The 288,358-nt window shown below is 45.6% G+C and overlaps 2 protein-coding genes across 5 annotated transcripts; one reads left to right on the forward strand and one right to left on the reverse strand.

Moving 5' to 3' along the window:
- The first annotated feature begins 5,941 nt into the window (after nucleotides 1–5,941).
- Nucleotides 5,942–67,183, forward strand: GASK1A (golgi associated kinase 1A). The gene is made up of 5 exons (XM_020993356.2): nucleotides 5,942–7,133; nucleotides 46,920–48,248; nucleotides 61,709–61,831; nucleotides 62,910–63,013; nucleotides 63,288–67,183. The coding sequence occupies exons 1-5, from the start codon at nucleotides 7,131–7,133 to the stop codon at nucleotides 63,520–63,522; spliced, it is 1,794 nt and encodes a 597-aa protein (XP_020849015.1). The 5' UTR covers nucleotides 5,942–7,130; the 3' UTR covers nucleotides 63,523–67,183.
- A 34,332-nt stretch (nucleotides 67,184–101,515) lies between these two features.
- POMGNT2 (protein O-linked mannose N-acetylglucosaminyltransferase 2 (beta 1,4-)) lies at nucleotides 101,516–216,355 on the reverse strand. 4 transcript variants are annotated; one of them, XR_013485319.1, is made up of 4 exons: nucleotides 215,877–216,355; nucleotides 211,223–211,350; nucleotides 182,447–182,566; nucleotides 176,284–180,325 (listed from the first exon to the last, which is right to left on the reverse strand). XR_013485319.1 is itself a non-coding variant. In XM_078151163.1 (3 exons), exon 3 carries the CDS (start codon nucleotides 103,752–103,754, stop codon nucleotides 101,997–101,999), a length of 1,758 nt encoding a protein of 585 aa, XP_078007289.1. In that variant the 5' UTR covers nucleotides 103,755–103,857; nucleotides 211,223–211,350; nucleotides 215,877–216,085; the 3' UTR covers nucleotides 101,516–101,996. The 4 variants fall into 4 exon arrangements, 2 of the variants coding, with proteins under 2 accessions (XP_078007289.1, XP_020848925.1); XM_078151163.1 differs by lacking the exons at nucleotides 176,284–180,325; nucleotides 182,447–182,566 and adding an exon at nucleotides 101,516–103,857 and having other exon boundaries at nucleotides 215,877–216,085; XR_002325859.2 differs by lacking the exon at nucleotides 182,447–182,566.
- Between the last annotated feature and the right edge of the window lie 72,003 nt (nucleotides 216,356–288,358).

Raw genomic sequence — 288,358 nt, forward strand, 5'->3', positions numbered from 1 at the left:
ATACCAACAAGGGAGAAATACAAGTAAATGGGCACATGTAAGATACACACAGAGTAGATGGAAGGGAAGCATGATGTAGTGGGGTCTTGTGAGCTATGTCTTTTTTTATTTTAATAATTTTTTTTTTAGTGGATTGGACCCAGAGAACTTCGAACCTGGGGTAGTTTGTCTTAGAGGACCCACTGCACAAATTAGAGAATGACCTCAGATGCTAGAGATAAAACAGTACCAGCCCCTATCACCACAAGGTCCTGGAAGGCCATGTCTCCAAACAACTACTACCTACCTATTCCTAACAAATCTTCATCTCTTGCTGCATTGGTTCCACTATTCTCCCTTTCTCAAGGAGCCAAGTATCTGGGCAGCTAGGTGGCACGGTGGATAGAGCACCGGCCCTGGAGTCAAAAGGACCTGAGTTCAAATCTGACCTCAGACACATAACACTACAAGTCACTTAACCCCAATTGCTTCATTAAAAAAAAAAAAGAAGCCAAGTATCTGACTTCCCATATTTCTCTCTGCCTTTATATACCTGGCTCTTTCAGTTTATCAACCTCCTCAACTTCCATGATCTAGAACCCTGACATTCCCCTATCTGATTGACATTTCTTGATCTTCTATCTCTCCCTCAGACCCACTTATCCTACAGCTGTTTATCCTCACCACAACCTCAGACTCTCCAGGCCTCCCTGTTCTCCCAGGAAGAAAGGTAAAGCCCTGCTTGAAATGTAAAGCCTTCCCCCCTGGACTCCCACCTCCCTTTGCAGGTTTGCTTCATCCTCTTCCCATCCCTGGACTCTCTGTTCTGGCCAAACTGTCCAGGTAGCTGTTTCCCATGCATGACACGCTGTCGCCTCTGCCCAGACTCTCCCCCTGTGTCTAGGATGTGCTCCCCCTCCTCCTCCTTCTCCACCGTAGAGAACACCTAGCTTCCTTCAAAGCTCGGGTCCTGGTCCTACAGGACGCTCTTCCTGATCTCCTCTGTTATTAACGTTCTCTCCCTTTGAAATTGCTTTGCATTTACTCCCTTGTGTGCTGGTTGTCCCTCACCCCCACCCAGTAGAATGTAAGCTCCATGAGGGCAGGGACTGTTTTAAAAAGTGTTGGATTCCCATTCTTGTTTTTGTATCCCCATTCCCTAGTGAAGTGCCTAACACATAGTAGGGGGCTTAATAAATGCATTGATAAATACATGTAATAATAATTTAATAAATAATTGGATTCTTCAGTGAGTCTATTGAATGGCTTTAGTCCACCCACAGAGGCAATGTAGTATAATGGATAGAGCACTGGACCCAGAATTAAGAAGACCTGGGTTCAAATCTCTCCTCAGAGTCTTTCTAGCTGTGCAACCCTGGGCGAATCACTTCTCTAGGCCTCTGTAAAATGTGGAGACCGGACTCCATAAGCTCTCAGGCCCCTTTCCACTCAAGATGTATTATCAGGTGGGAGATCAGGAAAGGCTTCCTGTGGGAGGCGGTCACTGAGCTGGGGCCTTGAAGAGAGCTGGGGGTTCCAAGAAGCAGAGATGGGTCAAGCAGACATTCCAGGCATGGGCTTGGTTGCTGGGTCTAGGATTTACGCATGCTTCTCTTCTCTTCCAACAAGAATTAAATCTGTTGCGACATCTCTGAAAATGGACCCTGTCCAGGCTCCAAGCTCCTTCCCTCCCTCACCAGCATAGAGAAATCAAAACTCTGGAAAACACGAGTCCTAAAACTATGTGGGGAAATGCTGACACCATTTAGAAGCACAGCTGGGGGAAAACGCCCATCAAACTTGGCATCCTAGGCGCTCGTGCTGGAAGGGACCTGAGAGCTCTCCTAGCGCTGGTGCATTGATCGGTTTTACTTTTTAGATGGGCAGCTAGTTGGTGCAGTGGGTAGATTGTTGGGCCTGAAGTCAGGAAGACCTGAGTTCAAATCTGGCCTTAGACATTAGCTGTGTAAGCCTGAGCAAGTCACTTAACCCTGGTTGCCTCAGTTTCCTCATCTGTAAAATGAGCTGGAGAAGGAAATGGCAAACCACTCCAGTATCTCTGCCAAGAAAACCCCAAATGGGGCCACAAAGTGTTGGGCATGACAGAACGACACTCCTTAAACACAGACTTCTCACCCCTAGCCTTTTGCTGCTGACCCAGCTAAGTTTGGTCTACCAGAATCTTATTCTGTCATGTCCCCACTTGCCTTTCTGCTCCTCCTCAGGACCGGCTGGAAATTTCCGGACGAGTGTCTGTTCGTTTTGGTTGTCAGCTTGCTGTCCGGCCCTAACCATGTTACTGAACATCCTGGGCCTTGCGCAGGCTGGCCCTTTGGTCCGATGGAACTGAGCCAAGAACAAAGTTTAATCCAGACAACTGTTTTGTTTTTTAAAATCAACATCATTTTCAAACTTCCACTAAGGTCCATTTTCAGGCCCTGTTGTGGTGTTGAGGTGACCCTAGGTTCTTGAAGGCCCTTCCAATGGAACACAAACTCTGTTGGCCCCACCAAGCTGGAATGCCTTCATTTATGCGCTGTACATCTGTCCCCTACAGATCAGCTTAGCTAAATTCTGAGCAGTCATCACCATATTGGCTTCGAGCTAATGAATTTTTCAATAACACTCTGGAAAAATATCTACTATTAAATCGAAGAAACATTGTAAACTATAGAGCTGTCACTTGGCTGAACCCATCAGGGCTTAGCCCCGGGTGGACAATTTAGAAGGTGCTGACAGCATCACCTAGTGACACCCTTCTTTTCCCTGGTGCGGCCTCCTCCCAGAGTGAGTTTCTTCTACTGTCCAGCCCTGTTCTTTGCAGTGTGCAATAACCACACCGTGACACCCCTTCAGCCACGCAGAAATGCCCTGGCATCCCAGGCCATGTTTCCTCCCCTCAGACCATCCTGGAAGTGTAAAATGGTGATAGAGCTTATTTAGCCGATTTTATTTCCTTCTTTTCACTGAGTTGGTTGGCATTTGGTAGACTCAATCTGAATTCCATGAATTCTAAAGTGAAGGTGGTGGAAGGGTAGCCCTGCTAGAGCAATTGTAGACTGTAGAGCCCCATCGTAGACTGGACATAATGGGAATGAGTGGGGAGGGGGCAGTGAAAGGCCCAGTGGTTCTGAAGGGAGAGGACAAGTGGGAACCCTGTCTTTGACACTGACTGCCTATGACTGCCAGGCTCCTAAAATGGAAGGGCTTCTTCCAAGGTCCCTTCCAGCCTCAGATCTATGACCCTACGACCCCTTGAGCTGGCCCTTCAGACAAGGAGAGGCAAGGCTTGTTTAGGACTACAGAAAATATTGATTTAGGACTGCCACGGATCCACGGGCACACAAAGTCCAGTCTTTTCACTTTACAGATGGGGACACTGAGGCCTATGAGGATTAAGTGACTGGTCCAAGGTCATGCATTTAAATCTAACTCCAAATCCAGCGTCCTTTCCTGAAAGGCTCCCCTGTGGAGGCTGTGTTTATATTTCCCCTTTCTGTGTTGGGCTATGCTACTAAATTGGAGACTTTACCTTTCCATGCCTTGGTTTTCCCACCTGCGTAATTCTTTTTTTTTTCTTTTTTCTTTTTCTTTTTTTCTTTTATTAATTTATTTTGATTATCAATAATCACTTCCATATGCTTTTGAGTTTAAAATTTCCCCCCCTTCCTCCCCACTAATTTCCCCAAGATGGCGCACAATCTAATATAGGCTATACATTTACATTCCTATTAAACATATTTTCACATTAGTGATGTTGTAAGTGAAAATTAAAACCAATGGGAGGAACCATCAGAAAGAGGAAACAAAAGTCAACAGAAGAGAAAAAAAAATAGCAGTTCAACTTCCATAGTTCTTTCTTTGGATGTGGATAGCATTTTCCATCACGAGGCCTCTGGAGATGTCTTAGATCCTTGTATTGCTGGAAAGGGTTAAGTTTATCAATATTAGTCATTGACAACGTGGCTGTTATCATGTACAATGTTCTCTTGGTTCTGCTTACTTCACTCAGTACCCACCTGCATAATTCTAAAAGGCAACTTGCAGTAGAAATGTGCTTCTGGGTCCTGGCTGGAGGTGGCTTGGTGGATAGAGCACCAGGTCTGGAGTTGGGAAGACCTGAGTTCAAATCCAGCCTCAGACACTTACAAGCTGGGTGACCCTGGGCAAGTCACTTAACCCTGTTTGCCTCAGTTTCCTCATGTGCAAAATGAGCTGGAGAAGGAAATGACAAGCCACTCCAGTATCTCTGCCAAGGAAACCCCAAATGGGGTCAGGAAGAGTTGGACACAACTGAAAAGACTGAACAACAACGAAGTCCACTATGTTCTCTGAGCCTCAGTTTCCTCGTCTGTATAATGGAGGTAACGATGCTTCATCCTGCCTGCCTCACAGGGTTGCTGTAAAGAAGGCGTCACAACCCTACAAATGTTAACCATGACTATGGGCCAGCCTCAGCGGCCCAGGACTGGATCAATGAGCTAATGTCTGTGAAGGACCATGACGGCTTCTGAGGAATGACCAGGGCTGAGGTTCTTCAATTCGATTAACACCAGAAAAGGAAAATTCCCAGCCACTGCTATGGATTATTTTATTTAAAAGAGAAAAGTAAAAAAAAAAAAAAGCCATCATGAATGGACTCGCTAGGCTGAAATAGTCAGAGATTTCCCTTCCATGGAGTTCCAGGCTCATTGCACTTCACTCCCTTCATGCACTCGATGGTCCAGGCAAACAAGCCTCCTTCGGACCACAGATTTAGAACCGGAAGGGACATCCCTTAGAGGTCCTCTAGTAGGACTCCCTCATTTTACAGATGAGGAAACTGAGGCCCAGAACAGTTAAGTGACTTTTCTAAGATGACAGGTAGCAAAATAGCAGGAAAAAGATTTGAACTCAGATCCCTTGGCTCCAAGTCCAGAGCTCTTTCTCACCCATGACATTTCATCTTACTTATCTGTGTGACCTTGGGCAGTCACTTAACTTCCTTATAAAGTAATGGAATAGGGCTTGGAGGTCCTTTCTAACTCTATACTTATGACCCTATCACCTGGAATCATCCCATCTCTATCACTTACTAGCTGTGTGACCTTGGACAAGTCACTCCCCCTCTATAGGACTCAGTTTCCGTATCTGTAAAGTAAAGAGGTTGACTTTTAAAGTCTCTTCCACATTAAATCTATAAAGAAAAGGTACTTACCTAGGATCATACAACTAGTTAGTGTCAAACACCAGGTTTGCTGACTGAAAACTTGGCACTCTTCCCCTTCTACCCATTGCATGGAAAACACATCTGCTAATGCTACGAACGTTATCTTTCCTCTTCTGATACTTTCCTGGACTCCCCCCACCGCCTTCCTAAAGCATCATGGATTGAGAGGCAGCTGGGCAGCACAATGGAGTCAATTCGACCCGAGTCCAATCTGGTCTCAGACACTTTGTACTTGTCTAATCCTGAACAATTCATTTAACCGGTCTGCCTCAGTTTCCTCAACTGTATAATGGGAATAATAGCAGCACCTGCCTCCCAGAGTGTTTTTGAAGATCAAACAGATATTTGTAAAGTGCTTAGTAAAGTGCCTGGCACGTAGTAGGTGCTCTATAGAAGTTGTCTAGCGAACCCCCTCCTCACTTTACAGATGAGGAAACTGAGGCCCAGAGAAGGAAAGTGACATGTCTAAGGCCCCACCTCCGACTTCAGAGCCAGTGAAGGGGGGGGGGAGGGAAGCATAGAGGGATGGTAGCATTGGCTTCTCCTCTCCATGTTGAGACCTGGATCAGCCTTCAGCCTTTCACCTGGACTGGGGGCTCTTGGGGTCTGGTAATACAGGCAAGGCTTTTATTGTGAAAGGAGCCTGAGTCAATGGCAGGGGCTGCTCCTCCCCGCCCTGCCTCCCTTCCCCTTGTCCCCTCCCTCCCCTCGGCTGCCAAGTGCCGGGCTGCACTGGCTGTCTCAGGACTTTTGAAAATCAGTCGGCGCAACTGGAAACTCCTCTGCTGCTCCCTTGGCTCCAGCTGGGCCGCCCGCCCCAGCCCAGGCCAGCGCTGCCCGGTCCAGCGCTGCCCAGCCTTGAACTGTCCTGCCCAGTGCTTCCCAGCCAGCCCAGCCCAGCACTACTCAGTCCAGAGCTGCCCAGCCTAGAACTGGCCATCCCAGCGCAGATCAGCTCAGCCCAGTGCTGCCCAGCACAGCCCAGGCCAGCTCTGCCCAGTCTTGAACTGCCCTGCCCAGCACTGCCCAGTCCAGCACTGCCCAGCCTAGAACGGGCCATCCCAGCGCAGATCAGCTCAGCCCAGTGCTGCCCAGCACAGCCCAGGCCAGCTCTGCCCAGTCTTGAACTGCCCTGCCCAGCACTGCCCAGTCCAGCGCTGCCCAGCCTAGAACGGGCCATCCCAGCGCAGACCAGCTCAGCCCAGCACAGCCTGCAGCAGACAGATGAAGCGACATCCGGGTGAAGCTCATTCCTCAGACGTGGTGGGGGCAGGGACACATACCCGTGTGCACTGGCACATCTAGGCACACTCTGACTCCACTCTGAGATGCACACCCGTCTTTAGACACACTCTCATCCAGCCAGGTGCACACACATGCACACACGCTAAAGCATATGTGTTCTCACTGAGGCGCACATTCAGACACCCACTCTCAGGCACACTTAGAACTTACTGCAAAAACACTCGCACACACACCAAGGTGTGTGCACTCATTCGCGCACACACTCATTCACACACACACACACACACACACACACACTCACAAACGCTCACTCTGGAGCACCCACGGGACCTGGAATAGACTCCTTGGGGAGCCAGCTGGCTGACAGGGCCCTGGGAGGACTTCCAGGCACTTCGGGACCATCTCGGAGAAGGAGCAAGAGGCACATTGCTTGGCAGCCCAAGCTCCAGGCTGCCCCAGGTCCCTGGGAGCCTCTTGGTGGTAAATAGGCAGGGAGAGATTTTTTTATTTCAAAAGCAAACTTCTTGAAGAGGCATGTTCAGGGGCTGTCCTGACAGATTGAGGCCGACCCTCAGGGTGGGAGCTGGGCTCTCTGCCTCCTAGGGCCCCTTAAGCCCATCCCACCTACTGGACATGAGCCAGAGCAGCTGCGGAGGGAGAAGAGGAGTCGCTGGCCGGGCAGCTGATCTGTTGAAGCATGGTATGGTTGAAGGGTCTAGGGAAAGGGGGGTGTTGCTGGGGTGCCTGGGGGACTGTTGGACAGAGAGTCATGCACAGAACCCTGAATGGAGGCTTACAAGTCTGCTGTTCAAAACCAGGACTGGCATTTAGTGACAAAAGGAATTTTAACTTACTGTGTGGCTGTGGGCAAATCACTCATTTGTCTGGACCTTAGGTCTGTAAAATAAGCCTAGGGAGTGCTAACACCAGGCATCCTGGCCTTGGGAGCAGCACCCTGAGCAGAGCCAAGACAGAGCTGGTCACATAGGAGCCTGGCCAAGCATAGCCGCTGCTGTGGGGCATCACCAAACGCATGGGAGTGTCTGGCCTGAGACGTAGGTCCCTTCTGACTCTGAATGCAATAGGGTCCCATAGGAGCAGATGGGAATGCCATGGCTGTTACAAGAAGGGTGGTGCCCTGCTTAGGACACGCAGAGCGCCCCCTTCCAGTTGCTAGGTGCGAATCCTCAGATCAATCTGAGTGGGTTGAATGATTAGCATTTTGTCTAGTTAAGAGGCAGAGTGGATAGATTTAGTGCCAAGAAGACCTGAGTTTAAATTCTGCCTCAGAGTCATTCAGTAACTGTGTGATCCTAGGTAAGTCACTTAGGTTCTCTAAGCCTCAGTTTCCTCATCTGCAAAATGAGGAGGTTGGATTCAGTGGCTTGCTTCTGAGGTTTCTTCCAGCTCTAATGCAATGATCCTATGAAAAAAGATCTGGGGTTCTTAGTGGACCACAAGGCAGTGTGATGAAGCAGTCAGAAACGGAGAATGGAATCATCTTGGGCCTAGCTTCAGGAACGCAGAGGTGATAGTCTCCCTGTACTTCTCATCTGAGCTCATATGGAGTACAGTGTTCAGTTTTGGGGGCCATCTTTTTTTTTACTTATTTATTTATTTATTTATTTGTTTGTTTGTTTGTTTGTTTGTTCATTTATTTATTTATTTATTTATTTAGGTGAGGCAACCGGGGTTAAGTGACTTGCCCAGGTTCACACAGCTAGTGTCAAGTGTCTGAGGCTGGATTTGAATTCAGGTCCTCCTGACTCCAAGGCCAGAGCTCTATCCATGTTGCCACCTACCTGCCCCACAGACAAATCTTACAAGACTGAAAACTGCATAGTAGATGCTAACCTGCATTGGTAGTAGGAATTTTCTGTGCCAATGAAATTCCCTCTTCAAATGTAGGTCTACACCCACTCTATAATTTATAGTTCTGGTGCAACAGAAAAAAAAAGATTCCTATTTTTCACTCTGGTGCTATTGTGAGAGTCTTCCCTTTCCCTGTTCTGAGCTGCCTGCAAGGCACCCTGTCTGGAAGGACTCACCCTTGCCCTAGGAGAAGCAAGAGCCCCCTGACCCCTTTCCCCCTCCAAGGCCAGTGGACTGCTTCCCCACCCCATATGCACTTGGGGCTGGCTCAGGAGCCCCCTCTCTCCTGGGGTGGACCGTGGTCTGCATTGTACACGTTTGTTATCTGAATTTTCCCCTGTGAGCTGGCTTTCCAAGAACAGCCTGGAATGGTGTATGTGGCACTCGAAGATGAGTCTGATGGTCCAGGTGGACTATGGCCTATACCAAGGATAGGACAGGTTTATGAGGAGCTTGGGTAGTGTGCACACTATGGAGGAAATGACAGAAAAGCCTTCTTGAGGCCTTCTCTCCATCCCCCCACCTGGAGCGGCCATATTTTCCTTCTATGCTGCTAAGGAGAAGGAGCGGGGAGTGGAGGGGCACAGACAGCAGAGAGGCCAACCCACTTTTACTGCCTGTGTGAGAGGCAGCCAGAAAAACCCTGGGGCAGGGCCAGCCAGCCCAGCACGAACGCTTTTGAGGTACGACCTTAAAGATGCAGGGCTTCTTTCCCAAGTGGGTCTTTCTGGCCTGGGCAGGATTTCTGGGGCCTCCTTCCTGAAGGTGCAGCAGCTGCTTGTAGGTGTGAGGATGGAGTCTACATCCGGCTCCAAGAGCCCCAGACCCATGAGCAGGACGGCCAAAGAAAGCGCCATATTCTCCGCAGCCAAGCCCTGAGACGCCGAGGGCTCCCAGGTTTCCCCAGGAGCAGGAGGGGAGGGAGGGCACTGGCTCTCCAAGGAGGATGGTGATGTTGGCTGATATTGACTTAGGGACTTGGCGAGCGAGGAACGGTCTTTGTGAATCTGAGAGTCCTGTCTGTGCCATTCGTGGGATGCTCAGAAGTCAGGGAGTCCGAAGAAGCACGGGGAGGGGGAGGAGGGAGAGGGGGGAGGGGATGGCTGGATGGAAAGAACAGAGACATAGGGGGTTCAAGGACTCAGATTCTCAGTCCAGCTCTGCCAAAAGCTAACTGTGTGATCGTGGGCAAATCACTCTTGGTCTCTGTCCCTATAGCCATAAAGTCAGGCGGTAGTCTAGAATTCAGGGAGTCTTAACCTGGCATCAATACACCATGGATTGATTTCGGGGGGGGGGGGGTCTGCACAACTGAGTGGGAAAAGATTGTATCTTAATTTCAACCTAGTTGGTTTCCTTGTAATGCTATGCATTTTATTTTATGCATTCAAAAACATTACTCTGAGAAAGGGGTCCATAGGCTTCAGTAGCTGGTGTCAAAGTGGATAGAATTTTGGACCTGGAATCAGGAAGACCTGAGCTTAAATCCAGCCTCAGAAACCTCCTAGCTGTGGGACCCTGGGCTAGTGACTTTAACCTCTGTTTGCCTCAGTTTCCTCATCTGTAAAACTGAGGCAATAATGACACCTACCTCCCACAGTTGTTGTGAAGACAATCAATCAGTAAACATTTATTAAATGCCTGCTATGTGCCAGGCCCAGTGCTAAGCACTGGGGATGCAAAAAGAAGCAAAAGAAAATCCCTGCCCTCAAGGAGCTTAGAATCTAATGATAAAGTGAGCTATTTGGAAAGCCCTTTGCACACTTAAAGGGCTGTAGAAATGCTAGCTCCTCCTCCTCCTCCTTTTCCTCTTCTTCTTCTTCTTCTTCTTCTTCTTCTTCTTCTTCATCTTCTTCTCCTTCTTTTTCTCCTCCTCCTCCTTCTCCTTCTCTTCCTCCTCCTCCTTTTCCTCTTCTTCTTCTTCTTCTTCTTCTTCTTCTTCTTCTTCTTCTTCTTCTTCTTCTTCTTCTTCTTCTTCTTCTTCTTCTTCTTCTTCTTCTTCTTCTTCTTCTTCTTCTTCTTCTTCTTCTTCTTTTTCTCCTCCTCCTGCTTAGTCCTTCCACAAAGATTAAGATGTGTTTCCTTCAAAATGAGATATTTCTAACTATTGTGAACTGGGTTTTTCCTCCTGTTACCACTCTTAAATTACTAATAATAATGCAACCCATAATCATAATTATCATTATAATATATCTGTATAATCAATATATAATACAATGCATTATTAATCCTGCGAATTCTGATTATCCACATTTTAAGAGCATTTACAGCATATAACATACTTTCTTCCTGCTGCTGTCTTGATTTACACATTCTAAAAGCCTGGCTGACACTCCCAGGCACCTCCTTTCCTTGGAAGAGGCACAGGGGGAGGCATGATGTCTTCAGAGAGTTCGGAATTCCCTGGATGACGGAAACTAACAGGAAGGAATCAGAATTGTTCCCGATCAGCCCTGGTAACTAACTAAAGTAATTCACAATGGCAAATAGTTTCCATCTCATTTTCCTTCTATAATAATTTTTTTAGCCTGCCTGTCAATTTCTTACTTCCTTTCCATAACGGTGCAGATAATAACAATAGTAATAGTTAGCATTTATATAGCACTAAAGCCAAAGATCTGCAGAGCGTTTTGCAAGTATTATCTAATTTATCTTCACCACAACAGTGGGAGGTAGGTGCTATTATTCCCATTTTACAGATAAGGAAACTGAGGTTAAGGGATCTGTCCAGAGTCACAGAGCTAACAAGTGCCTGTAGCTGGATTTGAACTCAGGACCTCCTGACTCTAGGTAAGTCCAGCACCCTAAATGTCTCAGTTCTAATGAGCAATGAAACAGCCAAAGGGAAAAACCAAGGAAAATTCACAAACTAGACAGTCTGCTTCAGAAGTGACTTTTTGAACAGCAAGAGGCCTTATAGATTATATAAAGTGCTGATAGATTTTTATAGATGAGAAAACTGAAGCCCAGAGATGTTGAGTGACTTGCCCAGTGTCACACAGCTGAAATCAACACTTCTGGTTGAGTAATCTTTCCATGATCAAATCTGGCAGAACTCTTAATTGGACTTGTAGAAAGAGAAGCTTGTCCACCATGTTAAGGACATACATTGCTTAGGTTCTGCCTTGTAGCTAAATGGGTGGTACATTGAATTAGTCCCTCTGTATGTGGCAGCCGGAAGGCGCAGTGGACAGAGCACTGAACTTGGAGTCAGGAAGACTTGAGTTGAAATCCAGCCTCAGATACTAGACACGTCACTTAACCTCTGTTTGCCTTGGTTTCCACATCTGTAAAGTGGAGATAATAGAACCTACCTCAGGGCTCTTGGGAAGATCTGATGACCACATAGGTAAAGGGCTTTATAAATACCAGCAAGTGTAATTTTTAGATGGTCAATACCTTTCTAGGTTTATTTCCTTGTCCATAAACATGTAACAATACCTTATATAATCTACAAAGTCCCATTTCATTCCTAATTCCTCTTCCGTGGTGGATTACTTAGTTTCTGCCTTATTTTTGTTTTCCTCTTTGGCCGTTTTAATGCTCATTGGAGTCTCTTCTGGTCAAGGAAGAGGAAGGAAGGAAAACTCAATGCAGATGGCAATGAGCTGAGCTCAGATTTGATTAGGAGGAAAGAAGCTGGCTGCATTGCATTTGGGAAATTACACAGTGTCTACAATGATCACGGGTTGTTGTGCCAAAGCCTATCTTCCTTTCTTCCTTCCTTCCTTCCCTCCCTCCCTCTTTCCTTCCCTCCCTCCCTCTTTCCTTCCCTCCCTCCCTCCCTCCTTCCTTCCTTCCTTCCTTCCTTCCTTCCTTCCTTCCTTCCTTCCTTCCTTCCTTCCTTCCTTCCTTCTTTCCTTCCTTCCTTCCTTCATTCCTTCCTTCCTCCCTTCCTTCCTTCCTCCCTCCCTCCCTCCCTTCTCTTTCTTTCTTTCTTTCTTTCTTTCTTTCTTTCTTTCTTTCTTTCTTTCTTTCTGTCTGTCTGTCTGTCTTTCTTTCTTTCTTTCTTTCTTTCTTTCTTTCTTTCTTTCTTTCTTTCTTTCTTTCTTTCTGTCTTTCCCTCCTTCCTCCTCTCTTTCTTTCCTTCTCTCTCTTTCTTTTTCTTTCTTTCTTCTTTCCTTTCTTTCACATTCTCCCAGTTATATGGCAATGAGTCATGGGATGCCATGGTGTCAGAAGAATCAACATTGGAGATGATCTCCCAGTGTTGGAGGGTAGATAAATGGGGGGGAGGGGGATAAGCAGGCTGCAACATGTCACCAATGGCAACTAGTATTTTTAAGTGCCTATTATTTGCTAGGCATTGTGTTAGGCACTTTGCTTATTTGTGTTAGGCACTAGGCAGGCAGGGAGAGGAATAAATATTTATTAAGTGCCTTCTATGTGCCAGGCCCTATGCTAGACACTTTACAAATATTGTCTCATTTGAGCCTCACAACAACTCTGGAAGGTAGGTGCTACTGTTATCCTCATTTTACATTTGAGGAAACTGAGGCAGACAGCAGGTTAGTGATTTGCCCAAGGTCAACCAAGTGGGTTAGATTTGAACTGAGGTCTTCTTGACTCCAGGCTGTGCTCTATCCTCTGCACCATCTGGCTAGCTCTGATATAAATATAAAGAATGAGACAATCCCTCTTTTCAAAGACCTTTCATTGTAATGGAGGAGACAACAAAGATATCAATACATCTGTGTATATTCACAGCATAATTGTAAAGTGAATCAATGCTGATAAAGGCAAAGCGTTACAGAGACGGTAATTGGAGAGGGAGACGAGGCACTGCTGGGCTTCCATGAGAAGAGGGCGCTTGAGCTGTGTCTTCAATGAAGAACGGGACTCCCTGAGGCGGCGGTGAAGAGGGAGAGGACTCCAGGCCCAGAGGATGTCCAGTGCAAAGGTCCCAGGACTGGAAATGGAGGGTCATATGTGAGGAACAGAAAACAGACAGCCTGGCTGGACTGATGAATGCAGAAGGGGAGAAACTCTCGCTGGGACCAGTTGTGTAGGGCTGTAAAAGCTAAACAGGAATTCATATTTTATTCTTTGGGCTATGATATGGTCAAAACTGCCTTTTGGCAGCAATGTGGAAGATGGATTGGGGTGGTGGGAGCCTTGAAGCAATGAGATCAAGTAGGCGGCTATCGTAATAATCTAGGAGAGGGGTAATGAGGGTCCAAACGAGGGTAATTGGTATGTGAGTGGAGAGAAGGCATCGAGTGTGAGAGGTGCTGGGGAGGTGGAAATGGCAAATGATTGAATATGTGGAGTGAGACATGTGGGGCAGACTCGAATAATGCTGAGATTACAAACCCAAGACACTGGGAGGAAGAGTGGTGGTGTCTTCAATAGAAATGGGGAAGTTTAGAAGAGGGGAGTGTTGGAGCAGGGAGTGATGAGTTTTGTTTTGGAAATGCTGACTCTGAGTTGTCTCTGAGACATCCAGTTTGAAATGTCCAAGAGGCGACTGGTGCTGGTGCCGGGCTGGAGCTCAGGGGAAACACTGGGGTTGTGTGCATCATGCATGTAAGTTAAGTAACTGCCAAAGGGTAGTTGTGACCATATCATTCCCCTACTCAATCAATTCTAGTCTGAAGCATAAAATATAAATTCCTGTTTAGCTTTTAGAGATCTATACAATCTGACTCAAGGTGTGCAGGCATGTATGTATACATGTATGTATATGTGTTTGTCAACTGCATAAGATGATAAGGGGTAATGAGGAGAGAGAGACAAAGACAGAAGGAGAGAGAGAGAGAGAGAGAGAGAGAGAGAGAGAGAGAGAGAGAGAGAGAGAGAGAGAGAGAGAGAGAGGCAGAGGCTAAGGACAGAACTAGGGAGAATAACACAGATGACACTCTAGCGTGGGAAACTGAGATGGAACAACCAGACAGGTAGAAGGTGCCACCTGTGCATTGCATGAATCCTCTCTGAAAGATTCATAGAATGACATGACGTGGGTGATAACTGAATAGGATGAGAAGGGATGGATTGGGTATGTTCTGCATGGGTGGAGTGGGTACGCAGCGGATAAACTCAAGAGCCTATCGAAGTATTGAGATATTGACATAAGGAAGATGGATAAAAATAGTTTCTTTTTGTCAGGAATTTAAAGGTAAAGGAGCCTCATGGTGTAATGGGAACAGAACTGAATTTGAAGGCTGGTTCCGTCACTTATTGGTTGTGAGACTTTTGGCAAGTTATTGCATTCATCTGTAAAATAGAGGTGTTAGACTGAATGACTTTTGAGGTCCCTTCCAGACCTAAATCTATGTCCCTATGATCCTAAGTCATTTAACTTTTCTGAACCTCAGTTTCCTCACCTGTAAAATGAAATGGTGCAACTAGATGACCTTCCAGCTCAGTATCTATGCTCCTGTGACACCAAGGGCCAGATATCACTTCTTCCTATACTTGATAAGGGTGCTTTTCTCAGGCTTCTTTCTTAGTGCCCATCAAGTTAAAGAGAGGTAAATGCAGACTCTGTCTTAAAAACAGGTTCCTTAACTCCTTTCAGCCCCATTTCTTTCTAGTCAGGAAAAACAACGACAGCAACTACAACATCTTTTAGCAAAAGGTTGTAATAGAATGTGGTCAGAGAATTTACCATCTTCTGCACCTGGGGCTGCATTAGAGTACTGGTGTGGAAACCAGCCCCCAAACTGCTGGCCAGTGGTGGGTGATTGCCTGGGAGGGACCTTGGAGATTCCTGAAGAAACCCCAGCCAAACTGGTTCCTGAAAGTTCAGCCAAGAAGCTAGTTTATAAAGCAAGAAAATCCAGGCAGACAAGCAGGGATTGATTTGGGATGTCAGGATGCCTCTGGGTAGGTCACCTCAGGTGATGTCTCCTCTTTTCTAAGGGGCCACACAGATAGCCTGAGATCCTCCTGTCTCCTGTCAGACATTTGCTCAGTGCCTCTTCTTAATCCTGAAGGAAAAAAAGGTTAGTCATTTGTGAATCAGAGCCAAGAAATGTGAGGCGTCGGGTGCCTGACTGGGAATGAAAGCATCCCTTCCCACGGATTTCATTTCCCTTCATCTCCCTTCCCCTTTTCTTCCATATCTCCTTGATTTCACAAAAGTACCTGTTCACCAGGCAGATTGCTTAATAAATCTATCGGCTGGAAACCGAAACCCAAAAATGACTGGGCAAAGACAAACAGCTCGGGAGCTCAGAAAACCCAATGAGATCTTTAGTACAGTGTTTGTGGTGCCAAGGGAGAGAGGTGAGCCTTCAGAGAATCATGAGCACGTCAGCTATGGCTCAGGCATGATTATCATCATAATTACTGCTCATAACAAAAATGGAAAATGGGGGGCCCAGGTGGGAGGCAGTGCTTGGCCCACCCTGTACCCCAAAGTCAATACAGAGGTTCCAAGCCTTGGAAACATTGTTTTTTGTGGTAGATTTTTTTTGATAGAATCTTTGTGGTGTTCCTGACCAAGTGGGCTCAGGGTCAGATATCCAAATGGGCCAGATGTGGGTATGAGACCAGAGTACCTGAAAGCAGAGCACCTTCAAGACACTAGGAGTGAATGGGATATAAACCGTGCTGACGACCTCACGGGAGGAAGGACTTAGAGATAATTTACATTTCTCTGACTCCTCCAAAGGGTCAGGGAGAAACAGCCTGGCACTACTGGAAATTCTGCTGTCTGCCTAAGATCCTCAAACCATGTGTAGCTTAGCAGGTGGAGGCGGGCTGTTTCTATGGGAAGGGAGGATGGAATGGTTTAGGGCAGAAGAGGAGAGGCTCTGGCCAGGGGTCACTGCTGGCATTTAATTTCATTTTATCTGGCCTGTGGCACTTGAGGAGGTACCTAGTGATGCAAAAACACAACTTGGTTTTATAACTAAGGCACATCCTAAAAGTTCATGATATGGAAGCTCTGGGGTGTGTGTGTGTGTGTGTGTGTGTGTGTGTCTGTGTCTGTGTATGTGTGTCTCTCTCTTTATGTCTTTGGCCACCATCTTTATTTTCACCTTTCTCTCCCTCTTCAGATTTATTCTGTTAACTAGTTATAGTATAGAACTAAAATCAGTAGTGTGCTGGTAAATGTTTAACAACCAGCTCTCCAGCATGGGGAATATGTATACAGAATACACTTTTAAGTTTAATATGCATTATTAACATTTTCTCTATCACTTTCTTAAATCTAGACAATAATGATAGTAGCTAATATTTATGTAGCACTTACTATGTGTCAGGCAAGACAATGAACAAAACCACATGTCAAGCCCTGATTTATAACATCTGTCCATTTCTAAGGTACAAATACACACACCGTAAATTTAACAACCAGCTCTTGGGAGTTGGTTCGAGCTGGTTCCAGCATACCTTTGATTGAAGTACTTAAAAAATTGTGTTTGTTCACTAATATTTTCCTGACTTAAAAAGTAGAGGAATAGTACAATTTGTATTACTCAAATTCCAAAAAAAAATCACAACCTAAATTAAATTTATTTTTTCATTTATCTGTCCCTGAGTTGATTTTTTTTTTTTTTGGTGAATCAGTGGCCTTTGACAAAGGAAAAAAGCCCCACTCTTGGCTTAGGTAAATGAGAATAGATTTAGGATTTGGTACAGGTTAGCAGGGACTGATATGGAAAATAAGTGGACAGTTGGGTGTTGTGGACTTATATACTCATTTGACCGGCATTTAATAAGTACTTTTATTGTGCCAGGTTCTGTGGTAGGCCATGGGGGTATGGGGATATAGAGGTTGTATTATTATTCCCATTTTACAGATGAAGAAACTGAGATATTCATTCATTATGTAATTCTACAAACATTTATTAATTGACTGTGTATGAGGCACAGTCCTGGTTTCTGGAAGATATGGAGACAAAAATGAACATGTCCTGCCCTCAAGGGCCTTATATTCTACTCTGTGTATGTGTGTGTGTGTATGTGTGTGTGTGTGTGTGTGTGTGTGTGTGTGTGTGTGTGTGTGTATGTGTGTGTTGTGTGGAGGCCTTCCACAGGAGCAGGTACCTTAGCTGCTATTGTAGATATTATTTGGAGGTATTAGAAAGGATCTTGAATCAGTGCTGAGAATTAGCAGCTTTGTTGAAGGTAGATACGCAGCAGAAAGGAGAAGAGAGCATTGGGCAGGGAATAAGGAGGTCCTTCTCTGTCTTTTGTGCTGTCTGGCAATTGGAGAGGCAGCTGAGAGTGATCCCTTCTCTGAAAACTGGCAGGCTCTGTCCACACTCACCTTCTCTGGTGGAGCTGCTGGGGTAGCCAGATGTGAGCAGAGAAGCATCCATTCACCCAGGCAAAGCCCCTTGGATTCTGTGCTGGCCTCACAGGTTTGTGGGGATTCAGGGTCTCAAAGCACTGTATACACAGGCTTTGAATGGCCCTTTGTAACTTCCTCAGAATTTGGCATGGTTTCCTACACACACACATAGACACATACGCACATATAAATGCACACACATATATAATATATGTGTATATACATACATATGTATGCCATCCACACACATATGTGTGTATACACATGCATATATATATATAGTATATATATATGTGTGTATACATATATGACTTTGTGTGTATATATATAATTTTAAACCTCCAAAATATTACATATGTAATAGATACGTGTATATATCTATAAATAATATATACATATATGTACATCTACACACATATATAGTATATCTGTATGTGTATATACATATATGTTTTTTGTGTGTATGTATACTTTTTAAAACCTCCAACATATTACATATGTAATAGATATAGGCATATATCTATAAATAATATATACATATATGTACATCTATATACAATATATAGATCTAGGTATATCTATAGATCAACATAGAATATATGTATAACTATACAGAATACATTTTGAGAGTTTTTTGTTTTGTTTTGGTGAGGCAATTGTGGTTAAATGACTTGCCCAGGGTCACACAGCTAGCAAGTGTCTGGTCTGAGATGTAATTTGAACTCAGGTCCTCCTGACTCCAGGGCCGGTGCTCTACCCACTGCGCCACCTGGCTGCCCTGAGAGTTTTAAAGATTTCACTGATGCGTTTGGTTCGGCAAAGTCATTTTCCACTATTTTATTCCCCACCCCCCATAACAAGGTGTAATCCAGGCTTTGGTCTCCCTCTGCCAAACCCCTGTGAAGCCCCCAGAGGGCAGCTGGCTACTTCTCTCCTTAAGGTTCAAGGGACAACCCTGAAGCTCCCAAGACCTCAGTGATATGTTTCTGCCACGAATTATTAGTTGGCATCAAATTGCCTGCCATACTCAATTAGCTTAGAAATGGGTCTTCACCAAGGTGCTATGATAAGGACAACTGGTATGAACTGTCCCCCCAAACTTGGAATACAACCTCCCACAAGTACAACCAGAAAAGTGGGTTCAAGGAGCCCACGTGGCTGAGGGGATCACAGCTCCCAGACGTCCACTTTCTCCTCTCTCCCTGACGTTCACCTTAGCGATGATGTAGCTTTCTTTTGGATGTTTTGTAAAGCCCTAAAGCTGCTTTTTCTCTGCATGTCTGAATTTGTTCTGGTCTCTTGATGCACATACTACTATTCCTGGGACACAGCTAGTGATCGCTTTAAAATCTTCTGACCCTCCAAAGTGCCTGCAATCATCCTCCATCAGGGGAAGGAGGAGACAATGGCTCTCTCCTCCCTCTTGGTGATTCTCTTTTGGGGGACTGGCTGGGGGTCTCTCTCCTCCAGCCTATCCTGTCACTGGAATCTTGGAATCTGAACCACTTGTCATTATCTTTATGTCTCATAGGGCATGGCTGGGTCTCCTCAAACAATTTCAATGCACTTCTGGTGGAGCATCATCTCAGTCCATCCAATGGCTCGAAGCACTCCACTCCTTCCCAATGTGTTTGACTGGCTTCTTTGCACTTAGCTTAATGTTTGATTGTGTGATAGAAATGGGGTTGGACCAATTCACAGCTCCGCCAACAATGTACTAGTATTTTTGTCTTCCCATGCCCCCTTACTCCAACACTGACTATTTTTTTAATCATCTTTGCCAATTGATCTTTTAGTCCAACAAGTTCAACTCAACAGGCGTTCCTATTTGCGGAGCATGATCTCTTTATTGCCCCTACATCTCCCTGTCCGTTTTGTCTCCCCTTGACTCTTCTCTGCATCCTTCTGCAGCAGGTCTGCTTCTGCCAGTCTGTCGGTCTGCCTTAGTCTCTCTCCTTTCAATTTCCTCTCAGTGTGTTTTGTTTCTGGAGACGTCTCACCCTCATCACTGAATGTGCAGCCGCAAGCCAGTTGACCAGGTTGGAGCTGAAGGTGGGAATATTCTTTGACTTATTTATTTTGTGTGTGTGTGTGTGTGTGTGTGGTGGAAAAGACCTTTGTTCATTGTAAGCAATCTGCCTCAGAAGGCAAACAGAAGCAACCCACAAGCAAACAGCACGTGCTTTAGGACCTTTCCTCTCTACTTAGGAGAAACCGAGGTCCCCACAGTGCCCACAGGATGCTGGCGCTCTGAGGGCCCGGTACTCTGGAGTTCAGACAGGGCCACACAGGGAGTGCCTGGAGCTTGAACTTGAACCCAGCACCTCTGCCCACTGCTCTTTCTTTTTCTTTTTGAAGTTTGATTGATGGCTTCGTGTATTCTAACATCGCAGACGTGCCCTGAATGACATCCTCCAAACCCTTCCTTCCTTTGTGTCCGTCCTCAAAGTTAAAAAAAACAGATGAGTGAAGCCACCTGATACGGCTGCCATGTTTGGCATCTGCAGTCCCCGCCATGAACTCTGTGGAGAGGAGGGGACACACTCCCTCATCAGTCCTTGCCTCGTACTCGGTGTCCACAGGACAGAACTCAGCATCAGATGATCTCAGTGTTGCAGGGAAAGCAGGGAATCCAACGGAAACCAGGAGAGAGCTCCCACTCTTCCCTCTAACACAGGCCAGAGAAGCGCTCATCCCACCTCCCCCTGAGGCCCCATTTGGGGACAGCTCTCCTTCTTTGATGCTGAGCCCCAGTTGGCTTCTTGGCCTCTTGCACCCTTGCCTCCTTAGGGGCAGAAAAAGCCAATGTCTCTTCCACGTGACAGCCTTTTGAATACCTAAGGCCTCCGAGTCTTCTCTAGGCCAAAGGTCTCCGGTTTCTTCAGCTGGCACGACATGAGGCCTTTCACCGTCTATCGTCCTTCCAAATTATATCTGTGTCATTGAGTCTTAAAATAATCTCAGAGGCTCTCAGTGTCTGCAGGAAATTAATCAGTAGATCATGGACTTAGGGCATTTAGAGGTCATCTGGCCCGAGTTCAAATAAGACCCAACTAACTAGATTTGTGACCCTGGTCAAGTCACTTAACCCAGGTTTGCCTCATTTTCTCCCTCTGTAAAATAGGGACAAGAATAGCACCTACCTCCCAGGGTTGTTGTGCAGATCAAATGAAATAATAATTGTGAAATACTTAGCACAATGCTAGCCCACAGTAGGCACTTAATAAATATTTCTTTCTGCCTTTTCTCTTTGGTCTTTATCACTATTCCATCTTGTTTTTTTTTATTCTCCTCTTTCCCCTATGTAACTTCCCCCCCCCAAAAAAAAATCCACCTCACTTTGTGTTTTCTTCAGCTTTCCTCACCAGCCTCAAGTCATGTTGACCATGTCACAACTTTACATTTACCTTGTTAACTGCCCTTGCTTTACTTTGATGTGTGAGTTCAGGGAACTTTCCGTATTCCTACTCATCAGAATTATTTCTCTTTGTGTCTTCAGAATTTCATTTCTGAGACCTTATTATTCCTCCTTAGAAGGAATTCCCCCTGTAGAATTTTAGTTCATGGGAACCTCTCCATCCTTCCTCTGAACCCTTTGAAATCTGCTCTTCCAAAATGTAGAATAACTTATCAGTCTATGCCTGGATTTCCCTTTCCTCTATTACAGAATCTAAGATGGGCTCCAGTAGATTTTCTGCTGATTGAGGCCCCTTCTTTAAATCTTGCTTCTGTGACAGGAGTATGATCTGCTTCCTGAACTCAAAGTACCTGTTGTCTCTCTCTGTCCAAGTGGTCTGATGCTGATGTCACTGCTGTTTCTGCCTCTGTTGATCTTCACTCAAATGTTTTCCATGATGCTTGTCTGCCTATGGTTCCTGGATTCTCTCAAATGAATATATCTTCTTGAAATAGACTGTTGTGAAGTAGTTAATGCTGAGTTGAAGAAAACTCTCAAATGTAGGCTATATATAGGAGATGTGGAAAAATTGAGACACTAATTCTTTGTTGGTGAAATTGTGAGCTGATCCAACCATTTTGGAGAACCATCTGGAATTATGTCCACAGAGTTATTAAACTGCCTATACCCTTTGACCCAGCAATACCATTAGTATTTCCAAAGATGATTAGGGAAAAAGGAAAAGAACCTGTGTTTCTAGTAGCTCTCTTTGTGGTGGCAAAGAACTGGAAATTGCAGGGCTGCCCATAAACTGGGGAATGGTTGAACAAGTTGTGGTATATGATTGTGATAGAATACTACGGTGTTAGAAGAGATGATGAGCTCAATGATCTTAGAAAAACACAGAAAGGGTTGCAGGAAATCATGAAGAGTGAAATGAGCAGAACCAAGAGAACATTGTATAAGTAACAGCAAAATTGGTTTAAGAATGACTTTGAGTGAATAAGTCATTTTGACTATTATAAATACCCAAATTAACTATAAAGGATATATGAAAAAAGACATTATTTGCATCCAGAGAAAGAACTGATAAATAGAAGTATGTATAGAATAATTTTACATATATATGCATGTATGTATGTGTATATGTGTATATATGTATACACCCATATATGTGTAGCTATAGGTATATATGTACATATGTACATGTATATATACACCTAATTGTGTCTAATGGTGGCCATCTCTAAGGTGGGGGAAGTGGGGGAGGGAAGAAAAAAAGAGAAAAGAAAAAAAAGAAATTTACATAACTTTATTATATATGTAAAAGAATGGCAAGTTGTACATAATGGATTTGCAGTTTCATGTGCAACCAGCCTTTTATTATACTATGTTATGGAATTGTTTTATTCCATAAATTAAAAATAAAATAAAAAATTTTCAATACAAAGAATGGCTATTCTCCCTAAATATTCTGTTGCACCCCCCCCCAAGTTGTTTCTTCTGTTTTTGACCTGGGGGCTAATCAGTGCCATGGTAGTGCCTCACACCACCCCAGCTACCAGGCATGTGATGCTGCCTTCAAGGAGAGCAAAAAATAAGTGTCTTTACAAGGAAAACAAAAACCAAAAAAAAATTCACAGTGAGTAGAAAATGAGAATTATGCTGTGGTAAGTGGGGGTGGGGAAGAAGTGAGGCATGCGTCTGTGCAGGCAGCAGGAGAGTGCAAAAGACCGTTTATGAGGGTGAGGATGCACACCAGACTGGACGGGGGTTTTAGGTTCCAGGCTCTGGGTAAAATGTACTCCTGCCATGAATGAATCACCCATTTTAATATTCACCCTCAGCAAGTTCCAAAGATTTATGTGATCTACAGATGCGGGGAGGGGCAGATATACAAGTCTCTTTCACTAGGAGGAAGTTATGCAGCTTTTTGGTCCACAAAGACACAAAGGTGGAGTTCTCTCCAGCAACACTGACCACCCGGTCAGAGTAACCTGTGGTTGGCCGGCTGGCTGGCCCTCCAAAGGCAAGGTCAGAGCGTCACTGCTCGAGGTACAGACAGCGTTTTCAGTCTCTTGACTGAAGCATGACTCTCTGTGCATTTCAAATAAGCTTTCCGCTTCAGGGTTTGCACTGATGCGCCAGCGGTTTTGTGGGAACTTACAAAGCTGGGCTTGAGACTTTTCTTTCATAACTCAGATTCTTGAAAGTTTAACAAAAACCCAAACTCTAGAGGACAAAAGTCTAAATCCTGCTCCTGCTTGTTGCTACCATAGCTGTATAACCCTTTGTCTCTCTGGGCCTCATTTTCCCCATCTGTAAAATGAGGACTAGATGGTATCTAAGGTTCCTTCCTAGGTCTGTGACTGAGAGCTACTCTGCTCTAACACATTCCTGGGAAAGTCGCTGGTGGCTCAGTTGTTCTTTGTGGTCATGGCCTGCATTGCATCCAAGAAGCATGCATTGAGTGCCTATTGTATGCCAAGCCCTGTGCCAGGTCCCATACAAAGGCTGGGGGACCCCCCCCCCAATTCTACTACATTCTACTTGGAGGAATGACTTGGCTGCAGATAAAAAACAGTCAAACTGTTCTTTCTTCTACAGAGTAAATGCAAGGTAATTCAGGCAGGAGGAGAGCTTAAATATCTGGGGGAATCTGAAAAGCTCTCATGGCCAAGGCCCCACCTGCGCTGTTTTCTAGGTTTTCCAAGAGGGGGAATACTCTCAGCATCTTGGGCAAAGTCTAGGTGACAGGAGAAGAAATATCATGGACGGGGAACACATAGTAGGTCAATCTGAAAAAAATCTCCCCCCCCCAAATATTTAATAAAACAAATAAAGCGTCAAGAAGGTTTCTCTTGCTCTGCCCACATGAGTGTTCTCTGTGACCTGCAATGCTTTCTTTGGTTTTTATTTTTAATAAATGCTTTACTGTTGCTCTTTTTGGGACATTGCTGTCGTTTCTCAGTGACTCCTCCAGCCCTGCCCGCCCTCTCATCTCCCATTTCCTCAATAGAACCCTCCCTCATAGAGGTAGCTAAGTTGCTCAGTGGTTAGAATGCCAGGGCTGGAGTCAGGAAGACCTGAATTCAAATCCAGCCTCAGGCACTTACTACCTGTGTGACCTTGGGCAAGTCACCTAAGCTCTGCCTTAGTTTCCTTACTCATAATATTGGGATGGTAATAGTACCTGCCTCCTAGAATCCCATGATTCTAGTTCCCATGACCAGTGTGTTCCAGGGGCCCAGGCGTCTTCTTGGTTGTATCTTACTGTAATAACTACTGTAAGGTTTGCAGAGTATTGTACACACATGGTCTTTCAGTTGAGGTTAATGCTATGGGTATTATCATCTCCATTTTGCAGAGAAGGAAAATGAGGCTGAGAGGTCAGTGCACTTGCCCAAGGTCACCCTGTCCAGTCGAGGGTGGCATGTGAACCTGAGTCCTTCTGACTCCAAGTCCAAGACTCTAACCACTGCGCCTCACTGCCTGTGAGCCTCCTGTGGCCAGAGCCCGATGTGCCCATTGGGTGGATTTCAGAAAATATTCATATTGACGAGCATTTACATGGCATCATCTGCATAGCATAAGGCCCTGACACGTCTCAGGCCCATTTCTTGGCTTTATTTCCTACCCCGGATCCCAGCACTCGATATGCATGGGGGGTCCATGAGCACAAGTGGATGCCAACCATCGAAGGCGGCGTCTCCTGGAAGGCCTAAGAGGCTTGTGAGGGAGGGCTCTGCCGGCAACGCAGGCCTCTGTTTGCGGAACTTGATTTTCAAGTGCAGAATCAATTCCACCTGTAGCTCTCAAGGCTGCCTGGGCTCAGCTGTGCTTCTTTCTGGCCTTCCTTCAGTTCTCTGCATTAAAAAAAAGATGGCCCCTCCTCCCTCCCTTCCTCCCTCCCTCCCTTCCTCCCTCCCTTCCTCCCTCCCTTCCTCCCTCTTCTATCTCTACCCTCCCTTCACTCTTCTCCTCCCATTGAGGAAGAAAGGAATGTCAAAGCCCTTGTGACAAATACAGGAGCAACAGATTTTAAAGAGCTATTTAGCCCTGGCAGCCGCTGTCCTCGGGAGAGGTGGAGGAGAAAATACCCAATGAAGCACAGGGTGAGCTGACCTCCCGGGGGCTTCCGAAGCTCTTTACTCAGGTTGGCCTGAGGGGCTGTCTTGGACCGGTCAGGCTCAGCACTTGGCTCAGGGCTTGCTTCGGGTGACAAGGTGCCAGAAGCAGCACAGACAAGGCTACCCCAGCTGTTTACTGAATGCTGCGCGGCCTGAGGTGGGCAGCAGCAGCTGGAGGGGGTGGCCCTCGCTACCGGTCATCGTATTGTGTTGGCAGCTTTCTGGGCATGACACCCTTACACACTGTCTGGTTTAGCCTCAGAGGAACATTCAATGGAAAAACCCTGCCAGTGCCCCAGGGCGGCCCTCCCGGCTCAGTCTTGTATCAGGCATCTTAGCGGAGGCAGGGAACTGAGAGAAACTTGTGGCTTGAGCGATGGGACATCCCTCTGGGAGAGGTCTGCAGAAGCGGAGGTGGCAAGTCTTGTCGGATACTCCCTGTGTATCCTTTTCAATTCATGAAACCTCCCTGGGTCTCAGTTTCCCCATCTGTAAAGTAAGGGTGTTGGACCTGGTGACTTCTGAGGATCTGTGATCCTCTCACCCTTTGACTTGGGCCTTCCAATGGGCTGCTAAGCGTCTTTGGATTTAACAGTCTTCTTGAGGGGTGGGGGTGGGGAGAAGGGAGCAGAGCTGCTGAGTTCCAAGCCTGGTGTCTTAGCCTATCCACCATCTGGGAGACAATCCTAGCTGCTATTGTGGAGTTTTCCTTTTTGATGATGGGGCAAGGTGGCTGGAGCCAGGGAGGTCATGGGAGGAAGGAAGTGGAGGAGTAAAGCTGTAGCTAGAGGAAGGAAGGAGGGAAGAAAGGAAGGAAAGAAGGGAGGAAGGAAGGAAGGAAAGAAGGGAGGAAGGAGGGAAAGAAGGAAGGAAGGGATAAAGGAAGGAATGAGGAAAAGGAGGAAGGAAGGAAGGAAGGAAGGAAGGAAGGAAGGAAGGAAAGAAGGGAGGGAGAGAGGAAGGAAGAAAGGAAAGAAGGTAGGGAGAGAGGAAGGAAGGAAGGAAGGAAGGAAGGAAGGAAGGAAGGAAGGAAGGAAGGAAGGAAGGAAGGAAGGAAGGAAGGAATGGAGAAAGGAAGGAAGGAAGGAATGGAGAGAGGAAGGGAGGAAGGAAGGGAGCGAGGGAGGAAGGAAAGAAAGGAGGGAGGAAGGACACTCGCTCATTGGTATCTTGAAGAGCCAAGGGTTCCTCAGCCCATGGGCCACAGCTGGGCCTCTGGATCTAGTCCCAGTGTCCAAGGAGCAGAGGTTGGGGGGGAGAGCTCTCTCTTCTTTCCTGGTGGACTCTGGCTCATCTCTCGACTTGGCAGTTTCCACTCCTCAGGGAGAGGGGCTGCTGATAAATGTGGAAGCAGGCAAGGAGCAAACGTGAGTAAGGACGGGCCACCCTCATAGACTCAAAGGCTGTGAGAGCTGGGGGAATCATCTGGTCCAGTAGCCCCCAACCTTTTGAGGGAGAGGACCCCGACGTAGTCCAGGGGTTAAGTGGAGGGAGCCGGGGTGGGGGGGAAGGTGGGTGAACCAGCCAGGTTTGACTGTCAATTTTGTGTCTCCTTAATATCAAAACAAAACAGAGCAACCATCCTTATTTAGAGGGGAGTTCAGACCAGAAGTACTGGTGTTCAGTTCAGTTCAGCTCAACTCAATTCAATTCAATTCATGAAAGCTAGGTGGCAGTAGTGGCTAGAAGAGTAGGGTCTGGAGCAGGGGAAGACCCGAGTTCAAATTTCACCTTAGACACTTACTAGCTGTGTGATCCTGGGCAGGTGACCGTCACCATTGAGCCTCCATTTCTTCATCTGTAAAATGGGCATAACAATACCACCTACTTCACAGGGCTGTTGGGTGGACCAAAAGAAATCTCTAAAGTCAGACTCTATATATCTGCTATTAAGGGGGAGAAAGGAAAAGGGAATCAGCGTCTACATAATGCTTACTAGTGCCAGGTATTTTGCTAAGTGCTTTTTACACACAGCTTAATTTAAAATACATTTAAGCTACGAAAACATGAGGCATAGGGATTCCAAAGCATGCCACAGGGCTCGTTCTGAAGAGAGCTCACAGGCTGGTGGGAGGGAACCCATATGTCCTTACTGAGTCATTTTTCAGGCATCTCTGACTCTCCCTGACCCCATTTGGGGTTTTCTTGGCAAAGATCCTAGAGTGGTTTGCCATTTCCTTCTCCGGCTCATTTTATAGATGAGGAACTCAGGCAAACAGGATGAAGTGACTGGCCCAAGGTCACACAGCTAATATGTGTCTGAGACTGGATTTGAACTCAGGAAGATGAGTCTTGCTGACTCCAGGCCCTGCACTCTATCCACTGTCCCAGCTGCCTCGGAACACATATACAAATGACTTTATCCAAGGCAAATTGAGACAAGCGCAAAGGACAGATCTAGGCCAAATCAACCAAAAGTATTTATTAAGCACCTACTATGTGTGAGGCATTCGAGGGAACAGAGGCAATGAAATAATCCCTCCTCTCAAGGGATTTATTTTCTAATGGGGGGACACCAAGGCTCTGAAAAGAAATTTGAGGAGGGGGAGAGAGCTGATACACCTGGCAGGAAGGGCACGCTTCTGGGAGGAAGGTTTGAAGGCAGAGGTATGTGGGCCAGGCGGTGAATGGTGGGGAGGCTCTTTCAGCACTGGTGACCGTGTGAGCAGAGGCACAGGGAAGGGAGAAGACAGAAGGACAACCAGGACAGATTTTGTTATAGTTTGGTCTGAACTGAGAGTGTGGGAGAGGCAGTGGGAGAGAGACAGATCCCAAGCTAGAGGAGGCTGGGAAGGCGGGCTGGATCCATGGAGGAGACGGGAGCTTGCAAAGAAGCTTGGGTTTTTCAAAAAGGGCAGATATTGTTCTTGGAAGGCAGGCCACGTTAAACACACAGGCGTTCTTTTCTTTCTTCAAGGCAGTTGGGGTTAGGCGACTTACCCAGAGTCACACAGCTAGTAAGTATCAAGTGTGTAAGGCTGGATTTGAGCTCAGGTCCTCCTAACTCCAGGGCTGGTGCTCTATCCACTGGATAGGATCTTTTGGTCAGCAAGCCCAGATTTCCTGTTGTGTAAATTTGTATTTTCCCATCCTGAGTTTTTCTCAAATGGTGCAGACATGTATCAGGTGATGGGTCCTTTGGAAATATACTATTACAGTCAGCTAAGTTGGCTCCAATAAAGCAGGAAGAAATAGCTGATTTAGTATGCCTTTGGGGGATAGTCTTCTTCTTTTAACTTAAAGAGACAAGTTCTCTAATATGATCAAATAGCTCTTGAAAATAAGCATCCATGAGAGGCAATGTGGCATGGTAGATAGTATGCTGTGCTTGGAGTCAGGAAGACCTTGGTTCAGTCCTGCCTCTGACACTAACAGCTGTGTGACCCTGGGCAAATTGCTTAACATCTCTGAGCCTCAGTTTCTTCACCTGTAAAATGAGGAAGCTGGACCAGATGGCAGATAAGGTCCCCCCCCAGCCCCAAATCTACGAACTATGAGATACTTGCAGCATATATTAAGTATCAGCTATAATAATAATAATAATAATAATAATACTAGTAGCCAGCATTGACGTAACACTTTAAAGTTTGCAGAACACTTTACGTGTTATTTATTTGATCCTTACAACAATACTTGAGGTAGGTGGCATTATCTTCATTTTACAGATGAAAAAACAGGCTGAGGGAGGGTAGGACTTGCCCAGGCTCATCCAGCCAGGAAGTATCTGAAGTAGGATTTGAACTCGGGGCTTCCTGACTCTAAGCCCAACATTCTAACCACTTAGCTAGCTACGTATGAAGCAAAGCACTACGTGCTGTGGAAGATTCGATAGGAGACCTCTGTGCAGGCACCCACAGAACCCCAGAGTTGGGGAGGACCTCAAAGTCCAGCTAGTCTAAGGGGGACAGGAATACTCTCTCCATTCCACAACGGTAACACCTGCCACTGCCTCCTGAAGCAGCCTACTCTGCTTCTGAATGACTTAAATTCTTGGGGAAGTTTTCTGTTCATGAAACTTCAAACCGCCTCACCATGATTCCCACCCACTAGTTTTGCCCCCTGGAGACAAGCAGAATGCTTTTCTACTTGACAGACCTTCAAAATCTTCCCCTAAGTTTTTTTTTCCTTCAGGCTTGGGGATGAAGTGTAGTAATTAAGAAAGCACGATGGAGTCCATCCATGAATAATCAAACTTTCTTTTCTAATGGACGGAGGATACTGGGCATCCCTCCTCTGGAGGCTCTCCACATTGTCAGCATCCATCCTAAAATGCGGTAGCCAGAACTGGTGCTGACGACATGGACGGATGCAGAGAGAGCACACGAGCAAGACCACCACTGCCAGCGTTCTGCCAACTCAGCCTCTCCTCGAGTCGCCAAAGGGCACGTTGACTGTCCCGGCTGCTGTATCTGCTCTTTGACTGGGTTACCATCTGTGGCAGGTGCTATAGATGGGCTCTGCTCGTGGAGGTAGAACTAAGTGGTCTCTGATTCCTTCCCACTCTGGGCCTCATGTTTCTGATTCGTTAAAATCTCCAGACGTTTTTATATGAGATGCTGCAAGTCTTGCCTTCCTCATCAGGGGCTTTTTGAGCCTAAGGACAGGACTTAAAATTTCTCTCTATTAAGTGTGGTCTTATTAGGTTAGCCCGACTGTAACCCAGAATCCGAGGCAGAGTAGAAAAACACAGAAAAAAAGGTTCCATTAAAGTATTATGTGAGCTCAGGAAAGTGAGGGATTCCTTCTGGGGCCGGGGTGTGTGTGTGGGGGGGAAGCCAGAGGAAGGCTTTTTAGAGGAGTCGCTGGAGCTGGACCCTACAGCCTGGGTAAGAATTGAGTGAGGGGGGAACATGCTAGAGAATACTGAATAAAGGCACAAAGTCAGTGAAGCCCAGGGACTCTTTAGGGAGATGGCAGAATCATAGTACGATCATGGTGTCATAGGTTTAGAGTTTGAGGAGATTTCAGGGGTCATCTAGTCCAACCCCTTTATTTTATAAGGAAACTGAGGCCTCAGTGAGGTGATTTGTCCAAGGTCACACAGCTAGTAAGGAGCAGAGCCAAGATTCGAGCCCAGGGCTCTTTACTCCAAATTTAGTGCTCTTTCGACTATGCCACACTTTTTGGATGAACTATAGGGTTCACGGAAGGGAGTGGTGTATGTGCGGGGTTAACAATGGAAGGGTAGTTGGGGTCAAATCATGGAAGGCCTTGAATGCCGGTAAAAGGAATCAATAGGAGTTCATTGAAGGTTTGGAGTTTGAAATAAGAGTGGAGTGGTGCCATATTCAGAGGCTGAGTCAGCAGCAGTGAGTAAGAGTGATTGGAGATGGAGGTTGGGGGAAGAGACTTGGGGCGGGATGGTCCCATTGGCCTGAATTTTCCAAGGGCCATTGTGCAAAGGGACACATTGTGCTAGTGGGTCCTTTGTGCTCTCTGGCTTAACCACCCTCCCCAGCCCCCAACCGATCTCCTGAGTGTGAGAAGCCAGCCTAGGATGAATAACCCTTCTGTCGTCCAGGGGAACCCTACCTGTCATGTGTAACCCTCACTAATCAAAGGTGCTCTGTGCAGGTAACAGGCTCGGAATTCAGTCCCCACCACTGCCTCCAACCACACGCCGCCTGTAACATCCCTTCACACTGAGTGAGCCTTGTGCCACAGAGCATGATGAGGGCAGATGTGTGCTGGAGATTCGGGAATGATCTTGGACTCCCAGAAAATAATTGCACCATTGTACCCGGCTTGGGTTCTGGTGGGCTCCAGGGCTCCGAGAGAGAATCTAGACGCTAGTGCTCATCTCCTCTCTGAAATGTAAGAACTGAAATTATGTGGGAAAGAGAGTGCAAGTTTTAGAGAAGCAAGAGTTAAGGGGATGTTTGTGAGTGTTCTAAACGTGGCGCCGTTCTGGGCGCTCTCTGTCCCCTTTCCCCACTAAGTCTGCCTTCCTCACTGCAGATGGGGAAGGGAGCCACACTAGTGCATGCGTGTGTGTGTGTGTGTGTGTGTGTGTGTGTGTGTGTTTGTTGGGATTGCCATGGCCAAAAGATTTGTCACCCGGGGCTTGCCTGCTGAGGGGATTGGTGTGTCCATGGCCTTTACTCAGAGCCTTCCCAGAGGGCCACCAACTTGTGTTCCACTTGTATGGCATTTCAAGAGCCCAAGGTAAACTGAGGCATCAGAGTAATCCTTCCTTCTGCCCTTTCCTTATTTTCCCTTCTTCCTGCCTTACTTTTTTTAAAAAACATAATAGGAAATTGAGCTTCACGGGCAAGAGCAGAGCTAAAGCTATGGGGTCATCCCCAGAAGTTGCCTGGGGATCTCAGGGCAACACTCTGAGCCTCCAAAGGTCTAATCCCACATACGCTCCATGACATTCAACCCCAGTTACATCTGTGTCATAGTTATTTTCATATATATCCCTTCCCCCACAATCAGGCTCTCTTGTTAAGAAAGAAAAGAAAAACCAATTAAGCAAGATCAGTACCTGACAACATCCTGGGCCATCTCCAGTCCTCCTGATCCACATCTCGCCACGGGACCCACTCGGCTCCAGAGGAGAAAGTGAGGCTGGTGACTTTGCACAGCCCTCCTTCCCTCTGATCTATTTACCTGTATGTCATGGCAGCACCTCCCTGATGTCATGGTCCTCTTCAAGAATGAAGGACATTCTGCTCCCCATACCAAGACCCATTCTGATCCACCACACTGGCTCCTGTCCATCTTCTTGCCCTGCTGCTGCCCTCAGTCCCTCCCCTTCACCATCCCTGGGACTTCCCTGAAGAGCAAACCCCTTCCTCATCACTGTTCCCCTAGATGTGCTTTCTCTCCCAATTAGAATGGAATTTCCTTGAGAGCAGGCGGGCCATCTTGCTTTCCCTTTGTATCTCCAGGGCCCTGGACAGTTCCCTGACTTGCCTATCCTAAGGGCTTGTTGGTGGATAGATTGATTTTAGGATTGCCACGTTCTCTGAATTTTTATTCCCATCGCCCATCGCTGTACCTGGCCCCTCCAAGGTGCTTAATGAGTACTTGTAGACTAGCTGGGTGATCAGTCTTTTTCACGGCACATAGGCTCACAGGGATTTTGAGTTCCGTGATAATGAGCCTCCCTGCATGCCCAGGCCACTTTTGGCCTTGTAGTTCCAGCCCTCCTGCGCCCCACGACCAGGGCTTCTATTTCATTATTCTGTCTCTGGTCACCTGCCTGGGACGGGCTATTTGCCCGATTGTTTCCATTAAACGTTGAGCTCTCAGGCTCTCTACCACAGTTATTTGACTTTACAGTGCCCAGACAGTCTGCTTGAGAAAACTCACTTAGAGCAGCATTGGCAATCTCCCTTCTCCATCTTGAGCTTCCAGGGAAGGCTTTGTTTGAAAAATCCCAAGGGCCAATTTTGGATCAGACTCCAGCTGGCTTGGCTTGGGGAGACACTCCCCCGCCCCCAGCACTCCTTCTGTAACTCAGTCTCTGCCCTGGCCTGGGGGAGGGGTATCTATGGGAACAAGGTGGAGAAATCTGCTCACCATTGTGTTTGCTGAGTGGAGGCACAGAGGCGGTGGGCTTTTGGTCATTGGTCACTGGAGAGCTGCTTTTAAAAAGGGTCGCCTGAGGAGACTCACTGGCCTTCTTTGCTGTGGCTTACTAGTCCTCTGAGGGGACGGCCAGAGATGTCATTACCTGATCCATTTGCAGAGAAGTGTAGGCAAAGCCAGGTTACCCAGGTGTAGAATGTCTTTTTTTCCTCATCTCTATTTCTCTTAGAATCCTTCTTAACCTTCCAGGCTCACAGAGGTCATAGGATCTTAGACCGAGAATGGGGAAGGACCCACGTGGACATGTAGCCCAACCCTCTCATTTTACAGGTGAGGAAATCAAGGTAGTGGAATGACTTGTTCAATGTTGCCTACATAGTCAATGATAGAGGCAGAATTTGAATCCTGGGCTCCCATTCCAAAGCTGGGGCTCCTTCCACTGAACCACCCAGTCTCTCAAGGCACCCATGATTTCATTGGTATGTGCACCCTGTGGAAATCTCAACTCACACATGCCTTATGCTTTGCATTTTGTGTCCACACTTTCCTGTAAGTCTTCCCCAAGGGCCTTCCTCTGGGTCTCTGGACCTTTTACGGGCTCCAGATCATCACTCAGGCTGTCTGTTTGTTACCCCTTGCTCTAGAGGACTGGTCAACCTCCTCTTCAACCTACTGTGCCCTCACTGATCGCGTTTACAACACTTCTTACGTGCACCACTGGTGATATCTTGTAGCTTACTGATGCTCTCCATGGGGCTTTTTTTTACCCTCTGGGTGACTGGTTGGGATTGGGGTAGTCCATGATTCATGGCCAAACTGTACAACGAGAAGAATTCTTCAGTGCTTCGAGGATGAGCCTAAAACACTTAGCATGCTAGCAAAGTAGAGAACACACTTTTCTCATTTGCATTAAAGCTGAAACTGCACCTTAGGCCTTAGGATGGTACTATAAATCTGGGAAGCAGTATAGATCCCTGGGGGTTGTGAGAAGCTCATAGGAGACTGGTGGCATCCACAAGGTTATTTCCCTTTCAAGGTGAATATGATCTACAGGGCATTGCTCAGGCATGTGCTAGTAAATGTTTAAGAATCAACTCTCCTGAAAAAAGTATAGCTAATACAATTGACAATTAATCTGTCTTAGTAACATTTTCTCCATCACTTTCTCAAGTCTAGAAAATCAGCAAATCAATAAATTAAGCCAATTTCTGAGGTGTAAATGCTCACACTGAAAGTATGTTAATCAGGCTCAGCTGGTTCAAGTTGGCTCCCTGGCTATTACAATACTCTGGAGGAACTGCATTATATCCTTGGGAGGTGGATGGTACTCACTGGAGGGAGAAGAATTGTGTTTTATTGGGCTTAGGCTACTCTGAGTTTTTATGTTGTTTTGCATTCTCTTCATATAGTGAAAGGCTGTCCTGTATCCAATATGTATTGTTGGCTTGTGTGCTTGCATAGGTGATGCATACCTTTTTACCTGCACATTTAAGGCTTTGTGCACCAGCTGCATATTCTGATATTACTAGGGGGCATCTGGATGAAGACAAAATAAGCCAAATTCTGAGGTTTCCAAAGGAAAGCCTGAGGTGGTATTGGGGACTAAGGGGAGAGGGGGTAGGGAGGTGCCAGCTAAAGAAAATGATTTATGAGACTAGCCCTTGTAAATCTTTGGTGAATCTCCTGCGTCTTCCACTAATTTACTATGTGACAGTAGATAAATACTGAAGTCCTGGACGATGAGTCGTACTAGAAGGGTTGACGTCCACTCCTAGCTCAACTCCTTACTAGCATTATAACCATAGTCAGGTTGTTGAACCCTCCTAAGACTTAGTTTCCTCATCTATAAAATAGGAACACTGGTAGCTGCACTAATAATAATAAAAACAGCTAGTGTTTATACAGCACTTGAAGTTTTGCAATATCGTCTCATTTGATCTTTCCAACAATCCTGTGAGATAGGTACTATTATCCCCATTTTATAGATGAGGAAACTGAGGCAGATAGGGGTTAAGTGATTTGCCCAGAGTCACACAGCTAGCAAGTGTCTGGCTAGATTTGAATCTAGATTTTCCTGATTCCAAGTTTAATACTCTATCCATTGTACCACCTCGCTGTACTACCTCCCTTCCAACAGGATTGAATCTATGAAGTGCCATAAAAATGTGAGCTATTATTTCAGAGGGAGCCTCAGTCCCCAAATGAAAACCATTTAAGGGGGCCTGATGAAGGAGGCTTGGGAAGACAAACCCTGGGCTGGTAAGCAACCATCCTCTTCCTTTGGCTAAATGTTTTCCTCCTTTCTCCTTGACGTTTCTGAAAACAAATGATAGCCTGGCCAGAGTCAGTGAGAGGAAGTTCCTTTTTACACTTGAAATGGATGATGATGATGGCAAAGGGAAGGAATGCCTGGCTCCCTACAAAAGGATAGATGAGAAAGAGATCCTGGCCTCGAGGAAAGCCACCTGGATTGCCTGCCCAGATGGGAGGGAGGTGTGCCCAGCCTTGCTGGGGCCGAAAAAGACTTGGGCAGTACAGACGTCCTCGCTCTCGGGATCTCCCTCCACAGACTTTCTCTGCTTAAAAGCTCTTGTGGGATTCGGGGTGTTAGTTCTTTCATGTGACTTCACTAGTCCTGACTCCTGCTCCTCACTTCCCAGAAGTGATCATGGCAAGCCTTTGGGTTGTTAATGAGGCCACACACAGGATGGTGACACGTAGTTTTTATCTAGCCTTTTAGAAGACTCCTCATTTGTTCCAATTTGTCCAAACCTTAAGTGAGTTAGAAAGTGGGGTAAAAAAGCATCAAATTCCTAGGGCCTTCTAGACCCCCAAGCCAGCCTGGGTTTGGACAGACTTCACCGAGCAGCCTACAGAAGCCCGCAAAGGGTGAGGAAAAGGACAGATGGCAGCACTGTGTAAGAGAAATAGGAGTAATCATATTGAAGATGATCTAGCCAGTGGGTGGGGGGTGAAGCCAATAGAAAGCTGGCCTCAGAACCAAGACCTGGGTTCCACAAGCCTTTCCTGGCTCCCCCATCCGCTAGATCCTTCCCCTCTAAGCTGTTTATATACATACATGTGTACATATATGATGGAATATATACAGACATACATATATACATATATACTATACACATATAATCTGTATGTGTGTGTGTGCGTGTGTGTGTGTGTGTGTGTGTGTGTGTGTGTGTGTGTGTGTGTGTGTGTGTGTGTGTGAACCAGGCTCTCACTGCATGCCTTTCCTTTTGGTCTTCCCTGATGGCTCCCAATGAGTCACCCAAGCACCTAGTCCACATTTTCCTCTCTCTTCTCCCAAGCTGTTCTCTCAACAGGTGATTTTGTTTCCTCTTCAATTAAAAAAGAATTGAGATTATTCAGCCTGAGCTGCCTGACCTCCCTGTCTGCCCCATCCTCTCTTCCTCCTCACTCTGGTCTCTAAGGAAGAGATGACCATTCTCCTATCAAGGCTAACATTCTTCCTGGGTCCTCCATTTTTATCTCCTTCTTTTCTGCAAGAGGGTCCCAACATTCATCTGTTCCCTGTCTTTCCTCTTTAAACCTCTCTGTTTCTACTGCAAAGTGTGCGTCTGATCACATCACCCCGACCACCTCCATAAATTGAGTGGCTCACTGTTGCCTGGAGAGTCCAATATAAACTCATCTGTTCAGCATTTCTGTCCTTCCACAATCTTCCCTCTTCCCATCTTTCCATTCTTCTTGAACCAGGGACTTTTGGTGTGTCATGGATCCTACCTGACCCACAGACCTCTTCCCAGAATAATGTTTAAATGCGCAGAACATGGAATTATAAAGGAAACCAATTAGATTGAGATGTAGTTGTGAAACTAAATAAAACCAAATTCATGGAGTCCAGGTTAAGGATGCCTATTTTTAGACTTTACTCCCCTCCTTGAGGGCAGGGACTGTCTCTGTGAGGAGAAGATGAGATCCCATTTGTAAAGACCTTTACACTCCTTACACCCTCCATGATCCAGCCACACTGCCCTGTTTTCTGTTGCTCCTACACAATCCCCTATTTCCTGCCTCCACACGTTTGCATTTGCTGGCTGTCCTCCATGCCTAAAATGCTCACATCTCCCTCCTACCTTCCTTAGCTTCTTTTAAGACTTAGCTCAAGTATCACCTTCTGCAGGAAGACTTTCCTGAGCTTGTAACCTTAGAATAAGGTGGACTCTTTTCCTTTTCTCATCCCCAACTTGCCGCCGGTCGACAAGTATGGTTTTTTCTGCCTCCATGACATATCTAGCATCTGTGTCTATTGTTCCACTTAGTTTAGGGCCCATCACTTCTTGGCTGGACTATTACCTTAGCTTCCCAGTTAGTCTCCCTGATCCCAGCATCTCCTTCTTCCATACGGCTGCAAAAATCTTCCTAAAGCATGGGCCCAACTATGACCCTCCCCTGCTCCAAAATCTTCACTGGCTCCCTATTACTTTTAAGATAAAATACAAATTTCTCAGCCTGGTGCTTAAGAGCCTCCATAATCTGAGGCCACTATACTATTCTAGTCATATCATGTGATTCCCCTCTGAGTGCTTTATATTTCAGCCCAAATGGTGCTATCTATTCTCCTAACTTGGTATTTTAGCTACTTCCTCTGTCAATATGCAGACACCCTTCGCTCTCCTTCCTCACCTCTGCCTTTTAGAATCCATCATCCATGCAGCTTTTTCTGCACTTCACCAGTGGTTTATGCTTGCTCCGTCCTTGAAATTCCTAGTAGTGACTCATCTAGATACATGGTGTATGTATCCCCTAGCAGAATGGAACATCCTTGAAGGCAGGGTCTATCTATGAGAGGATAAAACAAGACAATGTTTACAAAAACCTTCATAAACCTTGCAATGTTGTATAATTATGATTATTGTTTTTGTAATAAGTGTCTGGCAGGTTGAATTGACACTGAGCTGTGTAGAGCACAGCAGAGAAGATCAGATGGCGTGCAGAGCGTTGGAATGGGTGGCTCTGGGAGTTCCCGCTCAATTGGAATGCACATTAGATGCAAAAAACAGGCAAAAACAGCACTTTGCTCTATCTGTTGAGCTATTGCTGAGACTTGTCAATATCACCTTCCCTTTCTCCCCTTTCCTTCATTTCCCAGGCCTCACTTTAAGCAAAGATTCCATTAACTATGTCTATTCACAGGGTATGTTGCCAATCTGATCTATCAGTGTGTTCTTCTTCAAGACTCCCTAGGGAAACTCTGCAAAGCAGGTCAGCCAGTCTCCTCTTTGACATTTTGAAACCTTTCTTCTTATGTGGCTCACATGGCTGCCAACATTCCTCGGGTTGTTGGAAACCAAGCATAGCTGCAAAGATGATCAGAGACGTTTATTCTTTTAAGAAAAAAGTTGGTTTGTTTTTCCCCAGTGGGATACAAGTCTTTGAGAATCCAGGATGTTGATCCAACTTGGAACTGTATTTTCCTTCTTTTTTTCTTTTTGGAAAAAAAGAAACAAACTTTTCTGCATGTCCTCATTCCTCCATTAGTTTTAGATTTCAACATCTCTTTTCTGGAGGGTGAGGAGATAGAAGAATCTTGAAGAGACAAGAGATGGTCCACTGGGTAGAAAGGACATGCAGCTAAATGAGTACAAGCCCAAGAGCAGAGCACACTGAAAAAAAGATAAAGACTAACATGTTACAGAAAACATAGGGACTGTCAGGATGGTCAAATGCATTTCCTGAAGGCTTTAGGTGCAGGTGTTCTAAATGGAATTTTCTTTATAAGCTGAAAGACTTGTGAAGATGAGTTATCAAACTTTTGAGAGAACTGAGGACCAAAGAACTAAAAGAAATTTCTGAGACCTATTTGGAGCTGAAAGTATGTACTGAACATCCACAGAGAGTGGCCACGTCATGTAGAATATCAGTAGACTGTCTCTAAGCATCAATTGTAAGAGGAGGAGCTGATGGAGTCAAACAGCCAAATCTCTCCCACCTCCATTTAAAGTAAATATTAAGATGCTTTACTTTGATGTCTTAAGCAAGGGAGAATACTCCTCTGTGGAATTAATCACTCAAAGGCTTTAAATGAAATGTGGGAAAAGTCCTCAATTAATTTAGATGTCCTTGAAAGCCATTGACTGAATGGGAGTGATGTTGCACAGGAAGGATGTTAAGGTTGGTCGTTGAAATTTGGTTTCCCCCCCGGGTCTATGAAATAGCAAACCATTTTGGAACCCAGGGATTCAAGTGTCCAGCTGCTTCATGGTGCAAGTGTCCAGCTTCAGTTGACCTCATTGTAACTTTATCCTGTCCCCTCAGGATTCCTTAGAAGGAATTGATGAGTGCCTCAGCAGCTGTGTCTCTCATTCCTTGCTCCTTCCAACCCCGTTGGTGGGAGGAGGACCTGGTGAACTTCAGAGTACTGAAGGATTTACACTTTTTCATCAGTATGCTTGCATATTTTTGAGATGGCAATGTCTGCAAGGAGAACCAGAGATAAGATGAAAAAAAAGGCAGGTCCAAGGCTTTAGAAGGAACCAAACAAAAAGCTATCCCATCCCTAGGAGGAATATCTTGAGGACTCTAGCAAAAGAAGTGATGTGTTATCACATGAAATGTGACATGATATGAAAAATGAGTCACCCCTTTGCCATGAATGCTCTCTGTGCTTTAGCCCATTCCCCCCAATTTGTGTGGTTGTCTTTTTTTTTCTCAAAGAGGGCCAAAATGACATCACTACATTGGGGTCAAGGTACAGTGTGTTCCACTGTGACTGATCAGACCAATGTGAGCTTGGACTCTGTATGTACTGGTAGGAGAGAGTGTGTCAGACTTTTGGGTGAGAGATGTTTCGTATCCATTATACAATTGTGATAAACACTTAAAATTAAATCTGAATCCAGTCTGGCTGACTGATTGATATTAATTGGTAATCATCGAGGAAAGTACAGCAGACAGGGCTTTCAAGCTACAGTACTAGAAAACCAGGTCCACCTCTCAGGAGTACCCCAAGAACCCTGAGGGACAGAATGGAGTTACAGTGAGGTCAGCTGAAGCTTGAGATCAGGAAGAACTTCCTAACCATCAGAGCTGTTCCAGAGTGGAACACCTTGTCATGTAGTCATACCTTGCTCTTTCAGATTGCCTTCCATTTACATTGCACAGATCTCGCCTATACCTAGTTATTGAATATAGTCTCTCCATTAGAATGCACGCTTCTTGGGGCAGGGGCCAAGCTCTGGCCTTTCTTCACCTCCCTAGCACTTAACACAGTGCTTGGCACATGGGTTCCCCCCCCGGAGGCTCCACGATCATTGCTCAGGGTGTCATAGTGGGGGTGCCTTTTGTTTATGTGCTGGACCAGGCGGCACCTAGTTTGTTTCCAGATCTCCAATTTTGTTTCTATGATTTTATCTTCCCTGCAGTGCTTGACCCGGGGGAGGCACTTCATAATCATTTGTTGAGAATGAATAAATAATCCATCGGTCGGAGCTTGCCACACAGCTCTCCCCCGCTCCCCACCCCACCTCGGACTCTCAATAAATGAGCTGTTGCATTTGTTTGGATCTAGCTGGAAACACGGATGGGCTTCAAGGGCAGCCTCCTGGACAGCTCCATGAAGCCATCCATCTGCAGGACGCATTCCACTGCAAAGGTGGGCAGGGTTTCATGCGTCCTGTGAAGCCTCCATTCCAAGCTGTCTCTTAGAAACCCAGTAAAGGCAAGGAGGAGTTTTTCCAAGAGAGATATTGGAGCTGACGGCAATGGGACAGATCCAGGCTTTGGGAGGGCGGGTGCAGGTGGAGGGGGGGCAGCGTGACAGAGCCGGGAGAGCCAGGGCTACAAATCTGTGCTCTCAGTCTTACTAGCTGTGGGGCCCTGGGAAAGTCATTCCATTCCTCTGAACCTCAGCTTCCTCCTCTATAAAATGATAACGATGCTCGCACCACCTAGCCCACAGAGTTATTGTAAGGAAAGCATTCTCTATAAAGCGTAAAGAGCTAAAGAATTAGGAGGATTTTTAAAAAATGTTTTCTTTTTCTTAAATCTTTTAACTGATGCCTTTGGTTTTGACATTGCCTTATTTCCAAATATATCCCTCCACTCTGCCCTACCCAATCCTCCTTTGTAACAAAGAAGAAAGAGGGGAGGGGGAAAAGTAGTTCAGCAAAACTAACCAACAGGTCAGTGTTGTCACTGCCTGGCAATGCATGCTGTATCCCACACCCAGAGTCCACCTCTGCAAAGAGGAGAGGGAAGCACGTTTTCTAACTTCCTCTTCAGGACCAACCATCCTCCCACCCCCCTCCGCTTCCTCTTTCCCTTTTATTTACCTGTGCCTTTGATTTCATCAGCATAGGAAGCTCTCCCAGGTAGGGGAAAACCTCCCTCTACAAATGCAAAGGCGAAAGTGTAAGTCCTGTCTTCAAAGAGCTTGCAAACACATGTACAAACACATGAAGAATTGGCACAAACACAAGAATGGATACAGGGACTGGACACGAGATTTCACCGATGTAAGGAACTCCTGGGTGAGGAAGCTCCCTCTGCACATAGAGGTTGGCATGTTCGCTGTGGCTCACAGACCCAGAGAGTTGCTGGGGGCACAGAGAGGGTGCCTTGTCCGGGGCACGCAGCCAGGATGGGTCAGAAGCTGGTGCTGAAGCCATATCTTCCTGACTTCCAGCCTAGTTCTCTCTTCAGTATACCTCACTGCCTCCTGGATAGCCCTGAGAGAAGTGTGAGCTGGTATTCCCCATGAAGTCCTGTCCTAGGAGCCTGTGGAGTGATGGAGGTCAGTCCTCTCTTGAGACCCAAGGGAGTTGTTTAGGGGGTGAGTAACATCAGCTTTCTAGGCCTCCGTTTCCCCACCCATGAAATGAGGGGATTGGACTCATTGCCTCAGTGGTCCCTTCTTGCTCTAATGCTCTGTTCCTATGATCTTTTTCCTTCTTTTCTTTCTGTGAGATGGGGAGACCCCTGGCCACTACTTATGCTTGGACTCTTGGGGTGATCGGATACTGTCTGCACTGGGCTCAGGAGGTTTTGGAGGTTTGTTAAACTGTCCTGGGTGGGTCTTGGGTTTCTGGGGGAAAGAACCTTTTTGTGTGAAAAGGCTTGGGGCTGAGCTGGGTTGCCAGGGCTTCCCCTCTGCCTCCAAGAAGACAGGAATTCCTGGCATGCCCTGACGCCTTTGTGTGGTGGTGTCTGAATACCAATGCTGGGGAGAGTGGCCCCAGATCAGGGCCTGTTGTGCTCAGCCACGTGGACCTCGGCTGCTCTGGCTCACTTGTGGGGAGCCACATGGCCATGTTCTCTGAAAGGTCCTTTTTCCCTTTACAAAAAAAAAAGGCAATTTGAGGAGTTCTGTGGTAAAAAATGGCTTGGAGGTATGGAGCTGTTCTCAGAGTTGGGAAGAAAGATCTGGGTTCCAGTCTGGTCTCTGCCACATGCTGGCTGTGTGACCTTGGGCAGATCACTTACCCCCTAACTGTCCCCAGACTGGTTTCTGAGACTCTTTGTTATATCTACTTTGGTGAATTTACATAGGCATGGTCCAAAATATACACATGTTCACGTGTGTGTGCGTGCATGTGCATGTGCACGTGTGTGTGTGTGTGTGTGTGTGTACATGTGTGTATAGTCTTCCTGAGGACAGGGAATATTTCATTTGAGTCTTTGTACCCCTGGCTTCTATTGTATAGTATCTAACACATAGTAGGTATCTAACACATAATGGGACGTTTGCCAAGTGATTGGCGGGAGCGGGTGACTTAGTAAGGGAATCAGGCAGAGGCAAGCGCAGGGACCTCAACACGGGGCCGCCTCTTCTCTGTGCCTTGGGCCCTGGCACTAACCAAGTTTCCTTTTTCCTGTTTCTCAGGTCATAGAGTCATAGACTGAGATATGGAAGGGACCTCAAGACCTTGAGTCCAGGGGTTCCTAACCGTGCAGTGCCCTGGACCCCCTTGGCAGTCTTGTAAAGCCTCGGACTCCTCAGGATAATTAAAAAAAATATAGATAGATAGATAGATAGATAGATAGATAGATAGATAGATAGATAGATAGATAGATAAGAATTCACAAGACACAAAGGAAATCAGTTATATTAAATTGCAATTATCAGATATTTGTACAACCCCTGGTCTAGTCCAATCCCCTTACTTTATAAAGGAAGAAACCAGTTCAGGGTCATTTGGTGATTTGCCCGCACAGAGAGTGTCAGAGGTGGATTTGAACACAGAGCCTGGTACTAAGAATGTGTTCTTGTTGTCATCAGAAACAGGGACTGATTTCCATTTCTGGGCAATGAGCACTATTCCAGACTGGAATGACTGCTTCTGAAGCTAGTGAGCTCCCCATCATGGGAAGTATTCAAGCTGAGGCCTGGGGACCACTTGTTGGGTTCGGTGGTTGCTGAGGCCTCTTCCATCTCTCAAACCCAGTGATCGTGTGTAGCGCTCAGCAAGAAGGAGATGATCTTTCCTCTGGCCTGTGATCTAGCCAAGCTGAGTCCAGTCCTAGGCCTTGCATTTTAGGAAGGACGTGGGCAGAAGGGGAGATTTCAGAGAAGGATGGAGCCCATAGAGGAGGAGGATGGGCTACAGGACCTAGGATGAATGGCCTGGAGAAGACTGCATGAGAAGGAGGCCTCTTCAAGTGTTTGAAAGGTTATGTGGAAGGGCACTAGGCTTGTGCCCCTTGACCCAAGGTGGCATAATGAGGAGCAGTGGGTAGAAATTGAAGGGAGAAGACAGGTTTTTGCTTGATGCTAGGACGAGCTTCTTCATCATTAGAGCCACCTAAATGGAATGGCTGCCTGTGGGGTAGTGAGCTCCCCCTCACTGAAGGTCTTTAGTCTGAAGCTAGATGACCACTGGTCAGGAATATGGCAGAGAGAGTGCTCAATGGCCTCAGAGGCCCCTGCCAACTCCAAATGCTGTGATTTGGGTCTTAGAGGCTTTCCCTAAAATTGAGAGAGAGAGAGAGAGAGAGAGAGACAGAGACAGAGACAGAGAGACAGAGAGACAGAGACAGAGAGAAAGAGAAAAGAAGAAGAAGAAAAAGAGGAGGAGGAGAGAAAGGGAGGTAGGAGAGAAGAGGGGAGAGAGAGAGAGAGAGAGAGACAGAGAGACAGAGAGAAGAAGAAGGAGGAGGAGGAGGAGGAGGAAAAGAAGGAGAGAGAGGGGGAGGAAAGAGGAAAGGGAGAGGGAGGGAGGAGAGAGAGAGGGAGGGAGGGAGGGGAGAGACAGAAGAAGAAGAAGAAGAAGAAGAAGAAGAAGAAGAAGAAGAAGAAGAAGAAGAAGAAGAAGAAGAAGAAGAAGAAGAAGAGGAGGAAGGAGGAGGAGGAGGAGGAGGAGGAGGAGGAGAGGAGAGGAGGAGGAGGAGGAGGAGGAGGAGGAGGAGGAGGAGGAGGAGAGGAAAGAAAAGAGAAGAAAGAGGGGGGAGGGAGGGAGAGAGGGAGGAGAGAGTGTGTGAATGCACCATCAGAGAGACATCTGAAATCTGTACTGGGCTTTCTTGCTCTCTGATCTGTTTCCTGACTCTCCCTTCTCCTTATTCAGCTCAATATTGCCAGCAGCAGAGGACTGAGGGACTGGACGGGCTGGTTCTCTCTCAGCCCGTCCAGGATACATTGATAGGCTTTGCAAGGCTGGGCTGGGCTGGGCTGTAAAATGACTAACTAGATTTCTCTTTAATGGAGAAGGCTTGTTTTTGTTTAATGGAGTGTGTGTGTGTGTGTGTGTGTTTGTGTGTGCGCGCGCGCGCAGCAAGGTGGTTCAGCAGCAGACGGTTGCCATGGAGACCTTTTCAGTGTTGCCGCTAGCTGAGAGATGCAGAAGTGAGCCTTCCCGGCGTCCTGTCCCTTCCCCCACCATGCTCAGAATTGCCTCCTGGGATTCTGGAGACTTTGTGAAGCCCTAGAAAGAGCCCTGGCTCTGAAGTCAGAGGACCTGAGTTCAAAGCCCCTCCCGGTTATGATTACTAATGCAGCTTAGGCAAGTTGGCCTCGGTTGCCTCATCTGTAAAGTGTGTGGGGGGGTTCAGGCTGGATGGCCTTTGAGGTCCCTGCTGGCTTTCAATCTGAGGATCCTAGGATGGAGTCACTTCATCCCTGTGAACCTCGGTTTCCTCATCTGTAAAATGAGGGGGATTGGGCTGGCTCCTTTCTAAGGGCGTGGCACCTTTTAAAGCCCCATGGCCACTTCACCTCCTCCAGGAAGCCTTCCCTGATCTCTGATCAATAATGACTCCTCCCCCCAACTCGACTTCAAATATCACACCCTACAACCTTCTGCTGCATTTTCCCCGTATTATTATGTACTAAAGAGCTTTGCTATGTGTCCTATCCTCCACTGGACCCTGAGCTCTATGAGGACGGGTAAACTGTCTTTTAGAAACGTTTATAGGGGAAAATACTCATGTATGTGATACAATATCGGTCATAGCAAAGCGCTGCAGGGAATTTTGAGGAGAGATTGTTTTCCACCGTGGGTGGGGGGTGGGTGGGCAGGAATCAAGGCAGGCCACGTGGGGGAGGTGGCAACGTGGCGGATGAACCTGGTAATGCTGCCCCTGTTTTATGTCGGGGAAACTGAGGCTCAGCCCCACGTGACCCAAGAGGCCCCTTCTCTGCCTCTCTGCCAGGCATGGGTGCGGAGGACGCTCAGGCCCAGAAGGCTTGGAGCCCGGATGGGGCGGCCAGGGGCTCGGCAGAGAAGTGAAGGCCAGGCAGGACACAGGATGCAATTTTCAGGGAAATGCCGACAAATGCCTTGCAGCTTCACTTGCAATCTCCTCCGACTCGTGGTTTGATTAGCCGGAAAGGGGAATGTGCCTGGGCTTCTCCAAAAGCCACAAATGAGGCTGGCTGGGCCCCTCCTTTAGGGCTCTGCCGACAGACTGTTCTGGGAAGCGATGAGAAGGTCCATGTCTTGGGCAGCCACAGAATGTAGATGCGAGTGAGGCTGCTGGCCGAAAGGCCCGGGGGGCCGAATGGAGACGAGGGAGGGGGCGCTGATGGGGGAAGGTGACGGAGGAAGAAGACTCTGGATGCCTGGGCAGGCACACACCTGGTTTCTAACCTTGTTTCCCTGAGACAAACCTGGAGAAGTCTGTCTGCCTTGGCTTCCCAGCCCGGCTGTCTGCACCACTCTTCAGGCAGTTTTACGGGTAAAGTTGTTTTCTGAAATTTGTGTGACCTGCGCTTGTCATCCCTTTCCTAATTAGAGTCAGGAACACTTGAGTTCAAACCCTGTCTCAGAAATATACTAGCTGTATGACTGAGTAAGCCATTCAATGGCTTTCAGCCTGCTTCCTCATCTGTAAAATGGGGATAATCATGCCCCTACCTCCCAGGGCCGTTGTGAAGCTCAGATGAGAGGGCAGATGCCAAACATGTTGCGAACCTTGAATCGCTATGTGAATTCTAGCTAGCACCAGCATTACCGTCATCGTCACCATCCCAAGGTCACAAAGAGAGAATGCCACAGGCCCAGAATTTGAACTCAGAACCTTGATTCTTAAAAAAGATGTAGATATATAAAACTATATATTATGTCTTTAAATTTTTCTCAATTACATGTACATTTTTTAATATTCATTTTTAAAATCCTGAGTTGCAGATTCTCTTCTCCCCATTAGCCCCTCCCCCATCCCCCAAGAAAACAAGCGAAATCTCAGTTATCCCTGTGAAGTCACGCCAAAGTTATTTCCATATTAGCCATGTTCTTGCAAAAGAAAACACACAAAACTCCCAAGAACAATAAAGTAAAACAAGTTTGCTTCAATCCATGCTCTGAGTCCATCAGCAGAAGCTCAGATTCTAGCCACAGCTTTGGGCCCACTCTATCATACCAGCCTGCCATGGGCTGAGATCTAACTATCTCAGAGATCCAAATGGCGGCATGGGTCAGTAGTACCCTCTGATTGGTCCCTTGAGGGAGTCAGAGGACTAGCTGTTAGACTATAAGCTGCTTGAGGGCAGGGCCTATTTCATTGCTGTCTTTTTGTCCAAGCACCAAGCATAGTTCCTGACACAATGGATGCCTAATAAATGCTTCATTAGGCACAGTGGGAGCCTAATAAATGCTGATTATTAAAAATCCCAACTCTACCATATGGGACCTTAGGGAGCTCATTTCCCCCTCTGGGCCTCAGCTTCCTTATCTGTAAAATGAGGGGTTTGGACTGGATGACCTCCAGCCCAAGATCTTGGAGTCTTTGATCCCCATTCTGCTTGAGCTCAGGGCCAGCCAGGCCTCCTTGGCTTGTGCTCCAAGACTTGAATTACTCTTCTGAAGACTCCTCTCTCTGCCTTTGCCTTCCTAGGCTTCCTGGCTCTGGAGAAGGCTGCGTGGGAAAAGACTCCCTGTCACTGGCTTTTGCTTCTTCCTGGCCCTGTCCATGGCCGCCCTCACCGGCTTCTCTCCAGGCCTCCCAGCCCATGACCCCGGGGGGCCTGCTGAGTCTCCTCACAAGGCCGGCCGACCCCTCAGGGCAATGGAGGGCATTCCTCCAGGCAGCCCAGAGGCTCTGAGCTCCAGTCAGGGTCCAAAGATGGCCCCCATGAGACCCTGGGAAGGATGGGCCTCCCTGAAGAACTCCAGCTTGGCCTGCAAGGGTGATCGAGGCTCCAGAGGTAGAGTAGGCCACGGCCATCCCCATCCTGGCAAGTCCAGCAGATACCTGGGCCGGGCCAAGAGGGATGCTGCTGCTGCTGCCACTGCCGCCGTTACCACCACTCTGAGAGACTTTGGTGCCCCAAGTCACCTGGACATGACCAGGAACATTCTTCTGGGGAGGAAGGATGCCAGGGGCCAGAAAGCCAAGGGCCCTTTGGCTTTGAAACATGTCTGGCGTGATGACCACCTCCCAGAGCTGCCAATCACGGAAATCCCTCCTGGTGCCCGTCTGGAAGCACAGGCCATCACTTCCCACCTTGAGGACTTCAGACCCAGTCAGGGTCGGCCCACCCTGCATAAACCAGACGTTCAAGCATTTGGGGTTGGGAAGGAGGCCCAGGGCGGGACAGCTGATTTGTGGCCAGGCTCTGTGGAAGAGCTTCAGGGCTCTATCTGGTGCGATACTGGGATGTCTGGGGGCCTCTCAGAGGCAGGTGAAATCCCACCATGGTTCACGGCAGACGACATGTGGAAAATGAGGCTGCTGGCCCGTGGAGAGGTGACTGGCAGAGCAAGGGTCCCCGGGCACGGGCAGGTCCTCCGAGTTGGCTTCTCTGTGGAGGGGATCCAGAATGCCCTTCCCCCTGACCTCGGCCAGCTGTGCTCCGAGGGGCTCTGTGGGCTGATCAAAAGGCCCAGGGATCTCTATGAGGTCCTCGCCTTCCACCTGGACCGGGTGCTGGGCGTATACCGCAGTTTGCCCGTGGTGGCACGACATTTTCACAGCCCCCTGCTGCCCTACCGCTTCACAAGGGGAGAGCCCCGACCTGTGGTCTGGTGGGCCCCGGACATCTGGCACCTGAATGACAGTGACCATGATCAAAATTCCTTTGCCCTGGGATGGCTGCAGTACCAGGCCCTGCTCCGGCTACGGTGTGGCATGGCCAGCTCCGGGGCTCCGCTGGGGGAGGCCCCCTGCCTGGGCGTCCGCCATACTGAGTGGGCCCGGCTAGCCCTCTTCGATTTCCTCCTACAGGTAGGTGGAATGTTTGCAGGCGAGGAGAGACAGAAGCAGGATCGGTCATCAACTGGTTTGCCTAGTGCTGGCAGGTATTCATGGCCCTCTGCTTCTCCAGGAGCCACTGATAAGGAAGGGGGTCTGCCTGAGGGGAGCTGTGACCAGTCTGCCTTTTACTAGGACCCTTCAGGGCATGGGGTGGGAGAAGGAAGCTGGGAATGGAGGTGGGAAGGAAGCAGAGAACGGGGTGGGGGTGTTGTTGGGTCTTCAGCCATCGGCCCTGGCCAGTTTGCCAATTCCCCTGCTGCGGCCCCATCCCCTCACATCCCGTGAAGCAGACCTCCGCCATCCTGCCTGGGGAGGGAGCCTCTCTGTTTTGGGACTCTGCCCCGGGCCTGGGCTGTCCTGTTTGGTAAGCTGTAGCCCAGAGCACATTGTCATCTGCCCTTCAGGCCATCCTCTCCCCCACACCAAACCCTTCCCATCTCAGGCTCCAGGAACAAATTAATACCGCCTTTGCTTCTGGAAAGTCCATGCTGATGATTGACTGACCCCATGGTTCTAGTCCCTATCTCTGTGACTCCACGGACAAAACTCCTTCCCTGGCCATTGTCCCCCTATTTGTGTGGTCTATCCCATAAAGGATGAGCTTCTGGAGGGCAAACATTTCAGGTCAACAAGCATTTATTAAGCACCTACTACGTGCCAGGCATTATGTTAAGCACTGGGGATAAAAGGAAAGGCCAAAAAAAAAAAGTCACTGCCCTCTGGGAGCTCACGGTCTAATGGGGGAGCTAACATCCATTAGCAGCTTTTCCCAGGAACAGGATCTCCAGAGCAAGGGAGAATGGGGAGGGGAGGGGAGGACCTGGTAGGATGGACACCCAGGGAGGTCTTCCAGCCAACGGCCTCTGGTGTCTTCCTTTTTTTTCAGTCTCTTAGCCCCACGGCCCAGTCATAGGTGAAAATACACCCTGCAGCTCTCTGTTCTGAACAAAACCCCAGTGTCCCCTGCCTCCAGCTGTGGTGGCAGACTTCCTAGGCCCCTGAGACCTGTCTGCTTACAGAACGAGCAGCTGTCCACACAGGGCTCTGCAGGCAGTCTGTGCCAGGGACTCAGACCTGGGCTCTTGCCATCTCTTTCCTGCTTCTCTCCCTACCCACCAAGCGAAATGCTCTTGCATTGGACAGCTCCACCCTTCCTCGAAAACCCAGGGGCACGGCTGTCACGAGATTGGGTTTCCCTGGAGAGGAAATCAAAGACAGGGTTTTGGCAAGACCTAGGATAAACTGTATGCATCCTGTGGAAGCATCTCGAGCATACCCAATGGGTTTCTCTATGAAAAGCCTTTTGTCTGTTGAGGGAGGTGCTCGGTTCTCTTTGGGTAGCATCGTTTGCTCACCTTATGGATGTACTCTGGGCACTAGGTCCCCCCCCCCGCCCCCCACAGCTGAATGTAAGACATCTCTGCTGTGTGTTGGCTTTGTAGTGGAGGAGCACAAGGGTCATGCAGGCACAGGAGGACCCAACACAATCCACCATATTGACCCAGTATCAGTCAAGCCCTCATAAATCAACTGTGTGACATGGCAGCCCCAGCCCCAGCACTGTCCTGTACTGCATCCTTAGCGTCCTCGAGGGGGAAGCCAAGAGGCCCAATGTCCTTTTCCCTGGCTTGCTGGAATGCCTCCAAGACAGCCCATTCTCTCTCCTCCCCATTTAGACCGGAAGCAGCTGGACATATGAATAAATCCTCAGCTACTTCTATAACTCTTTGAAGTTTGAAAACATATTATGTCAGCTGAGCCTCACAACAACCCTAGGGGGTATTTCTTTATATCTGTGATGCTGTATCTAACAATGGTTGAGTAATTCACTCAGTAAGCATTTATTAAGCTCCACTTCTGTGCTGACGATAGAGAGCTAAAAAGAAAACAGTCCATGCTTTCATGGAGCTTGGATAGGATGTCCCATAAATCTGATGGCAGTTTTCAGCTTGGAGAGTTTGGGGACATACCATATTTCCTGGCAAGGAGTCAATGTATATGTGGGTAAGTTAATACAAAGGAATTTTTAGGGGGGAGGGAGTATTAACAACTGGGGGAATCAGGAAGGATCTTGTCCGGGAGGGTGGCGCCTGAGCTGTGACTTGACAGAAGGCAGCGATTCCGAGAAGGACGGATGGTGAGGGGGAATGTGTTCCAGCTACGTGGGGACTGACTCCCAGGTTGTGGAAGTGGGAGTTGGATGATGTGAATGTGGAAGAGCTAGCAGGGAGTTTTCAGGAAGGGGAATGATTTGAAATAAGACTGAAAGGATAGGTGGGAGCCAGATTGTGGAGGGGTAAGGAAGGCCCTAGAGGAGCTGGAATAAATCTGTGAGATGGTTCCCAGGATGGCAAGAGAACTGGAGATTGGGCCGTCTGTGGATGGGCTGAAGGCTTAGTTTCAAATCCTCTCTCTGGCACTCAGTACCTGTGTGACCTTGGACAAGTCACAGCCCCTCCAGGCTTCAGTCTCCTCATCTCCTAAATGAAAGGGCTGGGCTAGGTGGCCTTGAGATCCCTTCCCATTCTAGAGCTGTGGAGTGGGGACCTTTGGTCTGGTGAAAAGAAAGTTTGGCAGGGGCTGGGGTGGGCAGAGCAGCTGTCTTAAAGTCACTTGAAAGGCTGTCATATGAAACATATCAGCCTGTTCTCGGCTCCAGATTGCCCAAATTAAAAAGCAATGGGTGGGCATTGCTGAGAGGCAGATTCAGGCATGATATAAGGGAAAACTCGTTAACAATTAGTTGTCCCAAAGTGGGACAGACTGCCTCGGGAGGTCTGTAATTGAAGACCGTTCACCGTGGAGTCTTTTTCTCATCAAAGGTACAAGTTGTTCTAAACCAGGGGGTTTAATCCTTTTTGTGTTATGCCAAGGGTGTTTTGGACCCCTTTGGCAATCCAAAGAGGCCTACGGACACCTTTTCAGAATCAAAGTTTTAAATTAATGAAATAAGTTACACATAATTACAAAGGAAACCAATAATAAGGAAATAGTTTTTTAAAACAAAATTTTAAGTTCACCTGCACCAGTTTAAGAATCCCTGGACTAGGGGCAGCTAGATGATGCAGTGGATAGAGCATTAGGAGTCAGGAGGACCTGAGTTTGAATCTGGCCTCAGACACTTACTAGATGTGTGTTTGTGACCCTGGGCAAGTCACTTAACTCTGCCTCCTCCCCAAAAAAAAGGATTCCCTGGGCTAGACTGAACTCCAGGAAATCATAAGATGCTAGATTAGGGCTGGAAAGGACCCTAGAGGCCATGGAATTTAACTTCCTCATTTTACAGATGAGGAAACCTAGGCCCAGGGGAGTTAATTTCCCCAGGGTCACACAGCTAGTAAGTGACTTGAGCCTTCCTGACGCCAAGTCTGTCCATCCGGATCTGAGATACTGTGATTCAGCAGCAGGTCAGGAATCACGCAGCATCTTTAGGGAACAGTGAGCAGCAGCATCATTATTTATCACATCTGACAGCGATGGTCTAACCCTCACCAGTGAGAAGACAGCAGGACGGCAGATCCAGTCTGGTAAACGAGGACCTGGCCTCGTTAGGTGACTTTCCAGGATATAACTCAGTCTGGAGCCAGGGCTAATGCTTTAGGATGACTCCTCCCACATCAGCATGCCTCAGAGACCCCCCTTCCCTCTCATTTCCCATTTATATTATAAGTTGCTTGAGGCATTATTACACAGCAATGGGAAGTTTGCAAATTGGCCCATGTGTATTATTTCATTTGGACCTCAGAACAACCTTGACAAGTAGGTATGATGTTATCGACCCATTTTAGGGGATAAGTAGACTGAGGCCTAGAGGTGTTAAGGGGCTCATATGTAGCTAGTGTCAGAGACAGGATTTGAACTCAGGTGATTCTGGATTCTATTCATTATTCCCTCATTATGCTGTTTTAGAGTTTCTGGTCTGGCAATTTGGTCAGCCAATTCCATAGAACTTTCGATGTGGCTCAGGCTAGGGCCACAGTTGGTTGTGTGACCTTTGGCACATCAGCGAGCCTCAGCTTCTTCATCTGTCCAATGATACATACTGTGCTTCCCTCTCAAGATGTTTGTGAGGGTCAAATGAGATGGGGGGGGTGCCTAGTGCTCTGAAGACTGTCAAGTGCTACACGTATGTAGAGATAGGTCCTGGACCTGGGATTCCATTAGTGTAAGGAGAGGAAAATCCCTTTGCTCATGCAGGTCAGTGTCTTCTCTGCCACTTCTCATCTTAGGGAGCTGCCTGAGGGCACTGAGAGTTCAGGTAACTTGTCTGGAGTCATACACCAATAAGTGTCAGAACTGGGACTGGAACTCAGGTCTTCCTGGGATGAAGGCTAGCTCCCCCCACCCCATTCCCTGCTGCCTCTCACGTAACTTTGTCAGGCTGACCCTGGCAATATAAGAAAAAAGGGAGGGCACTTGCAGTGGCCCCTCTCGGTCATTAGAGGGCATTATGGGAAGCAAGCTAGCATGGGGGAAAGTATTAAAATTGGAGATTGAGCCAATTTCATGCTTGGCTGCCCACGGACAGAGTTTGAGGCCTCAGCGGTGTAGAAAGGAGAGCCGCCTCTGGAGACTTATGATGCCTCCGTTCAGAGTTAGAGAAATGGAATCTTTCTGCTGACCTGCCTGCTTGGCTTGTGTTCAGCGGCTGGAAATCAGCCTTTTCTAAACAGGATTCATCCTCTCTGTTCCCCTCATTCAGACTAAGGTTGCTTAATCTTCTGCTTAGAAAATCATAGCCTGGTGTTTGGGAGATTATGACCATGCTCCCCACTGAGACAGATGATTTATTATTGGAGCCCGTCAAGAAAAGGAGATGCTTTACAAGGCAGCCATGGCCATGTTTACCCACCCAGGGATACAGGAACTGGAAAAAACTAACCAGCACATAAAATGAAAGGTGCTTGATTAAAACGTATGTTCTCATTGTGGCTTGGGACTGAGGATTGCCATTAATCTTTATTAGCAGCAGGAGAAGCGGGTGGACCCAGAGTCTGAGAACACTTTGAAGAAATAACCACAGCCAAAAAAAAAAAAGAGTATAAATTTCAAAAGGAAGCCTTTCAGTTTATTCCCATAGTGCTTCAGGGTTCCACGGGGCTGACCAATCCGAAGAAGGAGAACTGTGGGTAGAGAGGCAAATGAGCCTTCGTCAGGGGATGGGCGCATCTCTCCTTCGGCTGCGGCTGCAGAGGAAGAGAGGAGGATTTAGCTCTTTCCAGTGAGTGGGAGCTGTAGCTCAGTTTTCCATTTGTCTCCTGGGAGGTTTCCTGTCTCCTTCCACCCTCCATCCTTGGAAAAGCAGTTCGTATACACAAAAGTGTGATCGTATAAATGCTTAATTGTCCTAATAACCAAGAGTAAAGAGAGAAAAAAAATCTCAGCTCTTTTTAATCTCCCTCCCCAGCTCCCCAAAGTGGGGCACAGTCTCACACATGTGTAAACGCTATCACACACACACATGCACAGATATGTTTGCACATACAGCTTTGCTCCCACATGGAGTCACAGGACCTGCATGTGAATGCCAGCTCTGCCACCCATGTGACCTTGAGCAAATTAGCCTCTCTGTGCCTCAGTTTCCTTATATCTAAAAATGAGGGGGCTAGGCTAAGTGACCCTTCTAGCTCTAAATGTCCGGTCCTGTAAATTTAAACAGCTGACATTTATGCCGTATGTTGTTCTGCATGTCCTTTGCTGTTGGTAAGTCATATCAGTTGTGCCTAACTCTTGGTGACCCCTTTTGGGGTTTTCTTGGCAAAGATACTGGAGGGGTTTGCCATTTCCTTCACCAGCTCATTTTACAGATGAGGAAACTGAGGCAAACAAGGTGACGTGACTTGTCCAGGGTCACACAAGCGAGTCAGTGTCTGAGGCTGGATTTGAGCTCAGGAAGATGAGTCTTCCTGCTTCCAAGCCCAGCGCTCTATCCACTGCATTATCTTATTTGTCTCTTAGTAGCTCCATGAAGTAGGTGTTATTATCATTTCTGTTTTAATCTGTTTCACAATCTGTTTGGCAGATTGGGAAAACTGAGGCTAAACGTGGTTAAGTGACTGGCCCAAGGTCACATGGCCGGTAAGGGACAGAATGAACCCAGATCCTTTGACTTTACATCCAGTTTTTAGCATCGAACCTGGTGCATAGTAGGAGCTTGACAATGAGTCTTGACTGAGTGATCTTTTCTTTACACAGTGCTGCCTTCTCTCTCTTTTTCAAGCAACTTCTTTGGGCCTGGCTAGGCATATTTTCCCTTCCTAGGTCCTACTTCCTAGAGCAGAGATTTAGAAGGGTGAATCAGTCCACATTGCTCTAGGTCAGGGTGGCTTTTTCCTCCTTAGTCTAACTGGCTCCCAATGCCAAGAGCTCTCTCTAGGGAGAACAACAGAAATCTAGGGTCAGCCAGCTGCTAGTGCCGATTATTTTCCTCTTTTCACTGGGAAAGAAAGGGGAAAGACGAAGAGTGTTTGGCTCCCTGCTGCCCCCAAGACCCTTTCTCCCTCTCTCTCTTCGTAGCCAAAAATAACTTTTCAAGAATGGAAGATCACAGGGTGCTCCCTGCTAGGGGTGAGTCAGGAAGGGAAGAGATGGGGTGGGAGGACAACTTGATGCTTTGGGCATCTGCCTGCCCAGCAGGGGCTCTGAGTCTCTCTGAGTCTGAGATAGGGGGAGAGTTTGCATTCAGCAAAACTCTGAGCACAGCTCCAGCAGGGAAAAACTCCAAGAGAGGAAAGAGTCCCACTACTGGATGGGAACCCTGGGTGAGATCTCTCCTGATTCCTTCAAGTTAATGGTTTTTTCCCCTCACCCCTTCCAGTTTGCCTCAGTTTCCTCATCTGTCAAATGAACTGGAGAAGGAGATGACCAACTCCTCCAGTATCTTTGCTGAGAAAACCCCAAATGGGGTCATGGAGAGTCAGACACCAAGGAGCAACAGCAATGTATTTCCTTTTTCTGTTTTATTGATCTGAGCATATATTGCTCCCTTACCCCTCCCGGGAGAATGTAAGTCCCTCTAAGGACAGAAACTATTGGTGTTTCATCTTGTCTTTGCATCCCCATCACCAAGCTCGGGGGGGGGGGGGAGACACATGGCAAGTGCTTAGCCAACACTTGTGGAATTGAACCGAATTGGGATCATAGATCTAGAATCTGGGGATCAGTCAGTCAGCCAGCATTTTAAAGTGCCTACTACATGCTGGGCCCTAGCTGAGCATTTTTAAGTGTCTACTATGTGCCAGGCCCTATCTATCTGAAGCTCTGGAGGCACAGAGAAAAGCAAAAGCAAACAAAGAAACCACCTCAGCCCCTGATCTCTGGGGGCTCGAGATCTAATGGGGGAAACAGCCTGCAAACAGCTGTGCCCCAACAAGGCCTTTATGGGATAAACGGGAGATAATCACCAGAGCGGGGAAGAGGAGAGGGTTCCAGTAGAGGCGGGGATTTAGCTGGGACTTGAAGGAAGCAGGGGCTGGAGATGAGGGGGCAGAGCAGTCCAGGCACGAGGGGAGCCAGGGAAAGGTCACAGAGGCATTTCATCCAACATTTTACAGATAGGAAACTGAGGCTCAGAAAAAGTGGCGTAACTTGCCAGAGGTCATACAAATAGTAAAGATAACTTGGTATTTGAGTCAAGGTCTTCTGAGCACCCATATGTGTATGTATTCATTTATTTATCTGTTTTGCAGAGGAGAAAATTGATATTTAGAAGCATGAAGTGACTTGTTCATGGTGAATGAAGGAAAAAATTTTTATTAAGCTCTTAGTGTATGCCAAGCATTGAGAATGCAACAGGAAAAGTCAGATAGTTCCTGTTCTTAATAAACTCATGATCTTATTTTGGAAGATGGCACACAAAATCATAGACATGATCGTGGATGTGGACATGGACACAATCATGGGCACAGTCACGGATACAATCATGGAGGTGGACATGGACATAGACAGTATCAGTGGCAGGACAGATGGCAATGTTGGGAGTCTGGAGGGCAGATGGTAAGGCCTAGTGGCGCTCTATCTTATTGGAAAGACTGTGGTTGGTGACTCCCACCTCAGTGCTGTGTGTAGCCATGTTGCTCTTCCTGCCTGCCAGTCCCAGATGGAGTCTGAATAACCCAAGGCTGGAGGAGGGTAGAAAGGGAAAGGAGGAAGAGTATTCTATGCTGGTGGCTCTTCTCTCTTAGCTGGCCCAGATCTTTGCATAACTCCCATAAGTCGTAGGATTTAGAACTCAAAAGGTCCAACTTCCTATCTTATACAGTCGAGGAAACTGAGGCTTGGATGGGTAACATGGCTGACCCAGGCCACTTCCCGCCTGCACAGAGTCCTGCTTCTTCTTCAATCAGGAATTCGTCATTCAAGAAAATGGAAACTCAAGCAAACCTAGAAGGCGTGGATATTAAGCTGGAAAATAAATCATTAGGAAAATAGTTGGACTGGGTTCTTTTTGGCAGTTCCAATGCACTGCTGGGAAAGGTGGAGGAGGGCAGTGCAAAGAGAGAACCAGACAGAAGAGCAGAAGAAGCCACCGGGTGAGTGCTTTTTGTGGATACTTCCAAAGTAAACCTGGCTTTCGAAAAGGGAGGTGTCACATCCCACTTCTGGAACAAAAATCCCTTTTTTCCCCTCTATAAATAACTGGCCTGCGGCCCATATGTGCAAATAATAATAAAGAGCAAAGAAATATCAGCAAATGTTGGTGGGAAAGGAATAGGGAGGGAGAGAGAAGAAGAGAGAGAAGGGAGAGAAAGAGGGAGAGAGATGGAAAATGAAGCAAGAAAGTCACAGAACCAGAGACAGCAAGAATAAAAGAAAGAGAAAGGAAGAAAGAAAGAAAGAAAGAAAGAAAGAAAGAAAGAAAGAAAGAAAGAAAGAAAGAAAGAAAGAAAGAAAGAAAGAAAGAGAGGGAGGAGAGACAGAAAGAGAGGGGGAAAGGAGAGGAGAGAGAAAGAGAGAGAGTGAAGACAGACAGCAACAGAAAGTCACAGGAACAGATAAGAAGAAGAAAAGAAGAGTAAAAGAAAGGAGGGAGGAAGAAAGAAAGGAAAAAAGGAGGAAAGAAAGGAAGGAGGGAGGGAAGGAAGGAAGGAGCACAGGAAGAAGGAAAAAGAGAGAAGGGAGAGAAGGAGAAAGGGAGAGGAAATCTCCGAGGAAACAAATAGAGCGGGTCTGCTATGTATCAGGGAAACAGAGAAATTCTATATGATGAAGGAGGAGAGGGCATTTGCCCTGGACCAAACATCTCAGGCTCCCACCAAAGCAAGGAACAACGAACACAGCCGGGGGAGGTTGGTGTCCGTGGCAGCAGGACCCAAGGAAGGCGGCGGCCCGCAGGTGGCCGCCAGGAGGGGCAGGCTTCCAGCTGCGGCCAGCGGTGGTGAGCTTCGGCTCGCCTGCAGACCGCCACGTCCTTGGGAGGAGCCTTCTGTGTCTGAACTGCTCCCGGGCGGATGATGAATCGCGCTTGCCATCTGCTTCCCAGGGAAGACTTGGCAAAGTTCCACTTCGAACAGAGGAGACTCGCAGTTGCTCGCCTCTCCAGGGCTTGCAGAGAATTTTCCAAGTTATGAAGCTTTAACACAACTCCTCATCCTTTCGGATTTGCATGAACTGCAGCCAAGTTCAAATCGCTCTCCCAGCCCTCTTCCCAGCTGCCCGAACTCGATTATTTTCTCCCCGTGACACCAGGCAAAGAGAATACAAGGATTTGTCCATAAGAAATACACTCATTGCTCTCGCATTCTCCTAGAAAGTGAAATTAAAAGGCAACGAGGAGAGGTAGAGTATGAATATCTTAGACCCGCTGACTGATTTCTGCTGGCTCTGAGCGCCCAAAGTAGGGTCAGCTGTCCAGATTGCACGAAAGAACGTCTTTCCCATTCCAGTCCATGTCTCTGGCCTCGTTGTGGTGTGGTGGTGATATTGGACTCTTTTTAAAAAATTCCTCTTTCTTATTAATTTATTTATTTTTAGTTTTCAACATTCACTTCCACAAGATTTTGAGTTCCAAATTTTCTCCCCATCTGTCCCCTTCCCCCACCCCTAGACGTGTGCATTCTGAATACCCCTTACCCCAATCTGCCCTCCCTTCTTTCTCCCCCCCTTCTCTTATTCCCTTCCCCTTCTATTTTCCTGTAGGGCAGAATAGGTTTCTATTCCCCATTGCCTGTATATCTTATTTGAGGGCTATATCCTATTAGGCTGGAAAGGCTGAAAGTCCAGGCTCAATGATGGATTGATTATGTGTGTTGTCTTGCGCCCATGGAGACACACAGTGCTGAGGGTGAAGAAGGTGGTAGTACCCCTATCCCCTCACCTGATCAGATCACATTTGGAATATGTGGTCAGTTTGGGCATCCAGAGGAGTGTGGCCAAGCTAGTGAAGAACCTGGACACCATTCTGGATGAAGATTGGTCAAAGGAGTGCAGGGTGTTCAGGCAGGAAAGATTTAAGGGTAACATGACACCCACATGTGCTGTACATACGTACAAGTGTTTCAGGGGCTGTGCTCTGCAAGAGAGATCAGCCTTTGGATTGTAGGATTACAAATCCAGGGCAAGAAGCAAATCCAGAGGCCATATGGCCCAACGGCTCCACCCTCATTTTTCGGATGCCGCGGGTTGGGATGGGAAGTGATTTTCCCCAGCATATCCTGGTCTAGACAATAGATGCTTTTCACCTGTTTAATTTTGCATGTGAATGTTAGGTAGGCCTCATCGCCTCCTCCAATGTAGAGATATAATAGGGTATTGCAGTGTAATAAAATAATGATATGATCATGATGACAGCAGTATTTTCTTCATAACAACCCTGGAAGGGTAAAGGTGTTAGCATCACCATTTTAAGGATGAGGAAACTGAGGCTGAGAAGTGAAAGGACTTCCCTAGGGTCACCAGCAGCCAACAAGGGTCTGAGGCAGGATTGGAACTCAGCTTTTCCCATCTCCATGTCCAACTCTCCATTCACAAGGCTCTGTTGCTGCTCAGACATAGTAATTATAAACCTCTAAAAGCCTGTCTCTTTGGGGGCTCTGGGCTGGTGCCCTCAGCTGGCTTTGGAGACTAAAGCGGCAGGTTTCGCCCTCCTCCAGGTCAGTCAGCTTTGCATAGAGAAAAGCTTTCTTGCCTGCCTCTGGCAGAGGAGGCAATGAAGTGCCAGTCCTCTCTGATGACTCCATCTGCTGCCAGACGGCAGCGAGTGCTCAGGAACGGAGGTCAGCCCTTCTCAGTGGCCCCCTAGTAATCCGACCAGCACAGGTCCTGCCTCCTCATTCCATTAGCCTCACCCAGCTGCCCACAGACCCGCAAAGACCTGTAAAGGCATGGCTCTCAAGGTTTCCTTACAGTCTAGGAGCCAGGATGCCGGCTGGTGAAGAAACACACAGGCTGCCAGGAAAGGCAGTGAGGGACTGGCCACCAGCTTCTATAGCAATGGAATTCCTTGGGAGAATGCAGGCCAGTATGAGCTCTCTCTGACTTTCTCCCTTCAAGATCTGGCTCTGAAATAAGCCTCCAGCTGACTGGAAAAGAGCCAGGTTTTTCTAACCAGTATGGAAGGTTTTTTGTGCTGGATTTTATAGCATGGTCATGTGGCTATAGTCACGGTTGCCCTGTGGCCTAGCTACAGACGTGATGTGGGGTATCCCTGGTGTGAAGAGGAGCAGCTTCCTCTCCAAGATGGGGGTTCCTAGGTCCATGAGGTTACTACACTATGGCACGGACATCCAGGGGCAGATGTGACCGCTTCAGCTTGACCCCCTCAACCCTGGTCTAGCAAGCATGAGCACCACTGGTCATCAGGGTAAAGAGTGGGGATAATCTAATAAAATCTGCTGGAGGGAAAGTTGGAGGTCAACTCTTCCAACCCCCTGCCCCTCATTTTATAGATGAGGTCCAGAGAAGGGAGGTCATTTTCCCAGTCACAAAGGCAGGAGCTGTCAGAATGAGCTCCTCCCCCATATCTTGGATACTTTCTCCCTTCTATCATGGCACCTCTCCTTTGCCCTCTTGATGAGGTTTGACCTTCAAGTGCCTGTTTGCCTTATTGTCCATTGTCAAGCTCATGCTTGACCACAGATGACCAGAATATTAAAATATAATCTTAAATTAAATATAATACATAATACATATAATAAAATATAATTTTAAATTAAAATAAAATAAGTCCATGGAAGTGGGACTTTATGGCATTAAAATGGGTGCATTTATGAAAAGTGCTATTTCAAGGTGTCCTTTGCTGCTGCCTCAGGCTCACCTGTGTTGTACCCTGGGCAGTCCTGGAGGGCAGGGACTGTTTCATTATGTTGGCTTTGGTTCTTCAGTGCTTAGCATAGTGTCTGGCATACAGTTGGTGGTTAATAAATGCTTGCTGAATTAAGTTCTTTAGCTTGCTTACCCCTAGTCCTAACTCTGATGAAATCCATCACCACCTGTGAAAAGTGACAGCAAGCATCATTAGCTGTGTGGGGGGAGTCAGAAGGGGCTTCTCTATATTTTGAAGGACGCACAATTTACCTCTTAAAGATCATTCCTAGGGGCAGCTAGGTGGCGCAGTGGATAGAACACTGGCCCTGAAGTCAGGAGGACCTGAGTTCAAATCCTGCCTCAGACCAAACACTTGACACTTACTAGCTGTGTGACCCTGGGCAAGTCACCTAACCCCAATTGCCTCACTAAAAAATAAAAAAATTTAAAAAAATAAAGATCATTCCCTCTATGGTCTTACATAGTCTTATCTACCAGCCCACCTTTCCATTTTCTCTATGACCGTCTTTTTTTCTGCTTTTGTCTCCCTCCCCTACTTCCTCTTACTGAGATATTGGCAACAGGTGTCACTTAAAAGCAACCTTTAAACAAATATAACCAGGCTGCCAATTAGGCCCCAACTCAACTCTCACAGGCCTCCTTTGGCTTATGCTCTCCCATGGTTCCTTGTGGGAACATCAGAATTTGACTCATGTCTCTTCTAAAAAGGGCACTCAGCTCCTCTGCAAACAGTCAGGCTAACAGGACGAGGAATATAGAACAGGTTTTATTTAGTGTGACAGAAAACACAGTATGGGATTGTACTCAAGCCCCTAGGTGATCAGGAAAACTGTTCTCCCCTTTCTGAATGACATCAAACCATCCTCTTCCTGGTGGGTCCACCTTTGTTCAGGCACTATACGGTTCACGCGAGTCACAGTACTAATGGATAAACAGGTTTGGGTCTCTTCGCAGGCTCTTTGCAGATCCTTCTCTGCTTAGGTCTCTGTTTCCTTTGACTAGCCCAAGGTCCAGCTCAGTTGTGTGAAGAATATCTGCCAGTGGGGTAGTGAGGTTGAGAGGAATGCGTAGGTGGGAATGCCCGCTGTGTAACATCAAAAAATAGAGTAGCTGTTCTCCAGACTATGTGGGGGATGGGCTTCAAAGGGCATTGTTGTCTCCTATAGGTCCATGACCGCTTGGATCGCTATTGTTGTGGCTTTCAACCGGAGCCCTCGGACCCGTGCCTAGAAGAAAGACTCCGAGAGAAATGCCGAAATCCAGGCGAGCTGCTGCTTGTCCACATCCTGGTAAGCCTCTCCTGCCCGCTCTGCCTGGTGCCTTCCTTCACTTACTTAGAGGACAGACTATAGGATAGGAGGATGTAAAAGCAGGAGAGGACACAAGAGGTTCCTTGTTCCCAGAATCTCAGAATTTTAGAGTTGGAAGGGGCTTCAGTAGACAGCTATTCCAAGCCATCCACAAAATATCCACCATGTTGTTATCTACCTTATCCCACCATCCCTGACCACAGGAACCTCCCAGGCCCCCTCTCTACTCCTGGAACAAAATGCTATTTCTAATGCACTTTAGAAGAAGATCTCAAGGAGCACGTTGGTACCCCCATAACACTACAGGAACAGCAGGGATGGCCCCCATAGTACAGCTCACCTATCTGAGAACAGATAGTCCACATTAAGAAAATTCCATTCTTCTGTGTCCTCCAAGGTTCATCAGTGTTAGACTCAAGGTCAGGAAGATCTAGGGTTCAGGTCTCACCTTTGGCACTGTCTGTATGATAAAACACATAAGTTCTCTGAGCCTCAGTTTCCTCTTTTGTAAATGTAGATAATAGCATATGTAGACCCTCCCTTGCAGGGTTGTTTGATGAGGCAGCTATGTGATGAGTAGATAGAATGTTGTATTTGGAATCAGCACAACCTGAGTTCAAATCCCACAGCAGAGACTTCCTAGTTGTGTGACCCTGGTCAAGTCATTTAGGTTCTCCTAGACTCAGTTTCCTCATCTGCAGAATAAAGATAATAGCAGTACTTACCTTCCAGAGTTGTGAGGATCAAATGAGATCACCTGAGTGCAGTGCTTTGCAAACCTAAAATACTATATAAACCCTAGCTATTAATGAGGAGGAGGAGGACCCACTGATTATTAATATCAAGGGTTGCACTTGTAAGGAACAAATGAGATTGTGTCTATAGAATGCTTTGCAAATGCTATAGTGTTATGTAAATGTGGGCTGTTGTTGCTATCATCATCATCATCATCATGATCTTCTCCATTATGATCTTCTTCTCCATCATCATCACCGTCACCATCATCATCATCATCATCGTCATCATCTTTATCATTCTTGTTCCTCTTCTCCACAAGGTCCGGGAGAGTGACCCATCTCGCTTGGTATACATCGATAATGCTGGCAAACCTTTGCACCCAGAAACCAAACTGAACTTCAGGCTTCTCGAAGGCATAGATGGGTATGTTCAGGGATGTTTCTGGACATGTGCAATAGGACTGGGGCCATATGGGAGGGTGATCTCCACCTTCCATTACACTCATAGCTGTGTGACCCTGGGCAAGTCAACTGACCACTCTGAGCCCGAGTTTTCCCACAGGTAAGGTGAGGATCACAATGGCCCTTTCTGAGGGTAGTTGGGTGATAATGTTTTGTAGACCTTAAAGAATAAAAGGATTACTGATTCTTATGATGCTCACATTGCTTCCTTTCTGTCCTGGGGTCATTCCCTCCAGATTTCCAGAATCAGTGGTGAAGATAATTGCCTCGGGATGCTTAGCGAATATGCTGCTGAAGTCACTGCGGATGGACCCAGAGTTCTGGGAGAGCCAAGGTGGGCACCAGGGCCTGAAGCCTTTGCTTCGCACCATTGAGAGGAGAGGACAGATCCTGCTGGAATACATCCGGGGGCACAACTTAACCCTCTTCAGGGAAGAGACTGAAGGAGGGGTCCAGGTGCCACTCACCTGACTAGCACCAGATCTCATGGTGGAAAACCAGGAGGACAGGCCTACAGTCAGGGAGTCAGTGTCTTCAGGGCTCCCCACGTTGCAAGGTGCATTTTTCCACGGTGCAAATGAAATGAGTAGAAAACTGTTGCAATTTCCTGCCCTCTGCAGCACCTCCAGCTGAGGCGGGCAAAGCAAACTGCTGACTCATGGCTTTCATGGGTGACTGTCCCCACTATCACCTCCCGGGGGGGTCTTTGTCACTGCCCCAGCTGCCTCTCCTGTCACTCCGGCAGGGAGTGACATTTGTGAGGGTGGCATGTCTCTGGAAGGACAGCTTTTGACATCTTAGAGGAATTTCTTTGCCACTCATAAGTCTTGACTTAGCGCCCTCTTCATGCCAGGCAGGCACTGGGCTAGGCACCGGAGGATACAAAGACAAAACTCAGAATACTGCCTGCCCTCAAGGAGCTTCCATTCTATGTGAAAGCACAAGGGCTTTCTGACTCCCCAGCCTGGATGCCGGTAGTTCAGGTCAAGCATTCTATGCAAATTCATCCTGATGCTGCACAGGGTCAATCTCAAGTGTGTGAACAAAGGTGCTTGTCTGTCTGGATGCCCGACTCTGTGTGTGCGTCTGACAGTGTGCATCAGGCTGAAGGGGGAGGGGAAACAATTCTCCTTGTGTCCCCCTCAGCTTGGAGACAGACTCAGGAGGGCTGTGGGGAGACGTGGAGCCCAGCCTGGGCAATGAAGAATTGAGAAGAATTTATTTTCAGAGCTGAATTTCTCAGTGTCTGCTCAGACGTGAAAGCTGCTCTGTTTTCAGTTGTAATTTCAAGCTGATAAGGGGGACAGCTTTCGAAGGTTTGGCCATCAGCACACTCATTTCTAGTCCCAGCTGCTTCATTTAGAGCCCCTGACTGCGAGGCAGTCCTAGAGGTGCTGAACTGTGCTATCACTCACAGGTAGAGCTGAGTGGGCTTTAGAGCAGGGTTTTTTTTTACCTTGGGATTCACATACCTCTTGAGGTGGGGGTGGGGAGGAATTCAATCTTTATTTTCACCAGCCTCTAACTGAAATTTAGCATTCCTTTTATTATTTAAGATTCTGAGGAGGGGTCCACAGGTTTCACTGGGATGCCTGAGGGGTCTGAGACACACAAAAGGTTAAGAACCTCTACCTTAGAGTGTATGCTCACACACACACACACACACACACACACACACACACACAAACCTTCCACACACTGACAACAACCATGTGAATGAAGGCAGCATTAAAAATGAAACTAAAAATAAAAATAAAATAAAAAGTCAACAAAATTCTGTCCAATGCAACTGATGATACTGGGCTAGCCTGTGAAAGTCAGAGCTGACTTCCTTTGACCAGAGAAGGCTGCCGGCTGGATCTGCCCATGAGCCACTCTTGTAAACAGTGACTGTTTGGGGGAATGGGATACAGCACGTTGGGGACCTGGGGTTTGTTAAGGCTCATCTACTGTGTTGAAACAAGGTGAATCCACGGAGTCTGGGTTCCCTTCCCTAGTGAGCCAGACCCTGCCCTCTTCCAAAAGCCTTTTCTGATGTTTGCTGATGCTCTCTTGGTTTCTTGTCTTCTCTGGTCCCGACCCCCATTTATTCTGACCACACTTTACTGGACCTACTAGGTCACTGACTCGGAGACTCCCTCCAGCCCATGACATCCGCTTTATTCAGTCAGTCTTCCAACAGTCCCGACCATGAGGGCAGGAAGTCGGTCTCCTCTTGAGAGGCAGTGAGCAGAGCACAGGTTGGAGCGAGGAAGACTTGGACTTCTTTACCACATTTACACTTCTGTGACCCTGGGCAAGTTACTGGTATTTAACCTCTCTGAACCTCAGTTTCCTCACCTGTAAAAGGAGGGGCTGGACTAGCTGGTGTTCGAGGTTCCTTCTCACTCTCGATCTGTGATCTTCCTGAACCTCTCTGGATCATTATCGGAAAGCACGCCTTGTGTTTCAGAGCAGAGACTCAGTTTATTTTTTTCACATCATTTGAACCCTAGGAATAATTAATTATATAGTACTTCCTATGTGCCAGGCCCCTGTGCTAAGCATTTTATAAATACTATCTCATTTGGTCCTTAAAAAACACTGTGAGGTAAGTTATCCTTATTTTATCTTTGAAGAAACTAGGGCTGACAGAGGTTAAGTGATTTGTCCAGGGTCACACAGCTAATAAGTGTCTGAGGCTGGATTTGAATTCACTGTGCCAACACTAGGGGACATATACTTCCACTAAAAGGATCCATGTTTGGGTGCACCCTCCCCTGGTCCAGGTCCAAACCCCTCTATGTTCTAGTGGTCAGAGAGGCCGTGGCCAAAAAAAGCCATCTCTAGTGATGAGTCTTCTGAACTTAGCCAGGCAGGGACTTGGGTGACAGATGCTCACTAGGCCGACATTCAAAAGGTCTGCCCAAGCTCATGCCCCACTGGCCAAGCCCTGAAGGGCCCAGGGTCACCTCCATGCTATGACGACACATTAGAAGAGGGATGGCACCTCCACACAAGTCCTCTCTAGGACTTCATTGGCTGGGCTGTGCAGAGGACCTTAGGACCTCAGAGTCCATGCCCATGGTGGGAAGTTCTAGTAGGCCCTATTAAATTGGAAGGGATCCACATATGGGCCTGGGGATGGACAGTGTGTGTATGTGTGAGGCTCAAGCAAAGACAAGAAAAAAGAGACCAAGGCTTTGTCCTTGGGTCCCAGGAATCCTCGGAGGAGAAGGGCAAAGCAGCCCCAAGAAGCCTTTTATCTTCTTTGAGATGAAGGAGGAGCTGAAGCCTGGCCCTCCGGGGCAGCACTGAAAGCAGTGTGGTCCCATGTGACTCTTCCTCTCGGGCGGCTGCACTTACTGGAGTTTTCTACTAAAGGGCTTTCTAAATTAACCTAGTGTCTTCAATAGCTATTCCTTAAGCCGACTCAGAAGGACATTGGATGTCTTTTAATCATGCAGGGGCCCATAGCAGGGTCTCAATAGGTTGAATGGAATAAGATTCAAGTATAGATGCCTCCCAAAGTGGAGAAAGCTCCTCCCCTGATGCATGGCCCACTCAGCCAGCAATGCCCCCTCTCTGAACAGGAATGGAAGGAGATTCTCCCATGAGGGTCAAGGGGAATCTAGTCCTCTTGTGATGCCAGAGGAAGACTATAGAAGATCCTGGAGACTGTATCACCCAAGCTAATGAGCTACATCAGCTGGCCAGTGGGGTGGTGGCCTGGTGGAGAGAGCATCAACTCTGGAGTCAAAGACATGGGTTCAAAACTTGCCTCTGATGCTTTCCACTTTTATGACCACGATGAGTTGGTTATTTCACCTCACTTTCCTCAACTATAGAAGGTCAGGGATTCTTAACCTGGGGTCTCTCAACTTGTTTTACTTTTTAAATGTGTTTTTTTTAAAGTTTTTTGGCCACTATTATTTCAATATAATTCATTTCCTTTGTAATCGTTTGTATTTTATCCATTCAGATATACGACTCTGAGAAGGGCTTTACTAGACTGCCCTGGTCCATGCCTCCAAAAAGGCAAAGAATCCACGTACTAAACACTCCAGCCCAGAAGAGAGAAGGCTTAATTTGGAGTCAGAAGTTCTGGGATCTACCATTCACTAAGGGATTGGGACAAACTGACCTGCCTCTCTGGGCCTCAGTTGCTGACTAATAACAATAATAATAATAATAATAATAATAATAATAATAATAATAATAATAATAATAATAATAATAATGGTGATAATAGCTAGCATTTATATAGCTCCTACTACTTTCCAGCCACGATGCTAAGCACTTCACAAATATCTCACTTGATCCTCATAATAACCCTGAGAGGTAGATGCTGTTATTATCTCCATTTGACATTTGAAGAAACTGAGGCAAACAGTGGCTAAGTCCAGGGTCTCTCAGCTAGCAAGTGTCTGAGGCTGGATTTGAATTCAGGTCTTCTTGAGTCCTCTGCCCCGTGCTCTGTGCACTGCGGCGTCACCGAGCGGAAAAGAAGTGCGCTGTTCTTCCTTCGTTCTGTCCTCGTATTTCACCGTACAAACCCGCTGTGTTCCTCAGCATGACAAGGGGTCTTCTGCCAGAGGAATTCCATTCAATTCAATGCACCTTAATTAAGCGCCTACTATGTGGCTGACAGGGCATTGCTAGGCACGGGGAGCCCAAGACAAACCATGAAAGAGTCTTTGCCCTCAAAGAGCTTCCATTCTACTGGAGGTTCGTTTTAACAGACGAGGATTTTTACAATAATGACTTGAGGAGGGGGAGAGCTCCTGACAATAAGGGGCATCGATCTGGTAACATTTCCAGAACATTTATTGGGCACTCACTGTGTTCCACACACTTTAGGTGTTAGGGATACAGAGACTTTTAAAAAATGAAATAATTCTTGCACTCATAGAGCTTACATTCTACCATGGGGAAATTGCAAGGACACAGATAAATACATACAAAATATACAGAGAACAAATTGAGGGTAATTTGAGGGGAGAGGATGAGTGCACTCACAGTTTGGGGGGGTCTGAAAAAGACTCCTCGGACCCTTGGAAGAAGAGAGGGACCAGAGGCTGAGGGAGGGAGCATTTGAAACTGGTACCCAACATACAGTCTGGGCCAAGAACCTACTTCTGCCTCCCACTAGAATTCTTAGATGCCCGAGAACGGCAAAGATACAGTGCTTCTAGGTTCCACCTTTGGGCAGCTATGTGGTGCCATAGTGCACAAAGCGCTGAATCTGGAGCCAGGAAAACCTGAGTTCAAAACCAGCCTCAGACACTTATTAGCTGAGAGACTCTGGACTAGTCACTTAGCCGCTGTTTGCCTCAGTTTCCTCACCTGTATAATGGGGGTTATCACGGCACCTACTTCCTAGAATTGTGAGAGTCGGATGACATAATAATTATAAAGTGCCTGGCATACAGTAAGTGCCATGCAAATGGTAGTTATTGCTATTAATATGAGGGCTCCAGTCTTCCCAAACCAAGCCTGTGGCTTAATAAGGATGCTGCCAAGCTCCTTGGAATCGGACGAAGAAAACGGCAGGGCACTGCCACGTGGCTCCCCTGGTGTTGTGACACATTGGCTTCCCCCCTTCCGGTTTCTCATTAAAGCCTGCTCAGTCTATTAACTTTTTCTTTCTTACAAATTTAAAACTTCATCCATCCCTGATCCCTCTCCAAAAAGCCTCCCCCCAACCCTTTCAGCTGTAGTGGGTAGTGTGTCCCAGATGCCCCTGCCAGCCGCTGCCTCTGGAATGATAATGAGCTGTCGAAGAAAACAAGCCTAGGGCAGGCAGCCGGTCTTTCCGTGAGCATCCCGCAGCGGCTGCCTCTGCAGAGCAGAGACGTTCACGGTCTCCTCAAGCAGATGTTTGCTCAGCTTCCTTCCAGTCAACGTTCGCAGGCAGAGGGAAGGGAATGGGGCGGGGGAAAGAGCTTCAGAGCTGAAGCCCACCCTCAGGATCACTTACGGCAGGCCAACCAGTCCAATCATCTCATTTTACAGATGAAAAGACTGAGGCCCAGACACACGAAGGATCCTGGGAGGAGCATGTCTGGACCTGGGATTTTTTTTTTTCCCAGGGACAGATGGCACTTAAGGTCTCAGAGATTTGTCAGTGTTCATCCAGAGAGAACAAGTCAGAGGAAAGCGTTGAACCCAGGTCTGGCTGACTCTAACCACCGTGCAATGTCTTGCACATGGTGAACGCTTAATAATTTTTGTTGAATTGAATTGGGGCAGTAGGAAGAATGGCGAATCTGCCGTCAGAGGCTCTGAGTTTGAACCTGGGCTGGTGCCCTGGGCAAGCCCCTTGACCCTGCTGGGCCTCTGTTTCCTCTCCTATAAACTGAGGATGTTGGATGGGGTGACCTCCTAGCCTGGTCCCTTCTAGCTGAGCCTGTGAAGCTCCTCTGTTCTTATTCAGGTCCTCCCCACAGTATGAATCACAGATTTATTACTACCAGGTGAGGCCCGGCTCTGCATGTATGAGCCTCGGAATATACAGTCCTTTAACCCAAAGAGATGATTCTCTCCCAGTCAGATATCAGCAGTAAGCAGGTGTGTGTGTGTGTGTGTGTGTGTGTGTGTGTGTGTGTGTGTGTGTGTGTGGTGGGAGGAAGGGAAGAGATTGCAAAGCTACCCCTTCAATTCCCACTGGCTGGGCCAACAATTAGCATCCTTGTCTGGTTCCTCACCCTCAGGAGGGGCTGGTAGGGGGTACCATAATGGATTGGATGGGGACTCACCCTCCCTGCCCTTGACCTTCCTCCGGAGTAGAGGAGGTCAAGGCCTGAAGTTTTCTGAGCCAGCCAGTCACCTCCCCAGAGAAAGGGAGGCAAACACCAATTTGCATGATGGGAGAGGTGTACAGTTTAATTAGCACACTTTCAGAAGAGGAAATGCTAATTAGTGAAGACAGCTGGGCTTCGGTTTGGCCCCTGCATTCCTGGCACATTTCCAAGCTGGGAGATGGAGTCCACATGAGGCCTCCCTTTGATGAGAGGAATGTGACTCTCAGGTCTGATGCTCCCATGTGCTGGGCCAGGCTACATGGCTCACTTGGTGCTGGGGAGTCAGCTGAGACATCCAGGACACAGAGGACCTGGCTAACTGGGTAGATGTCACAATTCTCGTGGGCCCAGTCCCCACCCAGGACGTGATCCCAGTCAGGTCTGCCTGGCGAGGCCCTAGCAGAGGCTGGGGGATGAATTCCAGGGTCCGCCATAAATCTCAGCATTGGAAAGGACCTCAGAGGCCCATCCTCAGTGGCTTTCTACCAATACCCTAGGATAACATTTAAACTCCACCTGGCATTTAGGACCTCCTAAAGACTTTTCCAAGTTTATTTCCTATCTCTCCTATGATCCAGGCACAGGGCAAGCTTTTCCCCAAACTCAACATCCATTTAGGGGCTGTTCCCCCTGTCTGGAATGCACTCCCTTCTAGCTCTGGCTCTGTCATCCTCTAGCTTCCTGGCTACCTCCTCCAGGAAGCCTTCCAGGACCCATCACCTCTCCAGCCCCTACAAAATCTCCCTCCTCATTAGCCTGAGGAGGCTCATTTTACTCAGGGACCAGAACTGGGAGAAACCATGGGCCAACCATTCCAACCCTCTCATTTTACAAATGAGCAAACTGAGGCCCAGAGGGGGTAAGTGACTCCCTCATGATGCATACATAGCTGGTAAGTGTCAAAGGCAGGATCTGAACCCAGATCTTCCTGACTTTAAGTCCAATACTTGAGCCTGAGGGCAGCCATGTGGCACAGTGGATAGAGTGCCAGGCCTGGAATCAGGAAGACTCAATCTTCAAATCTGGCCTCAGACACTGTGTGACCCCGGGCAAGTCATTTAACACAGCTTGCTTCAGTTTCCTCATCTGTAAAATGAGTTGGAGAAGGAAATGGCAAACCACTTCAGGATCTTTGCCAAGAAAACCCCACATGGGGTCAAGGAGCGTCAGATACAACTGAAAAATGACTTCACGCCAACTTGAGCCTGTAGATCATCTTTAATACCCATGAAAATGTTAGCTTCTTGACAACAGACACCATTAGCCTTTTCTTCTTTTTCTTTGTATTCCCAGCACCCAGGACACTGACTGGAACACAATAATTAATGTGGAAGTAATTAATGTCGCATTGACTGGAATCATCAGTAGACTGGCTGACTAATTCCATACTTGCAAACACACTGGCCAGATATACCAGAGAGCGATTTATTAACAGGCTCCAAGAATCAGTCAACAAGGGTTTATTAAGCATCTACTATGGGCCAAGCACACTGAGGGGAAACAAAGGCAAAGTCTGCGCTTTCATCTAGACGGACTCCTCTAGGAGCCTACCGGATAAATGCAAGCAGATGCTAGGTGGCTGAGGGAGGGAGGGCACTAGAAGTCAGGGCAGTCAGGAAGGGGGTGGCATTGGAGCTAGGTCTTGGGGGAAGTGAGGGATTTCCCAGGCATTCTCCTCACATCTCACACTGGGCATTCCCAGGCTCGTTTACAATCAATCCCTGAAGGAGGAGGCTCCTGGTGGCCTCAGTGGTGGCTCTCTGCTGCCCCTACCTGGCGAGTCAACTGACCTCACCCTCTTGCTGCCCCCTGCAGGGATTGCCGGGATGAACCTAAGACCGGTCTGGTCTGGATGGGGTTCCCTCTCACCTGGTGGAAGCTCTGAGGGCATGGCACCGGGTGAGGGATTCCCTCCTGCTGTAGCCAGAAGGAAAGAAGAGAGTCATGTCACCTTGGAGGAGAGAGCCATCCCGCCATCTGGGGTTCCACCTTTGCATCTCTTTCCCCATCTAACTATAGAAAAGTCCTCACAACAGGCTCCTCCTTCAGGTTATGAGGTAACAGCCCACCCTAGGTGAAGAATGGGCCGCTCTTCAGAAGCTCCTAAAACCTTCTGGCTACAGTCAATGAACATGAAAGCTTAGGAGACACTTAGAGATCCCTCTCATTTTATAAGGGAGGAAAGGAAGTACACACCATGGCCAGAAAGGCAGAGAGCACTAGAACTAACCCAGTCCTTTCTGCTCCCAGCTTCATCTCAGTGTGCATCAGGATCTCTATTTGACACACACACACACACACACACACACACACACACACATACATGCATACACATATACACACATATAACCCTTCCTGGTCCTTCCCAGTTCTTCCCCCATTTGTCTTTACAAAAATTAAGTCTATTTTTGCTGGTTGCCCTGGGTGAATTTTGGGAGAGTTTTCTTGGGGCCAAAATTGCTAATTAGGGCTCAGCCTGTTCCGCAACCAAGTATTTAAAATTCACAAGTGAAATTCTAAGAAATAGGACCCAGAAACTGCTTCAGAAAGACAGCAAGCCTCTGGAAGCCAGCTGCACACTCAGGTGTGGGCCCGTGGAGCTGGGCTGCGTCTGCCTTTCATGATTCTCTGCTTGACTTCACCAGGGGCAGCTTCTGGGAGATTAAAGTCTTCCCCCTTTGCCCTGCGCCTGCCAGGGCTGTGTGCGGCTCAGTCTCTGCCACCCTACTGGAGAGCATTAAGAAGCAGGCCTCACCAGGAGCCCTGAGGGATAGCTGTGTGCCAGAAGGCCTGCTCACCTGCTCGGGGCTTCAACTCATTGAATACCAGGCAATGATAAAGAGAATGTGATAGCCTTCCACTCCTCTGGAGCATCCTGGACCAGCTGCTGCGTGGGGGCAAGGAGGGTCCCAGAAGGACCTGAGGGCAGGCCAAGAGTGAGACAATGGGGAGAGCTTGGAGCTCTAAAAAGAAAACAAAAACAGAGGCAGCAAACCCCCCATATCTCAGCAAAGAATAAATCGTGAGTGGGCCAGACAGATTCCAGGATAGATTATAAAAATAATGACAGTTGGTAGATCTGCTGGGACCTGGAGGACCTGGGTTCAAATCCCACCTCCCATGGTTACTACCTATGTGACACTGGACAAATCACTCGCTCCCTCTATACCTCAGTTTCCTCATCTGTAAAATGGCCTCTGAGGTTCCTTCCAGCTCCAAACCTATGATCCTTTGACAGAAATTTAATTTCCCTGTTCTTCAGTTTCCTCATCTGTAAAATGGGGTCTGAGGTCTCTCTCATCTCTGGAGCTCTGCCTCCATGCGTGAACCTTCTGCTGCATCTCTGGGTTGGGGTCCTCACCCTCCACGTGGATCACTGGCCACAGGCATTTTTCTTATCTTGTTTCAGGGCCCTGACTGTCACTCATCAGCAGAAAGGCGCAAGATGGGGCCACTCTGGGCTTGTGTGGGGTACAAGGCAGTTTGGAGATGAAAATGGAATTGTTCTGCGGCACATTTCAGAATTAAGGCAAGCAGCCTCTCTGGTGAGGCAGGAATTTATCTCCACCCAAAAAGGGCCCTCAAGAAGGACAGGGTGAAGAAGAGGAGGGGCAAGGCAGTGCAGTTACAGACCAAAAGAAAGAAAACCCTTTGTGAGGAGTCAGCTGTGACTCCCCAAAGGACTCCCCAAGATCCATGGGAAAACTGGAAAGTGAGGCTCAGTGAGGCCACAGAGCAAAACCTCGGGAAAAATTAGAAGCAAGGCTGGGACTGGAACCCAGAACCCCTGCCTTCCTGGCCAGACCCCCAGGCAGAAAATGCTTTCTTCTCTGACTTTTAGATAGAAAAAAAATAGAGTAAGTTTCCATGTCAATAAAAAGAGAATGGCATCTAAGCTTGTGGGTTCTGAAGCCTAGGTCCCCACTGAATTAATCAATCAATCCACAAGCATTCCGTAGGGGCACAGAATTTGAGAGTGGGAAGCGCCCCCAGTGACCATCTAGTCCAACTCATAAAGGAAACCAGTTCCCATTAGAACATGCCTGCTAGGGGTCATTCAGCCTCCACCTGAGGACCTCCAAGGAGAAGGATGAGTTATAGTCTAGATGAGGACCCCCAGAGCTATATCAAAGCTAGGTTTATTTTCTAAAATTTCTTGGATAATACTTTTAACTGAATATCACTTCTCCCAGTTTTCTCTAGGAGCTAAAAGTAAGCTTTTTAATTTTGTTTTGTTTCTCTTCCTCTCCTCTCCAGGACAGCCTCGGCCCCATCATTAACTGTATGTTCTTGAGATCTGGCCAAACCCCACACACCAAAGCCAAAAGCATGGTATTTGTCGGCTCCCACAAAATGGTGGTAGTGTTGCCACTTCGTGGGGCTGGATTCAACAGAGGGAGTTTCATGATTTGTATTCGAAAAGTGGGGCTAATGCTGCCTGGCCCCTTTCTCTCATTCCTACTCCCTAGGAATATGGCAAGGAGTAAATAATGACATAGCAAGAGAGCAATCTCCTGCTTATCGAAAGGGGCAGGAGGGAACTTTACAGCTGGGTCCAGAGCAGAGAGAGAAGAGCATGAGACGCTGCTAAAGACGGGATCCTGAGGGGAGTTGGCTCTCCGCAGAGCATGCTTAGTTCAACTCTGCCGTCCTGGTGCCTCCTTCCATCTGAGACATTGGCTGCCGAGGATGTGAGAAAGAACATCCCGGGCTTTTCCTTCTTTGCACTTCTAGTCTAAGACTTCATTGTGTGATAGGAGCTATGAGACTGTACTGAAGCCCTGGTTCTCCTATTTAACTAACTGTATGTCCTTGGGACAGTCATTTCAAGAGTACCTGGTTTAGAGTTAGAAGGAGAAAGAAAGGAAGAAAGAAAGAAAGAAAGAAAGAAAGAAAGAAAGAAAGAAAGAAAGAAAGAAAGAAAGAAAGAAAGAAAGAAAGAAAGAAAGAAAGAAAGAAAGAAAGAAAGAAAGAAAGAAAGAAAGAAGGAAAGAAAGAAAGAAAGAAGGAAAGAAAGAAAGAAAGAAAGAAAGAAAGAAAGAAAGAAAGAAAGAAAGAAAGAAAAAGAAGGAAGAAAAAGAAGGAAGGAGAGAGGGAGGGAGGAGGAAAGAAGGAAGGAGGATGGAAGGAAGAAAAAAGGAAGGAAGGGAGGAAGGAGGAAGGGAGGGATGAGGAAGGAAGGGATGAGGAAGGAAGGGAGGAAGGAAGGAAAGAGGGAGGGAGGAAGAAAGGAAAAAAGAAGGGGCAGCTCGGTGGCACAGTGGATAGAGCTCTGGCCTTGGAGTCAGAAGGACCTGAGTTCAAATCTGGCCTCAAACACTTGATATTTACTAGCTGTGTGACCCTGGGCAAATCACTTAACCCTGATTGCCTCACCAAAGGGGGAAAAAAAGAAAGGAAGGAAGGAAGAAACAATAGAAGGAAGGAAGAAGACTGAGATTAAATACCAGCTTTGCTATTTGTTACTATTTAACTTTGATCAAATCACCTCCCCTCTCAGAGTCTCCCCCAGTGGCTACTCCACTCCAGCCTCAGTTCCCACTTCTCTGTAATGAGACACTTGAAAAAATGAAATAAGAAAGGTAGACCAGGTGAAATCTAATGCTTCTCCAACTTGGAGTCCTGTGATTTCCTCCCTAGTCCTTCTAAGAACGAGAGGCCACGTGGCATAACAGGTAGATAGCTTGCCTTGGAGTCAGGAAGATCTGGGTTCGAGCCCTGTTCCCAGCATATGCTAGCTGTGTGACCTTGGACATGTCACCTAACCTGTCAGTGGTCCAGGTAATTGTACACACATTTAAGAAGAGGTACAGGGGGGGCAGAGCCAAGATGGTGGAGTGAAAGCAGTGACTTGCTTGAGCTCTCCCCCAAACCCCTCCAAATACCTATAAAAAATGGCTCTAAACAAATTCTAAAGCAGCAGAACCCACAAAAAGACAGAGTGAGGAAATTTCCAGCCCAAGACATCCTGGATGGTTGATCAGAAAGGTGTATCGTGATGGGCTAGAAGCAGAGCACAGTGTGGTGTGGGCGCTCAGGCCGCAGAGAACCTGGAGCAGGCCTCAGAGGACTGAATCGCGGGCAGATGTGTAGGTTTCCAGACTCCTCAATCCAAGAATGCTAAAGACAACTTAGAAGGTCAGTGGGAAAAGTCTGTTTCTGTGGTGCAGAGAGAGGAAGGTGGGGTTTCAGTTCTAGTCCCCAAGAGTGTGTGGGGGGGGGGAGAGGTCAGCTGCTTCCCGAGCTTTCGGCCCACAGACTGAGGGGGAATCCAGTGGCTGATCAGAGAGGGATTTCAGGGATCTCTCTGCCAGTGCTGAGGCAAGAATCTCTTGCTTTGCCTGTGCTTAGATCTGGGCCACAGTTCTGGGCAGTGTGTTGGCCTCATAGAGCTTGTAGTGGCTGTAGAAAGGAACCCTCATCACAGTTACAGGACAGAAAGGAGTACTTGTAGTCACAGGCCAGGAAAGGAGTAAACACCTCGCCCCTTATCATACCACCTTGGAAGAACTGAAAATTTACAGGTCCCTTCAAGTATCTCTGAAAACAGCTGTGCAAACCCCCGAAACTTGGGACAGTATATTCTCCACATTGGAAGCAGACTCTTACCTTAACAAAGAGTTTAAAACTCAAGTAATTGGCTGGGATCATGAGCAAGCAGCACAAAAAGAATCAGACTATCTTATCTTACTTTGGTGACAAAGAAGATCAAAATATGCAACCAGAAGAAGACAACAAAAGTTAGAGCTCCTACATCCAAAGCCTCCAAGAAAAATATGAATCAGTCCCAGGCCTTGGAAGACCTCAAAAGGGATTTTGAGAAGCAAGTAAGGGAAGTAAAGGAAAAACTAGGAAGAGAAATGAGAGTGATGCAAGAAAATCATGAAAAACAAGTCAATAGCTTGCTAAAGGAGACCCCAAAAAATACTGAAGAAAATAACAACTTAAAAAATAGCCTAACCCAAATGGCAAAAGAGGTCCAAAAAGCCAAGGAGGAGAAAAAATGCCCTAAAAAGAAAAATTGGCCAAATGGAAAAGGAAGTCCAAAAGATTACCGAAGAAAATACTTCCTTAAAAATTAGAATAGAGCAATTGGAAGCTAGTGACTTTATGAGAAATCAAGACACTGTAAAACAAATCCAAAAGAATGAAAAATTAGAAAACAATGTGAAATATCTCATTGGAAAAACAACTGACCTGGAAAATAGATCCAGGAGAGAGAATTTAAAAATTATTGGACTATCTGAAAGCCATGATCAAAAAAAGAGCCTAGCCATCATCTTTCAAGAAATTATCAAGGAAAACTGCCCTGATATTTAGAACCAGAGGGCAAAATAGAAATTGAAAGAATCCACAATCTCCTCCTGAAAGAGATCCCCAAAGGAAAACTCCTAGGAATATAGCCAAATTCCAGAGTTCCCAGGTCAAGGAGAAAATATTACAAGCTGCCAGAAAGAAACAATTCAAGTACTGTGGAAACACAATCAGGATAACACAAGATTTAGCAGCTTCTACATTAAAGGACCACAGGGCATGGAATATAATATTCCGGGGGGCAAAGGAGATAGGATTACAACCAAGAATCACCTACCCAGCAAAACTGAGTATAATCCTTCAGGGGAAAAAATGGTCATTCAGTGAAATAGAGGACTTTCAAGCATTCTTGATGAAAAGACCAGAGCTGAATAGAAAATTTGACTTTCAAATACAAGACTCAAGTGGAACATGAAGAGGTAAACAGGAAAGAGAAATCATAAGAGACTTATTAAGGTTGAACTGTTTACATTCCTGCATGGAAAGATGATATTTATAACTCATGAGACCTTTGTCAGTATTAGGGTAGTTGGAGGAAAAAAATTATATGTATGTATGTACGTATAGATAGATAGATAGATAGATAGATAGATAGATAGATAGATAGATAGATAGATAGAGGGCACAGGGTGAGTTGAAGATTAAGGGGTCATATCTGGAGAATAAAATTAAGGGATGAGAGAGGATTATACTCAAAGAAGAAGAAAGGGAGAGGTAGAATGGGGTAAATTATCTCACAAAAAAAAACAGAAAAGTCTCTTACAGTGGAGGGGAAACAGGGGAAGGTGAGAGGGAATGAGTGAATCTTATTCTCATAGGATTTGGCTTAAGGAGGGAATAACATACACATTCAATTGGGTATGGAAATCTGTCTTACCCTACAGGAAAATAGGGGGAGAAAGGGACAAGAGAGCAAGGGGATGATAGAGAGGAGGGCAGATTGGAAAAGGGGGTAATCAGAAGTAAATACTTCTGAGGAGGGACAGGGGTCAAAAGAAAGAATAGAATAAATGGGAGGGCAGGACAGGATAGTCTATTATGGAAGTGTTTTGCATAACTGCACATGTATAACCTATATTGAGTTGTTTGCCTTTTCAATGAGGGTGGGTGGGGAGGGAGGAAGAGGGAAAATCTGAAACCTAAAGTTTTAGAAACATATGTTTAAAAAAATGTTTTCACATGCTACTGGGAAATAAATATAGGAAATGGGGTACAGAAGGCTATCCTGCCCTACAGGAAAATAGAAGGGGAAGGGGATGAAAGAAGGGGGGGTAGAGATAGAAGAAAGGACAGACTAGGGGAAGAGATATTCAGAAGGCATGCCATCTTGGGGTGGGGCGAGGGGTGAGATGGGGTGAAAATTTAGAATTCAAAATCTTGTGGAAGTAAATATTGAAAACTAAAAATAAATTTATATTTAAAGAAAACAAAAAAAAGAGGAGGTACAAATCTTCATTGGTAGAAGGACGTCCTGACAAGGGCGTTCCCTATACCAACAAAGCTTAAATCCAAAGCAAAACCCTCCCAGGAGCCCAAGATATGCATTTGGAAGGTGTATGACTCCTGCTGGGAGTTTGGACACAGACCCTGCCATAGTCACTCCTTCCCAGCGCTAGAAGGGACACTTAAGCAACATTTTTGTGCCAGGCACCCCTTTGGCAGGCCAGTGAAGCCTGTGATCCCTTCTCAAAATTAATCAACAAGTATTTATAAGAAAACGAAAATAACATTTAAGTATATAAAATAAAATACATTGGATCACAAAGGATATTAGAAGCTAGTGAAAATAGATGCATTTTTTTTCCTATTCCAGTTTGAAGACCCCCTGAAATCTATCCCTGGATGCCTTGTGTGTGGGGGGGGAGGGGAGGGGAGTCCCAAGTTAAGTTACGCTTTGGGTCAGAAGAGCCGGATTCAAGGTTTGTCTCCGACACAAACAGGCTGTCCAGCTCCAGGCAGTCGCTTAACCCCTCCAGGCTCCCAGTGACTCTCGAATACTGCACATGGCAGAACATTTGTCAATCTTCTTCATTGGAATTTCTATGAAATTAGTGAAATAGATCCATATAAAACCCCTCAAAACCGGAAACCCTGAAATGCGCGTTGCATTATAGAAATGTGAATCGTTGTGATGTACCCAGTGGAATGTAATCTCCTTGAAGGCACAGAAAGGGGTCTGACTCCATCTTTGCATCCCCTTGTACCCCACCTGTAGGAGGTGCTGAATAAAATAAACGTCTCTTGAGCCGAATTATCGAGGTGAGATTAATGTACGCCCACAGTATATGAGTGGCATCTCTAAGTGAAGGCTAAATGGAGTGGAGCAGGTGCTTAAAGGCCCACGGAGTTCTGAGGAATGGCAGATGAGGGCTGGGAGAGGCAGGAAGGCTCAGGGGTCCCATAACGATCAGGTAGTGATGGGGGGCCTCCAGCTAGCGTGGAGGAGACACTGTCTCGCAGTCAGCCCTGGGAACCCGCCTCCTTCAAAGCTGGGGCAGACCCTGGTGTAGGGGCAGAGATTTAAAGCCCTTTTCTGCACCTCAGCTCCTATGGGGCCTCACAACAGCCTTGAGAGGTAGAGGCTGAAGTTATTTCTCCTAACTTAAAGATGAAGAAAGGGAGAATCAGAGAAGCTAATACTAATAACAATAGCTAACACTTATATTACTCTTCTAATGTGCCAGGCACTGTGCTAAGCGCTTTATAATTATCATCTCATTTGATCCCCACAACAACCCTAGGAGGTAGGTGCTGTTACTATGCCCATTTTACAGATGAGGAAATTGAGGTAAACAGAGGTTAAGTGACTTGCCCAGGGTTACACAGCTAGTAAATGTCTGAGCCTGGATTTGAGCTCGGGTCCAGAGCTCTATCTACTGTACCATTATGGTCACACAGCTAATAAGTGTCAGGGGCAGGCGGGCTTAGATCTTGTCTGTCTTTACGTTCCATACTCTTTCTGAGCAGGGAGAGCATAGGTGGGGAAGGGGGTGCCGTAAACATTTTGCCGTGATTGTACATTCATGGGCTTGTGTATACCCAAGTGAGTGTGCCTGGGAGCTCCTAAGTGACTCTGGAGATTCCCCTTCCCTTTGCACATGTCACTTGGAAAGCAGGAGAGAGCCAGGCTTAAATAGGCTAAGGATTGGAGCTGGACCCTCCCTGCTCTCAATCCATGATCCTGTGAGTCTCCTGCATGGCGCTTTCTATCTTCACACTCTGGGTTTGGAGATCCATGAGGGCGCCATGATCCATGAGAGGTCTGGGCTGGAGACTGTTGTATCTGGGGTGAGCTGCCAGAGCTTTATGACAGCTTCAGGTCCTTCTAAATTGGAAGCTCTTCACCTCTGTGATGTCCTGGACTCCTTGGGTGGGTGCCTGATGAAGCTTATGGACTCCTCAGAATCATGCTTTTAAATAACTGAAGGAAATGCTCAATTTCAGTTAGGGGTTAATAAAAATAAAGATGCCATTTCCCCCATCCTTGTTCACAAAGTCCCTGAAATCTGTACACAGGAGGGCCAATTCTGTTCTAAATTATGACAAGAAAGAGGAATCCTTGGTAGACAACAGTACCTGTCTCTCCCCATTCCTTTGGGGAAGCTTTAAATCTTGCCCCTTCTAAGAAAATTAAAGTCCAGTTTCTCTGTGGAGGTCAGTTATTTCCTGTCCCTCTTTCCTTCTGCATGCTAGCATAATGGGAGTGATCTGGGGAATTCCTTGATCTGCTTGCTCAGGCTTCCTCTCATGGAGCTGGGCATGTCCTTCTCAGCACTGTGGGGAGGTGGGGGCACTTATTCAAGAGATCAGGGTGTTCCCTGATCACCCCTATTACACCAAGCAATCACAGGCACAAAACATCACAGCATTCTCCTAAAGCAAGAATGAGAGAAGAGGAGATGTAGGAAAATTGGAACACTAATGCATTGTTGGTGGAGTTGTGAATGGATCCAACCATTCTGGAGAGCAGTTGGGAACTATGCCCAAAGGGCTATAAAACTGTGCATACCCTTTAATTCAGCAATACCACTACTAGGTCTGTATCCCAAAGAGATCATACAAATGGGAAAAGGACCTGATATAGCAGCTCTTTTTGTGGTGGCCAAGAATTGGAAGTTGAAGAGATGCTCATCAACTGGGGAATGGCTGAACAAGTTGTGGTATAGGAATGTGATGGAATACTATTGTTCCATAAGAAATGGTGAGCAGGCTGACTTCGGAAAAACCTGGAAAGACTTGTATGGACTGATGCTGAGTGAAGTGAACAGAACCAGGAGAATATTATACACAGTAACAGCCACATTGTGTGATGACTAACTTTGATAGGCTTAGCTCTTCTCAGCAATGCAAGGATCCAAGACATCTCCAAAAGACTCATGATGGAAAATGTTATCCCCATGCAAAGAAACAACTATGGAGTCTGAATGCAGATGGAAGCATACTGTTTGCTCTCTCTCTCTCTGTCTGTCTGTCTGTCTCTCTCTCTCTCTCTCTCTCTCTCTCTCTCTGTTGTTTCTTCTTTCTTGTGATTTCTCCCATTGGTTCTAATTCTTCTTTACAACATGACTAATGTGAAAATATGTTTAATATGAATGACTATGTAGAGCCCATATCAGATTGCACACCATCTTGGGGAGAAGAAGGGAAGGAAGGGGAGAAAATTTAAAACTCAAAATCTTATGGAAGTGAATGTTGAAAACTAAAAATAAATAAATAAATATTTAAAAAAAAAAGAATGAGAATAGAGGAGGGAAGGGATAGAGATGGGGATGAAGAACAGTCCACAAAATCCCAGATTTGGAAGGACCCTCAGAGGCCACCCAGTCTAGCCCATAAGAGAACAAGTGCTTCTGGGAAGCCCCTGACAAGTGCTAGCCCCCTTCATTTTCAGATAGCTCAAGTTAGTAAGAAGTTCTTCCTGATATCAGGCTTAAGTCTTCCTTTCTGCAACTTCTACATGCTCCTTGTTCAAGCAAAACATGGCTAACCCCTCTTCTGTGGAAGCTCTTCAAATACCCAAGGCTAGCTATCAGCAGCACTCACCTTTATATAATACTTTTAGGTCAAAAAGTCTTAAATTTGTTTTCCTATTTGATCCTTACAACAGCTCTTATGAGATAGTTGCTATTATAATCTTCACTTTACAGATGAAGAAACTGAGGCTTAGAGAGGTGACATGAGCAAGATCACACAGCTAACAAGTGACCAAGGTGGGATTCGAACCCATTTCTCCCTAACTCCAAGTCCACTGGTTCTATCCACTATACCAGGTTGATGATTTCAACCGCCGCTAGGAGAAAAATGGCATTAGTCAACTACCATCAGGGTTAAACCAGAAGAATCTCTAGTCAGTTCCATGAATTATATGAAAAATATTGCATTGTTTTTCTGTCCCATGTTTTGGAAACATTTTTCACAACAACCCCTTTTCTCTCCTCTTCTCCCCTTCTTTCCCCTTCCTTCTCCTTTTCCCTCTTCTCCTTCCTTCCTCTTTCCTCTCCACGTGATGGATTCAGCTTCTGATGGCCCCGAAGGCTTAAGATAAATGATGAACTAGCTGGAGAGCACCGCTAACCATCCAGAAAAAGGGGAGTGGGCCAGCCAGCTTGTGGTCAGCCAACCCTGGTCCAGAAAGCATCACGATGATTTCTTCTCTCTTGTCTCTGAGACTGAACTGAACAGGAAGGAGGGAAGCGGTGAGCTCAGGCCTTTGTAAATCACTTTCACCTTGTCCTGATAAGCTTCAGAATGAAACCAGAGGAAAGAGGCAGTGGTGCCTGCCCCAGCTATCCCTCACTGAGATCTATGCCCTCGACACCGTGAGTCTGGACCATGAACATTCACGCCACAATATCAAACTGCAGGAAAACAAAGGGCTGGATCAGCCAGAGCAGGCACACAGCTCTTTTCTGTCTTGGACAAGTCCCACAGTTTCTGACAACCCCAACTTTTCTTTCCAAGACCTCCCCCTTGGCTTTTCCTGAAATATTCTGGATCTTCTGACTCTCTCCTTCTGGATTTCTAAATTCCCATCTCTTCCTTCCCTCCCTGTTATGTTCTGCTGATGGAATTTCATTATCCTCCCAGCAATCTCCTGGTCCCAGTTCTCTCTGTCTTGACCCTATAAAAACACTCCCCAGTGATGGTAACAACTCCTTTTATGATGTGCCCTCCAGGTTTTCCTCCACTCCCCCACCCCACCCCCCATCTTCTCTCTTCAGTGTATCTCAGGGAGGGACTTTGAGCATGAGCCATGACAGCTCTAAAATCCAGGTGGATCCTTGGAAGGAGGCAAGAGTAAAGCAGTCAAATGATCAATTGATTAATCACTCAAACAGTTATTAAGGAGCTGTGCCAAGGTCTGTGCTAAGGGTTGGAGATACAGATACAAAGAATTAAGGACTTTATAGGTCATCTGGTCTGATCCTTTCATTTGACAGATGAGGAAACTGAGGCCCATCAATAGAAATGACTTGGCCAAATTCACACAGGCTGTACATTGCCTTTTTTTTTTTAAACCAGAGCTGTGATTTCTTTGGTAGAGTGAAGTCCTAGTAAGGAACTTCCTCTGCCAATGTAAATTGGCTCTTCAGAAACTTATAGTTTTGAGAGTTACCCAGGACACTGAGAAATTAAGACTTGTCTGGAGTCACACAGCTGGATTGTGTCAAAGGAAGGACTTAAGCCCAAGCCCCTTCTTGACTCCAAGGCCATTTTCTTCCTCTATATCATATGCTACTACAGGAATAGTTATGCTCTGAGGCATCCAGAGTTTCAGTGATTTGCTCAGGGTCAAACAACTATGGATGGCATAGGTGGGATTTGAACCCAGGTATTTTTGAATCCAGATACAACAATCTACAAATTATCCCATTTGAGAAGCAGTTACTTGTTGACTCTTCTGGATATTACGGGGGTTATATAAGATAAGGTCCCTTCCCCCAACAAACTCAGAAGTCTCATGACTTCCTGTAGGAACAGCCCCTTCTCAATTGGTCAGCGCTATCCTTGAGAACAACTAGTTTTCATTAAAGGGCTATGACCTCATTACACTAGGATTGACTCTCTTCCTCCCAAGAGACAACCTTGATCAGTGGAAAGAGCACAAGAGTTCCCAGTTGGACCCTAATTCCATCCAGGGCAGAATGACCTCCTCAAATGGGTTGGACAAATTCCTTAGAAGCCAGTCCCTGAGGGAGAGTTTCTAGAACACAGATCACTACCACTCCCTGTCCATCGTGGAAAAATACAAAAAAGCACAGGCTAGCCAACCAAACAATGTCACTGATATTCCTTAAAGGCAATGTTCCACAGAGTCGGGCATACACACCCAAGTGTGGTGTGAAAGATGATCCTTTGGTGTATGGTATGAATAACAGACTTTAAGGGGAGAATGGGAGTTCCACAATGGGGCGATACCCTCACGAATTCATTTGCTTTCACTGTATTGTGATTTATAAAGGTTTATGTTTGTCTGGTTAAATGTTCAATGTATAGCTTATATGACCAAGCTAACCATCACAAAATGGACAAATGACTTTAAAAAATTCCTGCAAAGAAACTGTAGATTGCAAAGAATATTAACAATTTGAGCACAGGATAAGACCAGGAAAATGGCAGAGCTGATGCTACTATGATCTGACAAGATGATGACCAAAAAAGTTCAAAATTATCACTCTTCCATAAGCAATTAAGCACCTACTGTGTACTAGTCACTCTGCTAAGCCCTGGGACTACTAAGACCAAAGGAAAATAATGTGCCCTCAAGCTTACATTCTAGTAGGGGAGAAGTATACACACAAGTATGTATAAGACATGTAAAAATATCAAGACGGCCATTTGAAAAATGGAATTAAATCCACTATCATTAATGCTGTGTACCTCACCTCAAGAACGTACAACGCCTTGAGACAGTTGCTAATAATAGTAGGAAGCCATCACAATTAACAAGATATTTTAAAACTGTTTTTGTTGCAGAAAATGATGTGTGGTCTTCTATAAAAACTCTCATCATTTTTTACTTAAATTTGGAAGCAGAATTCTCTAGCCTGTTTAAAATCTTCCAAATGAGTAGTTTTAGTGGATTTCAAACCCATTTGTTGAAAATACAGAACCAAATCACCTTCCATTTAGTTTGAAAGAAAGAAAGATATCAGGGAAAACTGAAATTTATTACAGCTCCATTTCAACAAAAACCTATGCATAATTTGTGGACAGGATTTTAAAATGAGCATCATGTTTTCATAAGCACAGCCAATGATGCATTTTGGATGCAGTTGGACCCCCACATACCTTTGGGAGGTACCTTTTTCAGGTGTGAAAACCTTAAAAAACCAAGGATGGCAATAAGGTAAACTTAGAACCAGAGCCTGAAATCCTTATGTCACAAAAAATAAAACTGGGATGCTCAAAAATAATGAAACAAATTCAGTCACGTTGCTCTCACTAGATGTGTCATCTGAGCAAAAGTCTTTTATGCATTAATAAATAATATTTATTTTAAGACCATTATTTCATCTTTATCTCACTCTTGATTTTCTATTTTTATAGTTTATAATGTCCATATTAGTAAAATAGTCCATGTATGTAATTCATAAATAAATATATTGGGGATGTTCAAAAGTATTTTAGTGATAGGAGTACATGATCAGAAAAGTTTGGAGACTACTGATCGAGTATCGCAACCCTACTATCACTGCTTGGGAGGGGGCTTCACCAAGTCACACTTGGCAGTGGCCAAATCAGACCTGATTCTCTGAGCCTTGTGCTCCTGGCTAGAAAAAGAGATAATGAGAAATCAGAACTGGCTTGCTCAGAAACCCCAGGAGACACGGAGGACATATTCATGGAGTGCTCTGGAGACGAGGTGTGTTATAAATAAAAACAGTCTCTGACTTTCCATCTGCCTAGAGCTATAACTGGGCCAATGGAGTTGGGCAAGGGGATGGTGGTGTCAAGGATGCACATGTCATGGGGGTAGTTGTGTTGAGAGGGGACAGCAGTCCACCAAAGAGTGGAGTTCTCATCTCTGAGGGAGGTGGGGGAAGAGTCCCAGAGGAGATGGGGGACAGCCATGGTTCTTTGGGTGTTTTGACTGAGGAAGGTTGCAGTTCAACTTCCACTTTGTAAAGGAGGCCTTGTTGGCCCACCTAGCTGCTAGGGGCTTCCTCTCAAAGCTTACCTTCTATCTATAGGTACCTACTTATTTACATATCATCTTCCCATTAGAATGTGGACTCCAGAGAGCAGGGACCATTTTTTTTTTTGCCTTTCTTTATATCCCTAGGGCTTAGCATAGTACCTGGCCCATAGCAGGTGCTTAATAAATGCTTGTTGACTGATTGCACCCTATACCCCAAAGAAAAGACTACAAGTCAAGGAGAAGAAGGAAATTCCCTCTTCCCTATCCGCCTTGTTGCTATCAGTTATCTCTGCATCTGTCAGACCAAATCCTGGGGTCCATTATCCCTTCATTTAAAATACCTTTAAGCTCAAGCTCTCTGAGAAGACTTCCCCAACTAAGTGGAGATGAGATAAGATTATTCAACACCACAAATCATAACTGATCACCTTCCTCTTCTATCTGTCATGCTGATGACTCCAGGTCAGACGCATCAAAATACCAATATTCTCAATCACCACCAGACTATGACCAGTTACTTAGTTTAAAATATGTTTTGTCTTCTTGTGTTTAGTATACAGTAGGAGCTCAATAACACAGTTAAAATGCATCTTCCACTCAGCTGCTGAAATGATCTTTCTAAAGCATAGGTCTGATCATGTCACTCCTCTAATCAATAAAATCCAATGGTTTCCTACCACCTCCAAAATCAAATATAAAATCCTCCATTTGGCCTTTAAATGCCAAATCTTGGCCCCTTCCTACCTTGCCAGTGTTCTTATGACTCTATTTGCCCTTCGAATGCTTTATGATTTTAGGGCCCTAACCTTGACCCAGTGACTTACTAAGCTTGAAGAAGACCCTCCATCTTGGTGCATTTTCCCTGGCTTTGCCCCAGACCTCCTCTTTCTTCTTCAAGTCTCAGCTGAAATTCCCCCCTTCTACAGGAAACTTTTCCTGATCCCCTATAATTCTAGTGTCTGCCCTCTGTCGATGATCTCCAATTTATTCTCTGTATAGCTTGTTTGTATACAGTATTGTGATGTCTCCCCATGAGACTGCAAGCTCCATGAGGGCAAGGACCGTCTTCATCCTAGCACAGCTTGGCACATAGTGGATGCCTCCTAAATGCTTATTGACTTGACAACCTTGGATCACACGTGATTATCTGCTCCATAGACTAACCTATGGTTACATAGCTACTTACATTTGTGTGAATGGGCAGCAGCATGTCACCAGGGATGACTCAGTCATGGGAAGAGGCACTGAAAGACTTCCTGCTCATTTCCAAACCATGACCCTGTGCACTATCTTTCCCCTCACCCCCTTTCCTATTCTCCCCCTTCTGGCTTCCCTTTATGTCTTGTCTTCCTCCATTAAAATGGGATAATATTTGTAAAATGCTTATCACAGTGCCGGCACATAGTAAGCGCTTAATAAATGCTTTTTTATTTTGTATCTATTCATTAAGAATACGCATGCTGGAAAAAGGAGATGGACCAACACCAAGGAGCACCAGTCACCACAAAATGTTCACAGAACCTAAATGTTGGAAGGAACTTGAGAGACCATCTCACCTGACCTCTATTTGACCAAGGACTCTGTATGAACAAGAACTAGAAGGCCCCAGCCCATTGGGTGGGTCCTCTGGGGATGATTTCCTGGAGGATGCTTTGCTTCCTTCCGTTTCCTTTCTTTCTTTCTTTCCTTCCTTTCTTCCTTCTTTTCCTTCCTTCCTTCCTTCCTTCCTTCCTTCCTTCCTTCCTTCCTTCCTTCCTTCCTTCCTTTCTCTCTCTCTTTCTCTCTCTCTCTCTCTCTCTCTCTCTCTCTCTCTCTCTCTCTCTTTCTCTCTTTCTCTCTTTCTCTCTTTCTTTCTTTCTTTCTTTCTTTCTTTCTTTCTTCCTTCCTTCCTTCCTTCCTTCCGTCCTTTCTTTCTCTCTCTCTCTCTCTCTCTCTCTCTCTCTCTCTCTCTTTCTCTTTCTTTCTTTCTTTCTTTCTTTCTTTCTTTCTTTCTTTCTTTCTTTCTTTCTTTCTTTCTTTCTTTCTTTCTTTCTTTCTTTCTTTCTTTCTTTCTTTCTTTCTTTCTTTCTTTCTTTCTTTCTCCTCTTCCTATCTTGCCACTCATGGACCCAATTTTACCACTGATGAACCTGGGAGCTTTGACTTGCTCCATTTCCTACCTTGGCCAATCCTCCCTTCCTTGGGCAGCCTGGTGGCTCTCTACTTCCAAGACCCCCTATAACAGCTCTGGACTTAGTGTGAACATCTGATCAGCTTTAGTCCATCTGCATCCTAGAACTCCTGAGCTCAAGCAATCCATCAGTAGCGGTACTAAAGATGTGCACCACCTTTCCCAGCCTGATCAGTGCCATTTCACAATACTCCTGAATACATCATAGCCACAGACCTACCCTCTTTCTCCTGGAGAGGCATCATAATGATATTACTAATAACTAACAATTGGATCTGGAATCAGGAAGACCTAGGTTCAAATCCTGCCTCTGACACTTTATTAGCTGTGTGACTATGGGCAAATCATCCTCTCTGAGCCCCAGTCAACTCTAGAAATATCCAGAGAAACAAGACATAACCAACCCCCACTGTAACATCTGTCAGCTGAGCCACCATTTTTGACATTGTCCCAATGGACTTTCCCCTGGAATATTGTTTTAAGGCAATTGGGGTTAAGTGACTTGCCCAGGGTCACACAGCTGGTAAGTGTCAAGTATTTGGTTTGAGGTCAGATTTGAACTCAGGTCCTCCTGACTTCAGGGCCAGTGTTCTATCCACTGTGCCATCTAGCTGCCTCCACTTGGAATATATTTTGGCTTAAGTAGTGTTTTTGCAGAACTAGTTCATAACCTTATTATTACTGGTGACAAGAATGATGAGACTAACGATCCCTCTCCCCTTCACTGGAAAAAAAAACAAATCTGAGGATTGGATTCCAATCCCATCTACAAGAGTGTTCCTTTCATGGCTTGGGTTCATTCTCCATCTCCATGCCGCTTTAACTCCCAGTGCGGCCTTGGTCAAGTCATTTAACTTCCCTGTGCCTCAGTTTCCTCATCTGTAAAATGAAGGGGTTGGCTTGGTGGCCTCTAAGGTCCCTTGTAACTTCAAATCTATGATTCCATGAATTCATATTCCTCTAGCATTACAAAGCACTTTCTTTAAAAGTGAGGTTGGTAGTGTAAGAATTATCACTCTCATTTTGGAGGTGAGAAAACTGAGAAACTCAGAGAGAGGGAAATAACTTGTCTAGGGTCACAGAGTCAATAAGAAGCATCATCAGATTTGGAACACCAGTGCCCTGATAGGACCCCTAATGCTCCCCTAATATACCCAGTACACCCACATTGCTTCTGCAGTGGAGTCAGTGCGTGTTGCCATACACCAATTATTGTCGTTGTTACTAGTAATGATGAGGTTATTTATCGGTTCTGCAAAATCATTATAAACATGTATATGCATGTTTATATACACATTATATATACATATGCAGATACACATATACACATGCACATAACATAGCATATATATGTATATATGCATACATGTACATTTATGTGTATGTATATGTATCTCTATATATGCATGTATATATATATACACATTTATCTGGGCTTATCCTGAAAAAGACTAATCTGATCAATGCAGAGAATAATAGTAACATATTGCCATAGTACCTTAATTATCCTTTGAAAGCAGATCCGATTAAAGAGCATAGTCTGCACAGCAAACTTCCTGTTGATTGGGAATTTTTTTTAAAAGCCCACACCTCAAAGAAAAGCAAATTTGTGAAATCACTTCTGGCGTTGGACAGTGGCCCTTTAAATGAACTCCCTTCCCTACTCCTGCCTCTGAGCCCCCTGTGCCCAGGCACTCCCCTCCCTCCTTTCACCAGCCCTCAGTTGCTGGGGCGGGAGGTGGGGGTGGGAAGACGGCACAGGGGAGGAGGAGAGGGGCTCATGCTCCTCTCCCCATCACAGCCTGCACGCATCTCTTTTGAAGTGAGGCAGAGAAGGCTTGGTATGAATTTTGCATGCAGCCTTGAATCTCACACCTCCGCAGTGCAGAGGCTGCTGGGCCAGATATCAATTAAGGACCCAGCAGCGAGAAGGCACAGAGAGGGCTGCAGCTGCCACAGTCCGCACTTAGCCCAGAGCCCTGACGCTGAGGGGGCCTGGGCCGCCTTTCATCTGTTAGGTAATTACCTGGGAGGCTGGAGACCAGCTCTCCCGCAGCACCCAGAACCAGGTGAAGGCCATGATTTAATTAGCAGCCAGTAGCCAACACACGTGGGTAGTGACACCCTCTGTCAGAGCCCCTGTCTGCCAAGAAACCCTTTTAGAAAGGAAACGAGGAAGTACATCTGCTCATACCCAGGGCAGGGTGGGAGGACGTCACCTCAGAGCCAGAGCGAAAGCAAGGAGGAGATGCTAGGGAATCTGGGTGGGGCTGTGCTTGGAGGCAGGGCCTGAGTTCAAATCCTGCTTCCGACACTTAACAGCTCTGGGATCCTGGGCAAGTGACTTAAGGCTTTCAGCCTCAGTTTCTTCATGTGTAAAATGGGAATAACTGTAACACCCACCTCACAGAGTTGTTGTGAAGATCAAATGAGAACATACATGAAATGCTCTCCAACCTTAAACTGTTAGAGAAACGCCAGAATCCAGGAGACTGTTCATTCATGGCGTGGGTCCGTTCCCCACCTTAAGGCTCTCCCACCGACAAGCACCCGGACAATGAACAAGGGTGGTGCCCCCTCCCCAGCCCCCAGAGGCCTCTTCACCGGATGCTCAAGGCCAGCCACTTGGGGCGAGGGGGGGGAGGGGGTGATGGTGGTGGAAAAAATGTGGATTTCAACTGCTATTTAATTTTTTTTATTAAAAAGAAATTCAGCATTACCAATACTTAATATTCTGATAGAGAGCGGCTTTCCCACTCGATCAGATGCGCGCATGTCGCGCATGGCACGGAAGGCATCTTGCGGTCTGCTCTTTCTCTCTCCAACCCTCTTCAGAGGCTCCTCAGCTCTGCAAACGAAGGCCAAGGGGAGGCCTGGTCCTGACATTGACTCGGGAAGCAGAGAAGCCAGGGGGACAGTTGAGAAAGCGGGAGTCACGGGGGGGGGGGGGGGCGGTGCTTGAGTCGGGCTCTCCAGCAGCTTAGAAATCTCACTCTCCACCACGGTTCGGGGGAGCGGAGTGCGGGGATCATTGCATTTGTTAAATAAGGTCCACAAAAGGGCGGAAAGAGAAGTGCTTTCTCTTCTCATTCTTTTTTCCCAGAATTTTTTTTTTTTTAGAAATTCTTTTCCCCGTTTCCTATCTTAGTCTAGGAGACAGCATGGTCAGGTCAAGTCAACACATTAAGAGCTCACTATGAGCCAGGCACCGTGCGAAGCACTGAGCTGGGCGTCGGGAGCTGTTGTCACGGGAAACACACCAGATCTGAAATCAGAAGCCCCATCCGTGTTTGAACCTGGACTCTCTCAATTCCTACCAGAGTGGCTGTGGATAAATGGCTTCCTAAGATCCTAGATTTGGAGTTGGAGAGGACCTTGGAGGTCATTAGTCCACCTCCCACCCATTATCTTGCAGATGGGGAAGGTGAAGGTGAGTGACTTGGCTAAGGTCATGTAGGTGCGAGGTGTTAGAGACGGGATTTGAATCAAGGGATAGAATAGTAATAACTGTGAGCATTTATAAAACACTTTAAAGTTTGCAAAACACTAAAGTTATCTGATGCTCACAATAACCCTGGGAGGCGGGTGCTGATATTGCCTCCATTTTACAGAAGATAGAAGAGGCTGACAGAGGTCATCCAGCTAATAAGGGTCCGAGGCAGGATTTGAATTTGTCATCCTGACGCCAAGGATGGCACTTTATCCCCCGTGTTGCCTAGTTAGCACCCTAAGGGCACAAGATAATAAATCTCACAGGGACCTAAAAGGGTTTAATCCCGGGGATTTTAGCCTGGGGCGGATTTCAAGGGGGTATTTTGATAACTGTATTTCAACATAATTAGTTTACTTTGTAATCCTGTGTAACTTATTTTATGCACTTAAACAACCTCATAGGAGAACGTGAATGACTCATTCGGGCTCTGCAGGACCTCCCCAAAGAGATTCAAAATTACTCACCAGGCTCCAGCCTAACTATCCACACAGGAAAAACCAAATGGATGAGGAACACATCTGGTCCAGACTGTGATTGTCAGTGGGGTAAACCACCTACTGAGCTGGTCCATCAGGGCACAGGACTAGTACAAGCACAGTCCAAGGACAGAGAGCTGTGCCCAGAGCTAAATAGGAGGAAAGAGCAGGCTGGATCAGGATGGGAAATTGTAAATTACTTTGAACAATCCTAAAATAGTCCCTGAAGCCAAAAGCAATCTTTCAAATACCAATATGCTTCTGGTGATGCTGGTGTTGCCTGGCTTCAATAATAAGGTCAGCATGGGATACCATAATCTCCAAGGAATTAATACTGCAGGTCACCCAAAGATGGGAGTACATAGGTCACAGTCTCATAATTGCTTTCTACCTTTTCTCTTTCTACCTTACATGTATTTGGGTTTTATGGTTTTTAAAGTGTTTTTCAGATACAAAACCCCAGGCACATAATCAGTGGTTTCCAAAGTGAGAGTCAGTAGAATGGTCATCAACTGTTATCAATTGATTAATGGGTGAGAAAATCAGTCAGTTAATAAACATTTATTAGGCACCTACTATGTGCCTTAAGACATTTCCCACACTGCTGCCAAATTGATTCTCCTAAACTGCAGGTCTGACAACCCCACTCCCTTGCTCAATAAACTCAATAAATAAATAATACTCAACAAAATAAATAATAAACTCAATAAAAGTAGCTTTCTAATGATTGTGGAACAATCATTTTAATTTCTATTTGTTGTATAAGTTTTGTTATATAAATAATTTTTCATATAGAATTACATGTATATAATTTATAAATAAGTAATTGCATATATATTTAGTATTCATACTCAGCTATTTTCTTTTTACTGCTAGGCTATTTAATCACAAAAGTTTGGAGACCACTGACATTCATGATCTCATCTGAGCCTCACAAGAACCTTCTGAGAAAAGCAAGCAAATCTTATTATTTCCATTTTATAGATGAAGAAGCTGAGCCTCAGGAGAAATAAGCAAGTGAATTATTCCATGCCACCCAGCTGGTAAATTTCATAGACTATGGCATCGTTGAACTGTCCTGAGTGCTAGGGCAATGTAGGCACCTGGTCCTGTCCCAAGGTGGATATACATAAATACATACATATCTGTGTATACATACACACACACACACACACACACACACACACACACACACACTACACACACACACATTATGTAGATATAGATTTATAGATATAAATCTCTCTCATTTCTCTTTCTCTCTGGGATTAATTAGATTTAGAGTCCTCTGGAGTTATCTGAGGCTTCCAAGTTCCTTATAGTCTTTTCCTTATTAAAGGGGATGGCCAAGAAACCACAGAAGGATGACCCTTTTAAAAGGCAAGATGCTTCTAAGATGGGTAATACATTTATTTCCAAACACTTTAGCCACCACTGGAGACTATACCATAATCCATCCTGTCTCCAAGAGGAATACCAGTGAAGCCTTCTATCTATCTACCCACACCTTGAATACTGACCATCTAGGGTTCCAGCACTTCGGGGCCCAGGATTAATGGTGCCTTATCTGATCAAGGGGAGGATAACACTTTCATTATCACCAACTTAGGTCCTTACCATCAGACTCTGGTTACATAAAGGACCATCTTGAGCAGCTATTAAACCTCTTTATCAAAGTCAGCATTGAATAGAGACTGGCAAGGGGTGGGGTAGACAACAGAACATATCAGGTGAGAGTTGATAATTGAGCCCCAATAATCCAGGGTCTGAACCAAGGGGGGATTCTGTGGGTGGAGAGAAGGTGAGAGACATTGGGAAGGCAGAAACTGAAAGATTTCATCACTGTACAGAATATGGGGCAGGGTGTGAAGAAGAGTGAGACATTGAAGATAATACCAGGGTTATGAAGCCTGGAGGAAGAAAGGATAGTGGTGCCTCTGACAGAAACAGGGAAATTTGGAGGAGACCAGGGTTTATAGGGGAAAATAATGAGGGCAATTTTTCTTATGTTGAGCTTCCCAGATCTTTCTGGGAAATCTGATTTGAAATGTCTAATAGGCAATTGGTGATGTGGGAATGAAAGGCAGGGGACAGATTCAGGCTGGATCTATATCTATACGTCTATATAAACATATGCATACATATACACACATCTATCTAGATGCAGGAGTGTGTCTGTGGACATACAGACATATGTATACATACCCATACATATACATATGAAGAGAATCTAAAGAGAACTGTGTGCTCAAACCCAGAGAGAAAAGAATATTAACTGGGGACAGGGAGGATGGCCAATAATGTCAAATGAAGAAGACAGGTATTTAGGTATGTACGTATCCTGCCCCCCCCATTGTAAGCTCCTTGAGGGCAGGGGTTGTTTAATTTTTTTGTCTTTTCTAACCCTTGTGCCTCACACAAAATGAGCATTCAATGAATATTGGTTGAATTGACTATAACCAGGAGGTATTGTTGTTATTATTATCATTATTGATATGTCCATAGAAATCTTTTTCCATTGCTTCACTGAGGTTCAGGGCTGGGTTCTCAGGAATATGTCAGCCAAGCATAAACTGGCCAGGTCTTACCAAGATGGCTATATTGTAAGGGTGGGCCTAGGGGATAAACTCCTTGTCTGTTGCCCAAGGACAGGGCTAGCTAAATTTGGAGAGGCTCACCACCAGCTTGTTGGGGGATGCAGAGAGGATGCAACTCTCGAAGTCTCCTATGTTGCAAAGGGGTTATGATCTGCACCTGTGGAGAGAGTCCTCATGCTTATGAGATAATGAATTGTTGAAGGATAAATAGTACTAGCAATAACAGCTACCTAGCACAGTGGAGAGAGCGATGGACTTGGAATCAGGAAGACCCGAGTTCAAATCTACCCTTAGATATCTTATGTGACCCTGGGCAATTCACTTAACCTCTGTCTGCCTCAGTTTCCTTTTCTTCAAAATGGGAATGATAATAGCACCTACCCCACCCCCAGGCTATTGTGAGGATAAAAGGAAATCATATTAGTAAAGTGTTATATAAACATTAGCTATTATTATTATAACAAAACTCAATAATACCAATATTAATTAGACTCAGACATGGAGATTGCCCCAAGTAGAGCCCTATTTGCACTTTGTTTCCTACAGCACTCTGAGATGAATTTTTATCCCTCAGGGTCAAAGTATCTAAGGAAAATGAGGGGGCTCCACAATGAAATATTCAGCCCAATGATCAGGATTCCACAGAACTGGAAACTCCTGCTCCCTACCCCCACCCCTATCCCCCTATATTTTGCCTCTATCTTTCCACATCCACCACAATTCCCCATGACCACCCCCTACCCCATTCCTGAATGGACATCCCCCTCTGATTTCACTTTTATTAAGTCCCCAAGCATTCACTGGCTAATAGGATACACTTCAATTTCTGGAAGCTTGGCACTCACCCTAATCACGTTAGCTCTTGGCCTCAGCCAGCAGAAGCCTAGTCCTAAACACACTTTAAAAAAAATTATTTATTTTTAACATTTATCTAAAAAAGTTTTTGAGTTTAAAATTCTCTCCCTCCCTCTAGCCCTCCCCAACTCATTCAGAAGGCAGGCAATAGGATAATATCAGTGGGACATGGGAGGTCATGCAAAAGTATGTCTATGTTAGCCATGTTGCAAAAAAAAAAAGGCAAGAAAAATAAAGAAAGTGAAAGAATATTCAGCATCCTTGGTAGACTCAGACCTAAGGAAGGAAGGGGTCGGCGAAGGAGAGAGAGTAGGAAAAGTGCTGGACTGGGGAATCAGGGTTCAAGTTCCTGTTGTGCCGCTTCTACCTGGGTGACCTTGAGCAACTATTTAACCTCCCGGGTGCTCAGTTGGCTGCCTCTGTTGTTCGGTTATTTTTCAGTCATACCCAACTCTCCATGACCCCATTTGGGATTTTCTTGGCAAAGATACTGGAGTGGTTAGCCAGGAAGTGTCTGAGGTCACATTTGAACTCAGGCCTTCTTGCCTCCAAGCCTGGGTGCTCTATCCATTATACCACCTAGGCATCCTCAGTTTTACCTATCTGTAAAACAAGGAAATTGCACTAAATCAAGGGTTCTTAATCTGGGGTCCATAAACTTTTAAAAATGCTTTGGTATTTCAATCTAATTGGTTTTTAAATTTTATGTATTTTATCTTCTGCATTTAAAATTATTCTTCTGAGAGGGGTCCATGGTAAGAATCCTTAGATTAAAGGATCTTTAAAGTCCATTCCAACTCTAGACCTGGCATCCTGGGATCCTTAAAAAAAAATCCCCGTTCTGCTACTTACTTTCCTGGAGAACCCACTTAACCTGTGCGGGCCGCAGTTTCCTCATTTGTAAAATGAGGAGATGGGACTAAATGACCCCTAAGCTCCCAATGTGTGACTTTAAGCACCAATTCAGCAAACGTTTATTAAGCTCCTACAAACGCGGCACTGTGCTAGACGTTAGGGCCAGCTAACGGATGTAGCATCATTCCTCTGCTCGGGAATCTTACTACCCACAGGGGAGGAGGCGAGGAAGGATACTGGGCAAAAAGTCAATGGACAACGTAGGACCCGAGCACAGATCACTGATGGGATCATCACAGCTCTGGGGCTAAAGAGGCCTCAGGGACCATTTTACTGATGAGGAAACTGAGGCACAGAAAGGTGACGTGTGACCTTGTCCAAGGTCACAAGGTAGTAAAGGTCAGGAGCAGGATTTGAACCCAGGTCTTGATTACTCTTGCTGTAAATCATATGGATCCACAAAGAGGACGTGGTACCTGAGGGTGGCTATGAAGAAAATGAGGTTTTGAAAGGTGGAGATGGAGTGGGCATGCCCTCTGGCTCTGGCAGATGGCTGAGGTCTTTGGGCTTTTCCGGACACTCATATGACTGGCCACTGCTGCCCGCCATGGTAATCCACCCTCTCTGGGCTGGGCTGTCTCCCGTGGACCCACTAGGCTTTCATATCTCAAGGTTTCAGCCCCCTTGTCTCCAGGCTGGCTTCTTCTCCTGAGGAAGGCAGAAGACCCAGGCACCTGGTGGACACAGCCACTGACCACTCACCTGGGCCTGGGCTCTGAATTCCAAGACCTACCTGGACAACTCAAGCTCAATTCACTCCACATCTGGTCCTTGACCCCAGCTGTGTATTAATTTATAATCCTTGCCTGACCTCGCCCTGCTGGCTTATCCCTGAGTCAATTCAATTCAACAAACTTCCAAAAAATTTAATTTTTGACTCCTTTTTTTTTTCTTCTGAAGAAATGGAGAGCCAGCTCAGGATAGCACACAGATCTCTGTACTTCAAAGTTAGAAAGATCTGCTGACTTTGGGTGAACCATCTAATCCGTGGACCTCAGTTTTCTCAACTGTAAACTGAAGGGGGTTAGGGTTCCAGCTAAGGTCCCATTCACCTCCAAATCTATGTTTCTATTATGATGTTCTTCTTCCCTCTCCTACCCAGACACCTGCTGTTCGACTCTGGGCAAGTCACTTAACCTCTCTTGGTCTCAGTTTCCTCATCTGTGAAATGGGGATAATATGTATCCCATGAATTGTTGTTAGAATTAAATGAGATAATATATGCAAGGCACTCAGAGGAAGAAGAAGGAAGAGAAGATGAGAAAGAAGAAGAGGAGGAAGAAGGGATAATAAGGAGGAGGAAGAAAAGGAGAGGAAGAAGACAAAGAAGAGGAAGAGGAGGAATAAGAAGAGGAGGAAGGGGAAGAAGGGGAGGAAGAGGGGAGAATAAGAAGGAGGAAAAGGAGAGGAAAAAGATGAAGAGGAGGAAGAAGATGAGGAAAAGAGGAAGAGGAGGAAGAGGAGGAGGAATTATTCAAGGAATGGCCAGGAGGCTAGTGCAGCTGAATCACAGGATACATGGAGGACAGTAAGGTGTAAGAAGACTGGAAAGGCAGGAAGAGACCTGGTGATGAAGGGCTTTGAGTCAAAAAGAGGATTTTACATCTGATCCTGTAGATAACAACTGGAATTTACGTAATGGGGGAGGGGCAAGTCATGTGGTCGGACCTGACCTCAGGGAAATGACTTTGGCAGCTGCGTGGGGACGGATCGGAGCAGGGAGAGGAGGCAGGGCACTGACCAGCAAACCTCTGCACTGAGGAGGCCGAGGCGTCCTCAAAGGAGGATGGGCTCCCGCAGGGAGGATGGAGCCCAGTCCAATGGGATTCCAGCCTTCTCATGTTTTGTAAAGGGGGATAATTCTACCGGATTTTTTTCTGACTTTCCCTTCCTTTGGGGCATATATTCATTGGGGGAATTTCCAGGTCACAGGATAGGAACAATGCAGTGCATTTCCTCACATCATTTCAAGTCGTTTTCCAGAACAGCTGGGCCCGGCCACCACCCCAGAAGTCTCCTGATGATAATAGCTAACATTTACGTAAGCCCTAAAGCCTCGATATACATTATCTCATTCCACCCTGCCTACAACCCTGCGAGACAGGTGGCATTGTTATCCTCCCATTACCGACGAGGAAACAGGTCCAGAGAGGATCCACGATTTGCCTACCATTGCACAGGTAACTGTCAGGAGCAGGATTCCAACTCGGGGCTTCCTGACTCCGAGCCTAACACCGCATCGCTGCCTGTCTAAACCTCCCTAAACCCACGGCTTCTTGCTTCCGCCGCCGCAGGCTGCATCACTGAGCTGGCTTAGGGCTGTGGGCAGTGGACACCGACCCCGGGCTGAAGCCTGGATGGGCACGCGGAAGCCATGGCCTTAATCACTGCGGCCATACGGACAGCTGGAGCTGTCTCGTGGACCTAATTCTCCAGAATTAACCAAGTAGAAAATATATCACGGTTCAGGAGTCGGCGAGCCGAGGGGTTCGCCTGGAGACTGGAAATCATTTCAAGCACGAAACTTCTGCCGAGAGCTGCCTCTGCCTCCGTGGGGCCGGGCTGTCAGGCTAGATGGACCGTCCTGACCCGTCTGCTGCCTGCCTCCTCCCTGCCAGTCGACCTCAGAACTCAGCGTGGAGGCATTACCCGATTCTCACTCGCGGCCATCCCTGACTCCCGCCCCGGCTCCCCTTCTGGGTATCTGAGAGCGGTGAATGAGACAGACGGACCGAGAAGCTAGTGAAGTCACGCTGGGCCGGGAGTCAGAAGACCTGGATTGACTGACACGTGCCGGCCAGCTTGCACCTGGCAGCACGCTGCTATGGACAGGTCCCGGGCCCAATGCACAAACAGGCTACATTCCAAAAGGCTGTAACACCCTGTAGCAAACCTGAAGCGCTAGCTATAATTGCTATTAACTCGTAACAGACCTTAAGCACGCTCTGCTAAAACTTTATTAGATGCTGGGGGCAGCCAGGTGGCGCAGTGGATAGAGCTTCTGCCCTGGAGCCAGGAGGAGCTGAGTTCTAGAGATGCTCAGCTGAGCGGCCTGTCTAAGCTGGAGAGCATCAGAGAAGGCGCACCCAGACACAGCAGGGGCTTGAGATCAGGTCTGATGACTTCAGAGAACTGGGGAGGTTTAGACAAGACTCAGAGGGGAAATGTTAGCTGTCTTCAAGCACACAAAGATCAGCATGGTTCTGCTCAGCGCTAGAGGGTGGGACAAGGTGTCTGGCGCAGAAGCTGCCAACAGGGAGATTAACAGGGAGATTTAAGCTTGATGTCAGGAAAAACTTCCCAATTCTGGAGAAGAGCAGCCTGTCTGAAGAGGTGACAGCTTCCCCCTCCCTAGCCGGATGACCACTTTTCAGGGATGTCATGGAAAAGGGGAGGCTCTTGTTCATGGGTGGATAAAATGCAATAGCCTCTGCCTTCCAACTCTGAAATTCTGTCATTCTCATCAGGGCATGGAGGTAACTCTGGGGGCAAAAAATCCTGGGTAAGCCAGACCTCCTACACTCCGGAAGCCCAGTGACCGTGGACTGGCACCTGCCACACGAAATACTCAGCTCTCTGGTGGGGAGGGGAAGGACATGGGCAAAGCCACTGCAGGCCATCACACAGTAACAGCCTCCAGGATTGAGCACTTGGGAGTCCACGCCACTCCTCGGAATGCCTAAAGCATCGGGCTCATCTAGCCGTTGCAATATTTCACAGAGGAAAGTTCTGTCTTTGGAGTCAGGCCACTTGCTCCCTGGGTGACTCTAGGCCTCAGTTTCCTCACCTGTAAAAGGAAGGGGGTGGATTGAGGCCCTTTCTAACTCCAAATCTATGCTCCTATTGCTAATGTGGGAAGGGTACTCTCACCTCTACCTGTGCTGAGGTGCTTGTCCCATTTAATAGAGAGAGGGAGGGGGAACCCTGGACAGATGGGCTTCAGCTCCCAGGTTTCCCAGGAGCTTGAGCTCTGAAAGCCAGTAGTGGTTCTAACAAAATTCCTTTCCCAGACGTTACCTCCCTCTCCCCTCTCTGCTCCTGAGTGACTCATACAAGTGACTCATACCTCAGCTAGCAAAGGAAACCCACTTCAACAGAAACAACCTGCTTGGCTAAGATGAAGGAAGACCACCTGCCCCCTCTGGTCATCACTCTCATGTCTATGATATGAGGCAAGATTCAGACCCAGGGCTCTTGACCCTTAGGCTTGGGGTCTTCCTGCCACATCACACCTCCAATGAGGAAAAAAAGTTCCTCCTCACAGTCTTCTTCCCCGGGCTTCTTGGAGACCCCCAAAGCTCCTCTCAAAGTTTCCTCCAAAGCCCAGCTCAAATGTCACCTCCTCCATGAAGCCTTCCTTGATGCCTCCCCTCCCCATTACTACTGCCTCTCCCTTGTATTCCTCTTGTATGGACTTACATCTATGCGTGGTGTCCCCTCCTCCAAGGAATGTCAAGTCGGGGGTTCTCTAATTTTTTCTTCACATCCCCAGTATGCTGCTGATTGATTGGGGGTAGAGTGGTTCAATGGCTCTGAGGTCAGAGGTCCTGGGTTCAAATCCCACTCTGCGGCTTACTCCCTGGGGGACTGTGGATTCTAGACCTAGGGTTCGTGACCACACCTACACCCAGGGTCATCCTGGATGACTCTGCCACAATCGCTGGAGATCAATGCACTGGGTTCCCTCCCCACACTCCCAAATCAAGGGACTCAGGGAGGATTGATGCTCACAACCATTTATTGAACGTCTCAACAACACATCCTTGAACTAGGATTTGGGTAAAGTTTCACAATGAAGAAGCTAATGAAACACTCCACATAACCCCCCACGGTCCCCATAAACCTATGCAGGGCTTGAACCCACCTACTTGATTCACAGTTACTTTTCCAGTACTACAGACACTCAATGGCAACGGTGGAGGGAATAGTCCGGGGTGGAAGGAGGGGCAGGGGTGGGCAGTCAGTTGTTGCCACTGAAGAGGCGGGGAGGCAGGGCTGAGAGGAAAGGTTGGGTTCCACCGAGTATTGTCACAGTCAAGAATACACACACAGTAAATGCAATAACGACCACTGAGGCACTAGTGGGGGTTGGGGGCGGGTGGGCGGGGGCTCTTTCTCTTCCACCTTCTCAATGCACACACGATTCTCTGAGACCATCCTGGACGTCGAAAGATCTCCTGCTGCTGACTAAGCCCGTGGGGCTACGTGCTACACACGAGCACATCTGCAAAAGGTCCCAGGAGATTTTTGCTGAAGATGCATCGGATCCAGACCAGGTAGGTGGTGAAGGGCTTAATGTTCTCAGCGAAGGTGTGGTTCTGGTGGGTCAGGATGTAAGGCATGTATGCGTTCTCCCCCTGCTCCTGGATCCAGACCTCGTATTTCACTTCCTTGACCTTCACGAACTTGAGATTCCAGGGCATCTGCCACGACACACTCAGCCGGGCCTCGGTGGCGCCCTGCACGGAGGCTTGGCACCTGGCCTCTCTCACTTTGCTCGGATACAGGCCGCTCACCCACTTCTGCTTCCCAAGCCCCAGACCGGCTTTCACCACCCCCCGGATGGTCTGGAGGAGGGACGGGATGTCTACCTTGGTGTCCTGGTAAATCCGGAAGAGCCACTCGGGATTGCGGCAGCACAGGTGCCGGGGGACCTCACGACTCTGCAGGATGCGCTCTTGCTCGGCCCGGTCCAGGTGGACGATGCCGCCCTGGTCCCAGGGCCGGTCGGGGTAGGTGACCGTGTTCTCCTGCTTGGTGTTCTGCCACGCCACGTACCGGAGGTCCATGTGGGGAAGGCCGGCCAGGGTCTTGTAGGGGGTGTAATGGTCGGGGTTGACGGCATACGGGAAGAGCTCCACCACCACGGCGCCCCGGGGCAGGAAGAGGGAGGTGATGAGCTGGGCCCCGTGCATGCTGACCAGCATGGAGGCGTTGCTGACCAGCCGCACGACGTCGGCAAACGAGTGGTCCTCCAGCGACACCGTGACGGTTTTCATCTGGAACTCCTGGGCCAGAGCCAAGAGCAGCTCCGCCTCATTCAAGATGAGTCTGTTCAGGGTCCGGCTGAAGACCACGATGTACTCCTCCCCGGCGGGGCCCCGCCCCCGCCCCCGCCCCTCCGTCCCACTGACGTTCAGCCTTTCGGCAAAGAAGCGCGTGAACTGGCGGATCTCGTTGCCCGAGACCAGGATGTTGGCCTTGGGGCCCTGGGGCTGCACGAAGCCGTACTGGTACCAGGTGGTGACCTTGGAGAGCCCCACGTAGGCCTGCGGGAAGCACAGGAGGCTGCCCAGGCTCCTCAGCTGCTCCCGCACCAGCGGAGCCTTGCGGCTGAGCAGCTGGTAGAGGTCGAAGTGCAGCCCGGGGCCCCAGCCCTCCATGAAGATGAGCCTGGCCTCGCGGTCGAGGTCAGGGAACTGGCGCATGGTGTAGAAGAGGGGCAGCAGGTCGTCGTGGAAGATGTGCATGAGGTTGTCGGGGTTGAAGCGGTTGGTGATCAGCGCCACCTCGGGCATGAAGAGCGGCGGGGGCAGGGAGCGCAGGGCGCCGGCGGGCAGCTCCACGAAGTTGAAGTACTGGGTGTTGTGGTCCTCCACGGAGGACAGGTCCAGGAGGGCGGGCTGGAAGCGGCGGGGGCCCAGGCTGGGCAGCATGAGCGAGGCGTTGCTGTGGAGGAAGAGGAACTCTCCGGCCTCCACGGAGTAGCAGAGGCCCTGGAAGCGGCACACGCGGTCGGTGTGCGTGCGGCCGGTGCACACCATGCGCGTACCCTCTTCCAGGAGGCTCTGCAGGGCCGCCTGGTAGTCGATGGTCTCCCGGGGGAGCTCCCGGGCCTGGCGGCTGAGGGCCAGCTCTTCCTCCAGCATGGACGCATGCTCCCGGAGCCGGACATGCTTCCACAACACCGCCGCGAGGATGGACACCAGCAGGGCGTTGAACACAGCTGCGATGTTCATCCTGCCAGCGCCAGGGGTCTAGTAGGATGGTGGGCACAGGGTGGAGCCGGGCAGCGGGGGGGCACTGTCCATCTCCTCAGGCATGGCAAGAAGAAGCAGAGACCTGCAAGGGGAGAGAGAGAAGAAAAGCAAACAGGTTTAGAAACCCGATGCCGTCCTCAAAGGGCAGGGTCCCTGAGGGCCCTGGGTTCAAGGCCTGCCTTAGCTGGTGATCCTGGGTAAGTCACTTAACTTTGCTGTGGCTCGGTTTCCTAATCTGTAAAATAAGAGGGTTGACAAAAAGTCTTTGAATGTCTATGGTGCCATGAAATCAGTAGCAACACACAACAGCACCAGCATAGACATTGTTTCGCTGATTCTCAGCTGCCTGGAAAATCAGGGATAGATATACCTGACCTGACGCACCCGGCCTCAAACACCACACAGATGAGAGAGAGTTATATGTGAAGGACCCAGGCATCATCAACATTACTTCTGCCTTCTACACCAGTCTGTGAGGAACACCTCGGCAGAAAGGGATTTTATTCCCAACCAGCAATGCTTGGCAGTTTTTACCCTGTGGTCCAGAAAGCACCGTGTCCAGCTGACTCTCACTCCATAAAACAGACGCCACTCCCCAGGAGTCTGTTAACAACAAGAGAGGATGCGTTTAACGAGGACGTGCCGAGAACCAGACTTTTAAGGAAGTTTGTAGCTCAAAGCAAACGTGTAAATCTACCTCAACCGACCTCAATAAACTGAAAGGAGAATTTTAACAGCTCCCAAAAAAGCACACACACAAATGCTAGATTCCTGAAGAGATGGAATTGGGTTGTAAACCAGTGCCCTCTTCCAGGGCCCTATATGGCGTACTCTGGAATGAAAGGGAGGGAGTGGGGGAGAGAGGAGAAGAAGAAGACAGAGGCAAAGAGACAGAGAGGAAAAAGAGGGAGGGAGAAAGTGGTAGAGAGAGGACAGAGAGAAAGAGAGAGGGTGGAAGAGAGAGGAGAGAGACAGAGACAGACAGAGACAGAAACAGAGAGGAGAGAGAGACAGATAGACAGAGTAGTGTGACCATGGCAGGAGGGATGTTGTGGGGATGCTGTGACCTGGCTGATGTTCAGTCCAACAAAGAAGGTCTTATACGCATCTTTCACATACCCTTACACACACAATAATGTGTATGATATACACAATAATACATACGAAATTCTACACATTTACTACTTTTGGCCTATCCAGATAACTGCCCTTCTTGCTACAGCTCCCAGGCTCCCTAAGCTCTATTGCAGGGATGGGCACTTTCTTCATTTTCAGCCCTGGGCCAGATCTGGAAGGGCTGCTCCCTGGGAAGCAGCAATTCAGTTTTGAGTAGAGAAGGTCCAAGCTGATCCCATCTCCCACTATACCACCACTGGCAACATATTACTCTGGCAGGAGCTTCTGGGGGAAATAAGGCAGGGCCGTGGGCATTGTGAGAGGCTCTCCGCACAGAGCAAGGACTCAATCAGTGATAATCAGGGTTCTATGAAGGAAGCACCTGGACAAACTCAGAAGTTTCAATCTGTTGGCTGTGCCTCTGCTTTTCGGTACATGAAAGAAAAGAAAGGATGAAAGTAAAGGCCCACAAACTCAAGAAAACATTCGTTCTGGAAGCAGTGTCTCACCACCAATTCTAGTGGCCTCTTTTCGCTAGATTAACTTGTTTATAGGCAAAACACAACTTGACATTTTGAAAACCTCACCAGTCGCTCTTTCTGGGAAGCCGTCCCCATCTGTGTCTTTCTTCTAGCTGCCTGTCCCTGATTCCTGGGAAATCAGCAGGGGTTTGTGAGCCCCTCCCTTAACCAACCTTCCTCTCCCATCCCCAAACACTGGTCTCCTTCCTACTGTTCTTAAAAAATATATTTTGATGAGCATACTTCAAAATCTAACTGATTTTCTTGGTAATCTTGTGTTTTTATTTTGCACATTTGAAGACATGATTATGAGAAAAGAGTCCAAGGGCTTCATACAGACTGCCAAAGGGCCATGACACAAAACGGCCCAGATCCTCTTGCCTACAGGATGCAGGGGCAGACTTTTTGTCCCCTTTTAAAGAAGAGGTCACCATAGAGCCATATGTGTGGGCAGCTGAAGCATCGCCTTGTCCCTGGAGCCTCAGAGCAGAATCCAGGAGCGTCAGGGCCAAAAGGACCCTTGGAGACCAGCTAAGCCCCAACACTGGGTTTTACATACATCAGTGTTAAAATCAGCTGACATTCCCTGGGCATTCCCCAACGGTGGATGGCACTGGGTATCCTAGAATCCACTCAGACATTTGGAAGGCACATATGTCCGGCCTGCTTCTGAATCCTATGCAAGTCATAACAGGGTGAGGAGATGGAAGGAATCCTGGGTTTGGAGTTAGAGAACCTGGTTTCAGACGCTGTCTCTGCCACTTACAACCCCAGCCTCAGTTTCCTCATCGGTATAACTGTGGGCTGGATGAGAGGACCTTTGAGGTCCCTCTCGCTCTAAACCTGTGCTCCTGCGATCTTCATCTGCCAGATGAGGAGGCTGAGGACCCATGAAGGAAAATGCTGTGACTTTCCCAAGGCCACCCACCTGCTAAGGGGCAGAGCTGGGACGGAGACTACTTCTTTGGACTCCAGACACTGCTTGCTTCCATCTTCCCTCTAAACAGGGTGGCTTACTGTACCTGGCAGGTGCTGGGTAAACGTGATGGGGCTTGGGGGCATTTTGGTCAGAAGCTGCCACAGCGCTGAACCTCGGCATCGGTGCCATGGGTCTGGAGACTCCCCCACAAAGAAACATTTTCCCAATGGTTTTGCGGGGCCAAACCCAGGGTGCTGGAGCCCGCCCAAGAAAGGGCCTCTGACCAAGGACTGAGAGTGGTATTTACAAGCCCCACCCCAGAAAGAACGCTGATCTGCCGCACATACGCTGGGCTCCTCAAGCGGAGCTTCTGAGGCTCTCCCCACCGCTGCCTCCTGGCTTCCCCTCACCTTGGACGCGCTGCATGGAATGGCACAGATGCCCTGGAAAGGTGCAGCCCTCCACAAGCCACCATCCGGGATTTCAGCGTCACGCGGCTGGAAAGGCCCACAGGACGACGGGTCTGGAGCTGGGAGGGACCTGGAAGTCACCCCTTCCCCTGCTAATGCCGGCACCTCCCTCCGCTGATACGTCCTGCGTATCCTGTACAGAACTTACTTTGCATATGTTTGTTTCTGTGTTGTCTTCCCCTTGAGAGGGTAGGCTCTCTGAGGGCGGAGACTGTCTCTGACCTCTTTTTGCATCCCCAGCACATAGCACAGTGTCTATACACAGGAGGTGTTTAATAAATGTTTATTATTAATTACTGATTATTGATCCATTATTACTGACTGACCTTAAATGTTACTGAGTCCAACCCCCTAATGTCACAAATGAACTGAGACTTGAAAAGTGACTTGCACAGGCACGTATGGCAAGGCTGAGATGTGGATCCAGATATTAGCGAGCGTGTCATTCGACAAATCATTTTACGGGGAGGAAACTGAGGCCCAGAGCTCAGAAGGCGCTCACCTAAGGTCACAGAGTGAGCTGACTGCAGGCTGAGCCCAGGGCACGTGCTCTTTGAAATCCTGAGGTTAGTTCACATGGGACAGGACACATTTGGCCCAAGGACACCCCAACTCATGCAGATGAAGGGCTGCTCCCTGACAGTCCCCTGGGTAAGATCTCGAAGCTTTGAGGTAAGGAATGCCTCTGGCATGCAGAGTCGACATGAGAGGCCCCTCCCCCAGAAGTCCCCTCCCACAGCAGAGAGAACTCTAGCTCTGCTCCCCACAGTCCTGGCCCAGCCTGTTTTCCTGGATGATCACCCAGTCCTCTCCGCCAACCAAACTGGCCAGCCTGCTGATCCCCAATACGAGACATCTGAGGCCTGGAGTGCGTTCTCTCCTGACCTCCATCTCTTAGAATCCCTAGTCTCTTTCAAAGTCCATTCAAGTGCCTCTCTCATGGGAGGCCTATTCTGAGTCCCCTCTCCTCAGCCCCCCCCCCACATTATCTTTATTTTAAACTGTGGACAAGCGGCTTTTCCCAAGTCAAATGTAAGCTCTGAGAGGGCAGGGACCATCTATCTGTGATTCTGTATCCCAATGCCTGGCTCATAAGGGGGGGGTGCTAAAAAATGCTGGGTGAGCCACGTATGTGGTATAGACCTGTAATCTCTGCCCCTGGAGGCGGCGGGGCAGACGGATCTGAGCTCAGGAGTTCCAAACTACAGTAGAGGTAAGCTCCTCAGGTGACCCCATGATATCCGGCATCAACACGGTAAGCATCCAGGAGCCTAAGAAGGGAGGTGGGGGACACATCAAAGCTTCCATGACCGTCAGGAGTCAGATCAGGCCTAAGAGCAGCTGCTGGTCCTCCAGCCTGGTCAGATACAGAGGACACCCCCCCACACACACACACACAAAAGGCAGTGAATGAATGAATGGATGGATGGATGAAAGACACCCAATGTCATACTAAGCTAGAACAGGCGAGAACTTGCAGGGGTGTGAGCATCTCTTGGGTAGGGAAAACCAGGGTCTGGGGATATCTATGAACCTCAACACTGCAGAAGGAAAGCTGGAGAGCGGGTGAGTCTTCCCTAGCTCTGCTGGTGCTGGGGAAGAAGATGTGGTGGGAGGAGGGAAACTCCAAAACCGTTCACTTAGTGCCTGGCCTCTGCTTCATTTTCAAAGCTGGGAGGGATGGAGAGGAGGGAAGAGGCCATGGGTCTGGAGCAGCTCCTGAACCACCCCTGGGCAGGTTTCTGCCATGACCAGCCATCATTAACAGGGGACATTCGTGGTTAGCCTCCGGCAGCATCTTCCTGTAGGCTGACAGGGATCTCATTTCTGGCACGTTTTCATTCCCTGAACTCAGCATTCAATGCCGCACCTTTGTGCCTTTGTGCAAGCTGGGCCTCCCTTCTGCCTCTTCCGGACTCCGCTCAGATGCCTCCTCCTGAGTCTGTTCCTCATTCTCCAGACCTGATTCTCTTTCCTCATATCAACTTGCATTTACTTGGCGATGTACTTGTGGTACAGAGGAAAGGACATCCTGCCTCTGCTACTTATTGTCTACGTGACCTTGGGCAACTCACTTAATTTCTCTGAGCCTCGGTTTCCTCTCCTGCAAAACGAGGGAGCTGCAGTTCTAAAGCCATGATCCTGTATCGTATCTACCAATAGGATGTTAGCTCCCAGAGAGCAGGGGACAATTTTCATTTTGTCTGCGTACCCCCAGCACCTAGAAATAGAAAACAGGAATGGGCGGAAGATCCCCCCAGTAGAATCCTACCATGTGAAGATGGCACAAATAAATAAATAAATGAATGATTTTAAAATAAAAATTTAATAAAAATTTAAAGTAAGGAGCAAGGTTTGAATTGCACTCATGACATTTACTAACTCTGAGCAAAGCTCCTCACATCTCAGCACCTCGGTGTCTTCATCTGTAAAATGGGGACAGTGAATAGCTGCAGTCCCCTCCTCACAGGCATGTGGTTAGAAATGGGCTCTGTAAGCCTCAAAATTCTAGGGAACTGTCAGTCCATAAACATTTCTTAAGTGCCTTGTTATTATTATTGCTGTCATTACTAATTTATGGAGTAAGCACAAAAATGGGTTTGCTTTTATCCTAGAGGAAAATGTAATTTGCATGATTCATCAATCCACACCAACATCATTAATTAGAGGCAGCCAATTTTGGAATTTAAATTGGTAACAAGTTAACACAAATTCCTACTGATACAAAGCACTTTGCATTCTGAAGTTCATTTGATCCTCACCCCAGTTCTGCGTAAGTAGAATGATCCTTATGTTACAGATGAGGAAACCTGAGCTCAGAGAGGGAAAACCCCTTGTCCATGATCACACAGCCAGGAGAGGGCCAGCTCACCACAGATGAGAGAATGCCACTCTGCCCTTGGAGCAAAGTAGGGAGTATAGGATCAGGGACCTTAGGAATCATTTGGCCCCACCTCCTAACTTTACATGAGGCCCAGAGGAGTCCCCGACTTTCCCAAGGTGACCTAGTGAGTAATGTCAGAGTCAGTATTTGAACCTATGTCTCTCCTGGCTCTGAGCCCAGCACCTCGATGTCTCTCCACCTTCTCTCAGTTCCCTCCCCTTTAGTTTCCAAGCTTCCCAGTTCTCAAGCTGCAGCATCACGTGGTAAATCCATTCCAGCTTGAGTCTGACACTCAGCCCACAGACCCCAGACCTATACCCAAGGGGCAGCCGCCTACAGCAGAATCTCGGAAGCTAAAAGAAGGGAGATGGAGTCAGTGCAGGGCAGTGTGGCAAGAACACAAGATTTGGAGTCAGGATTTGGGTTCAAATCCAGCTCTGCTACTTCTGTGACCCTGGGCGACATCTCTGGGCCTCAGTCAGCTCAGGGTTGGCCTGCATGATCCATTAGGTCTTTCTAACTCTAAAATGACAATCCTATGGACCACAGGCTTGCAGTTACAGCTGGGAATGGGGGAAGAGAGAAGAAGAGGGCCCCAGATTAGACAAAGAGAACCTATTTTAGAAGTTTAAAAGTCTGGCTGAGGAAGATCACAGGGGGTACACCTGAGAGCAGACAGGTGGAGTCTTCCTGGTATAGTGCTGTGATCAGAGAGAAGCAGAACAAGCTTGCTAATGGTTTACCAAAAGCTCAGGTTACTCTCTCTCTCCTCTCTCTCTCTCTCTCTCTCTCTCTCTCTCTCTCTCTCTCTCTCTCTTCCCCCCCTCCTTCTCTCTCTCCCCCCACCTCCTCCTCCTCTCTCTCTCTCTCTCTCTCTCTCTCTCTCTCTCTCTCCCCCCCATCTCCTCCTCCTCCTCTCTCTCTCTCTCTCTCTCCTCTCTCTCCCTCCCTCCCTCTCCCTCTCTCCTCCTTTCTGCAGGAACCAGCAATCGAAAGCAGACATGACATTAGCACCCAAACGCCTCCCTGTACTCAGGCAAATGGTTGTGGAGACATCCTCAGATCTTGTCTATCCTTTACCTCTTGTACTGACCCCTACCCCATCCCTCCCTCTGCCTCCTGGTATCTTGTTGTCCAAGAAAGGTTTGGCTGGGGAAATCCTGCTGGTGGCCATGTGTTCCCAACCGCTGGTTGGGGCTGGTGCTATGTGTTGGAAATAGTACACAAGAGCAGAAATGCATTGGCTAATCCACGGAGCCAATGAAAAGGGGTGGGTCCTCTTTTTTGGGTAGCAGCAAGCTAGGCTGTGCACAGAGTAAAACTGAATGATGTAGGAGCTGAAAAGCTGCCCGGTTCATCACACACACACACACACACACACACATCCATAGGCTCCTCCATTCCCATCAGCATCCCTAACACCAAGAGTATCATCTTTCCTTTATGAGAAACCCATAGAGTTTCCTGGGCTCCACTTTATTCACACTGCTAACATCTCTATGGGGCAAGTGGCTCAAGCTTCTTAAAAGCCTTGTGGTGAAAGACCAGGAATGCTAAAGGAAAATAAAACCAAAACCGGGAGCCCAATAAGCCACATGGCAAGCTGACCCACCCCACCTCATCAAGCTAGGAAGGAAAAATATCTTTCAGACAGTGCTACCTGCCCGCCCCCGCCCTCAATCTCTCTCCTCCCATATTTACACGGGCGGCAGGAAAGGGGAATCCTCGGTCCAGGTGTTCTGGAAAAGGTGCTCAACCTGCCCGGCACGCCGACCGTGAGGCTAGGCACCAGACAGCCTTCAGCAGAGCCACGAGCTGGACAGCGCCATCAGCCCAGCCCGGGGAAAGGAGAAAAAGACGCTGCCTCTAAGTGCTCTCCTTAAGCAAGGGGGGCTTGGAGCACATGCCCGTCCCCGCCCTCAGAGGGACCCAGGGCTCCTTACTCTCCGAGGCGGCTCATCTCTTCAACGGCGGCTGTCCCTCCGGGCTCCTCTCCTTTGCCTCGGCCGCCTGAGCCATTGCCCGGTGCACCATCTGCAGCCCCAGCTACCTTTTGCACCCCCCTCCCCTCCAGCTCTGAGCATGCTCCGTCTGGCCAGTGTCCTATCGCTCCAGCTGGCTCACCTCAATCTGTGAGCCTCCCAGAGGTCAGCGAAGCATTCAGGATGATTTGCTGCAGTATTCCTGCAAATGCCCAGCGGGGCAGCCACACAGAACCGGGAGACAATCGGAGACAAGTGGGATGGAAGGCGGAGTAAACAGACGGATGGACAGATGAAGGGACGGACAGACGCCGAGACAGATGGGGTGGCTCAAAGGGTGGGGGTTTCCCTTTTTCAAAGGGGGCAGAATCTGGGAGAACGGAAGACCAGTGCAAGGAGCCGCTTCTCCCAACACCGCCTCTTGGTGCTAAAAACAGCCACACAAAAGGCAGGGGTGGGGGGAAGTGGAGAGAATAGAAGGGAGGGGGAGAGAGAAGGGGGACACAGAGAGGGAGGGAGGGAGAAAAGGAGGAGGAGATGGCGAGCTCAATCACCGAAAAGAGAAACATGATAGTAAATGGCTTTTGGCAAGTCTCTGGGCTCAGTGGAAAGAGCTTCCATGGCTGGAGGAGAGCCAGGGGAGCTGCTGGCAAGGAGCTCCGCTAGCTTTCCTACCCTGAAGGGGCACCTTAGATCCCAGGCTTGGCTTTCAAGGGAAGTTCCAGAAGAAGAGCCTTCTCCTTCCCTGGGGCTGCTGTGTTTACGGGGCTGGACTTGAATCTCGGTAGGAGTGGGGGACTCTTGCTTCTCACTGTTTAGCCTTGATACTAAGGAATAATGTTGCCCTAAGTAGGCCAATTATTTAAGCATCTCCCTCTTGGTCCTGGGTCCCACTTCTTTGGGGGGAGGGGAGAAGGAGGGATTCCCAAAGGATAATCATAGCTGCCATTTTCATAGCACCTTAAAACGCTTTACATACAGGAGCCCACCTGAACCTCAGAACAACCTTGAGGGTGTTATTACAGCTATCATCTGGGAAATGAAGGGGTTGGATAAGATGACTTCCAAGGCCCCTTTCAGGTCAATATTTGTGACTCTATAATCCCCCCTTTTTTTAGACAGCATGTGTGACTTTATTGGTATGGATGGGGGGGGGGGAGTTCTAGTGAGGCAACTCTCTCCACCAAACCGTCTACTCTGCAACTGATAGTCCTGGACTGCCCAGAGGGCACTGATGGGTTAGAGGTTGCCCAGTGACATCCAGCCATAAGGTCAGTGGAAGGACCTGAACCCAGTTCTTCTTGATTAAAGCTAACTAGCTCTCTATCCACCATGATACGCTGCCTCTTGACTTGGGTTGGATTTGGGGGAAGGGATGGCAAAGACTGCCTCTCAGAGAGGGCAGTAGACTTGCCTATGGGCCCACAGTTCATTAAGTGTAGGGGGCAGGATTCAAAGTCAGTTTTCTCCATGATCCAAGACATTTCCCACTGGGCCATGATTCTGGACACACTGAGAAAGGAGTAACACAACTGAGGTTCCAAGCTCTGCTCCAAGTGACTCCTGGCTTCTCACATTAGCCTCCAAGGCAAAGTAAATGAAGAGAAGCCCAGTGGAAATCAAGGCAATGCAGTGTCATGAGAAACACACTGCACTGGGACTCAGGAGACCAGGAAAGGATTCCTAGTTCTGCAACTATGTGAAAGCTACATGAAATTAAGTTTCTAAGATTCTGAGCCATGCTGACTATGGTATCCACCATTTCTCCTCTTTGTGAGTAAGAGCCCTGACGAAAAGCTACATTTACCTGCTCTTGCTAAAGAAACCATTGCAAATGACCAGCAAAGGGGAGACTTCCTATCATTGAATCCAGGGGAGCCACAGGAAAATGTCCAGCCATCTGTAGGAGGCAGGTAGGTGGTGCAAATTCATCTCCCCATAACCCACCAGCTTGTGTTGCAGACTTTGCTAGGCTGGTCTTTGGAAGGCAGTCTGTCACCAGGCCTATACTCTAGCAGGGCAGAGCAGGGTCACTTCCATTCCACATGGAGAATGGCTTCAGTGGGGGAAAACAGCTACTAGCCAGTGATGAGAAAGGTCCCCAAACAGCTCCACAAAGCAAAGGAATCAATCATCTCATAGATCTGAGCTTATCACTCCCCTCCTCAGAAGTGACCTCCAGTGACCTCTCCATTGGCTCCAGGATAAACACAAATCCTCAGCCTGCTATTTTCACACTGTAGCTCACCCTTACCTTGTACCTTTTCTCATATCACTACTTTTCACATGGTCTCCATTTCAGTCACACTGGTCTCCTCCCCTGTGTAGGGTGTTCCATTTTCAATTCCTACCTACACCTTCCCTCTCAAGATCACTTTGTATATACCAATGAGGCAAAGTGGAGCGAGAGTCGGTTTGGAGTCAGGGGAACCTGAGTTCAAAGCTTTCCTCTGACACAGACGGGCTAGGGGATCCTGGCCAAATGACTTGACCTCTCAGTACATCAGGCAACTCACTAAGACTGGAAGGCTGGAGCAGGGGCCTCCCTGCATCTGTAGAGAGAGTTTCTTCACTCCAAGGAGACCACAAGTTCATCCTGCCCCTCCCATGCATCACCCTCCTCCTTATATATTCTTTGTATTTATTCCTTTGTATAAAACCTCTATACCTTCCCCCTCCTCCCATAGAATGTCAACCCCCTGAAGACAGCAGGGACTACTTACCATCTTCATACTCTGCTCCTCCCCCAACTACATCCTACACCAAGCCTAGCAGGCTGTAAGAACTGAGTGAGAGCTTGTTCAATTGAACTTTGAATTTTTATGTTTCAGGCAAGGTGAAGTAAAGTTTCCTTGCTACCAATGCTAATAACATCTCATCAGGCGTCCTGAAAAGAAATAATGAAATGTGGACTCTTCCCCCGCTTCCCCTCCTCTTTAAATATGTCAATGATGAGGATTTCCTCCCTCCTTTCCTCTACTTTTTCTGCATCCCCTTGGATAGGATGAGGCCACCTGGTGGAAAGTGGGGGAAGCTTGGAGGACTGCCACATTCTCTGTGACAGCTAGGGGAGGGAGGGGGCACAGTGATGCTAGCCAAGGTCCTCCTTGGTGTGTGGAACACCATGACTCCCAAGGCATAGGCATTTCCACCTGCAGTCTGTCTGCAGGGAGGAGTTACTCTTGAACTTGAGGAGGTGGAGGCGTGGTCCACTGGGTCCCCCTGCTACGGTTCAACTTGGAGCCCTCTAAGGAAAGCTGAGGTCCCCAGCTCAAACTTCAACTGCAGAACTTCAAAGAGAAGAAACGTGCAGCTCAAAGACACTGGCAGCGTGTTACCTGGTCTCTCCTAAGGGTGGGAAAGAGGTGGGAGTGCTGAGGAGACAGTACTAGGCTGGAGAAACAGAAAGTTGTAGGGCCCCATGTGGGCACTGGGAAATGCTTCCTGGGCTCCACTGTCCTATGACGCCTTGGTTCTTCTGATTGGGCAGAGCCTGCCTCACTCTAAGGGATCCATCCTGCTTAACCAAGACTCAGAGTGAGGAGCTGAAGCCTGGCACAGTAAAAGCGGCACTGGACAAGTTATCCCCTTCCCTTCCCCCGCCCCCAGCCTGGGCTTCGGCTTCCTCTCTTATAAAAGGACGGGGTTGGTCTAGATGACCTCTGAGGTCCTTCTATGACGCCCTGATCGTGGTGCCCTAGCTCTGCAAACCATAAAAGGTTAAACATCAACAACTCAGTGACTGAAGCTTCCTGGGCCCCACCAGCTGAGATCCAGGCCACAGGGGCCGCGGGGGCTTCCAGAGAGCTCAGCTCCTCATCTCAGCGCCTCTGTCTCCACCTCGTGGCCCCCAAACACACCGAGGAGAGCAGAGTCCTTTCAGGACACGGGAAACTAGGGAAGTTAGCAGTGAGGAACTTCAGACAATGTGTTCAAGGTTTTGTTTTTTCTTCTTCAAAAAAATCACATAAAACCCAAATATCTCAAATTGGTTGCTCTGCTACCACCAACCACAGGGCCTGAAGCACACCCCACACTTGAGGACATCACAGATGATGATAAAGAAAAGCACCGGGCGACCTTTTATAAAAGCTATACTGACAATGGGTCCGACAGGCTTCACAAATACCGGCCCTGTGTGAGTTGGGACCTAGGATGCCAGGTCAGGCCCTCAGGCAGAGGAGGATACTGGGATGTGATCCCAGCCCCAGCTTCCCAAAGGAGCAATGAGTGCGAAGGGTCCTTCAGACCAAGGAAAGCTTCTGAAAAAGGTTTGAGGGATCAAAAGGACACCTAAGTTGACGGGGGCACCCTTTCTTTTAAGTCAAGCAAGGAACAAGCATTTATTAGGGGCTTGCCATAGCCAGGGCAGCGGAAGAGCTACAGAGTTTAGATATGCACGGTTCCTGCCCTCAACAGCTTACAGTTTAATGGGTAACTAAAGGAATACAAATTACGCAGGCTGTCCCACGGAACAGGAGACTTGTTCAAGACTCCAAAGGTAGAAAGCAGAAGAGCCATGATTCGGACCAGGGGTCTTCATATTCCAAATCCAGCACTCTTCCCACTCTAACACCCGGCCTCCTCTACGGCGTATGCAGGACAGCAAAGTGGCTTTAACACTCGGTGAATGTCTGGGTCCCAAGAGGCCTAACGGACTGGATCTGTCCACGGTCCCGAGCAGGTCACCATTCTTACTAATGACTGGAATGAAGGTGGAGGTGGCACACCTGTCAATTTTTCAGATGATGTAGAGTCTGCAGTGATAAATACTGGCTCAAGCAAGAGGCTATTAAATATGTTTCCCTTCCTTCCTCCCGAGATCGTCACTTCATAAACTGTCTCAGTCACACAACCATCAAGCAGCACCTCTGGAACAACACAGAGGTCAGCTGGATGGAAGGCAATGTTGAGTTAGAAATAAAGGTCAAGGAATCAAAGCCAGAGAAGGCAGAAGAGAATGCAAGGGGGGAAACACGAAACCTTCACGGAGGGAAGCATGGGTGAAGGCGCTGCTCATGCTCTTCTTGGCAAGACTCACACGTGGCTGCAGTAGGGCCACGTTCTGGGGCTGAGAGCACAGGACTTCGAGACAGATGAACTGGTGCTGAACCGGCCTTGGTTCTTTACCTGTGTGACCTTGGGCACGTCACTCAAACTTGGCTGACCTGAGTTTCCTTAATAAGACAAAGGGGCTGGGCCAAATGACCTCTGAGATGCCTTCTAACTCTGAATCTTGGGAGCCTCAGCCCCCCCCTCGCCCTCTCAATGACTCAATGACACCAGGTGATGAGAGACTTCCACGGCCCCACTGAACCACTTCACAGTCTCTGGCTTCCCACTTCCATTTCAATCCACGCCCAGCTCAGCTCCCACAGTTTCCCGCCTCCGTGTCGTCAGGGCTGTGCCTTCCTAGCTCCCAGGGGAGAAGCAGGGGGCCAGAAACCCCTTTGGGAGGCATCACAAACTGAGCAGTGGCAGTGAAAGCCCCGGCCCCCCGGCCCAGGCAGGTCTTCTTTTCAAGCAGCCCCCTGTCAACGTCAAACAGCAACACAGAACGTGGTTTCACGACTGCTAGATGACAGGCAGAAAAACGTTAACAAGTCGCCAAATGTCACCATCAACCAAGAGGGAGAGGAAGGGCAACGAGGGCAAATGGAAGAAGTTCTGTACGTAGGCATTTCATCACGGAGAAGCTGGGGGCACGGGAGGAGAGGGCTGGCCCAGGGGCAGGGGAGCCCAAAGCCCCACCCCTCAGAAGCTTGTCAGCCTCCTACAATGCCCCGTGGGTGGGGCACCAAGAATACAAAGATCTTACAGCTCCTGCCCTCAAGGCGCTTCCATTCTGCCAGAGAGTACAACACGTAAACAAGTAAGCAAAAACACAAAAACGTACAAAAACGCCACCCTGCCAGGGTAGCGCCTCATAGTGTGATATGCAGGCCAGGAATGAAGCCCAGACTACGAGGGAGGGGGCACAGTGGAGACCTCACTGACGGCAAGTCCCACTCCAAGAATTACTCACGTATGACCCCCAGCAGGTCACTTACATTTCCTGGGCCACCTAAAATGAAAAGGTGGGCCTAGATGGCCTCCGAGGGCCCCTCCAGGTCGGGATGGGATCCTGGGATCTCTAAGCACCCTGCTGACTCCTGGCATCCTAGGAGAGGCTGCAGGGGACAGCTTCTCCAAGTGTGAATTGAGATAGCTCCACGCTGACCCCTGGTGGTGACACACCCCATTACATGGTCTAAACTCTAGCTCAGCATGTGAGAGCCGTGGCTAGAACCACAGAGCTGTAAGACCTATTTTTACCTCTGGAGAAGTCAGGAATTAGAACAAAGAAACAGGCCTGGGCCAAGATCTTCATGGGACTCACTTCAAATAAGGGAACAGACTGACTTCTGCGGTGAGTACAGAGAACACTGGACAGACAGTTCTGGGATTAATGACTTCCGGCCATGTCCCTGGGCAAGGCACCGGACAGCTATCTATGCCACAGTTTCATCATCTGACAAACGAGGGGAGGGGAGGGGGATGGGAGCTCCCCTCCTCCAAAAAATGTCTGAGAAAAAAAGAGAAACAAAACCTGTTTAATAAATATGCAAAGTCAAGCAAAGCAAATGCCCACATTGGCTGTGTCTCAAAAGACACAGGCCTGATCGGGTTACTCCCCTCCTCAAAAGCCTTCAGTGGCTCCCTCCGATTTTTAAGATCAAATATTCAATCAAAAATTCAATATCTTCCACAATATCCCTATAAGAGGAGAACAGGCATGGAAAGTCTGGAGGGGCATAGTGGGGGATGGGGCATGATTCTTATGCTGTATTCAATTCGAATTATTCATTTGATTATCCAATCACATGCTATGAGCCGCCTAGGATGTCCGCTGAACCTGTCTCTCCATTTCAGAATTCACAAGACAATGCCAAGTGTACTCAGGGCTCGCTGGCTTTACCGGTAGCGGGCTAATGGGTCAGGGTCTCAATGGCCCCCACAGAATGAGTAAGGATGCCTCATTATCACCCTGATAAGAACATCCAGAGATCTGTGGATGGCGGTGCAGCAGCAGCCGCTCAGGGAAGGTCAGCTCCACAGAATCTGCTTCCTTCGAGGCTGAGCTCAGGTGACACTTCTTCTCTGAAGTCTTTCCTGATCCTCCTCCACAGAGACTGCTATTTATTGATCTGCCTTCACGTCATTCCCCACCCCCCACCCCACCCCCCGAGGGCAAGGGTTGTTTTATTTTTATCTTTTCACCACTAGTCCCTAGCTTGGTACCCGGCACCCAGTAGGCATTTAATAGATGTTTACTGAACTAAACGAAGGGCAAAATCCTCAGCAACAGAAGAGTTCATGTTTGTCCTTCCTTCTCTAGGAAGACCATGACACCCGTGCATTAGAAGGAGCCTGCTACTGGGGAAGCAGGCTGGATTTGGACTGGAAGACACAGCATTGCCACCTTCTATCTGTGTGACATTAGGAAAACCTGCTTCTCTCTGGGCCTCAGTTTCCCTGGCTGCACTCACTGACCTCTAGATCTGTGACTCTAGGTCCCACCTGCGTCCCCATGCCTGTCAAAGTCCTTCATCTGAGGCTTAGCTCAAGGGCCATTTCTTCAATGAAGACTCCCCCCAACACGTCAGAACAGGTGATTAGTGCTGTCACCTTCTTCCAATTGCCTGGCATTTCCTCCTCTGTGTACACGCTCTATTCTGCAGTAGAACGGGAGCTCCTTGAGGGCAGGGGCTGTTTTCTTTCCTATCCTGGTAGCCCCAGTGCTCAGCATACCACCTTGCACATAGGAGGTGCTCAATAAATGTGGGAGTTGGGCACTGGGCTTGCATGTGGCAGGCCAGGGTTGGAATCCCAGCTCCCCTAGTGGGTGATGTTGGGCAACTCACTGAGGCCCCCCTGGGGCATAAAATAAAGGGAACAGGGTAAATTGTCTAAAGGTTTCCTCTAGTCCTAAATCTTACTATATCTACAACTGTTGCCATAGGACCTAGAACTCCAAGGCCTGCAGTCAACTAGATGATCTCTGGTGAAGGAATTCTGGGGAATTCTGAGTAGGAGTGAAGTGGGGAGGAGAATGACAAGGCCTGTCAGGGATCTCTATGAGAGCCCTGATCAGGACCAGGCATCCTGAAGGCTTGGCCTGCAGGGCAAAGAAGGAAATCAGTGTTTCCACAGTGCCCGCTAAGTGCTGGACATTGTGCTGAGTGACGAATGTCATTTCATTTGATTTTTTAAAAAATTTTTTATCTGATTCTTACAACAACTCTTCAAGGTAGATGCTGTTATTGTCTCCATTTTACAGTTGAGAAAACTGAGGTGAACAGAGGCTGAGTGACTTGCTCAGGGTCACGCAGTTAGTAAGTTTCTGAGGCCGAATTTGAACTCAGGACTTCCTGACTCCAGGCCCAGCACTCTATCCACCATACCATGAGCTGTCTTTAGAAACAGACAGGGTTTTTTTCCCCCTGGGGAATAACAGCCAAGCCTCATAAGCTAGACCAGACAGAGGAAGAGCGAGCTCCTCATAGTCAAGAGAGCGGTCATCTTGTCCAACACCCTCACTGCACCAACAAAGAAACCAGGGCTCGGAGGTGCAACAGTTTTGCCCAAGGTCACACAGCTGGTCACTGACAAAGCTGCCCCTGGGCTTTTCCCCTTCGGCTTCAGGACTCCCCACTCTCCTCCGCACAGCAATGGCCAGCAGAGGTCTAGCGCTCCCCATCCCATCTACACCTCACTCCCAGCAGCACGGCTATCTAAAATGGTGAGCCCCATCCCCCATCGACCTGCCCTCTGCCCCACCACCCCAGCCTTCTCCAGGGGCCCCACAGGGGAGGCGGAGGAGCTTTTTCAGCCCAATTACTCCCCTGTTGGCTGCTTCCATTAAAAGTAGAGAAACCATAAATGAGCCTGGATGCTGACAATTGCCACTCCTGGCTGCCAAGGCACCTCCAAGTCACGGCAGGGTGACTGTCTTCAGCAACGTTCGGTGCCTGGGCTGCAGGAGGGCACAGGCTGCTGCTGAGGGCTGCTTGGGGACATTCTACCTGATGAAGCGTCTTTTAATGAGGCGTTTCCCCCGAGAAAGCCATTCCCAATCAGCCATTTTACATTCCAACAAATGTTAAAGGCCGTGTACAATCCCCAGCTCAATTCTCTAAAGGTCTTCCTATCCTTTCTAGAGAAAGAGTAGCGGGAAAGGAAAGGAAGGGAAGGAAGGAAAGAGAGAGGGAGTGAAGGAAGGAGGGAAGGAAGGAGAGAGAGGGGGAGGGAGAAAGGGAAGGACAGGGGGAGAAAGGGAAGGAAGGAAGGAGAGAGGGAGTGAGGGAAGGAGGGAAGGAAGGAGAGAGAGGGGGAGGGAGAAAGGGAGGGAGGGAAGGAGAGAGGGAATGAGAGGAGGGAAGGAAGGAGAGAGGGAGTGAGAGGAGGGAAGGAAGGAGAGAGAGGGGGAGGGAGAAAGGGAAGGAGAGAGGGAGGGAGGGAAGGAGGGAAAGAAGGAGAGAGAGGGGGAGGGAGAAAGGGAAGGAGAGAGGGAGGGAGGGAAGGAGGGAAAGAAGGAGAGAGAGGGGAGGGAGAAAGGGAAGAAAGGAAAGAGAGAGGGAGTGAGGAAGGACAAGGAATAGAAGAGCAGTAAATGTAACTGGGCAATCAGTTGCTGCCTTTGAAAGGAAGTCCTATGAACCAGACGAGATAATGTTTCTAAGGCTAACTGCCTCCTCATCTCAGATGAGGTCCATTTAAATCACCAGGAGCCATCAGCATGTCACCAGTGAGAAATTCTTTGCCCTAATAATAGAGTCTGACAGCCGATACATCCAAAGGTATACTGACGTCTGGAAGTAAGTGGAGCCTGCCTCGCGGGGCCCCACCGACCTTGGAAGGCAGACAACCCAGAGCTGTCCACTTCTTTTCCATCTCCCCTCGGCCCTGTCTGGTAGTGATCCCTTCCCCCCAGATCCCCCCCTCACGCCCAGGCCCTCTGGGGGAGGAGGGCTCCTCCCAGGCCTCTGGACAAAGCTCTGTCCTCCCCAGTGGGAGGTCTTCAGCTTTCTGGGCTTCTTTTTCCTCATCTGTAAAGTGAAGGTGCTGCCCTCCGTGGCCTGTGAGGCTCCTTCCACCCCTAGCTCTATGACTCTCCAACAAAGGCTGAAGGTCTTGGACAAACAGTGAGGGAAGCTCTCAGTCCAGGCTCCATCAAGGCTGCCCCGGAGCTCACAAGGGAAGCCGGGGCCAGCTTCTGACTTCCTTCGGGCTCTGGGGAAGAGCAGCAAGAAAGGGAAGAAGACCGCGGGTCCTTCAATCCTGCTCTGTCCTGAAAAAAGGGCCAGGAACCTGGCCCGACATGGTCATTTTACAGATGAGGAAACTGAGGTCAGGGATTTGAACCCTGGACCTCCGCTTCCAGTGCACTTTGCGAGCCCCAGACTGAGGAGCTGACCAGCACATCGTTGTCACCCCGTCCACCCCAGACGATTCCAAGAGGCAGCCGTTTCCTGGGCTCAGGTACGAGAAGGAAGAAAAGCCGAGTCTCTGCAAAGAGGAGTCAAAAGGGGCCCTCCTGCCGATACAGGCCCCAGGTAGTGAGCAGGCAGCCAGGAAGACGAAGAAGAAGAGGCTCAGACTGTCAGCGAAGGGCAGGGTCGGCCTGGGGACCCCATGCAGCTCTGCTGAGACATCCCAAGTTGAAATGGCAAGCTTCCCGACCGCCCTTCTCAAAGCCGCCTCAACGTTCATTTTCTCTTCAGCTAACTCAAGTGAAAATCAAAACCATTATCACTTACACTAATACTAATGAAAAGGAAAAAATGCATTACTCACAGGCCTCATCTTTTTCTTTTTCATAGGATCAAAGCTACGTCCTAATAGCATCTGAAATTAGCCAGGAATAAAAATCCTCATCAGAGGATTTGAAAAGAAGCCCCTCAAAAGCCAAGGGATAAATTAAAAAATAAAGGGATGATAGACCTGGAAGGAACCTTGCAGCTCATCTAACCACAGCCCCTTTAATTTATCAAAGGGGGAAACTGAGGCCCCGAGAAGGCAACTGACTTAGGACCATTGATCTAGAGCCGTAAGGAACCTCTGATAGCATCTTCTCCCAGGGTTCTTGGTCTGGGGCATTAGCTTGTTTAAAAAAAAAAATTAATATTAAATTGAAAAAAAAAAGAAAAAATAGTTTAGAATAGAAAAAAAAATTTTTGCTAACTGTATTTCAATAACGTTGGTTTCCTTTGAGATCCTCTGCATATTATTTTATGTATTTAAGAACATGATCCATAGAAAGGGCCCATAGGCTTCACCAGCCCGCTGCCAAAAGGGGGCCCATGATGCCAACAACGGTTTCCCCACTTTAACTGAAATCTAGCCCTTCCTTTGGTCAGGAATGTAGGTAACCAAATGTCGTTCTGAGAAGGGGTCCAGGGGCTTCCCTGGCCAACCACACAAAAATGAAGACAACTGATCTAGGCCAAACCTCTCATTTTTACAGAGAAAGACACGGAGGTCCAGAGATATTACAGCCCAGGGTTTTTGCCAGTTCTGAGCGACAAAACGCAGATTCAAACCCAGGCCCCGTGACTTCCAAAGCAGGGACACCACGCTCTCTTGGACATAACCCCAGTAGGCTGTCCTCACGAGCAGAGCCAGCTCCTGGGCAGACGCCTCTGACCAAAGGACCATCCCTCAATGGCCTGAGAGCTGGGCTTTCGATGGGAACGTGCCTGCAGGCCGCACCCTCTCAGCCCACTAACGTTCACCCAACCCCAGCACTTCTTACAAACACAGGAAGGCACATCAGCTCTGGAGTCTGAGAGCTGGTTCAAATTCTCCCGCTGGGCGTCTTAATCTCTCCAGGCCTCAGTTTTCTCATCCGAAAAATGAAGGGGCCAGGCTGGAAGATCCCTGAGGTCCCTTTCGGCTCTAGCTCTGTGAATAGTATTAGCCAGGTAGTGTAGATGATAAACTGCTGAGCCTGAAGTCAGGACCTGAATTCGAATCTTGCCTTAGACATTTAATAGCTGGGTGACCCTAGGCCAGTCACTTAGCTTCTGACAGCCTCAGTTTCCTTGTCTATAAAATGGGGGCAATAACACCAATTTAATCCTCAGAACTGTTGAGAGGCTCAAATAAGACAGTAACTGTCGAGTGCTTTCAGTACATAGTGTGTGTGGCACATAGTAGGTACCATCACAACACTGGCCAGTATTCTTATCTTACAGTGGCATATAAATGCTAACCAGCTGGGATGATGATGCTGATGCCAGGAAAGGAACTCCGGGGGGGACTCCATGCCACCTGTTCTCCTCCTGCGGGCCTTGTGGAATGTACCTCAAGATCGCAAAACTGTGTCCTCTGAAAGCAAGCTCGTTCCTCCAGAAAGATGCTTCTCATTAGCCCTTCATAGGGCCCTGGATCATTAACTTCCATCGCGCTATTTTCACATCTTCCTGCCCAACCAGGGAGGAGGGGATATATAATCACAGGCTGGCACCCCCTTACCTCAAATTACCCCTCCCCAGACAGATCAAAATCTGGCCTTGGGTCAGCAGGCCCCCTGCCCACCTTCCAAGAGCAGCCAACAAGGCAGTGGGGGAGGGCAGGGCCCATGTTCCTCCCAAGCTCTCAGCCAGAAGCCCCTCAGAACACAGCGGCCATGACACAGTATCAACGCTGTTCCTGCGGCCAGAATTCCTATCTTCGGGAAGGAACTGGGACAAAGGAGCTGAAAAAGGCACCTCTTAAAAATGATTCTCTGGGGCTGAAGTCAGGCGTTCAAATCTGGCCTCAGACCAAACACTGACACTTACTAGCTGTGTGACCCTGGGGCAAGTCACTCAACCCCAACTGCCTAAAAAATAAATAAATAAATAACATTATAATTCATGAAGGAGCCTGTCTAGGTTCATGGAATAACCTCAAAAGAAGAAAAAAAGAATCCCCCTTTCATTCTCCAAACTCCAAGCCAAATCTGGCCTGCTTCACTTAAACCGAGGGTTCTTAACCCGGGATCCATGAATTTGGGGGGGGGAAAAAAAGCTGACAACTATTTTACTCTGTTTTCTTCTTTCATGATCCCATGTACCTTATTTTATGAACTTAAAAATGTGTGCATTTCATTCGTGGAAGCAAATCCCTTCCTACTATGGAAATGCCCTCCACCAAAGCAGGTCGGCACCTTCTGTCTTAGCAGGGAAAGGTTCAATGACTTCCCAGGGTCACCAGTCAGTGTCTGATAGTCAGAGGCGAAACTTGAACTCAGGACATATGACTTTGAGGTCAGCTCTCTATCTGCCTTTCACCTCAGTACTGATTAGACAAACATTATTCCTCTCTCTATCCATCCACGGCACAGAATTGTAAACTGAACTCATGTGTAAAACACAGGGTCCTAATTGGCTCAGGTGGGATGAGGCCCAAGTAAGCAAAGGATTTTTTTCAAAGAGCAGAGCATTAGGGGCAGCTAGATGGCACAGTGGATAAAGCACCGCCCCTAGAGTCAGAAGGACCTGAGTTCAAATTGGGCCTCAGACACATAACACTCAATAGCTGTGTGACCCTGGCCAAGTCACTTAACCCCAAGTGCCTCACCAAAAAAAACCCCACCAAAAACCTCTCCAAAAAAACCACTCCCCAAACCTCTAAAATAAAAACAAAAAGCAGAGGATTAAGAACGTGCCTGAAAATAAATTTGCAACAGAAAAATACAGGGAAAAAATCCCCCTGGAGGCTGGAAGCAGCAGAAGGCCCCCAGCAACACTCCCCTGTTTGGCTGCGTTCAGCCCCCTGGTGACTTAAACCTTGTGATTCCTGCAGGTTTAAATCCTTTCTAGGATGCCGGCAGTAAATGAGGCCTTGAGACCAAAACCTGAGAGCGGGGAGGAAGAGGCCGCATACCACCCAGGGAGGCTGCCAGGAGGGCCGGCTCTGAGGGGAAGACTCCCAGGTGCCACAGATCCATCTGGCTGCCCAACCTGCCCTGCACAGGACCTGGGGGCCGGGAGGAGAGAGAAACCCAGGTGGGCTCTGGGTACAAAGGACAAAGGTGGCCTTTGGCTAGCCAGTTAGGCCCAGGCCCCTCAGCCGCTCACTGTCAGCCTCCCAAGAACTAAGGACCCACTAGGTGCCAGGTGCCAGGGGAAAAGAGGCTGCAATGAAGAGGGTCCTGCCCTGGAGTGCCTTACTTTCTAATGGGAGAGCCGGGGATAAAGACGAGGACCACACAGGTCGGCACCATCTCAGCAGCTTGGGAAGCCTGACCAAGAAATCAAACGACCTGACTACAGTCATCAGTGGGACTCTAACCCAGGGCTTCTGGCCTTGGCCTCCAGCTAGAGCCACCTCCGTTCTGGGACATCACAGGCAATCACTGCCCTAACTCCCAGGGACAGAACAGGGAAGGTCATCCACACCAAGATTCCCACTGAGCTAGAAGGGAAGAGCCTTGAGGGCAGGGACCACTCTGTGAGGTTTTGTCCTCATCACGCCAGCATCTGGCACAGGGCCCGAACATTTTTTTTTAAAGCAGACTTGTGATTTCACTGGTATGGGGAGGTCCTGGTTGGTGATGGTGCTAGCATCTGGGAGGATCAGGAAAGGCCTAACCCCTCTGTGCCTCGGTTTCCCTGCGTGTAAAATGGAGACAATAATATTTGTACCATTTCACCTCTTAAGGCCATGGAGAGGACCAATTGGTTAGTACCTTAAGACACTATGTACACAATATTATTATTGTTATTAGGGAGAGTACTATATAGTGGCTGCCCAGCTGGATTCAGAGGCAGGAAGACAAGCGTTCAAACAGTTAACATTATATATTAAATATACATATAGATTATGCTCATGTTTATTTAATTAAATTTATTATTTATTATTAGCAAATATATTAATTAAATATGTAACTATAAACATATGTACATCTTTAAGCATATTTAACCACACTAAGACTTTTGGGACACCATATATGTATATGTATATACCTCTACATGTATAAATGCATATGTATGTATATATAAATGTGTCTATATATATATGTGTCTATATATATATCTATATATATATAGAGATATATATCTATATCTATATCTATATATATATAGAGATATATATCTATATCTATATCTATATCTATATATATATATATATATATATATATATATATCCCTCCCAGATTTAGGACTCTACAATTCTCCTCTTCTTAAGAGCAAGGAAGCCTTGTCTCCACAATGGGCCCTGTTACTGGCCATGATGGGGCCAGACTCCTGCCTACGACTCATAAAGGCTCAACTTTCCCCTACAGCAGGAAAATGAAGAAATTCAGGCCAAAGGTGATTTGAGGCCCGACAGCTATAAATCTCAGCTATCGAGGCTGAGAGTGGTAGAAATTAGCAGCCCAGACCAGCAGGGCAGAGCCGGGGCAGACCCACAGTGCTCTGTGGGCTGATCATGTTAACACAGCCATGGGGGCTCGAATGACTTCACAGCCCGATCTCCTAAAAATGCTCAGAGCAGGCAGGGTGGAGGGAGGTCCCCGGGGGAAGCCAAGCCAGCTTGGCTCCCTGCTTTGTTTCTGGAGGGTAGGACAGAGGGCACTCTCCAAGGGTTCAGTGGACAGAATGATGGACTCAAGTCAGGAAGACCCACTTCTCCCATCCATTCTGACCCTCGGGAGCTGGGCTACCCTGGGCCAGTCACTCAGTCTCTCCCCAAGCCTCACTTTCCTTATCTAGAAAAGAGGGGAAATGACACCTGCAAGGCCTCTAGGGCTGCTGTGAGGCTCACTACTGCTCTTCTCCGTCCCCTCTGCGCAGGTGCACCCAGCCAGGGCTTGGCACACAGCAAATGCCTGATAAACGTCTGCTGACTGAGGAGACCTTAAGACAAGCTGCCAGTAGCCCTATGCCCATCCATCATTTTTCTCTCCTGATGCTTCTCCCAAAGCAATCGCTGCCTGGCACTTTTCCACCTGATGCTTTGTGAGGGTCCCTGAGCTGTCTGTCTCATGTCTGGACGTCTCACTAATCATATTACCCCCCGCTTCCTGCAGAGATCCTGAAGAGGGCCACTGAGAGGACAACATGAAGGTCACCCCCAAAACGCTGATCACACTGACTCTACCAACGATTTTAACAAGCTTTGCCATCTCATCCCCAGCTCAGAGCTCACATGCAGAGTCTCGTCAACAGAAAAGACCACCGGGGTCATCTTGCCCGTGCCCTTCATTTTACAAATAAGGAAACTGAGGCCCAGAGAGGTGAGATGATCTGCCTCAGCTAGGTGGCCAAATGCACAGACTGTGGGTCTGGAGTCCAGAAGGTCTGAATTTAAATCTGGCCTCAGAAATCAGGAGCTGTGTGAGGCTGGGCAAGTCACCGTTCTCCCTCAGTGTTCCCCGCTACACAATGGATACAATAACAGCACCTACTTCCCAGGGCTGTGGTGAGAATGAAATGAGATGATATTGGTAAAGCACTTAGCACAGTCCTTGGCAAATAGTAGGTGCTTAATAAATGCGTTTTTGCTTCCCTTCCTTCCCAAGATTCCCAATGAAAGTCATCAGAAAGAAGGAGAGGGGCCAGCTAGGTGGCGCGGTGGATAGACCATGGGCCCTGGAGTCAGGAGGACCTGAGTTCAAATCCAGCCTCAGACACTTCACAGTTACTAGCTGTGTGACCCTGAGCAAATCACTTAACTCCAGGTGTATCATAAGAAAAAAAAAAAGAAAGAGGGAGAAAGGAGGCTGCAATTACAGCTCCTATGGGCACATTTATCTCCATTTTTCAGCATGGAGAAGTTATCTAATAAACATCAGGGGAAGGATTGAAGCCAGGCCCTCCTGACTGCAGTGCTCTAGCCACTAGGCCACACTGTCTCTGTATACAGGGGTGGGCTTCGTTTGTCTGGACATTCCCTGGCGTATGTGTCTTGTGTGTTTCTAAGTAACTGCACGTCGTCTCCCCCCGTTAGAAGGTGAGCTCCTTGAGGGCAGGGGCTGTGTTTGTCTTTCTCTGTGTCCCTAGCACTCAGCACGGTGCTGGACACACAGCAGGGGCCTAATACATGCCTGATGATTGACGGCTAGATGAAGCATCAGTGAGCCTGACTAAGCCAGCTCTGGCACGGCCACGCGCTCTTGGTCAGCAGCATCTTTGAGAAGGGAGCTTCCTCCCGCCACTCAGTGATGGTGGGAAGCGGCATCGGCGACCACCCTGCGCAGACAGCCCCTGGCCTGCACCCAGGGCACAGAGGCAGTGGGGCTGTCTCAGAAGGAGAAACGCAGCGGCGAGCGCTTCACTCACCAGGACGCCGTTTCCACAGACAGTCGGTCAGACGGCTAGTCTACCGAGGCTAACCCAGCACGAGGGCCTGGAATTCTACAGCTTTTCTCACTGACCAACAGAACAGCGGTACTTGTAGCATCCACGACCGCCAAGTTCTTCCTAATCAGAGAGGCAACGTGAGCGTGAGGCAAGAGAAACCGACCTGGGGCAAGACGCAGAGATGGTGCGTTTGAATCCTGACTGCCATGTCCTCCCTCAGCTATTCAGTCTGTAAAATGAGGGAATGGATGCTGGATGGGGGGCAGAGTGGAGGAAGAGAAAATAAATACTTGTTAATTGAAAATAAACAATAAATAAAATAAAATGAGGTTGGATTAGACAACCTCTAAGCTGCCTTCCACACTATGCTCCTATCTTTAACCTTTCTGTGGCCCTGATATTCTGGGAAATGGGAAGAAACTTGAGACGCTCCGAGAAATCAGACCACAAAAATGTGGTCAGACGCTTTGGAGCGTTCCCGGCATCTCCTTCATTCATCTAATAGTGTCCAGATTTTCTTCCCAGCCTCACTGCCTGCAGGCTACCTGTCCACAGCCTCAGCCCCTTCTTAGACCAAGGAGATGGATGCCAGAAACCCAGGGGAATGAAACCCACCAATCAATCAACAAAAACATACTGATCCCCTCCTAAATGCCAGGCAGATCTTGGGAGTACAATGACAGCCAGTTCTCGGCTCCCGGAAATTGCTTTCTACTGGGAGAGGCGACAACATGTACATATACGTGAGTATATACAGGATAAATGTCATGTCATATAGAAGGCATTTACGAAGTGTCTCTTAAGGGCTGGGCTCTGCTAAGCACTGGGGATATAAAAAAGGAAAATATGCAAAAAAACCCCCCCAAAAAACAAAAAACAAAATCGCAGACCCTGCTCCCAAAGGGCTCATAGTCTAAGGGTAGATGACCCATGTCCAGGATAAATGAGGCAGTGTCAGGGGGAAGGCACTAAGATGAAGGAGACCTGGGAAAAGCTTCCTGAAGAATGATAGTGCTTTCAACAAAAACTGGGATTTACAAGAAACACACTTGAAACAAAGAGAAAGAATAAAGGTAAGGGCTACAGCAGAACCTATTATGCTTCGGCTGAGGTAAAAAAAAAAAGCAGGGCTAGCATTCATGATCTCAGAAAAAACAAAGCAAGTATAAACCTAATTAAAAGAGATAAGCAGGGAAACAACATTTTGCTAAAGGGTGCCACAGAAAATGAAGTCATATCAGTACTAAACATGCCTTCACCAAATGGCCTAGCATCCAGATTCTTAAAGGAAAAGTTAAATGAGCTGCGGGAGGAAACAGACGCAACCATACTAGCAGGGGACCTCAACTTTCCCCTCTCAGAACTAGATAAATCTAACTAGAAAATCAATAAGAGGTTAAGGAAATGAGTATAATTTTGAGAAAAGTTAGATGTGATAGACCTTTGACAGAAAAATGAATAGGAATAGAAAGAACACCTTTTTCTCAACATTACACAGTACCTCCACAAAAACTGACCATGAATCAGGGCACAAAAACCTCACAGACAAATAAGGAAAAGTAGAAATATTAAACGCATCCTTTTCAGATCATAATGCAATATAAATTACATTCAACAAAGGGCCATGTAACATAAATTAAAAATTAATTGGAAATGAAATAATCTAGTCCTAAACAATGAGTGAGTCAAAGAACAAATCATAGAATAATCAATAATTTCATTAAAGAGAATGACAACAATCAGACAAAATTTATAGGATGCAGCCAAAGCACTACTTAGGGGAAATTTTATATCACTGAACACTTGCATCAATAAATTAGAGAAAGAGCAGATCAATGAATTGGGCATGCAACTAAAAAAAAAACTAGAAAAACAAATTTAAAATTCCCATTAGAGATCAAATCCTGAAATTCTGAAAATCAAAGGCAAGATTAATAAAATTGAAAGAAAGAAAATCATTGAACTAATAAATAAACCTTGTAGCTGATTTTATTAAAAAACAACAACACAATAATATAAATAAACTATTGGTTAATTTGATTTAAAAAAAGAAAGATGAAAACCAAATTACCAGTATCAAAAAAATGAAAAGGGATTCACTAGTAATGAAGAAGAAATCAAAGCAATTATTAGGAGCTATTTTGCCCAATTATATGCCAATAAGTCTAACAATCTAAGTGAAATGGATGAATATTTTAAAATATAATATAAATAACATAAATTGCCCAGATTAACAGATATTTCCTCTCACTTAATACTTAAATAACCCTATCTTAGAAATATAAATTTAACAAGTCATCATTGAGATTCCTAAGAAAAAATCCCCAGGACCAGATGGATTCACAAGAGAATTCTACCAAACATTTAAAGAACAATTGATTCCACTATTATATAAACTATTTGAAAAAACTGGCAAAGAAAGAGTCCCACCAAATTCTTTTTATGACACTAATATGGTGCTGATACCTAAAATCAGTAAGAGCAAAACAGAGAAAGAAAACTATAGACCAATTTCCCTAATGAATATTGACGCAAACATTCTAAATAAAACATTAGCAAGAAGATTGTAGTAATAGATCACAAAAAGCATACACTATGACCAGGAACGCAGAGCTGGATCAATAATAGAAAAACTACCAGCACAACTGGCCATATCAGTAACAAACCCAACAAAAAATCCTACGCCTGTTTCAAGAGATGCAGAAAAGGCTTTTGATAAAATATGATTCATTCCTACTAAAAACACTAGAAAGCAGAGAAACAAATAGAGTTTGCCTTAAAATGATAAGTAGTGTTTATCTAAAACCATCATCAAGCATTATCTGTAAGGGGGATAAGCTAGAAGCCTTCCCAGTAAGATCAGGGCGAAGGAAGGACACCCATTATCACCACCATTATAGCCATAGCAATAAGACAAGAAAAAAAGTCGACAGAATTAGAATAGGCAATGAGGAGACAAAACAATTGCTCTTTTCAGATTATATGATGATATATTTAAAGAATTCTAGAGAATCAACCAAAAAACTAACTGAAATAATTAACAATTTCAGCAAAGCTTCAAGCTATAAAGTAAAAACCCACGTAAATCATCAGTATTTCTGTACATTACCAACAAGAGATAGAGAAATTCCATTTAAAATAACTGCAGACAACATAAAGTACTTGGGAATCTACCGGCCAAGACAAATGCAGGAACTTTGTGAACACAATTACCAAACACTTTTCATACAAATAAAGTCAGATCTAAACAACTGTAGACATATAAATTGCTCATGGGTAGGCTGATCCAATATGATAGAAATAACAATTCTACCTAAGTTAGTTTACTTATTCAATGTCATGCCAATCAAATTACCAAAAGGTTATTTTATAGAGCGAGAAAAAATAACAAAATTCATCTAGAAGAACAAAAGATCAAGAATATCAAGGGAATCAATGAAAAAAACGCGGAAAAAGGTGGCCTTGCTGTACCAGATCTCAAACTTACGAAGCAAAATGATCAAAACAATCTGGTCCTGGCTAAGAAATCAAGTGGTAGATCAGTGGAATAATTAGATGCATAATACACAGCAGTAAATGATCATAAAATACCTAAAGGTCTAAATCTGGGGGGTAAGAACTCATGATCTGACAAAAATTGATGGGAAAACTGAAAAGTAATCTGGCAGAAACTAGGTATATACCAACATCTCATACTGTATACCAAGATAAGGTCAACATTGGTACATGTTACAAGCAAATTAGGAAAACACGGAATATTTTACCTGTCAGATCTCTGGATAAGAGAATTTATGACCCAGCAAGAGACAGAAGATAACAGGAAGTATAATGGATAATTTTGATTACATGAAATTCAAATGGTTTTGCACAAACAAAACCAATGCGGCCAAGATTAGGAGGAAAGGGGGAAAAAATTATATCATGTTTCCCTGATAAAGGTCTCATTTCTCAAATCTATAGAGAACTGAGTCAAATTTATAAGAATATGAGTTATTCCCCAATTGAAAGTCAGAGGATATAAATGGGTAGCTGTTGGAAAAAAGAAATCAAAGCTATCTATAGTCATATGAAAAAATTATTAGAGAAATTCTAATTAAAACAACTCTGAGATGCTACCTCACACCTATCAGATTTGCTAGTATGACAGGGAAAATGACAAATGTTGGAAGAAATACGGAAAAACTGGGATGTTAATGCACGGTTTGTTGATGGAGTTGTGAACTGATCCAACTATCCTGGGAAGCAATTTGGAACTATGCCCAAAGGGCTAGAAAACTACACCCTCTAACCCAGCAAAAGCACCTACTAGGTCTATATCCCAAAGAGATCTGAGAAAAAGGCAAAGAACCTTTTTTGGTGGCTCTTTTTTGGGGACAAAGAATTAGAAATGGAGGGGAGGCCCATCAACTGAGGGACAGCCAAACAAGCTGGGGTTCACCATTGTGATGGAGTACTATTGTACAATAATAAATGGTGAGCAGCACAGCTTCAGAAAAACCTGGGAAGACTTATACGAACTGATGCAAATTGAAGTAAGCAGAACCAGGAAAATATGTGCACTATAACAACAATATTGTGCAAAGATCAACTGTGAATGACTTAGCTTTCTCAGCAATACAATGATCCCAGACAATTCTGAAGGGCATAAGATGAAAAATGTTATGCCCCTCCAGCAAAGAATGGATAGATTCTGAATGCAGATTGAAGCTTAATTTTTTCACTTTCTTTATCTTTCTTGCTTTTTTGCAATGTGGCTAATATGGAAATATATTTTGCATTATTTCACATGTATAATTGATATCACATTTCTTGCCTTCACAATGGCTGGGGGAAGAGGGTGCAGGAAAGAATTTGAAACTTAAATTTTTTCAAATAAATAAATTATATGTGTGTGTGTATCTATATCTGTGTGTGTATATAGATATAGATACACACACACACACACACACACACATATATTTTCCCTTAAAGAAGGGGTGGTGGCTCTTTGGATTGGATGAACTATTTTTTCTGGAATCAACTATAGTTGTTAATGTCTCAAGGGCATCCCATTCACAAAGGTCCTAGGAAGCTATATCTGTATATCTTTAATGTGTGGTCACATTTAGTAAAAATGTTTTGAAAAACACAGAAATAGGGAACTTTGGAAAAAGGATGGGTTGATGGAAAAAGGTGATGAGCTGTTTTGGACATACCAAGTCTTCTATGTGTCTCCAGAACATCCAGTTTGAAATGTCCAGAATGTAATTGATGATGCAGACCTGGGGCTCAGGAGAAAGTGAGACTTTCTGGGAAATACAAATTTGTATGGAAATGAAAATAAAACTCATCAGTGATGGAATCACCAAGAGATAGAACACAGAAAGACAAAAGAAGTGCACCCAGGACAGAACCTGGAGAAAACTCCAAGTTGGGGATATGACATAAATGATGAGCTAGCAAAGAGAAGGTGTGGTCAGACAGGTATGAAAAGAACCACCTGGTAGTGGTATCATGAAAACCCAGGGAAGAGAGGATTTGCTGCAGGATGGGGGGTGGGGGGTCACTAGGGTGCAATACAACAGAGGGGTCAAAAAGGATAAACAATGAGAAAAGATCATTTGACCTGGCAATGAAGGGTCACTGATCACTTCGGAGAGAGCCATTTCAGTTGAATCATAAAGTCATAAGCCATACCACAAAAGGTTTAAGAGTAAACGAGGGGAAACCAAGTTGAGATGAGTTGCCATTTTCTAGGATTTTGGCTGAGATATAGGAAGCTACCTTGAGGCGGGCGATGGCAGGGTCTAGTGAAGGTTTCTAAGGATGGGGAGGACATGGGTATGTTTGAAGACAGTTGGGGTGGAACCAGTGGATGAGGAGAGACTCAGGATGGAGAGAGGGGGTGGCGGTAATGATGGAGGGGACAATGTGACAGAGAAGACTGGAGGGGTTAGAATCAGGGGCACAGGTAGAGGGACTAGCCTCGGCAAGGGGAAGGACATTAGTAGAGACTAGAAGAAAAGCAACAACAGTACAAGATGATGTCAAAGGGTTTTAGATGAAAAGGAGAAAAGACAGAGCTGATGGTGAATGGTCTGTATTTTCAAAGAAGTCTGTGATGAGGTCATCAGCTGAGAAAGGCAGGAAAGGGAAGCCTTAAGGAGAGGAGAAGCTTCTGTGGGGAAGCTTCTGTGGACTCAATCAGAGAACAGAAGGAATACCTGGATGCAGTGCCTGGGTGAGATGAAAGAAAATAATTGTATGATGTACTCCAGTTAGTCCAGCTGCGTGACTCCCTCCTCTTCCTGAGGAGGAAGAAAGGCAGCGCAAGAGATGTGAGCTCAGAGAATGCCATGGAGCTGAACAGGTTAACTCTGGGGTTGAGGATGGGAAAGGCAGAGAATGAAGTCAGAGCAGGGGGAATGACCAAGAAGGTCCTGAAGGGTGGAGGGATTTGTGGTCGAGGTAAAGAACAGATTTAGAAGGAGTAGTCCCGCATCTTATTTGTAATGCTGGTCTAGGATGGTGGCGGTAAGGGAAATTACACCCTCTTATGTGTCCTTGGGTTTACAAGCCACAAAATCTCAATAACCCAGAATGCCCAGGGAACAATATTCTGGTTAAGTGAATTTTCTGATTAACCTATGCTGACTTCCAATTAACCAGACCTCCTTTGTCTTGTTGAAAATTTCTCCACAATTTTTTCCTTTAAATACTCTGATGAGTCTCAACATGAGACTGAGGTGACCCTGGGCTCTGGACACTGGCAGATCCCACTGAGCTAGAACGGTTAAGCATAGAAGCTGGCCACAAACTTTACTTTCTGACACTCGAGGACCATATCACCTAATTTGGGGAGGCTCAGAATCAGACTGACTACAAGGCCCTGGATTTTTCATCCACAGACTCTTTCAAAGCCCACCCACTAAAACAGTAGGGACTGGGCTGAGATGTATACCGGTGGGCAGAAATATCCAAAGGAATGAAATCACAGATCCCTGAGGTCTTCTTCTACTTTGCCTCAGTTTCCCCATCTGTAAAATGGAGAGGATGGTAATGTCTATAATACCTACCTCATGGGGTGGTTGTGGGCCAACATTCTAACATGCGGAAAGTCCTTTGCAAACCTTGAAGCACCACAGATATGGTCAATTATTATTATCATTGCTATATATATTACACACTGAATATAAGTATACATGGTATACACTTGTGGTTTTAGTGAGTTGCTTGGGACAGTGAGAGGCTGAGGGACTTGCCCACAGTCACACAACCAGTTATGTCAGAGGTAAGACTTAAATCCGGGTCTTCCTGACTCCAGGGCTGGTGCTCTACCCATTTCCTTGCATTGTGCTCAACCTCAGTAAGTAGGTAAATTCTGCTTTGGGAAGTTTAAAGCTAGGTTGCGCCCCCTTCTCTCTAGCCCCTAGCCCAATTACTTCCTGCAATTCCCAGACAAGGGGAGTAAGACAGACCACAGCAACCCACTGCCATCCACAAAGGGTCTTTGCTATCACAGCATCCTTTGCTTCCTAAAGGAGTAACATAGCAGCCAGACAGCAGGAATTAGAAAGTTCTGGGTTTAAATTCTGCCTCTAATGCCAGTTGTATGACCTTGGGCAAGTCACTTCACTTATTCGAGCCTTGGTTTCCTCATCTGAAAAATGAGGGGGTCAGACTCTAGACAGAAGGGCCTTCTCTCCCCAATTCAGGGTCCCTGATATAAACACCAGGCACTCCCCACCCTCCCAGACCAAGGCTCTGGAGGCCTGGCAGCCCACTTGTTATGGAAAGATGCAGTCAGAGCAAAGTCCCCCGTTCTTGCCTCAGCTTTGTCATTAACTCTGGGCTTCAGCTTGGTCAGCGGGAACCCGAGAGGAGGGGGAAGATGGTCTCTAAGCTCCTGCTGGTGCTGACAGCCTAGGGACAATTCCACCTTTCCTCGATGACTAAGGATCTGGGGGGCCTCAGGACCATCATTTTGAACATTAGCTCCCAATGAACAGACTGTGGAGCTAGGAGAATGAGAGGCATCCACATGGACCTCTGGAGTTATTCAGGGAATTATCTGCCTTAAAAAAAAGGCAATCCCTGACATCAGCTTGCTTTCTTATGGCCTAGGGTTCAAATCCTGCCTTTGCCACTTAGTATATGTGCGACTTGGGGGAAAATCTCTTAACCTCTTTTCTGTAAAATGAGGGAACAGAATTAGACAGACACGAGAGCCCTTCCAGCTCAGGAGCTTGAACCCAGGTCCAATTTGCCTCTTTTTCCTAAAAATCTGGTGCATTAATCATTCTAGGTCAGGAGGTCTCTTGTCAACATGCCTCACCCTGCCCTCCCCCCGACCTCTTCTTTATTCTGTTTCAAACAGCTCCAATTCTGTCCATGCAATCCACTAGAATAACGAACCATGTCTAAACAGGAAAGGGGACTGGGAAGTCAGAACCAAGGTCATGCGGAACCACGGATTTGAAGCCATGTCTCAGGGGGCTGTTGTCCTCTGCCATTACCACCTGGGTGCCCCCTGGGCAAGTCCCTAGCTCCTCTGGGCCTCAATCTCCTCATCTGTAAAAAGGAGAAGTTGGACCAGGCTGATCTGTGGACCCAGGACCTTGCTTTTCAAATCCTAACATACTATCCTTCATACAAACAAAGGAAAACTTGTTGAGATTCTGCCCGGTACAGCGGAAAGAGCCCCCTCCAGTCAAAAAGAAAGCATGGTGCACATCTATTGCTTTCTACCCCAGTGAACTAATGCAGACTGCTCCCCCTCTGGGGCACCGGCTTTCTCATCCCTAAGAAGGACAGGGTTGGACGTGATGAGCTCAAAGAGAAGGTGTTAAATCTACCAGGAAGCTGGGCGGCGCTGGAGAAGAGGGCGTGAGATCTGGAATCAGAGGAGCTCCCTTCCAAGCTCAGCTCCATCATTTCCCACCTGTGTGACCTGGGGCAGGTCATCTAACCCAGAGGGTACTTCAGAGGGCATCTAGCTAGGCCCAACCACATTCTACAGAGGACCTCGGGACCAGCCTGACTGCCCTGTGCAAGGCCACGAGCCCTGATCTAAGCCACAGACTTAGGGCTGGAAGGGGAGTGTCCTAGTGAACCGTCCAAGCCCTCCTTTTACAGAAGACGAAGCTGAAGGCCAAGAAGATTAAGAGGCCTCCCCAAGGTCACACCACATAACAGCAGCTAAGGTTTGGGAGTTTAAAAGGCTCTCCCAAGGTCATAAGGTAACAGCAATAACAGCTAAGATTTAGATAGCACTTACTACGTGCCAGGCACCCTGCCGGGTATCTTACAACTATCATCTCATTCGATCCTGACAACAACCCTTCGAGGTAGGTACTGTCACTGACCCCATTTTACAGAGGAGGAAACTGAGGCACACAGAGGGTAACCCAGCTAGTGAGCGTCTGAGGCTGGATTCCCGACTCCAGGCCCCGCATTTTAGGCACAGAGTAGGAAAGCGGCAGAGCTAGAACAGGAGCCAGGGTCTCAGCGTTCTGAAGCCACGTTCTCTGAATAACTGCCTTTCTGATAGCAATGCCGGCTAGCGCCGAGATAATCGCATTCTCACAGGGGCGCCCCTCGTGGCCAACCCTTGCAACAGCGTCTCCCATTCAATGAAACCGACCGTTTGTTAACGTCAGTCTAGAAAGAAATCGCTACAGACTAGCAAAGCTGCACGAGGACGGCTCTGCACGACTAGGATCTTCCTCACGGCGCTCACCACGAGCTCCAAAACGCAACCCCTGGCCTCGCGGCTAAGCGGGAGAAAGGGAAAAAAGCATCATCCCCACCTCCCCACCCAGAAGATGTCATCGCCCCCCTCCCCCGTCATATGCCCAGCCCATCGCTCTGCCAATAGGCTCCTCTCCCCGGTTCTTCAAGCTCGGCTGCCCCCCACTGATTCTCGGGGACCTCGGAGGTGATCTAGTGCAGGGCCCCGGCCCAAAGCACTGACCACGATCGACCCCCCCCCCCCCCCCCCCCCCGCCACGACAGGAGCCCCTTTTGTCCTCGCACAGACAGCCCACCAGCCTCTTCCCCCTCGAAGGAGGGACTTTTCTGGCAAAGTGCATGCGCACTTCAGGAAACCTCCTTCCAGCTCCAACCTCGAAACCAACTGTCACCTAGGGCCAGGATGGCGTGACACCGCTTGGCGCCCCCGCCCCACCTCCCCGGCCCCCGCCAGCCACGCCAGAAGGCGCTGGGGGGCGCTCTCGAGGCGATGTCCGCCCGACGCGCGTGGATGGCAGCCCCTCCCCCCCAGTGCGGGAGCCCCTCGGGGCAGGCCGGAGGGGAGCCCCTGTCCCCCTGCACCCCCAGGGCTCACCTGCTGATGCGCGGGGTAGAGCCGGGACAGGTGGCCGGATCTCCGTCGTGCACGTAGGCTGCCCAGGGCCACGGCCACGGCCACGACCACGGCCGCCGCCGCCGCAGCCGCCGCTGCCGCTGCTCCTGCTGCTGCTGCCGCTGCTCCTGCTGCTGCTGCTGCTGCTCCCGCTCCAGCTGCTCCCGCGGCTCCAGCAGCTGCTGCTGCTGCTCCCGCGGCTGCTCCCGCTCCAGCTGCTCCCGCAGCTGCTGCTGCTCCCGTGGCTGCTCCAGCTTCCACTGCTGCGGCCGCCGGCGCGGCCCCTCCTCCTGCACCGGCTCCGGCTCCAGCTCCAGCTCCAGCTTCAGCTGCAGCGGCCGAGCTCCAGCCGAGTCTCCGCCCCGGATGGAACCTGGCGATGCCCGCGCCGAGGCCTCGTTCCGCGCCGCGAGCACCGCCCCGCCCTTCCCCCGCTGGGCAGACCCCCTCCCGCGTACCCCCCGCGGCTCAGGCTCGCCTACGCCGTTCCCGCCAGCCGGCCCCAGCGGCCCCACGGCTGCCCACAGCTAGCGCCAGCTGCCTCTGCTCATGCTCAGTGGCGGCAGCTCGGCTCCTTCGCAGCCCCGCGCGCGGCATTGTGGGACGCGTAGTTCTCCACCCTGGGAATTGTAGTTCTCCCGCCTCTTTGCAGAGCGAGGGAAGGGCTTGCATCCCGAAGCAATCCCGCAGCAGTCCCGGAGCCAGGGCCGCGGCATATATTTCTTCCTATATCCACATAGTTCTTCGTGGTATAGGAGAGGAAAAGTGGGGTGCTCCCGATCATATCGAGTTACCCCCAAGCGAATGGCCAGACATTTAAAGAACAATTAATTCTAATACTATATAAACCATTTGGAAAAATAAACAAAGAAAGAATCCTACCGAATTCCTTTCATGACACAAATACGGTGCTGAGACCTAAACCAGGAAGAGCAAAAACAGAGAGGGAAAACTATAGACCAATTTCCTTAATGGATATGGATGCAAAAAAAAAATTAACAATAAAACCAAGACATTAGGGCAACATATCAAAAGATCTTACACTATAGCCGGGTGAGATTTATACCAGAAATGCAGACTTGGTTCAATATTAGGAAAACTATCACAGCAATACAATGATCTAAGACAGTTCCAAAAGACTCATGATGGAAAATGCTATCCACGCCCAGAGAAAGAACTATGGAATCAGAATGATATTTTCTCTCTCTCTTTTTTCTTTCTCATGGCTTTTCACTTTTGTTCTGATTCTTCTTGCACAACATGTCTAATGTGGAAATGTTTAATATGATTGTACATGTATAACCTGTATCAGATTGCTTGCCCTTTTGAGGAAGGAGGGAGGGGAAGGAGGGAGGGAGAAAAAAACTGGAACTCAAAATCTTACAAAAGTGAATGTTGAAAACTATCTTTACTGTAATTGGAAAAAATTTTAAAAAGACTTAAGTGGGAAAAAATAAAAATGAAAATAAAAAAGAAGAAACAACCTATCAATATAACTGACCATATCAATAACAAAACCAACAAAAATCATGTGATTATCTTAAAAGATGCAGAAAAAAACTTTTGACAAAATTCAATACTCATTCCTTTTAAAAACACCAGAAAGCAAAGAAATAAGTGGAGCTTGCCTTAAGATTATAAGCGGTATCTGTCTAAAACCATCAGCAAGCATTATCTGTAATGAGGATGTCAGAAGCCTGCCCAATAAGATCAGGAGTGAAGCAAGGATGCTCGTTATCACCACTCTTATTCAATATTGTACTAGAAATGCTAGCTATGGCAATAAGACAAGAAAAAGAAATTGAAGGCATTCGAACATGCAATGAAGAAACAGAACTATCTCTCTCTGCAGACTTTTTGATGGTATACTTAGAGAATCAACAAAAAACTAGTTGAAATAATGAACAACTTTAGCAAAGTTGCAAGATATAAAATAAACCCACACAAATTATCAGCATGTCTATGTATTTATCAACAAAATCCAGCAGCAAGAGATAGAAAGAGAAATTGCATTGAAAACAACTATTAGACCATATAAAATACTTGAGAGTCTACTGCCAAGACAAACCCAGGAACTGTGTGAACACAGTTACAGAACACTTTTCACACAAATAAAGTCAGATCTCAACAACTACAGAAATATTAATTGCTAATGGATAGGCTGATCCAATATAATGAAATAACAATTCTACCTAAGTTAGTTTGCTTATTCAGTGCCATACCAACTAAACTACCAAAAATTATTTTATAGAGTGAGAAAAAAATAATAACAAAATTCATCTGGAAGAACAATAGATCAAGAATGGAATCAATGAAAAAAAACATTGTGAAGGAAAGTGGCCTAACTGTACCAGATCTCAAATTGTATTATGAAATTGTAATTTCATAATATATAATACATGGCTAAGACATTGTGTTGTGGATCAATGGAATAGGTACACAATACACAGTAGAAAATGTAATCTAGTGTTTGATAAAGCTAAAGATACAAGCTTTGGGGGTAAGAACTCCCTATTTGACAAAACTTGCTGGGGAAACTGAAAAGCAGTCTGGCAGAAACGAGGTGTATACCAACATCTCACATTGTATACTAAGATAAAGTCAAAGTGGGTACATGATTTATAACTAAAGGGTGATATCATAAGTAAATTAGTGGAACATGGAATAGTTTATCTATGAATAAGGGAAGAATTTATGACCAAACAAGATAGAGAACATCACAGAATGTAACATGGATAATTTTGATTACATGAAATTAAAAATGGTTTGCACAAACGAAACCAATGCATCCAAGACTAAAAGGAAAGGGAGAAAAAAATTTATAGCCAGTTTCTCTGATAAAAGTCCCATTTCTTAAATAACTGAGTCAAATGTATAAGAATACAAGTCACTCTGCAATTATTAAATGGCCAGAAGATGTGAACAGGCAGTTTTCAGAAGAAGAAATCAAAGCTATCTACAGTCATATAAAAAATGCTCTAAATCACTATTGATTAGATAAATGCAAATTTAAACAACTCTGTGGTTCTACCTCACACCTATCAGATTGGCTAATATGATGAAAAAGGAAAAGGCTGGATGTTGGAGGAGATGTGAGAAAACTGGGATAATAAGACACTGTTGGTGGAGCTGCAAACTGGTCCAATCATGCTGGAGAGTAATTTGGAACTATGCCCAAAGGACTAGAAAACGGTGCATACCCTCTGACCCAACAATACCACTACTAGGTCTATATGCCAAAGATGTTTGTTAAAACGGGGAGAAAAGGACCTGTTTGTACAAAAATGTTTATAGCAGCTCTTTTTTGGTGGCAAAGAATTGGAAATGGAGGGGAGGCCCATCAATTGAGGAATGGCCAAACGGGTTATGGTTTATCATTGTGATGGAATACTATTGTGCTATAATAAATGATGAACAGGATGGTTTCAGAAAAACCTGGGAAGACGTATATGAACTGGTACAAAGTGAAGTGAGCAGAACCTGAATACTGGACATAGTAATAGCAACATTATATGAAGATCAACTGGGAATGACTTAGCTATTCTCAGCAATACAATGATCCTAAACATTTTTGAAGGACATAAAATGAAAAATGCTATCCGCTTCCAGAGAAAGAACGGATGGATTCTGAATGCAGATCTAAGCATACTTTTTTTTAAACTTTCTTTTTTTTTTCTTAGCATTTTTTGGTCTGTATTTTCTTTCACAATATAGCTAATACTGAAATGTGTTTTGTATGACTCAACCTCTATAATCTATAGTAAATTGCTTGCCTTTTCAAGGAGAGGAGAGAGGATGGAAGGATGAAGGGAGAGGATCTGGAATTCAGAATTTTAAAAAACAAGTGTTAAAACTGTTTTTAAATGTAATTTTAAAAATATACACAAATTTTCATTTGAGGAAAAAAAGATGACCTTGAAATCTTGCCATATGAGGACTCATTGATGGAATGGAAGAGACAAGATGGCTATCCATGTAGCCTCAGAAAATAACTAGCTTTGTGACCCTAGGCAAGTCATTTAACCTCTGTTTTCCCCAGTTTCCTCAACTATAAAATGAGGATAATAACAGTACTACTTAGCAGAGCTGTTAAATGAGAGTTTAGAGGTAGGGGTTAAGTTTAAGGTTATTTGTTAAAAGCACTTAAGACAGTACCTGGCTCATCTATATAAATGCTCATTCCCCTCCCACTATTATGTGCGAGAAGATTAGATGTGTTCTGTCTTCTCCTAGAAGGTAGCACTAGGAAAAGTGGGATGAAGTTTCAGAGGGGCAACTTTGGATCTGATATAAGGAAAACCTTCTGAAAAATCAAAGCTATGCCAAAGCCGAATGCGCTGCTTCAGAATGCAGCCGATTCCCCTCCCCCTTACTGGAGGACCTCCAGCCCAGGCTGTATGACCATTTGTCAAGGATGTCGTAGTGAGTGTGCTTGTTCAGGTGCAGGCTGCACCAGCTGGATGCAACTCAGAGATTCTGTGGTTCTGTGATCCCTGTTGGAGAAACCTAGAGAGGACCTAGAACTGTAGCCTGGAATAAGCCAGAGATATGAAAAGGAAAACAGCCTATAGGGAATGCACAAGCCAGTTGTGGAGAGGAAAGGGAGGGGAGGAGAAGAGCAATGGAAAAAAGGAAAAAGGTTACAGATGAGATTATAATACATCCAGACACACAGAACTAGCTCTTGTCTCAAGATTTGGCTGATCTGGGTTTTCAAAATGCTTTTAAAACATAATGATGACTTCCCTAAAAAAGGTAAATTCTATAAAGCCTCCAAATGCAAATTCATATTTGCACCATAGCATATTAAACCTTTGAGTTTAGCAATGAAACTTACACAATCTGTTTGCCATGGGAACATCCCCTCGCAGCATGGGCACAACGCACAGATCCCAGTGAACTGGGAAACTAATTAATGCTTTGCTAATGACTCTGTTTTGTGCCGGCTTTTGTGTAGATAATTAAACATTACCTGGGGAGGGGGCTGAATTATAAAAGATACAGTAATTTATTGAAACTGAAGCTTACCCTGTTGGAATACTTCTAATAAGCAAAGTTATTAAGGGAAGAAATGAACATTTCTGATGGATTAACATTTTGTATGGCTCAGAAGTCTTGCCTCCCATGAACCTCTTAATAATTATTATTGAATTGTGCCACAAGCTCAGTACAGTGAAAGACAAAGTCCCAGTGGTCTAAAATCCCAGGAATTCTGAAAGCCAGGAGGGAAGAAAAACACATCTTCTCGTGGCAAATAGTTAAGAGTTACAGGCAGAGAAGAGCAAATAATTCACAGCCAGGGAGTTGTACATGGCAGGTCCCCTCCCCACCAGCCCCCAGTTGGACTCAGATCTGGGTACCCTGGCCTTTTCCTTCCACACGTATTCTGGGAATCGGTTCCCTCATACTGATCATAGATTTCGAGATGGGAGGCACTTTAGAGATCATCTAATCCAATCACCTCATTTTATAGAAGAGGAAACTGAGGACAAAGCGATGAATGAATGAATGAATTTAAAATAATTATTAATCACTGCATTGAAGGTTGGGAAAGCACATAGAAAAGCTAATCAGTCCCTGATCTCAAGGAACTCACATTTTAACTAGGGAAGCTGTTTTTTTCCCAGGTAGGGGAAGTCTGCCCAAAGTCTACAAGGTCATAAACAATACAGCTGATTTCTAATTGTTAATGACTTGAAGGAAACATCCTGGTAAACGGAAGGACCAATTGTTCTGGAAGCTGAGAATCTGAGTTCAAATTCTATCACAGATACTTACCACCTTCCTTGTCATCTCAGCTAAAATTCCATCTTCTGAACAAAGCCTCTCCCAGTCCTTCTTCGTGCTAGCTAGAAAGTGTTTGTTATAGGTTGCTGCTTGTCTCTGAAGAGAATCCCCTGATATGGGGTTACATACATACATACATTCCCACATTATATATCTCAATGGATTCTTATTGGAAAAAAAATCAAAGCTCCTTCACCTGGCACTAACTACAGAAACCTTCAAAATCCTACTTCATCCTACTCTAGCTTGGGTTCTCTTCCCTCCAGCCAAACTGTTCTACACATGTTCTTTACTTTCCTGTTTCTATGACTTTGCTACTATTTTTCTGTATACCCAAAAATCATATTCTCCTATTGAAAATTACTTTCTGCTATTGAAAGCTTCAAGACTTTGTTTAAACATTTTTTCCAGGGAGAAGATTCTGGGAAGATGGCAGAATAAGAGAGGAAATACTGGGTTTTCCAAATTTCTCCCACAAACAAGATAAGATATTGCCTTAAAATGAACTTTAAGCAGCAGAAATAACTAAAAATTGGGATAAAACATTTGTCTGCCTAAGAGAAATTGAGAGGACCTCAGAAAAGACCCAACCTACAGAGGCGGAGGTTTAGCCCTAAAGAAGAACAAATATCTCCAGGTAGACTTTGCTGAATCAACAAACAAGTCCTGGGGGCAGCCTCAGCTTCAGGAACTTTCACTTCACAGACAGTGTGGGGTTTAGACTACTGAGCAGAAGAAGAATGAAGGACCCTCTGCCTTCGATGGATGCCAGGCCCATTGTGCTGCCCAGTCACAGTCTGGGTGGCAGCTGTGGGCAAGGAGCAAGCACGTGCCCGGTGAGGGCAGTAGCAGAGGGGCAGGGATCCTGCTGGCTGTGGGCACTCACAAAAGAGCAGAGTCCTTGATCTTGGTTTCAGTTCCAGGGCAGAGGGGTGAGTTGAAGTTTGCAGCCATGGGAGGGACCACGGACAGCAAGAGCATTTGTGATGACAATGTGGCTGGGGGCCCTAGGCATGACTTAGGGGTGGAGAGAAGTGCCCAAGGTTGGGTCCCAAGACAGGGCTTAGAAAACAATCCCCCACACCACCCTTGAGACTAGAACCTGACTATAATAACATGCTTTTAAAAATGAGTAAGCAAAGGACAAAGAACCTGACCATAGACAGCTACTATGGGGATAGAGAAGATCTGGGTTCATACTCGGAAGAAGATAGTGACGTTTAAAAAGCCACTTCTATTTCAAAGAAAAAGGTCAAACGGTCACAAGGCCAAAACAGAGTTCTTAGAAGAGCTTAAAAAGGACTTTAAAAATCAAATAAGAGATGTTGAAGTAAAATGAGGGGGAAAAATCAGAGCAATCCAAGAAAATCAAGCAAAGTATTCAAAGAAAGTCAACCAATTGGAGAAAGAGATCCAAAAACTTAAGGAAGAAAATAACTTCTTAAAAACTAGAATTGGGCAAGGGGAAGTTAGCGACATTATAAGACACCAAGAAATAATAAAACATCAAAACAATGAAAAAAATAGAAGAGAAAGTGAAACAACTCATTAGAAAAACAACTGATCTAGAGAACAGATCGAGGAGAGACAATATAAGAATTGTTGGACTACCTGAAAGTTATGATCTTTTCTAAAAAAGAATCTAGATCTGATATTACAAGAAATCATTAAGTAAAATTGCCCTGAAGTTCTAGAATGAGAAGGTGAAATAGAAATGGTCAAAGGATATAAGCAGGTAGTTTTTCACTGAAGAAATCAAAATGATACATAGGCATATGAAAAAATGCTTCAAATCACTATTCATTAGAGAAATGCACATTAAAGCAACTTGGAGGTCCTACCTCACACCTATCAGATTAGCTAAAATGATAGAAAGGGGAGTGACAAATATTGGAGGGTATGTGGAAAAATCAGGACACAAAGTCACTGAAGTATGAATTGATCCAACCATTTTGGGGAACAATATGGAATTATGCCCAAAGACTTATAAAACTGCGTATACCCCCTGACCCAGCAATACCACTACTGGGCTTGTTTCCCAAGGTGCTTAAGGAAAAAGGAAAAGAACTTATATGTTCTAAAATATTTCTAGCAGCTCTCTTTGCAGTGGCAAAGAACTGGAAATCAAGGGGATGCCCATCAATTGGGGAATGGCTGAGCAAGTTGTGGTATATGGTTGTGATGGAATACTGTGCTATAAGAAATGATGAGCTGGTTGGTTTTAGAAAAACACGGAAAGACTTGTGTGAAATAATGAAGAGTGAAGTGAGCAGAACCAAGAGAATGTTACAGCAATAGTGTTCTAAGAAAAACTTTGAATGACTAAGTCATTTTGAGTATTATAAATACTCATGTCAAATACAAAGGGGCTATGAAGGAAGATGCTATCCACAACCAGAGAAAGAGCTGATGTATAGAAGTATGTACAGTATGGTTTTATACACACACACACACACACACATGTTTTGTCTAATGGTAGCCTTCTTTTCTTGTACTTTTCTTTTTAATTGGGGTTAAGTGCCTTGCCTTAGGTCACACAGCTAGTGAACATTATGTGTCTGAGCCTGGATTTGAACTCAGGTCCTCCTGACTCCAGGGCCGGTGCTCTGTCTGTTGAGCCACCGAGCTGACCCTAATGGTAGATTTCTTTATGGTAGGGTGGGGAGGGAGGGGAAAAAAGGTGAATAGCAGAGAACAAAAGAAAACTTAGAGGGAAATATAAAAAAGCAGAGTAGCTTTGAAAATGATGTATAGTATTTATTATACAGTTTTTCAAAAGAAAAAGTAAACAGTGTGAAATGGAAATTCATCATTTTATACTGAATCCTCTTTTTATGTTGTGTTATGCACGTGGAAATGTTCCTTTTCTTTTCTTTTTTGTATTTAAATTCAAAATGGATAAAAATGAAATTTTTTATTTTTAATTTTTTCCCCAATCTCAACAGTATTTTGGTTTTATCCAATTACACGTAAAGACAGTTTTCAGCTTTCATTTTTGTAAGATTTTGGATTCCAGATTTTTCTCCCTCCCTCCCCTCCTGGCCCCTCTCCTCGAGACAACAAGCAATCTGATGTAGGTTATGCATGTACGATCATGTTAAACATATTTCCTCATTAGTCATGTTGTGAAAGAAGAATCAGAACAACAGGGAAACATCACAAGAAAGGAAAAAACAACAAAATGGATAAAAACTTTAAACAAATAAGCATTTCTTCCTCCACTGAGTGCGGATCCTGCCTCAGACACTTACCAACTGTGTGACCCTGGGCAAGCCACAACTTCTCTTGACCTCGTTTTCCTCTTCTGTAAAAATGAAGGACTTAGATATGATCATTCCAAAGGTACCTTCCAGTTCTAGATCCTATTTCTTAAGATCTTAGGTCCCACTATCTGACATTCACCCATTCTAGTGCCTCACTACCCTGTTGTCAAGAAATCCTTCCTTCTGGCTCAACCGAATCTCCCAGGATTGAAGCAAAAGCCCTTTTTTTTTTTTTTAGGCAATTGGGGTTAAGTGACTTGCCCAGAGTTACACAGCTAGTGCGTGTTATGTGCCTGAGGTCAGATTTGAACTCAGGTCTTCTCTGACTCTAAGGCTGGTGCTCTATCCACTGCTCCACCTAGCTGCTCTAAGCCCATTTCCTTTGGGCCACCCCAAGGTAATAAAGAATAGACATGAGAAAGAGTAAAGTTTTTCTTATATCAAGTTTTATCTTATATCATCTTATATCATTTCTATTTTTAAATTTTTAAAAAAATTTATTTATTTTTAGTTTTCAACATTCACTTCCATGTGATTTCGAGTTTCAAATTTTCTTCCTCCCTCCCCAAGACAGCATGTATGCTTATATGGGCTCTACTTATACTTCACATTAAGCATATTTTCACATTAGTCATGATGTATAGAAGAATTAGAACTAATGGGAGGAACCACGAGAAAGAAGAAATAAAACAACAAAAGAAAAGGAGAGCAAATACTCTGCTTCCATCTGCATTCAGACTCCATAGTTCTTTTTCCGGATGTGGATAGCATTTTCCATCATGAGACTTTTGGAGATTTCTTAGATCCTTGCATTTCTGAGAAGGGCCAAGTCTATCAAAGTCGGTCATCACACAATGTGGCTGTTACTGTGTACAACGTTCTCCTGGTTCTGCTCACTTTACTCAGCGCCAGTCCATACAAGTCTTTCCAGGTTTTTCTGAAGTCTGCCTGCTCATCATTTCTTATAGCACAATAGTATTCCATTGCATTCACATACCACAACTTGTTCAACCATTCCCCAACTGATGGGCAAACCCTCAACGTCCAATTATTCACCACCACAAAAAGAGCTGCTAGAAATATTTTTGTACGTGTGGGTGGGGAATTCTTTCTTTCCCCTTATCTCTTCCAAGGTCTCTTTCCTGGTTACAGGACATGGGTTTGAGAGACATCTCCTACATACGCATACTTTGTGAAATAGCTGCCTCAGGAAATTCTGTATCAGCACATATCAGAATGTAGAAAATGGAAACATAAGCAACTCCCACTGCTTTGAAAATGAAAGGAGCTATCCTGAGAAATGGGTGATTCCATTCAACCAACTCTGGGGCTCCAGGTTGGGGTAGAACATCACAGGTTATCTTGCTGACAATATCAATATGTATTTTGGCATTCCATGAATATTCCCTGCCAGTAGCCCATTACTTCCCCCCCCGTTTTGGTTGGGGAGAATTAATGATAATATGAGGGGATTATTCATCACTGTTAATACTTTATATCAGTCCAAGATTTGTGGATGAAGCCTGGCTTTTTCCACCCACATCCGCTTTCTCTTTGCTCTTTTTATTTTTCATATTTCACAGTCTATTTAAAATGTCTAACCATCTATATGGAGAGATAAAGTAGCTGAGGATAAAAAAAGGGGGGAGAGGTGAAAGCTGCCCATCAGAGTTTCAATAGCCACTATGTGGCTCTAAGAAGAAAGAATCTGGGCAGAGGGAGATGCATGTGATTCATCTGTTTCTTTTTTCTTGCTCAGGTTTCACAGAGCACTTTGTTTTGAAATTCTCTACTAAACTTTTCATGAAATATTGTGTAATAGTTATTTTTGTTCATGTCTACTAGATTAATCTACTAGATTAGAAGCCCCATGATGATAAAGATCATGTCTTACCTAAACCTTGGTTTTTCTCCAGTACCTCATACAATAATCTGCATTCAGTAGGCGTTTAATTAGTGCAGGTTGTTTACTAAAAGACTCATATATAAGGAGCATTGTTCTAGATTCTAGAAGAGATAAATATAATACTATCTCATTTTATGCTCACAATAAGCCTTGGAAGTAAGCATCCTCATTTTACAACTGAGGAAACTGAGGCAGATAGAGGGTAAATTATTTTCCCAGGGTCACAAACTAGTAGGTATCTAAGGCTGGATTTGAATTTCAGTCTTCCCAACTTTAGGTTCAGCCCTCTATCTACTGCACCACTTAGCTGTCCCATGTACCATGTCTACCGTCATGCAGTCCTCTAGGGAATAAGAACCTCAGGCCATGCAATTCAGAGAGGCAGCTCAGGTTGGATATGAGCCCCAGGTTCACCATCACTTATACCTGCAATTCAAGTGTATGTTGTGTGTGAGCCCTGGAAAACAAACAAGCCTTACCCCAGAGCAGCCAACATTCATGAACATTCTTGCTTACCCTAATCACAACACAAGGGATTGGAAGAAAAGTCTCATAGCTGCCACACTATTTACAGCAGAAATTTTTTGTTAGCAAAACCTGGCAACAAAGTGAGTGTCCATCAGTTAGGGAACACTGACCAAATCATGGTACGTGAATGTAATAGAATGTTACTGTGCTGTAAGAAATGGTGAATATGACAATTCAGAGAAACATGAGAAGACTTGTATGAACTGATGCAGTGAAGTAAGAAGAAACAAGGAAACGATATAGACGATGACTTCCATGATGTAAATTAGGAGAACACTAAAATGAAGGCAGACACCATGCAATTGTAATGGTGAATCTTGGCCCTGGAGAAGAAATAAGAAAATGAACCTTCCTCCTTTTGCTGGAGAAGCACACAGCAGAATGTGGCATAGAGTGTCAGGCATTATCACTGTGTCAGCATGTCATTAACTGCTTTTGTTTCTTACCCTGCCAACTAGAATGAGAATCCTATAGGAAGAATATCTCCAGTGGATCTTTGGAAATGCAAAAATCCATCCACATTATTTTGGATGATGCCATGATGGAATAGCACACCAGCTGGGGCTACTTACCAGTTAAAGTCTCCAGAGAGTGCAGCTGCTACTCTTTTCCTTGTTTTAAGGGTAACTTGGAGGGGATGAGGTTTCTGCTACTGTTGCTCCTGAGGCCCCCACCCAAGCTGTTTTCCTCATTATCAATGAAGCCATTGAACTCCATTAATTTGTAAGAAAGAATTGCTGAGAAAGTATACCGAAAACAGTAGCTACACAAACATCCCTCCCAAACCAATGGTATTACCCCATCTCCCCTGCAGACATAAGTTCCTTGGGGGAAATGGGCTCAATCTTCAATGGCAGTGAGGCACATGGATAAATAACACATTGCAAGGGGGTATGTCCTGGCTCCTAGACGCCCTTTTCTCCTTCCATAGAGTTCTCATGAAGGTGCTCTTAAGTGTAGCTCCCTGATGAGTTTAGAGGCTCAATGCCTCTCTTGAGTCCACAGCTGGTGCTTCTTTTCCGTGAGATCCTCAGTCCCTGGAGTTATTACCATTCATGGGTGACCGTCTTTACACATCCATGATAAGCACATCTTCTGACATGGACCCTGCAACTTCAGCCATCCATATTATCACCTCCGGTCTCTAGTCAGACATCCAATGAGAACTTTGGATCTCCAAGACTCACCAGGTTGTCTAGAGCCTCCAGTCTTGGCATGCCCGTTTGCTTAAGGTCAGGAAAGGACAAATGCAAAGAAACAAAGCCCCACGTGCTCACAGACACAGGGAGGCCAAGGGGAAGACGGCTGATCAATCCTTCTGCTCTAGAATCTTGTCACCTTCCAGGCAGGAGGTGGAAGAACAAGGGGATAGCCTCTCCTTTTCTTAGGAAGCCTTATGGTTCTTTCTCTATACCCCCAAGGGATTCCCTCAGAGTCACCACTTGAGTGACTTCCGGTTCTTATACAGAGCCGAGTGGGTATGACTTGATCTAAAACCTCACAAGATACAGTATCTCTGTGACATCATCTGCCTTTCATCCAATGGCCCAGAGTCCTCTGGGCTTGTCCACACTTGGTGAAGAGGTAGGAAAGTTCCTTGATAAAATTCCTCTAATGGCTGATGATTGATTGAGTTTGGGCACACGATCCTCCTACATCTTCCCCCCAAACCCTCTGTGGCTCTGCCATACTCACTCTTCCTCACATATGATGTTTAATCTCCTCTCCCCTCCGCCCCCCCTTCCCTGCCCCGGCTCTTTATGCTGCTTTCTCATATGCCTGGAATGCTCTTCCTCTTGGCCCTGGTATCTCTGGTTTCCTTCAAGACTCAGCTTAAATGTAGGTGGCACAAGGCGTAGATCACTAGACCCGAAGTTAGGAGGGCCTGAGTTCAAATCTGGCCTCTAGCTGTGTGATCTCTGGCAAGCCACTTAACCTTTGTTAGCCTCATTCTCCTTATCTACAAAATGGGAATAACAACAGCCCCTACCTCCCAGGGTTATTCTGAGGATCAAATGAGACAGTATTTGCCAAGCACTTAGCACAGTGCCTGGCACATAGTAGGTGCTTAATAAAGGCTAGCTATTACCGTTTTAGTGGGGGGCCTTCCCTGGTTCCCCTAGCCATGAGTGCCTTATTCTTTTTTGTCCACCTTGTGTGTATCTCATATACATGTCTATATGTGTGTTGTCTTTCCTGTTAAAATATAAATTTTTCAAAGGCAGAGGCTTCCATTTCACTCTCTTCTTTGTACCTCAAGCACTTAATCCAATGCCTGGCACATAGTAGGTACTTAATAAATGCTGATTAATTGATTGATTGAATGAGTCTAGAGAGGGAACGAGTACAACAAGGGGAGTTTGTTCAGCAGCCAGCGGGAAAAATGTGGACTTTGTGTTTTTCTAGGTTGGGGAGAGCCGGAACAAGAGCAGCCAGTCTGCCTCTGGGCATAGTGATGATGGGAACTTTGACCATACCTGCAGAAGCCAATCACTGGAAGAAATGCTGAATGCCACCATACCCATTGGTGGAAACTTCGTTACTCATGTGCCAGCTTCTGGGGGTGAGCTCTGGGGAAACGGCATCTCACGCTCTTGTCTACACGCTGCAGGGTGGGATGCCAGCCCAGAGCCCCATAAAGACACAACACTCCCCGGCAGACTTCCAGTTGTTCCCTGGGCCATCCCTATCACCAAAGGCCCCAACTAATTGAAATCCTCAAAGGGCCGCCGGGAACGAAATGATTGGAGATTTGTATTGGAATAACTATGTCTGTGAGAGAAGTAAGGTTTGAGATCTTGGTCAACTGCAGCCTTGCCCTTTTTCCAAATCAATGAAGCATCTGTTAATGGAAGGGCTGGACGTTGGGATTTTAAAGGGAATTTAAAGAGGGGAAGGGCTAGGGGAGTCGCAATCGCTGTTACTGTAGCTGCTGCCCAGTAACACTGTGTGCCTCTGGCTAAATCACTAACTCTCTGGTACCAAACGGGGCTACTGCTTTCATTAAGCACCCTGTAGGTATGATGTAAAGATGAAATGAACTAATTAATATGTGTGAAGCACTTCCAGACCTTGGAGCAATACACAATATTAGCTGTTGATAGTAAATTGTTCTTCATTTATTCATGGTACCAAGTGACCCTGGGCAAGTCATTTAACCTTGTTTGCCTCAGTTTCTTCTTCTAAAAAAAAAAAAGGGCTGGAGGAGGAAATGGCAAACCACTTCAGTAACTTTGCCAAGGAAGCCCCAAATGGGATCACGAAGAGTTGGGCCCAATGGAAAGAACTCAGTAACAACCAAGTACTGGTGGCATGTAGATTACAGTCTTTATGATTCCTCACAGCTACACTGCTCCATTCATTGTCTGAGGAAAGAGGGTGGGAAAAGAGTTCTGAGTGTTTGTGTGGAAATCATGGGATCTGGAGGTGGAAGACCTGAGTTTGAAAGCCTCTACTGCTGCTTCTAGACTGTGTGATATAGGATAGGGTAAGCCTCTTACCTCCTCTGGTCTTCAGATTTCTCATCTATAAAATGAGGGAACTGGGCTAGAGAATAGCTAATATGTATGTAGAGATTGCTTTACATTTTGCAAAGCCATTCATATATATTGTCTCATTTGACTTTCATAACAATACTGTGATATAGTCTCTATTTTACAGATGAGGAAACGGGCTCAGTGAGGATCACAATTTAGACCCATGCTATCTTTCCAGCTTCATTATACATTTGTAAATGGAGACCAGCCAATGAGGGTCCAGTCCTTAATGCTGCTTGTATTTGCTTTTCTTGGTAGGTTATATAAAGCATGAGCAATATTCCCTGCCTGGTTCCAACCCAACACTAGGAGGTTGGGTGAGCCTACTTCTACCTATGAATGACTGGAGGAGAGGGGTAATGCCCTGTGGGGATGAGAAAGCCTCTGGTTGGCTAGGAATCTGGTGACTCAGGTGAGTTCACCTCTAAGATAACATTTGTAAAATATTTAACATGGTGCCTGGCACATGGTAGGTGCTTAATAAATGCTCGTTCCCTTCCCTTCCTCTTTCCCCATTCCCCCAGCAGAACATTAGCTCCTTGAAAGCAGGAATCATTTCATTTTTGTGTCCCTAGCATCTAGCATAGTGCCTGACACACAAGAAGTCCTTACTAAATGCTTACCGAGTGATTGATTGCCGAGGGTCACACATCTAGTAAGTCTTCAGCAGGATCTGAATTCAAGGACTCCAAGTACAATCCTCCATCCACTCTGCCCCAGTAACTGCTGACTAAGATCCCTTTCAACTCTCAATCCTGTGATGCCTATGATTTGAACTCAATCTAAGTTAGGAAAGCGTCCTTAAATTTAAGTTGTCCAAAAATGAATGAGCCACGGGGGAGAAAGGGGAGTGGGTGAGTTCTCCATTCCTGGAGGTTTTGAGGTAAATATGGGATAACCATTTCTCAGGGATCTTGTAGACCAGGCTCTTTTTAATGGAAGCATCAATTCTAAGACCTCCATGATTTCTGTAACTGTGTCCACCCCACATGGCTTGTGTTTTCAGGCGTTGTTTCTTCCCTAAAAAGTAGTAGTACACCAAGTTGTGAATTGATCCAGCCATTCTGGAGAGCAATTTGGAGCTAGGTGCATAGGGCCAAAAAACTGTGCATACCCTTTGATCCAGCAATACTATTACTAGATCTGTATCCCCAAGAGATCAAAGAAAAGGGGAAAGGACCTATTTGTACAAAAAAACATTTATAGCAGCTCTTTTGGTGGTGGCAAAGAATTGGAAATTGAGGGGATGCCCGTCAGTTGGGGAATGGCTGAACAAGTTGTGGTATACGAATGTAATAGTATGCTATTATGCTATAAGAAATGATGGTTAGGCTGATTTCAGAAAAACCTGGAAAGACGTATATGAACTGATGCAAAGTGAAATGAGCAGAACCAGGAGAACAATGCACACAGTAATAGCAATATTCTATGATCAACTGTGAGTGACTTAGCTATTCTCAGAAATGCAATGATCTACAGCAATTCCAAAGGACTTGTGACAAAAAATGCTATCCACATCCAGAGAAAAAATTGATGGAGTCTGAATGTAGATCAAAGCATATTTTTCTTTTTTTCTTTTGTGGGTTTTTTTCTTTTGTTCTGTGTTTTTTCTTTCACAACATGACTAATTTGGAAATGCATTTTGCATGATTGCGCATGTATTACCTATATCAAACTGCTTGCCATCTCAAGAAGGGGAGAGGAGAGGGAGGAGGAGAGAATTTTTAACTCAAAATTTTTTAAATCAAATGTTTAAAATTATGTCTACATGTAATTGGGAAAAAACAAAATATGATTCATAAAAAGGTAACTCTACCACCTGAAGTAGAAGAGGGGGACACACAGCATCTTGGCCTCCTGCCTTCCTGTTCTTCTGGAAGCAGCATTTTCCTACTGCATTCACAGAGGATGCTAAGGTTTTTCAAAGTACTTTTTCAAATAGCATTTCATTTGGTCTTTGCAACAGCTGTGTAAGGGAGGCAGAACAAGTGTAATAATAATTCTGGGAGGATAAGTGCACTGGCAAGTGGGGGGATTAGGAAAGGGCTTCACATAGAACAGAGTCAGGGATGAGGGTGGAGGGCATTCCTGGCTTCCTGGACAGCCAGTGCTAAAGCAAAGAGATGGGAGATGATATGTTTGGCGAGAAGCTTAGCTTGCCTGCACCATAAAATCTGGGAAGTGGAGTAATGAAGTTTGGAAAGATAGGCTGGGCCTGGCTGCAGATAATTTTAAAAACTAACCAAAGGAGTTTATATTTAATCCCAGAGGCAACAGAAACCCCCTGGAGTTTGTTAGCAACAAGATAGTCAGAGCTGCAATTTGGGGGAGTCATTTTGGCAGCTGTTGGAGGATAGATTGGCATGGGGGGAGATGGTGGGCAGGGAGACCCATCAGCCCCCACTTTGATGAGATCGAAAACCCACTGAGGTACTACTTATGTGTGTACATGGTGCATCCCCCCCCCCCCCCCCGGTACATTAAGAATCGCCAAGGGCATGAACTTCTGTTTCTGCCTCTATAGCCCGTCACTCAGAACAGTGCCTGGAGCATGGCAGGCTCAACAAATGAACAGAGTTGTGCCTCATTGAGATTGCAGCTCCTTCTGAAGCTCTCTGGTTCATTGCAGCGCTCACTGCTTCCGGGGAGCATGATACACATTCTGAAAAGAGAAACGCACGACTAGCCAGCACGACAGATCATGGCGTCATGATGGGTGGCGCTCTGAGTGCAGCGGATTGTAACAACCATACGGTTCTTTTGTTGGGTGGCACTCTGAGTGCAGCGGATTGTAACAACCATACGGTTCTTTTGTCCCCTACTGGGTCTCATCTGCACCTGCTGTGCCTCCAGGAGACCCAAAAAAGCTCTTATCTAGAGAACATCTGCAGATTCGTGTAGCAATTAGTGTCTAGATGAACAGCTGCCAGTGAGATGGCTTTCATCTGGGACCTGTGTGGAAAAGGCTGCCTAACTCCAGCTCTGAGAATCCTTGCACTGAAACCAGGGCAGTGCCCAGGTCATTGGGAGCAGTGGTTCTGCTCTTTCTTCCTTTAGCGAACACTGGACAACATACCGATGAAGCGACTTAGACTTGTCTGGGAGGGTGGAGTGGGTAGGACAATATGTATTCTCTGCGTATCTTGCTGCAGATGAGGCTGGAAAGTGAGGCTGTCTGCTTGGGAAGGGCTGGCCAGAGCAGCCTGTGACGATGCTCACCCTTCCCAGCATTGACCCTCCTCTTCCCAGAGGACAGCTTGGTTCCAGTGAGATCTATACGGCACTGATGTGAAGTATAACGGAGAGGCGACAATCTTCATTTCTTCAAACTGCACGTCAAGAGTCAGTGTGGGGCTGAGGGCAGGACTGGATTTGGTGCCGGGCAGACTCGGGTTCAGTTCCAGCCTTAGACACTTAGCTGGGCGACTCGAGATAAACCAGCTCTCTTCTCCAGGCCTCTGTGTCCTCATCTGTAAAATGAGGGATTGATTGGCCTGGATGATCTGTAAGGTCCTTTTGGGCCCTGAATCTAGATTCCTATGCTTCTACCAGTTAATACGGGATACGATGAAATCTGCTTTGTATCCTACTTGCTCTAGGTCCTGGGTCTTCCCAGGTTGAATTCTCTGGGTAAATGCTTACCCTCTCCATGGCGCTGCCTGCTGGGTAGATCTGCCCTTCTAAAGTCCATTCTGCAGCTTTTCCCCAGCTGCTCTCCCCTTTATTCTTATTTATGCCAGCTAGGACCCCGCAGAACAAATGGGATCCCTCTTCCACATGCCAGTCTTTCAAATGCTTGTAGGCAGCTCTTGAGTTTCGTTCCCCGTCTTGTCGGTGTAATTGAATTTCAACTCATTGAGGGCAAGGACTCTTTGAATCCTGTGCTTGGATCCCCACCACCCAGCATGGTGCCTAGAACATAGTAAGTGCTTAACCAATCCTCCCTACTCCAGGTCTTCTCTTTTCCTAGGCTAGACACCCCAGATCCTCTAACCAGTCCTCATCTCTGACATGCTCTCCAATCCCTCTACTCTCCTGGCTCTCTATTCTCCTCTAGATGTGGACCTGTTCATCCCGAAATGTACTGACCAGATCACTGTGTTCAAGACGTGGCTGAGCAGGGAGGCAGACAGTGGGACTCCCCCATCTCCCTGGGAACCTTGTCTCGGTGGCAAAATGGGCCATACGTTGTCTCTGCTGCCACATGGGTTGAGTATATCAAAAAACTAATCTCCAAAAGGTAAAGAGACAAGGTAGCTCTGGGGACTTTTATCTCTCCACATTCTTTTGAAATGTAGCATGTTCTGTAATGTAAAAATCAATGAAAGGGTTTTGGATATTGTAATTAAATGCTATACAGAGACAGACTCCACCTGATTATTTGAATGCACAGAAGAAGCCTCCAAGTATTGGGATGTATCTTTGTTTTTCTTCCTTTTCCTAAAGAGATGCCTATTGGACAGATACTATTGACAAGGGGTGGAGGGAGAGAGGTAGAGGTAAAGATGTGACAGCTTGACATCTCAGCTTCTTAGGGAACTAACGTTGCTCAGATTGAGTATCACTGTCACTTTGATGGTGAACAAATACATTTGTTCCTAGACCTTCCTTCTGAAAGGCACAGGCTCCCCAGGGCTTTGGAGTTGGCAAATAAGAGCTTTTAAAAATGACTGCTTGGGAAAGGCTTGGCAGCAGGAGCTTGGGGAAAAAGAGGTTTTGAGGCCACTTTGCTCTCAAGAAGGGTCATGATAGAATCTGAGCCAGAAACTGAAGGGCAAATGATCGAAACTCATCTGCAAGTCACTGTCCCTAAAGCACATGTACACAGGCGTTCTTTTTACTTCAGCTCTCTGATTCTTAAGAACCCACGTTTTCCTCTATGTTCAGCTTCAGGTGATTAAGAAACTAGGATCGGAGAAGGTCAAAGGCAGATGTGATGACGAGGGTACAAGGTAGGGAATATTTAGACAAAGTATGGTATATAAATGTGGTGGAATATGACTGTGCCATAAGAAAACACGAATCTGGGGAATTCAGAGAAACATGGGAGGACTCGTCTGAACTGACGAATGCTGAAGTAGAACTAGGAAAACAATATATATAAAGCAAATTTTTAAAAATACTAGAAAGAAGCTGAGTCTTTTGCAATTGAGATGAGCATTTTTGGACCCAGAAGAAGGGTGTGGACTTGGACACCTGCCTTCTTTTACTGGAGAGGTGGGGAACTATGGATGTAGAATGTTATACATACACACACACACACACACACACACAGACACACACTGGTTCCTTTCTTCAGCAAATACTTTGTACAACATATCTACTGGGGGACTTAGAATGCTTGGGGAAATACAGATTAGGTAACTTTTTTTGGATTTCTTTGATATTTTGCTGCAGACGAGGCTGGTGGGCAAAGCATACATGCTCACGTACGTATATATGTGTGGACATATATGCATACATACAAACATGCATGCACAGTCCATTTACATGTACATATATGTAGCTGTGTGTCTACACACACCTGTGTGCCTATATACATTCGTGTGTATGTATGTGTACACACATGCATACATGTACATATATATATGTATACATAGAGGGTATCTCAAAAGTCTTAGTGTAATTTTAAGCTTTATTAGCTTTAAAGTGCCCTAAGACTTTTGGAACACCATATATATGTGTGTGTGTATGTGTGTGTGTGTGTGTGTGTGTGTGTGTGGTGTGTGTGTGTGTATGAAGATGCACTTACATACACATACACTCCACCATCCAATGAGCCTTCACTTAAAGAAAAACAGTTCAGCAAAGATAATTGGCAACAAACATATTTGATGATACACACATGTATACACATACATGTTCAGATGTAAGGTAATTAAGAAGCTGGCATCAGAGAAGGTCAAAGACAGAAATAAATTTCCCACATATAGACAAAAATGTTCCTAACCGCATTTTTGTAATGTCAAGGGAACAATACATTTAATCACACACACGCACGCACACATACATATACATGTATATGAGAATATCATCAAATGTGTTTGCTGCTGAAAGCTCACTGGATGGTGATAAGATGCAGATGGTAAGTATACTTGTAAATTACTGTGGTGGAAAAACAGAGGGCATCAATTGGACTTTGGGGGAAAAAAAGAAATAAAACACTTTCCTTTGTTGCTAAGGTTATACTGGCTAAAGAATCGGTGTCTGAGAATGAGATCTGGGCTCCTGGGTTATGGCAGAGACTTTCAGGCTCATGCTCAGGAATGGATCACAGCTAACAAAGCCTGGTAAGAATGCATTTGCCTACAATCTTGAAAATTTAATCAAAGTGTCTTTGAATTAAAGAGAAAGGAGGGGAGGAGAAAGCTACCCCGTCAGTGACTACCATGCTGGATATTAGAGACGATAGCTCCAACACAGCAAGAATGGTAGTTGAAATGCCCAGAAATTCACAGGCGACAAAACCTAAGAAAGGAGCTGGCGTGAGCCAGCCCTGAGTGTTATCATCCATGAAGTGCGCCATCAAGCCTTGAGTCCTGGCAGCGTCTTGATGTCACCCGGCCCTGATCGTTGTGGAGAAAACAGGCCACTGAGAGCAAGAGCTTCTTGGCCAAAGGGTGTCTGGGAAACGTTCATCAGCTCCTTTTCACACAGCTGCTACAACACCCGTTTATGCAGCGCGTACAGAAGAAGGAGCCCTGGGTTCGGAGTCCAAAGGCCTCAGTCTTAAATATCAGACCGCGGCTCTGAAATCTAATCCCTAGGCGACGGTGATCAGGCCCTCTTCTTAGCAATAACAGCATTTAGCTTGCATTTGATCCTCATGACAAGTCTGGCAGGAGGGTGTTATCCTCATCCGCACTTAACAGATAAGGAAACTGAGGCAGACAGAAGTTAAGTGACTTGCCCAGGGTCACACAGCTAGTAAGCGACTGTGGGAACATTGGAAGGCAAGTATTTCTGACTCCAGGTCCAGCACTCTATAAGCCATGCCATTTAGCTCGCTCAATTAAAAACAAGCAACGATCATTTCCGTGCCACTCTCAGCTTGGGCACTGACTCCCGCCCACTCCTAGTGCACACACTATCCTGTTCCTGAACACTGACTCCAGACTCTACTGTCAAAGCAGCTAGCGATCATCTGTGATTTAATAGAAGCACCTGATGAGCAGCGAGCAGGCTGTAACCCATTATAAACAAAGAGTGATGCAAGAGGTGAGGACTGGCATCAGAGAAAGATGTCACCCAGAATAAACAGAACAGAATAAGCCATGGGCTGGCCACATAGCGAGGGTGAGAGGCAACCAGCAGGCAAGCCAGCACCACTGGTATTGCCACGGTGTGAACTCAGGGAAGGCCCCCAGCGTGGTGGGGGGGACCCTCTGCAGGCGGGCATGTGAGTCCTACAGGTTAGGCAGGCATGAATGAAACCGGTCATCGATGGGATTGCAGTTCCCCTGGAATGTTAGAGAAGCCTTGGGACAGTCACTTTGCCACTTTGCCAGTAAGATCTGGGAAATGATATTCGTGCTGCCCATCTCACAAAGTAGTTGGGTTTTTGATTTTTCATTGAATTTAATTTTTTCAATGAACAAAAATCTATTTTCTCACTTTCCCACCTCTCCCATCCTCTTGGAAAAGAAAAAAGGAAAAAGAAAAACCCTTGTAATAAACATGCAGAGTCAAGTGAAACATGTTTTCTTATTGGCTGTGTCTAAAAATGTCTGTCTCCTTCTGCCCAGAGGCCATGCCCGCTTTGCCAGGAGGTGGGTGGCAGGTTTTATCACGGCTTCCCTGGAATCATGGGTGGCTACTGCATTGAACAGGGGTCTTCAATATTTCAAAGTTGTTTTGTTTACAATGTTGTTGTTATTGTATAAGTCAGGTCTCTACATGCGGGGTCCCGATGCCTCTGCCTTCTGCACAGTGGGTACTCAATAAATGGCTGGTCAATTGAATTGGGCTAAAGAGGAATTTGGAGAATTTGGAGAGGGTCCAAAGGGAAAGCCAAAGAGATAATTAGAGAGCTACTGAGGGAAAACCGTTGTTAAGCAACCGATGTTATTAAATGACTAGGGAGGAGGTCGCAGGGCGATTTAATTAAGGCATTCAATTCAAGTCTGTGAAAAACCCTCACATGGCAGCATGAGGCATTTAACATCACAGAATGTTGGAATCAGAAGGAACTGTCAAGTCTTTTCATTCTACAGATGAAGAAACTGAGGTCCGGCAGGGGAAGGGATTTATTAAACCGAGCTATTGACCAGACCACAATTCTCCTGACCCCCACTTTTATGTGTTCATTTTACCAAGTGTGAATTAAGCCCCTACTCTGCACCAGGCACTGAGCTAAATACCAGGGATACAAATACCCTGGGCAAGTCCTTTAACCTCCCCAGGACTCAGTTTCCTCATCTGTAGTCCCTTCTAGCTCAAAACCTATAATCATAACACACACATATATAATCATAATAAAAATGAAATCTCTTTCCCTGAGGAAGTCATATTCTACCGGAGGGAGGGAAGGCGGGCCAACATGCATATAACATTCAGAAAATACAAAGTAAAGTGGGAGGAGAAGCCATCCCAAGTGGGGGCTCAAGATGGCTTTCTGCTGGCTCTCAGGTGGCACTTGAGCTGCGCCTTGGAGAAAGCTGGGTGTTCTGTGAATCGGCAGTGAGTCCAGGCCTGGGGGACTGCCTGTGAAAAAGCAGATTGGTGGGAGATGTGCCCCATATGGAGAAAAGCAAATAAGCCGGTTTATCTGGAATAGTGAGCACCTGAAAGAGATTAAAGGGTAAGGAGCCTAGAAAGATTATAAAGCCTTAGAACAAATTAAGGTTTTAAGGAAGAATTTTCCAAAAAGGGAAGGTTGACTTTTGATCTGGGTTACCAGGGCAGACTATAGAATCTCCTTCTTGAAGATCTTAAAGCCAGGAGGATTCTTGGGGGTCTTAAACTTGGCTCTTATGGGGGTTGGGGATATTGAGTCACCTGTGCAAGATTTGAATCTAAGTTCTGGGAACAGAACTGAGCAAACTCACCAGGGACGGGAAAAAATCAGTGCCCTTGCTGAAAACTGGACCTTGAGTCCTGGCTGAACACAACAGATTGTGGACGTTCCGCGGGGGAGCTCAGGGATGCCACCACCTGTTTGGGAAGTGGGTACTAGCTGCCAAGCAGCTATTAACCAGGTGGGAGAAGACTCTAGGAGTCCCCACTGACTTGTAGCTGGTTCAAAGTGAGAAGGCCCAAAGCTCCAGGAGACCGAGGTTGCCAAATACTCTTTAACAAACACCCCTAAGCTTTGAAAATGATGAACAGGAGCTATTGTATAGTTTTTCAAAGGAAGGTAAACAGTGTGACATTTAGATTCATGGTTTTATAGTGAATTCTCTTTTTAGGTTGTGCTATGTAGATGGAAATGTTCTCTTTTTGTCCTTTCTTAAGTTTAAGATGAATAAAAAATTAAAAAAAACACTCCTAGACTATTAGCGAGAAGCTCGTTAAGCTTTTTTCTAAGTTTTTTCTGAGACTTTCCCAAGTCCTCCCTCAGACCGTCCCTCATTTCCTCCTCCATAATCCTCTATTCTGTCCTTCCCCCATTCCTACAACAGAGGTAGCTAGGTGGAGTCAGGAAGTCCTGAATTCAAATCCCAGCCTCAGATACTAATTAGCTGTAAGACTGAGGGCAGGTCGCTCAACCTCTTTCTGTCCCAGTTTCCTCATCTGTAAAATAGAAATAATAATAACATGCACGCCCCTCCCCAGGGTTGTTATGAGGATAAAATGAAATAATATTTGTAAATACTATGTAAGTACTAGCTAGCTCCATCACTGATTGCATATATCACCTGTGCATAGGGACACTTTGGTGCATCGCTATAATCTCAGGTTCTCCAATGCATTTGACTAGTTTTTGACCAGGAAAGAGAGTTAAAATGATTGTGATCCTGCTGGAGAGAGATGGGGGGATGGCTGATATGCATGTTTGACACAGAAAATCAAGGTACTGCCACGGTGTGTCACGAAGCAGTCCCCCCTGACTCATCTCTCATGCTGGAAGATTGAAATCAGTCATGAGAAATCAGAGCTGTGTCTCTGAATCCAAATAGATGAGCCATGTCGTCAGCAGGATGCAGATCTGTTCTCTGAAGAGTTCTTTTTTCCAGCACTCCAGCAGAGCAGGCCCTGACCTTCAGCCATATGAAATTTCCATGGAAACAGAGAATGGCACTCAGACTTCCTTGCACGTGACTCCTCTCCTCGGAGGCTCTGCAGGCTGGGTGGTAACAGCAGCATTAGGGAAGACAGGAGCAAAAGCCTCCCTCCCCCACACCGAAGCCAGCACCGTCTCCTGGGAGCCTTACCTGGGGTCCTCCTCCCCATCCTCTCACACAAGGCTTGGCCCCGGCAGACCGAGGTACATCAGCGAGGAAGGCTGATGAAGGCAATGCTGCCTTGAGGGACTTTTAGGCCTAACTGTTGATCAGCAAGTCTACCTCTGTGTACAGCCCCAGCTGCCATGCTGGCTGCAGTCACGTAGAATAGATTTAAATGGGGCTTCCTATGGCCTTGAAGGTAAAAGAGAAACTCCCCTATTTAGCTTTTTGAGCCCTACACAGGCTGGCCCCAACATATCTTCCCAGCTTCTTGAGGCTTTTCCCCCCTCCTACATTCTGCAATCCAGACAAGCTGGCCTCTCTATTCCTCATACATGATGACACCCCATGTCCCATCCCCACGCCTTGGCACTGGCCTGGAATGCGCTCCTCCTTCCCTGCACCTCATAGATGCCTTCTCTTCCTTTCAAGTGCAACTGAGGCACCCTCTTCTGCTCGATGTTTTTCCTGATACCCCCAATTGCTACTGTCTTTTCTCCCAAACCAGATTATATTCAATCATTTTGTACGTATTTGTATTTGTCAGCTTGATATTATATATACATACATGTATATGTGTGTGTGTATACATGTGTATTGTGTATATGTGTGCATGTGTATATGTACTTGTCTCCCCCATTCGAATGTAGCTTCCTGTGAGTGGATTCTTTGTGCTGGTATCTCCATCCCCAGCACCCTGCGTGGCAGGAGTAAGTACTTAACAAATACTTATTGCTTGTTTGAATGATAAAATATGTGTGGGGACAGATGGTTGGATCAGCGATGGCTATGTGCTCTCTTCCTGGGCATCCTGAGAGTTTCCAGGTGGGTCAAAAAGGAAACATTTTGGAAACACTCAAACAGAATAATGGAGCCATGCCCCCCGCCTGCCCCCCCCCCCAGTTGGGATCATCTCTGGTGTTATGATATTGGGACATCTCCCGTTATTTCAAGGGGTTTTCAAAATTCTCCAAATAAAATTGATTTGCTTTTCATTCACTGGAATGAGATATGAATATGCCACCTAACACTCCGGAGCAAGAATGCCACGCATGCAATTCGATGACAATAGTACCTCAATCCCCTGCCCACTGGGTCATGGCCAGAAGCTTTTTGGCAGAGGCGCTGCTACTCCCTGGCAGGCTCTTTTGGTGTGTGGCTTCGGGGGACCACTGAGGAGAACCTGGGAAGGAGGAGAGTGAAAGAGACTCCTCTTCTTGGCCCATCTCAGGGATCAAAATCTAGCCCCCAGTAAGTAGTACCTTGGAGACAACATTTTCGCAAGGTATGAGCTCAAGTAAGTGAATGCTGTCTTCCAAGACATAAAACCCTAGAACTGGAACATTTCAGGAGGGAGCACAATCCTTGGAAGGATGAATCAGAGACTCAGAGCTGGAAAGGACATCAGTAGTTCAACTTGTATCTGAGCAGGAATCCTTTCTATGATATCCTTGAAAAGCAGCCATCCATCATCTTCCTGAGGCCCTCCAATAATGCTGAACTCACTACCTATCCAGGCATCCCACTCTACTTTGAGGCAGCTCTAATTAATAATCAACCATTCACTTAATAAGTATGTATTAACTGCCTATTATGTGTCAGGTGGGCAGTTAAGTGATTTGTGGATAGAGTGCCAGGCCTGGAGTCAGGAAGACTCTTCTTGAGTTGACATCTGGCCTCAGATACTAACTAGCTGTGTGACCCTGGGCAAGTCACTTAACCCTGTTTGCCTTAGTTTCCTCATCTGTAAAATGAGCTGGAGAAGGAAAAGGTAAACCACTTTAGTATCTTTGTGAAGAAAACCCCAAATAGGACACAACTAAAAGATGCCTGAAACAACAAATGAATGTGTCAGGCATCAGGCTAGGTCCTGGGGAAATCAAGACAAAAAACCGTGGTTCTTGCCCTCAAAGTGTTTACATTCTATCAGCAGCCTGTACATGTGAAAGGAAATGCAAAGTATGCACAGGGTAAATACATAGTCTTTGAGAAGGGTGCTAAGATCTGAGAGACCCAGGAAAAGCCATACATAGGAGGGGGCACTTGAGTTGGGCTGGTCAACATTAGGATAGTTTTCCTAACATTGGGCCCAAACCAGTCTCTGCAAATTCTATCCATTGTTTCATGTTCTATCTTCTAGGGCCAACTTAAACAAGCCTGTTCCTACCACCATGCAACTGACCCTCAAATATCTGAAGACATCTATCTAGTTGCTGCCCAAGTCTTCTCTTCACTGGGTTAAACATCCCAGGTTCTTCCAAACCATCCACATGGAACATGATCTGGAGATCCTTCACCATCCTCATTGCCCTGCACTGGCCATGCCCCAGCTAGTCAACAGCCTTCCTAAAATAAGTCATGCGGAACTGACCATCATGCCCCTGATTTGGCCTGACCAGAGCACAGCCGTGTGCTCTGGACACTCGCCCCCTGTACTCCTTCTTCTGTGACTAAAGCGTGGCTCTGACAGGTGTCAGGCACATTGGGGAACACTGCTGGAATAAAGCAGAGACTCAGCCTCAGAGAAGTGGGAAGGAATTTCCATGGGCAGAAGGAGGTATTGCCAAGATGCCAGCCCTACGGGAAGAGGCTGAGAAGCCTAGGGGAGCTGTTGATCCAGAAGTAGGCTCATTGAAAAGGGAATGGTGTAGTACTAAGAGATTTGTGTGGAAAAGCTGCATGCTGCCTTTCACAGCCCACATCCTCTCCAACATCTGAGCCCCAGGTGCCATCTTAGATGGTCTCAGATATTGGGTATCTTACACTCAGCCATTCTATAGATCTATGTGGTTCTGGCCAAGTCACTTAACCTGCTTATGTCTCAGTTCCCTTATCTTTAGGATAAGGGAGTGGTATAGTGTAAAGAATGCTGGATTTGGAGGCAAGAACCTGAATTCAAGTCCTGGTTCTTCCATTAAGTATTTTGTGACCCTTAGCAAATCATTTAACCGCCCTGCACCTGTAAAATAAGAGGTTGGACGAGATGGCCCCTGTGGTCCCTCCTGCCTCTAACATTCTGATCATGTAGAATCATGGGGAAGAAACTCATTCTTTTCCCTCATTCTGACATTACTGATCTGCCAGACCCCTCTTATGGAGCCCAAAAAGATGGGTCAGAGATAGAGGATCTCAGAGCAAAGCCCTGCCAGCCCTCTATTCCTGCACATGTGGCTTCTGTCCACCAGCTTGCACTTTGCTGGGCAATGCTATTAATTCTCATTATTTTTATAGACAGAACAAGAAGACAAATGGATGTGTTTATAAGGTGCTCCGTGCAGGCACAGCCGAGCCGGCTTGTCACCGCTCCCCATTCAGTTCACCTGTAACCATGACAACTTTACTGATGCAGTTTCCATGGAACTCAATTTAACCTGGATTGGGTTTAAAAAAAAAAAGCAAAGAAAAGGGGGGGGGGAAGCCCCGCCTTTGTCTAGAGGGAATAGCATAGAAGGGATCTCAGGTGATGTGTTCTTAATTACCATGTTCACTTAATTACTTTCTTTGCTGATTTCCCTGGGGAGGTGTTTCTCAGCCAGTGATTTACTGGAGTGAAATCGAGAATAGCCCTTTATATTAAGGCTCTTGTTGTCCGGGAATGGGGCTGCTAAAATGTCATCTAGCTGGTCACCGGGGTGTCAAAGGTATATCCTGGGATGGGGAGTTTCGAGCTGCAAAGAACCTTAGAGGTCAGAAAGTCCATCCGCTTCATTTGACAGGAGGACACTGAGGTCAGAAATAATAAACACTGTCGTCATCATAGTGTGTGAGTTTTCTATTGTGTTCTAAGCTCCAGGTTACTGCACTTAATCCTCACAACAAGCCTGGGAGGTGGGGGCTATAATTACCCCCATTTCACAGATGAGGAAATCAGGGCTTAGAGAGGCTAAATAGCTTGCTAAAGGTCACAGCTAATTAAGTGTCTGAGACAGAATTTGAATTCAGGTCTTATTGACTTTTAAGTCATTCACTGCTCTATCCAGTTGGAGCACCCAGTTCATAGGATAGGAATTTGTCAAAGACACACAGAGCAAGTTCATTCATTCATTTATTCACTCACTCATTCATTCATTCATTCTTTCATACATTCTCCAATTTATCCATCCATCCATTTGCTCTTCCCTTTGTCTAGAACCATTGAGACACAGACAAAAGTCATGAATGGGGCAGTGGTATAATGGAAAGAGCATTTGTATCAGAGTCAAAAGTCATGAGTTCAAATCCTCTCATAATTACTACCTGGGAAATGGGGTTGGGGGGAGTCCCAACTACCCCTCCTCTGTTTTCTCAACTTTGAAATGGGGGATTTGAACTAGACAGATGGTCTCAGAGGTTTCTTCCCACTCTAGATGATTCAGCCTGTTCTGCTGTAAGGGGGGGACCCTCTGAGGGGCTGCACAGGGGACTATGGTGGCCAATTCAATTAGACAAGCATTTATTAAGAGCCATCTGCCAGGCCGTGAGCTGGGGACAGTGCTGGGGTGGGGAGTGCAAAGACAGAAACCAAACAGCCCTGGCCCTCTGGGTGTAGACATCCTGCTGGCCAGATGGTCCCTCTACATAAAACTTTGCTTCTAATCACATTACAGACCCTCCTATCTACTCTGTATATCTTTGATATATGTAGTGTTAGAATGTGAGCTCCTTGAAGGCAGGGACGGTGTTTTTGCCTTTCTTTGCATCCTCAGTGGTTAGCATAGTGCCTGGTATACAGTAGGTACTAAATGCTTGTCAACAGCCGGATTAACCAAAACAGGGAACTGTAGTGAAACAGTCTTGTCAATCAGGATACCCTGACTCCCTCCCCCACTCCCCACCTCCCGCCCCCAAAGGTTGCCTTGAATATCATTGTGGCTTCATCCTGTTTTTCTTCAAGTATTATCTGAGCCCTACGTTTCCTTCCCTGGATCTTCCTATGGGCTCCAAAGGGAACAAAAAGATATAGCAGATACATGGTACTGTTGCTAAGGGGCCCGATAACTGCTCCGGAGTTCATTCAGCTCCAATGGAGATCATCAAACAGGAGAGAAAACTACCTGCTCCTCCCTTTTGTCCTATTCCTCTGTCTCTGTGTCTCTCACTCTTATTTTCTCTCTGGTTCTCTCTCTCCCTCTCTGTTTATCTCTGTCTCTCCCTCTATCCCTCTGTCTCTGTGATTATCTTTGTCTCTCAGTCTCTGTCTGGTTCTGTCTCTCATCTCCCTCTGTCCTTCTGTCTTTCTGTGTGTGTCTCTGTCTCTCTCAGTTCCCGGAAGGAGAAGGCAGCAGAAGGTTGGGAAATGGGGACAGGAGGAAGAAGGAGGGGAGATGCAGAACACGGTCTGGGGACAGTTGCCAATCTGGAAGCCACCATTACCAACCAGAGGTGGGGCAGCCCCACTAATATGCCAGCAATTCAGGCTTCTGTGATGAAGGCAGAAGATGGTGCACAATGGAGGGATTTTTTTCTATTCTGACTTCGATCTTTCCTTTCTTTCCCTCATCCCCCACCCTGACTCCTATCTTATAGCAACGAAATAACTCCATAATGAAACCCCTCAAGCTCTGCCCGGCCATGGGGAACAGCTTGGGTGGTCCTGAGCAGGGCTTCATGCACAACGACAATATGAGCTTGGGTCTCACCACTTGTCTCAAGGGGAAGCCAGATTAGCTTCTCAGAAAACAGTGGATTTTCATTTCCTAATCATTTAGCAACCTCCCCACTCTGCAGTTGTGTGCATCTATGGAGAAAGGACAAGAATGCCCCCAAAGCTCCTGCTGGCTAAAGGCTAAGACTCACCCAGCCCAAAGCGGAGGGCAAGACGGGACAGTTAGGGACTTGGCCATTAACACTGGCCTAATAGACCGTGCTGACTCGCTCTGAAAGCCCCAAGGGATCTTAGTCCTATCAGGTCCTTGTCACCACCTGGGCTAGGCACATTCTAAATGCCATTTAGCAATGTTATCTCTGTGCTTTGAGGTAGAGAAACAAATGCCTCTGCCCCCAAAAGGGGGGAAAAGTGTATGCGCCATGTAGCAGAATTGTAATTAGACCTCATTTCAAAACCCATAGCTTCAAGCACCACTCAGCTGCTGGAGGGGAAGAAGGGGATGAAAGGGTGGGCTGAGTTGGACGCATCCCCATGGCATTCTAGTCACTGTTCAAGGCATAACTCTTGGAAATGGCACTTGCTATTTGAAAAACATTTCTCTGGGTTCTTTGTCTCCTCTCCTCTCCTCATCTTCTTTGTCCATCTCTCTGTCTCTGTGTCTGTGTCTTTCTCTGTGTTTCTGTCTCTGTTTCTTTATGTGTCTCTGTGTCTGTCTCTCTGTTTCTTTGTGTCACTCTGTCTCTGTCTCTCTGTCTGTCTCTCTCTCTTTCTCTGTCTGTCTGTGTCTCTCTCTGTCTGTCTCTCTCTCTCTCTCTGTGTCTCTCTCTGTCTCTCTCTCTGTATCTTTGTGTCTCTCTGTCTCTGTCTCTCTGTCTCTGTCTCTCTGTCTGTCTGTCTGTCTCTCCTCTCTCTCTCTCTCTCTCTCTCTGTCTCTCTCTGTCTCTCTGTCTCTGTCTCTGTCTCTCTGTCTGTGTCTCTGTCTCTCTGTCTCTGTCTCTCTCTGTCTCTGTCTCTGTCTCTGTCTCTGTCTCTCTCTGTCTGTCTGTCTCTCCTCTCTCTCTCTCTCTCTCTCTCTCTCTCTCTCTCTCTCTCTCTCTCTCTCTCTCTCTCTCTGTCTCTCTCTGTCTCTCTCTGTCTCTCTGTCTCTCTCTCTCCAACATAGTCCACAGGAGTGGACTTCTATTTCACATAAGCAAAGGACCCAGAAAAAAGGCCCACCGCCGAGGTGCTTTGGTTGTTGTGATTGTATCTTGGTTGGCTTAACAAATGAGAGCAGTCACACTCGAAGGGGAAGGCGGTACTTGGGATTTGGATTTACGCTGCATATTTAACACATTATACAGTCCATTGACTACTGCTGAGTACTAGCCAGATAGGGTTTAAATATTATTAAGTTATTCATGTTTGATATGTTAAATATTAACTATAACCTAATAATAATATCTATTATTTATACTTTCATATACAATATCTTATTTGATCATTTTAACAACTCGGCAAGGGTGGTAGTGTACGCATCATTGCCTCCAATTTCCAGCTGAGGTTAAGTGAGAGGGGTAGGGACCGGATGGACGTGTGGCTTCACTGATCTGAGGAACTCCTACTACCAGGGCAGGTTGGCACCTGATGTTTAGGGTTGCTTAGAGTACTGGGGAGTTCAATGACTTGACTAGGGACACACAGTCACTGTGTGTCAGAAGTGGGACTCAAAGCTAGGTCTTCCTTGCTCTGATATCTCTTCTTCACCCACCATGCCACGCTGCTTCTCATGAGGTTAAGTGACTTGTCCGAAGTCACGCAGTTGGTGACCCTGCAGAAGTCACTTATCCCTTCAACCCAACAAGCAATTCTCCGCGACTGAGTCTGAACGGCAGGGAAGGTGCCTGCGTACGCTGGCAGCAGGACTTTCCTCACCGGGGAGTTCCTTGAACCAGTGCAATCGCAGGGGCAGCCCCTCCCCCTTTTTATAAGATCCAGAGCTGGGAAGGACCTTAGTCCATTTGGAAATCACTTTATTTGCTTGCTGTTTCTCTGTCTTAGAAAATGACAATAGCAAGTTCTTAGAATCTGTGATTTCACCAATGCAGGTGCTCCTTCCATCAGCCCAGACCACAAGCCCTTTTGTAGGTGGTTTCATATTTGTTGAATCTGAATGGAATGATACTGTATTATCCTCTGGCCCACCTGGTGATGACCCTCTCCATGCTGAACCAAGCTGGGCCCCAGTCACACAGTCTGCTACCAGACCCATCAGATCATAGCATTAGAACCGGAAGAAACCTTCAAGTCTAATGCCCCATCTGTCAGCTGAGGAAACTGAGACCCAGACAAGTTGAATCACTCACTCAAGGTCACCCAGATAGTAAGTGGCAGGAGCTAGGATTTGAACCCAGGTCCTCTGATTCCAAATTCAATGTTCTTTCTCCTGTGCCATGTTATATACTCAAAGCCTTCCTAACTTTGGTTATGTATTAGACTAGGTGACTGCTTTCAATTTGAAGAAGTCCTGTGGTTCTTAGATTCAACTCCATAGGACTAGGGCTTCCTCACCACATTGAGGTATTTGAGCTTTCTAATTATTTAGGCTCTGAATAAATGGGAATATCCTCAACACACCAGGAAATGCTGCTATAAAATTCCTTGTCGTGCCAAGGATTTGATTAGATTTTGGATTGAATCTCTGTGGAATGCTTCTCTCTCTTTGGTAAAGTCCTCTGCAATCAAAGGTTTCAACAGGTAGAAATATTGACTGAGCTACAATCCCTGCTGCAAAATTCAAGGCTGCGTAATTTTTAAAAAAATCTTTTTTTAAAAATTCTAACTGATTTATTGACTAGGCTTAATGACTGTAATTGTGGAAGAATACTTTTAGTTTTAAAAATAGGGTTGATAGTAGAAGTAAACAGGTCTGTAATCGATTTCCCAATGGCTCTTCCTTTAGAATTTGGCACATATGAGACATATGCACCCCAGGCTGCCCAGCCCCCATTAGGCTACATGGGATACCTCTACCAAAGCTGACACAGACAGTTGGGCCTTTCCATGAGCCCTCCTATCTGTATTACCTTCCCCCCATGACAGGATGTGCTCTTTGAAAGCAGGGTCTATCTTCATGTGTTATTGGTATCCTTAATGCTTAGAATATAGTAAGCACTTAAGAAATGTTTTTTTAAAAATTCCTTCATGTGCATAGTTATTCTGTGCACTTAATATAAGACCTGTGCTCAAGTCATGGGCCCACCACCAGCTGGTGGTCTCCTAGTCAGACGCTGTAAGACCCTGACAGCATGTTCTAGCAGACTGGTTCAGTCACCAGTCACCAGTTCAGTCCCTTAGAAACTGAGTAACATGCCTAAAGGTCTTTGGAGGTCTTTGACAGTCATGGGAGTATGTTATTTCACAAAGGTGTTCACCTTCTGGAAGTCTGTCTAGGAATGGGGGGGATAGAGGCTCTGACCTACAAATTCCACCGGTCTGGGAATTGAAGGTGAATTTGTTCCCACTTGGTATAGAGCCAATGTTGTGATTGTGAGTCACATTTCATTTGGGATTGCGAGAGTAAACGAGAACACTACTCAGATCAACTATGAAATATAGGTCCAGCAAATCCCAGGACATGTCATTCAGAAAATATCAAAGACTGATCCATGGGCCAAATGACTTCACCATTTATACACAGTGCTGGGGAAGTGCTTATCTGTTTCCAGATAAGGCTGTAGCCTCCCCCTCCCCTCTCTCCCTCCCAATTTAACTTGGTATAAATGGTTGGCATGTGAAGTTGGTTCAAGAGGTCTGGGATTGGGAAGAAGGCAATTTTAGATCCTAATAGTGCTGAGGTCCTGGGCATCCTTAGAGAGGCAGAGCTCTCTCTCCTTCTCCCCATTCCCAGGGGGTCTTAAAAAGGCATCATTTAGGCGGAATACCTAAAAAAATCTGGATTTTAGGTTCTTTGTCATAAAGTCACAGAAATACTAGGCCTCCGATTCAGTATGGACTGCAGTGATTGGGCATCCCTGTGATGATATAATCACATGATCAGGACAATGGGAGAGTATCTCAGACAGAACTGAATGGCAATCCTGAGATTGACCCAGAAAGTCCTGCTTAGTCTTTCTCAGCAGTGCCATCAGCCCCTCTATGGTGTGGCCATTGGCAGGCCCTGAAGCCCTTGGCCCTAGTCCAGCCACTCAATTCTAGAACTATAGAAAGAGGAGGAAAATTTGGCAAAGTCAAAGCTTCCTATCTTCCCACGGCATCTAATAAGAGGTCTAGGCAAACAGGAATGGGATTACAGGATTTACCATTGGAAGATATTGTCTATTCTACCCCCCCTTTTATAAATGTGGAAACTGAGGAGCTAAGTGACTTACCTAAGACCATTTGGTTAGGAGGCAGCAGAGTCAGGATCCAAACCTGGGCCCCCATCCAGAGCTCTTTCTATTATCTGTGCTGCTATGACTAGCTCACAAGATCCACCCAGCTAGGAAGGCTTCCGCCAGTGACCTCAGCCAAATGCGGCTGGATTCTTTTTCACTTGCTATATTGCAGCAGGCTGCATAGGAGTCCAGGGAATGAGAACGCAAGTCACAAATCAAGCGGGAATGGGGTGCCTGTTTGCTTGGGTGGGGTGGTTGAACGTCACTAGCAGCTTTAGTGGAGAATAGAACAAAAATGATAATAAAAACAATAATAGTAGCTAACATTTGTTCAGCACTTTCAGGTGTGCAAGGTACCTTATATAGGATCTCACATCTGATCTTCACAATAAACTTGGGAGATCACTGCTATTATTATTATTTCTGTTTTTCAGATGAGGAAAATAAGGCATAGAGAGGTAAAATGGCTTGTCTAGAATAACATGGCCAGTATACTGAGGCAAGATTTGAACCTGAATCTTCCTGACTCCAAGGCCAATGCTCTAGCTACTCTGCCACCTAGTTGCCTGGCCATGAGATCCTTGGTGTTTAGGGGCTTGCAAGTTTCCCAGCACAGCACTTTTGATTGGGTATCCTGACAGATATCCTGGCACCCCTCCTACTTATAGCACAGACACAGATCGGCAGAGTGTTGCTTATTCAATGGAATCCAATCAGCTCCTGCTTGAATAGACTCGGTCACTGACAGGGGTACTAGAAAGCTTGGGGGTTGAGAGGGGAAAGGGTAGCTTGGGCAGGAGATCATTAATGGTGCTACCAGGATGCTCCTGGCCTCAAGTTCAGTCCCCTCTCAGCACTTAAGACACAATCACTTTCAATAAGGATTGGGCCACCTTGTTTTGCACCAATTCATCCAATATGGCTTTACCATATTTTTTCCTAGAATTAGTTGGACAAGGTGACCTTGTACCCACCCCTCTACCCTTCAACTCCCCAGGTTCTGGGTGAGCAGCTAGAAGGCACTGAGATATTTCAGGGTCTTGCTTCACCCACTGGACCTTCTGATTGGCTGCCTTTTGCCCCTGTTGAAGACGTGTCTGAACTACATGAGAATGTCCAGGTAGCTGCTTAGAAAGGCAGCAGCAGAGAGCTACTCATTCTCCAAGCACAACCCTGGCTGTGTTTTTTTGACATCCATAGCTGCTTACCTGGAAACAGTGCCTGTTCATTGTTCTAACAGCATCATGCAGTGTTCAGAGGCTGGAGAATTCTGCCTGCCTCAGCGCTGGGAGAATCTCACTGAGGGCTCTCTGAAAAATGGATGGGGGAAAGTAGGCAACACCTGGTTCCACCTCCATGCAAGGCCCTTAACAAGCTAGAGAATGCTCAGATCTCCATGGGAATAGAGAACAAAGAACAGAGCCGAGCGGAAATCCCTAGACGATTTTTTAGAAGCCTAACGTAATTCTTCTTATTTTTACATTTTCCCCAGAGCAACTAACAAGGAACAAAGTGGACAGATGCAAGATTTATTTCCTTTCATTTCCCTTGTCTCCCCTCTGGAGGAGGACTAATAAATGGGAGAATGGTGCAAAGATAGGCAGAGAGGGAAGAAAGAAAGGCCTGGATCAGTCCACCAACCATCCGATCATACAAATAAATTACAACATGAGAGGCAATATAGTGTAGTGGACAGAAAGCTGGCCTTCAGGCCAGGAAGACCTGGGTGCTAATCCTGCCTCTGACATGGGCTGGATCTCTGACCCTGAGCAAATCACTTGACCTTTTAGTGTCCTGGCTACTCTAAATTGCAGAGGGAGTATCATTCACATTGGTAGAGAAAATTCTTGAGCAGTTGCAGACAAGGTACCAATCTGCATGGGCAGAGGGGATTCCTCACCAGAAACTCCCTATGACAGAGCTGGTTAAAAGAAGAAAAATAACTATAACTGACATTTATATGGTTCTTTAACATTTGCAAAGTGATTTGCACACTATTTTTTTTTACTATATCATCATAAGAACCCAGTAAAATAAATGTTCTTGATATTATTATATATTGATAGAATGCAAGCTCTTTGAGGTCATGGACTATTTAATTTTTGTCTTTGCTTTCCCAGGATTTAGCACTACACTTGGTATTTATGGTCTTAAATGCTTAATAGTTTGTGGATTCCCATTGGACAAGTGAGAAAATTGAGGCCCAGTGAAACTGACTTGCTTATGGTCACATGACTATTAAATGTCAGAAGTGGGGGTTTGAACTCAGGTTCTCCTTATTCCAGTCCAGTATTCAATCCACTCCAGTATTCTATTCACTCCAAGAATTCACTAAGGCAATCACATTGTAATCATACAGGCAAGAACAGATCATTTCTACTTGCTTCAATAGGAATCTCTGAGCTGCAGAGATGAAGTCATTGTGAAGCTCAGAGATGCAGCCCAGGCTTTCTCAAAACCTTTCTCATCACAGACTTGCTTGGACTGGAAGATTGCATCACTGTCACTCTCCAGCAGCCAATAATGCCAAATGTTGCCACAGTACATGGACGGCCATGGGGAGGGATCATTCAGACATTACACCTAGCTTCCATGGCTACTGTCCACGAATCAGGGAACAAAGCATGGGGACATCATCAGATAAGAAAAGGGACTTTATATCGGCAAGCTACCTTGTGGTGTGATGCGATGAAATCTCCGAAATGGAACGGAGTCAAATATAACCAAACATCTCATCACAGATTAGACTCTCAGAAAAACGCTGACCCCTTACCACACAGGGAAAATGCCAAGTGCTGCTACAAGACAGGAGATGCCCAGGGAGGGATGCAGACACAGATGCTTTTCCCCTAGCTGCTTCTGTGTGTACCCAGAAAGCCCAGCTTTGTGTATCAGGAAAGGGACACAGAAAAACAATTAATCAAGGGCATTTCTCCTCAGGAAACCTAGACAATTCAACCTCACGCTTCCACTCTTGGAAGCATAAAAGTAGGTGAGGTTTATTGAATCTATTGGCCCTGGTCACAATCCTCTGTCTTAGATAATCTTGGTAACAGCATTGCTGCCCACTGAATGGCAGGCAGCTCAAAGTGAGTTGGTGCTTTCCATCATCTCAGTGCTGAACCGGACAACTGCTTTCTGCTTTGCCATGTCTGACTGAGGATAACGCAGCCATTTCTGCTCCATGACCCAGGGGCTTAGTAAAGTTTGAACCACCCTCTGCAAATGATCAAGTGTTGCATAAGGCTCCAAAACAATGGCCAGGCTAAGAACTACCAGCAGAAGACTCTAGAGTTTTTCTTCATTAAATTTCCCTGCTGTGGGCTGTCCTACAAAGCTACAATGGATACAGCACAGCCTCCCCACCATGATCTCTGCTGCTTTTCCATGTCAGTGTTGACTCAGTGGTTCTCATCCCCGGCCATGGTATTGACAAGGTTGTTCAACCCTACTTTATAGAGAAAGAAATTAGATCCCAAAGAAGGTTCATAGGATTATAAATAGAGAAGTAAACTTAGAAGTAGACTAATCTTACAAATGTGGACGTTGAGGTCCGTAGAAGCTAATACATATGCCCAAGGCCATACATCAGTGAGTGGTAGTGTCAAGACAAGTGTATAGGGGTTTTTGTTGCTGTTTAGTCCCCTTTCTATTCCATTATTTAACCACAAAAATAATGATAATGACAATATCTAGATGTCTCTCATTTCTACCATATTCCTCTCAAAACTAACTACAGGTCAAATTTAGCTCAAGCCAGGAAAAGAGTTGGCCACACAGTAACTGCTCCATAAATGCTTATGGAATGGAGGGGAATGGAATGAAATTGGAGGAGGGGAATGGAGTAGAATGGACAAGGTGGGCTTGGACTGGAATGTGATTGAATGAAATGGAACAGAATTGATGAAGGCTGGTGAAATGTCATAGAACTATGGGCTCTGAATAAATGGAGGGAGCTGCCCAGCAGAGTTGTTGCCTGGCACCTTCCCCCACTCTAATCTGAGTATAGAGTGTGTTCTTCTCTGGCTCTGTTAATCAGCATAATAGTGAGTCACAGAAGAGACAACAAAGTGGGATGTTTGACTCAAAGCTAGTCTCTTTGCGTAATTAATCAGCATTCCCAAGAAAGAGGGAGGCATGTTTTAAGATAGAACTCCCTTTGTGCTTTTTAATGTATTCTACAAATGCTGGGACTCTCAGAAGGTGCCTACCGCAGGATTTCTCTTGAGCAATCTTGTCCAAGAGAGCACTGGGTGAGGAATGTGAAAACCAGGATTTTGATATCTTGCTCTGCCAATAACATGCACTGGATGTTTGGAGAGGGGGGTAAGGGTTGGGAAGGGGTGGGGACTAAACTTATTTTGAATCCTAGATGTTGAAGGGACCAAAGAAAATTTCTAGTCAAATCTCCTCATTTAAGAGTCCAGAATGAGGCGATATAAGAATTCCAAGGTTACCAATTAATGTGTCTGAGCTCACTTTCTCCATCTGTAAAATCAATCAGCTAAAAAGCATTTATTCAATTCCCATTTTGCACCATATATTATGATAGGCAATGGAGATATAGAAACAAAAATGAAATGGACCTGGCCCTCAAGGGGCTTTCATTCTGTCACTAAGTTAAGGATAATGGCTGCTCCTTCTCTACCAGGTGAATATTAAAAGCCTAATTAGTGAAATAGTATATGGAAATATGTTGAGGTCTTTAGAAGAGAGACCCCATGTAAATTCACCATATTATTATGGCTGTATTGTAATTATGTGTAGCAGAGTATGGTATTCATGATTAATAATAAATAAGTTCAGATTCCCCAGATCTAGGGAGCTTGAAGTAGTACATTAAATAATCATTTCCCTTACATTTCCAAAACCATTTTGGATCCATCTCAATCCCCTTGAATCCAGGAAAGTATCCATCATGCTCAGAGCCCTTTGGGAAGGGCAGAGGATCCCAGTTACATTATTGGGACCTAGAGGAGGGAGAAATTGTTTTGGATTGAGCCTCTCCTCACATCACTTATTGGCCTTGGCAATACTCAAAGATGATCCATTAAGTTCTACAAGGAGTATAACTGATGTTGTTGGAAGGAGTAGAACACCAGTAAAAATCGGTGACCAGTGAAGTATTGGACTACACACAAAATGAGTCTCTGATCATTTTCATTCTCTCTGTGCACAAATGATGACATACCTACACATATTCACACTGCCCTTCTTGCTGTGTTCTCAACACTGCCTGACGATGCACAAAAAGTTCCAGAATTTAATTTCTTAGTAAGTAAAACATGAACCCTAACCCTAATCCTTGCCAACTCCCTGAAATTTCCCAAAGCTCAAAACCTATTTTTCTATGCTGTCTGGCCAGTTTTTCACTAGCCCCGTCATAGGATCACAGAGTTAGAGCTGGAGGGATTTGAGAGGCCTTTGAATCTAGCAGTGTCAACTCCGGATCCCGAGGTGGTTACAGAACAGCTGGTAATCAATGGACCCATCAGGAGTCATTGAGCACCTGCTGCGTGCTCAGTCCTGGGCTGCACACTGGAAAGGAGCCAACAGCTAGAGGCAAGGATGACAGGAAGATGGGTCGCTCACGGAGACGTTCATGAGTCTGTACTCTGGGTTGGAAAGAGAAAAATTGTTGGAAATAATCAGAGATGGGCCACTCCAGCTTGAAAATTCAGTAGAAGAGGATTTTTTACTGCTCGAAAAGAAATTTAATAAAAAACAAAACAAAACATGGTGTGAGCCACTGATGAGCTTTATCATTATAACGAGTAGAATGGAAAGAACTTTGGATTTGGAGTCAAAAGACCTGGATTCAAATCCTGGCTCTGCATCTAGGTGGGTGACCCTTGGGCAAGTGGGAGGCAGCATGGATTCCTAAGACCTAAGTTCTTGGTTCTCTCACTTACTACTTGTGTGACCTTGAACAAGTCACCTAGCCTCTCAGTGCCTCAGTTTCTTCATCTGTAAAATGAGGGGGTTAGGCTAGATGATCTGGATCTAGTAATTTTCTCTTTTGGGCCTCACTTTCCACATCTGAAAAATTAGAGGGAGGAAGGTTGAACTTGTCCCTAAAGTTCCTTCTGATTCTGAATCTATGACCTCTCAGTCTCTCTGGAGCTGACTGGCTGGCTCATTCACAAAGCTACTGAAACAATCTTTCCTCTCTTTGGGGCTTATTTTAGGTTTTTATCCCTGACACAAAAGCAGTAGATCATTTTCCAGGCAGGTTGGAAGAGTTTGCCCAGCCAGTGTGTGTGGTAGCAAAGGAATGGATTATTACAATCCATGTGAAATCCCATTATAATAAACTCCACAGGACAGTCATTCATTGCTATAGAATTGTGTTATAATGAATACACTGGCAGAAATCTCATTCCTCCTTTGAGAGGGCTGAGTATGAAAGAAAACGAAAGTTCAAACTCTTTAGTGGGAAAGACAAAGGAGAAGGAGCAACCCTGTGGGAGGGCAAAGGGGAAGCCCTACAGGTGTGCTTGGCCTCCACCCCTTTTCATCCTGACAGCTCCTCCATTGATCTGTGTGAAAAGAGCTTAAACTAAATAAAACAAAGGATTTGAAATTCAATTGAATAAACATTTAAGGAGCTGCTAAGTATCTGGGACAGGGCTAAGCACTGGAGATACAAAGACCCTTCAAAGAGCTCATATTCTGTTGGGGAAAATAAAAAGGATTGTAGGAAATGCAAGGAATCCTTTCTTAAAGTCAAGAGGCAGCAGCCTATCCCACGCCATAAAAGAGACTAATCCAAGTCTCAGCCATGGAAGTGTTCAAGTGGAGGAGAGATGACCATGAGTCCGGGAAGCTGCGGAGAGGATTTCTGATTGGGAAATCAGACTACATGGCCTCCAAGATCCTTCCAACTCAATCATTCCACTATTCTTTCAAGGCCTGGCCAACACACTAGTCACTGTTCAAATCGTTAATTTCTCAATGCTGTTCAAGAAGAGTCACTTTTAGGTGCTTGGCTTTTTCCAGAAGTAGGATCTTTATTTCCCCTGATAACTACAAATGTTTCCCAGAAGCTTCCTTAGAATTTTATTTCATCTGTTCTGACTATACATCCATATATTCTGTTTGGACATCACCTCCTCTGACTATGCTTTTTATATGCAGCCAAGTCTTCCTTGGGGCACATAATGAATCCCCTGAAGTGGTGGCTGCATTGTTTGAATTCGCACTGCGTGTTTCTTCAGGGCCAGAAGCAACGACCATATTTTACACAATTATGACTTCAAACAGAGTGAATTACAATACATGCAACCACTTCTTGGGGTTCACGATTCCTATGAATCAGGACCTAGCTGTTTATAGCATGCTAGACCCTGGCTCACTCTCTCAGAGCCAGGGATGCTCTATGGTTTCTTAGGGTCCTAGGATGTCCTGAGGAGGTTGTGACATTCCCTTTTTGTTATTGCCTTTGGCTCCCGCCTCTGCCAGTTTGTGTTTCTTCTCATCCTTAGGGCCAATGACTATGCCCCCTTTTCATTTAAACACTTTAACCCCTCTTACAAAGGGATATTTACTTTTAAAATAGAGATAGAACAAATAAGCATTTTCCCCAATACCACAAGAGCACCCCAACTCTCCACTACACCACCTTCGTCTCTGGGGAAAATAAGCTCAGATTAGCTCAATTCCTTACACAACTTTGACCCTACCAGGTTCATGTCCACATCCAACATGATTGACAGATGTGTTCTCACTGTACCTACCACTGGACTAGACCGCCAAAGGTCACTTCCAAAGGTCACTCCTGGCTCCTTGAGACATCGGCGCTGTCTTTATTCTAGAACTCAGACTTTTGGAACTTTCAGAGGGCTCGTTCCCTCCACCTAGAAGGGAAGAGAACAAATCCAGAGGCCAAGGACTAATGCCTTTCACCAAGCCATGGGACCTTAGAGGGGAGCTTCTCCCCTACAGCATTGGCTCTCGCTAGCAAAGGAGTCATCCAATGAGGGCAAGAGTAATGGCGGAGGCTGATTCAGGCCTTTTTGAAGATGCCTCTGCTTTGGGCTACCAGCCAATCAAGAAAGGCTATGTAGTCAACAGACTGAGACCAGGACAGAATGTCTCTATAGACGCCAGTCTTTCTCTGAAGCCAGGGATCCAACTAAATGGCTCCTGATTTCCCTAGGATCCTATGATGAAGTCACAACTTCTCTGGGGCTCAGTTTCTTCATCTGTAAAATGGACTAGATGGCCTCTGAGATCCTTTCCAGCTCTAAAAATCTATGATCCTAGGATGCTGTGACTTAAATCTGAATCCCACCTCTCTTTGGCTTCCTTCAAGACTCAGGTCAAACACTACCTTCTACCTGTCCCAGGGACTAATGCCTTCTCTCTAAGATGACTTTGTGCTCTTAACAGGATTTTACTGAGCCAGTCTCTAACCTGAGAACAATGAAACAGCAGGCCAGAGACAAAGCGCCAGTAATCAGGTAGCCGTTTAATTGACTAGTTTCATTATGGGGAACAGATTTGCAAATCAGGAATTCTCCTGATCAGCATTCCACCTTGCTGAAGTGAAGACAGAGATTATATACATAAATCACAAGGGAGGGGGGAAGGTGGATTACAAACAATTGTTCCCAAGGCCAGAGTGGTTTCCCATGACAAGACCACAAATGGAAGACAATACAATTCTGGAGTCCTATGGGAGCAATATTTCTTGAGTCCTTGGGGGTCATTACTGGGGCCATCGCAGGACCAGAGTTCTGTGACAGGAACAGGGTCTACAATCTTTGATTGGCTTCCCTTCAGGTACCGAGGCAGAAGGATGCCAGTGATGGTAAGCTTTGTCAAAATCTGGTCATTTCAACATGCATTGTGAATCTGCCTCACAAAAGAGGCAATTTTGAAAAATCTAATCCATTAGTATATTCGTTGCACATATCATATCGATTATTATAAAAACCAGAATTCCCTTCACAGTACATATATTGCATATACCTACATAAAGGCTTGCTGGCTCCCCTATTAAAATGTAAGCCCCTTCAGGGCAAGGATTTTTTTTTTTCTTTGTATCCTCAGTGCCTGGCTCATAGTCATCTCTCAATAAATATTTGTTTTCTACATTACTCACAGGGTGACTTCTGACAAATCATTCCACTTTGTGGGGAGGGTGGGTCTTAACTTCCTCATATTGGAAACAAGGAGTTTGGAACAAATTATCTGTGAGGTGCCCCCCAGCTTCAGTGAGTGACAATAAAGGGGGAGGGGAAGAGAGAAGAAAGAGTCAGACAGCAGACTACTAGTACATTATGCAGCTAGATTCTGGTTAAAAAAAAACAAAACAAAACAGTTTTTAGATCAGTTTCCAGCTGCCTACTGTTTGAAGTTTAGTGGATTGTGTCTTGATTTGAATCTTTTGTGATTATACCACTGGACAGTATGAGATGGCAGGTTAATTAAGAGAAGTGAAGCATCTGCTATTGAGGAGAGGCTCAGACCACACCCAGACCTACTTTTTTGTTGTTTGCTTCTGAGTGGCAGATTTTAAGAATGACTCGGGTTAGTTTCCCTACCTGCTAAATGAAGGGGATGGATTCCATCACTTCTAAGCCCTCTTCCAACTTCCTACGATCCTAAAAAAGCTAGAGAGCATTTACAGGGGAACCACTGAGGTGGCAAAGGGCTTTGAGGATTAGGTGAAAGAATTCAGGTTGTTTCACCTGGAGAAGAGAAAATTCAAGAGGGGATATGATAATTGATCTTGAATTAGTCCACCATGTTGTTGTCCGGTTGTTTCAGTCATGTCCAATTCTCTGTGACCCCATTTGGGGTTTTGTTGGCAGAGATACTGGAATGGTTTGCCATCTCCTTCTACAGCTCATTACAGATGAGGAAACTGAGACAAAGTGACTTGCCCAGGGTCACACAGATGGTTAAGTAGCTGAGGCTGCATTTGATCTCATGAAGAGGAGTCTTCCTGACTCCAGGCCTGGCACTCTATCCACTGCACCGCCTAGCTGCCCCCACATGAATCTGTATGATTCCATAATGCACAAGAGCAATTGGATTTGTTCTTTGGGCCTCAGAGGACAGAATTAGAGCAGTGGGCGTTGGGTACATAGAGGCAGAAACCTTCCTAATGATCAGCGCTGTCCAAAAGTGGGCTACCCCTCCCTGGAGATTTCCAAGCAGAGGCTGAATGACTCCTTGTCAGAGACGCTGCAGGGGTCATTCTTGGTCAGGTGTGTGTTGGATTAGATGGCCTTGAGGTCCCTTCTGACTGTGGTTCTGGGAATGTGTGAAGGTTAGATGCCTGCCCTGTGAGTCTTCTGGCTGGAAAAGCCAGTGCAAGCTCATGAGGCTGAATGCATTTTGTGCATCGAATTTTTCATCGACTTGCTAGTGCCTTCAGATTAGAAAGGAATAATGATTGGTGCCACAAGGTGACCAAAGTCCTCCTTCATCACTTCCAGGGTTAGTTTTGCTCTTTGTCCCTGAAGCAAGCCCATCAGGAGAGGGTTGATGGAGGGTGACCTAGGGGGCGGGGCCCCTTCCCCAGGCCATCCACTTTACTTCCAAGGTCATTTCAAGCCTGCAGGTAGGGCCCTCCCCTGAGGGGCAGAAGCTGAGAAAACAGTGCTCAGTGACCTGCAAAATCCACTGACAGAAGGCTCAAGATGGGCTGAGACTTCAATCTGTAGGCCTGCCTCGCTAGCCCTTGGTTTATCGAAAGCCGTCATCGACCCCGGTGTTTGCTATTTCTGCCGGTTCCTGACTCAGATTTGTGGTAGAGCCTTGAAATGGCCTCGCTTGTGATGCCTTGGGTTCAACAGAAAAAGAATGGGAGAAAACACGGAACTTACGAGAGGTCTGGGAATCATGGGGCGTCCTCGGGGAGGGGGCCCCCAGCCCCCTCGCCCTGAAGGACACAGGCCTGGGCAGAATCATTTTCCCCATAGCGAGGGGGCTCCTGCTGGAGCTGAAATCTCCCAAGTTTCCTATTCTACATATATCCTTGCAGGAAAAGGAAGGACCCTTCCTCCTACATTCCTTCTCCTTACGGTGGGATAGGTAGTGGCCCTATTAATGTTTCTCCTTTGGGGACACAGTACCTTTTGTTCCACAGAACACGCACTGCTAAGTGGCATCCATAGAGTACTTCAAGGTTGACACAGCACTTCACAACAGCCTTGGGAGGCAGGTGCTATTATGCCTATTTTATGGATGGGAAACTGAGGCAAGCAGCCGTTAAATGACTTGCCCAAGATCATACTGCTACTTAAGGGTCTGAAACAGGATATGAACTCAGATCTCACTGACCCCAAGTAAGAACTCTATCCTCTGCATCACCTGGACCCTGGTTAATAGTAACTAGCATTTACATGGAGATTTAAGGTTTGCTGAGTGTTTTACACTTGTCTGATTTGATTTTCACAGTTCTAAGAGGTAAGTGTTATTAGCTGTTTTACACAGAAATAAACTGAAGCAAAGTGACAGGTTAAGTGACTTACCCAGGGTCACACAACTAGTGTCTGAGGTATGATTTGAATTCAGGTCTTCCTGACTTTAAATCAGGTGCCCTATCTTAGAGAGGCCCTCTTTTTTTGTTTTGCTTTTGGCTAGGCAATGGGGTGAAGTGACTTGCCCAGCACTCACACAGCTAGGAAGCATTATGTGTCTGAGGCCGGATTTGAACTCAGGTCCTCCTAAATCCGGGGCTGGTGCTCTATCCACTGTACCACCTCGCTGCCCCGGGTATTCTATCTTAGCTGAGATGTTATTTGATTTAAATGACAGACACAGACCCTTTAGATTTACTAAGGGAGCTAGGACACCTTCTGAAGCTTGTTTTACATAAAGCTTTTGATAGAAGAGGGTGCTGTCTGGAACTGCTTCTTACTGACTGTGTGATCTTGGGAAAGTCACTTCTATCTGGTCTCCAATTCCTCCTTTACAAAAAGAAGAGGCTGCTAGCTGATCTCTAAAGCCCCTTTCAGCTCTAAATTCTATGGACTCCTCCCCTACAGTCTTCCTTTTCCTTCCAGTCCATCACCTCTGCAGTTGCCAAACTGGTATTCCTATAGCGTGGCTCTAAGGCCTATTACCTCCCTTCTCAAAAAAAAGTTTCTATGGCTCCCTATTACCTCTTGAATGAAATCCCAGCTCCTCTATTGGACATTGGAATCCTTTCACCATATGGTTCCAGCTTATCTGTCTAGACGTATTATACACTCTCTTTCACGTGGTCTGTGCAAACAGATTTGCCTACTCTTCTCTGTTCATAATCTCGGGTCTCCATGTTTACCTACAAATGGACCCCCTATCAGGAATGACTCTCCTCCTCCTCCTGCCTCTTAAAACCCCACTTCCTTCAAAGCTACCGTTTTACTTTGGACATATTTTATATTTATTTAGATGTGTATGTCTCATTCCTGTCTCTCACCCCAACAGTATATAAGTTCTTTGAGGACGGGGAATGTTTCATTTCTTATCTTTGATGCCTAGAACTTAGCACGGTGCCTGGCACATGGTAAGCATTTAATCAATGTCTGTTGAATGAACTAATACATGGATGGATGGATAGATGGATGGACAGATGAGTGAGCGCATGAGTTAATCACACTTGGGGACATCGTTGTTGGGAAGAATTGTTTTCTGTGGGGCTATTACTCCACTAGCAAAGATCACATCACAATTAACCCGTGATTAACCATATTAACGGAAGGCAGGTTTTTGAAGGGAGGTGAAGGCTAAGCACGTTGCAGGGTAAACCTCAAACAGTAGATAGAACCAAATGTCATTCATACTGCACTTTGAAATGTATTATGTAATCTGACATGCAGTAATCCTTCTTAGTTATATTTACTTAAGTTTAATGTCAATTTAGTTTAAAATCTCTGAGCACAAACTTCTTGGCTATGCAGGGAGGGAGCAGAGGATTCCCCAAACATTCTACATGACGGTGAGAATTCAGAATGGGGTCAGAAATTAGCCACAAGTAATGTGTGTGAATGATGCTCAAGTGTCTAAGGAGTTTACTGTATTGTCATAAATTCTAGCAAATATGATGCTTTCTACACATTGTTTGCCAGAATGTCAGGGAACATACCTTGGAGCAACAGATAATCTTATTGTTGGGCATAAAAGTCCCACTGAAGTTGTCATAGGGGATACTGATGAAAGGAACTCCTGGATGAGAAAATTCCCTCTGCAAATGCAGGTTGGCATTCCCTCTGCAGCGTAGAGACGTGGGGACAGTGAGAGGTTAAATGGCTACCCAGGGTCACCTAGCCACAAGCAGGATTCAAACCAGGTCTTCTTGGCTATGAGGCTGGCTCTCTGTCCATCATGCCACACTGCCCCTCAATTTTGAGCTTAAATGTTTTTAATAATTTTTTTCCAATCACAAGTAAAGTCAATATATTTTTTTAAACTGAGTTCCAAATTTTCTCTTCCAACCTCCCTTTCCCTAAGATGGTAAGCAATTTGATATGTTACATATGCGCAATCATGTAAAACACATTTCCATATTAGTCACGTTATGAAAGAAGAAATAGGCCAAAAGAAAAGAACCACAAAAAAAAAAAGGGAATCTGCATTTAGACTCCATCAGCTCTTTCTCTAGAGGCAGATGGCATTTTCTGTGACGAGCCCTTTGGACTCGTCGTGGGTCGCTGTATTGCTGAGAAGAGAGAAGCTGATCATTGCACACTGTTAATGATACTGTGTACAATGTTCTTTGAGCTTCAATTTTGACACTTCAGGGGTCTGTCATCTCTTTGCTGTGTGCCTCCACTGATGTGGATCATAATTCCAGGGTCTCTGAGAGTCATTATGGCCAAAAAATTCCTCAGCCTGTGGCCAGCCTTAGAATTAATCTTCCTAAGCCTTAGGAAGGTAGGTCTACCGTCTATCACTGGACCCTTCCTTTCCAGTCTGTATGAGAAATCAGAATAGGCAGGAAGTCAGGAAGGCTGCAGGGGAAGAGAAGGACTAAGCAACAGGCGGCCAGGTGGCGCCATGGTGCACAAACCACCAGGGCTGGAGTCCGGAAGACCTGGGCTCAAATCCTGCCTCAAATGCTTTCAAACTGTGTGACCCTGGACAACTCATTTCACTCCTGTTTGCCTCAGTTTCCTCATCTGTAAAATGGGAGTAATAATAGCACCTACTGTTCAGGGTTGTTGCGAGGACCAAATGAGAGAATCATTGTAAAGTGATATGTAAAGGTGAATTATTTGCTATTTTCATAAGAAATATATAGTTTTGGCAAAGAGGGAGGCAGGAAAGGCTTAAAATAGGTCAGGAAATCAGGTAGCCACCAAATGCTAAACAAAAGAAACCTCTTAGGAATGACTTAGGTAACTGATAGAGTCTGAATGCAGATTGAAGCATAGTATTTTCCCTTTTTTGTGTGTTTTTTTCCCTTTTGTTCTGTTTCTTCTTTCACAACATGACTAATATGGAAATATGTTTTACATGATTGCACATATATAACCTATATCAAATTGCTTACTATTTGGGGAGGGGGAGGAAAATGTGGAACTTAAAATTTTTTTTAAGTGATTAAAATTGTCTTTACATGTAATTGGAAAAAATACCATTTAAAAAAATTAACCAAAAAAAAAAAGACTTAGGTAATTAAATGGTTACACTTGACTGAGAAGAGGGCTGAGAAAATGGTCAAAAAATTCAAGCTAGAAGGGACAAGGGAAGCCATTCAATCCAAATGTGTCATTTTACAGAGGAAGAAACTGAGGCCCAGAGAGGTTACTTTTCCAAAATCACATGGGTAGTAACTGGCAAACATGGGCCCTTTGAATCCAAAATTGGCATCCTTCCATCACATCATACTGTCTTGTACAGGGATTTCATGCTATTATAATCATGATTCTTGATAAATGGTAATTGGATTGCATATTTATAGAGATGTATAAGAATCTGTGATCCTGTCAATGGGGAACTTCCAGTGTGAGGATTCCCCTTACTAAAAAGCTGCTGGAGGTGACCAAGTGGGATTTATACCAGGAATGCAGGGATGGCTTAATATAAGGAAAACTTAACATAACTGATTACATCAATAACAAAACTAACAAAAATCATATGATTATGTCAATAGATGCAGAAAAAGCTTGTGATAAAATACAACTCTTATTCCTATTAAAAACACTTGAAAGCATAGGTATAAATGGATTTTTTCCCTTAAAATGATGAGAAGCAACTATTTAAAACCATCAGCAAGCATTATTTGTAATGGAGATAAACTAGAAGCCTTCCCAATAAGATCAGGAGTGAAATAAGGATGCTCATCCTCACCAATTTTATTCAATATTGTATTAGAAGTGCTAGCAATAGCAACAATAGAAGAAAAAGAAATTGAAGGAATCAGAATGGGCAATGAGGTAATAAAATTATCCCTTTTTGCAGACAATATAATGATGTACTTGTAAAATCCTAGAGATTCAACTAAAAAGCTAGCTGAAATAATTAATATTTTTAGCAAAGTAGCAGGATATAAAACAAACCCACATAAATCATGAGCATTTCTATATATCACCAACAAAACCCTGCAAGAAGAGATATTAAGAGATATCCCATTTAAAATAACCATAGACAGTATAAAATACTTGGGAGTATATCTGCTGAAACAAACCCAGGAACTACATAAACATAATAATAAAACATTTTTTATACAAATAAAATCAGACTTAAATAATTGAATAAATATTAATTGTGCTTGGGTGGGCAGAGCCAATATAATAAAAGTGACAATTCTATCTAAACTAATCTACTTATTCAATACCATCCCAATTAAATTACCAAAAATTTATTTTATTGAGCTAGAAAAAATAATAACAAAATTCATTTGGAAGAACAAAAAGCCAAGAATATCAAAGGAATTAATGGAAAAAATGTAAAGAAAGGAGGCCTAGCAGTACCAGATCTTAAGCTATATTGAAAGGCTGGAATTATCAAAATTATTTGGCTAAGAAATAGAAAGGTGGATCAATGGAATGTAGTAGACATACTACATATAGTAGTAAAATGTTATAGTAACCTCGTGTTTGGCAAATGTAAAGATTGAAGTTTTAGGGATAAGAATATACTACTTGCTAAATATTGCTGGGAAAACTGGAAAGCAATCTGGCAGAAACTAAGTACAGGCCAATATCTCACATCATTGATCAAGATAAGATCAAAATGGATACATGACCTATATATATATGGGGAGATATCATAGGTAAATGAGAAGAACATGAAACACATTACCTATCGGACCCATGGATGGGTGTGATTATTCTATTTATTTAATTATTATTAAATAAATTAGTATTAAAATTATTAAATATTAAATACTATATATCTATACAATAAAATAATATTAAAATGAATTATTATTGAATAAATGATTATTTATGAATAAATAAGAGATAGAGAGCAGAGGGTTTGTACAAATAAAACCAATGTAGCTAAGATTAGACAGAAAGCAGAAAATTGAGGAAAAGATTTTATAGAGAGTTTCTCAGATAAAGATCTCTATCTCAACTATATAGAGAACTTGTCAAATTTGTAAGAACATGAGTCATTCCCCAATCAATAAATGATCAATGAATATGAAGGTTTTAGATGAAGACATCAAAGTTATATATAGCCATATGAAAAAATGCTCTAAATCATTATTGTTTAGAGAAATGCAAATTAAAACAACTTTGAGATATCATCTCATACCTATCAGATTGGCTGAAATGATAGAAGGGGAAAATGACAAATGTTGAGGAGGAGGTGGAAAATTGAGTCACTCATACACTATTGGCAGAACTGTGACCTGATCCAACCATTTTGGAGAACAATCTGGAATTATGCCCAAAGAGTTATAAAAATGTGTATACCCTTTGACCCAGCAATATTACTGTTAGGTCTGTTTCCCAAGGTGATCAAGGAAAAAGGAAAACAACCTGTAAGTTCTAAAACATTTCCAGCGGCCCTCTTTGTGGTGGCAAAGAACTGTAAATTGAGGAGGTGCCCATCAATTGGGGAGTGGCTGAACAAGTTGTGGTCTATGCTTATGAAGGAATACTACTGTGCTATAAGGAGTGATGAGATGGTTGATTTCAGCAAAACATGGAAAGACTTGCATAAAATGATGAAGAGTGAGATGAGCAGAGCCGAGAATGGATCATATACAGTGAAAGCAATATTGTTCACAGAATAACTGTGAACAACTAAGCTATTCTGAGTATTATAAATATTCAAACAAGAAAGATGAAGGAAGATGCTATTCACCTCCAGAGGAAAAACTGATAAATAGAAGTATGCATTGTGTGTGTGTGTGTGTGTGTGTGTGTGTGTGCGCGTGTGTGAAATGATGGCCTTCTCTAGTGCAGGGTGGGGAGGGAGACAGTTTGGAACTTAAAATGGAACAAAAAATATTAAATTAAGAAAAAAAAGAGTTTCTGGAGAAACAGAGACAGTTCGGCATTTAAATGGAACAAAAAATATTACATTAAGAGAAAGGAAAAAAAGAGTTGCTGGAGAAACAGAGAATTAAGTGGTTGCTGAGGGCCACACAGCCGGCTCCAAGCCCAGCATGCTATCTGCTCACTATGCTGCCTCCATTTACAAAGATAGAAAGACATTTTCTAACTTTTGGAAAAGCTGTCACTTGTGGTTTTTCTATCATCATCACAAATGTCTTGGACCCCAACTGTAGCTAGAGCCTCCAGGGAAGATTTAAAAGTCAAATAATTAGGCATCTACCCAACTAGGTCAAGCCATCCCTCTAGCAACCAGGCCAACCCCAGGCTCCTCCAGTTCCAAGAAAGTCAAGATGAGGACAGATCACTTCCCAGAGAACACACTGTTCTGACACTCTTCAAGTAATGGAGAAAATGCCCTGCAGCCTGAGAGCTTATAAACTTGTTCTGTCCTGGAGGGGACACAAAGCTCTCATGTAGGGGGACGTACAATCTACCTCCTGCACTGAAACTCCAGCCCCTGCCTGGGAGCCTGACATGCTGTAGTCCGCACAGGGCCTGTTGCTGGAACAAATGAAATGCTCAGTCTAAGAAATTTCATCCTTATTCCAGCTTACCTGTTCTCTTGCAAATTTCCAGGCCCTGGAACCCTGTCATCCTTTGTGTTAAAGGAAACAGCCTTTCCCCCAAAAGGTCGAAAGTATGATGTGGCAACAAAAGAAATTAATGAAGGTTGTATTCGTCTACTGTTGCCTTGCCTAGCCTCACCTCCACCCTCCATTTATGTCTCAAAATAAGATGGTTGGTGAGTTTTCTATGCATCCACCCAGGTTCTACAGATAACTGCCCTTTCTTGTGTGGAATTGTTTTTCATTGTATTTTCAGAATTTCATCTTAAAGTTATGAGTTGGATTCTATGGCCACCAAAGTCTTGTTTGACTGTGATATTTTGTGATTGTGTGATCCTTAGGGGGGAAAAAGGAAGAGAGAGAGGGAGGAAGGGAGGAAGGAAAGAAGGGAGGGATGAAGGAACAGAGAAAGATTGGAAGGGGAGAGAGGAAAGAAGAAAGGAAGGGAGGCAGGGAGGGGGAGAGGGAGTGAGAGAGAGAGAGAGAGAGAGAGAGAGAGAGAGAGATGATTAAGGAGGCTTATTGTTAAAATGGAAAGAGGTCATTTGGAAAGAAAGTAGCTGCCTTAAAATGTACATGTGGGTGGATCCTAAGTACTTTTATTTTCTTCTACAATGTAGATGTTTATGGGGGGAAAAAATCATCAGCGGGATCCTAAGTGTGCCAGTAATACTAAAGGGGTGTGTGTGTGTGATGCTGCAGTAAAAAGAACAAAAGCAGGAAGGAGGGAGGGGGTGCAATGGCAACAACCCCCCCCCCAAAGAGGAGACAGAGTGAGAGAGCAGAGACAGCAGCATGGCGGACCCCAGTGGTGAGTGTGACGTACAGGAGCAGGCTCAGAAGTGAGGAGCTCCAGCAGGGGATCCGTGGCAGGCGGTCCCTGCAAGCGCCCACCCAGCGCCGGGTCCTGCGAGGCTCACGAGCTCCGCTGCCCCTCTACACACACTAGGAGTCTAAGGTCTAGGGACTGGGGGCATGGAAGAATGGTGTGTGGGAGAATAACATAGACGTAGGTGTTCATTTAGGATGCATGCATGTGACATTTCTGCAACAATGTACCCAGCCTTATGACGTGAATTGTTTATTCCCCTGGACAAAAGCTTTAGTGCAAATCTATCATTCAACTTTGAATGGTGCCTTTAGCAATGTGGGACATCCCCTGGTGGCCAAGATGTGCTACTGCGTCTCCCAGAGTCAAATCTGTGACGGACCAGATAGACAGGAGTTCAATTGTGCTAATAATGTTGCTGCTGGGTCCTCCTTTGTCTGCTTCATCAATCATTTTGATGAACTTCCCGTGGTAAGCGTTGTGGGAGCCTCCCTGACTTGGAAGCCCAAAAAATACGGTTAGTGAGCTGGACTAACCCGGGCTTTTTAGTTCTTTTAAATGTGAGCTAAGGGTTTTGTAACCCTAAAAGTGCTCTAAAAATGGCCTCTCTGCCTCTGTCTGTCTCTCCCCGCTCTTCTTCTCTCACCTTCTCTCTTTCACTTTCTCTGTCTCTCTGTCTCTGTCTTTCTGTCTCTGTGTGTCTCTGGGTCTCTGTCTCTGTCTCTCTGTGTCTCTGTCTTTCTCTGTGTCTCTGTCTCTCTCTGTGTCTGTCTGTCTGTCTCTCTCTCAGCAGGAGACAGGACTAGATCAGTTCTTAGGTGGACCATGTCTGACGCAGAGCCCAGGCAGCCCACATCCAAACCATAGCATGAAACAAAGCCAGTCCAGTGCCCAGGCAGCCCATGCCCAGAAATATACAAAGAGAAAGAGACAAAAAAAAAAATGACCAAGGCCAGAACCTCGCAGGAAACTGAGACAAAACCCAGCAATTCCTATAGAGGGCAGGGCCAAGGCTTAACCACTTCTTCTAAAACCAAGCAGAACCTGACCACATTATCTGAAAGCATGGGTGGGAGCAGTCTGACTTAAGCACAAAGTGCCAGTTTAGATGGAGATAGAAGTAAATAGAAGAAAATGCTGAGCACAGTGGAGATATGCCATGGACTAAGAGGCCCAGAGTTAAACCCAGAAGAAGAAAATAACAAATCTGAGTAAAGGCTTAGTGAATAAATGACCTTGCCCCAAGGACTACCAGAGTCCTTGGAAGAATGAAAAGATATAAAATATGAGGTCAAATATTTTGAAAGCTGGTGAGGAATGAATATGCAGGAGAATTACTCACTTAGAACAGAAAGTGGTCCACTTTGCCTGAGAATTGGATTCCCTGAAAATTAGAATGGGTCCCAAGGAGAACAGTGACTCCATGAGACAACAAGAAACTTTCAGACAAAATCAAAAGATTAAAACACACACACCACACACAGAGAAGAAAATATGAGATTTATACCAACAAAAACAACAGACCTGGAAAACAGACCATGGAGAGAGCTGATCTAAGAATCTTTGGACTACCTAAAAATTGTGATAAAAGAAAAACATGGATACTATATTTCAAGAAATTCCAAAGAAAAACTTCCCAGTTCTACTAGAACCAGAGGGCAAAATGAAAATAGAAAGAATCTACAGGCTACCTCCTGAAAGAAATCCCAAAGTGAAAATTCCCAAGAATATCATAGGTAAATTCCAGAGATTCTAGGTCAAATAAAAAATACTGCAAGCAGCTAGAAAGAGTTCATGTATCACAGAATCATAGTAAAAATCACAAAAGACTTGGCAGCTACAATCATAAAGAAAAGGAGAACTTGAAATATTATATTCCCAAAAGCAGAAAATAAAAGATAACTTACTCTACAAAATTAATTATTAATCTTACAGAAGAGAAAAATGGACCTTTAATAGAAAAGAGGATTTTCAGTCTTTCTTGATAGAAAGACTAGAGCTGAGTGGGAGCTTTGCAATTCAAACAAAGAGTCAAGAGAAAACTAGAATAGTAAATGCATTTGAGCATTTGGACCAGGCTATACAATGATAAAGTGCCTATGATTCTAAAAGGGGGAGAAGAAACAGGTGTGTCTTCACAACTTTAACATCTTCAAGAGTCATATAGGGTGTTAGATCAAACAGAGGGCCTGGAAGGAGGTGGGGAGAGCACTCTGTTTTCATGGTTTTAAGAGGAGAAAGAAAAGGGAATACACTATAGAAGAAAAAAAGAGGAAAAGGATTTACTATTTCACATAAAAGGGTGAATGAGACGAAGAGCACGAAAACATGGAGGAAGGGGTGGGGTAACAGGCATCAAACAGTTCTTACTTTCATCTGAATCAGACAAAAGAAATTGGAACACACAGAGAGTTTAGTATAGAAGTACTTTAGATAGGAAAACAAGCAGAGTCAGGTTGGTAGAAGGCTAAGAGGAAGCATGGGATTGGAGAGAGACTATTACAAAAAAATAACTCCAATATAGACAGATAGAATATGAAAACAGTAGTAAAAGAAAAAAAGAGAGAGCAAAAATCTACGATGCAGGCAAGACAAGGGGAAGACAAGAAAGGCCGCAGAGCAGAAACAGATCACTTCAATTATAGATCATGAGTATTAAGCATGCTCCTCTTTCACTACCATCTTTGTAAAGAGGGCAGTAGGGTGGGAAGGGGGGGGGGAAGAGTACAAGAAAATGGGAAGAAGAAAACAACATAATAAATCATCACAACCATTAACATGAATAGGATGAATTCACAGAAGAGGATGACAGACTAGCTTACGAAATAGAATCAAATTATGTTGTTTATAAGAAATACAATTAAAACATAAAGACTCAGAATTAAAATAAGGGACTAAAGCAAAATCTATTATGCTTCAGGTGAGCTCAGAAAAGCACAGTTATTGACCTCTGACAAGGCTACATTAAAAATAGCGTGACTAAAAAAGAGATAAACAGGTAAACTGTATTACAACTAAAGCTACCATAGATAATGAATTGATATCAATACTTATTATATGTGCATTGAATGCCATAGCAAGTAAATACTTAAAGGAAAAGTTAAACAAATTTCAGGAAGAGACAGTAAAACTGTAATTGTTGGGGCATCCATGTACACCTTCCAGAACTACAGTAATCTAGCAAAAAGATATTCAAGGAAAGAGTATAAGGAAGAGAATTGTAGAAAAGTTGTATACGATCAATTCCTAGCAATTGCTGAACAGGAACAGAAAGGAATATGTATATCTTTCCAACAGTACATGGAACTTTTCCAAAAATTGACCATGTGTTAGGATAAAAAAAACCTCAAACAAATGCAGAACAGGACAGGTCCCTGTGGTGCTCCATTACAGAGCTCTTTCCAAGTTTATATCACATCATTATCGACAACTCTTTAGGTTTGGCAATTCAACCTGTTATGAATCTATCTAATGGCATTATCATCTGGCTTACATGGAAAAGACATGAACAAGAGGAAGATAAGAGATTTTATCAAATGATCTGCTAATCATAGGTGAAGTATGCCAACAGTATTTCTTTTTTTTAATAATTTATATATTTTTAGTTTTCAACATTCACTTCCATAAGATTTTGAGGTTTACATTTTCTCCCTCTCCCTCTCCTCTCCCCAAGACAGTGTGCAATCTGATATAAGCTCTACTTATACATTCATATTAAACATATTTTCACATTGGTCATGATGTAAAGAACAGTTAGAGCTAATGGGAGGAACCACAAGAAAGAAGAAACAAAAGAAAAGAAAAGGAGAGCAAATAGTTTGCTTCCATCTGCATTCAGACTCCTCAGTTCTTTCTCTGCATGAGGATGGCATTTTCCATCATGAGTCTTCTGGAGTTGTCTGAGATCCTTGCATTGCTGAGAAGGGCTAAGTCAATCAAAGTCAGTCGTCACACAATGTGGCTATTACTGTGTACAGCGTTCTCCTGGTTCTGCTCATTTCACTCACCATCAGTTCATACAAGTCTTTCTAGGTTTTTCTAAAGTCAGCCTGCTCATCATTTCTTATAGCACAATAGTATTCCGTTACATTCACATACCACAACTTGTTCAGCCATTCCCCAATTGATGGGCATCCCCTCAGTTTCCAATTCTTAGCCACCACAAAAAGAGCTGCTATCAATATTTTTGTGTAAAAGGGCCCTTTTCCCATTTGTGTGATCTCTTTGGGACATAGACCTAGAAGTGGTGTTGCTGGGTCAAAGGGTATGCACATTTTTTTTTGTTTTTGTTTCTGTTAGACAATGGGGTTACATGACCCACCCAGGGTCACACAGCTAGTAAGTGTTATGTGCCTGAGGTCGGATTTGAACTCAGATTCTCCTGACTCCAAGGCCAGAGCTGTATCCACTGTGCCACCTCGCTGCCCTGGTATGCATATTTTGATAGCCCTTTGGTCATAGTTCCAAATTGTTCTCCAAAATGGTTGGATCAGTTCACAGCTCCACCAGCTATGCATTAGTGTTCCGATTTTCCCACATCTTCTCCAACATTTATTATTTTCCTGTTTTGTCATGTTGGCCAATCTGATAGGTGTGATGTGGTACCTCAGAGTTGTTTTGATTTGCATTTCTCTAATCAATAGTGATTTAGAGCATTTCTTCATATGACTATAGGTAGCTTTAATTTCTTCCTCTGAAAACTACCTGTTCATATCCTTTGACCATTTATCAACTGGGGAATGACTTGTACATCAACAGTATTTCTTGACTTGACTTAGCAATGGATTCAAATTCGTCTGGCAATGATCTGCTACTGATGAAGCCATGCTGGATTTTAGTAATTATTGTTCCATCTTCTAGATGCTCATAAAGAGTCCTTCTAATAATTATTTATAATTATAATATACAATTTCCCAGGAATAATTTAATGTTTATATTATATTGCTATATTATATTATATATTGGAGTTGGCAGGCTCTGCTCTTTTTTTTTTTTTTGAAATCAGGACATTTGCCTCTCTCTAAGGCTGTGGTCCTCTCATTCTCCGTCTTTCAAAGCTCACTGACAGTGTTGAAGTCCCCCACAAGAGTGAGACCTATAATTTACCCAGACTATAGAACATATATCTGTTGATTTAGGTATTCCCAGATCACTTGCAGTATCCACAAATATTTATTAAGCCCCTACACGTGCCAGGCACTTTATGTACTAAGTGCTGAAGATAGAAAAGGAAGCAGAAGATAGTCCCTGCCCTCAAGGAGCTCACAATCAAATAGAGGAGACAAGTTGGGAACCAATATTTAAAACCACTTCCTAAGACTCCATTCCCTTAATAGCCCCCCTTGAGCTAACCTCTTTTCTAATTATTAACTCCCTCCATTGACCCCTCAACATTTTTTATGGCTGCTTATCCAGGGGTAGGAAGTCCTCTGACAAGGGCATCAGAAGAATTAGGCCCAAGTCCAGGCTTAGCTACTTAGTAGCCACGTGACATGGGGCCAGTTGCCATCTTTATTTCATTCAAATAAATAAGGATAATATTGCTTACTCTGTCTCCACCTCACAAAGATAATATCCTACAGGCATCTCAAACTCAATATCTCTGAACTGAACTCAGTATCTCCCTCCCCTCCCCCCCAAACCCTTTTCTCTTCCCATCTTCCCCGTTACTTTGAGGGCACCACCATCCTCCTAGTCTCCCAGACTCAGAACCTTGGCATCATCCTCAATTCCTCACACCCACTCCTCAAGTCCAACCTGTTGTCAAGTCACGCCATTTCTACTTGCACGCCACCTCTTGTGTGCATCCCCTTCTGTCCTCTGACACTGCTATCACCCTGGTGCCTGCTCTCATGGCCTTACAGCTGGACTATTTTGATAAGCTTCTATTGATCTCCCTTCCTCACGTCTCTCCCCACTCCAATCCATCCTCCACTATGCTGCCAAGGGGGTTTTCCTAAAGCGCAGGTCTGACTCCCAAAGCACACACATGCTCGCTCAGTAGACACGAGTAGGGAAGGGGAAGAGAAGAGGAAGGAAAGAGCATTTATTAAGCACCTACTATGTGTTAGACACCTCACCAATGCTTTGCAAATAGTGCTTTGATCTCCTTGGTCTCAGTGGCTCCCTATTGCCTTCAAGATCGAATAGAAAACCCTCTAGTTAGCATCTAAAGCTCTTCTCAACCTTCCTCTTCCTACCTTCCCAGTCTTCTTAAATTTCTCTACAATGCAGGAGCGCCAGCCTCCTTGTTCTTTGCATATGACGCTACCTCCTGGCTCCGTGAATTTGCACTGTCCCATATGCCTCTTCCCCTCTGCCTCCTGGCTTCTCCGGCCTTATTCAAGACTGCACAAAACCCCACCTTCTACTGGCTGCCTTTCCTGGTCCCCTCCATGCCACGCACCTCCAACCACTGCTCTTCCCTTCCCCTCTCAGAGTACTTCCCTCACTCTACATGGATACCTTGGATGTGCCTGGTTATCTGACATATGGTCTTCCCTGTTAGAATGTGAGATCCTCGAAGGCACAGGCGTGTGTTTGCCTTTCCTTGAGCATCCCCAGCACTTAGCACAGTGCCTGGCATACAGTAAGCACTCAGTAAATGCTGATTGACTGACTTATTGAGGACAACACGCAGAAAATGGTTTTTAAGCAATAAAGGACCACAAGAACGGTGATTGGAGTCGGTTGGGGTGTGTTGTCCGCCATCTTTTAGTTAGGTTCAGACGTGGTAAGAGAGAATGTCATTGAAGGGACAGAAGGTCGGCTCTGGGAATCAAGGGCCAGTCAACCAATAAACAAGTATTAAACCTCTACTCTATATCAGGAAGTGCATCAGGCCCTGGAGATACAAAGGAGATTCTGTTCTATAGGGAGAGACAGCTTGTACACAAATACAAAATGAATACAACATAATCTTCAGGGGGTGAGGGGACTCGCCAGTAGCTGGGAGGAGTCAAGATGGACTTCGTGTCCAAGGTGGCTCTTGAGATGAGCTTTGAAGGAAATTAGGGGTTCTACAAAGAAGAAATAAGAAGGGTCACATTCCACGCATGGGGAACAGCCTGGGCAAAGGTGTGGTGTTGGGAGATGGAATGTCAGAGGTGAACAATGGTACAAAGACCAGTCTGGCTGGACCGTCGAGTTCATAAAGGAGAGAAGGGGATAAGGCTGGAGATGTAGGTTGAAGCCAGGTGGTGAAGGGCCCTGAATACCCCACAGACTTGCCTCTGGCGCATATTAGCACTGTGACCTCGAGGAAGCTATTTCACCTCTTAGTGTCCTGGGGTCACTCTCTAAGACTACTGCTGCCTGGTTTGCTGATCTGTGTCTGCGGAGGGAATTTCTACCTGGGATTCTTAAACTGATGAAACACAGATCCAGACCATAACTGATCTGCCCTGGTGCTCTCTCTCATTATCTGGACAGCCTCTCTCCTCACTCCCTTCTGTCACACCTCAACCCCGTCCTGACACCTGCCTCCCAATAAATGCTGTTGACCAATCAGACCTTTCCGCCTGTGCCCAGTCCAAACAAATCCTCCAGGGGGCAGATTCCTGGCCAGAGCAGGGGGCAGGGGGGAATGAGTCTTCTTCCTCTCCCTCCGCTGCTCCCCCCACCCCCCATAACAAAACTGATGCTTTTTGAGGAAGGTGGGAGATCTCTTGGTTTTCCTAAGCCAAGACAGTTCTACTTTCTTTCCGACAGAGGGCAGTGTTTAGTCTCCTATCACAGCAAGAAGGATTCTGGGCTTGCCTCATGTTACAAAAAGAAATTTTTTTAATTTTCTTTATAAAATTGCAGTGAGGATTTTAATCACTGTGAAAGGCCTGAAAGGCTGTGTCAGCGTTTCCATGGTAAGCTCCGTTTCTCTGAGGTTTATTATAACTCAGCTACAAAATCGTGCCTTATGCCAAGACTCAGCATGAGCCATGTAAAATGCTGGTCATTTGTTGTTGTTGTTATTATTATTATTATTATTATTATTATTATTATTATTATTATTGTTATTACTAAAGATGCTACTTTCAAACCAAGTCAGAAGAGTGATGCGGTAAAAATGGCATACTGGGGGGAAGCGTTCCCTGTCTGGCTGCCCCCTCCTCTTGGCTCAGCTGAGCCAGACTGCCTGGGCACAGAAGGGAACTGCTGCCCCAGCTGGTCAGTTGCCTCCAGAGCCGCCGGCCGCTGGGCACTCTGGGAAGGTGCTGGAGGACAGTTAGAGTCAAGCTTTGGCCCTCCCAGTTTGGGTGCTGCTGCCCAGCTCCCCTCCCATGGGCAGGGCTACCCTTGCCCAAGACAATGAGACGTGCATTCGTTCAACAAGCACTTATGATTAGCTTACTGTATGCCAGGCACCTTGTTAAAAAACACAAAACAGTTCCTACCCTCAAGAAGGCTGGGGGAGGGGCTGTGGGGCCAGCAGTGGACTGTGAATCACAGGTCAGGCAGTCCCCAACTGTGATAGGGAGAAGAAGCCCAGGTCTCACCTGGGTGTTAGCTACTACCTGCACCCTAAGGCAGGAACAAAACTCCATTTACTCTACCCTAGTTCTCTGGAGGCTTAGTGGATAGAATGCCCAGGCCTGGGAGTCAGGAAGACTGAGTTCAAATCTGTCCTCACTTACTAGGCTGTGTGACCCTGAGCAAGTCACTTCACCCTGTTTGCCTCAGTTTCCTAATCTGTCGAATGGGCTGGAGGAAGAAAACCCCACGGGCAGCATCGGCATGCTGTAGTCCACAGGGTCACAAGGAATCGGACATGGCTGAACAACGAGCGCATTGCCTCTGCCTCTCAGCTGAATCCTTTTATAAGCAGGAACAGAGAAAGACGTTTGGGCAAATAAATAAATGAGCTGACAGACCACTGCCCCCAGTCAAACCAAAGCCAAGGCTTTCTTTAGCTTTCAGTAAGACCATCTCTACAGAAATGATCATATTTAGGGTTTTTTGGAGCCTTAAAAAAAAAGGACAAGAAAAGAAAAACAACTTTCAGCAGATTCTCCGTAGAGCGCTTTGAAAACTTAGGCCGTACAATTCACCCTCCTCCTCTTCATCATCATCGTTCTATCATATTGCTTTATTTCCTTCGATCTTTATAACACACACACGTATGTATAAAACACGTAACACGCACACACAGGTGTTACTGGTGTTACTGGCGTCACAGATCTGTGGGTTCAGAAGCGGGGGGGAGGGGGGAAGGGTGGGAGAGGGGGGTGGGAGGGGAAGATGTGCTGCTGGGGGCTTGTGACTTGCCCAGAGTCAGGGGCTGGCGTGTGTCACCAGAGCACTTGAGCCAGTTTTGTGTTTTTTTTTTTTAAGTCTAGACAACCCACAAAGTAATCAGCCAGGCCCAGGCTTGTGGCCTTCGCCAGTTTCTGGAAATTTAACAATGAGTTCTCCCAAGCCGGTTCGGGTGGCTCCACCCCACCACTGCAGGATTCTCCCATTTTACAGATCAACAAGGTTAAGAGAATGTCAGTGCCTTGGCCCGTAGAGAGACCACCAGCAAGTGGGGAAGGAGGGTGGTGAGCCCAGATCTCTCTTCTTCCGAGCTCAGAGTTCTCTCCATCAGAGCACACTGCCTCTCCCTCACCACCACCTTTCCTGCCAAAAACATTTCACTTCACTCTCTACCTCAGGGGACTCTTGTGAAGGGTAAATGAGACAATGTGTGTAAAGAGTTTTGCGAACCCTAAAACACGACGTAAATACAAATTGTTATTTCCCCTGGTAAAAAACAGAGAGAGGTTTTACCTGATCTGTCTCCAACCCTCGTAGAATATTAACTGAAAATATCCAGAGTGCTGCGCCCACTAGGAGAGGGTGAGCCGTGTGTCCTCCAGCTCCAAAGATGGAACTGGGAAAGATGACCAGACGTTTCAGATTAAAGGGCTTCTCTGGCACTGTGAATCTCCCTAAAATTGACTTTGTCCTTTGATCTTTGCACCTAGAGCAGCATCTTGGGTATACTTGGGGGCAAATTGGGACAATCATTTCAAACACGTATGTAACTCCTAGTCAAGAAATTCCCTCTACTGGGACAGCTGGTGGCACGGTAGATAGAGCACTGGCCCTCGAGTCAGGAGGACCTGCGTTCAAATCTGGCCGCAGACACTGACTAGCTGTGCGACCCTGGGCAAGTCACTGAACGCCATTGCCTAAGAAAGAAAGAATTTCCTCTCCCTGTGTGTCAGCACCTGCTCCATGACTTACTCGGGGTCCATGGATAGTGTGTGTTAGAAGCAGGCCCTGAACCCAGATCTTTCTGACCCCAAAGCCCATCTCCATTGCCAACCTGCTTCTCACACTGCAGCAATAAATGCGGAGTGGAATTGAATTGGGGGGAGGGGCAGGATGTGGGATTCTGCTCATCCACAGGAGGGACGAGGTTCTCGGGGACCCCTTTGACTTTGGATCCTCATGACTGGGGAGACTGGCTCCTTTCCCTACTCTTCCCAAACCTCTTGTGGCCCCGGTTGTGTTTCTGTGAATACCTGTGTAAAGCAGGCCATGGGCTCATCGTAGGTGACGATGCTAGGGCCTGGTGTCACTGGGGCAGCAGAGCCAGGACAGACACCCAGGATCCCAGAGCCTGGGGGGAGTGAGGGGGGTCTACTCTGAATGAAGGACGGAGGCTCGGGGGGTCAAGAGAACACAAGGAAGGCCCCAAGAACATTGGCTGGACCCTCTCATGGCAAACCTGTAAGAGGCCAGGGACAAATTTGTTTAGGATGGACTGCTACCTGCGCTGTTGGAGGGATGACAACTGTCTTCAGATACTTGGAGGGGAGTGGGAAGGATACTAGGACCCTAGAGCTGGCACTAGAAGGGGCCTTGGAGGCCCATCTCTAGTCTAAGCCAGCCTTCATTTTACAGTCGAAGAAAACGAGGTGGTTAAGTGACTTTCCCAAGGTCCCACAGGTAGTAAATGATGGGAAATTCAAGTGTGAAAGGCAGAAAGACAGAATGTCCTGTGCTGTTCTAGATGGTAGAACGAGGTGTAAATGACCAGATGGGCAGTTTTGTCTCAGTGTGAGAAAGTGACGAGGTGGCTGGTTGGCTCAGTGGATGGAGCGCTGGGCTTGCAGTCAGGAAGACCTGAATTCAAAACCTGTCTGTGCGACCCCCAGCAAGCTGCTTAACCTCCGTTTGCCTTAATCCCCTGGAGAAGGAACTAGCGAGCCACTCCAGTATCTTTGCCGAGCACATCCCGAGTGGGGTCATGAAGAGCTGGACACAAGCGAGTAACAACCACAAACAGCAAAGTATCTTCTAGTAATCAGCGCCATGGAAAATGGAAGGAGCTCGTTCTTGAAGCACTCAAGCAAAGCGTCAGTGAAGGTGCTCGGGGTGTCTTGTGTATAAAAAGCACTTTAAACAGTTTTTGTTGAATTGACTCGCCTGTGATAGAAGCAATTCCTTCTAAGAAGGGGACTTCTATGGGGCAGCTAGGTGGTGCAGTGGATAGAGTACCAGCTCTGAAGTCAGGAGGACCTGAGTTCAAATCCGACCTCAGACATATAACACTTAGTAGCTGCGTGACTCTGGGCAAGTCACTTAACTCAATAGCCTCACCAAAAAAAAAAAAAGTGACCTCTAAATTCCTGCCCCAGGAGACCACAAAGGCTAGAGGAGTCTCTGGGTCCATAAGAACACTCAGTTTCTTCATCTTTAGACTTTGTAAGCTCCATGAGGGCAGGACTGTTGCTTTTGTTGTTATCTGTTTGATTAGTTTTTGTTTTTGCTTTCTGCTTTGGTCTTGGCATTCCTAGCACCCAGTACGCAGTACTGAGCCGTTGACTGAATGATAAAATAAAAATCAAGTCAGCGCAGTGCTTAGCTGATTGATCAGATGAGGGGTTCGGCCCTTCCAGATCAAACAGCCTGAGCCTGGTCGAAGGCTGCTCTTGGGTTCTACCTCTGAGGCTTAGAAGCCCAGAGTCATTAGAAAATCCCTAAGCCTTTTTCTCTCTTTTCCATTTACCAGTATGTACAAGGGCAGGGCAAACCCATTACTCCAGGGTGTGATGGCTTAATTGATGGCTCAGAAGTGCTTTGGAAAGCTGGGAATTAGTGGCATCACACACGCTTCACTGGGAAGCTGAGGTTAGAAGAAATGGACTGCCCCAAAATGTGACTCTCCTGGGAGGGTGACTTCTGTTTGTTTTGGTTACACCCTTCCCTGGTTTGGAGCCTAAATCGTCCATCCCTTAACACATGCCCTGAAAGCTTCTGGCAAATACATGAACTCTGCCAAGTTAGACAAGGGAGACAGTGGGATGCAGTGCAAGATCAGCCGCTCACTAAGCATTAATTAAGCACCTATAATGTGCCAGGCAGTGTGCTAAGAGCTGGGGATGCAAAGCAAGACCGAAACGCAGTGCTTGTCCCAAAAAAGCTCATATTCTAATGGGAGCAGGGTAACAGGGAAATAACCAGGTCCATCCCTGGACGTCCATCCATATACAGAGTATATGGAAGGTCATCTCAGAAGCAATGCCCTAGGGATGTCTCTAGATTCGAGCTTCTGAAGGAAGCCAGGGAAGCCAGGAGGCAGAGATGAGGAGGGACAGGGACAGACAGAGGAAGGGACATAGTAGGGAGATGGAATGTCCTGTGTTTGAGTAATAGCAGCAAGTCCATTCTCACGTGATCATCTCTAGAGAATATGGAGGGGAGTAAAGTGTGAGACTGGAATGGAAAGATTGGATTTGGAGGTGGAGGATCTGGGTGGGAATCCCTCCACCACTCCATCTCTTCCTCATTGGTAAAATGAAGGGATTATACTAGAACACCTTGAAGGTCCCTTTCCAAAAATGCCTCCAAATCCCAGGAATTTCCTAAAATTAGTTTTGTCATCTTCCAGCCTCTAGTCTGACTTCACCTGTCAGTCAATCCCCAGGCATCTTTCAAACACTTACTAAGAAGTCAAAGGCAAAAGTGAAAGTCCCTGCCCTCAAGGAACTTACAGTCCATTGAAAGAGACAACATGGACACATATCACATAGATACCTCCTCCCCCTCCCCCACCAAAAAAAACAGAGGTAATTTGGGGAGGGAGGACACTAGCTACTGGGGGGTAGGGCTAAGAAAAGACTTCCTATGGAAGGCGGCATTTGACTTGAGCCTTGAATGGATTCCAAGAGGAATCTAAGAGAATTCTAGACATGGGGGACAGGAGCTAGAGCGTCCTGTGTAAGGCATGGCAAGAAGACCAGTTAAGCTGGACCATCAAGTCTGGGAACAGGAGCAATGTAGAATAAGACTGAAAAGGTAGGTTGAGATACGGCAGCCAAGCACATCAAATGTCCAACAAAGACACTCCTCCCATCAGCAGCGAGGTTTGGGTTTCCAGATGGGGTATCTTACATATAACATCAAAAAATATTTTTCTGTGTTAAGCAATTTTGCTGACATGTTTTAAAAGAATTCTTTGTTCTATTTTATAGAGCTAGAAAAAATAATAACAAAATACATCTGGAAGAACAAAAGGTCCAGAACATCAAGAGAATTAATGAAAAGAAATGCAAGGGAAACTGGCCTAGCTGTACCAGATCTTAAATTGTACTATAAAGGCAGGAATCATCAAAACTACTTGGTACCGGCTAAGAAATAGAGAGGGGGATCAGTGGAGTAGGTTAAGTATGCAAGACACAGTAGTCAATAACTATAATAATCTACTGTTTAATAAATCCAAAGACTCCAGACTTTGGGATAAGAACTCATTATTTAACAAAAACTACTGGGAAAGCTGAAAATTAGTATGGCAGAAATTAGGCATAGACCAACATCTTACACCCTACACCAAGATGAAGTCAAAATGGGTAAATTATTTAGATATAAAGGGTGATACTATAAACAAACTGGGAGAGCAAGGAATAGTTTGTCAGACTTATGTAGAAGGGAAGAATTTGTGACCAAACAAGAGATAGAGAACATTGCAAAATGCAAAACGGATGATTTTGATTATATTAAATTGAAAAAGTTTTGCAAAAACAAAGCCAATGCAACCAAGGTTAGGAGGGAAGCAGAAAGCTGGGAAGCAATTTTTACAGCCAGTATCTCTGATACTGTCATTTCTAAAATACATAGAGAACTGAGTCAAATTTATAATTATACAAGTCATTCCTCAGTTGATAAATGGTCAAAGGATATGAACAGGCAGTTTTCAGAGGAAGAAATTAAAGCTATTTATAGTCATATGAAAAAATGCTCTAAGTCACTATTGATTAGAGAAATGCAAATCAAAACAACTCTGAGGTACCACATCACCCCTATCAGATTGGCTACATGACAAAACAGGAAAATGATAAATCCTGGAGAAGATGTGGGAAAATTGAAGCACTAATCCATTGTTGGTGGAGTTGTGAAATGATGCAACCATTCTGGAGAACATTTTGGAACTATGCCCAAAGGGCTATAAACATGTCCATAACCCTTTGACCCAGCAATACCACCTCTAGGGCTGTATCCCAAAGAGATAATAAAAACAGGAAAAAGACCTACATGTACAAAAATATTTCTAGCAGCTCTTTTTTGTGGTGGTAAATAACTGGACATTGAGGGGATGCCCATCAGTTGGGGAATGGCTCAACAAGTTGTGGTATATGAATTTAATGGAATACTATTGTGCTATAAGAAATGATGAGCAGGCAGACTTCAGAAAAACCTGGAAAGATATGTATGAACTGATGCTGAGTGAAATGAGCAGAACCAGGAGAACGCTGTACACAGTAATAGCCACATTGTGTGACGACTGACTTTGATTGACTTAGCCCTTCTCAGCAATGCAAGGGTCTAAGACAACTCCAAGAGACTCATGATGGAAAATGCTGTCCACATCCAGACAAAGGACTTCCATCTGAATGCAGATGGAAGCAGACTATTTGCTCTCCTTTTCTTTTGTTGTTTTGTTTTGTTTCTTCTTTCTTGTGGTTCTTCCCATTAGTTCTAATCGTTCTTTACGTCATGGCTAATGGGAAAATATGTTTAATATGAATGTGTAAGTAGAGCCTATATCAGATTGCATGCTGTCTTGGGGAGGGGGAGGAGAGGGAGGGGGAGAAAATTGAAAACTCAAAAGCTTATGGAAGTGAATGTTGAAAACTAAAAATAAATAAATTTTTTTAAAAAAAGAATTCGTTGTTCTAAGGGATTGCTCACCGGGAGTGGGGAGGAGTATTAGAGGAGGAAATTTTGACAATATAGGAACAAGACATATCAATAGCTTTTTTTAAAATGCCAAACTGAGGAGCTCATATTTCATTTAGCAGCAATGAGGTTTTTGAGCGAAGAGTAACCTGGTCTGATCTACATTTTAGGAAAATCACTTTGACAGCTGCATTTAGGACAGATCAGAATAGGGAGAGACTTGAGGTAAATCAGGAGATCAGTGTAGGTGACAAGGGCTTAAACTAGCTAGGCTGGCGGCAGTGTGATTAAAGAGAGGAGCAGGATGGGAGAGATGTGGAGAAGGGAGAAATGGCAAGATTTAGCCCCTGATTGGGTGGGGCGGGGGAGGGGAGAACCAGCTCAGTTTTAGATCTGTTTAGTGTGAGATAGAATGTCCAATAAGCAACTGGTGAGGGGAATGAAGTTCGAGAGAGAAGCTCGGATTGGATCTAGAGATCTGAAAGCCGTCTCCATAGAGATGATAATTAAACTCATGGCAACTGATGATGGAGTCAGGAAAGCAGAGCATTGGGGAACACCCAGAGTTAGGGGGGAGTATATGGATGACGAATCAACAAAGGAAACTCAGGAGGGGTCAGATCTGTAAGAGGGGCACCAAAAGAAAGCAGAATCACCAAAAACCTAGAGAAGAGATGTTGTCTAGGTAGAGAGGGTGACCAGGAGCGTCAAAGGCTGTATGCAGAAAAGTGAGCAGGCGGGGCAGCTAAGTGGTGCAGTGCCTAGAGCACCGGCCCTGAAGTCAGGAGTACCTGAGTTCAAATCCAGTCTCAGACCTCACACTTACTAGCTGTGTGACCCTGGGCAAGTCACTTAACCCCAAATGCCTTAAAAAAAAAAAGTGAGCAAGCAATGCCATGAGATCTGGTGAGAAGAGACCATTGACTACTGTGGAGAGAACAGTCAGTCGATAAACAAAAATGAAGCACCTACTATGTGCCAGGTGGTCCCTGCTCTCAAGAAACTGGAGATCTAAGGGAGGTAGACTACTATGTATGAACAAGCTATAGACAGGATAAAAGGGAAATAATCAACAGAGAAAGGCACTAGCGTCAGGGCAGAATCGGGAAGCCTTCTTAGATAATGGGGGATTTTACTGGGACTTGGAAGAAGCCAGGAGACCAGCTTCAATTGAGTGAAGAGAACATTTTGGACCACAGGGCATCTCCTTTGAAAAATCTTTAGATAAAGAGATTCCTTTCTGTCCTTGGCCCAAACAAATCATTAATCTTGTCTTTCCTCCTACAGAAGGAGGAGAGTAGGGAGGAAAAAAAAACCCTAAGTGGGAAGAGAGAGGAAAGAAAGGATGTTGGATTTGGAGTCAGGGGACCTGGGTGTGAATTCTGCCTCTGGCACTTGTCGCCTTAGACAAGTATCTTGACTTCTCTGTACCTCTGTACCTTATTTTCATCATCTATAAGAGGAATTACCTCGAAGGCCCCTTCCAGCTCTAGGCCTAAAATATCATGTCAGTTTTATGACAGTGGGAAGGAACATAGTGGAATGGAATATTCCATAAGGTTCAGACCAGGGAAAAGTAACAGAAAGAGTTCCATATCAGTTGGAAACATAAGGAAATCTGTACCCTCTGAAAAGACAAATATAACGTGTGGGTGATGAGTGCCATCAAATTATTGAGAGGGGACTGTGGAGGAGACTGGACTCTAGTCGTCCAGACAGTCAGGCTCAAGAGACCTTCTTTCAGCACCATTAATCTCCCCCAAGTTGAGTTTATTGTCCAACTCGCTCACCAGAGAGGATTTCAGCTTGGCTCAAGACAATGGGACTGGGAATAGTTTTCTGAGAGCTGTTCCTGGCTCCCTCTCACTCTCCCTTCTTGAATGTGGGCAAGTCACCAATTCATTTAACCTTCTGTAGCTCAGTTTCTGATCCCTCTTTAATACTGCACATAACTGGGGGGTGGGGGTGGGTAGAGGGAAGTGGTAACCACAGCCCTCTCCTGGGTCTTTTAAACAATGCTCTAAAATCCTTGGTGACCAGCTGATGAAACAGTCACCTAAGAAGATGCTATTCTATTTTTCTACTTTTCTGTGGTTTCTTTTTTGGCTATTTTATTTGTAGCAGTGAGGATAAAGGGAAGATAACAGGTTAAATGCCTGTAACTGGAAGGCAGGCTGGTGAAAAGAAGTGAAGATGGTGGAGTGAGGTGGATACCTTTGGGGGTGGTCGCCATCTTGATGGAATGGCCCCTGTGCTGGGTTATCGTCTGCCCTTTCGAAAAATATCTGGCTATATGATAGCTGGTATTTATATAGTGATTTAAACTTTCAAAGGCCTTTGCAGATATCTCATTTGTTCCTTACCACAACCCTAGGAAGTAGGTGCTATTATTATTTCCATTTTACAGATGGGAAAAGTGAGGTAGCCAGAAGTTAAATGACTTACCTAGGATTGCACAGCTAGTAAGTGTCTGAGACCAGATTTGAACTCAGGAAGGTAAGTCTTCCTCACTCCAGGTCTGGCACTCTATCCATTATGCCACAGAGCTGGTCCCAAAAGTCTCCATACTAAATCTAAATTAAAAAAAAAAAAAAGACCTTCTATCGTGTTGATGACAACTAGCGTTTATGTAATATTTTAATGTTTGCAAAGCCCTTTAACAAATATTACCTCATTTGTTCCTTACAACAACTCTGGGAAGTAGGTGCTATTTATTATCTCCATTTTACAGATGAGAAAACTGAGGTAGACAGAAGTTAATGGTTTACCCAGGGTCACATAGCTAATAAGTCTTTAAGGCTCAGTTCTCCCTGACTCCAGGGCCAGCTCTGTACCCCCTAAGCTACCCTTTTCCCAAGCAGTTTTCTCCCTTCATGTCCTGTCCCTTGAAGACTGTGCTCCTTTCTTTTCTCAGTGGCCAATCAGAAGCGTGGCTCCCGGCTAGCCCTGATGGATGTGACTTTTCCAAGGGGTTTGAGAATCGAAGAAACTTCCTCCTCTCTCTCCTCACCACCCACTCCTTTGGTATAGCTTCTCTCTTAGAAATTCTTATCTTCAAAATCCCGGCCTGGCTTCCTGTTTCTTTTCTTCGTGTTCCTGTGTGACCTCTTTGCCCTGTCCTTCACTGGTAGTGTTTTCAGCAGACCTGGAGGGCCCAGAGCCATCTGAAGGGAGCCTGTTGGGGCCCCTTGTTGGCCAGAAAGGAGGGTGGTGAAGAATCCTCAATTCCAGACATTCCTGGGACAGTGATGGCCAGAGAGCTGGAAGATCTTCAGCCCAGACTCTCTGGAGCTCCTGCGCTTTCCAGGCAGACATCCGGGGGTGGGGGGTGGGGAGTTTGATTATAGGAAGACTGAGACAGAACCAATGTCCCACTTGAGGAAGACATTAAGATTCTGGAATGTTGCCCAGAATAAGAACCAGGAGGCCAAACAACCCTGTCCCCTGAAGGAGTTTCTACTTCTCGGGATGCAAACTCCAAAGGCTGAATTTGTCTTCTCTGGCTTTAGGCAGCAGGCTCCGTGTTTGGAGAATAAGGGGGACTGGGAATGAAAGGTCCTTGATGTGTTTCTAGGAAAAACACTTTGTCCTCAGCTCCTCTGAGACAATCTTCAAGTGCTTTGCAAATACTGATGAACTCGTCCCTGGAACCCCGGGATGAAACATGGGGATGGGGCATTTCTTCTTTTTAAAAAAAGTTAACATTTTCTTATGCCTTTTGTTTTTACTTCACATTAATTTCCTAATATGGCTTACTTCCTGCCCCCCCTTCCCCCACACAGTGAACCTTCCCTTGTAACAAAGAAAAACAGTTAAGCAAAACCAACCAATATATTGTCCATATCTTATTGTATATGCCGCATTCAGCATCCATAGTCCCCCATCTCTCAAAAGAAAGGAGGGAGGTTGCATTTCTTCTTTTAAAATGGAAGGAAAAGAGGAGCAGCTAGGTGGCTCAGTGGATAGAGTATCAACTCTGAAGTCAGGAGGACCTGAGTTCAAATCCAGCCTCAGACACACAACACTTACTAGCTGTACAACTCTGGGCAAGTCACTTAACCCCAAATGCCTCACAAAAAAAAAAATGGAAGGAGAAGAAGAAAACATCTTACCATTTAAAATATTTACATCCCTAGAGACTAGCACCTCATACATAGTAGCTGCTTCACCGGTATTTCTTAAGTTCAATCAAACCGGAAGAAGAAATGAGATTTTTAAACATATTTTCACACTACTGATATTGCAAGTAACAATTAGAACCAATAGGAGGAACCACCAGAGAGAGGAAACAAAACACAACAGAAGAAAAAAAATAGCAAATAGTATGCTTTGATCTGCATTCAAACTCCATAGTTCTTTCTTTGGATGTAGATAACATTTTCCATCATTAGACCTTTGGAGATGTCTTAGATCCTTGTATTGCTGGGAAGGGTTAAGTTTATCAATATTAGTCATCACACAACATGACTGTTACTGTGTACAATGTTCTCCTGGTTCTGCTCACCTCACTCAGCATCAGACCGTACAAGTCTTTCCAGGGTTTTCTGAAGTCTGCCTGCTCATCATTTCTTATAGCACAATAGTATTCCATTACATTCATATACCACGACTTGCTCAGCCATTCCTCAACTGATGGGCATTGTCTCAATTTCCAATTCTTTGCCACCATAAAAAGAGCAGCTATAAATATTTTTGTACACGTGGGTCCTTCTCCTGTTTTTGTGATCTCCTTGGGATATAGCCCTAGAAGTGCTATTGCTAGGTCATAGGATATGCACGGTTTTATAGCCCTGTGGGCACAGTTCCAAATTGCTCTCCAGAATGGTTGGATCTGTTCACAACTCCACCAGCAATGCGTTAGTGTTCCGATTTTCCCACATCTTCTCCAACATTTATCATTTTGTTGTTTTGTCATGTTGGCCAATCTGATAGGTGTGATATGGTACCTCAGAGTTGTTCTGATTTGCATTTCTCTAATCAATCGTGATTTAGAGCATTTTTTCATATGACTATAGATGGCTTTAATTTCTTCATCTGAGAATTGCCTGTTCATGTCCTTTGACCATTTGTCAATTGGGGAATGACATATTCTTACAAATTTGACTTAATTCTCTATATATTTTAGAAATGAGGCCCTTATCAGAAAGACTGGTTGTAAAAATTCTTTCCCAATTTTCTACTTTCTTTCTAATCTTCAATGTGAATCTAATCTAATGTGAAAATATGTTTAATAGCAATGTGTATGTATATCCTATATCAGATTGCACATGGTCTTGGGGAGGAAAGGGGAGAAAAATTTAAAACTCAAAAGTTTATGGAAGTGATTGTTGATAAAATAAATTAATTTTAAAAATTAAAAAAAAGAAATGAGATTTTTCTATAGTCATGGAGTCAGTGGCCTCTCAGGGCCAGTTGCATTCTGAGGACATCACTTGGAGCCTCACTTCTAGAAAGAAATAAATTTCTTACTGGTTGGAATATTTCACAGCAAGTTCTCTTCCCTAAAGTCCCTCAGTACCATAGTGGATGTGATCAATGCCCACAGTACTGGGATCCGGAGGGTTGCTCAATAGAAGAAATTGCTCAGACTCCATTTCTGACAAGACTGTACATCTGGGTGCAGAGAGGTGGCATCCCAAGGTAAGAGTTTGGAACGGTGGGGAGATTTGGAGAGGTGTGAGGTTTCAAAAGGAAGTGACAGGGTCGGGGGGGTGGGTGGGTGAGGGTTGGCAGAGGCGGGAAGGACTGTATCCTAGAGTAACTCTCCTTGTCGATTGTCAGGGCTGAGCTGAGAAGAGACAAAGAATAATTGAGTCTTCTCTCCCCTGCCTACCACATCCAGACAATACCTCCGGCACCCCACCTTTAGACCCATATCAGCTAGGGCTCAGCTCTGAAGGACGGTCAGTGATCCAGCAAACCCTTGTTGGGCCCTGAGGATTTGCCCTCTGGGATGACAAAGCACCCTCTGATGGTGGGGACGGGGAGTGGTGGGAGGGTGACAGACTGCCTCGGATGGGATTGCCCTCTGATCAGGAGGAGATGCCCACTTTCAAAGAGGTCAAGATTTCTGAGATCCCTGCCTCTCTTCTGTCCATAAATATGTCAGCCCTCTTCAGGCTTTTTCTGTCTTGCTTTGGGATGGAGATGAGTGGGGAAGAGAAGCATGGGGAGAGGAGAAGATGCTTCTTCCTGCTACCCGTATCAGTTATGGCGGCCACTCACACATGGCATTCACAGCACGTTCTGTCTAGGAGAACCTGAGATGGGTCTCAATTCTCTAGCTGCTGCTTCTGATTCATGTTTCCTTCCCTGAACACAGGTGACTAAACAGCAGTCCTGAAAGATGGATGTTCCTGCCCTTTGTGGGGCAGCTAGGTGGGCCTGGAGTCAGGAAGACTCATCTTCATGAGTTCAAATCTGGCCTCAGACACTTCTTAGCTGTGTGACCCTGGGCAAGTCGCTTAACCCTGTTTTCCTCAGTTTCCTCATCTGTAAAATGAGATGGAGAAGGCAATGGCAAACCACTCCCCCAAATGGGGTACAAAGAGTCAGACGTGGCTGAAAAAATGACTGAACAAAAGCTTTTGTGGGTACCTCATGAATTTGAAAGGTCAAGAGCTCCTAGTCTCAAGGTCTAGCTGCCCCGTGGGGAGGGATCCCCATAACAAATTCTTGGAAGAGAAGAGGACCAGAAACAGGAGGATGAGCCCAAGTCATGTCCTGGTTGGCCAGAAGAAATGGCTCTTGAGTGAGCTGCTCAGACAGTAGAGATCCGAGAGGAGAGCAACACCCGGTTTGGCAGTGTTCCACCAAATGGTTCCTGTGTTAATGCCGTAAGCCTCAACCTCCCAGGAGAGCGTACTAGGAAAAATGAGTCACTGTTTCAGATTTAATATCTGTCAGTGACCTTTAGTGAGTCTTCTGTGTCTTAAGCATCTCTTTGTGGTAGGGGAAATAGGCGTCCTTTGCCTGATCCCTACATTAAGGTCCCACAGAACCTAGGGCTCATAAACACATAATACATATACATCTATCTGTATTTATTCTGTATGTGACTTACATAGACACTCGTCTGCCTTGTGGGAATACAAGTTACCTGAGAACGGAGATGGTTTCATTCTCTGTACTTGTATCTTCAGCTCAGAGAAAAGGAGATGAATCTTCTTTGTTGATTAACTTTGGAGGATCCGTTTCATTTCTACGGTCAATGGTTGTTCTATATGGTTTAATGAAAGGCGGCACGGACGTTGCACTAACTGGTCTCTTAAGTCCGTTCTGTAAGCCTATCTGGCCTGTGCAGACGTAGCCTTAGCCGGGGCCAGGAAGGAACAGAAAGAGCTGTTGCGAATTGCTGGTGTGTAATTAGCTGGGTCACATCCTGATTACCTTCAGGCAGTTCTGGTGGCTTGTGGATTCAAGGTCAGCGCGGGGGGCTCAGGAAGGGGCTGCATGCATCATGTGGGCTCCCCTGGAAGTTTCCCTGACGTGAGCGTGTCTCTGTGTTTTCCCTGGTGCTCTGACTGCTGGGAAGCCGGCCAGAAGGTCAGGGAGTCACACCAGCTTTTCCTGCTTTTGTGTGGGTGTTGTCCTTGGTACCGTCCTGCTGAGAGGGGCTCAGACAGGCTAAATCTGGGAGCAGAACATTCAGATACAACTTAGGGGGCGTTTCTGCTCAGGAAACTCATTCAGAGATCCTTCCCCTCACCCCTATTTAAGATCCCCAGAAGCAGCAAGAACTTGGCACTGTTCTGAATGAATATTTGGTTTATTATTAGTAATAACACCCAGTATTCGGTTTGCAAAGAACTTTAGAAACAGAATGTCATGCGATCCTCATGACAACCCTACAATATAGATGTAGGCTACTGTCCCCATTTTACAGATGAGAAAATTAAATTTAAGAAAGGTTGTGACTTCCTACATAGCTAATAATGTTTGAGTCAGGATTTGAACTCAGTCCTTCCCCCTAAATTTTTCAGTGCTCTATCCATTATTCTCCCTAGCCTTCTGCCAATCAATTAGCAATCCAAAGTTGTCAACTTTTCAGCTTTACAACTCTTCCCATATTATTAGTGTCTGGTTGGAAACCATGTAGCCTAATGGTGTCAAGATGTGACCCATTATAAGTGGTTGACTAGCGTGATGGAATCAATGGCCTGCTGGTTTTGATGCCAGGAAGACCTAGGTTCAAATCCTGCCTCTGATGCCTAATGGCTGTATGACCCTGGGTGGGTCACTTAACTTTTCAGGGTCTCACTTTCCTCTTTTGTAAAGTAGAAGTAATAATGCCTGTAGTCTCTTTCCCCTGATTTTTCCAGTTATTTATTAATTAATTTTGTTTATTTTATTATTTATTATTTATATGATTTGACACATGTTGGCTCTGTGACCCTGGATAAGTCATTTGACATCTCATTGCCTTGAGCAACCCTAAGATTAAAAGTTACAGACCATTAGTGGAGGAAATATCCCATACTGGGAGCTCCTTACAACTATAAAATCACAGTTCCAAACAAAACATCCAAATATCGTTGTCTGTAATGGAATTCCCAGTCACACTACCCTTAATAACGCGATCCCATATTTCCATAGTGATTACAAAGTGCTTTCTTTAACATCAGCCCTTTGGGTGTGAGTGGTACAGGTATAATTAAACCCATTTTATAGACTGGGAAACTGAGGCTCAGATGGGGTAGTAATTTACACATGGTCACACAATACATGTCAGAGGTGGGGCATGAACCCAGGTGTCTCCTGACTTTCCCTGTCTCAGTCTCTTACCCTTCATCCCCCTCCCCCACCATGCCATGTGGCCTTCCTTTAAATAGAGCTATATTTGTCACAGGCTTTAGTTAAAGGAAACCATTTATCAGAGCGGGTGACATTGAACGGGTCCATAGTGTGTGTGTCTCTGTGTGTCTGTGTGTACACACATGTCCGTGCACCTGTGTGCATATTTGCATGTGTGTGTGTGTGTGTGTGTGTGTGTGTGTGTACACAGATAATGGCTTGGGTAGACTTTGGTCAGGCTCTGTACCCATGTACTGGCATCTGGTTGCATGTAGGTGACCTGGGTCCCTCCTGTGCAGGGCAAAGGTTGAACCACACCAGGGCCGGTGGTCAGTGGCCACACTCAGAGAGCACTGCATTTCTTCTCCACTCAGATGGCAAAGACAAATGGCTGATTTTTTTTTTTTAGTCTAAAACCCGTGTTAGTGGAAAGACAAAATCCTTTGAGACTGGCAAGGTGCCACGCCCGTTTGTTTTAGGGCACATACCAGCATGAGAAATCCAAATGAGGAGGTCAGAGCTCAGGAGCGCCAAAGGGAAACGGGACCCGGAGATCCTCTTCACGCACACGTGTGCACACACACTCACACAATTCAGACATGCACACACTCATATATTGCACATACATATCCCTATGCTCTGGCCAACCTGGACTCTTCACTCTTCCTCACTTCCTGTGCTTCCTCACTTGCACACCTGAGGATCACAGTGGTACTCTGCCTATCCTACCCACCCGTAGAGGCTCAGACCTCCTCCTCCATGAAGCCCTCCTGAACCCTTCCAGCCAGCCCTAAACTCTCCCTCCTTCCCATTCCCACAGTACTTGGCCGATAGCTCTCCCAGAGTGCTCATCACAGTTTCCTTGTGTTAAAATGATTTGCACTGGGCGCCTTATCTCCTCCAATAGCCCATAAGCTCCTTGAGGTCTGGGACTGTGTCTTAGTGAGCTTTGTATTTCCACAATGCTCCACCCATAGGAGATGCTCAGGAAATGTTTATTGAACTGTATGCCTCTGATCTCTCTTCTACAAGCTATTGTTCACCCCATTTGGGGTTTTCTTGGAAGAGATCCTGGAGTGGCTTGCCATTTCCTTCTCCAGCTCGTTTTACAGATGAAGAAACTGAGACAAACAGGGTTAAGTGACTTGCCCAGGGTCACACAGCTGCTAAGTGTTTAAGGCCAGATCTGAACTCAGGAAGAGGAGCCTTCCTGACCCCAGGCCCAGCACTCTGTGCACTATGGTGCCATGTCTCAATTACAGAGAGATGCCGCCATCATGAACGTTTCCTCCTGTTTCTCTTCTCTAGGACTAACACCCCCAATTCCTTTAGCTAATACTTAGCTAACCCTTACCCAGGTTTTCAGTCCCCTCACCATACCAGGCACACATTTCAGCTGGCTAGTCCTCTTCCTATATGGGACCAATAACTAGACCCAAACAATCCAGTTGTGATCTAGCCAGGACAGAGTGTAACAGAACCTTGACCATCCTTATTCTGGACACTGTCCTATGAATGGAGCCCAATATCCTTAGCTTCGTTGACTGCCATATCATACTGTTGTCTCATACTGAGCTAGTAGGACTAAAATCCATAGGTGGTTTGGTTTTTTTTTAAATTTTCATAAATTACCATCTAGCCAATCTCTCCACATCTTGTTCTTAAAGTTGATTTTCATTTGATAAATAAAGTAAAAAAAAAAAAAACAAAACTAATAGAGCCCAACAGGAACAATATCTACTAGGGTTCCTACTATATTGGCTGGATTTATTCTTCCTAAGACCTTACTCCATAGGAGACAGGGTATTTTTTTCCTTCTTATAAGATAGTTGAAACTATACTCAATGCTTCATTAGCCCAGTGGACAACCGCTTGACCCATTAACAAAGCTTTCTAGTACTCTAAGCACAAAAGCCACGTCACAAAGTAGCCAGAGCTCCTACATCGACTTTGATGGTCAATTATGGAAACTACAGAGGTTCAGAAACTATGGCAAATCAATACTATATACTTAATGATATCCTTTCTTTTCCATGGCTAAGTAAAATGGATATTCTTAACAAAAAAAACACCCAGCTGATTTATTTGAGCCAAGTTCAGGACTTTATGTTTTCCTCCATTTTATTTCATCTTCTTAGTGGCAGATTATCATTTTAGCCTATTAAAACTTTGGGGATGTCAACTCCATCATCCAATGTGTCAGCCGCTTCTCTTAAATCTTTGTTTCACCAACAAATTTGATAAACATTCCATTTGTGCCTTCATCCAAGCTATCGGCAAACACACACACACACACACACACACACACACACACATACACACACACACACACACATACACACATACACACACGTATCTGACAAAAGAGAAACCAGCTCAGAGATGTACAGAACTACACCAGAGACCTCACTTTAGGTTGATGTCAATCCATTAATGACTACTTTTGGGGTTCAGTCATTCAACCAGCTCTGATTCTACCTAACGGCACTACAATCAACACCACTCCTACCATTTTGTCCACAGGGCAGTATAAGAAACACTGTCAAATACTCTGCTAAAGTCTAGGGGCACCATGTGTATGGAATTGCCCCCAACTTACTAGCTTAGTAACACTGCAAATAAATAAATAAATGGAGATGAGGTTACCTTGACAGGACTAGTTTTTAACAAATCTACACTGGCTCTTAATGACCTCTGTTGACCTTTTCCAGGTGCTCATGAAGCATCTCTTTAATAATACATTCTAAAGATTTTCCAGGAGTCAAAGTCAAAGTTCATGATCATTGGAGAATCTTCCCTTTTTCCCTTTTTGAAACCAGGGGCATTTGCCTTTCTCCAGTCCCTTGGTACATCCTGTCTTCTCCATGACTCAACATTGGCCAATGAGGGGTTACCAATCACATCTACAAGGTCTTCCAGTTCTCTTGGATGTCTCATCTGGACTAGGGAACTTGAACTCCTGAAGGACAGCTAATGCTTCCTTGTCATCTCATCATTCCCTTTGGGTTTCAATTCTCTCTCCGCCATTTTTGTTCTAACGTTCCCACTATGAAGAACATTCTTCTTAGTAAATAAATGCTTCGGTGCTTTGTCAGGGTCCCATGACTCCTGTCCCAGGCATGCCCAAAAGAATAGGGAAGGACAAAGCAGTGACGTTAACGACACACGTGTCACCGGCCTTGGGACAAAGTTATTATTGCCACGCTGTTGGCATACTCTAAATTGAAGACCTCAATCAACCTATAGTATATGGCCAAACACACAAGACTTTCCCTAGGGACACACAGAATACAGGGAATGCAAACATAGACAGGCCAAAGTCATCTGGTTAACCAGTCTAAGAGACCTCTTCTGTCTCCCTTGCACTCTCTTCTTCCAAAAGTTATAATGACACCATTACATACAATTAGCCGGCCTCATTGCAGCCCTGAACCCCAACATTCCTGTGCTTTTATCTGCTGCCTCAGAGCAGGAAGGAGTCTGCTGCTGCTGCTGCTGCTGCTGCTGCTGCTGCTGCCGCCTTTGTTTGGACTTACTGGCCACGGCTCCTGCCTTCTTTTCCTACAGATCAACAGATCTGTGTATCTGATTGTATGACATATTTGAAGGATCTGTGATCTCATCCACAAGAGGAATGGGGGCAGGGAGAGGAAGGGAAGGAAGTGGGGGAAGGGGAGCTGTATTTCCTTCCCTTCGGTAGGGCACAATTCCTTGACACTTTGTCGAGTTTTTGTGACTGAATTCACCCATCTCCTAGTGGTGAAATTTTTGATAAGGAACCTTTCAAAACTTAGTTGGTCTAGTCCTTAATGTGGACGTCAAACTCATCACCAGGACCATATCAGACCTGCCAGAGTTTCTTCTCTCCTGGTTTAGCCTTAGATAACTTAGGAATTTCCTCCCCATAAAGAGAAATGAAAGGAGGACTTAAGTGGACATTGGCCAAGAAAACAGAAGCAGTCTAGTTGTTGAGGAGTTCTGCTGCCTCCAGCCTGTTATCTCCTATCACCTCCAAGCAAAGGTCCAGCCCTCCGTCCCCAACATGGTGGCAGCAGTAAGGTGGAACAAGCATTTTAATTTAGCACCTACTATGTGTTAGGCACTGTGCTGAGCACCTCACAATAGTATGTCATTTGATCATATCTTTTATTTTTTTAAAAAGTCCTTCATGCTGTCTTCAGCTCATTCTGGGTTTTAGCTTTTCTGACTCTCTGTCTTTGTCCTCACTTACTGTCCTTCACTGGCTTCCACTTTTTATTTAGACTTTAGATTTGGTTTGGGTTAGATGACATTTGAGATCCTTTCTGATCCTATGAGCCTGTGAACTGGGCAAGGATTCTTCAAAAAAAAATTTTTTTAAATGAAGACTTTTAGTGACAAAACATATCACCCACTGCTTCTGTTTGGTGCTGTGCTCCACTCACGTTATCCCATGTTGTGGTCACCTGGGAGGAGCTTATAGACCACTGAAGTAATTTGATCAAGTTTATTTCATGCCTTGGTTCCAGAGGAAGGAAGGAGGGAAGAAAAGAAAAAAAGGAGGGAAGAAAAGAAGGAAAAAAGGGAAAGAGGGAGGAAAGAATGGAGGGAGGGAGGAAGGGAGGGAGGGAGGAAGGAAGGAAGGAAGGAAGGAAGGAAGGAAGGAAGGAAGGAAGGAAGGAAGGGAGGAAGGAAGGAAGGAATCATTTATTAAGCACCTACTATGGGCCAGGCACTGTGCTAAGAAATTTACAGTTATTTTCTCATTTAATCCTCACCACAACCTTGGGAGGTAGGTGTTATGATGATCACCACACTATAATTGAGAAAACTGAGGCAGAGATTAAATGACTTGCCCAAGGTCACACAGCTAATCAGCATCTTTGGGCAGATTTGAACTCAGATCTAGTGCTCTATCCTCTGCAGCACCTGGCTGCCTCTGTGGACAGACCAGTCTTGTCAATAACAATGATGATGATGACAATGACGCCAATGAGGAGGTGGGCAAGGAAGAAGAGGAAAGCCAGCATTTATATAGCGCTTTAAAAGGTTACAAAGCACTTTCTTTATGTGTCTCACTTTGTCCTCACAGCAGGTAGGTGGGTACTATTATTAACTGCATTATATAGATAAGGAAACTGAGAATATATGAGATGAAGTGACTCACCCAAAATCATATGGGCAATAAGTGTCTGAATCAGGATTTGAACTCAGATCTTCCTGAATTCGAGTCCAATACTCTCTCCAGTGGTTATTCACACACAAATAAATTTGAATGTAAGCTCCTTGAGGGTAGAGTCTATTTTCTTTTTTATCTTTAGCTACCCTGAACATAATTGGCCCTTCATGAATGCTTGTCTGCTAATGGTAGAACATTCACCAATCCACCAGTCTTCTTTTGTTTTGCCTTCCTATTCTTCCTCAAACATTCTCTAAGAGGTGCCCAGACATCAGAGCCAAGACAAAACATTTGTCTTGGCCAGGTCTGAACATTGTGTCCTCTGTGTGACACCAGAGGCTATGAGTTGTCACGGTAACACGTGGAACTTGACCTGTTATTAAATAAATACCTGTGGGCCGTGAAGGACAAATGGTTCTGTCAGTAGAAACATCGATGCTTCAAAAAATGAAACAATCAATATTAGAGGGGCTCTGGGTGGAGAGTGGTGCTAATACACTGTTGGTGGACCTGTGAATTTGGTTAATTGTCCCGGCTATCAGCTAGAACTATGTGAGATAAATGACTTTACCATTGATCCCCTTTGATCCAGTCTCACTATTCAATAGATAACCCAAGCAGGTCAGCTTTCATGAGTTTAACCGTTATCTCTATGTAGATAAATTCCCAGATCTTTATATTTGGCCCCTGTCTCTCCTCCAAGCTCCAATTCCAGATCGCCAACTACCTACGGGACCATCTTAAACTCCATGTCTAACATTGAACTCGTTGTTATCTTTCCTCCTAAAGTCTTCCCCTCCCAAACCTCTCTGTTTCTGTCAAAGGTACAACCATCCTTGCAGTGTTTCAGGTTTGCGGTCTCACATCATCCTGGCCTCCTCACTCTCCTCTGCCCCTCAGAGGCCATCAGTTGCCATGTCCACCTTTACAACATCCCTTGATCCCAATCCCTTCTCTCCACTCACACAGCTAGATCTTAGCTTAGACCTTCATCACCTCTTGCAGAGACTGCAGTGACAGCCTCATGCTTGGTCTCCCTGTCTCAAGTTTCCTTCCCCTCCAGTCCATTCTAGACAATCCCTCCAAAGTAAGGTGAAATCTGACCATGTGACTCCTCTACCCAACCAACTCTCCTGCCTTTCTACTGTCACTAGGAAGAAACAGCAATTGTTTCTGGTTAGGAACCTGAGGGTCTTTACTTCCCAGACTGATTTTTTTTTGAGGCGATTGGGGTTAAGTGACTTGTCCAGGGTCACACAACTAGTAAGTGTTGCCTCATTTCCTACCTAACCTTTAATCACTGAATGGGTATTGCCTCAGACAAACTGAGACCTGGAAAAGACAGTTTAAAAAAGGTCAAAGTCTCCCACTGCATTCAAACCAACTCAGTTGTCCTGATCTATATCGATGGCTCCGGAGGAGAGAGTGAGACTGTGATTTTGCATAGCCCTGCCTCACTTAAATCCAATTCGCTTTTGAGTCATGGCATCACCTTCCTGATGTCCTGGTCTTCTTTGAGGATGAAGGACAAACAACGAACAAAGAAAAAAGTATACAGTCTTCTCTCTGGTTCTTAAAGCCCTTCACAACCTTGTTCCATCCTCTCTTTTTAGCCTCAAGAGATGCTACTCACTCTCCCACATTCTGAGATCCAACCAAACTGGACTTCTCTCTGTGCCTCAGAGAGAACCTCCCATCTCCCATCTCCATTTGCACCGGCCATCCACCTTGCCAGGAATGCACTTGCTCCCTACCTCTGCCTCCTACAGTCCTCTTCTGTTAAGATGCAGCTCACCTTCTGCGTGAAGTTCTCATGATCCCCACTGACCCCTCATGCCTTCCTTCCCAAACTACCTTGTATTTAACTACTTTGTACATATTTCTTAAGTTTATATCTGTGCTGTGTGCATGTTTATATACACTTGTTTAGAACTATGCTCAATGAAAGTAGGGCTTGCTTCATTCTTTGTATTCATAGCTACGAAGACCAGCACATAGTAGATGCTTTATAAAAACTTGGTGATTGAGTGGTTAACTAAAGGGCAGAAAGAAAAGCCTGCTATTTATCAAACTATTCATAGCAGCACTGTTGATTAGCAAAGAACTGCAAATAAAGTGGGTGCCCATCGATTGGAGAATGGCTAAATGACCTGTGGTATGTGAATGTGATGGAATGTTATTGTTCAATGTGAAATAATAAATATACAGAATTCAGAGAAACCTAGGAAGACTTACATGAACTGATACAGAATGAAGTAGACAGAACCAACCTACATATGCAAATCTATTCACAGCAGCTCTTTTTGTGGTGGCAAAATATTGGAAATTGAAGGGATGCCCATCAATTGGGGAATGGCTGAACAAGTTGTGGTATATGGATGTAATGGAATACTATTGTGCTATAAGAAACGATGGACAGGCAGATTTCAGGAAAAGCCTGGACTCATATGAACTGATGCAAAGTGAAATAAGCAGAACCAGAAAAACATTGTACACAGTATCAGCAACACTGTGTGAGGATCAACTATGAATAACTCGGCAGAAAGAGGGAGAAGAGAGGTGCCTGACCACTAGGAAATCTCAAAAGGCGTCTGAGCTGAATTTGGAGTTTCTAGAACGGGGGTGGGGAACCTGTGGCCTCAATGCCACACTTGAGGACCTAGAGGGCCACGTTCCCCACCCCTGTTCTAGAGACTCCCTGAGGTGGAATAGAGGAAGGGGAACATACCAAGAATCGGGGGAAACCTGCTGAAAGCCCCATGGGCGGGAGATGGAGTACTGGGGGTCGAAACAGTACCATAAACTCACCTTGGGGTGGTAAGCAGGCCCCTCCCCTCTCTCCTAGCTCTTACCCATCAGTTCTAGGTCTCTGCCCACCTGAAAAACCAACAAAACAACTCCTGACTTTTCCCACCTACCTCCTCAAGGAGTCCTGCCCTCTCCCCTCCCCTCTGCTCTCCAGTGGGTGACTTGGAACAAGAGTCATCTCTCTGCACTCACCGTTTTCGTCGTCTCCCTGTCCACACACACAACACCCGCCCCGCAGCCAGGAATCCCGTCCCCTCTCTTGCAATCTCTTCTCCAGAGTTACTAGTGACCCTCTCAGCACCGCTTCCAATGTCCCTCTTCATCTCATTCACCAATCTTCGTCCTCCTTGGCCTCGCGGCCACGTTCAGCCCCACTGCATGCCGTCCTCCACGGAGAACTGAGAGCAACGCCTGGCTCACAGCATTACTGTGAGGATCAAGTGAGACATCTGACTTCCATACGTTGCAGACCTTAAAGGCCTATAGAAATGCTAGTTATTGTCGTTACGCACTGGATCTGGGAACTGAGGTTCAAATACCAGCTCGGCTTCGTCCTGTGCGGCCACAGCCAGACTACTTACCCATTCCAGGTTCTGGCTCCTTCATCTGTTTAAAATAAAAAGGAGGTGGTGGCGTGCTGACAGCCAGCACTTATACCAAGGGAGTGGAGAGACAGCGGAGCTTGGGAGAGCCGGGTTCAAATCCTGCCATTGGGGTGTCCACAGGCAAGTCACTAAATCATCCTCGCCTCAGTTTCTCATCTGCAGAATGAAGGGGTTTGATTATCGGTCCTTCCCAGCTCTAGAACTTTGATAATCCCATCATCTCATGTCCATAATAGGCATATGCAAAATCAAAATAGAACAGATGCAAGGTGGCCTTAGAAGGCCCATGTTAGTAGCCAGGCGAGGTGGGTGGGTAGGAATCAGGAAAGGTTGCAGAAGATGGTGCAGGAGCGGGGCCTTGAAGGAAGTCAAGTATTCTAAAGGTCAAAGATGAGGAAGAAGAATATTTAAGGCATGGGGGACATCCGGGGCAAAGGTGTAAGGAAGATGGTGCCTGGTACCTAGTGGGCGCTTAATAAATGTTTATTGACTAACTGACTGACTGATGGGAAGGGGAAAATTATGTGCAAGGAACAGTAAGTTGGCCAGTACACAGCCGATATCAGAACACGGCCAGCGTAAATATGTAGGACATATAAAAAGTCCCAGAGAAGGCCTAGGGATGGGGCAGACTCTTTCTGGAGGGTACATGAAAGGCCTGCGCCAAAACCTCCCAGGATGAGAGGCGACATTCATACGGCATTTAAAGGTTGGCCAAGTCCTTTACAGACTTGTCTGAGCCTCCCAACAAGCCAGAATAAAGTCTTCTACCTGGCACAGAAAGCCCTTCCCAACGTGGCCCCTTCCTGCCTTCCCTGGCCTCCCAGCTGCTAGTGCCGTCCCCTCTGAGACCGTATTCCCTCCACTCTCTGTGTATCTCATAAATGCCTCTTGCTGACGTGCTGCCTGCCCCATTAGAGCAGGAGCTCCTTGAGGGCAGGGGCGATAGCTGCTCTTCTTTGTATTCCTAGCACTTCACACCCAGCCTGACATATAGCCAGTGGTTTATAAGAGCTTGTTGGCTGGCTGACAGTAAGTACACCAGGTATTAGTAGCCCTCATAATGATTGGTAATAGCTAGTGGATAGAGCTCTGGATCTGCAGTCAGGAAGACTCCTCTTCCTGTGTTCAAATCCAGCCTCAGACACTTCCTAGCTGTGTGACCCTGGGCAAGTCACTTCACCCCGTTTGCCTCAGTTTCCTCATCTGTAAAATGGACTGGAGAAGGAAATGGCAAAGCACTCTGGGATCTTTACCAAGGAAACCCCAAATGGGGTCATGAAGAATCAGACACAACTGAACGGCAATATCGTGAAGAAGAAGAAGAACTGATTTACACTTGAGAAAAAGTAAAGCCTTGAGGGGGGGGCTTCAGTGATTTCTCCAATGTCAAACAATTAATAAGTGTCAAGAGGTGGGATTTGAACTCAGGTCTCTCTCTTGGCACCAAAACCACAGTTCTCTCCATTATGCTGAGGCACTGTGGTGTAACCATAAGAATGTTGGCCCTAGAATCCAGTAGACTCAAGTTCAAATTCTGCCCCTGATATTTAGTGTTGACATGACCCTCTGAGCCTCAGTTTCCCCATCTGTAAAATGGGGAAATACTAATAATAAAAGTATTAATAAAAATGGTAAAATAGTCAAAATAGAACATGGAACAGGATCTGGAGTCAGAGGACCTGGGTTCAAATTCAGCCTCTGATGCTTACTACTTGTGTGACCTTGGACAAGCTCCTTTGCCCCTCTTGGCCTCAGTTCCCCCTCTGTACAATGTCGGGGCCAGACTGAATGGCCTCTCATCTCCCTCAGCCCTCTGGATCTGTGATCTGATGACCTCATGGGGGTATTGTGATGATTAACCAAGATCACACTCACAAGCCCACAGAACCTTCATAGTCATGAGCTGTTATCACAATCCTAACATGCTGCGTCTTGTGCCATCAGTACTCACTCAATTCTGATTTCTTTTAGACTCAGCCTGATTAGTCTTTTAGGCCTTGGACCTGTGGCTTCAGACTAATTTGCAAGTGGGGAAGTGGAGGCAGCGATTGGGTTAAAAGGCTCCTCCCGAAGCAGTTACCTCCCAGTGAAGAAACACCCCCCCCCCCCCGGGGGCTCCCTCATCTCTCCCTCCCACTTTTTCCGAGCGGTTTCTGCCTGAGATGCCCCTGAGTTGCCATGGGCAGTAGGTGGCAGGCAGCAGGGCCAAGGTCAAGCCTCCCAAAAAAGAAGGATAATCCCACCGACGCCCTCCCATAGCTTTGGAATAGTTGCCACGGAGCTCCTCAGAAGCCTCCTTGACTGGATGCATTCCTTTCAGCTGAGTTTATTTGGAGGAGGAAAAAAAAAGATCTGGGCACGTAGACCAGGCAGACCATGACGCAGAGCCAGGTGTGAGGCCAGGGGTGGGGGTATAATCCAACGACCTCATGTGGGGAGGCAGTGACCCACTCAGAGGACTTCATCAGACTAGGAGATGCTGTCCTGTTCGGGTCAGTCTCAGAGAGGATTCTCTGGTGTTTGCAATTTCCTTTCCATTCTGCCCTTTTAAACGTTGCTTTAAATATTGAGTCAAGTCAACAAGCATTTATTAATGCTGTACCAGCCATTGTGCTAATACAAAGAAGAAAAAAGAAAGGATACAAAAGAAGGGGGAAAAATAATTTTTTTGTGTTTTCAGTCTAATGGGGGAGACAATATGCAAAAACCATGCACAAACATCACATATAACATATAAGAAAAATTGAGGATAGTCTCAGAGGGAAGAGACTAATGTTAAGGAGGACTGGGAAAAGCTTTTTTTTTGCAGAAGGTGTGACCTTACATGAGATTTGAAGGATCACAGGAGAACAGCCAAAAAAGTAAAGATTGTCTCACTCAGGAAGCTCAGAGCTCATTCTCCTAATAATTGGGAGACAGTGAAAACGTCCAGTATAAAGAACGGTGCCTATGAGTTGGCTCCCAATCCTTCCTCAGACACCTACTGCCTCTGTGACTCTGGGCTAGTCATTAACCTTCCTAGGCCTCAGTTTCCCCCTCTGTAAGAGGAGGACTGAATGACCTCTGGGGTCCCTTTAAACTTTAAATTTAGGATCCTCGGATATCACCAGGGAAATGTAGGATCAAAAAACAAAGTCATGCCTCAGGAATGAGAGGTGGTGCCCTGATGCCCAGGAAAAATTAAAAAAAAAAAAGGTCTTCTGTGAAAGGTCTATGGCCCGGAGACATTCTGGATCACTGAAGAGTGCTGATATGACCCACTGGAGGGGATATCCACCATAATAAGTTCACAGATTCACTAAAGCATAGGAAGATAGCTTGGACAACAACAGGAAGTATTTATTATGCTCCTACTGTGTACCAGAAGTACTAGAGAAACAAAGGTAAAACCCCAGCAATACCTCCCTGCCTCCTGCTGGACTGAATTCACTCCCTTGCAAGGCTGTAGATGATAGGACACAGCCCGGCCAAGTATTACTAGGAGAAGTCTGGGAAAGGCCAGCACCTCAGCAGTCTTTACGCTGCATGCACCCTGGGATAGGGAGGCTAAATACTTGGGGCACACATGGGGAGGGCAGGAAGACTGGGAGCCCCCAAAGGGAGAAAGAGCCGCTGAGCTCTGCTCCATGCCAGCCCCCCACTTAAACCCTTCCTGCTCTGCTCTTTTCACTAGGGTTCCATCTACCGTACTCACCAACCCCAAGGCGGTATACGGCGTGCTAGACAGAGGTCTTGGTGTCAGGAGCACTGATTTTAAGTTTTGCTTCTGACATTTCATTCATTCTATAAACATTTACCGAGCCCTGCTACATACCCGCTACCATTCTAGAAACAGAGGATTCAAGGACAAAATGAAATCCTCCCTGCCCTGGAGGAACTGTGGGACAAAATTACTTCACCACTTTTCAAAATGAGCATCATAGCATTTGCTATCCTCATCGGCCTCACGGGGTTATTTTAAGAGGAGTGCCTTGTGAGCCTTATGGGGCTAAAGAAATGTGAGCTTTAAGATGGGCGGAGGGGCCACGGCTCTTCCCAAAGGTCTTGCATTCATGTCACGTAGAGACTCACTGAATCCTCCTCTGCCTTGGTTCCTTCCTCTGTGAGATGAGGGATTGATCTAGTTACATAAGAAGGAGCCCTACCCAACTGGCTTCTCCTTACACATCGGGCAGGCTACCTGCAGGACAGAAAACAGATTACGAGCCAGAGAGGAGCCTGGTGAGTGGGGAGGGATGCATGGTTTGGACAGAAAGCTTCTGAGCAGAGGACAGAAATGATTTGAATGACAGCACCCGGGTATCTATCAATAGCCTTGCAAACGTGAAAAAAAAAAGTGTTTTCCTCTGACTAGTCTTTTCAAAACTGTTTTTTTCCTTGCCTCCCAGGGCCCTCCTGAAGGTTGGGCCCTCTTAAATCAGGCCTTTGACATTTGAAAAATCCTTTGTAAGTGAACAAATACAGTTAATGTTCTGTGGTCAGCAGCCTCCCCTGCCCCAAAGCCTCACATTCCCTGGGATCCTGACTTGAATAACTCCCAAGAAGGAGCTCCAGATAAGAGAAAATCACACAGATAGTGTATCATAATGCAAATAAAGCATTTTTCCGTGGCTGGAGGATTGGAGGTTGGGAGGTTGTGGGTGTCAAAGCTAGAGAAACTAGGGATTAAAAACCCAGCCACCATCCCCACCAAAGGCCTTGGGAGCTGGAGGTGGAGAGAGGATGAAAGGAATCGTGCTTCCAGGTGCTCTCTGGCCTCCCAGGGCAAATAGCAATGGGTCACATGTGCACATGTGTATCTGGACAGAGCAGCCATCCTGAGATCCTGCGAGCTCAAGGAGACAGTGGATCAAAAGGGAGATAAGGAGGGGGAAGACAGCAAGGAGCTTTATGCCCACCTCACTCCTCTGCTACTCTGTAAAGAAGGGGAAGAGGCAGTGTTTTCTAGCTCCGAGGCAGGGTCAAGCAGAGAGCAAGGGAGAAGCTCAGAAGGTCCTGACCAACGAGCGGGTCACTTCTGGTGCCTACCCTCTGCATGACAGAATTCTCACAGGTTCTCGGAAAACATACAGATGCCCTTCAGGGCTCAGATGGACATTTCATCTGATGTTGCCAGTTGTCATGGTTTCCTGTGAAATCATTTTACTTTATTATACTATGTTATGGAAAGGTTTGTTTTATCCTATAAATTAAAAATAAATGAAAAAGAAAGTACACTGTAATTTTTTAAGCAAGCAAATATAGCTTTGAATAAGTCTGGCTTGTAAGCAAGTACAGGTCAGAAGATATCTTCATACGCATCCTCAGACTGTGCACTGATCAGTGGGACGGGCCCTCTCTAGACTAAACCACCCAGCACACCCACAGGAGGGAATTTGTGTTGTCCACACATTCTTCTAGAACGTGCAAAGGGACTTGTTTTGTGGTTAAAACACAAGCCTGAGCAGTAGAAGGCCTGGACTTCACCCCCCACATCTGGCCTATGACCCTCAGGCTGGAGGCAGACCCTTCCGGGGCATCGCTCATTCCTAACTGCTAAGCACGACTTTGTTCCCAGGAATGCAGCTGTCCCACAGGGGCCAGGCAGCCTCTGCTAGTTCAGTCCCAGCAGGGACTGCAGCAGCAGCATGGGAAAGGAAGGCCGAGTCTGAGCCCAGTGTCAGGAGGAGAGGAGAAGGGATGAAAGGCTCCAGCAGAGGGGTAGGTCCTGACACACAACTCATTCCTCCTGCAGGGAGAATTCAAGGAAGGCCCAGCAGAGCAGGAAAGCAGCAGGCAGCATCCTTGCAAGGAGCAAAACCGAAGCTTGAAAAAAACTTTGGGCTGAACATTCAAATACAGATTTTAACAGCAAGGGAAGGGAGGAAAGAAGGAATGAACAAAGGAAAGAAAGGAGGGAAGTAGGAAAAGAAGGAAAGGAGGAAGGAGTGAGGAAGGAAGGAAGGAAGGAAGGAAGGAAGGAAGAAGGAAGGAAGGAGGGAAGGAAGGAAAAGGAGGAGGGAGGAAGGAAGGAAGAGAGGGGGAAGGAGGAAATAAAAGAGGGAGGGAGGAAGGAAGAGAAGGAGGGAAGAAGGAAGGAAGAGAAGGAGGGAGGGAGGGAGGGAAGGGAGGAAAGGAGGGAGGAAGGAAGGGACGGAAGGAAAGTATGAAGGAATGAAGGAAGAGAGGGAAGGAAGGAAGAAATAAAGGAGGGAGGGAGGGAGGGAGGAAGGAGGGAGGAAGGAAGGATGGAGGGAAAAGAAGGAGGGAAGGAAGGGAGAAAGGGAGGGAGGAAAGGAGGGAGGAAGGAAGGAAGAGAGGGGGGAAGGAGTAAATAAAAGAGGGAGGGAGGAAGGAAGAGGAGGGAGGAAGGAAGGAAAAGGAGGGAGGGAGGAAGGAAGGAAGAGAGGGGGGAAGGAGGAAATAAAAGAGGGAGGGAGGGAGGAAGAGAAGGAGGGAAGAAGGAAGGAAGAGGAGGGAGGGAGGAAGGGAAGGAGGAAGGGAGGGAAGGAGGAAGGAAGGAAGGGAGGGAGGAAGGAAGGAAAATATGAAGGAAAGAAGGAAAGGAAGAGAGGGTGAAGGAAGGAAGGAAAGGAGGGAAGAAGTTGAAAAGGGGAGGGGAGGAAAGAGAAAAGGTAGTGAGGAGATAAATGAGGAAGGAGAGGAAGGCGGAGGAAAGGGAAGAGGTCAAAGAGGAGGAAGAGGCTCTCAGGCAAATCAAGAACGAGTGAGAGGGAAAGAAAGGGGCCGTGTGCTTGTGAAGCCTCGTTTTGCAGGCTCGACTTTACCGGAGACAGCTGGAAGATGGAATGAATTAGAGTCGGCGTGTTTATACCTACCGCCAGCTCTAACGCAACAAGACAGACCTGTTTATGCCGTGCACTTCTTGCTCCTTCCTCCGCGGAGTTTCCGGAGCCAGAGGCCCTTCCCCAGAGGGAATGCGGCTTCCAGCCCTGGGAGCCTGGCTGGCTAATTACCGGAGAGCCTGGATCATAAACAGCCCCAGGCGGGCACAGACATCTGACCCCCAGCTCTGGGAACAAGTGACTCGTAGTCACTCAGCAAACCTGCTTGTGAGCAGTAGGAACGCACCAGCTCCCCACCAGAGAGGAAGAGGAAGGGCTGCAAGAAACTCGGAAGCTCCGCCCAGGGCCCTGAGCCCGGCACGGTCTGTTCAGCCGCCCGGTGCCACGGGGTCGAAGGACATCCCTATGTGAGGGCTGGGTCACTGTGAGAGGCCCAGGGCCTCCAAACCACAAGGGGCTCCACTCTCCTTGACTGCTGTTGGTCACTGTCCGGGGCAGAGGGGGTGGGGGATCTTGCCTTCTTGGACTCCACCCATGAGAGCTATCCGGGTAGCCCCGGAGCCGGCCTTTTTCACTATAAAACCATAGATGTCTACTAAGGTCCTTGTAGAGTACTGGAAAATCCACTGAATGGGGAATCAAAGGACCCAGCTCTCTATCTGGCCCTGTGACTTACTTCTTAACCGGGGTGACCTTGGGGAGTCAGCATGACGCAGTCAAACCAGCTCCGGCTTTGGAGGCGGCACGGCATTGTTTGCAGGTCGTCTCTCCCCTAGACTGGGAGCTTCTTGAGGGCAGAGACTGCCTTTGCTTTATCTCCGGGGCTTAGCACAGCGCTCATGCAGGGCAGCGTGGTAGTGAGCAGTATCCTGGAAAGGAAAGGAACCAAAGCCTGGAGACCACTTTGTTCTTTTTGTGGCCGAACATTTGAATGCAAATTTTAACCAGAAAGGAGGGAAGAAGGGAGGAGAGGAGAGGAGAGGAGAGGAAGGAGGGAGAGAGGGAAGGAAGGAAGGAAGGAAGGAAGGAAGGAAGGAAGGAAGGAAGGAAGGAAGAAGGAAGGAAGGAAGGAAGGAAGAAGGAAGGAGGAGGAGGGAGGGAGGAGGGAGGGAGGAGGGAGGGAAGGAAGGAAGAAGAAGGAAGGAAGGAAGGAAGGAAGGAAGGAAGGAAGGAAGGAAGGAAGGAAGGAAGGAAGGAAGGAAGGAAGGAAAGGAGGAGGGAAGGAAGGAAGGGAGGGAGGAAGGAAGGGAGGAGGAAGGAGGGAGGGAGGAAGGGAGGAAGGAAGAAGGAAGGAGGAAGGAAGGAAGGAAGGAAGGAAGGAAGGAAGGAAGGAAGGAAGGAAGGAAGGAAGGAAGGAAGGAAGGAGGGAAGGAGGGAAGGAGGAGGGGGAGGGAAGGAGGAAGGAGGAAGGAGGGAAGGAGGGAAGGAAGGGAGGAAGGGAGGAAGGGAGGAAGGAAGGAAGGAAGGAAGGAAGGAAGGAAGGAAGGAAGGAAGGAAGGAAGGAAGGAAGGAAGGAAGGAAGGAAGGAGGGAGGGAGGGAGGAAGAAAGGAAGGAAGGAAGGAAGAAGGAGGGAAGGAAGGAAGGAAGGAAGGAAGGGAGGAGGAAGGAAGGAAGGAAGGAAGGAGAGAGGGAGGAGGAGGGAAGGAAGGAGGGAGGGAGGGAAGAAAGGAGGGAGGAAGGAAGGAAGGAAGAAGGAAGGAAGGAAGGAAGGAAGGAAGGAAGGAGGGAGGGAGGGAGGGAAGAAAGGAAGGAGGGAAGGAAGGAAGGAAGGAAGGAAGGAAGGAGGGAAGGAAGGAAGGAAGGAAGGAGGGAAGGAAGGAAGGAAGGAAGGAAGGAAGGAAGGAAGGAAGGGAGGGAGGGAGGAGGAGGGAGGGAAGGAGGGAAGGAAGGAAGGAGGGAGGGAGGGAAGAAAGGAAGGAGGGAAGGGAGGGAGGGAGGAAGGAAGGAAGGAAGGAAGGAAGGAAGGAAGGAAGGAAGGAAGGAGAGAGGGAGGGAGGGAAGGAAGGAAGGAAGGAAGGAAGGAAGGAAGGAAGGAAGGAAGGAAGGAAGGAAGGAAGGAAGGAAGGAAGGAAGGAAGGAAGGAAGGAAGGAAGGAAGGAAGGAAATGAGCATTTATTAAGTAATAGGGGAGTTATGGAAATGATAAGATTTGCTGGGGAAGATGAAGTTCAGTTTGGGAAATGTTCATTTTCAGACGTCTATGAGTCATTCAGTTTAAGATATCTGATTTGCAATCAGAGGTGTGATTTTGGAGGGCAGGAGAGACTATTAGGGTTGGACAAATAGATGTGAGAATCATTGACCATGAGATGACAATTGAAGCCAGGGAAGCTGCTAAGATCACCAAGTGAAATAACATACAGGGAGCAGAGAAGAGGGCCCAGAACCTGGGAATGTCCAGGATGACTTCGGACTGATCGGTTTCAGTTGAATGATGGAAGCCAAAATGCAGAGAGTGAAGAAGAGACGGAGAGGAGAGGGAGTGGAGGTGCCTGTTGTAGATGGTCTTCTCCAGGAATTCAGCCAAAAAAGGGAGGAAAGATACGGGGCAATAGAGTGGGGGGTGGATGGATGGATCAAGTGAGGGTTTTTTGAGGGTGGAAGAAGCATGGGTATGTGTGTAGGCAGTAGGGAAGCAGCCTGTGGACAGGAAGAGAATGAAGGTAAGTGAGAGTTGAGATGATGAAGGGGACAATCAGCCGAAGAAGATGGGCTGGAATGGGACCCCTTGTGCATGTAGAGGGGCTTGGCAAAGAGAAGGGCCACCTCTTCATGTGAGATGGGGTGAGGGAGGAAACCATGGCAGAAGGCACCTGGGGGATGTGAGATGAGCAGGAGGGGAGAAGGCCGAATGGCTTCATTTTTTCAGTAAAATGCGAGGCCATGTTCTCAGTTGAGAGGATTTGGGGAGAGGGAGCCATGGGAGGTTTGAGGAGGGCTGAAAAGGTTTGGAAAAAGTAGCTATGGGGAGTGGTGGAGCAAGAGCTCCTTGAGAGAAGGGACTGTCTTTTGCCTCTTTTTGTATCCTCATTACTTAGCATACTGCTTGGCACACAGTAGGTGCTTAAGAAATGGTATTGATCGATTGATTGATTGATAAAAATCACCGTGCAGGGATCATGCAGGTATAATATGGCTCCCCTTCCCATCCACCCCTTTTCCTTCCTGCCTTTCCTGTCTCATCCATGGCTGGGCCCCCAGCCAAACTCCCAGCAGTCCTCTCTGGTCTCCCCTCAGTTCCTCTCTGGCTCTGATTTCTAAGGTTTGCCTTTGATTGAGATGAAGGGAACACGGGAAATACCTGTGACCAACCCCCCTCCCCAGTCCTGGAAGGAGGTCATGGGGGAGGGGTGGGAGGTCTCTGTGAGCTAACCAGGCATGCAGTCCTGCCCCTTGACAGGATCACTGTTTTACTTTTGCCCGCTGGCCGGGTAGTGGTCACTACACTGACTCCCTGAAGGTCCTCACTCTGTCCTCCCCTGCACCCTTGCTGCGGAGAGAGCATCTTTTCAGAGGGTGCCTGGAAGCAGGACTTCTTAAACTTCGTATGTAACATGGGTTCTTTTGAAATCTGTGGTTTCCTTCTCAGAATACTTTTAAATGCACAAAATAAGATACCTAGGATTACAAAGGAAAACAATTATATTGAAATAGTTACCAAAAATTTCTTTTAAGTTCACAGGCCCTAGGTTAAGAACCCCTCTCTTGAAGAGATCCTTGGGGGCAACCCCTTGCTGACTAGGGGGCCACATAGCATGGATGGGATCAGGGCCACAGTCAGGCTATCATTCTGGGGTGGGCTGGGAGACCAACCATTGTGGTCTAGTCTAGGGTAACCCATCATAACTCAGAGCAATTGAGGCAACTCTGAAGGCAGCATCTGAGGAGCTGCCCACTGTTCAAGGGAAACCTCCAAAGCTATGTGATTGGGAAGTCAGGTTTCACCTGGAAAAAGTTGCTTTTTATCTTTTCACAATAGAAATAAAACCAATGCCTCAGATTAACAGAAGAGGACATAGAATACTTAAATAACCCTATCTTAGAAAAAGAAATTGAACAAGCCATCAATGAGTTTCCTAAGAAAAAAAGCCCCAGAACCAGATGGATTCACAAGTTAATTGTACCAAGCATTTAAAGGACAATTCCAATACCATATAAGGTGTTTGGAAAAAATAGACAAAAAAGGAGTCCTACCAAATTCCTTTTATGACACAGATATGGTGCTGATACCTAAACCAGGAAGGGCAAAAACAGAGAAAGAAAACTATAGACCAATTTCCCTAATGAATATTGATGCAAACATTTTAAATAAAATACTAGGAAGGAGATTATAGCAATATATCACAAAGATCATATCCTGTGACCAGCTGAAATTTATACAGGGAGTGCAGGGCTGGTTCAATATTAGGAAAACTATCAGCATAACTGACTGTATCAATAACAAAACCGACAAAAATCATATGAATAGCTCAATAGAGGCAGAAAAATCTTTTGACAAAATACAATACTCACTCCTATTAAAAAACACTAGAAAGCATAGGAATAAATGGAGCTTTCCTTAAAATGATAAGTAATAATTATCTAAAACCTTCAGCAAGCATTATCTGTAGTGAGAATAAGCTAGCAGTCTTCCCAACAAGATCAGTGGTGAAGCAAGGATGCCCATTATCACCATTATTATTCAATATCAGACTAGAAATGCTAACTATAACAATAAGACGAGGAAGAGAAATTGAAGGAATTAGAATAGGCAATGAGGAACACTTTGCAGATGATATGATGGCATACTTGGAGAATTCTAGAGATTCAGCTGAAATACTAGTTGAAATAATTAACAATTTTAGCAAAGTTTCAGGACATAAACCCACATAAATCGCCAGCATTTCTATGTATTACCGACAAAGCCCAGAAGCAAGAGACAGAGAAATTCCATTTACAGTAACTGTAGACAATATAAAATACTTGGGAATCTACCTGCCAAGACAAACCCAGGAACTATATGAACACAATTACAAAATACTTTTCACACAAATAAAGTCAGATCTAAACAATTGGAAAAATATTAATTGCTCAGGGGGAGGCCAAGCCAATATAATTAAAATGACAATTCTACCCAAATAAATCTACTTATTCAGTGCCATAGCAATTAAACTATCAAAAATTATTTCATAGAGCTAGAAAAAATAATAAAATTCATCTAAAAAGAACAAAAAATGAAGAATATAAAGGGAATTAATTTTTTAAAATGTAAAGGGAGGTGGCCTAGCCATACCAAATCTCAAACTATATTACAAAACTGTAACCATCAAAACAATCTGGTACTGGTTCTGGTACTGGTGGATTGGTGGAATAGATTAGGTATACAACACACAGTAATAAATGACCATAGTAATCTAGAACCAAGCTTTTGGAACAAGAACCCACAATTTGACAAAAACTGTTGGGAAAACTGGAAAGCAGTTTGGCGGAAATTATGTATGGACCAACATCTCACACTATATTCCCAAATAAGGTCCAAATGGGTTCATGATTTAAGCATCAAGGGTGATACCATAAGCAAATTAGGGAAACATGAGATAGTGATGTCAGATCTATAGATAAGGGGAGAATTTAGAACCAAATAAGAGAGAACATCACAGGATGTAAAATTGATCACTCTGCTTATATGAAATTAAAAATGTTTTGCATAAACAAAACCAATGCAGCCAAGATTAGAAGGGAAACAGGAAACTGGCGGGGGAACTTACAACAAGCCTCTCTGGTAAAAGCCTCATTTCTCAGGTATATCGAGAATTGAGTCAAATTCATGAGACTACCAGTCATCCCCCAATTGATAAATGGTCAAAGGATATGAACAGGCAGTTTTCAAACAATGAAATCAAAGTAATTTATAGTCATATGAAAAAAATGTTCTAAATCACTATTGACTAGAGAACGCAAATTAAAACAATTCTGAGCTACCACCTCGTATCTATAAGGATGGCTAATATGACAGAAAAGGAAAATGACAAATTTTGGAGGAAACATGGTAAAAATTGGGACACTAATGTACTGCTGTTGGAGTTGTGAACTGATCCAGTTATTCTGGAGAGCAATTGGCCCAAAGGGCTAGAAAACGGTACATACCTTTTGACCCAGCAATACCACTATTAGATCTGTATCCCAAAGAGATCTAAGAAAAAGGAAAAGGGTCTATATGTACAAAAATATTTGTAGCAGGTCTTTATGGAGTGGCAAAGAACTGGAAATTGAGGAGGTACCAATCAGTTGTGAAATGGATGAACAAGTTGTGGTGTGTGATTGAGATGGAATACTACTATTGTGCTATAAGAAATGATGAGCAGGATGATTTCAGAAAGACTTATATGAACTGATGCAAAGTGAAGTAAGCAAAACCAGGAGAACATTGTACACAGTAATAGCAATATTGTATGACGATCAACTGTGAATGACTTAGGTGTTCTCAACAATATAATGATCCAAGACAATTCCAAAGCACTTATGATTAAAAAAAAAATGCTATCCACCAGCAGAGAAACAACTGATAGAGTCTGAAAGCAGATTGAAGCATACTTTTTTCTAACTTTCTTTATTTTATTTGGGGTTTTTTTAGTCTATATATTTTTTCACAGCATGACTAAAATGGAAATATGTTTTGCATGACTATACATGTATAATCTTTATCAAATTGCTTGCCTTCTCATTGAAGGGGGAGGGGAGTTAGAGAATTTGGAACTCAAAAAATTTTTAAATTAATATTAAAAATAGTTTTTACATGTAATTGAAAAAATAAAATATTCAAAGAGACAGAAACAAAAACCAAAATCTATAAGGTCCTTGAAAGAATGGACTATATGACTTTTGCCTGTGCATCCCCAGCACCAAGTACATAATATGTGTTTAATAATTGATTGAAGCGGTTAGGTGGAGTGAAGGAACAAGAAGAAAACCATTAGCTTATCTGTAAAATTAGAGGTTCAGAAGATTTAGATAAGATTAATCTGGGGTTCACAGACCCTCAGGTGATCCATGACAGATTTCAGGAGGTCCATAAACTTCAACAGGAAAAAAATTACATCTTTATTTTTTACTAACTGTTCATTGAAGTTTAGCATTTCTTTCCATTATTTAAAAACACTATTCAAAGAAGAGGTCAATAGGCTTTACCAAACTGCCTCGAGAGTTGACTCTTCTTATTTACGAGGAATAAGAGTTTATCCTTTTCAGACTTGGAGCAGTCCATTTGTTGCTGGCAAAGAGACCTTGGATAGTCCAGTTCCATATGAAAACAGGGAAAGGCCTGTCCACAAAAAGGATGGAGAGTTTAAACAGGAAAGACAAGAATGTGCAGGGATTTGTGCTGTGGAATCAGTCCAGAAATGAGCCAGTTATAGAGGAAGAACCCAACTCTTCAGTTCATCATTTTCTTTGTACCCTTTTGAGGTTTGGTAGAGATGATACAGATTCGCTAAAGACTGGTGCAATGCAATCCCCACTTATTAAGTACCTACTGTTTGCAGAGTCCTATGTTAGATGCTGAAAGATTGAAGATGATCCTAGGCTAAATCAATAGTTCCCAGAACAAGACAGGTGATAATCTCACTATTCACCTACTCAATCCACATCTGAAAGTACTGTGATGAGTTCTGGGCACACTCAATTGATGAGGGAGATTGACAAACTGGACACTTTGCTTTCCTAACTGGGGGCTCTGAGCTATTGTGATAGCATGAATAACTTTTCATCTGCTATAAACTGCAGTAGAGAACAGAGGAAGGTATCACACAGAAGTGAGATCCATTATATTGTCTCTAGGCTAAAAAAATGAGTTAGCTTTTGTAATGGGATGTGACTAATTATATCTCTGGCTTCCAATGTGAGAAAGAAAAGGGGACAGGGTGGAGACATAGGTGAGTTTCAACCGTGTCCCTTCCGAAGAGGAGGAGGGAACAGAAAGAATAAAGTACTTTACACAGTGCCACCCACTGGTGTTACTCAAGGTAACTTTAAGAGGAAAGATGCAAATAACTGGAGGGATAAAAACAGTTGACTGTAGAAGGTGGCCCTGGAGCTCCGTTTTGAAGGAAACTGGGTATTCCAAGAAGAGAAAGAGCATTCCAGGCTTGAAGAGCTTTGCCAGTGCAAAGGCACAGAGATGGAGTAATTCATAAGGTCACGTCCTAATTCCTTCAGCAAATCCTCAGATGGCGAGACCCCAAGGCTCTTCAATATCTCAGTTCCAGAGTCTCGTAGGGTCCCAGATTTAGAGCCAGAAGACACCTTAGAGGTGTCTAGTTCCCCCCCATTTTATAGATAAATAAACTGAGTCTACGAGGTTAAGTGACTGCCTGTGATCACCCAGTTAGTAAGCATGTGAGGCAAGATCTGAAGCCAAGTCTTCCTGGTTCCAAGTCTAGTGCCCAGCCATAAGAAGGCCAGTTTGGCTGAACCACAAAATACTTGAAGAGGAATAATGTAAGATAAGACTAGAAAGGTAGGTTTGTGGGCAGATGAGAAAGGGGTTTAAATGTCGAACTGAGGCACTTATATTTGCCTCTGGTGGTAACAGGGGCCCATTGGTGTTTGCTGAGTTGGGGGGTTACAGGATCAGACTTTTGCTTTAGGAAAATCAGTTTGGCACCTGGAAGGTAAATACTGTGGTGTGAAAGGGAAGGCTATTGCTGCCTGGGGGAGTAGGAGGGCGCTCCTGGGAAGTGACAACATTTGGATTGGTCCTTGACCTTTCTGGCACTGTTTGCCTCTCTGCAGCCCCCCACCCCCACCCCGTGGACCATGTCCTGTGTAGACAGGACGACTGCACTGGGAGCTTTTCATTATGTATGTGTGGGGATGGAGGGGATAGTTTTTTCTACTCCAACTTATAGAAGACTCTCCAATACGACCTTCCTCCTGTGGTCAGGGTGCATAAGGGACTCAGTTTAAGTTGTTATTTAATTCTTATGGTGCAATCACTTTAGGTCAGGGGCTCTGCAATTGCTACCAACTCGGTCCCAGATTTGAGAGCTTACCCTCCAAGGGGGCGCACAATTCGTCATCATCAGGGTTCGCGCTTCATAAAACTGCCAGAGCTTTGCAGTCTGTCTTCAAGGCCGCCTCCATTTGTCCATTTTGCACCCTTCCCAGCATCACAGGATTTCAGAGTTGGAAGAAACCTCGCAGATCAGCTAGCCTGAGCCAAACCTGAACGAGAATTGGCTTCCTCCAACTCTTATTCAACCAGGGGGCTCCTAGCCCGTGTTTGTAGACTGACAGCGAAGTGACAGCTCCTTCCAGAGGTTACTACCCACCCCGCTTTTGGATCGTTCTAATTATTAGGAAGATTTTCTTGAGATCAAGATCAAGTCTGCCTCTTCAGCCGCCCTTCTCTTCCCGTTCTGCCCTGGGGGGCAAGTGGAACGAGTCTGATCACTCCTCCCTGTGACCACCTCTCAATGCCAGAAGGCACCTGTCGCGTTCCTCCCCAACCTCTCCTCACCCTCACACAAGTCTTATCTTTCCAGGACTAAACAATCCCACTCCCTTCAGCCCACCTCAAACCCTGATCATTCCTGTCTGCCCTCCTCTGGACAGTCTCAAGCTTATCACCGCCCTTCCTAAAATGTGATCCCCCAAACCGAACCCGGGGTCCCAGATGTCTGCGTGCAGTCTGACGAGGGCAAAGAATGACATCCTTCAGAGCTCAGTTCAGGTGCTATCTTCTTCACCAGACCTTTCCTCAGTTATTGTACAAGTGCCCCCTCCCCCAAATCTTTCTGTGTTTATTTTGTGTGTGCCCAATATTACGTATCTGTACTTGGAATGAGGAAGACCAGTTCTAATTCTTCCTCAGATGCTTACTGGCTATGTGACCCTGGGCAAGGCGCTTCGTCTCTATCTGCCTCAGTTTCCCCACCTGTAAAATGGGAATAATAATAGCACCAACTTCTCAAGGATCAAAGAAGATGACATCTGCATGGTGCTTAGCAAACTTGAAAGCCTTATATCAGTGGTAGCTTTTAATACCTGTAAGTCCATTGTATCCCACCCTACCCTCCACTCCCAAGTAGAATGTAAGTTTTAAGGGTAGTGACTGTCTGTGCCATGTGGACCCTTGTAATTACAGAGATACCAGGAAGGGCTCCCTGCCCCTCCTTAGTCCTGGAAGCTCAGCTGCACTGAATGGAACCCAAAAGATGTCCCCACTGCCCCTCCCTGCTCCTCCTGCTGTACTCACCTTTCAGGCGACTCCCCTGACCTCCAGCGTTTCCTCTCCTGCTTTTTTTCTGTCTCTGATCTCAGGAAAGGAGCTGGTCTCAGCCATTTTTATTTATTCGATTCAACCATTATTTCTACACCATGCCTAGTATGTGCACTTTATACCTCTATACCACAGGATAAATTTAAACCAATGAGTTACTTTGTCCTCTACCAGAAACCTCCCTCGATCCCTTGGGCATAGAGGTGACCCCTGGGTGACAAAAGCTACACCTAGGCATGCTGAAATTTTCACTTGGGTTTTAATTTAGCAAGTAGTAAGTTCTCACTCTGTGAGAGGCACCAGGGTTGCAAAGAGAAAAATGAAAAATTATGCTTGCCCTCAGGGAGCTTATACTCATCCACATTATCAAACGAAAGTTAGTCTCTTAAAATAATTTCAACTATGGGGACATCCAGTAGGGGAGATGATTTTAGGGGCATCCAGCCCTTCCTGGCATTTCTGTCATCACAGAGCCCCCAAGGCAGAACTATTCTGGAGCCAGGAGATCTGAGTGTAAATCTTGGTTCTCTCCCCTGCTAACTCTGTGATGACGACAGATTGTTTCATTACTTAGAGCCTCTATTTGCTCATCTGTGACATGGGGGCAGGAAAAACTATGCATATGAGTCAGACATGACTGAAAGCAGCTGAACAACAAAACAACCATGAATGAATATGCACAGTCACAGACATCTTCCTGCGGGGAGACTGGGGGCAACCAGGGTGCCATAGTGCAAGTAGAGTGCAATTCGGGAAGACTCCTCTTCCTGAATTCAAATCCAGCCTCAGACACTTACTAGCTGTGTGACCCTGGGCAAGTCACTTACCCCTGTTTGCCTCAGTTTCCTCATCTGTCAAATGAGCTGGAGAAGGAGATAGCAAACTACTCCAATATCTCTTCCAAGAAAATCCCAAATGGGGTCACAAAGAGTCGTACAACAACAACAACAGAGATGAGGCCTGTGATTCCGCTGATTTAGGGAATTCTCAAAAGAAGCAACTCTCTACTGAGGCAGGTTGGCACCTTCTCTGCTAGCTTATCTTCTGAGAGCAGCCTGCTGTGCTGAGAAGTCAGGTGACTTGCCTGGGATCATATCCTCGTGTGGAGGCAGCACTTGAACTCGGGTCTTCCAGGCTCCAAGGCCAGCTCTCTATCCACCATGCCATACTACCTCTATAAGGTATACAAATATACATGCATGTATGTACACATATGGAATATATGTTGTTCCCATGTTACAGACGAGCAAAATGGGGCTCAGAGAAGGAGATTTGCCCATTATCATATAGCTAGTAAGGCTGAGATAGAGATAGAAATAGAGAGCTGTAGATAGAGATGGATGGATAAACATAAAGTCGTAGATATAGACATAGATGAAGATGTAGACATAGACAAAGATGTAGGTGTAAAAGTAGATAGGTGCAGGTATAGATATAAATACAGACATAGACATAGGTATAGATGTAGACAAAGATAGACATAGAAGTAGAGAGGTACAAGCATAGATATAAATGCAGATATAGACAAAGATGTAGATATAGAAGTAGACAGGTACAGGTATAGATATACAGACATAGACAGGTATAGGTATATACATAGACATAGGCGAAGATGTAGATATAGAAGTAGATAGTTACAAGTATAGATATAAATACAGACATCGAAATAGGTATAAAGGTATAGATACATAATTATTACACAGATATTTTAGTGATTTTTAAAAAACATCACAATGACTTCCCCATAACCCACCAGTCCCCAAGAAAACCCTCCCCTGTAACAAAGAAATGGAATTAAGAAAAATGACTGTGATGGCCCTTTCCTCCTTCTTAGCCCACTGACTCTTTGTTGCAGGGATAGAAATATTTTCCCCATTTCTCTCTCACAATTTTTGGGAGGAGAGTGGCTTTTGTAAGCCCTAAAGTAGAAGGCTTTAAGGATTTAAGTATTTCCAGTAGAAAGCAGCTTGCCAGCTGCAGTCATCATTCTAACACCCAGCTAAGCTGGGCTCCACCTACTCCCATTGCTTGGCACTGGCTGGACACTAGCGAAGTTGGGCCCCGTCTGGCTTTGTTCAGTTTTAACTAGAGCTCTCAGGGGCAGATGAGGTCGTTGGGTCATCAGTCCAGCCAACACACACAGTCATGTTACAGCCACAGAATTCTTTAACGTTGGAGATGGAAGGGACCTTAAAGATGCCCCTCCCCCATACAAACCAATCATTTTACTGGTAAGGAAACTGAGCCACGGAGAGAAAAGCTGACTCTCTTACTGAATTTTCACTCTTGTCCCCAGATGGTTGTATGGAATGATGTCTCTCAGAATAGCTCCCTGGCTGTTCCTGGGTCACTTCCTTGTGGGTCATTTGTCCTCCTAAGGTCATTCTGCTGAGATTCCTGGCCTTTCCCCCAGTGTTTTCTTCAGAGATGCCCTTCTCCTGCCTGGTGCAGCAGACACACCCACACCCACACACTCACACACACACACACACACCACATACATGCCACACACATACCAAATACCTCACTCACACATGCATACATACCACACACATACATATATATACCACACACACATACACACACCACACACATACCACATGCACACATACACACATACACATTCCACATACACATATACCACCTACATACCACACATACTCACATACTCTACACATACATACCACATACACACCACAAACACACCACACAGGCACCACACAGACACACGCTCACACATACACACCTAACACACATATACATACATACACACACACACACATACCCCACATACACATCACACATACACACACAGAGTTCAGGTTCCTACCAATTTCTACATGTCAAGGAAATCTTGGGGGACGGCTGATAGAAATTCCCAAGGTTCCTACCACCCCTCATGACTCAGTTAACTCAGAAGTCTCTTCCGGCCACTGGCTCCCATCCCAGCCCTTCCATTGTTCACAGGCTCATAGTTTTAGAGCTAGGAAGGGCTCTGGAGGAATCTTACCCACCCCTTCCTTTTAAGCATGAGGAAAATGAGGCCCCGAGGTGAATAGATTTATTTTTAATAACAGCATTAGGAGGCTAGCGTGGCCTAGCAGCCCCAGACAAATGACCCACTGCGACTTCCTAGGCCACGCTGGCGCAGGACCCCAGCCTACTTAGATCCAATTCCATTACCCATCAGCCTCTGCCTCTAACCAGGCTGGAGCGGTGTCCCAAACCACAGCAGATGGGAAGAGGGTTGCTCTTTGTCGGTTTCGCTTCCTCTGACATAGGCTGTCATTGTCCTTCAGAGCAGTAACCCCGAAGTCAGTCCCGACCACCCCCATCGGAGTCAAGCCCACCTTCCCCACCCGCATGCAGGGCAATCCCATCCTCTCCTGGCCCGTCTTTGGTCCACAGCCTGGGGGCTGGTATTGGCTGGCCCTACCTGGCGTTCTCTTACGGCAGATTTGGTCAGACACATGCTCATACTCCATTCGCAAGGATGTATTTGCAGTGGCTTCCCAAGTGGAAGCTGAAGGGAAGGAAACCCTTGCCAGCAGCTGCTGAGTTTCATTTACTGGTTTGTTCTGATCTCTGTTCAAAGCTGCTTAGGGCAGTACCTGCTACACGTAGGTGCTTAATAAATGCTTGTTACCTGCCTGACAGGTAGAACTGACATGGACGTTAAACTAGAAATTTGGAATCCCTAGCTCTGGTGTGATCTTGGGCAAGTATTGACCCTCCGTGGTCCTCACTTTCTTTGTCTGTACAATGGGGGCGCTGGACTAGATGACCTTTCCAGTCCTTCTCAGCTCTCTCTGTACGACCTTGATCCTTCAGGGCTCAATTCAAGTGCCAAGGTCTTTCCCAATTCCTGTAATCCTGGGTGTCACCCCTCCCCCAGTTACTTTGCATTGCGCCCTCATTAGGCTGTCACCTCCAGGGCCTCTTCCAAATGAAGGATGCACAGCAGCAACCTTTTAGGGATTCTTTCCTTTGGCACCTGGTAGGTGCTTAGCACTTCTTTTTTGTTTTGTTTTGTTTTGTTTTTATTGAAAGGTTATAAGACTATTTGACTAGGGCAGCTAGATGGCTTAGTGGATAGATCCCTGGCCTGGAGTCAGCAAGACTTGAGTTTGAATCCAGCCTCAGACACTTACGAACTGTGTGACCCTGGGTAAGTCACTTAACCCGTTTGCCTTAATCCACTGGAGAAGGAAACGGCAAACCACTCCAGCATCTTTGCCAAGAAAACTCCATGGACACTATGGTCCACAGAGTCACAAAGAGTCAGACATGACTGAACAACACTATTTGAAATGTAAGCCTCCTACATAAAGTGGGAACCTCCTTTCGGTTCTAGATTCAGCCCCACCAGAAAATCCAAAGTTCTCTGGGTTATAGAACCATAGTTCTAGAACTGGAAGGAACCTCAGAACCAACTGAGTCTAGAATTTTACAGATAAGGAAACTGAGGCTACGAGTGACTTGCCCAGGGTTACTCAGGAAATCTCATCGGTAGATTTTGTACCCATGTCTTCCTGACTCCGGGCCTCTGCCATTGAGGAGGTTTGCTCTGTCCAGGACAGTGAGCAGGGAGCTCTTTGGTGAGTGAATGCCTGTGAGCAGAGGGGAAGGGCGGCTCTGTTTTCTTTGGAGAGTCTTCTTGGAAAATATTAGCCCATGTAAAAAGCCAGCATTGCGAGGCCGGGATCCAGAGAAGCCCCAGTGTTCCAGGAGTTGTTGATAAAAAGACTTGCTCGTGAGAAGTTGTTCAGCTGAGTGATGGGTTTACTGAGTCGAGTGTCCTTGCTGGAGTCCACAAAAAGCCTCCCGGGACGGTGTTGTCAGAGATGACTTCATTTAAAAAAAAAAAAGCCAGAAGGAAAAAGCAATCTGGACCCAAGATTAGCTGGAGGGCAGAGGAAGAGGAGGCCAGGCCCAGAGGAAGCAGAATGATCGCTTTGATTCCATTCAACAAGCACATATTAGGCACCCACTATGTGTATTCAGAAATTTCCCAAAGTAAACTCTGGGCGGGGACTCAATGAACCCAGAGACATTGATCTTTTGGGGTCACTATGGAGGCGGCTGATGGGAATCTGGAGCTCCAGGCCAAAGCTAATTTCACTTTTGTCCTGGCACCTCTAGCTGGGTCTCTGGCAAATCCGTGCTGAGCATGTATGTATATGTTTGCCGATTTTTGTCTTGTTGCAACACCCTGTGAGAGGAAGCCAAGGTATAGTGAGTGGGTGGAGCTCTGGCTTCAACTGGAAAGATCTGAGTTCCAGATCTGCCTCTGACCCACCCTGAGTGACTCTTCTTACATCACTTAACTTCTCTGTTTTTTTTCCAACAATTATCTCTAAGATTACAAGCTGGATCAATCTGCACTGGAGGAGGGCATTTCCTTCCTGGGAGTTCCTTATACAGATGAATCACAGATTTGGTAAAAAAAAAAAATTACTGTGACAGTCCTATCTTGTCCCACATATAGAATGTAGGATTTAATCTCATCTTTCTGTGTATTTAATCAGACACTGGTCAGTAACAGCTGACATTTATGCAGCACCTTCCATCCACTATCTCATTTGAGCCTCACAACCCTGAAGGGCAGAGGCTCTACTCTGGTTTTATGTCATAGACTCCTTTAGCATCCCATAGACCCCTTCTCAGAATAGTGGAGTTTTTTTTCAATTATTCTGTAATTTTTAAATTTGTGAATTATATATTTAATTATTCCATAATTGATAAATTATATTTCAATTATTCTATAATTTTGAAATTACATGTTTCAATTATTTTGTAATTTATATAATTTATAAAATCTCTATATATAATTATATATAATCTTATATAATACATAAAATCTATATATAAATAATCTATTATATAATCTATAATTTATATATATTCTATAAAAGCATAAGATTACAAAAGAAACCAATTATATTGAGGTGCAGATATCATACTATTTTTTAAAACAAGTTCGTAGCTGCTAAGTTAAGAACCTCTGCTTTGGCAGCTTTCTCATCATCATCTTACACAAGAGGAAGGTGAGGTTAAGTCATTTGCTCATGGTCACATGTTTGCCAAGTGTCAGATTCGGGATTTGAACTCTAGACTTCCTGTTGCCAAATTCAGCACTCCAGCTACTGAAGTACCTAGCTTATCATCAACAGATGTTTATTGTGTACCTGCCGGGTACCCAGAGTTAAGCAAGTAGAAATCGAGTAGACAGGAGAGGTCTAAATATATGGTCCCTGTCCTCAAGAAGCTTACAATCCAGCTGGAAGATAGACTTACTTCTTTTAGTCAGCTTTGTCTGCTCCCTGTGAGTACCACCAGAGACTCCTCAGTCCATGGCAGTCAGGTCTTCTGTGCTCCAGTTCCACAAGGCTTCACCCATCTGTGCGGTCTCTCCCATTGCTCCTTGGCAGATTGCCAAATGAGTCCAGTCTCCTGCTCTGGGCACAATGAGTCTGTGTTCTTGCTCCCACTTGATAGAAGCTAAGCCTCTGCCTTGGACTTGGTAATACCCCAGCCCTTTCCTTGGTATCTTGATATTTCTTGGTATCATTTACCAAGTATCCACTTGGATCCTGCTGGATAGAAACAAACAGCAAAGAAATAGAAACACGGATTCAGAGTGAGAAGGCACCTTAGGGGTCATCGAGCAAAACTCCCTCATTTTACGGCAGAGAAAACTGAGGCACAGATGGATCAAATGAATGCTCTAAGGACATACGGGTGACAGTGGCAGAGCTAAGCTTTGCACCTTGATTCTCTCATCAAATGCAGTGCCCCAAACCCAGGAAGTGAGTACTACTATCATCCCCATTTTAGAGGTGGGGCTGCAGATTCATTTAGAGGTGGGGGTGACTTGGCCGTGGCCACACAGCCAGAAGGTGTCAGAGCCACGGCTTGAACCAGGTGTCCTCGTTGGCAGTGGGTGGAGAAGGGCCTTAGGGATCACCTGATCCAACCCCTTCATTTCCCAGATTTTTAAAAGCCCTGCTCCTATCTCTCCACACCCCCAGCCTAAGTTTAAGCAGCTGGTGGGGCTGGGGCAGGAGTCTGACCCAGTTTTTCATTTCCTGGGGAGTAGGGGCTGGGAACTTGTTTTGGATAATGTCTAGCATGGTCCAATGCACAAAGAGATGAAGGGTAGAGATGGCGTGTGGGCAAGGAGAGCCCACTGTGCATGACCAGTTAGTCACTCAAGGGCTGCAGCAAACGGATGGGAAACCAGCAGAAGCCTTGTCATCTGGTTGACTGGGGAGATTAGGTTTCCTACATATGTCACCCGCCAATAGTTTTGAGTTGGTGACAGGTGGCCAGGTTGGAATAGGACCAACTGTCCCCACCCCAATAGAAGCTCCTAGCTGGGCACCATCACCTTCAGGGAAAACATTCACACTTAGAGATAATATGGCCCAGTGGATAGAGTACTGGACCTGGAATCAGGAAGATTCATCTTCATGAGTTCAAATCCAGCCTCAGACACTTCCTAGCTGTGTGACCCTGGGCAAATCGCTTCACCCTATTTACCTCAGTTTCCTCCTCTGTAAAATGAGCTGGAGGAGGAAATAGCAAACCATTCCAGTATCTTTGCCAAGAAAACCTTGAATGGGGTCACGAAGAGTCAGATGTGACTAAAATGACTGAGCAACAAAAAGTTTCATAGCATCATGGGCGGAGGGTTAGAAGGGACTTCATTGACCTTCTACTGTGACCCCATCATTTTACAGAAGAGGAAACTGAGTCCCAGAGAGGTTCAGTGTTGCTTCATTGGGGGTAGATGACCCTTCCTTGGCACATCTCCACCTCTTCCTACTGTGTGTCCTTGAACAAATGCTTTTTCCTCTCTAGGCTTCTGCCTGCTGTCCTGTAAATGAAGATCATTTTAGTCTCATTCCCTGTGAAACTAAACAACCTTCAAGGTCCCTTTCCATGATCTAGTCCAATGCCCCCCATGTTACAGATGGCTCAGATGATAAAGAGCAGAGTGAGGGTCTGAACCCAGGTCCTTTTTCTCCAGAGTTATCATGTTTTCCACTGACCTCTGAAGACCTTCCCAGTTCCAAATCTAAGATCCCATGATCACCCCCCCATCCTCCAATGGTCTTTGAAAATGTCAGTGGCCAAAATAACTCATTGCCCTGTGGCTGACCTGGTAATGAACTTCACTGTCCCTGGCTGGGCTGGTCTACCATCAGCCCCGTACTTGAAGCCTTCTCCCACTGGTAGGACCTGTCAAAGTTTGCACTGTTCTGACCTGTCCGTCATGAAACCAAGGTCACTTCTGTGTCATGATAGAGCAGCAGAAGAGAATAATACCGATCTTATTGGTATTATTTCTGTAATGATTGAAGCTCTTCCAACATGTGATGTCATTGGACCCTGGCAGATGGGTACTCCTGGTATCACTACCCCGACTCTAAAGATGAGGAAACTGAGTCTGGAGAGGGTAAGTGACTTGCCCTTGGTCTCACTGCTGGTGGGTGTCAAAAGCAGGATTTGAACCCACATCTCTCCTGAATCAATCCCAGCACACTTTCTACTCCATGAAGACTCCACCCAGCAACATCAAAGAGGAAAACTAGAGCCAGAACCAAGAATCACGTCAGACCTTTCCTGGGAGAGAGGAGGACAGTAAAAATGTCAGTTGCTGCCATGGCAACCGTAATCACTTTAGCCACCGTGTCAAGGGAATCGCAGCAATCTATCCACTTCCTGTTTATTTCCCCAGAACAGCCAAAGTCTCAGAGGACAAAGGAGCCAGCGAGGAAATGCCTTTGTGCCCCTACTTTTCCCTTGCTGGAGAATGCAGCGGCTTCTAGTTGCTTGCAACCTATCAGCCCACACATGGGTGGCCTTCACATGCTGATTTTTAGCTATTTAACTGAAAGGGGTTCTCAGGAATCTAATCAGCCACTAAGTAGGCAGTGTGGCTTAGTGTCTACAGCCTTGGCTTCCAAACCAAGCTCTCTCCTACTAGCTGTGTGGCCCCAGGCAAATCTCTGGTCATCTCTGTGCCTCTCTATCTAAGGAGGAAGCTGGACCATATGATGTCAAACCTCTGCCTGCTCTGAGGCTATAATCTCCTAAGGTCTTTAAAAAGCTGCTGGCATTCGGTTAACAGTGCCAAGTATCTGGAGGTGCAGACATCTCACCACATGGGGCAAAAGCAGAAGAGATATTCCTTCAATGGTTTGCTGTGGCCAGATGGGGAAACTGAGGCCCAGAGACAAGTAGTTTTTCTAGGTTCACATAGGTAGGGAGAGGAGTCAAATTGACTGACTCCAAATCTGATATTCTGTTGTATCAAGCTGCCAATTACGCATCTAATAGCCTAGGCTTAGAGAAATCCTAATGCCTTCTTCTGTTAGAGGAAGGGATAATAAACTGGAACACTCAGTTAATTGTCAGAGAAAATTCAATGTTCCAGAGAATATCATCCATCCCCATTAGACTGTAAGCTCCTTGAGGGTATCACTGTCCTTGGCCTCTTTTTGTATCCCCAGCACTTAGCACAGTGCCTGACATATAGCAGGTGCTTTATAAATGTTTATTTATTTATTTATTTGGGGGGGGTTTAGGCAATGGGGTTAAGTGACCTGTTCAGGGTCACACAGCTAGTAAGTGTTCTGTGTCTGAGGTCAAATTTGAACTCAGGTCCTCCTGAATCCAGGGCCGGTTCTCTATCCACTGCGCCACCTAGCTGGCCCTATAAATGTTTATTGATTGATTGGTCCACTATATACTCTTGGCTCCCCAAGGCACATTAGAAGAGGTATAATGTCCAGAATGAGCAAAATGAGAGAGGGAGCTACCCACAGTGTGCGTTTATTTAGTGTTTTACAAGCGCTGTTGAGTTTGATCCTCACAATGACCCTGGGAGGCAGGTATTAGTGTTACCTCCATTTTACAGATGAGGAAATTGAGCCTGAGGAAAAGTTAAGTGACTTGTCCAGGACCACACAGCTAAAGTTAGTGTCTGGGGGCAGCTAGGTGGCACAGTGGATAGAGCGCCGGCCCTGGATTCAGGAGGGCCTGTGTTCAAATCCAGCCTCAGACACATAACACTTACTAGCTGTGTGACCCTGGGCAAGTCACTTAACCCCATTGCCTAGCCAAAAAAAAAATAATAATGATAATAAAGTTAGTGTCTGATGGAGGATTTGAACTGGAGTCTTCCAGAGTCCAAGTCCAACACTCTACTGGGCCACCTACCTACCTCGGCTCTAGTTCTGGGTGTCACACAGGGTAAGGTGGAGATAGCCCAGAGGAGGCCCAAAAGGAAGGTGGGAGGGCTGGAGATCATGGCAAAGGAGAAGGAATGGGAATGCTTCTCCTGGAGAAGCAAAGCTTTACTGGGGCCATGACAACTATCTTTAAGTATTTGAACAGCTATAATGGGGAAAGGGGGATTTCACTTATTTTGCTTGACCCCCAAGGGCAGGATGGGGAACGACTTCAGAGAGGCAAACTTAGGGTTGGTATAAGGGGGACCACAAAACCATCCTACTGCCTGGGGCAGTAGGGTTCGATGTCCTCTGAGGCCCCTTGCTGTTCTGGATCCTATCAAATGAACCATCCTTAAAGTAGTGAAGCATTCTTCTGAGTAGGGGCCCCCTCTCGGAAGGGCTTCAAATAAAGACTGAATCGAATCACCATTTAATGCTTGGGGTGGGGGGAGAGCTCTAAAATGGGTTTGGATTGGACTAGGTGACCTGGGAGGTCACTTAGAACTCTGTCATTTTGTAATCCTAGACGACTTGCCCTTGGTGATAATGAAGAAGAGAAGGAGAACGAGAAAGAGGAGGCCTCCAGGCCTCAGTTTCATCTGCCAAATGAGAGGGTTAAAAGAAAATAAATAAGTAAATAAACAAATAAATAAATCAAACAAAAATGAAAACAAAAACAAAAAAACAAAGGGGACAGCTAGGTGGAGAAGCGGATAGAGCACCGGCCCTTGGACTAAGGAAGACCTGAGTTCAAATGTGACCTCAGACACATAACAATCAGTAGCTGTATGACTCTGGGCAAGTCACTTAACCCCATTGCCTAGCCAAAAAAACAAAAACAAAAACAAAAACAAATGAGAGGGTTGAATTAGATGCTCATTGTTTGTCCTTCATGCTCAAAGACGACCAAAAAGACATCCCAATGTCAAGGTCAACAGTGTGTCCAGCTGTGGCTGATCAGACCAACACAAACTTGCAAGGCTTTCTCACATATACTCATATTGTGCAGTGCAAAAAATGCTGGATTTGAAATCAGGGGACTGGGTTCGAATTCTGACTCTGTCACTATCTGTGTGACTTTGGCCAAGTTACTGAACCTCTATGGGCCTCAGTTTCCTCAACTGTAAAATGAGGAACTCGCTATAGAACCTTCTAAGTCCCTTCCAAGTCTGAGGCTGTGGTCCTTCTAAGCTAAGACTCCAACCAGCTCTCAACATATGGTCCTTTGATCCCATGATCCTAAAAACCAGTGGTGACTGGCAGGTGGTGCAAAGCCCCACTGGACATCTGAGGGCTTTGGGTTGAAGATCCTTAGGGGCTTCATTAACGTAATTGGCTTATTTTGCATTACTGGAGTCCTTTCTGACCGAGTGATTACACCCCTCCCCTGGGAAGCTGTTTCAGTCAGAGCCTGCGGTGGAAGACTGGCTGGCAGGACCCTTTATTAGGTCATGGTGGAGAGTATCCCGAAGCCACACTATGGTGTGTAGTCCTGCTTATACCAAACTGTGATGACAGTAAATTAAGCTGGAAAAGGAAAAAAAAAATCAGTTTTTTCTTTCACAACAAAGTTGTCTCGCCCCAGCCCCAGGGGCTTTACCATTTTTAAGGGTTCCGTGAATTTAAATACCTATTGCCCAGTGCGGAGGACCTTCGACCTGTGTGAGCTGTTACTGATACGTGCATAAGATGTGGCCTGGGCTTTGTGGCTGTTACTATTGTGGTCTCTAGAATTGAATCCATTGATAGCAGAGCATCTCTGGAGGGGCCTCGGGGGATGGGGGATGGGGGGACAGAGAGTGTTATTAGGAATGGATTCTGCTGCCACCATCAGCAGTATTAAATCAGGTCCCCAGCTCAGAGCCAGATGGAAGCCACAAATTCCACTTTCCTATGGGCCAAACTTGCTAAGATCTGAAAAGGGAATCAAAGTTAAGCTGCTCTTCTCTCTGAGATGCTGCTTTTTAATGAGCTGTCACTACCCACCAGGGAAAGGGCAAACAAAAGACGGGTTTATTCATGGGCAGGAACATCAAAGTCCCATAGAGCAGACAAACCTTGGGCAAATTTCAACAGGGCTTATTATGACTGCTTCAGCCAAAACCCTGAGATGAGAATTCCAGCCCACAACACCATTTTACTTAAAAAAAAATTGTGGGTGGGAACTGGTCTCCTGGATCTGGGATTTTATTCCCACAGGGAACACACAAATGAGCAAAGTCCCTCACCCCATGCAGGTCAGTCCCTTCTCTGCAATTTACAGAGTTAGAGAGCTGCCCAAAACTTGGAGATGTTAAGTGACTTGTCCGAGGTCACACAGCCAGGCCGTGTCAGAGATGAGCCCTGAACTGAGATATTTTGTGTTGGAGGTTGGCTCACAGCCACAGTGGCATGCAGCCCCTCCCGGGAGAAAATGATCGAATACCCCAAAATGCAAATCCACTCCTTCCCAGCCAAATGCCTCGAAATAGAAAGCTAAGAAATTAATTTTTAAAAATCATTTTAAAGAGAATGATAGAGAGGCAGGCAGAGTAGAGAGAAAGGAAGGGATGGTCGGAGAACGCATCTCTTCACGATACTCCCTAGGAAATTGCATCCAGTTCTCTCATGACTAGAGCCACAAGGAGGAAATTTTGCACGCAAGGGAAATGCCACAAAGTGTGCCCAAGGCAAGCGGCAGAAAGTCTTCCCTTGGTCATGGAGGGCGTGGAAGACCACCCGGTGCAGGGAAGATGGAGACCACTCATGCAAAGCCACTGCTTGGGAGGGAGAGAAGAGGAGGTGAGTCTTGCCCCCTACCCCTCAATATGGTAGCCGCCTATTTTCATTCATTTATCTTGCTAGCTAGGTGCTAACTTCTGTGATTTCTAAGCTGCTGCTGTTGTACTGTCAAAGGCAGCCGTGGACGGAGCCCTGGCAACCTCTTAGTCACAGCTCTGCCCTTGACCCTAGAAGAGAAACAGCGGACTCCTGTGTTGGGATTTGCAAAATATTTCCTGTAATGTCTCACTGGATCCTCCCGACAACTCCGTGTGGGAATTATGATCCCCATTTTACAGATGAGGAAGCTGAGGTCCTGAGAAGTTGACCGGTTTGCCCAGGGTCCCACAGCTAGTGTCGGAAGTGGGAGTTGCATTTCTTCCAACCCAATATGCTTCGAACCACACTGGGCTTCCTTGATCAGAAGAGCCTGGCCTCTGGCTCCCCTCCTTCTGTACTCCGGATCAAATGAGTCGGTGCTTTCTGTGTTACCAGGTTTGCTGTGAGCACATCAGCAAGGCTCCTGACTGCGTGATGGGGCTGCCGGGGCTCCTCAAGCCGGCACTCCAACTAGCTACCCAACTCCCTCCCCAGCGCCAAGAAAATAAACGATAGGCAATGAGAGGGCTCCTAGAACCTCAAAATTAGGCAAAGAAAGCACCCCTCTTCGAGTCCCTAAAGGCGAATGCCTCCATCACAACTGGTAAGAAAAGACATTAATGCTCCTTACGCCAATGAGCATAAATAGATCTGAGCTGCAGGTAGTTCATATATCCTTGGAGCCCCCATGCAGCGGTAGGGTACTTGATCTGGAGTCAGGAATACCTGGGATCAAATCCTGTCCTAGCTGCTTAGCAGTGTGCCCTTGGGTGAGTCACTTAACTTTTGCCTGCCTCAGTTTCCTCCATTATAAAATGAGAGGACTTGGCTGTGATGGCAGCCTCCCCTTCTCATACTGCAGCCAGCGAACCCTTAAGGTTTTCTCACTTACTTAGAAGCAAGGTCAGCCTGATGCCCCTTCACCATTCCAGCGAGCCAGGCCACAGCTTTCCCTAGAAAAGCACAAATTTTTCCATGACAAGTTATTCCCACTGGACTTGCTTCAGGGAGGGCTTTTCAACCAAATACAAATGTTATGCAAACATGCATGCGCGCGCGCACACACACACACACACACACACACACACACACACACACACACACAGTTGTCCATATTCTCACCTTCTTGAAGTCAGTTTTAATTATTTGTATATACTTCCCATTTATTTGGGTTTCTTCTTTGCCTGGCCCCTCCCATTCCCTTCCAGGAGAACAGAAGCTAAGACCTGAGGGCAGTAACTGCTTAATTTCTGCCTTGTAACCCCAATTCCCAGCTGAGAGTCTGGCACACAGTGGGTGCTTAATAAATGCTTTTGATTTGATTTGCTTCCATTTTCCTCTTGAAAAGAGCCAACGGCTTCCCAGAACGAAGAAATGTCTCTGCTGGAGGTGACCGTCAAGATCACCCAGTCCAGCTTCCTCCTAATTTGGCCAATAAGGAAACTGAGACCTAGAGGGTGAAGTGATTGGGCAAGGCCACCCAGAGAATTAAGCAGGAGGACTGAGATTTGAACCCAGGTCCTTAGGCCCCTGCATCATGCTATCTCAGCAGTTCTTCCTGCCTCTGTTTGGAATTCAAGGGTTCTTCACCTTTTTTTTTCTATTGTACCCCCCTTAGCAAGCTGGTGGAGCCAATGGACCCCGCCCTTCTCAGAATTATGCTTTTAAATAAATGAAGGAAATGCTAAATTTTAGTTGGTAGTCGGTAAAAATAAAGACGTGGGTTTTTTTTTTCCCATCCCAGTTCTTAGACCCCTTGAAATCTGTCCATGTTAAGAACGCTTGGTTGAGATGCATGGTACCTGTCGGCTACCAAAGACCCTCCTCCGTCTCCAGATATTCTTTCCTGTTCCTCTGCCCTTCCCGCTGCCTGATGGGGAAACCACATGAGCCAGGCCAGGGGCTACTGTTAGGGAGCAGGGCTCATTGAGAAAGCCAACTGGAGTTCACCTTTACTTTGGATGTGTTCAGAGGATGCTAAGCTGAAGGTTATCCAGGGAGCCTTTCGTTTTAGAGACATGGAAACTGAGGCCCAGAGAAATGAGTGGTGAACCCAAAGTCACATAGCTAAAAGAGGGCAAAGCCACAATCCGGCTGAGATTCTCCGACTCTAACCCTGCTTGTGCCTCTGTTCCAGGCTGCCTCTGAGGCCCCCAACATCCCCTAACGCCTCCTTTCACCTGCCCCCTACTCCACCTCCTATCAAGACAGGCAACTCAGAAAAATCTCACTCATTTAAAAATAGCCGTAAATCAATCACCATCCCCTCAGTTCTCCCACCCATCTACCCTCAAAGTCCCCACCCAGCTCCCTCCAATCCCATCGTGGCTTGTTATCAGCCCGATGCTGTCTCTTTACATTAAACTGACAGGAGCAACGCCAGGCTGACAACAGCCAACCAGGACTATAATTTGTGCCTGCATTCAGTGCCATTATCCACTTATTGCCTGGTAAACCAAAGGTACCATTTGTCTGATTTTTATCTAGAGGAGGAACATGACATCTCTTCCATTCCCTGGGATCAAAACAAAAGACAAAGAAGGCCTCCAGACGGGTAGTATGGCCTTTCTCATGCTGGCCACGTTCTTGGGGTGGTGCATCTGACCCCCAGAGTGCTAGGGCTCAGGCTCAAAAAGCATTCTCTCATTCCTGCATGTATTTGCAAGCCCGAATCCTGGAGAATCAGTGTTCATTTTGGTGAGTGGCCATCACAGTCAGCATCAGAAACAGAACTGGGAGAGTGGGAGAGAGAGGTGGTCATCCAGTGGGGGAGACCTGGGTTCCAATCCTACCTCTGACACTTTTTAGCTGAGTGACTCTGGGCAAGTCATTGAGTTTCACCGAGACTGTTTTGAAAAGTGGTAATAGGGATACATGCAACACCTGTTAGATTGTATGGGGGCAGGGACTGTCTTCTGCCTCTTTTTGTATCCCCAATGCTTAGCACAGGGCTTGGCATATAGTAGGTGCTTAATAAATGTTTACTGGTTGATTTATTGATCGAACTAATGATAAAAATAATTCACATTTAGGTGGTGCAAGTATAACATGGGACTGGCCAATGAAAGTGCAGTCCTGGGAATATGCCCGATAGCCTCTACCTGCTGCCCCCCACCTGCGGGGTTTGGTGAGCCTGTTCCTGGAAGTGGGTGACGATCCTGCATGGGAGTCAATCCCCTGCTCTACTACGTTTTTGAAGCACTCTGCTCTTGTGAGATGGGATGTAAGCAAACAGAATGCATATAAATACATGAAGTATTTTGTAAACCGTCAGTCACTCTCTGACATGTGTCGGCTGTTATCAATAGTACAGAATCACAGAATTTCAGCGTTAGTAGAGACCTCAGTGTCTATCTGATCCAAGGCACGTCTTAGAAGGAAAGTAGTCCAGCTCATCCTTGAAGATCTCCTGTGAGAGGCAGCCCACTCCCCCCTGGAGAAAGGAACCCATTCCACTTTCTGACAGATTTAACTTTAGGATTTTTTGCTGATGTCATTCCTAATCTTACCCATTTTCCCTGCTTTTGTACTTCATGCGGCAGGCAGTCGGGTGATGTTATCACTAAAATGTATCAGCAGACCCCCAAACATGACAAGTGGGAGTTGCTCCGCACACAGGTTCCTAGCATATACCTCTCCACACATATCCCTTGATACACATTTTCCCTACATGTATGCCCTCTACATGTGGTCTGAAATCATAAATGTTCCTTACATTCCTACCACCATCACCACACATTCTCTTATTATTTTATCCTCCATATATATGCTCTTTCCCACTTTTGCTGTGTTAATCAATGGGAGATAAAGCCTTCATGAGGCAGATCTCCTCTTGACACTTTATTTGCTATGCTATTTGATTAAATGTCTTCCGTTTGAACTAATGTGTGTCCTCTACCTGAATGGAAAAAATGAACATATCAGTGGGGGCTCAAGAACTATAGTTTTAAATGTATCGACCCACAGAATGCCTTGAACCAAGGTAGGTTTTTGGGGGGCTCATGCGTAAAAGAGAGTGGCTCAGGGGCATCACAAAAATCAGCAGAAATGTTAAAGCACACACACAGTATGCAACTCTTCTTCTCTTCCCCTTTTTTCTTACATTTGTAGTAACTGGCACACACCCAGTGTGTATGGATCTTTCCCTTAGAATATAAGTTCAGAGCTACATCTCTTTAAAAATTGAACACCACACAGCACTGGTCCAGAATCTCCTAAGCACCAAGCAGACATTAGATGGCTTGGTTTATCCAGTTCTACCACAAATTTGTGTGTTTGTGTTTGTGATGACACATACTTAGAAACTGAGTATGCCTCTTCCTGCTACCTCACAGCTGTCATTCTCTCTGTGACTCAAAAGCATCCCAGGTTTGCCTGTCGGGAGAGGTACTACCAATCTGCTTTGTCATCCTGGGGCCAAAAAGTTCTCTCTGTTTCTCTCTGTCACTGTCTCTCTCTCTCCATCTCTGTCTCTCTCTGTCTTCTCCCCCCTTTCTGTATCTCTCTCAGTCTCTTTGTCTCTCAATCTCTCTGTCTCTTTCCCTTCCTCATTCTCTATGCATGTGCCTGTTTTCCCTCTGCCTCTGTCTCTCTCATGAATGCCTCCCTTTATACCTATGTCCTAAAGAATGAGTCTGGTGACATTCCGAAGTAATGGATATTGTCTGATTTGGTGGTGGGGTATGGTGAGTGAGTGTGGCATCAGAGGAGGGGTAGAAAGAACAGAAGGAATGGGGTGAGATAGTTTGCCCAAGTTCCAGAAAAAGACAATAGCCTTGTCTCTGGGACTGATAGAGCCACTCTTATGATAATCCATTCCTTTTCCCTCTTGGTCATAATGGTCCATCCCAGGCTGAAGGTGAAGCAGTCTATCCAACCCAGGGATCTTAACCAAAACCTGTGACTGGCTGTTCAGCCCTAGGACTGTGGGAACCATATAGACACAGTTCATGCTAGAACTGGGGCTCCAATTACAGCTCAGGTTTATGAGCTCTTCTCTTGGGTCCAAAGTTGTTAAAAGAGATGACCCAGGCCTTTCCCGGCACAAAAAGGTTGGTGCTTCAGATGATTCACTGTACAGCTCTAAGTTCATGTATAACTAGGGGTTACAGTTGTTGAGGTTGGAGGAAAGCTATCTACTCCCTTGTGGATGGCCCCTACCCTTACATGGGCAGAGAGCTCTTTCCCAGTCTCTCCTTTCAGGCGCCTCCATGGGCATGAATGTCCCTTAATCAAGGCCCCCAAGCCTACTGTCACAGAGGCAAGAATAACATCAAACTTGTCTTGGGGTTCATGGAGTTCTCCAGCAGGGGAGCCCCACCCCCAGACTCCCCAAAGAACAAAAGGACAAAGCTCAGCTATGTTTGAACCACAAAGAAGAGGAGAGCCTTCAGGCGAAAGGAGATTCAGAGGGGATGCTGTAAGAGCTGGCTGATTAAATAAAATACCATAACCTGAACGGCCAAGCTGATTTCTGAAATCAGGGAACCTATGGAGCCTCCCTGAGCAGATGATATCACACAGAATGTTCCTTTGGAGGGGTCATTAGGGTGGGGAGCATGGCAAGGAGATCCTTTCCTTGGTGAGGTAATGCTTAGCACAAGATGGAGGGACTGGTGCTCAGCTGGCCATCCCTGGGGCCCTTTGAATCTTTGCTTGGAGAAAGCTTAGGAGAGGAAGGGTCCAGGGCCAACAGCCCCTGAGGGCTTAGAGGCAAAGCTTCTATTCCCCTAACCCCAGGTTCAGTTCAGTTGTGCCCGGAGGAGTCCAGAAACGGTCTAGACTCATTCTGAACTCTGCCTTTAGAGAGTTTAATGATGTGCTTTTAATAAGAATCTCCTTTGGCTCATGTTAGCCCTGAGCTGGACACCCCAGCAATTTGGGGAAAGAATCTGCTTCTCTCTCTCTCTCTCTCTCTCTCTCTCTCTCTCTCTCTCTCTCTCTCTCTCTCTCTCTCTCTCTCTCTCCCTCCCTCCCCCCCCACCCCGTGTTCCTCAGTGATCATAGCCCCATTCTCTCACTCTCTCTGCTGCTTAAATTCCCATAAGGACACACACACACACACACACACACACACACACACACACACACACACACATTCACAAAGAGAAATATCTTAGAGACATTAGTTTTATTTGGAGAATACTTGGCCAATACAGAAAGAAAATGGACTGCTAATCAGAAACAGGGAATGTTAACAGGCTCCGTGAAAGAGCCCCCACCCCCAAGTCCTACCCTATTCCCAAACGCTCGACACATTACATCGCATGGAATTGGTTAATTTTAGCACCTTCCCTCTGAAATTCCCTTCTGTCTACTCCACGTATACTTTGTATGTACCTAGATGTCTACCTGTTGTCTCCTCCATTAGAATGAGATCTCCTTGGCAGCAGGAGACGGTTTTTATTTACTTATTTTTCTGTATCTCCAGCACTTAGCATAGTGCCTGGCACATGCTAAGTGCTTAATAAATGCATGGTGACCTACTGAGGTCACCAAGCTGAGAAAACAGCTTCTATTACCACTTGGTTCATGAGAGAGTAACCACATTAGTGCCTTCTAAAGGAGGAATTCCCACGTGATCAATGTTGGGGCCCCGGGCAACATCGCACTCCTCACTGAGGCTGCTGTGGGCGGCTTCCACTAGTCCCCAATGTTGTGAGCCCTGTCCTTGTGAGCCTGGGGTACGGGGAAGATCAAATTAGCTCCACCCCACAAAAAGACTAGGACTTCTCTTAGGATTTTAGAAGGGATATTGGAGTTCATCCAGTCCGGCCCCCTCATTACCTGCAGTCAAGCTGGTGAGCTCAGGAGACTCAGCTAAGTCAATCCAGGAATAGTATACCCCAGGGTCTGTATTTGGAACCTTCCTAACTTGGTAAGACCTGCTAGGTTCATGTTCTGACAAGCCTCATTGTAGAGGCAGATGCTTTTAACATGGAGTTGATGGACCCATGAAAGGTCTATGGATAGCAAGTGATCCATGAACTCGGATGGGGGGGGAAGTACATTTTTTTATTTCAAATTGATTTGTTTCCTTTGTATTCTGTATTTTGTTTTTTGCACATAAAAACATGATTCTAGGGGCAGCTAAATGATGCAGCGGATAGAGCACCGGCCCTGGAGTCAGGAGGATCTAAGTTCAAATCTGACCTCAGGCAAATAATACTCACTAGCTGTGTGACTCTGGACAAGTCATTTAACCCCATTGCCTAGCCAAAAAAACCCAAAAACAAACAAACAAAAAAACATGATTCTGAGAAGCGGTCCATAGGTTTCACCAGACTGACTGCCCACTGGGTCCATCCTACCTAAAAGGTTAAGAATTCTTGTTTTAGACACACGGAAACTCTTACTCGGAGTAATTAACTGTTTCAAGGTCACACCAGAAGCCAGTGGCAGTCAGGATTCAAACCCAGGTCTTCTGATCCCATAACCACGGTTCCTTTACTCTGACCTACTGAATAATGTGGTACATAGGAGGCAGGTAGTTCGATGAAAAGGCCTCTCAATGTAGTGCACGTGGATTCAGATCCCAGCTCTTACTACTGACCTCTCTGGGCCTCGGTTCCCCATCTATAAAAAGAGGGTGTTGGCTTATATGATTTCTAAAGTCCCTTCCATAGATCAATGATGCTATGACCATGCTGCGCCTTAGTTTCCTCACCTGTAAAATTGAGCATGTTATATCGTGGCCTCTATGTCCCTTCCATCTCTAAATCAGTGATTCACAAATAGCTCATAATGCTAGCCAGGAAGGGGGCCGTAGTGGTCAGGAGCAGAATGGGAAGAGAGAAGACCTAATCTGCCACTAAGTCTTCTAGGCCTCCAAGACCTGTTGGTTCCAGACCAGCAAGTCACTAGGGAGTGAGCTAGGGATGTCATGCATGAACCAGGTAGAGGGAGGTGCCTGATGGCTGTTGGGTCTGCAGACCCAGCTGATCTGATCTGTCTTCTTCAGCATGTTAAGTGGCCTAGATTGAGGAGGGCAGACATTGTGTCTGCCAAAATGCAGAACACCACTTCTCCCTGGCCTTCTGGTGACTGGCATGTGGCAAAGAGGAAAATGAAGCAAGGTGATGACATGATAATAATGAATTCTTTACAGAAAAGCACCAGCCACCATCTCTTCTCCCTTCCCCCACAAGAGTTGTCAGCAGCTGAAGAAGGCTGAAGTACCTCAGCTCAGCTCAAAGCCCTTCTGCAGAAATCCCGCACCAGCTCCACCCGGCCGCCAGTGCCTGAGGTTAGCCTCGGAGATGAGCTCTCCTCTGCTTGGTAGATAAGCGGTATGTTCCCAGGGATGTCCTGGAACCAGTGTGAAAAGTTACATTTTAGAGACTGGCAAACACTACAGATCGGAACTTGACTTTTTGTGTGTTGATTGTCTGGACTTGAGAAAATGATGGAAAAAATGTTAAAAGTGTGGTGAGCAGTTTTTTATTAGAGAGCCAGTTGTTAAACTTTTACTATCACCCTGCTTTAACATACCTATTTGGATAGGTGTTGTCTTTTCCCTTTGAATGTAACCTCCTTAGGGCAGGAATTGTTTTTTTGCCTTTCTTCGTCTCTTAGCTCCGTGTTAACAATGCCTGGCACGTGACAAGAGCTTAATAACTTTGCTGATTGACTGTACTGCAATAAAGTAGAAAATGAAATACTTTTTCCCCCTTATTAGCAGGTATTTCCCCTATGCTTCTTCTACAAACCTTGGGCACAAATTACTCCAACATGATGAGCAGTATTATGTTTATAAAGCCTACCAGTTCAGTTTGTTTCCAGCTTGTTGGTTGCTCTGATTTCTTTAGGATTTAGTCTGGCAGAAAAAGGGGGCTCTAACCAAGAGCTGTCTCACTCGTCCCACTTGCTGTGCATCCCCACTGGCCATAGGTCATCCAAACAGCCGTCGCAGGTGGGCACCAAGGACCACTCCTTCTTACATGTTGCCTGTTGTCACGGAAACAGGAGAAGCAGGATGACAAGAATCGTTCGATTCTTAATGAAAGCTGTCCATCTTTAAAGGAGACATCCAACAGATTCTTCCTCTCTCTATTTTCTTTTTTCTCGCCTAAAGGTCTTAATTTTGATGATCTATGAGGTGTCAGCTGGAAGGTCTCCCATTCTGCTGCAGAGCACAACTATAGAAAGGCATCTATAAATACCTTAGAAAGTTGAGTGTTAAACCAAAGTTAATAATGAATGTTTCCCTCTACGTAGGTTATAGCAACAGCACCCTAGCCCTTACAAAGACAATAAATACTAGCTCCTTATCTTAGTGTTTAAAGCCCTCCATGGTCGGGCTCCAGCTTGCCTTTCCAGCCTTATTCACACCATTCTCTTCCTATTTCTTGCCTCTCTTGGGCTCCTAGCCTAGCCTATCCCTGTGACCTCAACATTCCACCTCCAAGCTCTGAGCATTAGGAAGGCTGGACACCATGCTGGAATCCCCTCCCTCCTCACCTCTGCCTTTCAGATTTCTTCCCTTCCCTTTAAGGCTTAGCCACGCTATTACTTCTTCCATAAGTGTTCCTTAATTCCCTCCATCTCTTCTTAAATTTCCCCAGAGTCCTTAGCTCCGAAGCCCGAAGGGACCCCAAGAGAGGTTGAAGTGATGGTGATGACCTTGTGAAGTCAGTCCTACTCAGAGGGGGTAAAAGGACTTGCCCAGGGTCATAGGGTCATAGCTGTAGACCTGGATCTCAAAGGCTTTCTGGGCCAACCTTCTCATTTTACAAATGAGGAAACTGAGGCCCAGGAGGTGAAGAAACTTGTTCGAGGTCACAGAGGGGATTTGACTGCATATCCTCTGGTTTCAGAGCCCATGATCTTTCCTCCATCTTGCCTCCCTTTGTCTGGGCTTCTCTTGACCCATCCCTCTCTCTCCTCGACCTCTTTCCACTCAAGGAGTAGCTCCTTAGAGTCAGGGATAATTTCAGGCTTAGCACTGTGCCTTGTGGACAGTACCTGCTTTCTCTAGGTTTGTTGAATTGAATAGAATGGACTGAAACACAAACATTCCCACACCAACCAAACCCAGCCCAACAACTTTGTAAATGCCATTCATTTTATTGGCTTAGCAACACACTGGAGTGGCTCCCTTTCTGAACACCTGCCCTTTGTCCACTTCATAGATGACTCAGAGCCTGAAAAATCAAGGAAATTCTCCGAGACAGTCTTCAGAAGTCTCTCTGGGACCCATTTAGCAAAAGACCCATTCCTTCGAACTGAAGGCTTCCAGGCTGCTAAGCTAACGCCCTGGGCTGGGTGTCTGTCAAGAACCTGGAAGACCAGGATGGGAGAAGACAAGAATATTACCAGGGTGTCCCATTTCCTTACTGAGGGGGTGGGGGTCAGCTGCCATTTCAGGCTAGGAACTACTGTCCTCCAGGCCTCACTTGACAAGAGCCCTGACCTAAGTCTATACCAGCTCTCCACAGTAGGACTGTAGGCCTACAAGGGAAGAAGCCATGAAGATTATCTAATCTAATCCCTTCATTTTACACATGTGGAAACAGAGGCTCAGGAAAGTAAAGTCCAGACCTACAAGAGTTAGAACCAGAAGAGACCTCAAAGACCATCCAATTCAACAGCCTCATTTTACAGTTGAGGAAACTGAGGCCCAGGGCAGTTTAGTGACTTACTAAGATCACACATATAGCACATGTTAGAGGTAGGGATTCGAACCCAGGTCCTGTGACCTCAGAGCCAGTACTCTTTCTGCTGAGGTCATACAAGTAGATAATAGGTAGGTGGCAGATCCAGGATTCTAACTGATCACAAGCCTGGGTTTTTTTCCCCAATTAATCAACAACATTTATTAAGCTCCTACTATGTGTTGGGTCATCACACTGTAGAAGTGGTTCCTGATAAGTTCTCCTCAAAAGTTTTCCTTTTTTTGGTGTGAGGATGCCTCAAGACAGACACATGCCTGTCTGCAGTATAATCTGCAATGTAATTATCAAAGTTCAGTACAGACCGTGCAGTCTTTCTTCATGCAATTTTCAAGTTAAGATGCTATTGCCATTCCTCAAATTCTGCCTTGTCCTGATTCTTCTTTTCTTTTCCTTCTTAGCCACTGGTTGTCTTTGATTGTGATCTCTGCCATCTGAAGGCTGGTGGGGTAGTACAGAGAAGGGAGGGCCTGAGAAAATTAACCCAGAGCCAAGAGAAAGAGAAGGGAGAATCACAAAGGTCCATAGAGACGCTGGTGGTCTATGGGCGGCACCCTTGAGGATGCTAGATAAATCTCATTGGCCATGCTATCTCACTGCCTCTGGGCAATTCATCCTCTTTAATGCTGTAGGAAAGCAAAGGAAGGAGGCTATTGTTTTGATTCCTAGGTAGGAAGCAGCTTGATACTCTGGAAAGAGTTCTAGATTTGGAGTCCAAGAACCGGGGTTCAGTTCCTGACTGTGTGATCTGTGAGCAATTCAACTGGCAATCAGCAATTCACTAAGGCTCAGTTGTCTCATCTGTACAATGAGAGGGTCAAGCTAAGTGAAGTCAAAGGTCCCATTCTAAGTCTGCAGTCCTGTGATGCGACATGGCGTCTGTCATCTCTACCACAGCCAATGCTCCAGCTTGTTGCCCCTGGCTCTACCAATCACTCCTGGTCTGTTTTTCTCTCACTGGGTTACATAACCAGAGGTTTATGAAGCTGGGTTACTTAAAGGTTGTAAAGCATTTGGATATCCTTAGATAGGAAGCACAGCGTGAGAGCAAGGTGTGATTAATAAATCGAGCCATGTTTAGTGATCCCAAAATAAATATGCTGACTAAGGGCCCTACTCTACATTTAGGGGAACATTTGGTGACTTCTCTTGCCTTTATCTAAAAGCCAAATGTTCATACCAACCATAAAACATTCATCTATTCATCTGGACCTGGTACTTAAGCTTTTTCTAGCATCTGCTCATTACTAAGTGTCTCTGTATTATATATTCATAGTGTGAGCTCTGTTTCAATATGGCGGCCAATCTTTTTCCAGATTACCTGAGGTCATTCCCATCCATTGTCCCCGACTCCTAGGCACTGGTGGATAAGCTAATTTTAAAAACATCCTTATTTGGGAAAATTGGGCTGGGGGAAAGTCCAGTCCCTCTGCCTCCAACTCTAAGACTGACCTCTGCTGGGAGTTTTATCATCTAGGGGGCGTTGTTTTAGCCTGCTATTTTCTTTCTTTTTTTTTTAATATAAATTTATTTATTTTTAGTTTTCAACATTCACTTCCACAAGTTTTCGAATTCCAAATTTTCACCCCATCTCCCCCCTCCCCCACCCCAAGATGGCATGCCTTCTGAATATCCCTTCCCCTAGTCTGTCCTCTCTTCTATCTCTCCCCCCTTTCTCTTATCCCCTTCCCCTTCTATTTTCCTGTAGGGCAGGATAGACTTCTGTACCCCATTTCCTGTATTTCTTATTTCCCAGTAGCGTGTGAAAACTTTTTTTTTAACATATGCTTTTAAAACTTTAGGTTTCAAATTTTCTCTCTTCCTCCCTCCCCACCCTCACTGAAAAGGCAAGCAACTCCATATAGGTTGTACATGTTGGCCTGCTATTTTCCAAGTCCAGAGCAGACCCTAGAGTGCTTCTGGAGGAGGGCTGCTCTCTTTAATCCCCTGTCATGGGCAGAAATGGGAGCCTAGTTATCCTCATAAGACTCCATCCCCAGGCCAGTTCTGCCCACTTGGGAGCTTCAGGGAGCTCCAATCAGGCCATTTATCTGAAGGCAATTGAAACAACCTTTTGAGGCTCACTCATAGTTCTTTCTAGCCCCAGGACAAGCTGCCAAAAATGTTCTTTAAAGTCATCAGGTTTAAAGAAGGATGACCACCAGCCCTCCTTTCCCTACTGATGTCCAGGAAATCAGAGCTCCACCTAGGAGGCCCAGAAACAAGTTGAGTCTGTCCCTAATTGCCAGATGGGCAAATAAAGGCAGAGATAGCCCATGGCCTCTGTTGGAATTGCTAAGGGGCTTGGTCTTTGAGCAGGCCCAGTCACTTGAGTCCTTTACTGCCACATGCAGCTTTCTTTATATGCAGCTTCTCAATAAGGCGGCTAATTGAGATTGAAAAAAAAATATCCACAGGGAGCTTTCAAGGTCATTAAAAAGATGATTTTTACTACAATTTTACTACAATGATATGTCTATCTAAATTTTTAAAATAGCATGCAGATTCTTAGAGGATTAGTGCCAAAACTAAGACTCAGACTCCAGGTCTTTCCTTTCCATAGTCAGTCAAAAAACATTTATGAAACTCCTGCTATGTACCAAGTACTGTACTAAGATGATAGGCGTGGTGTTAGAACTTTCAGGTGGACTCTAAGGATAAGAAGTTAGCACCAGGATTTGGTATCCGTGGTTCAAAGATCCTGGACCTTAATTTTTATCTTCATTCCCAAAACAAAGGTTGGTCTTGGGCAATAGCAAAAGTTAGTTAGCAGGGGCAGCTAGGATAGAGCACCAGCCCTGAAGTCAGGAGTACCTGAGTTCAAATCCAGCCTCAGATCAAACAATTGACCCTAACTAGCTGTGTGACCCTGGGCAAGTCACTTAACCCCAACTGCCTAAAAAAAAAAAGTTAGCAGTGATCTCTCAGATGTAGGCCAGTGGCCTTTTCTCAATCTCCATCCTTCTTGGCCTCTCTGCAGCATCTGATGCCATTGACCCCCCCCCCACACCATTTCCTCAATACTCTCTCCTGTCTGGGTTTTCATGCCATTGTTCACTCTTGTTTTTCTCTCTATCTGTCTCTGACCACTCTTTCTCCATATCTCACCCATAACGGTGGCTATCCCCCAAGCTCTGGGCTTCCTCTTCTCTTTCCACTCCTTCTCTTGGTGACGTCATGGCTCCATGGGTGTAATTATCATCTCTATGCAAATGGTCCCAGTCTCTTTCCTGAGCTACTGTCCTGCATCACCAACTGCATAATGGATGTTTCAAATAGGTCTCCCAGAGACAGCTCAAACACAGTATGTCAAAAATGGAACTCATTATCTTTGCCCTCAAACCTACTATGCCTCCGAATTTACCTTCCCTCAAAGCTTGGCTTGTTGCCAACTTTTCTAGGAGACATTTCCTGATCTCCTCAATGGTTAATACTCCTGCCACTATTTACCACCAGTGTCATTCCTTAGACTTGAACTCTACCGTCATGGCGCTCTCAGGGAACCTCTTCACCACTAAACTCCTCATTTTCTGAGGTTGCTTGAGCCTTGGTCCTCACACTTCTTCAGTACTCTCAAAACCCTCTCCCCCCTGGAAGGCTGGAGCAGGAAGCCAAGAACTCTTCCCAAAGCCTTCATTTAAAGGGGGCTCACAGACAAGCCAATTCTTCATTTCCCACAAGCTACATTCTGTGGACTGAACTCTACCATGCACCCATACTAGGTATCTTCTCCTTTCCTCCCCCTTTTCAGCTTTCTTTGATGTGTTGTATTCCCCCATTAGATTGTAAGCTCCTTGAGGAGCTTTCTTTTTCCTATTTGTATCTCCACTGTTTAGCACATCTAGGTGCTTAATAAATGTTTATTGACTATTGGTAGTCCCTCAACCCCACCCTAATTACTCTGTGTATTTTTTTTCATTTACTTACCGATAAGTAATGTGTGCCATAGTATAAAGTAAGCTCCTTGGGGCATGGATGGTTCCCAAGACAAAACCCTTCCAACCTCGAATATTTTGTAATTGTGAGATTTGGAGCCATTTCAGTCTCAGTATCTTCCCCTCTTCCTTTTCTCCCTCCCCTGCCCTAATGCCAGTAGCATAGTGGGTAGACATAAATGCTTGTTGAAATCAACAGAATTCAAAAATGCAGAATGGGCTGTAAGGAATGAAGACTGAAGCATTCAAAGATATATGAAAAGACTTATTTATAGAGATGAAATAAAGAAAGTAGAGCTAAAAGTCACACAAATACTTGTTTTTTCTTTTTGGTCTAGACCTATGACTTCATTTTTTGAGGGGAATTCCCAATATAGAAATTCTCTCCCTGATTCTGTTAGTTGATGACTTACAGTCATAGAGAGTAGTTGTCTGGGGGGCATTGAAAGGGTAAGTGATTTGTCTGAGGTCATCTAGGTAGCATGTCAGACAGGTCTGAGAGCTAGCCTTTCCTCACTCTGAGGTCTGCCCTCTACTCATGTCCATCACCTCTGTACATATAATGTCATCTCCAAACCATGCTGCCTGCATTCTAGCTTTTCTCAGACTCCTGGGACCCTGGAACCTTGGAATTCTGGGACCTTAGACTCCTGGGTTCCTGGCCTCTGACAAATAAGCTTTGTTCTTGTTGAGGTTTAGGGGTTTAGTGGAGCTGGAACCCCGAAATAGCAGCACACAGTTCTGCCCAAATGAATTCGACTCAAGCCTTCTTTCAGCCAAAGACAAGGTTTCTTAGAACACTCACTAGAATGAGTGAGATTCCTAGTGAGTCTACACTATTGGCTAGATTTTAAGAATCTGAGCACCTTAATGGAGGCCAAGATGGATCTTATGCACAGAAAGACTGTGGGAGGGATCTAGGAGTGGCCAAGTAGTCTGAGGTGACTGTGAGGTAACAGAGAAAGACCTGGATCACCAGAGACCTAGACCACATGGCCAAGGAAGACTGGGATTTAGACCAGATCTAGGAGTAGAGGTCTAGGTGGGGCCAAGTGAAGACAATGAAGGGGCAGTTAATTAACTGGGAAGAGTCAATGCCTCAGGCAAATGCCAGAGACTTGACCACGTGAGGAAATTCAAGGAGAGTTCAAGGTGGGGGATTTCCAGAGCCTGTACCCTGCATTTCCAGAGCCTGTACCCTGACAATCTGACCTTACTAGATGCCAGGCATCCACTTTACTCCCAGGCACCTCCAAACCACGCTGCCTGTATTCTGGCCTCTTTCCAGCTCTAGTTTCCCTATGTATATATTGTCTTTCCCTATTAGAATATAGCCTCCCCAAGGGCAGGGACTCTTTTGTATTTGTATCCTCACCACTTAGTACAGTGCACAGCACATGGTAAGTCCCTACAAAATACTTTTCATTTATTAACTAAATAACAACAGAATTCAGATCCAAAACAGCAGACGGCATTGGTGCTGGTTTATTAAAGAGAAAACATGCCCCTTCCGTTCTTTGAACAAATATCAAGCTACAAATGTAGGAGACCACATGGACAAATGGTCCCAATAGCCCTTTCATCCTGTTTTATTGAACTGTTTCAGTTAATGGGCTTTGCAGGTGATCAGTTGGTGAATCTGTGTTTGTTTCCTTTGCCAAAGCAAAATTAATCCGATTTTCTTTTTTTTCAGGAAAAGAGAAATAAGGAATGTTTTCTCCCCAGCCAAGTTACCTGAACATGTGGTCATCTTGGCTGGCCTGAATATTCTTGTACCTCTCAATTAAAACAAGTCTGGTCTATTTCATCTTTTGAATAAGCAAAGAGCTGCTCAAAATTCCCAATCCCTAATAGATTTTTCAGGCTTTTTTTTTTTCTTTTGGGAGTTTGGAGAGGTCATGATGAGAGCAGGTGGGTTTCAGAGAAGAAATAAGGGTGTCCTGGAATTGAGAACAGGACGAACTCAGAGATCTCCTTCTCCAACCTCTTCATCTCATAGATGAGAAATGGAAGCCCAGGAAGGTTGTGATTATCCCAAGTTCAGCCAAGTAGTAAGTAACAGAGTCAGCTCTTGAACCCTGATCCTTTGGCCCCAAATCCAGTCTTCTTCCAGAAAACCAGAAGACTTGAGTCTGAGGACACTCACATGGATGCACCTCATGGAGCCACCTCACCCACCACCTCCATTTCCTCATCTGTAAAATGGAAGGAAGTAACCCATTACATCCCTTACAGCACTGGCCTGAGGAAGGTTCTTTGGAAAACCCAAAGCACAGTGGAAATGGATTTTGGAAGACACCATAGCAACAAGGAATTTTAATTGAACTTGGCCCAGAGAACAGAAGAGAAAACACACCTGCAACTGAGGACCATAGACCTAGAAGGCGCCTCAGAGGCCACATAGCCCAATCTCCTCATTTTACAAATAAGGAAACTGAGGCCTGGAGAATGTAAGTGATTTGCCTGACATCACACAGGTAGCAGAGGTTAAAGGCTGAATCTGAACCCAGGTTCTCTGACTCTAGAGCTCGTACCCACTTTGCCATGCTGCCTCTCCACATTCCTTGCTGAGGTGGGAGCCTCTGGTTGTGTGGACGACTGCATACAGTGCCAGATTCATTTAATGTGCTGCCTGTTTCTGTGCTGAAATGTTCCCCCCCCCCCTTTTAAAATTCCTTATGACTAGAAATGATTTTCTGGGTAAGAGAAAGGAGAGATATGTTGAAAATAAAAGTAATGAAAAAACAAAAGATATCAATAATTTTTATAAAGGGGATCACTTTGAAAAGCAACACTTGGAATGAATACATTCAAGTGTATTGGTTAAAAAACCAAATTTCTTTAATAATAACAATAATAATAATGATAGCTAGCTTTTTTACAACAGTTCAAGATTTGCAGAGTTTCATAAATATTATCTCATTTGATCCTCACAGCAACCTGAGAGGTAGGTGCTATTATTACTCCCATTTTACGGATGAGGAAACTGAATCAACTCTAGGTTGCCCAGGGACACGTGGCTAGTAAGTGGCTGAGGCAGGATTCAAATCCAGGTCTTCCCGACTCCGGATCCAGCAATCTGTCCATTATACCACCAATCATTGTTGGTGAGTCATTTCAGTAGTGTCCTGCTCTTGGTGACCCCATCTGGGGTTTTCTTGGCAGAGATACTGGAGTGGTTTGCCATTTCCTTCTCCAGCTCATTTTATAGATCAGGAACTGAGACAAAACAGAGTTAAGTGACTTACCCAGGGTCACTCAGGTAGTAAGAGTCTGAGGTTGGATTTGAACTCAGGTCCTCCTGACTTCTGGACTGTTACTCTATCCACTGTGCCACCTAGCTGCCCCTTGTACCACCAACCTGCCTCGCTATTTTTCCCCCTAAATGAATCCATGATGAATGGGTTTCTACACATGTGAATTAGTGGCAGTGGGCATTTCAGCCCTGTCAGTCATGGTCTGGTGGCGCTGAACCCAGTCCCACCAGGCAGAGGATTGGAAGGGCAGCAAGATTCTGAGTTACAGCCTGGCAAAGGGCTGGCTGATAGAAGAGAGATCAGAAGGAAGGGGAGAGGTGAAAGGATCTTCCTGTTGATAACCCAGCCTCACCACCTCTGACCCCAGGCTTGCCTGGCAATGTCCACAGGAGTGAATGGAGCCCTAAGCATGTCCGGGAACTTGGTCCCCATCTCCATCACTGGGACTAGAGCCTCGTCCCTACGCCCCACTGGAAAACCCGGGGAATGCTTTCAGATCAGCAGAAAAAGGCTCAGATTCAGTCTCCACCCGTGCTTTGAAACCTCAGTCCATCAGTCATTTAACAAGCATTTATTAAGTGCCCACTACATATTGGACTGTCTGCTAAGCTCCATAAAGTGAGGTGAGCAAGTGATCAACCTTTACTGGTGGCCAGGCCCATAGTGAGCCATGCCAAAAATACAGGCCTTTGCTTCTGATGTCTGACTGACAGGAGAATTACTCAGAATTCGACCTCTGGGCTTCATGGCGTCAAGCCTGGTGCTCTCTCTAGCAGGCCATGCATGTGGTCAGACTGGTCTTGCCTCAGTGGATTTGGATTCAAATCTCAGATCACCTACGTAGAAGTCTCTTTACTCTATTTCCTGACCTATAAAATGGGGAAGGATGAACTAGATGATTTTTAAGGCCCCTCCCAGATCAAAATCCATGATCCCGAGATGCTAGGTTTGATCAGAAAGCTCTTTGGGCACCAGGGACCTGGAATCCCCTTCCTGTTCAACCACCAGCTGGACGAGTGACCTCAGTGAGTCACCCCCCCACCCCCTTGTTGGGCCTGGATTCTACTCGCTGCAAAAATGGACCCCATAATTCCAGCTTACCTACCTCCCAAAGCTATTGTAGTCTTCAGCTGACTAATGGTTGTAAAACACAAGGCGACTGCTAATTATTGTTATTACTAATGCTTTTCCAGGGGTAGAGAGTTAGTCACGGCAATGGTGATGGTGACGTTGCTGGCATGTCAAATGCAAGAATGGCCTCATGGGAAATGATCTCATGAGAGACTTCCTCTTTCCAAATGCCTTTGACTGTTGAGGGACACAAAGGTGGGGGTGGGAGGAAGGGGGGAGGCAGAGCTGAACAATGACTACAGTTCAGCACAGCAGCCCTTGCCCCCCCACTGTTGGCTAACTGCCTCAGCCAGACCCTGGCCAAAGGAAAAGAGGGAGGGGCATGGGCAGCATTGGGACCTGTGGAGTGCTAGAAACTGGGCTGAGAGACCAGGACAAGGTCATCTACTGGCCCTGCGGTGCGCCCTGAGCTGGGAGGGTACATGAGTGAGGATGTGGGGGGATGCTAACCTCAGCTCCACAGCCAAGGCCCTTCAAAGGCTGCTGTTTCTGTGATCAGGTTGTGTGGCTATGCCGTTTAAAAGGTTTAATTTATATGTGGTTAATATAAAGGCCAGGCCTGATCAGCAATATCTCCTTCTAAACTATCCATTTTTGAGAATATTCCTGGCAGAAGAGGGTACACACACACACACACACACACACACACACACACACACACACACTTTCTGTGTGAGATAGAGAGGGGGGAGAGGTTGAGAGAAGGGAGAAGGAAAGAGGGGGAGATGGAGAGAGGCTGAGAGAAAGAGGAAAGAGGAGAGAGAGAGAGAGAGAGAGAGAGAGAGAGAGAGAGAGAGAGAGAGAGAGAGAGAGAGAGAGAGAGATGCAACCTCAGCTTGAGATCCAGGCCCCAATACATGTGGAATGGACAGGAAAGAGGAATCCAAGGACACCAACAATGTCCATCCCCCTAAAACAAGGTCTGTGATTTTGATCAGTGTAAGGATCTCCCTCCTCCAAGGACATGCTGTCAATGAGCAAACCCAAATGTCCTAGGGAATTGCTGAGACACGTGACAAAGTAGGTGACCTCCCCAGGCTCCCTCAGTGGGATAAATGTCAGAGGCGAGTGTGAAGGCCAGGTTTCACTGACTCCAAGGCCAGAGGGTTAGCCACTAGGCAGCATTGCCTTTTCCCACGAAAACACTGATAAGAAATAAAAACAGAGACTCCTTCCCTTGCCGAGGTCCCAGGGAAAAGCAGCAGATCTCCTTCATAAAACACCATAAGGTTCACAAAGTGCTTTCCAGGTGTTGCCATATTTGAACTTTGTAACTACCCTCTGTGCTCATTGCTAGGGGGATCATTAATCTCATTTTTCAGATGAGCAAGCTGAGATTCAGAGAAATTACATCTTTCAAGTTTCATGGAAACGTATTTAGACAGAAGAGGCTTTAGGCCTAGCCCAGGAAATCTTTTTGAGTAGGGAAATGTCCTCTCCTTCCATCCATCTATCCCTTCACTTCTCGGTCCACTCTGTCCATCAGTCACAAACCCTTCCTGCACTTAGCGTGGTGCGTGGCACATAGAAGGTGCTAAATAAATGTTTGCCACCTGACTTATTCACTGACCCTTCCCATATTCTTCATTCACGATTTTGTTGTGATCTTCAGACCCCACCCCATTCTGATCAATCCCAACTTTTGTAGTACCTGCATCTCAGACTGAAGGCTGTGACACACCCATACATGCACATGCACACATACAAGTGCACACACACAATCAGTAAGCATTTATTCAGTGCCTGCTGTTTGCTAGGTGCCATACTAAGCACCAGGAATACAGAGAGGACTGAAAACCGTTCCTTCCCTCCCGGAGGTTGCCTGCTAAGGTAGGGGACAATATGTACATAGAAACATACAAGAGACACAGCATACATGCAGAGTAGTTGGCAAGTCGCTTTAGTGGCGAAGGCTCTAGTTTCTGGAAGGACTTCTGTGGAAGGTGGCATTTGAGGTGAGCTTTGAAGGAAGTCAGGGATTTTGAGAGGCAGAGGTTACGAGAAAGGGCATTCCAGGACAAAGGTATAGAGAAGGGAAATGGAAGGTCAAGTTCAAAGGACACAGAGTTGGTGGAGGGAAGTAAAGTGGAGGTAGGTAGGGGATTACCTGGAAAGGTAAGAATGGTCAGATTGTGAAATGTTTTAAATGCCAAAGGACTTTATATTTGATCCTGGAGAAAATAAATTCATCCAGATGTCTATTATCTGTCTATCCATCCATCCATCTTGATCTGTCTATTCTCTCTCTCTCTCTCTCTCTCTCTGTCTCTGTCTCTGTCTCTCTCTCCCTCCACTCCCCTCCTCCCCTCTCTCCAGTAAGGAGACATAGTATGTTACAGGAGGAAGCCAGAGAGAAATATCCTCAGTCATTTGGAGTAAGATTAAGGCTCAGGAAAAACATTTAGATCCAGAAAAAAAAATTTTATGGTAATGAAGTGTGATATTAATTATGAAACTCTATATACTGGAAAGTCCTAATTACATTTGCTCAATTGATTAACTTTTTTTAAAGGAGGGAGGGTGATATTTTAAATGTTTTGTATCTAATTCACCTAGTTTTCACAAACACAAAAATCCATTGGCTCCTACGTTTAGCTATCTCCTATATGATACCTCAGTACTTGTCATTCTCCTTTTCAGAGGATGTGAGACCGAAGTCACTGCCAGAAGAGAACACTAGGAAAGCAAATCCTTTACAGAGGTCACTGAAAAAAGCGATCAACAAGGGAGCTCCATCCCTCGGGTATAATGCTGACCTCTTTCAGAAGAGCTGATGGTTTTGACAGAGATCATTTTTCCCGTGTGCTTCTGGACAATGTGGTGACGACAGCTGCTCTCAGAGTCAAACCAGGCTTCAGTCACATACTTGACTTCCTGCAGCTGTTTCTATTTCAGATCCTTCCTTCTTCAAGGGCATTACACCAAAAAGGGTGATCTGAACAACAACAAAAAAGGAATGTGGGAGCTGCCAAGAGACTGCTATTGTTTAAATTCTTCCAACTCTATTAAAAATCTTTCCCATTGATAAAACACGACAAAGCAACATATTTGGCCTTTCTCCCAAAGAGCCAAAGATATTTCATGGACATCCTGTTCTTGATTCTCTGAAGAGTCATGTGAGACAGGCATTCACTAGCATTATGCTCCTTTTACAAATGGGGAAACTGAGTTCCTGTGTGGAAGCTGAGGCGGCACAAAGCACAGTGTGATTTAACTCTGTTAAATTCATTGCTGTTTCTGCTTTGCAGTCTCATTATCCAGGGTTAGCAAAATGTCTTCGGTTTTCACCATGGCACTTGAAACTGACTAATGACCCACTCAGCCCACATGTATAACAATAACGTAAGTTTTATTAGAGCCCAGAACCCAAAAGCCTTTGGCAATTTGGCCAAGAGAAAGGGGTGTTTATAAAGTCATCTGCCTGTTCCAAACAAACCTCAAAACCACTGGAGCTGAGTATAAACAAGATACAAGAAACAAGATACCAAGCTCCAGTTTTTTTTTTTGCTTCTATGTGGAGTTGTCTTCTCAATATGCAACCCCAGTATGAACACACATCAATCCGTCAGTACTTCAGTGACTCCAAATCTCATTGATCTATGCCTTCTTTGCATTCCCAGACCTTGGCACAGGACTGGCACATGGTAAACCTTTAATAAAGGCAATATTAGGTGGACTCAGAGTCAGGAAGACCTGAGTTCAAATCCTGCCTCAGGCACTTACCAGCCATGTGACCCTAGATAAGACATTTAACATTCCTCGGCCTCAATTTCCTCATCTATAAAATGAGGGTGATAATACCACCTGCATCCCAGGGTTGTTGTGAGGATACAATGGGATAATATTTTTTAAAAGTTCTCTAAGGGATAGGAATAGAGTGAGAGGGATAGTGAGCAAAAATAGGAAGGAGGAAAATACAACAAGTAATTACAGCTTTGAATGTGAATGGGATGAATTCACCCAAAAAATGGAACCACAGCAGATTAAAAATTTCAATTCAATAATAGATTGCTTTTAGGAAATGCTATAAAAATGAGAGAGACACACAAAAGTAAAATAAAGGTCAGGAGTAGAATTTATTATATAAAAAAGAAGAGGTAGTAATCATGATTTCAGACAAAGTTACAGCTAAAATAGATTTAATCAACAGAGAAAAATAGGGAAACTACTCTATGTGTCAGCCATATTATTCAATATTGTTTTAGACCATTTAAAATAACTAGACAGTATAAAATACCTGAAAGTATACCTGCCAAAAAAGACACAGAAATTATACAAATATAAACATAAAATACTTTTCATACAAATAAAATTAGATCTAAATAACTGAAGTAATATTCATTGTTCATGGGTAAGTAAAGCCAATAAAATTTTAAAAAATAACAATTTTACCTAACTAATCTATTTATATAATTCCATCCCAATTAAATTACTAAAAATTATCTTACTAAGTTAGAAAAAATAATAACAAAGTTCATTTAGAAGAACCAAAGGTCAGGAACTTCAAAGAACCCAGGGGAAAAAAAGATGTAAAGGAAGTAGATCCGGTAGTATCAGACCTTAAGCCATATTATAAGGTGAGAGCGTTGTTGAAATGTAAAATGATAATGTTGGTCATTTTAAACTAAAGTGTTCTTGTATAAATAGAATCTATGCAGCCAAGAATAAAAGGGACGCAGAACTTGGGGGAAACCTTTCATAGATAATCTCTCAGATAGAATGGGATTGGGTTGGCATGTTACTGCGGTGTAGGAAATGATGAGCTGGTTAATTAAGAAAAACAAAGAAAGACTTGGACATATGAGGGAGGACACTGTCCACCTACAGAGAGACAGACGACAAGTGGAAATAAGCATAGTATGGTCTTACATACATATGTATGAGTGTATGCGTATGTTTATATGTCTGTACATGTATAATATGTGTGTACATATATGTATGTATATATCTCCATGCTTAATTGTAGCCTTCTGGGGTGGAGGCAGGGGAGGGAAAAAAATAAAAAGCGAGTAGCAGAGAACAAAAAAAACCTACAAGGAAGCAAAGAAAAGCTGGACAGCTCGGAAAACAGTGTATGGTATTTATTATATAGGTTTTCTTGAAATGTAAATGTGTTGCTTTATGTTAAATCCTCTCATGTTCTGCTTTGTACATGATGATGCTTTTTTTTTCTTTTCTTATTTTGTACTTAAGTTTAAAATACATTTTTTTTGGGGGGGTCCCTAGGCAATGGGGTTAAGTGACTTGCCCAGAGTCACACAGCTAGTAAGTGTTACATGTCTGAAGTCGGATTTGAACTCAGGTCCTCCTGACTCCAGGGATGGTGCTCTATCCACTGCACCACCTAGCTGCCCCCTAAAATACATTTTTTAAAAAAGCTGTCTAAATGCAAGCTATTATTAAATCACCATCTCTCTGAGTCACAGTTTTCTCATCTGTGAAGTGGGAATGTGATACTACCTATTTCACGGGGTAGTCTCATATGAGTAACTCTTTGGAAGCCATAATGTGATACACAAATGTGAGTTGTTCTCTACAGCAATGACCATCTTCTTTCTGTGTGATAGAGAGGACGAGGCTGGCCGTACAAGAAATTGCAAGCCCAACAAACATGGCCTTTTCTCCTGCCCCATTTCTACCACTCCCCTGCTCTTCTAGGTCCTCCCACTATCCAGGGTGTGGCCCTACCTACACCTCACCCAAGTCTACCCTTCCTGGGCAGCCCTCCATGCTCTGGACTTCTCTAGCTCTCACTCCTTCAAAGCATCTTTGTCTTGGATCCCACTGTCATAGCGCCATGGTCCCTCCTTTGCAAAGGAATATCTCCAGATTTTAAAAAACTGATTCTTGCTGATGTGTTCATAGATTCTAATGGGTGAATGAGTTACTCCCTCTGCAATAAGACTAAAAATAGAAATTGACATTTTGTAGGGATTTTTAAGTTTACTTCCGAGGTAATAATAATAATAGCGGCATTTACATCACTTTTTGAAGTTTAGTTCTGAGGAAATGGAATAATAATAATAATGTCATTACTATTATTGACATTTATCTCATACTCTAAAGGTAATATGTATTTCAACCAGAATTTTCTGTTTCTGGCCTTAATTGAAAATCATGATTTTAATGGCAGGCCTATTCATCCCTTATCCAAAGCTTTCTCTGCATCTAATAATATAATCTTATAGTCTTTATTTTTTCTCTTCTTGAAATAATTTATTATTAGTTTATTAGCGATTGTTTTCCTTGTGTTAAACCACCCTTACATTGCATCTCTATACCCTACTTGGCCATAATAAATATTTGAATGTACTTGGGCGCATTCTGTTTATATTTTATTTAAAGTTTTTAACCTTGACACCTATTAATGCTATTGGCCTAAAATTTTTCTTTCTCAGTCTGGTTTAGGGATCAAAATTCTATTTGTTGCATAGAAGGAACTGGGCTGCCTGTGATCTTTGTGTTTAGAAACAGCCTGTAGAATCAAGGACTTCTTTGGTCTTTGAAAGTTCGGGAGGATTTGCTTGTGAACTATCTGGACCTGGAACCTCTTTGTAGGGCTGTTCTTTGCAAGCTTTCTGAGTTCTCCCTTTAAAATTGGGTCTATTTAGAATGTCTCTTTCTTGTTTCAATAATTTTCACTTTTATTTTTACCCGGTGTTTTTGATGATCCATGAGCTTCTTCTGGGGATGACAATAGCAATGACATCATCGGCAACAATAACAATAATAGTCAGGAAAGGGAAAGGCAGAAGGAAAATCGATTTAAATTCTAGGAATTTGGTGGCGGTGGGGCGGAAGTCAAAAGAACAGCAGCAGTTAGTTAGCATTATTTAATGACTACCAATATTTACCAGACCCTTTGTGCTGAATTTGCAAAACGCTTTATGTCTCTCCTTTGCACCTCACAGCCACCCCATGAGACAAATTCTATTTCATTTTTAAAAATTATTTCTATTTTAGAAATGAAGAAACTGAATCTCAGAAAGGTTTGATGACCTGACCATAGTCAAGTGTAGCTAATAAATGTCAGAGGCAGGATTTTCGCTTCCACCTTCGTAATCCCACGTTGATTCTCTTTATGGCAGTGAGATACTAGCAAAGCAACGCTTTGGAGCTTTCGTGGCATTGTGAAGATGCCTACCCTGGGAGCAATTTTGTGAAGGTCTTTTTGTTAAAACCTGTTCCTCCAGGACCAGAATGATTCACGAGTGAATTCTACTAAACATTTAAAGCACAGCTAATTCCAATAATGCATGAACTGTTTGAAAAAATGGGTAAAGGAGTTCGACCAAGTTCTTTCTATGATACAAACATTCCTCTTGATACCTAAACTAGGGAAAGCCAAAACGGGGGGGGGGGGGGGAATGATACCCAATTTTCCTAATGAATGTTGATGCAAAAAATTTAAATAAAATACTAGAAAGATGCTTAGAGCAATATATCACAAAGATCATATACTACGACTAGGCTGGATTTGTAGCAGGAATGCAGAGCTGGTTCAATATTAGGAAAACTATAAGCATAATTAACCACACTAACAAGAAAAGCGAAAAATCATGTGATTATTTCGATAGATGCAGAAAAAGCTTTTGATAGAATATAATACATACCTGTTTTTAAAAGGGAAACATTAGAAAGCATAAGAATAAACAGAGCTTCTGATATGTAATAATAAATAATATCTATCTAAAACCAAAAGCATTATCTGTAATAGGGATAAACTAGAAGCCTTTCTAATAAGATCAGGGGCAAAGCAAAAATGTCTATTATCACCATTATCGTTCACTGTTGTACTAGAAATACTAGCTATAACAATAAGATTAGAAAAAGAAATCAAAGGAATAAGCATAGGCAATGAAGGAGGAAAAAAACTGTCACTTTTTTGCGGATGATATGATGGTTTACTTAGAGAACCCTAGAAAGTCAACTAAAAAAAATTAGTCAAAATGGCAACTTCAGCAAAGTAGCAGGATATAAAGTAAACCCATACAAATCATAAGCATTTCTGCATATCACCAACAAAACCCAGCAGGAAGAGATGGAAAGAGAAATCCCATTTAAAATAACTACAGATGGCATAAAATACTTGAGAGTCTACCTGCCAAGATGCACATAAGAACTATATGCACACAATTATAAAACATTCTTTACACAAATGAAGACAGATCTAAATAATTGGAAAAAATATTAATTGCTAATGGATAGGCTGAGCCAATACAATAAAAATGACAATATTATCTAAATTAATTTACTTATTTAGTGCCATACCTGTCAAACTACTGGAATTACTTTATAGAGCTAGAAAAAAGTAACAAAAATAAGAACAAAATTCATTTGGAGGAACAAAAGATCAAGAACATCAAGGAAATCAATTTTTTAAAAGTGAAGGAGATGTCTAGTAGTGTCAGATCTCAAACTATGCTACAAAATAGTAGCCATCAGAACAATCTGGTACTGGATAAGAAGGTGGTTGATCAACGGAACAGATAAAGTACAAAGCACACAGAAACAAATGAGCACAGTAACCTAACATTTGATAAGCCCAAAGATTCCAGCTAGTGGGGCAAGAACTCACTATTTGAGAAAAACTAAGAAAACTAGAAAGTCATCTGGTGGAATTGGACATAGGCCAACATCTCACACTATATATCAAGATAAGCTCAAAATGGGTACTTGATTTAGCCATAAAATGGGATGTAAACATGTCAGTGGAGCAGGAAGAAATTGCCTGTCAGATCTATGGATGGGGGGAGACTTCATGACCAAAGGAGAGATAGAGAGGTTGACGAGAAATAACATGGATAAGTCTGACTACATAAAATTAAAAAGTTTTTGTGCAAATAAAACAAATGCAGCTAAAATTAGGAAAACAGTGGGAAAGTGGGGTGGGGGTGGGGGTGGGGAGGAATCTTTGTAGCAAATTTTCCTAAAGTCTAATTTCTCAAATATACAGGGAAATGAACCAGATCTATCAGAATAAGAGCCATTCCCCAATGGATAATGATCAGGGATATGAACAGGCAATTTTCAGAGGAAGAAATTCAAACTATCAATGTTGTTGTTCAATCGTTTCAATTGTGTTGACTCTTCGTGACATTTAGTGTTTTCTTGGCAAAGATCCTGGAGTGGTTTGCCCTTTCCTTCTCCAGCTCATTTTACAGATGAGGAAACTGAGACAAACAGGATAAAGTGGCTTGCCCAGGGTCACACAGCTCAGAAGTGTCTAGACTAGATTTGAATTCAGGAAGATGAGTCTTCCTGACTTCAGGCCTGGCATTCTATCTACCGTACTACCTAGCTACCCTAAGTTATCAATAGTCATATGAAAAAATGCCCTAAATAGCTAATAATTAGAGAAATGCAAATTAAATCAACCCTGAATTACCATCTCTCACCCGTTAGATTGGCAAAGATGACAGAAAATGAAAATGACAGATGCAGGAGATGTGGGAAAATAGATACACTAACGCATTGTTGGACTAACCATTCTGGAAAGCAATTTTTAGCTTTTTTTTTAAAAAAGCTATAAAACTGTACATACCTTTTGACCCTGCATTAATATGGCTAGGTCTGTACCTCATAGAGATCAAAGAAAAAGGAAAGGGACCCATATGTACATATACCCTTATGTAGAGCAGCTCTTTTTGGTGGTGGCAAAAAATTGGAAATTGAGGGGATGTCCATCAATGGGGAAATGGCTGAATGAATTGTGGTATATGATTGTGATGGAATACTACCATGCTATAAGAAATGATAAAGGGGATACTTTCAGAAAAACTTGGGAAGATTTATACGAACTGATGCAAAGTGAAGTGAGCAAAACAAGGGGAGCATTATACATTGCAATAGCAATATTGTAAAGATAATCAGCCTTGAAAGACCAGTTATTCTGATCAATACAATGCTCCACACCAATTCAAAGCAAATCCATGATGGAAAATGCTATCCACACCCAGATAGAGAACTGATAGACTCAGAGTACAGATTGAGGCATTATTTTTTTCCTCTTCCCTTTTTTTTTCTTGTTTTCCCCCCAGCACATGGTTAATGTGGAAATTTGTTTTGCATGACTTCATGTGTGTTTTATGTTTCTTTCCATCTCAATGGGTGGGGAAGCAGGTGGGATGGGGAGGAGAATCTGGAACCGAAAATAATGTAAGATTGAATGGAAAAAAAATAAAACTTGTTCTTTCTTCATTCCCCTATTTCTGGCTTTCTCCAAGCTGCCTACATGTTACAATAAAATCCATAGGGTCTCAAAGCTTTAAAAACAAACTCCTCATGATTTCATTTTTAAAAATGCAAAAACATAAAAAATCCTCAAGGGTCTTATTAGGTTTGAGATGCAAGGGGGAAATGATTTTTTTTTATTGGAAAAATGTCACTCAGAGCTGGTTGCCTGATGGACCCTGCCGCTGTGTGGGTATCCTGTTTAGCTAGGGACCAGATGGCTCAGAGGATTGGTAATGGGATAAAAAGCATTTCATATCTAGGTCAAGGATTGCATCTGGCCTAGGTCAACAGAGACTGAAAGTTGTCTCTGCCTGATGTGTGTGTGTGTGTGTGTGTGTGTGCGCGCCTGTCAGGAAGAAAATGAGCTGGTGCTCTGACACTAGGTCTTCCTTCTATCTGAACTAGCATGAATAGGCTTCCTTGCTGATGGTTTCTGTGGACCAAAGGATATAGAGAAAGAACTTTCTTCTATGCTGGGACAGGTTTATGAAGGCTGATTTATCAGAAAAGATTCCTGAATTCCACAATCGCTGCAGAGCTTTCCAAAACACGGTGTTTAGCCCAAGTAATTAAGTATTAAGGATTGGGAGGGATATGTCATATCTTGTCAGAAGCCAACTGACAGGTGCCTGTATGTAGGCAAACTCCCAGGCAGGTGGCTGGTGTTTGAGAAGGGAAGAACAGGTAAGCACAATCCCAACCTGGGTAGAAGTCTATAGTAAGTCTGTTCTCTAGTTTCACTGCCCTGTAGTCAGGCAGCTCCATCCCTACTCAGTGTTCTAGGGGTAACCTGGGGTTGAGTGTAAGGAAAAAGCTAGGAAGTCAATGTGACCAAAACAGAAAATGTGTGGTCAGTAATGGGAGAAAAAAGACTGGATAGGTAGGTGGGAGTCAGATTATGAAAGGCTTCAAATGCCAGGCTGAGGCCTTGGTATTTCATTATAAAGGAAATATGGGGTCACTGAAGATTTTTCAGTAGGAGAGTGACATGGTCCTATCTATCTGTGTTTTCCTAATAAAAATATTTTTCCTAGAAAATAAAAATTTTCTAACTAAAAAAAAAATCATTTCCCCATTGTATCTCAGACCTATGAAGACCCTTGAGGATTTTTTTTTTGCATTCTTAAAAATGAAATCATGAGGAGTTTGTTTTTAAAGCTTTGACTCCCTATGGACTCTATTGTAACATGTGGCCAACTCAGAGAGAGCCAGAAATAAGGGAATGAAGAAGGAACAGGTTTAGGAATATCCTTTTGGTAGCTTGGTGGAGGAGGGATTAGAAAGGTTAGAAACTGGAAACTAGAAGGCCAGTTAAGAGATTTTTCCTGTAGTCCAGGTGAGAAATATTGAAAGTCTAAGATTTGGTGAGTGGAGAGAAAGAGACTGATGTTAAGGAGGGAGAATTAACAAGACTTGGAAGGTGATTAAAGATGGCAGTGGGGTGACAGAGAGGGAGGAGTCAAGGACTCTGAGGTTGGAAAGATTGTAGTGCCCTCAATAGAAACAGGAAAGTCTGGAAGAAGAGTAGGGTTATGGGCAAAAGTAGGAGTTTAACTTTGAGTCTGAGGTGTCTGCTGGACATCCAGATGGTGATGCCTAGAAAAAAGTGGTGATTCAGCAGTGGAGTTCAGGTGATGGCTGTATAGATGAGGGAGCTGGGTGCAAAGCAGGGGTTGGAAATTGTGGAGACACAGATGTAGCTGCCATGTAAAAAGAAATGCCCTAGAACAGGAACCTACCATAGAATGAGAGCTATTCCAAAGCAGAATGTAGGGCTTCCTTGGGAGGCTGTGGGTTCCTCATCACTGGAGGTCTACCGGCAGAAGCTGCCGAGAGTTCTTGTTATGAGTTGGGTTAAATGGCCACATAGGGTGCTTTCCTCTCTGAGGTTCTGTGAGTCTCTCAAAACTGCGCCTTCCAGTCTGTAGTCCACATGGGGAAGGAAGGTTCTCCCTACCCTAATGACATCACAGGTCCACTCCAAAAAGAAAAATGGCACCAGGTGCCAGGCATAAAGATCTGAAACCGTTTCTGTCCCTTTGATTCACAGACCCAGGGCTGGAAGCTGGTTTGACCCACTGAGGAAACTAAGTTCCAGGTGACATTTGCCTAAGGTCGCCCAGGAGGCAGTGGGGCAGACAGTGCTTGGGTCTCAGGTCCTCTGCCCCCAGGTATGATCATCATCATAATGATGAATAACAATAATAATTAGCATTCACATAGCACTTTACAAACGCAATCTCACAACAAACTAGGGAAGGAAGTGCTCTGTGTCTGATGCTGGCATTAGGCGCAGCCCCTTGTCCGTTACAGCCATGGGGATCATCTGCCCCTGGTAAGAGATGCTTTTCAGCCTCTTACCCCTCCTTGGAGATTTAATCATCAACCTTCCTAACACCTCATCCCAGTCTTTGAGAACAGGAAAGGAGAATGTAGCTGGCCCTATAAGCAGCCGAGTGATAATTGAGTGAGGAAAAAAATCCCCCTGTTGGCCTCTACTGTTAAGGATGCTGTTTCTTAACAGCCAACAGCTCAGGTTTTTTTAGGAAAGCATAACAGCTATATTTGGAATGTGATTTTCTTTCTGACCTTTCTACATCTCTCCTGAATCCCTTCTGAAACAGTTAGTGTGATGCAAGGAGGGCCTGGACCGCATCAGGAACAGCAAGGGTGAGTAAGACACTGTCCCAGCATGCCTCTGTCAGCTCCAGAAGCAAGCCAGCAACCCAACCCTGCATTTTACAAGCCTCCTGGCCAACTGCGGGACTATGAAATTCTCCAAGGTATCATAGGGCTGGAAGGCACCTCAGAGACCATCTCATTCAATCTCCTCATTTGACA

This window comes from Phascolarctos cinereus, unplaced genomic scaffold, assembly GCF_003287225.1.
Source record: "Phascolarctos cinereus isolate Bilbo 61053 unplaced genomic scaffold, phaCin_HiC Scaffold_1;HRSCAF=81, whole genome shotgun sequence".
NCBI classification, from domain to species: Eukaryota; Metazoa; Chordata; class Mammalia; order Diprotodontia; family Phascolarctidae; genus Phascolarctos; species Phascolarctos cinereus.

Coding starts and splice junctions, on each gene's coding strand:
- GASK1A (XM_020993356.2), top strand. Junction 48,249..61,708: donor TCTTCGATTTCCTCCTACAG/GTAGGTGGAATG, acceptor TGTCTCCTATAG/GTCCATGACCGCTTGGATCG. Junction 63,014..63,287: donor CTTCTCGAAGGCATAGATGG/GTATGTTCAGGG, acceptor CATTCCCTCCAG/ATTTCCAGAATCAGTGGTGA.
- POMGNT2 (XM_020993266.2), bottom strand. CDS start 103,754: ATGAACATCGCAGCTGTGTTCAACGCCCTGCTGGTGTCCATCCTCGCG.